This window comes from Furipterus horrens, unplaced genomic scaffold, assembly GCF_987537825.1.
Source record: "Furipterus horrens unplaced genomic scaffold, mFurHor1.1.pri manual_scaffold_5, whole genome shotgun sequence".
Classification (NCBI taxonomy): Eukaryota; Metazoa; Chordata; class Mammalia; order Chiroptera; family Furipteridae; genus Furipterus; species Furipterus horrens.
The window spans coordinates 158897616-159140907 of NW_028327175.1; the positions used below are offsets into that span (position 1 = coordinate 158897616).

General features: G+C 36.9%; 2 protein-coding genes, 2 non-coding genes and 2 pseudogenes across 4 annotated transcripts; 4 read left to right on the plus strand and 2 right to left on the minus strand.

Moving 5' to 3' along the window:
• The first annotated feature begins 17696 nt into the window (after positions 1-17696).
• TET1 (tet methylcytosine dioxygenase 1) lies at positions 17697-135087 on the plus strand. Its single transcript, XM_090278112.1, has 12 exons — positions 17697-19638; positions 47498-47551; positions 93151-95482; positions 99255-99345; positions 99876-99969; positions 113205-113416; positions 118644-118794; positions 119131-119217; positions 122766-122855; positions 125341-125478; positions 128700-129048; positions 133475-135087. The coding sequence occupies exons 1-12, from the start codon at positions 17758-17760 to the stop codon at positions 134482-134484; spliced, it is 6489 nt and encodes a 2162-aa protein (XP_090134238.1). The 5' UTR covers positions 17697-17757; the 3' UTR covers positions 134485-135087.
• LOC150010187 (signal recognition particle RNA) lies at positions 20093-20371 on the plus strand (annotated as a pseudogene).
• A 6561-nt stretch (positions 135088-141648) lies between the features above and the next one.
• LOC150010188 (cilia- and flagella-associated protein 298 pseudogene) lies at positions 141649-162169 on the minus strand (annotated as a pseudogene).
• Positions 162170-163572: 1403 nt separating this feature from the next.
• Positions 163573-218168, plus strand: CCAR1 (cell division cycle and apoptosis regulator 1). Its single transcript, XM_090278113.1, has 24 exons — positions 163573-163693; positions 172785-172957; positions 173360-173404; positions 176311-176343; positions 178304-178497; positions 179650-179764; positions 179861-180053; positions 182572-182701; positions 183120-183281; positions 186019-186244; positions 186815-186928; positions 187458-187624; positions 188358-188568; positions 189379-189462; positions 191959-192144; positions 201610-201801; positions 205644-205883; positions 206256-206367; positions 214015-214097; positions 214427-214573; positions 215252-215372; positions 215466-215651; positions 216079-216284; positions 217371-218168. Exons 1-24 carry the CDS (start codon positions 163621-163623, stop codon positions 217428-217430), a joined length of 3453 nt encoding a protein of 1150 aa, XP_090134239.1. The 5' UTR covers positions 163573-163620; the 3' UTR covers positions 217431-218168.
• LOC150010190 (small nucleolar RNA SNORD98) lies at positions 187262-187326 on the plus strand. Its single transcript, XR_016511589.1, has one exon. It is a non-coding gene; the product is annotated as a small nucleolar RNA SNORD98 (small nucleolar RNA).
• Positions 194421-194530, minus strand: LOC150010191 (U6 spliceosomal RNA). The gene has a single exon (XR_016511490.1). It is a non-coding gene; the product is annotated as a U6 spliceosomal RNA (small nuclear RNA).
• Positions 218169-243292: the final 25124 nt, after the last annotated feature.

Here is a 243292-nt window from a genome sequence, read left to right on the forward strand (position 1 = left end):
ATATCCCTGAATGTCACAACTTCTAAGTGGCAGAGCTGGGATTTGAAACTAGGGATCATGGCTCTTAACCCTGCTTTGAAGGCAGGATTTAGGGGACCCTCAAAATCTTGCTTGTGGTCTCTGCAATGAGCACTGAGAAGTTCTGCTCATAAGTCTTCAGAATCAGAAGACATGGTGGCTTCTGGAGTGACAGGCCTAGGCTGGAAATTAGGTTGGGTCAGGGGTGAGGCAGAGTAGGGAAAAACAATGTAGGGACCCAGGGAGCCACCCTCCTGTAATTCTATTTTTAATTTCTGATCTTCAGTTTCTAATCTGTAAAATGGGTAATCTCTCCCCCCAGATATGATATGAACAACAGATAAGATCATTGGGAATAGTAGCTACCACTTTGCTCAGCACATAGTAGATGCTATATTTCTCTCAATTCCTTAGTATGTGCACTCTTAGACCTGCAGAACAGATAATTATTTTTTTAAATATTTTATTTATTTATTTTTAGAGCGAGGGTAAGAGAGAGAAAGAGAGGACGAGAAACATCAATGTGTGGCTCTCTCTCACACATACTCGATCTGGGGACCTGGTCCACAACCCAGGCATGTGCCCTGACCAAGAACCAAACCGGTGACCCTTCAACATTGTGAGACAATGGCCAACCAGGTGAACCAAAGCCAGATCATTATTCATTCAGTCAATAAATATTTACTGTCTACATACTGTGTGTCAGGCATTATGTTAGATTGTCAAGATATGAAAATAAAAATGAATATGGCAGCCCTGGTCAGGTAAGCTCAGTTGGTTAGTATCATCCCCATACACCAAAGTTGTGGGTTTGATCCCTGGTCAGGGCACATACAAGAATCTATCAATGAATGCATAAATAAGTGGAAAAACAAATTCTCTGTGTCTGTTTCTCTCTCTCTTTAAAAATTAATAAATTTAAAAAAATGGATATCATAAAATTCCTTTAAAAACTTTTTAAAAGAGCAAGCAGCTATTAAAAAGTAAGTACAATTTATCAGTTATCTGTCCTATATTTGGTGTGTGCATGGAGTACTTTAAAGTATAAAAAGAGGAGACACTAGTTCTTGGGAGTTTAGGAAAAACTCATGATTTGAGCTGCACCTTAAAATATGAGTAGGAATTTCCAAGGCAGTTGTGGGAGAAAGAATATTTCAGAAGAGGAACTGCATTATCTTGATGTAGTTACAATTAGATATAGCAATGAAATAAAAAATGTTTAGAGAACTGACCTAATTTGCTCTTTCATTTGTCCAATAGGTATTTCTTTCTCAGAGATATAACAGTAAATAAAAACTTGGTCCCAGCCCTTTAGGGAGCTGTAATTTCAGTGGGAAAAACAGATCTTAATTATGTAAAACTCAAATTGGGTAAGTACTTCTGAGAGGAGGCTTAGTGCATGATGATGTAAGACCATAAAACGGGCATATGACCTAAATAAGAAGGTTAGAGAAGGCTTCCTTAAGGAAGTGATGATTGAACCCAGAGGTGAAGGATGACTAAGCCTTAACTGAGGAAAGGAGAAAGAAAAAGCATTCCAGGAAAAGGAAATAGAGCCTATGGTGAGAGAGTTCAGTGTCTTCAAGGGTTTGACCACAACCTAGAACGCACTGCTGCACCCAGTCATTCGTGGTTCAAGAATTCAGAGGCCCTGCAGGGAATTAGCAGTTCACTTACATTGACAAATGTGTAGGACAACAGAGGGAGCTACTAGACTGAAGAACTGTAGAAGTTCTTGCCTGCTTGAAATGAAATTTGTCTGCAAATAAAATTCACTGGTTTACAGGAGCAGAATTATTGGTTTGCAAGTACAGAAAAAAAGCCACTGTGGCTAGAGTGTAAAGTACTAGGTTTGTGATAAGAGAGAGAAATAGGTCAAATCTTACAAACAATGGTAGCCACTTGTAGGAGTCTTGTCATTTTTCTAAAAGTAACACGCAACCGAAGTGTTAATAAGTGGTTGTCATGGTCAGGCATATGCTTCGAAAAGATCATTCTACTTATGACTTGGGTACTGGAATAAGGACAAAAGTGAATGCGAGTAGACTATTTTAAGATGTGGCATTTGGTTTAGAGTAAAGGCCATGGAAATGGAGGGAAACATGGATTCGAGACACACTGAAGGAATAAAATAAATGGGACTGGGTGACTTGGTGATGGATTCAATAAGGAGACTGGGAATAACATAACTTGATGGATTCACTGAGGCAGGGATCCTGGAAGAGGATTAGTTTGTTGTTCATTTAGAGTGAGGTGGAAAGACAGGAGAGGATGAGTTGCCTGGTTGGGACGTACTGAGTGTGCAGAGGCCTTGGAGACGTCCATTAGGAGAGAGTCAAGAATTGAACATAGAAGAAGCAGCCTGGGCTGAAGAGACTGTATATAACATTAGTAAATCAAGGCTAAGGAGAGAGTGAGAACCTGGAACTCAGCCTTGAGCAACTGCAATACTAAATGGTTAGTTAATAATGAGCTGGCAAAGGAGACAGGAGTAACTGGAGATGTGGGGGGCAAACAGGAGCTATAGAAACCAATTTTTTAGAAAAAGAGTGTTTTAAGAATAAGGTGGCATCAGAAATGTTGAGTTTGAAAGGTCTATAAGGGATCTAAGTTGAAATAGTGTGGAGTTAAAAAATGAGCTTTAGACTAGAGAAAACTTGGAAAACTTTGGAGCATTTAAGTTGCAGCTCAAGCCATGTTTAATGTATAAAGATGGTACTCAATCAACAGTGACAATTATTATCCACAGAGGAACAATAATAACGCTGATAGCTTTACTTAGTGTTTTTCTCCCAGAAGATAACATTTTGGGGCCCTGGCTAGGTAGCTCAGTTGGTTAGAGCATTGTCCCGATATGCCAAGGTTGCGGGTTCCATCCCCAATCAGGGCACATGCAAGAAGAAACCAATGAATGCATAAGTAAGTGGAACAACAAATCCATCTCTCTCTCTTACCAATAAATTAAAAAACAATTTTTCAATAACATTTTGGAGATATTATCCAATATCTGTCAGTCAATATTTGGATTGTCAGCAGTATTTATTGGGGGTATTACAGTATATGGCCTATGGAAAGATAAGATAAACAAGAAATAGAAGCCCTGGCCAGCGTGGCTCAGTTGGTTGGAGCGTTGGCCTATCACAAAAAGGTTATGGGTTCAATTCCAGGTCAGGGCACACACTTAGGTTGTGGGTTTAGTCCCCATCTGGGTGTGTGCAATCCCCAGTCCTGGAACGCACAAGGAACACCACTAGGTGCATGCTTAGGGGAGCAACCAATTGATGCTTCTCTCTCACATCAATGTTTCTCTCTCTCTCTTCCTCTCTCTAAAGGAGTGAAAAAATGTCCTTGAATGAGGATTTTAAAAAAACTTAAAAAATAGAAATATAAGTCTTACCTTAAAGCTTTCAGTTAGTCAGGGAACTAAAATATTGACAGATGTAATACTAATTGAACAGTGTCAAAACTACATATTAGTGAATACAAGTTAATAAAGTTCAACAGTATTTTTCATGAATGCTGAAGGAGAGATGATAATTCAGAGGTTATCTATGTTTGGTGGGGTTGTTCAAGAACAGTTTCCTACAGGAACTGAGTTGTCAGTGGATTCCAGAGATGGTGAAGGCCTTAGAAACCTTTAAGGCAATTACAGATATTTTTGAAATTATTCTTAAAATATTAGGGGAGGGGATTGGAAACAGACCCACAGAGCCTCTGGGTAGGCCTATAGCAGGTGCTTTATATTTGTTGTTATGTTTAAAGTATTGTGATACTGTAAAGTTTACTGAGAAATTAAACTTATTTGTTGTAAACATTGAATTGCCTATGTTATAGAGTTTAGCTAGGACTTCAGAGAGTCATTTAACAAAGTTTTTTTGAATTATTGGGTGTCTGCTCTGTACTAAGGTCTGAATTAAGCACTGGGAATATAAAAATGAAAAATAAGCCCTTTGAGGGATGTAGGATTTGGTGACTGGAGTAGTGTGTGAGAAATATTCAACACTATGACAGAGATATGGGAATGCTACAGAAGCAGTGATGAGAGAGCTATAAAGCTGCTGATTCTGCCTGGGTCATTACTGAGGCTTCACAAAAAAGGAACTCTGTGAGCTGGGTTTTGAGGGATGAGGATAAGGTTGCCAGGCTGACAAGGATGAAAGTAATATAGAAGAAAGAGAGGACAGAACAAGAAAAAGAAGGACATTCCTGTATCTTCCTCAGACTTTCCAGCCCCTGTCTTCATAAAGCTAGAGAAAATATGTTAGGAGAGACTCACCAGGTAGTTTAAATAGCTTTAAATGAATTCTCAGTGGGGAGGAAGAAAATGTCCAGAAATAATTCAGTCAGTTGTTTGTAAAGTACCTACTACGTGGAGGTTACCACATGTGACAGAAAAAAGAAGCTTCAGAGTGGAGCAGGCCCCAGCACGTGCCAGGTGAAAATGAAAGGAAACAGGTCAGGAGCAAAGCACATGGCTTGGAAAGTTAGAGATCATGGCCTGGATTTATAGAGCAAAACCGTCACGGCTGGAGATTCCACCTTGGAAGACTTTTTGCTAGATCTGGAGGCCCAAAGTGCTTGCAGTGCCAAGAGGGCTCTGAAGAAGGGCGCAACCAGAGAGAGCAGATGGTGAAGGTGTTTTGGTTGGACATATAGGAGGGGAACTAGGGTGGCCTATAGGTGTCCCAGAATTCCAGGGAGGAGACATTTTAAAATGAAGAGGGGCACTGACCGGGCTGTTTAGTTGTTTGGAACATCGTCCTGTAGACCAAAGAGTGGCAGGTTTGATTCCTGGTCAGGGCACATGCCTGGGTTACAGATTCAATCCCCATCTGAGGCGTCTGTAAGAGACAGCCATTGATATCGATGATTCTCATCACGATGTTTCTTGCCTGCCCCTCCCCTTCTTCCTTCCCCTCTCTTTAAAATCAATAAGCATGTCCTCAGGTGAGAATTTTAAAAGAGAGAGAGAGAGATGAAGAGAGAAAAAAGGAGAATGAAGCTGTGTTATGAATGTAGGTAACCTCAGGTGAATGGGTCAGTGGACTTAGGAATAAATAGATATTGTGGGAACAAGAAATAGCTAGAAATAGAATTTGTCATGGAGAGAAATATGTAGAGCTAAAGTTAGGTGGAAGGGCAAGGTCAAGCAAAGGAGGTGACCTGGCCATGATAAACATAAAAGACCTCTAGAGAGCAGAGAAGAAGGAGCTAATGAAGAAGAGACTGAAGATGATAGAAAGAAAACTCATTATTGAAGTAAAAACTGTTTAAATAAAGTATCATGGAGAGACTACGGGCTCAAGGGCACAAGTTAATGCGCAGCTATATAACAGGGAAGGAACTTCAAGTAAAGAAGGAAATAGTACTGCTGAAGAAGGGAGGGAAAGGTAAATAAAGTCTATTGTTTGAAGGTCTCTCTTGATAGCCTAGGCTACGGGAAGCTTTGGAGGTGAACAAAATAACGACTTAAAACAGGCCCCATGTCAGGAAGAGGCTAAAAAGCTTCCAGAGTAAGGATTGCTGAGAAGTAATAAAGATCTCAGGGCAGGGAGGGGCAGAAGACCTCAGGCAGATTTAGGTCTTAAGATTTTGAAGCTGGTTAAGGCTCCAACTGAATCCTGCTACTTGCAAGCTGTTGAGAAAATGGATAATGCAGATTTTAAGGTCAAGTGGGGGTGCTTCCAGGTTGAGTTTGGGAAAGGACAGTTTGAATTATTAGGTTGGAAAAGTTACCATTGAAATTACTAGATAAGGCACAAACGGAGAAAATGGTTTAGTCTTGTTATAGAAGTTGGGGGGGGTGGTGTTGCACCATCACAGGCTCACTTTGACTACACACTCAGTTCTTGATTTGGAACCTGCTCCTTTTGGAAACAGACTATAATATAAAATACCTTGCTTCATTATCATAACTGAAATATATATCTTCATGCTCTACAGTAATTGTGACGATAGGCTAATTTTTCCACTTCCTTCCAAAGCCAATCACAATTTTTTTTCTCCCTCAGAATATCGATTTGATTTCCTCTTTCCTCCACCTCCTCTGAAGTATTTTTTGGTTTGTACATACCACTGTGTTGTATGTACCCTGTGTATTCTTGACAATCTTAGGATTCAATTTAGAAACTTCAGTGAGAAAACAATTTTAGGTCTGCGTCTGTTGGTAAATTGACCGGTAAATGCTGATTCCAGCACACCTGCTCAGTGCAGATTCTCTGGTAATTCCCTTGGGTCTGTTTTTACTCTAAGTTTTTCTTGCTTTCCTGCACTGCTAGCAGAATTAACAGTATTAGATCTTTTCCAATGCTAACTATTACCATAAATTTCTCTTGCCCAGCCACCCCTGTTATCTTCCAGGGCCAAGTAAGATAGTGCTGTGTCACATCACCAAGGGACAATTAATTCTTTCCTACCTACTAATATATTATTTATTTATCTACCTATCCATCCCTGATCTCCATTTAAACTTTTTTTTTTTAATTACAGTTTACATTGAATACTATTTTGTATTAGTTTCAGGTGTATAGCACAGTGGTTAGACAAGCACATACTTTACGAAGCGTTTCCCCTGATATTTCTAGTATCCACCTGGCACCATACATAGTTATTGCAATATGACATCCTTGATGTCTTTATGGAGAATGACTCGGTCTCCCATTGTTGTTGTGCCATTTACACTACCAAAATGTATAAGAGTTTCTCACCAATACTTAGTATTGCCAAGTTTTTTAATGTTTGCCAATGGAAATTATATTCTTCGGAAAAGAAATATTCTGTGTGTGTGTTTGAGGGGAGTATATATATATATTTTTTTCCCCCTAGGGCACCAACCAATGTAATTAGTAAGCAGGGCTGCTAAGATAAAATTAGTTATATCCTCGGCAAGTTTGATAAGCACTCTTCCAATACCTATATTATGTGTATTTCACATCTCTTTTCTAAAGAGGTGATTGGAAATAAGACAGGAATTCTTCCTTTGTTATTAAGGGGAAAAGGTAGTTTTAAGGATAATGAGAAATTGCTTAAACGTTTATTTTTTGATATTAAAGTCTGGAAAGAATTATACTTTCCTTTCTTCTCCTTGAGTAGACACCTCATTTTATTGTTTAGTTTCTCATCACTTGTTCAACTTTTCTGTTCCTATTACAAATATCAGACCAGGATTCTAACAGGTTCAGATGGGTCTGATGTTGCTAGGTACTAAATTTAAGACTCAGGTGGCTTTAAATATCTACACACTGATGACTTCCCAAAATGTTTTTCCAAACTCCAAATTGTCCCAAAATTGGCCAGGGGGAGCAATGTATCCATTTTTTATTGATAGACAGTTTCCAATTTTTTACTGTTGTGACCTAGTTGTGTTGCCACAGCACAATCCCACTTTCAGGGCCTTTGCCCTTGCTCTTTTCTACACATAAAAAACTCCCAGCTTCAGATCATCTCAATGTGTTGATTGCTATATTTAAAATTGCAACCTTCCCTACTCTGGCTGGTGTGGCTCAGTGGATGGGGCACTGTCCTGTGAACCAAAAGGTCATGGGTTTTGTTCTCTGTCAGGGCTGAGCGCTAAGTCCCTGGTTGGGGGCATGCGAGAAGCAACCAACTGAGGTTTCTTTCACATCAATGTTTCTCTCTCTTTCCCCTTCCCTTCCTCTCTCTCTGAAAAAAAATAGTCTTTTTTAAAATAAAATAAAATTGCAACCCTCCCCAGCATTCCAGTCCCCTTTCCTGCTTTTTACCCCTCCCTCTGACCATCGCCATCTGACATATTTGCCTTCTTTATTTTCTGCCCCCTCACTCCCACTCAAAGTGCAGAGGTTTAATTTTGCTCACCGTTGTTTCCCCAGAGTTTAGAACTGTTCCACATGGACGGTACATAGTGCAGACTCAACTAACATTTATGGAATGAAGAAAATGAGTATTACCATGGACAGTTTTCTAAGTCTTTGTGTGAGTTTACCATTTCAATACTTTAAAAAGTGAATAATTTTAATTAATTGACAAAAGCCAGGATATTGCTGTTTCATGATAGTCCTTTCCCTTTTGTTCTTTATGAAAACAGTGTTTCTAAAAAGATTTTATTTATTTATTTTTAGAGAAAGGGGAAGGGAGGGAAAAAGAGAGGGAGAGTAACATCTATTGGTTGCCTCTTGCTCATCCCCAACAGGGGAACAGGTCCGCAACCCAGCCATGTGCCCTGACTGGGAATTGAACTGGATACCCTTTGGTTCACAGGCCAGAGCTCAATCCACTTAGATACACCAGCCAGGGCTGAAAATCAAGTTTTGACTGAAATTTGCCCAACGTTCTTTTCATCTAAATCCAAGGGGATTGTTTCTAACTAGGTATTTACGATTAGGCTTTGGAAACACTGATTGAGAAGAGTCCAGTTTTGCAGGTAAGATGTATTACACATGCTACATTTCTAACTCTTCCAACCAAGGTATTTATCTGACTACAGCATTGAAAACACAGTAGTGCAGTCATTAGTTTGTTTTCCTTGCAAATCTGGAATGCATGTTCCTCCTCAGTAGGAGGCAAATTTTATTTATCTCTGTATGCCTAGTTCCTAGCTCAAGACTATATTTGGCCCTGGCCAGGTAGTTCAGTTGGTTAGAGCATCTACTGGATGATATGCCAAGGCTGCAGTTTCCACCTTTGGTCAGGACACATACAGTATTCAACCAATGAGCCCTGGTCCGTGTGACTCAGCTGGTTTGGAGCGTCATCCTTCAAACCAAAAGGTTGCAAGTTCCTAGGTTGCCCATCCAGTCAGCGCATGAGGCACATCAGGGGGGAGGCAACTGATCACCATTTCTACTTCACATTGATGTTTCTCCTCTTCCCCTCTCTCTCTGAAATCAATAAGCATGTCTTTGGATGAGGATAGATTGATGTTTCTAATCTTTCTCCCTCTCTCCTTTTCTCTCTTTCTCTAAACTCAATAATAAAAAATATACATTTAAATGAACTAATCAGTAAGAAAGGTTGAAAATCTAGGATCTTTCTCAAAAGAACAATTAAAGGAAATACAACAAAAAATAAAAATTATGTTTAGAATGGGGGTAAAAGGATATATGAAAGGCAATGATAGAATGACTTTTTTTTTTTTTATAGAACGACTTTCTCTTCACTTGAAGTTTGATCTGAGAAGAATGACAGTTCCATGGACAAGATTTTCCTTACATTGTGATCCCACTGAAGACCTGGATTCCCATGTCTGTGTAATGACTGACTGCTTGAAGAAGCAACATCCATCACACATTTCGGGAGAAATTTAGATGCTCTAGTCTTAATTTTGGCATAATGCCAGTGGCTATCTATACCTCTTAATGCTGAAAACATATTTCTTCCTGTACCTTAGTTTCTTCATCCATAAAGTAAGACCGCCACCGAGGTACAATGCGAAATAACTACCAAAAATGTTATGACCTTTGCAGACATCGAGCGCTGAGTGAAGGGAACACAACCCTCTTCTGGCGTTTGTCTTTGGTGTTGAGGGCAGTTTTCCATTGCTAGAGACCCAGATAGTGCTCAATGGTGTCATCTCTGATCTTGACACCCCTTTATATATCTACAAACATTCTATTTAGAGATCCTGAAACTTTTCTCTCAGCCCAAGAGCTCCTTGGAAAAATAGATGATGACTGGACACCTCTCTTCCTCTCCAATACTCTGACTCTGCTCTGACCTAAGGGGGAAAAAAAAGGTTGGAAGGGCGGAGGGCGAAAGGGAAGGGGCAGGGGAAGGGTCGAGGGGGGAGTCCAACTCCAGTTTGGGGAAATCCAGCTCGCGTTTTGCCTCCTGCTCAGCGGTGCAGGGTCCAGAGAAGGCAGAGCCCCAGCTTCACTCCCTGAGGTCTGTCCTGGGGAGACACTGCAGCTCCGGGGGGCTGACCTGGCGGGGAGGGGCAGCGCAGACCGCTCTAGCGCCGCTTTGTGCGCGCAGCCGCTGGCCTCTCTGCTCCCGGGTCTGCCCCCCCGGACGCGCCCCTGCCCCGCCCCAGTCATGCAACTCTACCTGCCTCTTCACTGTGGACCTTTGGGAAGCAGCCATCCACCCCGTGGGCTCGAGCCCTGACCGTGCCGGGATCCGGTAGGTGTCCATCCCGGCCCGCCCGCGTCCCTCGTGCCCCTCGCGCTTGCCAGGGCCCCGGGGTTCAAAGTTGTGGGCACCAGCGGGAGCTGGAAAGTTTGCCCGAGGGCCGGTGCAGGGTTGGAGCGGGGGGGACGCGCGTTGCTCTGGGAGCCTGAGCCGGTCAGTGGTGAGTTGGGACCTGGGCAGAGGGTAGGGGCACGCCGAGGCCGGAAGGGGGTGCGGGGGCGGTGTTCTACTACGCTGGACGTGGGCTGGCGCACTGAGTTTGCGGGTCCTCTGGGGCCTCAGGGGTGGGCCGGGTCCCAGCGGCGACCCCCAACTCCGGGCGGGGACCTTTTGTTGAGGGTGGGAAACAATGCCCCCGAGGCCAGGCTGCGGGGTCGGGAGGGGGAAGAGGGAACGCCTCGGGCTCGGACCCAGGGCTCGGCTGGAGACCACGCCGGGGTGGGGAGGCCAAGTGTGGCCTGCAGTGACCCCTGAGGTTGCTGGCAAAGGAGGCGCCTCTTAGGAGATTCGGAGGTCGGGGTACCTCGGGGTTAGAGGAGAGAAGAATTAGGGTAAGTTTCGGGTGGGGAACCTGGGGTGTCCTGTGCTCAAGAGTACCCCTCAAAAAGTTTTCTCCCTCCCCATGTTGGTATAGGGGCAAGCTCGTTGGGAAAACGTTTTGGCGCTTGCCTTCCCTCCGCATTTCGGAGAGGGGGCTTCAGGGACAAACTGGCCAGGGACTGACCTGGAGTTCTATGGATCCGGGAAGAAGGGACTAGAGTATAGAATTAGTGTTTTGCCAAAATGGCTTAAAGAAAAAAAAAAGGAAAAAAAACCTTTTAAGCGCCACCTGGTCGCCGAACGTGCTGGCGTTGCCATCGCTTCGGTCGCAGTCAGGGCCCCGAGGTGAGAGGTTCGCAGGGCTGGGTGCTGGGACCAGCCTTGCTGCACGTGAGGGTCCGGCCCAGACCACGGGGTGGGAGGGGCCGCCGCCACTTCTGGTGGCCTCTTGGCTGAAACCGGGCTGGATTCCTCCCTCATCCCCCTTCCCCTCTTCTCTTCCTCCCCTCCCCTCCGTCTCTCACCCACCCTCCCAACCGATTTAGCTTTCAGAGAGGCTGTGTGCGATCCATATATTCTACCAAAATTGGTCAGGAAGTTCCTGGCCGGTCCCAGTGACCGTTCCACGTGGATGGGAGACCCAAGTTGGGCATTTCTGACCCAATAAAAATCAATATATATATCACCAAGAGGACAGATTTGCTTGATCTAGGAGTCTTTCCCCCGCCCTCAACTAGTCGTCCTCTCAAATTAACCACCTTACACAGGTCATTCCTGTGCCTCTACCCACCTCTTCCCGGTTGCACTCTCGGGTACAAAATGAGCTGCATAGTCCATTAGAGTCATGATCAATTTATGAAGAAATGTTTGAAAAAATGCTTCAAGATCTTGAGCAAAGGAAAAGATTAGGTGCACAAGCTGGTGTCAGCGAGGTGCGCCGCGCGCTGCCCCGGGATGGGTTGAAGGGCGGCGCTCTGGGACAGCAACCTCAGGTCTGCCCAGAACCAAAATGTGCTCATCCTTTACCCCTCCCCCTCCCAACAATCTCAGGTGAAATTAAGTGTTGCCTTTCTTAAGCCTCAGGATGTTAAAACTATGGAAAAGGCGCTTGTTAACCAGTTTGGGCAAATGTTCTTTAGAGCATATTATGAATTTATGACTACAATTAAACGGGGGTGGGGTACATGCAAATACGTAGGCGCGTGAATAAGGAGGTATTTGGAGATTAGTCCGTATTCCAAAAACTAAAGATTTAGGTATTCTGACGTTATGATATTGACTACTCAGGTTAAAAACCAAGTCCTTTCCCTCCTCAATGACGAAATTTTAATAAGGTCGGTTGTCAACCTCTGGCTGTTTAACGCCATGTCATGATTTCAGTTAAACTTAAGAATCAAGTTACATGGGGGTTAGCGTACAGTGTCCCTTTTTTGTTGAGACGATAATTGGCTCAGACTTACAACTCTGGGTCCACCACTTACCATTTTAATGCTAGTTAACTCGCTCTCAGCTCCGGTCTCCTAGAATTGATGGGTCCGGGTTTTGGATCTCTACGGTCTCTGCCCTTTGTTCTTTTTCTCTTCTCCAATCTTCTTTATCTGGTTTGTCTCCCCCACCCCCACCCTCTTTGCGTACTTAAATCCCCCCCCCCTCTGTTTTTGTACCTTTAGTGTTATGATCCCAGTTGTCTTTTAAATATTATGGTTTTCCTTACTATACAGTAAATATCTTCCCCTTCCTCTGTTCGTTGGCCTTTTTTTTTTTCTTTTTAGACATTTTCTCATGCTTTTTCCTCTTCCCAGTGTGTTTTATGCTCTCCTTGTTTCTAGAAGGATCATTCTGTCTCCATTTCTTCTCCCCTTCCTTCTCTGTGGCCCTTCTGGGCCTTTTTATCTTGCTCTCTGCAGGGCAGCAGGGTTGTTTTACATATGGAAGGAGCCTTTGACTAAATCTGCTGGCCTTCTAGTGAGTTTCCTTGAACAGCCTTTCCATGTGCTGAGGGCTCTCACACTTCCTGTGGTAGAAAACTATCTAGGAACAGCACGCAACCCGCCCACCTCCTCTTCCTTTGGATGTAGAACTCGGTTACTGGAGGAAACTAGGCCAGGAGGTGCCTTTTAAAAAGAAATGTTTTAAGTCGTGTATTTCTCAGTCAAGGGCAGTAGTCTTTAAATTCCCAGGAGCTGAATGGAGTGACTATGAATCAGCGTCACTTTTGCAACTAGTTCTCTGTATGCAAATACCACTTTTTTGGCCACTGCTGGTAGTGAGAAGGATTGCAATATAATTTTAAATTGACAGGCGGGCTGGATGGTTACATCATTTCAGCCACTTTCTGCCCAGGGGAATTTGAGAGATCTAGAAGGAGGGAGGACCTATAGGTGGAAGAGGATTTTTGACATGGTGCTGTCAGTATTGTCCTTTACAGACAACTGCTACAGTTTTAGGAAGTCAACTTTTCGTTTTCTAGGCAAAGTGATTACTTCAGTAACTGTTTAAAAAAAAAAAAAAAAAAGCTCTGTTTAGGGAAAGACTGATAACTTAGTAAAGTCAAATAATGTTGAGGCAAAAACTTGATCCTATTTGTTGTCCTATTTGGTTAGGTAAGTTTAAATAATGTATAAATAATTAGTAGATCCTTACACAGGCCATGTTTATTATATTCATCCTGGATCCTGTTCTTCACACTTCTCGAGTCTTCTTACATTCTCTACTTTGGACTAGCATTGTCAGTTCATGTTTCAGATTATGAGTGGCTTCTTATCACTTCCTCTGTGGATCTCATACATTCCAGTCCCCTGTCTCACAGGGACATTTTAGGAAAAAAAATTTTATTGTGTGTTAGGGGTCTTGGTGCCCTCTGGTAAAAAGATCTGTTAAGTAAATAATGTTCTATACTCCACAATCTTTTTTGTTTGTTTCATTTTGTTTTCCAGAAAAATAAGAACACAGAGGATAGTGTCAATTAATTGCAGATGGTTCCCCTTCATGGGCCTACTATATAAGTTTAATAACAGGGACACCATTCTCTTATTTTCTGCTTTGATCATGTTATCCTGTTGCTATCTGTAGCACTCAGGCTCTTGAATACGTATATTCTAGGGTAGAATAAAACTGATTTTGAGAAATACATAACTGAAATGTCAGTTTTCATCAGAACTAAAAAATGGAATTAGTATTCAATTGTAAATGTACTCTTGTAAGACTTAAATACTCTATAATAAATAAAAGCACCAAAAAAGGAAATACAGCATTTAGTAATATTTACAAATTATTAAGGAAAATAAATTTAAGGAGATCAAAAAAACAAAAACAAACAAAAAACCTTGCTGCTGCTTCTCCCAGAGTTCAGTTCTGGAGATAACTTGGTTTATCACAGAAGAAGGTTATGTTTCATTAGTGGAGCCAAGGGTGATAAAATTAGAATCTTGTAGGAGCCCTTATTTTGTGTCTGATTGTCTGTTTCTTTGGCTGAGTGGTACCCAGTGGTTTTTCCCCCTGCAGTTGGGTTTTTCAGGGGTCATTGGCCTCTTTAATGATCTCATAAAAAGGCTGTTACCATTTAAAGAGGCCACATCTTCCCAATTTATGTTGCTCATACCTTTTCCATTTCCTTGGCAGGCTCTTTTTCAGGAGATAAGGTTTGAATGGTAAACATTATCTTAATTACAAGTCTGAATTTCTAAAGCACTTCAATTTAAAAATATAAAAGAATATGTAAGAGATAGAGATTGATTTATAAAGTACTTTCAAAAGCAGATCCCATGACACCCTCTGGCATATCCAGATTACTTGGCTTCATATAGGGATTTTAATTTTCATGGCTGATTACAGTACCTAGATTATATGTTCCTAATAATTTCTTGGCAATGTAATCTTGATACAAGAGATAAAGAAAGCTAATATTGATGTTGCTGAATTTCTAGAGAATGGAATGGATTTCTTTTCATTATCTGAAAAAAAAATTGCTAACTTTCTGGAGATTGTAGTTGGAATGGCTTTTCTTTTCTAAAAATGTTGATGCACAAAGCAGTGGTCTTTAGAGAAAATATCTGATAATTTTTCACAGTCAAAAAGTTAGTGTGAGCCAAAACATTTTTTTTTTTTAAAGAAAAAGGAAAAACAGTAAGTTTAGATGCCAAGAACTCAAGTGAAGTATTCTCTGGCTTAGTGTTTGTATTTGGCACAGATTTATCAAAATGTTATTATGCTTGTGGTTAATGTTATCATTACTGTATATTTAAAGTCTTATAGGCAAAATGCTTTGACTAAATGTTGTGCTTTGGGATCTTACAGTGTGTTAGATGGGAACAGAAACAAAAGAACTAGATTTTGCTTTGCAAGATATGGCAGACTGTGGGTTAAACTCGTTCTATAATAATGATAACCACCAGTTAGCCTATTTTCTCTGATTATTTTTTTTGTATTTTGGAGTTATAAATAAATTTTTATTTTTTTTAACCTCCCATTTATTAAACACCTGTTATGTGCCAGCCCTGTGCTAAGCCTTTATATGTAACATCTTATATTCTTATGGTAACTCAGTGAGTCCAGATTATTATGCTTCCTATCCTATTACACATAAGGAAACTGAAGTTACAGAGAGACCAAGGAATTTGTTAGAATCACATAGCTAGTAATAATCCTGAGCTGGAAACTGAAGCCAGGTTTCCATACTTCCAAAGGCTTTTCTTACCTACTGTTCCCCCTCTGTCCCCTTCAACCACAGGTATCACAAGGATAAAACTAGTGCTTCTAGGCTTTCCCTGTAGAAGTCTGTTGATACCTCAAAACAACTTCATTTCAAATGCAGAAATCTTGACTCAGTTAGTGGTTTGCTGAAGGACATAGCTGGTGATCACTGTTCAAATTCTGGGCTTTTGTGAAACTGGTTCTAGCCAAAAACCAACCAGTGAGTCCCAGGATTACCTGGATCAGGTCAGTACAGCAAAAACAAAAGCAAAATTTGAGAATGATCAAGAGCTGTCAAATTTTTGCTTTGTCAAGTAATAACATTAAAAATATATATACGTCTGTCTATTCCATACCTTTTCACAAAAGAGAGGACTTTTATTACATTTTTAAGGAAGGAGATTTCAATGGGAAAAAACAAGAAGGCATAATTTCAGAATAAAGGAGAGTAGATTAAAATGAACCAATTCAGCTTTATGATACACTTTGCACTGCCTCTTTTTTTCCCCCTCATTTTGCCACAGACTGTTGATCACTTGGTTGCAGACCAGTTTTTGGTAGCCATTCTCCTACAGCATGCTTTCTCACAAATCCAACAACCTGTCACCTGTTAACACATTATCACTCAGCCTGTTGTCAGTGTTGATTCTATGATCTTTGCAGAGTCTGTTGATATATTTTGTATGGTGAGCTTCATTCTTGTCATAGCTTGGTCTTATTTGGGGTCAGGGTAAGCAATCTGAGGAGATGAAAAGGCAATTGAGGATGGCTCTTTAAAAAAAAAATTATTGATTGATTTTCGAGAGAGAGCGGAAGAGAGAAAGAGATTTGTTGTCCCACTTATTTACGCATTCATTGGTTGCTTCTTGTGTGTGTCCTGACCTGAGATCGAACCCACAACCTTGGCATATTGGAACAATGGTCTAACCAGGGCTGGGGATTACTCTTGATCAGCCCCTTTCTTTTCCTTCTCTTTTCTTGCTTCTCTTGCTTGCCTAGTATCCTTTGCTGTTTTAATTACTTAATTTTCTCTTTATTTCCGATTTCCTTGCCTAGGCATTCATCATGAGACTTTTGGGACCTTGGTAGAAGGGTGTTTAGAACCAGCAGCCTTTGGATTAAGTTGGGTGAAGGAGAAAAGGGACACATCATTTCTGGGTTGTGGGCAGTGCCCACCACAATGCCTTCCTTATATATAGTAGGTACTCAACAAATACTTGTGGGACCAGTGAGTCTTACTTGTAACCTAATCTGTTAATACTAAGTCCCAGTTTTTATTGTGAGCGTTTCTCACAAGGGCACATCAGAGAAGGAAAACTCTGACTCCAAAAAACCTCCGCTGCCTTGCGGCATACCTCTTCAGGGGAAAGGCTAAGGGAGTAAACCCCGACAGAAAATCCGGAGCCGGAGTCCCTAAGGCGGTTTGACGTTGTAGTCAACACCGGCAACTCCTGCGGCGCACCTGAAGCCAAGCTGTATTGACTCCGTCTTTCCCTTGGACCCTTCAGCTGCGAAGAGAGGGGGCGTCTGCTGCATGGGCAACAGCAGACGCTCCATATCACCCTGCCCAGGCTCTGTAGCTTCAGCTTCACTGGAGAGGACACTCCAGCGTCATCGCAAGATGTCGATTCAACACGGGAGGAGACAGATACCGTGTCACTCCCGAGTCGGACTGCACAACCATTCTCGGCGGTGCAGATAGACTCTTAAGAAGCTACACCATCGTCTCTCGAGACGGACGGCTGCCGACGACGAATACTAAGTCCTAGTCTTTATGCTATTTTTGTGAGCATGTGAAAAGCTTAAAATTTGTTAGTTGAAATGTGGTTTTAATATTATCGGATCTCCAAGAAGTAGAGCTTGGATTATATAAGCCTTTTCTTTCTCTGGCTTTAGACCAGCTTTGCTGTCAAATGAATGATACCTCTGCCTGTGTGGTGATATGCTGAGGAAAGAGATTAAGAAATAATTTTTTAAATATCCAAGTTTGTGAAGGTTGGGATTTGAGCTTTAAACTCCATGTAACCCCTATACTTACTTTATTCAAATAACTTTATCAACTTAATCAGTTGTCACAGTAACTAAAGAAGCTTTATTGTGACTGTAGGGTTTAAATAATACTTTAGGATTTTTTCTGTTTATTATATTTTTCTTTTGCAGTAAAAGTTTTCAGTTTCTTAATATTAAATAACAATTGGGGGTAAATATTCTGTTTCAGATGGGAAAATGCCTTGGAAAAAGGCTCACTTCCAATGTTTGTTTTTTTTTATTATTTCAGACCAAAACATTGTGCGAGCAAGCCCAGTCATGGTGCATCCAGATTCTCCTCAAAAGTGAGACTTTCCAAAGGACCAATGACTCTGTTCCCCGTGCCCTTTCATTTCTTCGTACCCCACAACTATGTCTCGATCCCGCCTTACAAGGCCTTCCAAATTAGTCAGGAGGGAAGATTTAAACAAAAAGAAAAACAGTCAGCTGAAGAAGACATCCAAGCCAGCCAACAAAAATGTAGCATCAGTCAAGACAATGAGCCCTGGAAAACTAAAGCAATTAATTCAAGAAAGAGATGTTAAGAAAAAAACAGAACCCAGACCACCCATGCCAGTCAGAGGCCTTCTGACAAGAGCTGGAGCAGCACGAATGAATCTGGAGAGGACTGAGGTTCTTTTTCAGAACCCGGAGTCCCTAACTTGCAATGGGTTTACAATGGCTCTGCGAAGCACCTCTCTCATCAGGCGACTCTCCCAACCTCCAGTGGTCAGAGCCAAGCCCAAGAAAGTTTCACCTCCTAAGAATTTAGAAAAGCAACATGAGGGTGATTATAAGGTACTTACTAATAAGGGAGGAAAGCACTCAGCCAATGATTCTGTCTCAACACAAAACTCCCCAAACCCTCCCGATACAGAGAATCTAGCTGGCCTACAAAATACATCTTTAATTAGAGGTGAGAGCCAAGGGACAACCGAGTCTTGGTCCCAAAGGGTTGAGGATTCCAAAATAAATGTTCCTACTCATAGTGACCCTGCAGCAGAGATCCTTTCTGGGGCATTGGAAGGAACACATGGCGATGAAGGACTGTCCTTTAAAGAGACGTTAAATGATATTAGTGATTCCCCTAAAATATTTGCTCAGGACACTCTGTGTGCTCCTTTGCTCCAAAGAGCAGCCCTCAAGGTTACTTCTGAAAGAAACACCAGCATTCAGTTAGAAGATCTGGGTTCACGAGTAGAATCTCTTAAGCTGTCTGATTCTTACCTGGATCCCATCAAAAGTGAACATAATTGTTGCCCCACCTCCAGCTTTAATAAAGTTATATCTGAATTGGACCTTAGAAACTATTTATCTATCGGTGGGTCAATGTATCCTACCTCATTATTAAAATTCCTCTTGGCAGGCTCAGAACAAGGAACTCTTGGTGCTAAACCAGAATATGTAGAGGTACTCAAAGCTACCTCAGATCAGCAGGAAGTTCCTACTAATATCCCTGTCTTAGGACAGGCCTTTAGTGCTGCCCCACATCAATGGGAAGTTCCTGGTGTTAACCCAGTTCATGGAGAAACTCTGGGTGAGATCCCAGACCCACCAGAGATCTCTGGTGCTATTTCAGTCCAAGGAGAGGTCTTGGGTGCTATCCTAAATCAGCAAATCCTTGGTATGGGTGGCGGTACTGCCTCAGACCCACCTGTCTTTCTTCCTGCTCCTTTGAACCCAATTGCTACCTATAGTGCTCTCCCAGAATGGCCTGTTCCCCAGAGCACTGTTGCATATGGGCTTGAGGTCCAGGGCACTATGCAGATTTTGTCTTTGGGCTCAGGTCACACTCCTCAACAATCATCAAACTCAGAAATAAATTCAGTACCTCCAGTAATGCCTATAAGCAATATAGAAAATGAGGAGCAAGTTCATATAAGCTTTCTACCAGCTAACATTCAGGGGTTCACATTAGCCCCCGAGGGAGGACTTGAACATGCTTCACAGGGAATTGTCCAACACTCCCAGGCTGGTCACAGCAAATCGGAAGGAGGGAGCTCCCAGATCAACCCCACAGTGGTGTCTAGGCCAGTGTCACTTGCCAGTACCTCCTCTTCTTCCTACACAACTTTGCTACCTACTTTGGAAAAGAAGAAACGAAAACCATGTGGGGTCTGTGAGCCCTGTCAGCAGAAGGCCAATTGTGGTGAATGTACTTACTGCAAGAACAGAAAGAACAGCCACCAGATCTGTAAAAAAAGGAAATGTGAAGAACTGAAAAAGAAACCACCTGTCACTGTGCCTTTGGAGGTGAGTCAATACCCAAGGGCCTGGGAGACACCTGTGGGACTTGGTAGAGTGATGTGTGGAGACAGTTTGCTTCAGCGTCATACTGTTTACCCTGATGTAAAATGTTACTTTAAGTAGTCTATAAGAATTTGAGGACCTACCTGCAGTATGTCTTGTGCAGGGACACATGAACTTATTTTTAGAATTTGCCTCAGAAACTGAAACTAACAGTTTTTTTATTATAGAATTTGATGGAAGCATAGGGAAATTGTATGAAATGTGATTTTGCAAGTATTTCCATCATGCCTCATTTTGACTAGGTATGTGTCTTTTTGGAAGTTACAGATTAAGAAAAAAAAGTAAAAGTGGAGCAAATTTATTAACTTCCTTGCAGCTTTCCTCTCAGTTTTTGGCAGGTGATTTCCATCTACACATCTCACAGGGTTGTTGGGACGCAATGGTAATTAGAAGCTGAGCCTGGCGCAGTTGGTGTGCCTGTAATGCCAGCTTCTTTGGAGGCTGAGGCAGGAGGATCTCTTGAGCCCAGGAGTACTGGGCCGTAGTGCCTGCACACTACAGTTCCGCATCAACATGGTGACTCCCAGGAGTGGGGGGACCACCAGGTTGCCTAAGGAGAGGTGAACCAGTCCAGGGCAGAAATGAGTAGGTCAAAACTCTGGTGCTGATCAGTAGTGGTATTGCACCTGTGAATAGTCACTACTTGCTAGCCTGGGCAACATAGATCCTGTCTCTTGCCCCTCCCTGCCTTAGGGAATCCTGTGTCTCCCAATATTTTTTATGACATATAAACATTAGTTCTCATAATCATATTTTGTGAACCTAAGGTAATAAAAGTATTGGTTGACTTAGACTTTATTTAAAGAACTTTGTGGAGCTCAGTTAATGCTCAAACTTTACTTTTCAGAATTTTAAAATATCTACTATAGTGTTATGATTTTTAGCTCACTCGAAGTTAATATTTACTTTGTATCTATTATGAATATAGGTATGGTAGAAAAGATTAAAAGTATTGAGAACTTAAACTCAGTGAACCTTTTCTATTTCATTCTTGACTTAAATTATCTGCCCCAAAATGTTGACTTTTTATTTGGCTGAGCCATTGCAAATAAAAGATCAAGCATTTAACCAAGTATATTGATGGGAATTTAACATGTTTCTAAAACATTTTGTTATTTCCAACCTTGTTGCAATGAATAATCTTCCTTTACTCAAGTAACTACACAATATGAGAATTGACCACAATGTTGCCATAACTTAAGGGTTTATAAACATACATCTGAAACAGTAGCAATGTCTTTAGCAGATACCTCCCTTGTAAGCTCCTGTTTTGTAATATTGGCAAGTGACATCATTGCCAAAGATAGACTATCTATAATAGGTATAAACAAATTTGTTCTCTTCTTTTCTAAATTTACTATCCGTGCGCTGGCCAGGTGGCTCAGTTGGTCCTGATGGGCCAAGATTGCGGGTTCAATCCCTGGTCTAGGCACATATAGGAAGCAACCAATGAGTGCGTGGATAAGTGGACAGCAAATCTATGTTTTTCTCTCTCTTAAAAAAAAACAAAACAAAAAGAAGAAAAAAACCCCACCTTGCTATTCATCTTGCATTACAAGTACTTTGTTCAGTGGCTTACCTGTCACATGGCCACCCAAAATGGAAAATTTAGTCATCTCTGATGCCTTTATTTCATTTTTCTAGATTTTCTTGTTCTGCAACATCTGAGCAGTTCTACCTCTCCATTTTCCTGCCACTACTGTAGTTGAGGTCTTTATCTCTTACTGGAACAATTTCAGTGTTCTCTTTCTTATCAGCAAGTATTTATTGCACTTCTACTCTGGGTTCTGCGCTGGGGATATAGCTTTGAGTGAACCACCCAGCAGGAAAGTCAGGATGTGTGGAACAAGCTCTTAGTTCAGTTCAAGGTTTTTTCTGAAACCCTGATTCTCCTACTTAAATACATTCAGTCCTCTTCTGTATGTGTGATATATCTCACAAAACAATATAGATCAAAACTTTTAGTGCCTTCCAATTATAGATGAAACCTACATTTGTTAGCATGTAACACAAGACTTTGAAGCTCTTGGGACAACTGACCTCCTCTTTCTTGTTTGCTGTCACTTCTCCCTACATTGTACTTGAAGTTTCATGAGTATCTGGTTACTTGTAGTTACCCAGGGTCACCGTGCATCTTCCTCCTTCAGTGCTCATTCATGCTCATGGTACATTTTTCTCTCCCTAACAAGACTCCACGTATTCACTCAACCCTTCACTGTGCTGCAACTATGTATTTGTGTTCCCCAAGTGTCATACCTGGACCCTATGTTTTTCTAGTGCCTGCCTAAGCTGGTACAGTGATAAGTACTCAATAAATACTTGTTGGTTAAATGAAAAGAGAATATATTTGCAACTCAAATAATCAGGTTTATATATTTCGATGTTGGTATGTGATTTATTTATATTAACTTGCTCTGGCAAGCAAGTGTGGCCACTGTTGTCAAGTTCTGTCAGTGTGAGAAAAATAGTATTTGTTGATGGATAAATGACATTGACTGTTGGTCATAATCTCCCAAGCACCACATATTTTATTTTTAAAAATCTTTCATTTTGACATAGTTCAGATAGGTAGAAAAGTTGCAAGAGGAATACAGAGAATTAGATGTGTCTTTTAGCCAAATGATAACATTTTAACATACTATTTTATCTCTTTGTTTCCCCTTTATCTCACTGTCTCAGCTCTACTTTTTTCAGAACCAACTGAGAGTAAGTCACAGACATGATATTCCATTATCACTACATACTAAAGAGTGCATTTCTTAAAAAACAAGAATATTCTCTTAAATTATTATCCAAAATAGGAAATTAACATCCAATCATTTTTATTATCTAACCATTAATCTTTATTTGTATTTCATCTATAAGAAAATGTCTTCTTGGCTTCCTTTAATCTGAAACAGTTCCTCAAGTTTTAAAAACTTTATTAAGATAATAATTGACATAGAATAACCTGCACATATTTAAAGTGTACATTTTGATAAGTATGACATACACGTATGCATTCTGTAACCATTACCACAATCATAACCTGTCACTCCCAAAATTTCTTTGTGCCAACCTGCCTCCCTGCACCCTTTCTCCTCAGGCAAGCACTGTCTTTCCACCACTGTAGATTAGTTTGCATTATCTAGAGTTTGGCATAAATGGAAACATACGATGTACTCTTTTTTATTTTTGGCCTAAAACAGTTCCTCAATTTTTGTCTTTTATGACTTTGCTACTTTTGCCAACTGCAGCTTACTTATTTTGCCCCTCAAACTTTCACTACCTAGTTTTAGCATTCACTGGTGATTTTTTTTTTTTTAATTTTTTTATTTTGGTTTTTCAATTACAGTTGTCCCCTTTCCCCCTAATTTCTCTCCCCCACCCTACCCACCCCCTCTCCCACAATCATATCCCTCCCCGTTGTCCATGTCCATGAGTCTTTCATACAGGCTCTTTAATTAAACCCTTCCCTTACTTATCCCCCTTCTCTCCCTCTCCCCTCCCCCCTATTGACTGCTATTCTGCTCTTTGTTCTATTTAGTTCCTTTGTTTGTGTTGTTCTTTAGTTTCCTGTATTAGGTGATATCATATGGTATTTTTCTTTCTTTGCCTGGCTTATTTCACTAAGCATAATTCTCTCTAGTTCCATCCATGTTGTTACAAATGGCACTGGTGATTTTTGACTGATGGTTGCCAAATAGTAATTCTCTTTTCATTATTTCTTTTAAATGTATTAGTTTAAGGAAAAGCTTTTTCTTCATATTTACTATTTTATTTCAGGATGAAGTTGTAGGTTTTTATGATAAGTTATAATCCTTTATTATCATTTATTTTGTTTATTTTTTATTTATTGATTTGAGAGAGAGAGAGACTAAAATTTGTTGTTCTACTTATTTGTGTATTCTTTGGTTATTCCTTTTTTTCCTTTTTTTTTTTTTTCTTTCTTTGGTTATTCTTATCTGTATCCTGACCTGGATCGAACCTGTGACTTCGGAGTATCAGGACTATACAGTATTCTAACCAATAGCTTCCTGGCCAGGAATGTCATTATTTATTTTGATGCTGAAATAGTCCTAAGTTTGGCCAGGAAGCTCCTCAACCATTTGTTCAGTAAATCTTTATTTTCTGGCACAAGTGTTCTAGGCTTTGTGTTTTTTGTCCTGCTCCAGACCCAAAGTTAGCTACTTGCCAAGGAAACTTTGTTCCTTTTAGTGGAGAATGATACTTAGAAAGCAAGATCTTGATAGATGTGATGATCGTGGTTACTGGAATGTCAGTGCTTTGTTCAAAACTAACTTAAATTAGTTTTCTCTCAGTTTCTCAGTCAAACCATCCTCACCCTTCAAAATGGTTGTGTTCTTCATATCAAATACAGTTTAAATATGTTTCTGTTTATTTCCTACTTCAGGGTTTCCCTATGCTTGATGATATTCATATTCTCTCACTCTGTCTTGCCCTCCTGCCCCACAAAATTAACTCTTATCACTGACAAAGTTGATTCTGAAGAATGTACCAGGTTGTCCTTTTACTGAACTCTGGCAGTAAATATCCCATTGAGGCAGAGGCGAGCACAGGCTCTTTGAGGGAGTTCATTCCCGGAGAGCAAGGAAGAGTTGATGATCCTTTTTAAAAAATGAATATTATGATTATGAGATTCATCTATAATGTTGTTGTTGATAGTTATATTCATTGTCATTGCAGTATAGGATTCCATTGTATGTATATATCACAGTACATACTGTTAATAGTAGTGCTACTCTGAACATTATCATAAATGTCTTTGGTGAATATATGCATTCTATTGATTATATTCCTAGGAGTAGAATTTCTGCGTCATAGAATATGCATAGTTTAGCTTTGGTAGATATTAGCAAACACCTGTAGTTGTTCTGATTATGACTGATCAGAGGTGTTTGCGAGTTCCATTGCTCCACATCCATACCAACACTATTTTTTGTCTTGTTTGATTTTAATAATTTTGTTGGGTGTATAGAAGCATCACTACATTGTATTTCCTTGATGTCTAATGATACTGAGCTACTTCTCATATGCATGTTAGCTATTTAGATATCATCTCTGAAGTGCCTGTTAAGTCTTTTGTCTGTTTTTAAGTTGGTTCTTCTGCCTTTTGGTTTCTTTTTAAGATATTTATTTTCTTTTCAAACCCTGTGTTGAGGGCTGACTTTAAAAAGATAACAGCAGAGGGAATGCCTTTTTATTTTAGATTTATTAATTCATTATGATTTTTTGTTACAAATCCTTTGTCAAATATGTAATTCTTTATTGATACCTTTGCCTATTTCACTCTTAGTCATGCTTTTTAATGAACAGAAATTCTTAACTTTAATGTAGTCCAATTTACCAGTCCTCTCCTTTCTGATATCGTTTTATGTCCTGTTTAAGATTTTTTTTTTTTTGAGAATTCCAAGGTCATGAAGATGTTCTCTTTTGTTTTTCTCTTTAAAAATTACCTATGATGTGACCAGTACCATTACTGAAATGACCATCCTTTCTCTGATACTACAGTGTCAACTTTGTCATAAATAAGGTGGATTGATTATTTCTGAATCTCTTTCTAGACTGTTTCATTGAACTTTTTGTCTATCCTTGTGTCTAAATTGTTGTTATTTACCAGGCTTTATAACTGGTCTTAAAACTTGTCCTTCATCTTAGTCCTTTAATATTGATTTGGGGTTTTTTGTTTTTTGCTTTTGTATCTTTGCATATTTTGTAAATATCCACCAAAATATCCTGCTGAGATTTTTATTGTAATTATGTTGAATCTATACATTAATTTGGAGAGTTTGACATTTTTACTATATTAAATCTTCCAGTTGATGACTGGTATATATATATATTTTAATTAACTTTAAATTGAAGTATAGTTGATATACAAATCATGCTATATTTTTATTTATGTAAGTATTTTTTTCAATAATGTTTTGTCATTCTCAACATAGAGTCATTTCATTAGTTTTATTCCTAGGTATTTGATATTTTTTATATAATTTTTTGATATTTTTTGGATGCTATTAATGATTGAAGGTCCTTTTCTTTGATACCTAAGGATATTCATAAGCAAATATATTTTATGTATTTGTTTGTTCTTCAGATTAGAATTATTTTACTTATTGAGAGTTGGAGTGAGAAAGAGAAAATACATTAAAGTTTTAAAATGCCAATATTTGATTTTTTTGTTAGTGCTTAGATGAAACAGAACCATTAGAATTTCTTCTTCTGTAAAATATACTTAGTTCCTAAAGGCATATGCCATTTCTCAAAATGTTAACTACTAATCTCTGGGAGAAGTAAAAAACAGTTTTGACTTACTTTTTTGGGTCATGAATTGCATTTTTGTCTCACAATAAGATTGAATTTCTTTTAATTGTAGAACAATGTGATTAGATAGTCTTTCCAGAGATATATTTTGGCCAAGAGATAAAATGTTATTTTTCTGCCAAGCTTATTTCAACATTCTCCGCATTTAGAAATACAGATAATTAAAACCACTAACTTTATAACTCATAGTCATCTAGGAATTTGCTGTTGGCTTATGTATTCCTCATGTGTATTTGTAATTTAGCATTTTGAGATGTATGCATTACCCTATTTTTTAAATAGTGACAGAAGTAAAGCGGGGGGTGGGACTGGTGCTTTTTAAAGACATAGAGTAGGTGCTTTGGCCAAGCTACACTTTCACAAATAATTTTTAGTATCTAATAGAAGAAAACAAAACCTAGTTTTTTGTAGATATGCTTCTGAAGGCAGGGTATTGCATTATATATATATATATATATATATATATTTTTTAAGTTTTTATTTATTTACTTTTAGAGAGAGAGGAAGAGAGGGAAAAAGAGAAGGAGAGAAACATTGATGTGTGCAAGAGATACATGAGATCAGGAGATGTGTGCCAAAGATATATGATCAGTTGCCTCTCGCGCGCCCCCAACTGGGGACCAGGTTGGCAAGCCAGACATGTGCCCTGACCAGGAATTGAACCAGTGACCTCTTGGTTCACAGGCCAGCACTCAATTCACTGAGCCATACCAGCCAGGGCTGCATTATATATCTTTAGGTTTAAGTTTTGGTGTAGTATAACATTTAATTAACATTAAGTGAATGACTAACTGAGCAGTTTATTGCCAAAGTGAAACAGTCTCTCATATTTATTCTAGTTAATTTGATTTCCCCCCTAAAATATTAAAGGGTTATTGTATGTTTGGTTAGATTAAATAGCAGTGTACTAGGTATCACTGTAAAGTGTGCTGTTTTATTACCATGCTATCTTCTTAGCTAATGCAAATTCCACCTGGAAAAATAGTAGTAGCTACTTATGTTGTGCTTGAAAAGCTAAAAGTAATATTATGTGATACAAATTGAACCGCTGACTGTCCACTTATGGATAATGTATGTGATAACAGTCTAGTTCTAGATATGTCATTTCAGAATTGGTTGACACATGTTTTATTTTATCCATTTTAGTGAGAGTGGGGGTGGGACAAGCCTCTCCTAGCCACTGCTTTTCTTAGTGTTTTCTAACAGCCGGATCTCATTTTGGCATATGTTGTATATGGCATATGGAACAAATTTTTGCTACCAACTCCTTCAATTGAGGGCAGATGTTATATGTCCTTAAATATGCCTTTAAGTCAGGAATCTCTTTGGATCACTACTGAGACTTCAGTAGCCTATCTACCAGAGAGGTGACCATAAGAAAAAAAATAAAGCCTTTGGGGTTTAGGACCCTTTCATCTGTAAATCCTATGTCAGTCAACAAAACCATGCTGATCTTGATTGATTCTTAACCTGTGGGTGTTAGTTTCAGGAATCTTGTTACTGTGGTATATCATCTAATTCAGTAAATAAATGTGTGAAACCAGCTAAAACCTCTTATCTAGTGTTAGCATAATCCAAGTTACACTATTATGTAATAGTGAGCACTGTAGTGTGCTACATGTTTATTTTGCTATGGAGTTTAATTCCACATCTATTTTTTGTTGGTCAACCTCTTGGTTTTTCATTTTCAAGTAGTATTTCAATAGTTCATGGTTTCAAAGCTTCTAAAGTCATTCTCCTTATAAAGCAGCCAGTCACTGTGGCTCTGTTATGGATGCAGCACAATTGTTACCAGGAAGGAGAGGAGGGATATTGTCTTTTTGTGTTATTATCATAATAAAATGAAATAGAAATAGCAAATAAATCAAACTAATCTAAGCAATTCATATCATTACCTTGACAATGAGACCCAGTGATCAAGTCATGAATATCCAGAAAGTCTTGGCTAATTATCATCTGCTCTTCGTGTTTTTTGGGAAAGCAAGAAAAGAGAAATCTTGCTCTTTTCTGATTTAATTATGTCCCATTAATACCGAGTCACTGTTTTTTAAAAGAAGGGCTTCAGAGAAAGCAGTAATTTAAAATGAAATGTTTAAATTACTTTAAAAGCCCAATCCCAGGACTGGCAGGGTGCTAGCCTATAATACAGGCTTAACAAATGTTTGCTGAAGGAATGACTCAATGAATGAACAAATAAATGGATGAATGAATGAATAAAATCCTATCAGAAACATAAAATTCAGTCTCTCTCACATACCGATGTCTTTAAAAACTTGTATCCCAACCCTGACGTGCAGCTCAGTGGATTGGGCATCGTCCAACAAACCAGAAAGTTCACCAGTTTGATTGTTGGTCAGGGCACTTGCCTGGGTTGTGGGCCAGGTCCCTATTTGGGGGCCTGTGAGAGGCAACTGATTGATATTTCTCTCTAACATCAATGTTTCTCTCCCTCTCTTTTCCTCTCCCTTCTCTTCTCTCTAAAAATAAAAATACGCCCGAGTGAGAGGCAACGACACAGTGAAAAAAAATAAAAATAAAAATAAAAATAAATAAAAAATACAATCTTAAAAAAAATTATATCACATGTGTAGTTAACATCTTAGTAGCTAGTACCCTAAAACATTTTGGAGTTTATTCTGTATATGCCATTTCGAGTACTTTATATTAGGGTCATGGGCTATCTGTAACAGAAATTCAAAAGAAGACTTGAGCACACAGGTTTTAAGAAGGCGCAGAGTGCTTTAAAAAATGTGTTTAAAAGGTGCTGCTTATGTTGTTTAAAATTATTGCCGTATGCATTTCTGATTGAGTTATTCCAAGATGCAAAGTTTGGACAACTTAAACTTCTAAAGGAGAAGGAACATGAAAACTCAAAATTATGTATTTTTCTAATTGTAAATGGAATTTAGAAAAAATAATTCTAGAAAAATACCTCCTGAACCAAACTGTTATAGTATTTACCTCTGAGGATTAAGGTTTTTTTTTGTTTTGTTTTTTTGGATAGAGGAGGGATGTATTATAAAATATGCGACTAACTTTTTGCTTTATTTTTTTTCTTAAAATTGTTTATTTATTCATTAACTTTTAGAGAGAGGCAGGGAGGGAGAGAAAGAGAGAAACATCAATTTGTTATTTACTTATGCATTCATTGGTTGATTCTTGTATATGCTTTGACTGGGGTTGAGACCCTGCAACCTTAGATTATTGGGATGATGCTCTAACCAACTGAGCTATGCAGCCAGGGCTTCAATTTTTCTATGTAGTTTGAATTTTTACATAAAACATTAATAAAACTTACTAAATCTAAGTAATTAATTTACATTTTGAAACTTTAGAAACAAGGGGAAAAAGTATACTCCTACTACCAAAAGGCAACAACTAGGAATATATTGGTATATTTATTTCCAGTATTTTTTCTGCATTAAAAAAAGCGTAGTTGAAGTCAATTGGGTAAATTTTTTTCTTCTTTTTTATTCACTATATCATCAGCATTTTCCTTTGTAATTAAAAAATTTGTAAAGATTTTTAAAATATGTGCATAAATAAACATAACCAACCAAATTATTTTTTGGTGGATGTTTTAAGTTTCTTAAAATTTTTCTTATGGTAGTGAACTCTTTGTATAAATCTTGGTTCCCATTTTAGATTATTTCCTTGACACCGAAATCATTAGTCTTTTATTTAAAACTAAAATTATTAGCATAACTAAAATACTTAGGTTACTGCCTAATGATTTCTAAATCTTTACCACTTTTGGAAACCAGGTATTTGAGTCAGGTCCCTTTCCTTCTCCCAGAATCAGAAACTGAACTTGAAATTACATTCTTTTTGGTGAACACATCTTAATACCCCTCAAAGAGTGTGATTGAGCTGGCATTTTAGCGTATGTCCTAATTAATGACTGGATACTAGCCACATCAGATTAGATACTTGGTGTATTTTTAGCTACTATGGGAAAAAAACAGAATTTCAAAATTTCTAGTATTATATTAATACTTTAGTCTCATTAAACTTGCCACATATTTTTGGTTACTAGACAAGAATTCCCAAGACTAGATCCCAACACTCATCTTTCATGTGATGTTTCAGAAATCATAAAAATAGAACTTCTGCTTCAGAGGGTTGTAATCTGGTTGGGCTGCAGTGCTCCGTTGATCCTATTTCCTCATAATTTATATGCAACATATTGTTTTTATATGCTTTTTTCTGGAAAGATGGTCCATAGCTGATCTCATCTTTTCAGAATTATAAGCAACATATTTTTATATGCATTTTTCCAGAGAGATGGTGAATAGCTTTTGTTAGATTTTTCACAATATGTCACATCTTCTATTCCCCAAAAGAAAAACAAGTAAATGAATCACACCACTTTTTGAAGACTTTGAAGGAATGAAATTGACAACTTGCTAAGTAAAAAACTGTTATACTAAAGAGTTTTGGCATTCCCCCATGTGGTCATCAGTATGAGAATGGATCTATTCTCATTGTGATCATCAGACCAGTGAAGCAAGGCTGCCCTGAGCAGAAGAGATGTCAGGCAGAGTTCCTGCTACAGAGTAGGTACTACTTGAAAATGGCAGTTACTGTTACAGGTAACCCCCGTACAACATGGTTGTTGGATTCCTAACAAATGCTGTGCCATGCGAATCTGTGTTATATGAAACAGAGAACTAGTACAAAAAGGGGCGTTAGGTTCCAAAAATTTAAAAAACATACTATTATATTTTTATAATTAAGAGAAATATCTTTATTAAAGCAATTTTCATAAAAGTATTACATATTAATATGAATTAAGTAATGTTTTCTTTGTCATCACTACTAAGCTCCATTAACCAAATGCGTTTTCTTTTTGACAAGATATCCTCAGCCTCTGAATTTTCTTCAGCATTATCTTGATTTCTATGCTCTACTTTTTGCAAAAAATCTGTTATTTTATTTTTTAAAAATATTTTAAAATTTATTTTCAGAGACAGGGGGATGGAGGGAGGAATGGAGAGAAACATCGATGTGCGAGAGGAATATTGATTAGTTGCCTCTCGCACGCCCCCCACTGGGGCCCTGGCCCGCAACCCAGACATGTGCCCTGGCTGGGAACGGAACCAGCTCTTCAGTCCGCAGGACAGTGCCTCAGTCCCCGAGCCATACCAGCCAGGGCAAAAAAATATGTTATTTTAGATTGCTTGCTTTCAGCTGAGAGATCTTTATAAATTTTGTTGTATGGTGCTAAGCACTTTGGAAGTTCTCTCTTAAACTTTGTGCTTCCTTTCAGCTCAAGGATATTCATTTAAGAAATATTACTCTTAAGTGTTCGGCTAAGTCTAGGTCTTTCTTCACGCTTTTTAGAGTAAACCGTTTAACTTTGTTTTCATCAGTGCTATCGTCCTCTAAGTTATCTTGGCACATTCCAGATGTCATTTCCACCAAAATTGCTTCATCAATGTCTTCTTCTACCAGCAATTCTTGGATGTCTCCTACAGTCATAATCATGTTAGAGTGAAAGCGTATTTATAGAACTACCATGTTATACAGGGGGATTTCCCCAATTCTCTAACCGTGTTATACATGTACCGTGTTATATGGGGGAATGACTGTATATCCTTTTAAAGATTTGCATATTACTTTTACCCATTTCTATCCTGCCACTTGATTCATATTATTTAGAGGAAAGTAACAAGTCCTCAGAAGTGGCCATCAAAAGGCAAAAACATTTTTTCCTGTTGGAGAATTAAGATGCATTATTAATGAATTGGTTTCACTGTTCCCATGTGCTAAAGCATTACAGTTGTGGTTTCCAGCTACACGACAATGCCAGTTATTTTCTTGTCCTTGTGCAATGAGAGGTTTTATTGTTTCTACTGTGTTCTGCACATTTACACTATACCGCTTATTTTCATATCATACTTTGTATGAAACACCATTTTGTGGTGACTTTTTTTGTTAAAGAGAAAAGATGAGATCAAGGCAGGAGGAATTGGGAGGACAAAACAGTGCAAGCCCACAGTTGATCCAAGCCATGGACGTTTGGATGGAATTGGTTTATAATAGTTTAGATACCCAGGTATGTGCCCTGACTGGCAATAGAACCAGCAACCTTTTGGTTTGTAGGCCAGTGCTCAATCCACTGAGCCACACCAGCCAGAGCCTAGATTTTAACAAAATTTAAACTTCTCAACTTGAAACACAGAAATCTGGCAAAGGAAAGAAATTGACATTTATTGGGGTCTGCTATAGACCAGACACGGTGCTAAAGAGCTTAATGTTACCGTATTAGGTTCCGACAAGTGACTCATAGTGTACCATAGTTCCGCTCTATATCCCGGTTCACTTATCATGGCCTCACTGTATCGCAGGATTTTAAAAAATATTTAATTATTTATGGCAGATTTTTGGCTATACCACAGGATTTTGCAGTACTGTATACGTATGCTGTTAAAGTTACGTAGGTTTAAGAGGGTAGAATATGTTTAAGAACATACGTAGTGTTTATAAAAGTGTGGAAAAGGTTAATAAGGGGCTGGGAACAGTTTATAAGTGTGTGGGAAGGGTTTATAAAGCCTTAAAATATATATAAATACTAAACTAAATGTAAGGTTCCTACTTCGCAGATTTTCACCTATTGCGGGGGGCGGGGGGGTCTAGAACGTAATACCCACGATAAGTGAGGGAATACTGTACCAGTAATTAGGACTATAATTTTGCAGAATAGGAAATAGAAACCTACTTTAAACAAAAAAGATTTTAGCCCTGGCTGTTGTGACTCAGTGGACTGAGTGCCAGCCTACGACCCAAAAGGTCACCGGTTTGATTCCTGGTCAGGGTATATGCCTGGGTTGTGGGCCGGGCCCCTGAATGGGGACTTGTGAGAAGCAACCACACATTGATGTTTCTCCCTCTTTTTCTCCCTCCCTTCCCTTTCTAAACATAAATAAGATCTTTAATAAACAAATAAAGTTTAAATTCACACTAACTACTGTTATTTTAAAGATTTTACTTATTTATTTTTAAAGAGAGGGTAAGAGAGGCAGAACGAGAGGAAGAAAAACATCAACGTGAGAGAGAAACATCAATTAGTAGCCCCGCACACGCCCCGACCAGGGACAGAACCCGCAGCCCAAGCATGTGCCCTGACTGGGAATCGACCGGCGACCTTTCACTGTGCGGGATTATTACTGAGCAAAAGGAGGCTCTTTCACATGGTGCCTTGGTGTGTGACTCAACAATTAGTGTTGAGGAAAACAGGTCTTTATTTACAATATTCCAACCTTGGGGGGCTAGTGACCACTTAAGCTCAGAGCCCTGTTCTCCCACAGACCCAGCACTTCCATTGCCCCCCAAAAGGCTATAAGCCAAAAACATGCCCAGAAGTTCCCCATTTCTTATCTGTCAGCTCTCCTTCAGGACCTGGGGTACGATGTCATCAGCCTCCGTATAATAGTCCAGGAAAATGTGCACCGTGTTGCACTGGATCATGGTAAAGTCCAGAAAAATTCAGAGTCCAGGTCTCCAAAGTGGAGTTCTTAGCGGCCTGGAGTCCGCTGAAGTTGGCCTGATTAAAGCAGCAGCAGGCTGGCTTTCTTACTAGCCCAGGCCGCATGGCCTCCCTTTCCTTCTTTCAGACTGCATGGCTCCTCACTGTTTCAAAACCACATGGTTCTCCCCCGCTAATGGTTGCCACCTTATTTTTAAATCCCTGACTGCACCCTGTGACGCAGCGGGCCGGGTGACCAATTGCGGCCACCCCCGAAATCTTACGCAAGCCCTGCAAGCCTTTCATCACCATTCTATGGTCAAAGCCCCTCCCATCTCCTTGGGGACCTCCCGGCGTAACAGGATGACGCCCAACCAACTGAGCCACACTGGTCAGGGTAGAAACCCACCTTTAAAAATGTGTTTAGCCCTGGCCCATGTGGCTCAGTGGATTGAGCGCAGGTATGTGAACCAGGGGGTCACTGGTTCGATTCCCAGTCAGGGCACATGCCTGGGTTGCGGGCTGGGTCCCTGGTTGGGAGTGCGTGGGAGGCAACCACATATTGGTGTTTCTCTCCCTCTTTTTCTCTCCTTTCCCCTCTCTCTGAAAATAAATAAGTAAAATCTTAAAAAAACAAAAATGTAAAAATGTGTTTAAACCCTGGCTGGTGTAGCTCAGTGGATTGAGCGCTGGACTGTGAACCAAAGGCTTGCAGGTTCAGTTTCTAGTCAAGGCACATGCCTGGGTTGCAGGCCAGGTTCCCAGTTGGGGACGTGAAAGAGGCAACAACTACACATTAATGTTTCTCTCCCTCACTTTCTCTCTCCCTTCTCTATCTAAAAATAAATAGATAAAATCTTTTTAAAAGTGTGTTGTAAGCAGTGAAGGGATTAAGCAAAAACAAAACAAAACAACCTTATAGACACAGACAACAGCATGGTGATACCAGAGGGAAAGGGGGGGTGAAGGGAGATAGAAGAGGTTATGGGGGGATAAATGGTGATGGGCAGACGCTTGACTTGGGGTGGTGAACACATGATACAATATACAGATGATGTTTTATGAAATTACGCACCTGAAACCTATATAATTTTATTAACCAGTGTCACCCTAATAAATACAATTAATAGTATGGTAAAAAAAACTAAAGAAAATAAAAGTGTTTAATTTCCTGTAGCTAACAAGTAGTAGCAGCAGTCGTTCCACTATGATAAAGGAGAATTAAACAATTAATCTCTTCTTTTAAAAAATTTTTTTTGAGATTTAATTTACATATCGTAACACCCTTTTTTAAAAAATAGATTTTTATTTATTTATTTTTAGAGAGAAGGGAAGGGAAAGAAAAATAGGGAGAAAAACATCCATTTGTTGCTTAATTTCTGAGCCCCAACCACAGACCGAACCTGCAACTCAGGCATGTGTCTTGATCAGAAATTGAATCTGCTACCTTTTGCTTTGCAGGACAATACCCAACCAATTGAGTCACATGAATGAGGGCATAAAACATTTAAAATAAATTGTTCAATGATCTTTAGTATATTCACCTGATTGTACAACCATCACCACTAATTCTAGAACAGTTTTTTCTTTCTTTCTTTTTTTTTTTAAAATACTCATCTTAGGATGTTTATTGATTTTAGAGTGAGAAGATGGGAGAGAGGGGGGAGAGAGAAAAAGACATACATACAGACAGACAGACATCAATTAAGTTGCTCCTGTACACTCCTGACCAGGGATCAAATCCATAACCTTTTTAGGTGTAATGGATGATGCTTCAACCAATTGAGCCATCGGGCCAGGGCCTAGAATATTTTCATCAACCCCCAAGAGAACCCAATACAATTAAGCAACCACTCACTGTCCATTCTTCCTCTAGTTCCTGGCAACCACTAATCTGCTTTTCTTTGTGGATTTGCCTTTTCTGGACGTTTCATATAAATGGAATCATACAATATTTGGTCTTTTGTGTGTGGCTCACTTAGCATAATGTTTTCAAGGTTCATCCCTGTTTTGGCATGCATCAATACTTGGTTCAAAGTTCTAGAGTCTGGGAAGTCCAAAGTTAAGATGCCAGCATGGTCGAATTCTGGTGAAGACCTCTCCCTGGTTCATAGCTTGCTCCTTCTCACAGTGACCTCACATGATCAAAGAGGCTAGGGATCTTTTGAAACCTTTTTTATAAGGCATTAATCCCATTCAGGGGTTCCCATCCTGATGACTTAAGCACCTTACAAAGTCCCACCTTTTAAAAGTACCACATTGGGTGTTAGGATTTTAACATGATTTTAGGGGGGACACAAACATTCAAACCTTAAGCAAAGTCCTTTGCTCATTTTAAAATTTGGTTATTTCTCTTTTTGTTGTTGAGTTGCAAGTGCTCTTTATATTTTCTGGATACTAGGCCCCTATGACCCTGGCTGGTTTGGCTCAGTGGATTGAGTGTCGGCCTGCGAGCTAAGTGTCGCTGGTTCGATCTTCCAGTCAGGGCACATCAGAGAAGGAAAACTCTGATTCCAAAAAACCTCCGCTGCCTTGCGGCATACCTCTTCAGGGGAAAGGCTAAGGGAGTAAACCCCGACAGAAAATCCGGAGCCGGAGTCCCTAAGGCGGTTTGACGTTGTAGTCAACACCGGCAACTCCTGCGGCGCACCTGAAGCCAAGCTGTATTGACTCCGTCTTTCCCCTTGGATCCTTCAGCTGCGAAGAGAGGGGGGGTCTGCTGCATGGGCAACAGCAGACCCTCCATATCACCCTGCCCAGGCTCTGTAGCTTCAGCTTCACTGGAGAGAACACTCCAGCGTCATCGCAAGATGTCGATTCAACACGGGAGGAGACAGATACCGTGTCACTCCCGAGTCGGACTGCACAGCCATTCTCGGCGGTGCAGATAGACTCTTAAGAAGCTACACCATCATCTCTCGAGACGGACAACTGCCAACCGACCGACTAGGCCCCTATCACATGTTTTTACAAACATTTTATCTCCAAGAGTTGTCTTTTCACTCTCTTGTAATCTCTTTGAAACACAAAAGTTTTCCATTTCGATGAATTCTATCTATTCTTTCTCTTATTGCTGTGTTTAATCTTTTTTTTTTCAAAGTTACAAATGAGCTTTAGTTTTTACTATGTAGAAACTTCACTGGATTTGCTTGAAGAAGCTAGAATTTTTTTTCTTACCCTTAATTTATCTTACTGTGCAGTACCTGTCATTTGGTAGACACCAAACAAATATTGACTGAATTGAATAATACTGATCATCATAGATATGGGACTGGTATGTAGTAGACTTTGATAATTGAAGAAGTTAATAGTAACTATCAGGTATTGAGTACTTACTAATTACCCAGTACTGTATTAAGCACTGACGTGCTCATCATCTCATTTAATCCTTACAACAATCCTATGAAATATACAATCTTTCCCCAATGTATAAAGTAAGGCACTGAGGGCTAGAGAGGCCAAGTAATTTATCTAAGACAACACAGTTGGTCTGGGATTAGAACCCTTGGCTGGGATGACATGTGCTCATTTTAGCCACCATGTCCCTTAGCTAGGGCAACAGTAAAATGTGAAGAACCTGAAGGATGAAAGGGTGTGGGACCAAGAGGTAGATTGGTTGAGGGTAGTCATGTTAAGGTTATTGCTATCTTTCGCATACGTGAAACTGAGAAAGAGACGTGTAAGAATTTTATAGGTTCATTTTGAAAATGAATCAAATATTTAAACGCTTTTGAGTATGCTAATTTCACTGCTCCTGTATTTTAATTTCAAGGTTACATTTCTCGTTCACCATCTTTCTAACTTTTCCTCTCCGTTTTAAATTTTTACTTAAAACATTTTTATTCTCCCTGGACCTCATTCTGCTCTGAATCCTGGTTTGGTAATTCTATACTGTAATGTTAATTTTTCACTCTTCTGTGCCTGCCTCTAAGATATTTAAAAGATATATATTTTATGTAGCTTTTCTAATTATCTTCAGTAGGATGGTTGTTCCAAATTATTATTTCTTTTATCACTGGAAGTGAGAGTTTCTTATTCTTTTAAACTAGTAAATGTAAAATTGTGTTTTGATGGTATGATGGAAATAATATGGCCCAACTCTAGCAGAAATCTTTCTTTTTTTCCCCCTAGCAGAAATCTTGTTAATATATTTATCTGGGAGAGGTTCCAATGTCCCAAAATATTGTGTGCTTGAATACCTCCAATTTTTTTTTTTTGAATACCTCCAATTTTTATATTAAATGAGTTTTAGTTGCTTATTACATTGTTTATTCGTACATAGTTTTCTCAATTAGTGACAGTCATCATTCTCAACATTGCTTCATAAACCACCTGGAGGTCAAGAGCCACATCTTTTCATAGCCATTAGGGCATCAAATCCTAATGTCGCTATTGTTCCTCACTGAGTCTACAGGTTGTTGACTTGCTCAAGGTCCCATAGTTAATAACATCATTGGAATTTGGATGCCACCAGGGAGATACTGATCTTGTAGAAGATAATAATTTTGATATTATGTAATACACTATTTTGAGGTGAACAGGCCAGGAGGAAATAATAGTTTTCTAAACATCTAAAGGAATTTTATTTTATTATAAGCATCGTTAGTGATTAAGGGAATTGTTGGGTGTCGTGATTCTTCATCCTCTCAAAACCCACTAACACTTCATTTATGATGATGATTGGCAAAAGTAGTCCTGTAAAAATAAAGGTATATATGTTCATAAAGTTAAAAACTATTAATTTACAGCATTAATGAATGTAGTTTGACATATTCTTAAATGATATGCTTGGAGAAACTGATGTTATGGGCAGCAAAAATGTCAAGTCATAGTTTATAAACATGTAGTACAAACATTTATTTAGTTAACTTTAAACATTAAGAGCTAATGTCCCCACTTAATAAGTATTTGGAAGTCAGGTAAATAAAACAGATTATGGGGAAAATTGGGTTTTCTTAATCAGCTGTTAAAAGCACCTATGGAAACATTATAATTATTTATGCTAAAATATTTGTAATAAAGATAGGCAAATTTTTCATTTAAATCTGCATGGTTAACACAATTATGAGCTTAAGCTCCTTATCTATTTCTAAGATGGACTGTGGTAAAAACAACCTTTTTGTTTTCTTGTTACAAGTATATCTCCTGACCACCCTACAAGGTATTCCTGAAGAGATTTACATCTGACAGTCAAAGGATCCCCTTCAAATGCAGAAGAAATGTCTCTAGTAAGAACATCAAGGACCATTTACCAATCTTGTTTTTCAAAAAGAGCTAATGTGCCCATTAAATACTTATTTGTGTGAGAAATGTTCGCAATAAAACACCTGGACAAAGCCCTGGCTGCTGTAGCTCAGTGGATTGAGCGTAGGCCTGCGAGCCAGATGTAACTGGTTCAATTCCCAGTCACGACACGTGACTAGGTCCCCATTTGGGGGCACAGGTGAGAGGCAACCACACAGTGATGTTTCTCTCCCTCTCTTTCTCCTTTCCCCTCTCTCTAAAAATAAGTAAACAAAACAAATAAATAAATTATTTAAAAAAAAACCAAAAAACACACCAGGGCACAGGACTTGAGCAGCAAAGAGAGGCTCGTTTATTCACGAGTCTACAGAGTCAGGCACGCAGACAACCAGGGGCATGTGTCTGCAAAGTAGACAAAGAAAACTGGTTTTATACTAATTTGATGAGTTCCCCCTCTCCCGTCCTTCTCCCTTCCCCCTCTCCCATCCTTCTCCCCCGTTTCTCCATTACTGGTTACTCCAGAGTTACAATCTAACGTGATTATCTAAATGCCCCTATTGTGATTTGTAAATATGCTACTACTGTCAACTACCTTCTCCCATTTTCCCTTTGTCTGGTGATGACTATCTTTACTCCTTCAGGATGCCCCTTTTGTTATTTGTAAATATGCTAATACTGTCAACTCCCTTCTCCCATTTTCCCTTTGTCTGGTGATGACTATCTTTCTACTGGTTTGGGAGTCACTATTTCCTTGTTTCTTACACTTTAGATCCCAGAGATATGTGTTAGGAGCTGTGGAATGTCATTTCCTCGCCCCTTTTCCATGATTCATCTGTTAATTATCCTACTGGTTTGAGGGTCACTGGCTTGCTTCTTTATCCCTAACATTTGGATAGCAGGAAAAGTGAAGTCTTTGGAAAAAAATTAATTTTAGGCATTCCGTTATAAATATTATGGGCTCATTCACAATTTTTTAAATTTTTTTGGTTCCCCCCTGAAAAAACTGTAATTTATTTCTTTTGAGTTAAGCCCCATGGAAAAAATTATTCATTAAGTCAGAGATCCCACAGATGTTAAGCAGTGCTCCTAATATAGTTGGTATTCTCTATTCTCCTTCAAGAATGAATGAAGAAAAGGCATCCCTCACTCCAAACATAGAAGCATCTGTCCAGTACAGAATTACGCAGGTCAAACAGTAACTTATTTCTAGACAGACAAGTTTTACATCTCCATAGATTGTGTGGGACTCTAGCAAATGAGTTTAAAAAAACTAGAGAAATTAACGAGTTAAAAAAAGACAAACTAGAGAACTAATGCTTCTTAAATAATTAATGTTATTTCAACAAAAGCATCTTACATACATACACTCGTTCTCAAAATCAAACCTTTCTCTGATTAGGAGATTTAGTTAACATGAAGTGTTCTCTACCTTGAAAGCAAGGCTTTTGAGCCCTGCGACAAACTAATCACTTCTCCTTAGTTCTTTCCTTGAGAAGATAGCTGATATTTATAATGATCAGCCTAACAGGAGCATCATTGTTGGCTTTTGAAAGGACCAAAAAAGGTAACATTTCAAACTGAAATGGTAGAGATTAAAGGCTGGTTATTTTTTTTCATATGCCTGCACCATGAACCAGCCTGACTGCCTAAGTGGTAATACATATATTTGTATGCTTTTCTCCCCATAGCACCCTTCACGGCCATACTAGTGTATGACTTCCAGTAGCTACAATGCTCCCAGTGTCCTTACACATGTTGCCTCTGTTGGGACACATACCTTTCTCTCTCCATCTATATTTCACCAGTTCCTATTTACCTGTCCTTAGGTTTCACCGGAAATGACACTTCCTCTCAGAAGCTGTCTCTGCCCACTGTGGCTTTCTGGGCTCTTCCCCATTCTATATATCACATCATAATTGTGTGTATGTTTTTCTGTCTGTCTTGAGATGGTAAGTTTCATTATTAAGTTGTTGTAAGGGTTTGGTTTTTATTTTTTAAGATGTTATTTTTTTTTTTTTAAGGGAGGTGTGAAGGAAGGGAGAAAGAGAGGGAGCGAAACATCACTGTGTGGTTGCCTCTCGCATGCCCCCAATTGGGGCTCCAACCTGCAACCCAGGCATGTGCCCTGACTGGGAATAGAACTGGTGACTCAAACCAGTACTCAATCTGCTGAGCCACACCAGCCAGGGCAGGGTTTTTACTTGTTAAATTAGGGAAGTTCATTGTAAAGGAATTGATTAACATTTTAAGGAAAGCATTTTTGGATGTGGAGGAGTGAGGCAGGGTTGCCTCCAACACCTTAGGCTAGGTTGGAAACTGCTCTGTCCAGCAGAGGTTTCATGACCATGGCGGAACAAATCTATCCAGGACACTATTATGTTTAGGGGAAGGAAGGTGGTTGCTCTCTCTAGGGGAGAACAGCGAGCGATCAGACCTCCTTTCCTCATACCTTTTATTGAGGAGGATACACATGGGAGATAACAAGGTCAAAATTCATGAATCATTAATAGCTTTTAGGAGTTTGGATTACAGTTGACAGACAATAACAGATTACATGTACCAGTACAGAGGGCACAGTGGCCAGTCTGTGTCAGGGTCTATTAAACATCTTGATGCCGCATTGGCATTAGGTGCAAGGTTTCATACATTCCTTGCTAGAGATTATTTATGTTACATTAAAGATAAGAAAAGCAGCACAAGTTCTAAATCATAATAAGCATTCTTTAAATCCACTTCCCATGGAAACACTCTGAGTGGCTTTCAGTTATGTCTCACGCGCAGCCTTACGTTGAGACTTAAAGACAAGCACAGCTGGAGTGCCAGCGGCAGGTCATGTTCAGGCTGGGGCTACAATTCCCTAAACCACGAGGAGCGGTTCCCTACAGAGGAGTGTTTTAGGATTTGTTCAATAATTTTAAGTATGATTTAGCTAAATTTAGAAGATACCAAGATCTAACTTTCTCAGAAAGAAATTGTATGTGTGTGTGTGTGTGTAAAATTCTTTGAGCTTCTCAGTGAAACAATACATTTTCATGATGAGACAATTAAATTTTCCAGAACTGAGGGTACAACAGGTACACAATCTAAATTAATCTGACAGTGTTCTGCCATGAATTATATAATCTGAAGGTACAGAGCTTCTTTTAAAAAATGCATATTGATTATAAAATAATCAGGGTAGACTTTCAATAATAAGAAGCAAAAGGAGAAATTTTTCTAAATAGCAGCCTCTGTGATTTCTTTGTTTTTGACAAAAACCTGTAGATGCTGTTACTGGCTTTCTCTCCAAATTAATGGATCTATACTCTAAATAGAGGGATTAGGCCTGTCAATTTCAAGTTAGTACTAAGAATTGTTTTGAAATTGGGGAGAGGTGATATTTTAGCCCCATGAGTCTCTGGCTTTATCTATGTTTCACCTCACTGGCAATGATTGACACTTGGCAACTGTTGAGGATCTTTAGTTCAATTGTTGCTTAATTCTTGCTACTGAAGAGCAGTTATTTTATCTGCGGTGAGCAGAACTGCTAGAGGGAATAGGGTGGACACCAGGTAGACTTGGCCCCTGAAGGGCAAAAAGGCTACTGTAGATAAGCCGTAGGGAAGTAATTGAGGAGGGAAACCAGGGAGAGGCTGCCAGAGGGGATTAGCTGTCTGTCTACAGTATTCCCTCACTTATCACGGGTATTACGTTCTAGACCGCCCACTCACCCCCCACGATAGGTGAAAATCTGCGAAGTAGGAACCTTACATTTATTTTAGTATTTATATATATTTTAAGGCTTTATAAACCCTTCCCACACACTTATAAACCATTCCCAGTCCCTTATTAACCTTTCCCACTCTCTTATTAACCTTTTCCACACTTTTGTAAACACTACTTATGTTCTTAAGCATATTCCACACTCCTAAACCTATGTAACTTTAACAACATACGTATACAGTACTGCAAAATCCCACAATATAGTGAAAAATCCGCAATAAATAAATATTTTTAAAAATCCAGCGATACTGTGAGGCCGTGATAAGTGAACCATGATATAGAGAGGGACTACTGTATACCAAGACTATTATTACTGATTCAATCACTGAGGAATATCTCCATTTTTAGTATTCCAGGGTCCTATGTCTCAGAAGGAATAACCAAAACTAAACTTTAAGATCTCTATCAGAATTGTGAAAGTATGAGCTTTCTTTTCCTTACTCTTATTGATCAGAAGTTTACAAAAGATGGTACTTAGAATATCTTTATGAATTTATCACTGCAAAAACTATGACTCTCCCCAGCACAACAGTAGAGCAGCAAAGAAGAGAGGTATAGAAGTGAAACTGGCAGAGCCGTTGTCTGTGCTGCCTGTCAGTACCAGACCCAATAAGCAGAGACAGGGACTGAATCTTTATGGGCGCTTTATTCAAATGGTCCGGGAGCTAAGAGGGTGGGTTTGTACCCTAACAGACCGTATTAAATTCCATTGTAAGTGGGCTCTTTATAAGGAAAAGAAAAGTGTAGGTAAGGGGTTTGGAGTTCAGGGAAAAGGTTAATTGGATAAAAGCTGCAGCATTCTTTCACCTGTGCCCTGGGCGGTCGTCCTTGTGTCCCTGGCGGTGGTTGTCCCACCCTGGAGTACAATGGCTCAGATACCGTCTTGATTGCTTGCAGTAGTCCTCAGGCACAAAGGTGGAACAGTTTATGGTTTCCTGGAATCAAGGTGGGTCATACCTCCAGTTCCTGAAACAATAGCTTTTTACATACGTTGATTACTAAGTTTATCAGCTATTACCTGAAAGTAACCTTTTTTCAACATTTGAGTCCCCTTTCAGGCGCAGGCAGAGTTTCTTATGATTAGAAAGAGAAGTAGAATTTTGAAACTTTCCATAAATTTATCTATGAAGGCACAAAACATATTTTGCAAAAAGCATACCTAATATAGTGATGATTTAAAATACCACAAAGGGGAAAAAAATTGGGACAACTTTAACAGCATAATCAAAATATACTTAAACAAATAAAAATAATTTAAAAATAAAATACCAATCTTGCCTTGACTGGTGTGGCGCAGTTTGGTTGGGCAGCATCCTGCAGGCTGAAAGGTCAGTTTGATTCTGGGTGAGGGTGCATGCCTGGGTTGCAATTTTGTCCCGGTTGGGGTGCAGACAAGAGGCAGGGCTGATCAATGGTTCTCTCTTGCATTGTTGTTTCCTTCCCTCTTTTTCTCCCTCCCCCTCTCACTAAAAAGAAAATAAATAAAATCTTTAGTAAAAAATAAAATAAAATACCAATCTTATTGCCCTGTCTGAGTGGCTCAGTTGGTTAGAGCATTGTTCCAACATGCCATTGTTGAGCGTTTGATCCTGTTAGGGCATAATACAAAAAGCAGTCAATGAATGAATAAGTAAGTAGAACAACAAATCAATATTTCTTTCTCCCTTTCTCTTTTTCAGTCCCTCTATACTCATAATAAATTTTAAAAAATTAAGAAAAAGAAACAACTAATGAATGCATAAATAAGTCAACAACAACATATTGGTGTTTCTCTTTCTCCCCCTTCTCTCTAAAATCAATCAATCAATAAATAAATGTTTTTTAAAATTATGTTTAAGTATTGGAGTGATAGGCATAATCTGTGGCTGAAATGCACGGCACTTTAAGAAATGCAGGGCTATCCTTGTGTGCATTGTTGATGGGAATGTAAAATGGCATAGCTGCTATAGAAAATGTTTTGAGCCCTGGCCAGTGTGGCTCAGTTGGTTGGAGCATCATCTTGTAATGGAAAGGTTGTAGGTTTGATTCCTGGTCATGGCACATACCTAGGTTATGAGTTTGATCCCCAGTCAGGGCTCATATGGGAGGGAGCCAATCCATGCTTCTCATTTCCTTCCTCTCTAAAAGCAATGAAAAATGTCCTTGGGTAAGGATTAAAAAACTGATTTGGCAGTTCCTCATAAAATTAAACAAAATTATGATCTAGCACTTCCATTCCCAGATATATACTCAAAAGAATTTAAAGCAGAGACTCAAATAGATACTTCACCTGAGGATGTGTTTATTGATTTGAGAGAGAGAGAGAGTATCAAACCTGCAACCTTTGGTGTGTAATATGCCACTCCAACCAGCTGAGCCACTTGGCCAGAACTGTACACCCATTTTTGTAGAAGTATTTACAATAGCCAAAAGATGAAAACAACCCAAATGTGCATCAACATAAGAATGGACAAATGGTGTGTATACACCCAATGAACTATTATTTAGCCTGAAAAAGGAATGAAATTCTGATACATCTTACAACATGGATGAACCTTAAAAACATTATGTTAAATGAAATAAGCCAGACACAAAGGGGAAAAATATTGTGCGTGATACCACTTATATGAGGTACCTAGAATAGGCAAATTGGTAGACACGAAAAGTGGGATATAAGTTAGCAATGGCTAGAAGACAAACGAGGGGTTATTGTTTGGGATGGATAAAAAGGCTCTGGAAATGGTGAGCGGTGGTAGTTGTACAATATTGTGAATGTACTTAATACTACTAAATAGTACACCTAAAAATGGTAAAATGGCAAGTTTTATGTTACAATATTTTACCACAGAAAATCTCCAAAGAAAAAGAATTGTAGAGTTTGCACCTATTTTTAAGAAAATGTCTTGCACCCATTTTCAAATCTTGTTGTGTTTGATCCTGTTTTTCTACCTATCTCATGAATGCTTCATTCCCTCCAGAGAGCTTCTCAGTGTGGGCTCCGTGCGCTTGATGTTACCCTGATGGGTGTGGTTAGGTCAGAATCCATTAGTTTTGCTATAGTAGGCTTGCTTCTTATATTTGTTAAAAATTTTGAGGGTGGGTGAAGGAGAGGTAGTTTAAAATGGAATAACAATGCATGCTGGAGTTCCCACTCCAAGATGGAAAGCATGCTTTTGGGTCAAACTGAAAGGCTAGGAATCAAGGGTGATGAAATACAGGACTTCTCGCCATCCCAATTTCTGGTTGTAGGAATCTGTTCTGAATCCAACTGCAAGTGAAAACCCATCTTTGCCCCTCCCACCAATCCCCCAGTTGCACTGCTGAAACATTGGCCCTGTGAGGATGGAGCTGAGGCTGGCTTCCCAAGATCTGTGTAGCTGTCAAGGTGGCAAGGATGGAGTTGGGACCGGCCTCAGCAGTGAATTTTGGCAATGACCTTGAGACTCGCCAGCTCACAGCAGCTGTACTGGTTCTTGCTCTACTGCCATTATTGCATCACCAGAGAGTTACAGGGAGGGAGCTAAAGTCCTCTGGGTCTGCCATTCCCAGGATCTGGCAAGTTCCAGCTATGGGGCCAAGCTCTCCCAGCACCTACCACCCAGGTCACGGGAGCAGTCCAGGTGTGTGTGGGGGTGGCTGCTTGTTCCACTTCTGGCTCAGGTCTCATTCCTAGGAAGTGGTTAGCTCTCTGACCATCAGCCTGGCATGCAGACAGGCTCCACATGGGGCTAACCTGCTTAGCATCTCTACAGAGGGATGCTCAGTGACAGTTGATCTTGGGAGATAGAGAGGCCAAAACCAAGGGACTTCTTTGTCCCAAAGGTATGAGGGAGAGATTTCTTTGGGAAATGAAGGTCACCAGAAATGTTCAGAGCAAAAGGGAGAAATATTTTCTCTCCAGCGAGAGTGGCAAGTGTTTTTTTGAAAACTTCTCCTCCCACTCCTTGTCTTTATCCTGTCCTTTGCCTTTTAAGTGGCTTTATTATTTTTTTAAACCCGCCTTTGTCATTGGACATTTATTGACAGAAATCAAATTGCTGTGTTTCTGGGCAAAGCGCCTGCTGCAGAGAGGTGTGGTTCCGGAGGAATGAGACACGCAGCCCAACAGCTGAGCCTCCACTGTCCTCACATAACCTCCCTGCCTTAAATATCGCCAATATTTAGCCTTGCCTTTTAAAGTAAAAATGCACAATACCTTCCAGAATTTCATCAAGCCCAAATACCGTCTGCCTTCCCCCCAGCTCAGTTATATCTTCTGTATGTTGGAGGCAGCGCTGCACAGCCCCCCTCTTCTCCTCCCACCGCAGACCTGCCCTCGGATCCACCAAGAGGTTACTAATCAGGGAGACTTCGCCATCGATCTGATGGCGGAGACCTGGGGGATTTGTGTGCATTGTTTTTGCTGAAGCCTCCTATGAATTCATTGCGACCAGATCCTCTGCAGCGAACTCCATGTCGCAGCTTGTGGCTGCCTGTGTCCTGTGGTGAGAGCAGAGCCTGCACAGGAGATCCTTTGTCTAGGAAGGCTAGGCAGAGAAGATCACTTTGGAGTTGCTAAGCTCTGCATTGCCATTGGCTGCACTCTTTGTGGGGCTGTTTTTGCAAAAGGCATGCCCAGCACTTCTACAGTGCTGGCAGGCCAGGGCTGCCTTTAAACACCATGATAATAATACCAAAAAGCAGTTTGCAGAACTGTTCCACTGTAGAGGCTTCCTCTGCAGAAGCAAGCAAGATGGCTACCTCGTGGGCTTCGCCGTGAAGAATGCAGAGGCTAATTAAGACAGACTTTAAGGGGAAAAAAGGGTATTTCCCTACTTCATCTTTATGCAAGTCTTTTTTTTTTTTTTTAGTGACTTTTAAAGTATACATTTAACATAAGCTCTTTATGTTCTGCTTAGCAAACATGTTGATGATATTAAATGGTATAAGTAGTTTTATAGAGAAATAGCCAAAAATTTTTAGGGGGTGGGAGTTAATTTTTTTTTTTTAAACGGAAGCTCATTTTGCAATTTGACTTTTTTTTAGGTTATAAAGGAAAACAAGAGGCCCCAGAGGGAAAAGAAGTCCAAAGTTTTAAAGGTAATCAGCTATTGATTAAATCATATTTAATTTTTTTCCATTTCATATAGTATTTTTCTGTCACTTAGAAGTAAATTTGGAGTAGAGTGGATGTGAATTTTCCCAGACTTTCAGTAAATGGATTTTCACTCAAGTAAAGTGTTTTCTCTTTTTTAGATGTGCTGCACAATGTGCATATTAGCATCCTTTATTTTCAACTCCACGCAGATTGGCAGAAGGAAAAGTTTATGTGCAAAGTGTTGTGAATAAAATTTATTTTTCTTCATAGCTCCCTTTGTAGCATCTGCATTTGTGGTGTTGCTCCAGTGTGTAAACTTAAGCTCTTAAGAAGAAAGACACTATTTGAAGTTGACAGCTATGATCCATTATAATTTAAATAGACTTTCCTTTACATACTATTTTAAAATGTGTGGTTTTTCTTTCCAAAAGAAAGGTTTAGAGGTTTGAGTTAATCTTAAAATGTGTAAGCCATTGAAATCTTACAGCCAAATTACAATTGCTGAATCCCAAATTTTTATTATATCATCTTTAATTTTGACATTCATAAGAGCTGTAGGAATATGCATGTTTTCTTCATTTTCAATAGTTTGCCTGATGAGTATTTAGTAGTAACCTATTTGATTATAGACTAGCAATTCATGTTATGAGCTTTATACAGTATTTAAAAGGGTTAATTTAAAAGCATATAGCATTGCTAAAAGTTCAAGGGTTAGCTTTAGTCTAGCAAATAAGTCCTTATGTGTTAAAGGTTTCAAGTGATATATTGCTACTGTAAATGTAAGCAACCTGAGCAAGTAACATTTTTGATTCAAGAAGACATAAGCAATAAAACTACTGGTCTTTAAAATTATATTTTGTGCACTTATTTAATATTTTAATCTATAGCTCTTCTGCAAATAAAGTTTTAGCATTCAAAAAGAAACATGTTGAACTATGAATGTGGCAAATTTTTATTTCACTTGTTTCCCAGTGTGTATTTTGAAAATATTATTGACATGGAGAACCAAATCTTACATTGCTTCTTAATTTGCCTGATCTCTTCAAGTTTCTGTTTCCTGTGTGTAGTACACAACATTGCCATGTACATTTTTCACCAACCAACAAGCATTTATTTAATATTTACCACATAGTCATCTGTGTGCTAGGCACTGTAAATGAGTGTAATTGCTTGGCACAAATTCTCACTTGGCCTGAGCAAATAGAATACTGCTTATTTTCAGGGTAAATTAAACCCTCTTCTGTTTTTTTATTCCTGCATATTGATCTACCGACCCCCTACTACTGACCCCCTCCCCCAACTATAGAAGTATATCATCTGAAGTCCTACTTTAGGTGTTTTGCCTTAAAATCTTCAAGAGAGGAATTGTTTTAGATCTGCTATTATAAATGACTCTCGTATTTGTGGGAGGCAGGGATGAGGGCATAAGATAAAAGGATAGACTATAATGGACAAGCTTGGTAGCTTAAATCACCCGCCTTTGCTAGGAAGTAGAATTGGGCTTTGGGAGTACTATTTAATTCTCTATTTATTTTGTTAGTCTGTGGGTGTTCTGTCACCTGAAATAAATTTCAGACATAAATATACTGTGTGTTGCTTTTTCAAATTATGACAGTAGACTCTGACTTTTTAAGAGAATATTTGCCTGTGGGTGGTTGAAATTCATGTAACACAGCAAGCAGAACTGAATTCTTCCTCATTCTCCTCTAAAGTTATTGACTATTGTACAGAGTAGGAAAACATGTCCTAACTGGTGTGGCTCAGTTGGTTGAGCATCCTGCAAAGTGAAAGGTCACCAGTTCGATTCCCTGTTGGGGCACATGCCTGAGTTGCAGGTTGGTCCCTGGTTAGGGTGTGTGCAACAGTCAACCAATCAATGTTTCTCTCAAACATTGATATTTCTCTCCCTTTCTCTAAAAATAAATAAATAAAATATATTTTTTAAAGTAGGGAAATGCTCTGAAAAGAAAAAAAAAATTTCCCCCTGTTGTAGGCATTTCAAAATATTTTACTTAATGCTCTGTTGGGCACCATATCTTTTGTTTTTCTGAGAAGGCTTTGTTTCTTTGCTCCATAGAAGAAGTGCAAACATACTTGGAGATTTTAGCTTGATTGTATAAGAAACAATTGTAATAAATGCAGAATATTATGTAACCCTGAAGAAGATGTTAAGAAAACTAAATCCACATTTTGGGAAAGAGGGAGGGAGGAGTACAATCCACAGTTTTATGGATGAGGACTTAGTATGAAGCTGGCTGCTATCCAGGGGATCAGTGACAAGGTCTACAGGTTATAGCTTGATGTCTTTTCATAATTCTTTTTGTCTTTGGCATTGTACCAGAAAACTAGTCTGCTTCCTCTGACTCTGGCCTCTTAGATCTTCAGAAATCCTGAGTTCTTTTCTCTTTGTCAGGGTAGGTGTTATAGATATCTTGACTAACTTTCATCCTCATCTATTAGGAAGTAGTTGGATAGATAAGAGTTTGATGAAGAAAACTGGGTATAGAATTGAAGCTTGTCTCATCCAACTCTGAACCTGTTAACTAATAAATACTGAATCCAGTTATGGGGCTGAAATTACCTGGTGTGTCTCACACTTACCTTTGAACAATTTATTGTCTGTATGAATAACCTATATTCATTCTGTAATTCAAAATTTAAAACTGTAAATAGTGATCTCAAATTTCTGACTATTTTCATATATAGATGGCCACTTGTTAGCTGTGCTGTAATTCTTCCCATGATTCTTGAATAAGGTAAAGGCATGAAATAATTTCAGGCCTTGATTCTTACATTGGACTTGTGGGTGGCATTGTTTGGGACTTTCCTTGTTAAAAACATTTATGTAAAATCTTTACTTTGTGTGTTGGGGTAGAAGGATATATTCCCTTAAAGAAAGTCAATTTTGCCATAACATCACTAGGTTAGATTGTCTGTCTTTGTCTCTAGAGAAAATCAGGTTGCACAGTCAACTGGGGTTATTGAGGAAAATTTAATAAAGGGATTGTTTGAAAGGTGTGGACAGGCTAATGGAAAAATGATGAGTCTAATGACATCACAGAGCTATTGCCACTCCTAGGCCTGAAGGGACAAGGGATTGGGAGCAGAAGCTTTTGTTGTGGCCCTTTGGTAAAGGGATCCTTCTACAAAGAGAAGGTCATAGAGAAGGAGGTATGGAAGTAAATACCAGCCCTTCAGTTTCCTGCTGCTTTCATTGGTTGATCCCAATAAGAAGTGAAAAGGAAAGGGAGTCCACTGATGAAGTATCTCTTGGTCAGCCTTCTCTGATATGTAAGAGGGTCTAGAAGATAGAGTGTGGTCCTGAAGGGGCAAACAACATATTCAGCATTGCTGGTAACCATAGGAACAGTATGGTAGGGTCAGAATTAGTCCTACAATCACGATTATGTAAGAAGGTAACATTGGGCAAGGCTTGGTGAAGTATATAGAATTCTATAATATTTTTACAGCTAATCTCTAAATCTAGGATCATTTCAGTATAAAAAGTGGGGGCATCCTTGAGAAAGGGCCCCATTTACATTCTGTAATTATATACCCTTTCTAGGAAGGTAAGGGATATTTTCTAGCTATTTGGTTATAAAGTACCTTCAAAGTAGTATTTAGAAGACTGAGTGAACAAATGTAAAGAAATGTCATGAGGTATTAAAACAGGAAACTGTCTACAGTTTGGAAAAGTGAAAATGAAGACTAAGTGATCTTCCTGCGAGCTTCTGCATTGGCAACTGTGCACTTTCCTTCCTTGATGGTGGTGATAAAGGAGAACAAGTGATGGTGGAGTGATGGGGAGTGGCGGACATAAGGTATATATTTCGCTCAAAGAGAACAGACACTCGCATGCATGCCTTTATGAAATCTGTTTTGGGTGGAGATGGAAGAGGGAATAAGGGGAACAAATGGGGAAAAAATACAATGAAATATGTTTTAAAATGGCAATCAAATCATGCATTAATCACATTCATGCATAGCCCTGATTTGCGTGACATAGTTACATTCAAAATATTTAGTACTACCATCCTTTCCTAGGAAATAGTAAATGTTTAAGAAATGTTCTTTCCTAAACACCATTATTATTAACAGTAATTAAATATATTTTTAGCACATACTAAATGCTGGGGCTACAGTGGTTTCTGCCTTCAGGGAGACTATATGGTGCTGAGGAAAGGTGTGCAAAAAAAATTAAAGACAAATGGGTAAATTACAAATTATGGTGTATATATATATGTGTGTGTGTGTGTATATGCATTGAAGGAAACAAAGAAAAGTGCTGAGATAGGGAAACCACCTAGGGAAATTTACTTGATATCTCTGAGCACTATTCCATTCAGTTATAAATTGTTATACATACTAATGCTAAGTAAAAGTACCAAATTGGCTGTCATTGAGTTACCTTGTTTATTTTTAAAGTCCATTAAACACACACACACACACACACACACAGAGAAAGATAACAGTTACTAAAGATTTTTCTCTGCACACTTATCTACAAATTTGTTTCAGTTAGTAAAAGAAATCTTTGGCAAAATGATAAACTTTACTTAACTCTGGTTATAATGTAACATTCCATGATTTATAGCAACATGTAATAGGTCAAATACTGAGCTTGATCATTATTTAGGACATAAAACATGCCATTTTGATAGAGTCCTTCGTAGTCCTAGGCAACAAATCTCAGACTTCTGAATATAACTGACCAGTGGGGGTGGGGCGGGGGGATTCAGAGTTCGTGGTGAGAGTATTTATAACAGGGCACCAGCTTAATATATATAAAATGGAAGAAGATAATCTCAACACAGGATGCTCACATAAACTTTATAATTTAGACTTAGGATTCAACATATGGTCCTTATTTTCCTCATTATGTCATAAGCTGGCAAAAACTGTCAAAGCCGTGTGTTCATCCATCAGTGTTTATTCACACAATCAAAGGCACACATGGAGCTTCTGGTTTGCATACGCACGAATGGTAAGATAGCATTTTGCCCAGAGATGATCAGACTGATTTCAGGGCTGAGTTGTCACTAATCCAGCTCACACACAATCAAATCATTCATTTATCATTGGACCATGTACGTTTCCAGTGACTCAAGACTCCTTTCTGTAATTTCTAGGAATGATCCCAAATAGAGAATGAGAATGAACGAAAGCCAAGTGGTGTGAATGGGCTAGAAGAAAATTTCATTTAGGCCACAACAAAAGTCTGTTGAATTATTTCTAGAGCAGAAAAGAACATATGCCTTGCTTCTTGAATACTTGCGCTCATCTGTACTGTGCTTGTGTGTGCATGTGTGTGTGTGTTTAATTTTTATAATAGTTTATTTAAGTCAAAACTGACAACAGTTGCTGGAAAAAATTGTAAAATAAATTTGTAAAAATCTCAAACGTTTCAGAGAATCTGTGCTTGTGTTTTGAGAGTGCTGGATTCATACTGTTTTCTGAGGTCTACCTTCCTTATTATATAATTCTCCATATACTTACAAAATCTTACTAGTATCTTAATTCATTTTCAGATTATAATTCATTTAATAATGCTTTTCTGTGTTCAAAATATGTCATAACATTAATATTTTTAAAGATTTGATGGCAAGATTTACCTACCATGGCCTATACAAGAGAATAAGATTATAGTATCTTTTTAAAGCCTGTTCTGATGCTTTATAGTTATTATTGCCTTTTTTATTGTATTTTTTCCATTATCATTTATCCCCTTTCTACTCTTTTCCACCTCCACCCACCCCTCCCTGCCACAATCACCACATTGTTGTCCGTATTCATGAGTCCTTTTTTTGGCTCAGTCCCTCGACCCCTTAACCCCCACTCCCCAGAGCTATCAGCCTGCTCTCTATTCTGTCTCTAATTTGCTTGTTAGTTCAGTTTGTTCATTAGATTCCACATATGAGTGAAATCATATGGTATTAGTCTTTGTCTGGGTAGCTTATTTCACTTAGCATAATGTTCTCCAGGTCCATCCCCACTGTCTCAAAGGGTAAAATTTTCTTCTTTTTAACCGCTGCGCAGTATTCCATTGTGTAAATGTACCTGCTGCTTCCAAATCTTGGCTATTGTAAATAATGCTGCAATGAGCATAGGATGGGGGTGCTTCTTTCTTTTGAGGTAGTGTTTCAGTTTCTTTGGATAAATTTTCATAAGTGCAATCGTTGGGTTATAAGGCAGTTTCATTTTTAATTTTTGTGGTAACTCCATACTGCATTCCACAGTGGCTGCAACCAATTTGCATTCCCACCAACAGTGCAAAAGGATTCCCCTTTCTCCACATCTTTGCTAGCACTTGTTGCTTGTTGATTTATTGATGGTAGACATTTCTGACTGGTGTGAGGTACTATCTCATTGTGGGCTTAATTTACATTATAGTTTTAAATACTAACTGCTTTAGTCCTTTTTGAATGAGAAGGTCTTTCTGTATGTGGCAAATTTTAAGGGAAGAGATGCTGAATTTTATCAACTATGTTTAAAATTTAATGATGTCATATGAATTTGATGAAAACATAGATTCTTTTCATGGTTCTAAGGAACCAGATGTTAAACAATAAACTTACTTTAGGAACTTAGTTTTAAATAACTGAATTATTTATTTTAAGTATTATGTTGTGTGAATTTTAAATATAGTATACACATACACATAGCCATATAAGATCACGGGATTGTTAGGGAGTTAAAGGAATTTATTATATGTAAAGTGCACTCTGACCAGAGTAGGTCAGTGGGTTGGGCGTTCTCCTGCAAAATGAAAGGGTTGCCCATTTGATTCCAATCCAGTCAGGGCACAGGCCTGGGTTGTTGCAGGCCAGGTCCCTGGTTGGGGGCATGTGAGAGGCAACCAATTGATGTTTCTCTCTCACATCAATGTTTACCTCTCTCTCTTTCTCCCTCCCTTTCTTTCTCTCTAAAAAATAAATAAATAAAATCTTTTAAGAAGTATATGAAAAGTGCGTAGGACAGTAATTTCTCAATTACTTATATTATTATTATATGTATTTAAAGGTGTAATAAATGTTACTAAAAATATTAAGTGAACCATTCAAAAAATGTGTTTTTTCTTAGTGTATTCATAAAGACTAAAATATCATCAATGTGAAAAAGAAATTTCACAGTTGATGGTTAGTTTGCTTTCTAGAACTCACAAAGATAATGGTAGATTGCGATGAACACATTTGAAACAGGATACAAGATCCAGTGATGTTTTTATACCTTAAGCATTATTTCTTCCAGATAACAGTCACATAAGAAAATTCTCAAAAAACAATCTTAAATATCTGAAGATGTTTTTTTCTTAGAAATATTTTCACTTACTATCTTGTGTATTCATTCTGTTTTAGAAAAGGAAAACAATTTATCTAATTGAGTATTTCAATTTTTGAAATAAATGTAAAGTTATTTTAGATATAACTTCCCTCTGGAAAATTTCTGAGCATTTAAATTTTGATGCTACAGTGCTTTTGATTACTTTCCATGTTTTAATTTTAACTGTGGATCTCTGTGGTAACAGCAGTACCCAAAGGAAGGTGCATGACCTTTAATGTCACACAGTTCTGGCTTTAAGCCCTACTTCTATTACTAAAGTGACCTAAAGAAATTTAACTGAACTCTTTGAGCTTTATTTTCATTATCTGTAAAAGAAGAACAGTAATTAATCCATAGGATTGTTTGGTAGAGTACACAATTTAAAATTTTGAAAAATTTATTGATTTTGGCGATAGAAACAATAATTTGTTGTTCCAGTTATTTATGCATTCATTAGTTTGTTGTATGCACCCTCACTGAAGATGGAACCCACATCCTTAGTGTTATCAGGATGGTGCTCTAACCAACTGAGCTACCCAACCAGGATACATAATTTTTAACTTACTGAATTTATCCCATGTATAGTAGATGTTCAATTAATGGTAGCTGTCATCATCATCATTAATGTTTTTGTTATGATTATTAATATGAAATCCTTTATAAAATATTGATGTGTTTAAATTTTAAGTTCTCATTATTCTTTAAACTAGATTGTAATACTTTTTAGTTGATAATAGCAATCAACTTTGTCCTGCATAGTATCTTAATGTAATATCTTGTGCTTATAACTTAATATGTCAGTTTAATGAATAATTGAATCAATGCACGTCATGGCCTAACTTTAGTCAGTTAGGTCTCGAATGTAGAAATTACTATGATATCTGGGTATATAAGGAAAACGTATATGCTTTCTCAAATGATCAGGCTATCCTTGAATAGTCTCTAATGAATTGCTATAGAAACCAGGACACATTTGACTTGATTAATTTTTTCTTACTATTTGAAAAAACAGACCTATAGAAAAGTTGAAAAAATAATACATTAAACATCGATATATTTTTTTATACTTCTTTTTTTGTTGGACCATGTGACATTTTAACTGTAAATACTTCAGCATACCCTCCCCAAGAAAAGAATATTCTGCATGAGCACAGTGCAATCACACACTGTAGAAATCTTACATTGATTCAGTCTAATCTAACCTAAGACACTGTTCATTAAATAAACTTTTCAATTGTCCTTCCTCCCTGCCCTGCCTCTCAGATCCCTTCTAGCTGTTTTCCTCTTGCATCCAAGCCAATCTTAGATCATGTCTTGCATGTGGTTGTCAGGTCTTTTTGGTCTCCTTTTACCTGGCCTTCCCACCATTCTGTGTGTGTGTTTCTTGACTAATAATTTTGAACACTACGTGTCTTTCATTACATTTGTATAAAATTTTTTGATTTGAAGATCAAAAAACCTGAGTAACAGTAAAATTTCAGGTTTCAGGTAGACTGTACAGTCCACATTTAGGAGTTGGTGTCCTTGTTGGAGAGTGTCCATTGCTTCAGAAATTCAGCTATCTGCTATGTACACCAGTTGGTAGTAGGGAATGGAAGAAATGGGATGCCGTAATTATTGTCTCACTGAGATAAATAAATGAAGAAAAGATGAAATAGCAGTAGTTATAGAGCTATGAGGAAACATCAAAGTATTATTGGATTGAAGTGTAAGGGTTTTGATGAACCTTATAAAACTTTGAAGGTTATTTGCTGATTAAACTGATTAGAACCTATTTCAAAATGTTAATTTTGTCATTCCACCCATGAAATATAGTTTATACCTTCAGTTAATGGATGATATAAAATAGCTAGCTGCAGTCCTGGTTAGGTAGCTCAGTTGGTTAAAGTGTTGTCCCGATACACCACCAAAGGCTTGGGCTCGATCTCCAGTCAGGGCACATACAAGAAACAACCTATGAATACATAAATAAGTGGAACAGCAAATTGATGTTTCTCTCTCTCTTTCAAATCAATAATAAATTTTTAAAAAAAAGCTAGCTGCACTGCAGGCTAGAATGTTTCGTCAGAAATTTAATCCATCTCTCCAGAGTTTATTTAAGGCCTCTGATATTTGACCACTTCGCTGAAACAAGTTAGGTCCATCAGAAAGCGGAGTTACCTGAGCCACATTTCCTAAGGTACTTTGCATTATGACATATGATACAGTTCTATAAGGCCCGACTGGCTACCCTCTGCCTACTATAATGTCAAAAGGTTTTAATTGAAAAATTAAAATTAAATAATGTCTGTGAAGATTAATTTATGTGCTACCCATGGTCAGAAAAAAAAGACAATATAAACTGTGTTTTCCTGTTTTGACCTTTCAATTAGAAAACGCAGACAGATTTATTGTTCAAGCAGTATAAAGTGCTCAACTCTGAAATAAGAAAATACCTTTCTACGTATTTCTTAGGGACTTCATTAAATTTTTTTTTAATTAGCATAATTTTAAACAACAGAAAAGCTGTATAAGAGTAGTGCAAAGTATTATCAGACACCATTCACCCAGTTTACCCAAATGTTAACATTTTATCTTGTTTGCTTCATCTCTGTCTCTCCAAATAGGTTTTCCCCTGAATTCTTTGAGAGTAAGTTTCAGCCATGATGTCTGTTTATTCGTCTTGTAACATAACTATCGTACAGTGATCACACCTGGAAATTAATTAACATTGATACAATACTATTGTTATCTAATTTACTGATGAGATTTTACTAATTGTTCTTAATAAAGTAGTAACATCATCTCAGATCATGTTTTTCATGCATTTAGTTGTGTCTCTTTAGTCTTGTCAATCTGATGTTTTCAAATACAGATTAGTTATTTTTTGTAGCATGTCCCTGGATTTGGGTTTATTCAGTGTTTGCTTATGCATTTTTAACAAGAATGCCACAGAAACAAGTTTGTGTTTTTTTACTGAATCATATCTAGAGGTACATTATGTCAATTTGTTCCATTAATATGATTTTAATATTGACCATTTTATTAAGGTGGTATCTGCCAAATTTCTCCAGTATTAAGGTACCTTTTCCTTTTGTAATTAAGTATCTTTTGTGGAGATACTTCCTATAACTTCTCACTGATTTTCAGTATCCATTCATGATTTTTGCCTAAATGAAATACTATGATGGACTCCTTTTTTTTTTTCAAGTATATTTTATTGATTATGTTGTTACAGTAGCTCCAATTTTTTTTCCCTTTGCTCCCCTCTGCCCAGTACCTCCCTTCCCTCCAGCAACCCCACCCCTTTTAGTTCATGTCCATGGGTCGTGCATATAGTTCTTTGGCTTCACCCTTTCTTATATTATTTTTAACTTCTCCCCGTCTATTTTCTACCAACCAATTATGTTTCTTAATTTCTGCACCATTTCCCCATTTCTCCCCCTTCCCCCTCCCAGCTGATAACCTTCCAAATGATCCCGATACCTATGATTCTTTTCTTATTCTGGTTTGCTTAGTTGGATTTTGTTTTAATTTCTTAGATTCAGTTGTTGATAGTTGTAAGGTTGTTGTCATTTTAGTGTTCATGGTTTTGATCTTCTTTTTCTTAAGTAAGTCCTTTTGACATTTCATATAATAATGGCTTGGTGGTGATGAACTCCTTTAGCTTCATCTTGTCTGGGAAGCACTTCATCTGCCCTTCCTTCCATTCCAAATGATAGCTTTGCTGGATAGAGTAATCCTGGTTGCAGGTTGCCTTTCATCACATTGAATACTGCTTGCTAGTCCCTTCCTGCCTGCAAAGTGTCCTCTGAGAAATGAGCTGATAGTCCTATAGACACCCCCTGTAGGCAATTCTCCACCTCTCTCTTGCTGCCCCCAGGACTCTGTCTTTATCTTTCACCTTTGGCATCTCAATCATGATGCGTCCTGCTGTCGTCCGTCTGGGTCCAGCTTGCCTAGGACCCTCCGTGGTTCCCAGACCTGTATGTCCATCTCCCTCACATTGATAGACTCCATTTTAACCTAAATTTTTCTGTGTTATATTTTGTTACCTTTAAGGCACCTTGACTTTATTTTGGGCATAGAAATGGCATATGTCTTAAGTTTTAAAGATTAAATGAATACAGTTTTCTAGTAATAATGAAATGATTCTTATGGCTCTGTTGAATATCCTGTTGCACAAAGTAGCAAAATGGTTAACTTTGAGAAAGTTGGAACTCGGATTGCTGTATGAGGGTATAGTACTTGGGAAGTTGAAAGAAACAGCAGATAATTAGAATGATAAGGCTAACTAGGCATAGAATTCCAAGGGAATGTGACATAGACTTCATTCCGTTTTTAGCTTGCTCTTTCTGGCTTTTATCTTCCACACAATCCTCTCTTACCAAGAAAATACAAAAGAAAGAAGCCCAACTCAGAAGCCCAATAGAAACAAAGTAAAATGGAAGATAATCAGTAACAACATACTTCCTCAATTGAGGACCAAGTAGCTTTGAAGAAAAAAAGACATAGATTTGCTTATGAACCTGATAGGTAACAAATTGCGTTCAATAGCCTTTAGGAAAAATAAGAGAAACCAAACTCACAAAATTATCTTTGGGTGAAGTTTGTAGCTGGTCATAATGGCAGTGAAAGTATACTACAATCCTATGTACAATTAACAATCTGAAGGAAACATCAAAGTGTAGTAAAATTAAATTTTGTTACAGAAGAAAAAGCAAACATAAGTATATTTATAAAGAAATAAAATAAATTCATTTAACAAGTTAAAAACAAAACCAATCTTGAATTTCAAACAAATGTATGGAGAAGAGGTAAAAGTTCTCCTATATACTCACAGTCACTCTTTCCAACCTTCTTTCTCTCACATCTGAGGTACTTAAAACTTTTGTGGATATTCTATCAGACAGTCTACATCTACATACAAGTGTATCTGTAGTTACATGTATGTCATGTATATATACAGATGTGTCAACTAATTCTTTGTTTATAGTGGATTGTTTTTTGAAATATATTTCATATACAGTGAAATACTCAGTTCTTAAATATATCATGCAACCAGTTTTGATAAATGTATAGGAAGACACCACTCATTTCTGTCACCCCAGCAAGCTACCTTGTGCTTCTTCCTAGTCAATCTACTCCCCTTCCAAGCAACTAATGATCTTATTTCTATCGCTGTAGAAATAAATTTTTACATATGGAATTTTATATAGAATAGACTTTTATTTAAAAAATAAAATAAAATTTAGCACTGGCTGGTGTGGCTCAGTGGATTTAGTGCCAGCCTACAAACCAAAGTGCCTAAAGTTCGATTCCCAGTCGGGGCACATTCCTGGGTTGTGGACCAGGCCCCCAGTTAGGAGTGTGTGAGAGGCAACCACACAACGATCTTTCTCTCCCTCTCTCCCTGCCTTCCCCTCTCTCTAAAAATAATAAGTAAAATCTCTAAAAAAAATAAGTAAATACAATGTGGGTTCTGAGGATATGCACACCAGTCCTAGAGAGAGGAAAAGGGAGAGAGAGAGGGAGGGAGGGAGAGAAACATTGATTGGTTGCTTTTCACACACACCCCTAGCAGGCACTGAACCCACAACCTAGGCATGTTCCCTGACTGGGAGTCAAACCCATGACCTTTAGGTTCACAGGACGACACTGTAACCAACTGAGCCACACTGGCCAGGTCTGTGTTTAACTTTTATAGGAATTGCCGAACTTTTCTAAAGTAGCTGCACTGTTTTACATTCTCACTAACAATGGATGAGAGAGAATTTTTCTACATTCTGGCCAATACTTTTTATGATTTTTCTTATTTTAATCCCCTTTGTGGGCAGGTAAGCAGTATCTCACATAGTCAGTGATAGTAAAGATATTTTTATGTGCCTATTGGCCCTTTGTCTATCTTTGGAGAACGGTCTATTCATTTTTTATTTGGGTTATTTGGCATTTTATTGACGACTTGTAGTAGTACTTTATATATTCTACTACTAGTCCTTTATCAGTTGTATGATTTGCAAATATTTTCTCCCATTCTGTGTATTCTCTTTTTACTTTCTTGATGTGTCTTTTTAAACACAAAAGTTTTAAATTTAAAATTTTTAAACTAATTTTTACTCAAGGATATGTTTACTGATTTTGAGAGAGAGAGAGAGAGAGAGAGAGAGAGAGAGAGAGATCTAAGTGAGGGAGGAACATTGATCAGTTGCCTCCTGGGACCAGGGACTGAACCTGAAATCTTTTGGTGTACAGAATGATGCTCCCACCAACTGAGCCACCTGGAAAGGGCCAAGTTTTAATTTTGGTGATGTTCAGTTTATCTGTCTTTCTTTGATAGCTTATGCTTTTGATGTTATCTAAAAATCCAAGCGTACAAAGATTTACACCTGTTTTATTTAAAGATTTATGGTTTAGCTTTTATATTAGGGCCTTTGATTCATTTTGAGGTAATTTTTATGTAAGGTGTGGTGTAGGACCCAACTTCTTTCTTTTGCATGTAGATATACAATTTTCCCAATACCATTTGTTGAAAAGTTTGTTTTCCCATTGAATTATCTTGGAATTCATCACATTTTTGAGTTTTATTCATGTTGTTGCATGAATATCAGTCATTTGTTCCTTTTTATTGCTGAGTAGTATTTCCTTGTAAGAATATACTGCATTTTGTTTATCCATTCTGTCATGGAGATGTAGGAATTGTTTCTAGCTTTTGGCTATTATAAATAAAGCTGCTACGAACATTCTCATACAAGGTAGTTTTGTTTTTAATGGGCATATGTTTTAATTTCTCTTGGATAAATGGGAGTTAAATTGCTGAGTCATAGAGTAGGTATATGTTTAATACTTTAAGAATCTGACAGTTTTCTGAAGTGAATTACCATACCTTCACTGCACTTACGAGAATTTCCGTTGTTCCGCATCTTCTTCAACATTTGGCTTGGCAGTTTTTTTAATTTAGTCATTCTAGTGCTAGCTACATTCTTGTTAATTGTTACCCATCATATGGTTAACTGCTTTAATTTATTTTTGAATAATATATATCTTACATAAAAATAGTAACCATTAAATTGCAGTAACATTTTTGGAATAACAGTATTGTTTAGGAGAATTAATTGGTTTTTAGTTTTTCATAATTAAAATTACTATTAAAGTAAACATACTTCACTGGACATAGATTTTGAAAAATGTTACATAATCTGTGCATGTCGTGTAATATTGAGCATGTAGTAACAGTATGGCCTGGCTGGTTTGGCTCAGTGGATTGAGCGTCGGCCTGCGAGCTAAGTGTCGCTGGTTCGATCTTCCAGTCAGGGCACATCAGAGAAGGAAAACTCTGACTCCAAAAAACCTCCGCTGCCTTGCGGAGGGTATTCAATATACCCGTATTTCCAGATCCACTAGTCAACATTGGACAATATAATTTTTTAAAAACATAAGGCAAACATTTTATCAAGTATGATCTTAACCTTTCTAATGACAATAAAATAATAGGTTAAAGTCCAAGAATATTTTCTCACTGATTTTAGGCTTTAATTTTTGTCTGTATTGTAATGTGGAGAACTGGTGTTCTGAGAATTCACAAATTTTTTGCAACTGACTCTGAAGAAATTGGGAATATTTTCAGAACCCATATTCTTTATTCTTATATGTAAAGAAAGAAAGAATTTAGATTTTCTATCTGTTGGAAGAAAGACCAAGAAAAAGATAGAATGTTTATAAAAATTTTGTAAACGTATGTTCTAGGTATTAACAATTTACATATTCTGTGAACTTGTCTATTGTTCTATATGGCAAATAGCAAAACCAGAAGTCTGTGAATACAAACAACATATTATAAAAGGCTAAGGGAGTAAACCCCGACAGAAAATCCGGAGCCGGAGTCCCTAAGGCGGTTTGACGTTGTAGTCAACACCGGCAACTCCTGCGGCGCACCTGAAGCCAAGCTGTATTGACTCCGTCTTTCCCCTTGGATCCTTCAGCTGCGAAGAGAGGGGGGGTCTGCTGCATGGGCAACAGCAGACCCTCCATATCACCCTGCCCAGGCTCTGTAGCTTCAGCTTCACTGGAGAGAACACTCCAGCGTCATCGCAAGATGTCGATTCAACACGGGAGGAGACAGATACCGTGTCACTCCCGAGTCGGACTGCACAGCCATTCTCGGCGGTGCAGATAGACTCTTAAGAAGCTACACCATCGTCTCTCGAGACGGACGGCTGCCGACGACGACGAGTAACAGTATGAAAAAATTTAAAAGTGAGGTGGGGTGGATTTTATTGCTTTTATTTTTTTTATTATTCTAGGGATTGGTGGTGCATTTTAGTAATTGCATAGAGGAAATAAGACTTATCTTGTAGTTTTAGCATTTGCCTTTAATCTGTCAATTAGTGGATAATAGAACATAGAGAGGAAGGACTGAATTTCAGAATGTTTAACGATAGTGTACAAAAGCTCCTAGTTGGTCTGAAGAGAGCTCAACTTCATAATTATCATAATACTGACAGTACTTGGAAATAGAGCACTTCGGTATCATCAGTGATGTTTATGATGTCATGGAAAATAAAAGAGGTGCCTGGAAGTTTAACTAAAAGAGAAAGCTTACTAAGCTTACTAAATGGTCAATTTCACAAAAGAAGAAATTATTTTTAAATGGCCAGTCTCTAATAATATGAATTTGGAAAGGGAAAAAAAAACAAGGTTAGTAAATTGGGAAATTTGAGTTAAAATGAGACAGTCTTAATACTCTGAGAAAGTAAGTTGGTATTATCTGGAGAGCAGTTTGGATAGAGTCTTGAAAGTATTTTATGTATCCCTACTACAGTCTAAATAAAGCAGCGGTTCTCAACCTGTGGGTCACGACCCCTTTGGAGGTTGAACGACCCTTTCACAGGGGTCGCCTAAGACCATCGGAAAACACATATATAATTACATAATTTTTGTGATTAATCACTATGCTTTAATTATGTTCAATTTGTAACAATGAAAATACATCCTGATATTTACATTATGATTCATAACAGTAGCAAAATTACAGTTATGAAGTAGCAATGAAAATAATTTTATGGTTGGGGGTCACCACAACATGAGGACCCGTATTAAAGGGTCGCAGCATTAGAAAGGTTGAGAACCACTGGTCTAAAGAAAGGAAGAGAGATTTAAGAATTATTTTTTAAGTGAAAATATAGATTACAAAATGATATATGATGTAGATCTCATTTTTGCTTTAAAATTACAATGCATCAAATATAATATATTTACTTACACAACAAAGCATGTGGCAGACTGCTTTCTAGTTTTCCCTGATTAGATAACTTGGAATTTTTTCTCTGGTTTTCCTTATATGTATATGCTTTTTTTTCTTATTCTTCTTCTTTCTGTAATGTGAATGTAATGAAATTAAAATTTTTTCTAATTAGAATAAAAACTGCAAACCCTAACAATATATTTAAAGAACAGAGTGAGCAAAGTATAATACAACACAAGGAATATAGTCAATAAATAGTGTAATAACTACGTATGGTGCCAGGTGGGTACTGGAAATATCGAGGGGATCACTTTGTGAAGTACTGATTGTCTAACCACTATGCTGTACACTGGAAACTAATACAAAATCGTATTGAATGTAAACTGTAATTGAAAAATAAGATAATATAAAATAAAAAGCAAAAGGAGCCACACATTGAACATATCCACACCATACCTTCTGTGTGAAAGTTCCGGTTAAGCCTTGGGCGGGGAGCCTTAGGGAAAGGGGAATGGGCTCTAGGCTCTGATATATGTAAGTTTTATTTGGGTATCATTTCTAATTCTAATTTATAAAAATATTGTAAAACTAGTGCAAGGAATTTCCTTATACAGTTTACCTAACATCCCTCAATGTTAACATTTTACATAACTGTTGTACCACAATCAAAATCAGGACATTAACATTGACACTATACTAATTGCTATTCTAAAGACCTAATTCAAATTTGGCCTATTTTCCCACTGATGTTCTTTGGGGGGTTCGGTGTAGGACTCAGTCAGGATCCCTCATCATGTTTAGTTGACATGTCTCCTTAGTTTCCAAATTGCAACAGCTGCTCAGTGCTTTGGAAGTCTTTCATGATATTTGCACTTTTTTAAAAAGCTTAAAATTTTTAAATTATTATTGATATAAGAGTGAGAAAGGGAGAGAGAGAGATTCATTGGTTGATTCTTGTATGTGCCCTTACTAGGGATCGAATATGCAACTTTGGGGTATTGGGACAGTGTTCTAACCAGCTGAGCTGCCCAGCCAGGGCAACACTGGCATCTTTGAAGAATCCTGGTCAGCTGTTTTGTAGAGTAGACTGTATCTCAAGTTGAGTTTGTTTGATGCTCCCTTATGATTAAATTTAAGATATGCATATTTGGCAAGAAGCCACAAAAGCAATATGCCCTTCTTAGTGTATCAGGTCAGGTCTCATATCTGAGTTAACCTTGATCACTTGGCTTAAGTATGTGCCAGGATTCTTGTCTATAAAATGATTGTTTTCCTTTGTGATTAACAAGCACTTTGTGGAGAGATACTTGGACACTGTGTAAATATCTTGTTTTCATCATATTTTTACTCATCAAGTTTAGCATACATAGATAATTCTTACGTCCAATAATAGTAATTATTTTTACTTCCAGTATTTATTAATGTGGTGCTTACCAAATGGTCTTTTTCTGTTTCTACCATTTCTCTCTACTAATGGCAATTCTGGAAGGAGACCCCATCCCTCTTCTCCCACTCTTAATTAATTACTATATTAGTATGGGCTCACAGCTGTTTCTGTTATTCTTTGGGCTATATAACCCACCACTGATAGATAATTGAAGGGTAGGAAAACGACTTGCCATATTGGTTCCAAGGATAAAACAGGACTGATGAGTGAGGAGTAGGAAGATACAGCATACTAGATTGTTTGGGGGTAGTTAGATTCTTGTTACTTTGGGTACTTAAGCAAAGGTTGATGAATCACTTTTAATATAGGTAATACAGAGATAGTTCATGCCTTGTAGCTAAAGATGGACTCCGTGCTTTTAAAGATCTTTCTTAACCTTGAGAGTCTGTCAGCAGCTTAAGCAGAAAACACAGATGGCCACTTCATAACTTATTTAGCCACTAAGCTTGTGTAGTAAGGGTTTTATATCAGAGCTTTGTTTAGCCTCTGTGTATCTGGCTCATGATTAGTAAAACCCAGCTGGTACACAAGGCAAAAGGTAAGGTGTATGGAATTTAAATGCAAATAATCTAAAAATGCCAGACCTGACAGATTCCACCAGTTTCATGTAGCTGGGTTCTCACTTCTTAAAACAAAACATAATGATGTATAGGTTTAGCTCTAGGTGACTTTTTCTTGGGATATACAAAGCAGATTATTGCACTTGCTGATATAATTGTGTTGTTTTCTAGTACGAAGTACATTGCTTTATGACTTTTTGCCTACTGACACTTCAGTTCCTTTTCACCACTTTTTCCTTAGATTTCAGCCTTGATTTAGTTTCCCTCAGACATCTCCATTTTTAAAAATGAATTTTATACTTGTTTTTAGTTCCATGATTTCTGAAGTTTCCAATGCAGTTATGTATGTTTTGACAATTTTATTTTGTTTTTTTATGTTTTAAAATTTATTTTAGTATACCAAAAATAGCAACCTTTATTTTTATTGAAACTTTTAAAATTTTTCATTAAAATTTTTTTATTATTATTTTTTTTTTTTTTTAGATTTTATTTATTTATTTTACAGAGAGAGTGAAAAGGAGGACTAAAGGGAGGGAAACATTGATATGCAAGAGAAAAGTTGATTGGTTGCCCCTCACATGCCCTCAACTGGGGACATGGCCTGCAGCCCACACATGTGCCCCGACCAGGAATTGAACCAGTGACCTTTGGTTAATAGGCTGGCACTCAAGCCACTGAGCCATACCAGCCAAGGCTCATTGAAACATTTTTAAAATTTATTTTTCTTAGTTTTATTGAAATACAATTGATATATACCATCACACTGTAAGTTTAGGGTGTAGAACACTGATGATTTGATATATGTATATACTGTGAAATGATTATTACATATTTATGTTCTTTTAGAATGTCACTGAAATTTTCTTTCCTTTTAATAGCTTGTAGCATTGGTTTGATTTATCACTGGTCCCAAATTTCTCATTTTTGTATTTTCAATTAATTATTAGAAGGTTTTTGTTGTTACTTGAATCTGCTATCCAAGTACTACTCACCCTTGGCAAGGGTCCTTTGTGTACCATATTTAATCCATCTTTTAGTCCCTCTGATTGCTCTTTCTCAAGCTGATTTGTTTGAATCAGTTTTGCAAGTAAAATATCAATAGGCCTTGTAGGAATTGCTTCATTATTAATGTTCAAATGTATAACATCTGCTGCGGCTTCTTCATGCCTGAGCTTTGTGTTCTCAAAACTCAGATTCCATGGCTGTCACTTCATTTGTTAGCAAGCATCAAAACGGTTTATAAACAGGCCCATGAGTCTACCTGGCAACTTTCCAGAGAACGCAGAATAGAGGGATTGTAGGGCCAGGTTGTAACTTTCGTAATTCATGAAAAAGAAGTGGGAAAAATGTAGCCATAGATGAAAACCCTGTGTTCACAGACTAGAATATGATTTTTAGGTGTTATTTTTGCTGATTTTTATTAAAAACCTTACAGCTGTGTCAGTCTCTCCCATCCTCAGTTGTATGATACTAAAATTTGGTGATTGTTCTAGTTTCTTGTGTAACAACAATCTTTTGGGAACTGTGGAATTCAGAATCTTGTTTCTTCTTTCTGATTTCTGTTTTTATTCTTGTCTTCCTTTTCCTTCAGTGGATTTATATTCCATGATACTTAAGATGTTTATGAAGAATTAAAAAGTAATATAGTTCCAGATTTGAATTTGACTTTTTATAACACTCAGAGACATCCCGAAGAGGAAGTGGGAAAATACACTGCCCTTTTCTGTATGTCTGTAATGACTTACACCTTTAATAGATTTTTTAATTCAATATAATGCTTTAATTTTTTTATCATGCATTTTATTTGCTCCAGGAAATACATGAAACAATGACAGCAACATATGTGCTGGTCTTTTATTTCAAATAATGTGTGAGTCCAAACAGATAAGATTCTAGACACTTACTATCTCTTTTTAATTGTAAAATTTTTTATAGTGGACAGTTCACCTCCCCTGACTCACCCAGATAGACCTAGTATTAATAGTTGTCATATTTTTTTTCAGATCATTTCATTTAATTATTTATATTTTAAGAATTTTTATTTTTGGAGAGAGGGGAAGGGAGAGAGAAAGAGAGGGAAAGAAACATCAATGTGTGGTTGCCTCTTGCACACCCCAACTTGGAAACCTGGGCCACAACCCAGGCATGTGTCCTGACTGGGAGTCGAACCAGTGACCCATTGGTTCTCAGGCTGGTGCTCAATCCACTGAGCCACACCAGCGAGGGCGAGACCGTTTTTATTGAATAATATAATTACATATACAAAATGGTATCATATATAATAGTGTTCTGCCATATGCTTTTTAAACTTCTTTAAAGTCCTAAAATATAAATACAAGGGTTTTATGGAAGACATTTGTATAGTTCAGAATGATTATAGGAACAGTCTTAATCACCAAATAGTTAAGAAAAAGAACATTGCCAGTCCTGTAAACATCTGTGTATGTTTTTCTGCCATCTCATTGTCCTGCCAGCTCCCAAGAGGAAATTTCTTTCCTGAAGTTAAAATAATCATTTCCTTGCTCTTCTATATAAAGTTTTACTGCTTCCGTATGCATCCTTAATAATATGTGGCTTTTTTTCTTTCTTTTTCTAATCCAACCCACAGACTTTATTCAGACTTTACCTATTATCCTACTTGTCCTTTGTAGTAAGAAATTTTCAGGTCCAATATCTAATCCAAGGTCACCTGTTGCATTTCAGTTGTCATGTCTCTTCAGCTCTCCTTCATCTGGATCAGTCTTAGTCTTTCTTTGTCCTCTCAACTTTTACATTTTGAAGAGAGCCAGTTACTTGTAGAATGTCCTTCGATTTGGGTTTGTCTGATACTTCATTAAATTTAGGTTATACATAGGTGGTAGGAATACCCCAGAAGTGATGCTGTGTTCTTCAGGTGATTCTATCAGGTTGCAGGTGATTGTGACCCGTTCCCATACTGGTGATATTTGATGCTCCAACCATGTAATGATTTTTAAAACTTCTGTCAATACAGATCCATGAATTCTGATTTTATTCAGTGGGATATAATTCATTACTGTTATTACTTATTTTGATGTTCAGATTCTTGCGGATTTGGCCAGCGGAAGCTCCTTTAAGCTGGCTTCTGTGCCTGTCACTCTTTGGACACAAGATGGTCTGACCATACTCTCCCAGCCCCAGCCCTGGACTCAGCCATTTTGCTAAAGACCTCTGGTTCTTTTTAGTGGGGAATGATATTAGAACCTGACATCTGGAAGCTAAGTGTGCTCATATCACTAAGGTTGTCATGGCTCATGCCCTTTTATTGGACAGATGGGTGAAAAGAGCCACTTCATATCATTCTTGCCTTTCACTGTTATTTATTTGTAGCTCTTTTCCCTCACCATGAGAAGCTTCATTCCCAAAAAATTCAATATAAACTGAACAAGCAAAATAGAGACAGGCTCATAGATAGAGAGCAGGCTGACAGTTTAGGGCAGGTGGGAGGGAGCTGGGGAGTGGAGGGATTGAGCAAAAAGAAAAAAGAGAACTCATGGACACAGACAACAGTGTGGTGACTGACAGGCAGTTGTGGGTGGGTGTGGAAATGGAAAAGTGTATGAGGGGATAAATTATGATGGAAAAAATAAAGGAAAATTTTTAAATTAAAAAAAAAATGTGTGTGTGTGTATGTTGTGTGTGTGTGTGTGTGTATGTGTGTGTGTGTGTGTGTAATCCTAACTGGTGTGGCGCAGTGGATTGGGTGTCATCCCGAAAAGAGAAAGGTTCATTCGATTTTGGTCAGGGCACATGCTTGGGTTTGTGGGCCAGGTCCTGGATTGGGGGTGTTTGAGAGGCGACCTATTGAAGTTTCTCTCTCACTTTGATATTTCTCTCCCTCCCTTCCTCTCTCTAAAAATAAATAAATAAAATCTTTTTAAAAAATTAAAAAGTAAATATATATACTACTTTGCTCAAAACACATAAACTTGTTTTAGAATTACTATACCCACATTACTATTAACAATATGCCTACCTTCCTGGCTGGCATGGCTCCATGGATTGAGTGCCGGCCTGCAGACTGTAGGCTTGCCAGTTCCATTCCGGTCGGGGCAGGTGCCTGGGTTGCAGGCCAGGTCTCCAATATGGACATGCTAGAGGTGTCCACACATAGATGTTTCTCTCCCTCTCTTTATCTCTTCCCCCTCTCTAAAAAGAAGTAAAATATATATTTTTAAAAACAATAAGCCTACTAATCTCTTAAGCCAAATTTAAGTTTTCTTTGTAGTTCTTTAGACTGAGAGAAGTGAAAGTACTGGAGCTAAAAATACTTGGATCCTTTTTTTTCCACTTTACTTTAATATGGTTCTTACCCATTTGATATATAGGTAAGTTGATTTGTTCTGTTTGTTTCCAGCTTTGAAGTTAAGAAAAAATCCTTGTTGATTTAATTTTGGGCATTTTCATTATATGTGTCCTGGTGTGGGCCTCTTTGTTTTCATGTTGTCTAGGACTCTTAAGCTTCGTGGAACAGGATGTTTGTTTCCTTCACCAGGTTGGGAAAGTTTTGGGCCATTATTTTTTTAAATAGGTTTTCAGTCCCTTTCTATCCCTCTTCTGCAACCCCTATGATTCGAATGTTGGTACTCTTGACATTCTTTCAGAGGTCCCTTCAACTATCCTCATTTTAAAAAATTTGGTTTTCCTTTTGCTGTTCCAATTGGGTGTTTTCCAATACCTTGTCTTCCAAATCACTAATTGGATTCTCTGATTCATCTAATCTGCTGTTGATTCCATCTAATGTATTCTTCATTTCAGTTACTGTGTTCACTTCCGACTGGTTCTTTTTCATTTTTCTATTTCCTTTTTTATGTTGCCTATTTCCTTGTTAAAGTTCTCAGAGATCAGTGAGCATCCTCATAACCAGTGTTTTGAACTCTATCTGATAGATTGCTTGTATCTGTTTCATTTAGTTCTTTTTCTGGGGTTCTGTTCTGGTCTTTCATTTGGGAAGTATTTGTTTCTTCATTTTGGCTGTCTCTCTGTGTTTGTTTATATGAGTTAGGTGAAACAGTAACCTCTCCAGGCCTTGAAGGAGTGACTTTGTGTAGTAACCATCCCTTTGGAGACTGTGTGTCTTTGATGTCTTTGGCAGGCCAGCCGAAGCTGGAACCACATGTGAGCCACAGGGAGTGGGAAAGGACAAGCCTGGGCCTGTAGCTGAGTGGGGACAGGCACTCTGGAACTTAGAGCTGAAGCTGGAACCAGTGTAAGCTGTAGGGATTCCCAGAGGCAAGCCACAGTTGGGCTGAGGCTGTAGCTAGGGCCTTGCAAATTGAGGGGTAAGTAGAGAGGAGTAACCAAGGGAATCCCTGGGGCAAGTTAGACTGCTGGAATCTGGGGCTGGAGCAAGCTGCAGAGAGACCTGTTTCTGTGTGGTTCTCTCTCTCTCCCTCTCTTTTTCTCAATCAGTCCTCAGTTCTATTTCAGGAGGAAGTGCTGTCTGTAGGTGTATATTCAATATGTTCCTGGAAGGAGGTGAGTTCAGGGTCTTTCTATGCTGCCATCTTTGACCAAAGCCATAATATAGTTCTTAAGGATTAATTCTTAGAAGGGAGACTTGGTGATGGGTATGTAGTTGTAACATCTTTTCTTTTGCATAAAATATTGTGTCTTTTATTCTGATTACAAAAGTAATCATGATTATTGTAACTATTTGAGCTCATTATACAAATTAATTAAACATTATGGAATGTATGATGCCAAAAGTGAAAGTAACTAACCCCGTACTAAGTTACATATACTTGGTTTATGTTTCTATGCCTAAAATAATATTTATTATTTTATAAAAATTAGATCGTGAAATATTCTTTGCAACTTGGTTCTTTTCATATTAATTTATTTTTAGGGGTCAATATGTATGAATCTCCGTTGTGACTGAGAAATGCTAACGTATGAATACTGCTTAAAGACATAAAGGGAATCAGTAGTAAATTTAAAATAGAAGATGTCTTTTAAATTAATAGGAAAAGAGAATGAAAACAAAAAATGACCCATTAGAAAAAGAACTTCCAGCACCAAACATTTATTATTTTGATAAATGTCTATGAAATATAGTCATCATATAAAAGAAATGCCTCAGATTATGTAAAAATAACAAACCTAAATTGTTATATTGTTCATAAGGGATACCCCTAAAGCAAAGGGAATTAAAATGCAATAATTGGCAACAATATTCCAGAGAAATGTAAACAAAAATAAAACATACTTCCAGGTGTGATGGTTGTGATATGTTGTATGTATATGTACATTGTAAAGAATTCTTCTCATCAAGTTAATTAACACGTCTGTCACCTCACACATTTACCTTTCTTTTTTGTAAGAACATTTAAATTCTACTCTTTTAGCAAATTTCAGTTATATACTACAGTGTTACCTACTGTATTATCACCATGTTACACATTAGATCCTCAGATTTGACTCATTTGATAATTGGAAGTTTGAATACACCATGTTACTATCCTCTCCCTATTTCCCCACTCACCTAGCAATCACTTTTCTCCTCTCTGGCTCTATGAGTTCGACTTTCATTTGTTTTTTCAGATTGCACATATAGGTGATACCCTGCAATATTTATCTTTAACATATTTTACTTATCAGGTTCATCCATTTTGTTGAAAATGACAAGATTTCCTCTTTTTTAAAAGTTGAGTAGTATTTCATTATATATCACATTTTTAAACCCATTTTTCTGTGGAGAGATGCTTAGGTTGTTTCTTTACCTCGGCTATTGAGAACAATGCTGCTACCTCATTAATATAATGTCTCATTGTGGTTCTAATTTTCATTTTTCTGATGATTAATGATAATTAGCATCTTTTCATGTACCTTATGCCATTTCAGCATGTGATATTTTAATGGCTACTTAGAGTTCCATTGTTGGAGATACATTGTTCTATACCTTATTCACCCAGTCCTGTATAATTTTGAAACATTTACTGTTATGATGAAGCTCAAAGAAACCTGCCATAAATGTTCTTGTATATCTTTTTATTATTTTTTTATTAAAGAAACATCTAAATCAAGAAATATTTTTAAGTTATTACTTTTACTTAAAAGGGAAAGATGAAAAGACATTTCCATCATTGTAGTTATCTATGGAAATAAAAGGAGGAAAAAGGACTAAATCCACCATGGTATTGGATTAGCATGTACTTTGCTTCATGACTCTTGCCTAAAATTGCTTATCTTAGTTTTTCTTCCTGGCTTTCTAAGATTTAGTCATGCATTCGAAGAAGTTAGATTGACCTGGTTGGTGTGGTTCAGTGGATTGGGTGTCAGCCTGCCAACTGAAAGGTCACTGGTTCCGATTCCCAGTCAGGGCACATGCCTGGGCTGTGAACCAGGTCCCCAGTTGGGAGCATGCAAGAGGCAACTGACTGATGTTCCTCTCACATATCCATGTTTCTCTCCCTCTCTTTCTCCCACCCTTCCTGTCTCTGAAAATAAATTTAAAAAATTTTTTTTAAAAAAGGAGATTTAAAAAACAAAACAAACAAAAAAAGACCAAAGCTCTGGTTAAGGTAAGGGGTTATTGTGGGTGACACAGAGTCGGTGATATGAGGTCCTGCAGACGGTTTTGCAGGAGACAAGAAAGTATTAATACACTAATCATAACTTTCCTAACCAATTCTGCCTGGCACTTAAAGTATCTGGTTCCAGAAGAGACACCTTCTGAAAACAAGTGTTGGAAAAATTGACATTTAGAAAGGAGAGGACTCTTATTACTTTATTCTAAAATAATATTTACAAGTGAATGCAACAGAGTTGGAAAAACCTCTCCAGATTAATTCACCATGTAGACCTGTGTTTCTTCTTCTTTTTTAAAAATTTTATTTATTTATTTTTAGGGAGCGGGGGTTATGGGGAGAGACAGGAAGAGGGAGACAATTGTTGACCTGTTGGCTGCCTCTCCTGTGGGATGACAACACCCAAACAATTGGGCCACACTGGTTAGGGTGGCCTGTGGTTTGTTTGTTTGTTTTTAATTTTTATTTATGTGTTTATTCATTTTTTTATTAAGATAAGCATTCAACTTTAAATTTTTTTATTTATTTATTTTTAGAGGGAAAGAGAGGAAGAGAAACATCAATGTGTGGTTGCCTCTCACACGCCCCCAACCAGGGACCTGGCCTGCAACCCAGGCATGTGCCCTGACTGGGAATCAAACCGGCAACCCTTTGGTTTGCAGGCTGGCACTCAATACACCGAGCCACACCAGCCAGGACAACATTCAACTTTTCAAATGAAAATTTTCAAACAAAACAAGTTGAGAGAATAATGCAACAAACACTGCTAATACCTATGGTTTTAATTCAGTAGTTGTCTTTTTATTTAATGAGTGTGGACCCTTGGAAAGTTGTAGGTATCATTATTAAAGTTTTTACTCTTAATAAGACCATTCTACACAATCATAATACCATTATTACAATTCCCTAATAGTACCTAATACCTAGTCTATACTTAGATTTGCTCATTTGTCCCCAAAAACACATTTGAGCCTAGAGGACAATCACCAAGACCAAAGTCTAGAATGAGGAGACAGCATTGCAAACAAAGTGCAGTCAATTGATATGATAAATATCTGTGCAAAGATAGTGAAGGAAGTAATGTTCAATTCTATCTGAAGCAGGCTGGAGGATAAGCAATACTTCATCCTATCACCTGGGTGATTGTTAAGAAATAGTTGATTCCTCAGATCACCTTTTCTCTAGTTCTGTGTATTTTGGGGGCAGTTGAATGACCAAAGGTCATTCTATGTTCAAGTTGCTATGTGAGACAAGACAGGTTGTTTAAAGTAGCTTAGGGGAAGCAAAGCTGGTGTGGAAATAGTTATTGCAAGAGACATTCTGTAAAATTTGGCCAAGGCTAAGAACTGGAGTCTCTGCTTGCTGGACTAAAAACTATGTATTTTGTTCTGGGGATTGATTAATGGTTCCCAGGTTTCCTTTCCAAGCTCTTTGAGTCTTTGAATCTTTATAGAATTTTTACCTCAGACCTAAAGGAATTGTATGGGTTAGTTTAAAATCTTGATTTTCCAAAATTCCCTAAAGTGGTGTTGGTGTTTAGCCAGGTGCTATGTGGAATACGGCCTAAAGCAACGAGGTTTGCATTTTAAAAGAATACCTTAAATAACTGCAGTGCTTAACACTTGAAATTTGGGTACTGCAACTAGAAACTGATTTTGTGATTTTATTTTAATTAATTTGAAATTTAAAACTGCAGTCAAATGGATTTTTTTTTGTATATTTTATTAATTAGGTTGTTACAAATGGAATATTTTTAAATTAAATAGAACTTTGTTTTGGTATAACTGCATTTTACATGGCTACCATCAAAAATTTAGCTTGAACTGAGATTTGTGAAATATGCATTAATTTCATAGACTTTATTTTAAAGTATATTTTAGATACTTTTTTAAATTAATTCATGTTGAAATATTTTTGTCATGGTAGCTTAAATACAAATATATTAAAATTTATTTCATTGGTTTCTTTTTTCTTTTAACAGTCTTTACAATGTGTTCTCTGTAAGAGCTGGTACCTTTTCTCTCTTGGTAACCAGGCCTACCAGCATGTTATGTTATCTATAAATATTTGTTGAATGAATGCACTGAGGTAGAAGCAGTAGGAACGGAGAATGCAGGATGAATGGGAGAGGTTTTAAGGAAGACTCTGCTGAAGTTGTAGGCTGAGTTTTGTTCTTGAACATATGCGGCACTTCAGAAGAATTATGAGTTATTAGGTAGGTTTGGGGGTTCAAGCGGGCTCGGAGAAGTAGTAATTAGTTAAATTTTGGACATGGCTGAGTTTTAATTGCCCAGTGAAGATGTCCGACTGGTGGATGACTGAGTTTGAAATTTAGGAGAAAGATCTTCTCTTGCTGTGTGAGTCACCAGCAAATAAGTGTAGGCTGAAGGCAAGTATGTAACCTGTGGGGGAAGGAGCTAGAAGGGAAAAATTTATGGGTCTTGAAACTTTGTCGGTAGAATGCTCTGTTTCAGTTAGGAATGTGTAAGTAATTCTGGGCATATCACCACCAGCTAAGTGCTGAATAAAATACTCATTATACTTGGAGCTTATATTTTTAGAAGGCCCAGACAGGAAGAAAATTGGAGCAACAGACTAGAGATCCAAGGCCAATGAGCAATGTGGAAGAAACTGGAAGTCCAGACTTAAATTGGGGTCTTGAAGGATCATGAATGGGCTAGTTATCTATTGCCTGCTAAATGGAGTTATGTGAGGCAAGTTCCTTGAATATTATCTTTGATCACGATGAGGGAGCATTCCAGACATTATAACGTGATAACAGGATTTGTCATGGGACAAATATTCTGAAATCTTTGAGCATTTAAATGGCATTTAAAAAAAACAAAAATACCAACAACAACTAAGGTATTTGGAGCTTGCCCTCTACCACGAACCTCCACAGTATAACTGCATATAAACCACATCTGTAGAACTAGTGTGATTGAATCTTCTCTAATCCAGAGAAGTGTGTTTTAATCTTCTCTGGTTGAATCAGAAAATCTACAATTTGTTTTTGATTCTAATATTTTTTATTAACGTGGCAATTCATACTGGGGTATTATTTAATACCAATAAGCTTTCACTGAATCTTAGTCTCCTAATTATATGAAACTGAAAAATTTGAGGAAAAACACTAGGAAAAAGGTAAAATATATCAGAGTCATCCAGAAATTAGGAGTACTAAAGTCCAAGGAACATCTGGAGGAAGATGGATGGGGACTGCTGACCACATCTTCAAGAAGCAGATTTTAAATTGATTATAATTTTGATGGGGGCTCAAATGTTGGAAAACTTTAGTTTCAGGTAACAGTAAATAAGCTTAGTAATCAATGTATGTAAAAAGCTGTTGTTTCAGGAACTGGAGGTATGACCCACCTTGACTCCAGGAGACCACAAGCAGTCCCACCTTTGTGCCTTGGGAGGACTGCAAGGAAGCAAGACGGTATCTGAGCCCTTGTACTCCAGGGTGGGAATACCACCACCCAGGACACAAGGACCACCGCCCAGGGCACAGATGAAAGAGTGCTGCAACTTTTATCCGATTAACTAATGGACTTTGTTATAATGTTGAAACCAGATAAACCGGTGTCCGTGCTGCCTGTCACTACCAGGCCCAATAAGCAGAGACAGGGACTGAATCTTTACGGGCGCTTCATTCAGATCTTCTGGGAGCTGAGAAGATGGTGGGTTTGTACCCTAACAGACCGTCCTAAATTCCGTTATAAGTGGTCTCTTTTTATAAGGAGAAGTGTAGGTAAGTGGTGTGGAATTCAGGGAAAGGGTTACCCAGATAAAAGCTGCAGCATTCTTTCATCTGGGCCCTGGGCAGTGTTGCTTGTGTCCTGGGCAGTGGTCACCTCACCCTGGAGTACAATGGCTCAGATACCGTCTTGATAGCTTGCAGTCCTCCCGAGGCACACAGGTGGAACTGCTTATGGTCTCCTGGAGTCAAGGTGGGTCATACCTCCAGTTCCTGAAACAATAGCTTTTTACAAATTGGTTTCTAAGGTTATTAGCTGTTACCTGAAACTAAAATTTTCCAGCAGTTGAGTCCCCCATCATACCCTCACTATTAGTTTTTAAACGGTGTTTTCTCTGAGATCAGTTTCAGTTGGAAGTACTCATTTTGTTGTTGAGCACGTATCTTAGCATTAGAAATACGTTAATTGCAGGTCTACCTAAGGGGGCACATTGTACACAACAACACGCTATGATAAAGCACAAACAGTTTTTAGCATATTTGACAAAAGGTGCACACTCTCCAGCCTTGGCTACATGAGTGACTTTTAAGGAAAGCATTTCCCTGTCTTTTAAAGATACTAGATTCCCAATTATAAATATCGGAGTACGTTATTTTCTTACTGATATACTTAAATAAAGTATAATCTCAAAGGCTTTCCAAGGGAATACAAACACCTATAAGACATGTAGTGAAAGTTTGTTTAACCTAAGTTCCTCCTGCAAGACAAAATTCATGGATATTTAGAACATTTTTGCCAAATATACCCGAATATTTTCATCTTATTTGAAAGGAACAAGTTCTCCATAACGTGGGGTTAAACAAAAAGTAATGAAAAGAATATAAGTCATTGATTTAAAAGATGACTCAGGTCTTCTAGAGGCTCCGTGGTCCATTGTTCCTCCCATGCTTTCTTTACCCTGGTGCGATGAATCCACGGCTTTGTTCCTGCCAACTTCACCACAGTGAAGGTATACGTGAGGAGTACATCCCAGAGTCCAGTCCACTTTCCTTCTAGTTGGCTCTCTGGAAATCCTGTCTTCCAGGTCTTGAGTAGCACCTTATCTTCAGTCTCAAAGAAATGTAGCGAACCTGCAGGGGAGAGGCCTCTAATACAAGCAAGGTCATTAATTACAGCTAAGGTCTGACTTAAATATTGCACATTTTCATTACCTGAACTTTTTGATCTATATATATATAGATATCTCCCATCCTAATCATAGCCCAAAATGGTCGCCCGCACACAATTTCATAAGGATTCATTGAGTCTCACCTCGAGAAGCCACGCTTATCCTGAGCAGGGCAATAGGTAGAGCTTGATCCCAATGAGAGATGAGTTTCTTGGCATAGCTTGGCTATATTTTTCTTCAAGGTGTGATTCATCTTCTCTACCTTCCCAGAAGCCTGAGGTCTCCATGTCATGTGGAGTTTCCACTTGATTCCTAAAAATTTACTGACCTTACGTGTAATTTCTGAAACAAAAGCAGACCCATTATCGCTCTGTGTGCTGCCAGGAAGGCCAAAGAGAGAGGGATTATTTCCTTCAGTAAGGCTTTCACTACCTCTGAGGATTTCCCAGGTCTAGTAGGGTAGGCTTCTATCCATCCTGAAAAGGTGTCAACAAAGACTAGCAAATATTTCTATCTTTGGACCCTTAATATCTGGGTAAAGTATTTTCCAGTCCTCAAGTGGACACTGCCCTTGGAATTATTTCCCTTCTTTGTTTTGATGGGGATCTGTCTTGGGGTTGTTCTTCTGGCACACAGCACATCTAGCAATTATTTTTCGTATGGCTTTAGAAATTCCAGTACTTGTGAGGCACAGTTTAATATACATGGTCAATAAGTCCCTTGTGTAGTGAGCGGCCTCATGCAAATGCTCCATGACTGGCTCTACTGAATGTTCAGGAAGCAGTATAACTCCTTTCTTATTCCTTCTTCATCCACTATCAGCTTCTTCTGCAGTCAAATATTCAGGGTCAAACTGTGACAAGGCTAGAACAGGTACTAAAGGCATTATAAACATTCCTTTAGCAGCTTCTTTTGTTGCTTGATCAGCCAGATTGTTTCCCCTAGCCACTTCATGTCCTCTTTCTGATGCTCGGGTCAGTATATAACTGTCACCTGTAAAGGTACCTGAGGAGCTCCTAATACGTAATTTTAAATTTTGTGCAGCATGCTTAATCTCCTTTTTATGGGAGGTTAACAGTTCTTTTTCCTTCCAGATAGAAGCATATGATTGCAAAATTAAGAAAGCTTACCTTGAGTCTATACACACATCCACTTTCTTTTGTGTGACAATTCCAGTGCCTTTGTCTGTGCAAGCAGTTAAACTTTCTGAGCAGAGGTTCCTGGCAGCAAGGCCTTGGCCTCTACTACTCTTTCAAGAGTCACAACTGCATACACAGCCTTGTTTCCTTCATCCATGTAACTGCTTCTATCCGCATATAGAGAGTCCAGTCTGCTTCTTCTAGAAGATGGTCCTGTAAATCAATTCTGCTAGAATAAACTTCATCAATTATCTCAGCCACAGTCATGTATTAGCGCAGCCAGGTCAGGTTCTGGGAGAAAAGTGCAGGATTTAACTTGCTCGTTTCAGGAAGATGTTGTGAGGATCAAGAAGAATGGGTTGGTACCTGCCCACTCTCCCAGCAGTGAGCCACAGTTACCTTTTGCGCCAGCAGGCTCAACACTTGGTGGGGTGCATAAATGGTGGTAGGCTTTCTCAAGGAAGATTTTCAGCTTCCTGTAAGAGCTTGCAGGTGGCTGGCACAGCTCTCAAGCCGGCTGGCCATCCTTGGACAGTGTGATCTAGTTTCCTTTACAAATAAGCAATGGGTTGTGAAATGTCACTAAGCATTTGAGTGAGAACTCCTAAGCCAATGCCCTGCCATTGATGGAGGTTTAACTGAGAGGACGTTAGCTGTTTTGGAAGCCCCAAGGCTGTTGTAGAAGCCAGGCGCACCTTCAGAGACTCAAAAGCCTGGGTGCATTCCTTCGTTCATTCTAAAGGGATTATGCTCTGGTCTTTTTCCAGTTTAACATATCTGATTTACAAAGTGGAGTATATGCCCAATAACATCCAGGGGGTTGCCCTCTGGCCCTTCTCCCACTGGAAGTTTTCACAAAGAGTATTGCCCTGCCCTAGTAGGGGCTTTTCCTCCACCAAATTTGGTTCCCTGAAGGATTCAGGACCAGTTCAGGCTCACTTTCCCCAGTTCCTTCAGCCAAGAAGGAGAAGGTCCCCCAGAACTGAAGGGGCTGTGGGAACCCTGACCATGCTCACAGCAGCCATAATACCTAGATCTTCCTGGTCCCTCTCCTCTAAGCTTCTGCTGTCTGTCATAGGCAAATTCCCTTTTCTCTATACCATTAACTTATTTCCCTTTAATCCTGCATCCTGATTATATAAATCATGAAAGTTTCTAGGTAAAACTTTTGTCCAACTTCCCTGATGTTTACAAAACAATTCTAGTTACAGTTATAATCTAGCAATTTGAAGACCATTCAACGGCCAGTGCTCTCATGAGTCTAGATTATACAACACATAAGCCAAACAGTATTACAATGAAAAAGCATTTTCTTTTTAGTCATAGGTTTATAAGCATAGGTTGACCACTCAGCCAAAATTTGCCCCAAAGGGCTGCTCCCTGGAACAAAGACACCACCACCACCACCACCCCGCCACCATTCTACCAGACAGTATTCCCTCACTTATCGCGGGTATTACGTTCTAGACCCCACGCAATAGGTGAAAATATGCGAAGTAGGAACCTTACATTTATTTTAGTATTTATATATTTTTAAGGCTTTATAAATCCTTCCCACACATTTATAAACCATTCCCAGTCCCTTATTTACCTTTTCCACACTTTTATAAACACTACTTATGTTCTTAAACATATTCTACACTCTTAATCTATGTAACTTTAACAACGTACATATACAGTACCGCAAAATCCCGCGATATAGCGAAAAATCCACGGTAAATAATTAAATATAATATTTTTTAAAATCCCGTGGTACAGTGAGGCCGCGATAAGTGAACCGTGATATAGACAGGGACTGCTGTATCACAAAAACCAGGAGGCGCCTTTTAACCAGACAGAGCTCTGTAAACCAGACAGCACCTTAAGGTGCCTTAAACCAGAAGACGCCTTTTTACCAGAGAGAGCTCTGTAAACCAGACAACACATTTTTGACTGGCAATTTTATACAAAAACTATCTCATGTCAGTGGCTATTTTTTTGTATTTATATATGAAAATGAAACAATCTAAATAAACTTCCATATGCTTTATTTATACATAATGTATTGAAATGAAACTTTGTATATATCTTCTACATAACTTTTAGTAACTTTTTGGTATGATAAACTGTATAGCATTAACCTATGTGCAATGGTACACAACGATTGTTTTATTTTCTAACGTTTCAGTAATAGATACAGTTATAGTAATTATCCTGGTAAACATGAACCCAAGAATAAAAATACGGCTCTAAGACGGAGAATGTAGTTTCTTGTAGCTTCTTGCCTTTACCCAAATAGATTTTGAAATTGCAAATGTAGCCAGTCTCACTTTCACAAAGCATTCTCACTAAAGTTCCATATTTTGTTATCTTTGCCAGATATGTGCTGAAGCTGATATATGGTATCATTGCTTCATTTAGGGATAATTCCTGTTTAGGTCTATAAAAAGACTGAAATTTTGGAATAAAGTAATCCAAAAGAGACCCAATTTGATGTAGCTTGTGAATTAGCATCAGTAAGATGGGGAAAAAAAAAAAAGGATTTGCTTGAACCTTATTCTGATCATAGTTTTAGGAAATGCAGGCACTTCAAGCAAAGGGTTCGTCGACCAGTAATCTCTCCAATGTCATTTTCTGTCCACTCTTCTTCAAAATCGCTTTCACTATTAAATTCTATCACATTTATTTTTTTTTTTTTTTTGCCATTTTGGTGGTCTAATATCAGGTTCATAACTATCTTCTGACAGACTGTCATCTTCCACATCACTGCCACATACTTCAAAGTCACTCAGACAATCAGAAAATGTGTCTGCATATAATTGAAAAATTCTTCACCATCGCAATGCTCCATATTTGAAATTTTTGCAATACTAAAATTGTGATAAAACGTGGAATATCTAGAAAAATAATTTTTTATAATAAAGTGAACATGATTGAACACGATTAAAAAAACTTATACAAAATCCTATGTTACTCTCAGTTTTAAGAATTGTATAAGCGAATGCAAGTGCAAACACGAATGAACTCATTGTCTGTCAACAGCGTTTAGTCTTGAAAACACGAGTTTTTTTCGTGACTGGTCAACAGTGTGTTAAACCAGAAGACGCCTTTTAACCAGACAGAGCTCTGTAAACCAGACGGCACCTTATACCAGAAGACGGCACCTTAAATCAGAATACACCTTTTTACCTAATGATCTTAGTCATGACCTGTGATTATAAACCTGAACCTGAAAGTGCAGTGATTCAATCAAAAAACAATAAAAAATGAAGACAACGGGAGGTGCCGAGAGTCAGAGGAGGAGAATCCCCAAGTGAAATCACTCGGCAGCCGCTAGGGAGTCTCCAAATCCACTCCTCTGGCCCCCCAAGTCCAGGTAGCCAGTGGGATTCTCCACCAAAAACTGAGACTTACCGGAGAGTCCTGGCGTGGAATCGCCAAAATATGAAATCTGGAAACCCGGTCCGTGCTGCCTTTCACTACCAGACCCAATGAGCAGAGACAGGGACTGAATCTTTATGGGCGCTTTGTTCAGATGGTCCGCGAGCTGAGAAGATGGCAAGTTTGTACCCTAACAGACCGTCTTAAATTCCATTTTAAGTGGGCTCTTTTATAAGGAGAAGGGAAGTGTAGGTAAGGGGTTTGGCATTCAGGGAAAAAGTTGATAGATAAAAGCTGCAGGATTCTTTCTTCTGTGTACTGGGCTGTCCTGGGCGTTGGTCTTTGTGCCCTGGGCTGTGGTCACCTCATCTTGGAGTGCAAGGGCTCAGATACCATCTCGATTGCTTGCAGTCCTCCCGAGGCACAAAGGTGGGGCTGCTTATGGTCTCCTGGAGTCCAGGTGGGTCATAACTGCAGTTCCTGAAACAGTAGCTTTTTACATACATTGATTACTAAGCTTATTAGCTGTTACCTGAAGCGAAAATTTTCCAACATTTGAGTCCCCCATCATTGTTATTGCTTACTTGATGCTGAAATTATTATTTGTACAACACTGCCTTGGGGTTAAAATTAGGACATTGTTATACCTCTGGTTTGAGTCCTGGCACTAAGAGTATTGATTTGACATTGACTAACCTTTCTAAAACCTTATCAGAAAGTTTCTTTTTAAAAAAATGGAAATATTAATGCTACTAGTATCAGGAGATAAAAGCAAAAGAGATAATTCCTAAAAGTGATTATAAGGATGTGTGAAAAGTAGTAAATGCTCAATACATAAATAATAGCTATTAATAAATATTCTTTTCTTCATCGTGGATTTGAGCCTGGAATGACTAAGGTTTTGTTACGTGTTGAAGGACAGGTAGAAAACTACCTAACATGTATTTTTACCAGACAGTTCTTTTCCACACATATTAAGATCCATGGTTTTATTTAATTCTTATAGTAATTCTGCTCAGTAAGTGGTATTACCGTGTTTCCCAAAAATAAGGACAGTGTCTTATATTAATTTTTGCTCCTAAAGACGCGCTAGGTCTTATTTTCAGGGGATGTCTTATTTTCTCATGAACAAGAATTCACATTTATTGTTTAGCAATAAAATCAACATTTATTAATATAATGTAGTCATGTCATTACGAACATCAGCATAACCAGCCAAACTCTGAATTCCATCAAGAATTTGGGAGAAGCTGTAGCAATGACTGCCACTAGGTCTTATTTTCAGGGGATGTTATTTTCTGGGAAACAGAGTATAGTCCCGATTTATCTTAAGGAAACTGGCTCAAAGAGGTTTCACAGAGCAAGGACTTGCTCTGGGCCACATGGTTGGTAAAATATGGAGCTGGGCAAGTAGCCAGTTTGTCTGATGCCAGCAAAGCCCACATTTAAAAAAAATATATTTTATTTATTTATTTTTTGAGAGAGGAGAAGGGAGGGAGAAAGAAACATCGATGTGGTAGAGAAACATCTGTTGCTCCTCGGATGCCCCCAACCGGGGACCCGCCCCACAACTCAGGCATGTTGCCTGATCGGGAATCCAATTGACGAGCCTTCGACACTTCAGTTTATGAAACGACACCCAACCCCGTTGAGCCACACCCGTCAGGGCAAGCACACACTCTATAAAAAAACACCATGAAACAATTAAAGTATACAAAAAGTATAAGGACTTATACACTGAACACCAGAGTTGGTTATTAACTTAAAGCATGGATAGGATCGTTCATGAAAAAGGCAGCGGGTTTCAATTTAGAATCCTTTAAGGAGTAGGCTCAGGGACACACACCTACAGTCCGGGGAGAGGGGTGATGCCGTGTGAGAATGAAGGTCCAGGGCAGACGTAGGTCTTAGAGATTTAGTTGAAAATCTTGCTGAGAGCCTATAAAAGAGCAGGTTAAATCTATGAACTTTAAGGAATGATTTGAATTTGGCAACTGTGAACTGGGGGGTAGCCATTTAAGATATCTGAATGAGGGGGGAATTTGATAGGATGATAGCTTGAGCCTGATTTGGGGTCTGAATGGTTGAATGGTTTTTGTCTTTTTGATTGGGCATACTGTGTACTGTTTCATAACACCAGAGGAAGAGGTCCAGAGATAAGGAAGGACCCCTGTGACTAGAGAGGTTTTACTCTTAGTTCAGTCAGACTTTCCACACAGTTGGAACCAATCTCTAACTTAGGCGGGGTTTTCTTGTTTTTTGTTTTTAATTAATTAGAAGTGGTCTCTCCCTCTACTAACTTGTCTTCCCTCTTTTGCTCCACCCCAAGTTAAAAAATTTACTTTGGATTGTAGACAAATGAGGGTGGAGTTTTTGTTGAGGATAGGAGTTTAAAAATTAGAATATACAAGAAGTCTGAATCTGGTGTGGAGAAGTGGGAAATTTCTGAACTCTCTGCCATGGCTCCTTGTTCAGCCCAGACAAGGACAAGGACGTAAGGCCTTATGGCACTAAGGTAGGGCAGGTGAGAATGAGTACTGACCCAGTCCCTTAACACCCCATCTCCCTTCCATAAGCCAGTCAGGTTCTGCCTTTCTGTGGCCTTTGAACCCCTCATCAGGCAGCTGTAGGCAAACTGGAGAAACAAAAATCATAAGCAAAACTCAATGAATATTAGGGTTACAAGACTTAGTATGCTACACGTCTTCTTTTTATACCTAAAAAGAAGAAAAAGGGAATTTAATGACTGGGATGCTGGAGTAGACAATTCCTAGGAAAACAAGACAGCTCTTTTACAGGTCCCTTGGAAGGATGAATTTTTTCATGTGTGTTAAAACTTTATTTTAGAATCTCTTTGGGTGGATACTTGGTGAGCGACTGGTTCATCTTTTATCTTGATGTAAATTGGTTTTGTTAGCAAGCTATTGTGGTGAGCATTGCACCGTGGCACAGTGGTTGGTTGCAAAGCAGGGGTTTTCCTCCATGCTTCTTATTCTGGAATGGGGGGTGGGGCAGTGGTAAAATGTAGTATTGGGCATGATTGTGTCATTTTTTAAAAGATTTTATTTATTTTTAGAGAGAGGGAGGGGGTAGGAGAAAGAAGAAGGAAAACATCTGTGTGAGAGAGAAACATTGACCAGCTGCCTCTTGCATGCCTGCAATCCAGGCATGTTTCCTCACCAGCAAATGAACGGGCACCTTTTCAGTTTGCAGGATGACGCCCAACCCATTGGGCTGTACCAGTCAGGGCAACTGTGGCTTCTTAAAGCCATCATTAATGGACGCGCCAGTGGTTCTACCCAGTTTTTTCTCAAAACACTCAATTTCAGGTTGAGAGCATAGATCCTAAGGGTGTCACTTCTGAGTAGGCATAAATACGTTGTGGGCTGCTCCTTGTGCTCTACATGTTACTTTTCAAAATTGCTATTTCCTCAAATGGATAAAAATTGGTTATTGGTGGAAGGGAGAATAAAACAATCTTAGATATTACAAGGAGGCCACACTACGTAAACAGATACTATATATGCTGTATTAAAAATTTCATGGGGAGAACTATCAGGGGAAAAATATTTGAAAAGACTCCTGGACTGGGAGTGAAAAAAAGATAGCAGGCTGAGAAACACTGATCTACCTGAAGTAAAATGTCACAGTCTCTTGTTGGACCATGTCTGTGAACATGTTTTGAAAGGTTTTATTTTTCCTTGTGATCTGAGCAACTATTTCTTGAGACAGGAAAAAAGCATGTATGGAATGTGAGTGTGTGCTGGGAGGGGCTACAATCAGATCTGTCCAAAGGGCAAAATAATTTCAAAATAAAATACCTCTTTGCTCAATTTGAGTTCCTTCAAGATTGGTGTAAGAATATCATGATGATAGGAATGTAGAGAAATGAGAAAATGGAGGGAGCTTGGAAACTATTGAATCCAGATCTGATCTGAGAAGTTCAACATTTCTGTTGGTTCAGAGTGGGTAGTACACTGAGCAAAATCTATGAGTCTCAAAATTAGTATAGAGGAGAAGGCAGAGAACTAGGGGACTTTGGACTTCTTACTGTCTTTTAAACTGTACTCTTGAACTCTTTGGGGCATAGTGGGGGGTGGGGGTGGGGAAATGATGAGGTTAGGGGGACAGAGGAGAGGAGGAGGACAAAGGTGTGCCGGTGGCATGGGTTTGGTGTTCCTAGAGTGTACATGGAAATTGAAGATGTAAAATAGCCACTCTTCCAATAGTCTGAAAACATTTCCTTCACAGAATTGGCTTCTCTTTAGAGATACTAGATGTTAAATATTTTGAGATTCAAGATGGATGTTTGGGAATACACTATATCTAAGCAGATTAAGCACCAAGAAAATCTGCATTTAAAAAAATTATAGTATAGCTAGTGGAACCTATTTCAAGTAGTGGTTTGAATTACAGTTCACTGATTATGCACGTTTCTAACCAACTCTTGCTCAGGTGGTCAGTCATATTGATAGTTTACAATCCGTCACCGTGGGCATATTTACACTACAAACAGTGGCCAACACTACAGAACAGGGTTCCTCACCCCCCACTTTCCAAGCTGATTGTTAAGCATTTACCAGCATACCACTGAGTACAGTATCGATAAGGCAAATGTTGACAGTTGCACCTAGCCTTCCTCAAATATTTTAAACTAGCAAATGCACATGTGTGTATATTCTGCACCCCTTCTCCTTATGCTCTACTTTGTTTATAACTTGATACTACAGAAACTATTCTACCTTTAGCTTTGCTTCATTTAATATACCCTAGAAATCTTCCGACAGAGAACATCAATTTTGGGGTTTCATGTTAAAAGAAATGTCAAAATATCAAAACAATATTTTGTCAGTCTGGGTCTAATGGCTCCCAAGCTTTTTCTGTTTTCTTAATGTTAACTATTGCTTCTAACTTCTTCCTACCCACCACTTGTATTGATTCCTTTTGTATCCTTTTTGAGATTCTTTATACAAATATGAATATATATAATTTCTCTATGCTTTAAAAAATTTTTAAAGATTTTATTTAATTATTTTTTATAGAAAGAAGATAAGAGAGGGAGAAAAACATCGATGTGTAAGAGAAATATCGATCAGTTGCCTTTCACACGCCCCCAGCTGGGGACCTGGCCAGCAACCCAGGCCTATACCCTCACTGGGAATCAAACCTGTGACCTCTTGCTTTGTGGGTGATACCCTAACTCTAACCAGCGACCTTTTGGTTAGCAGGCTGCAGCTTAGTCCACTGAGCCACACCAGCCAGGGCTCCCTATGCTTTCTATACAAAAACAAACATTCCATACATAGGTTCTATATCATTTTTTACAATATCCTGGACATCCTTCCTATTAACAATGGAATATTTTTCATTATAACTACAAGGTATTATGTAGCTGTATCACAATTGAGTTAGTCTTATAGATGGGCATTTGGATATTTTCAGTTATTTGTTAAAACATACAAAACTGTCAAACATATGCAATTTTGTATAGGTATAACTAGTATACATTTCCAAAGGTAAAAGTGCTATACCAAAGGATAAGTTGCATTTATAAAATTTTAATAGTTTGTTTTTTATTGTATTTTTTTATTACCATGTGTACCCCTTATAATTCCCCAAAGGCCTAGGTAGTCAAACTTTTTGATGTTTGCTATCTGGTAAGTAAAAAATGTTATTTTAGTTTCTTCTTAATTTGCATTTTTCTTAAGTTGAACACCTTCCTCAGGGTTGTAGTGAGGATTAAATGTGAGTGTATTATAAAACAGCTAACATTCTTTGAATTGTTAAGTCACTAGACCTCATTTTTAGTCATCTATTCCCCATCGCTATTTATGTGATCCCTTATAAAAAGGAAACAAGTAGCATCATCTCCTAGGTGACATAATTCCTCAGGATTGCTCTCTTCTCTCTTCCCCACCTTAGTGTTCAAGATTAACCAGTGATAGCAATTAGGTTGGTTTCTTTTCTTTATAACACTTCTATTTAAAAATAAATGTTTATACATATTTAGATGTATTTTTAAATAAGATGATGTTACATATTTTTTAAAAAATACAAACAGAAGTTTATTTAGAAAGTCACAGGGGTGGGAGAGTGAGCTGAGCTGCAGGGGTTCAGGAAGAAGTTCGAGGGAAAAGAAGGGCCGTTAATGTGAAGGAGAAAGACAGCAAAGAGACACGCCTAAAGGAGCAACGCATGGGCTGCTGGAGAGAGCTGCTCTTGGTCCTTCGTACTAAGGGCTTGTCACATATTTTTTAAATTGCTTTTTCACTCATCTGTACTGATTCACTTCTTTTTTGGGGCGAGGGGATAACAACTTTATTAAGATACATTTCACATACCATACAATTCATGTTTTGCCAATTCATTTTGACATGGCCTGAACTTGGGTTTTTCCCCAAGAAGTGTTTACTCTGGCTACTCGGTTTCACAATGAATGGCAAGTTTCACTATGAAAACTTAGTTCCTCTGTGAGCAGCAAGAACAAAAGTAACCATTTTGTTAGTGCACATGCACACAACCATGTACACTAGTACATTTAATAGGATGTGTTTGCAAGAGTTCAGGGGTGATTTCTGAGGATACAGAACTGAGAACATCTTATTATCCCCTAATGAAATGTAATCTGTTCAATTGTTTTCCTAAAGTCCAGGTTTAGTATTTGACAGTGTGTAGAGCATGTTTTCATGTAATTATAAAGCAGTGATTTTAAAAAGCCATATGAGATATAGCTAAATAATAAAGATCTGGATCTGTTATTTTTAATTATGCTCATTCATTAATGAGAATGTCTTATGATTTGAGCACGTAAATTTTAAAGGAACTTAGGATCTTTTCTGTAGAGGAATGTATACATCACAGTTCTAGTGTACTTGGATATGTGTAACAAATATTTAAAGCATCAAGTGAAAAAAAAACTTACATAGTGGTAAATGCTATTAACATTGTAGGTTTATCAAACCAGCTTTTTGTAGTGCTAGACAAGTATTTGTGTGTTTACATGAAAAGGGATGATAACATCACACCTGTGGCTTATTTACTTGGGTCGATGATATGATGGGTATTTTGCCATGCAATCACTAGATTGATACACAGAATAATGTCTGCACATTATTTTGGTTTTAGAGAAAGAGAGGAAGGGGGTAGAGAGAGAGAGAGAGAGAGAGAAACATTGATTTGTTTTTCCACTTACTTATGCATTCGCGGTTGGTTCTTGTATCTGCCCTGACCAGGCATCTTACCTGGAACCTTGGCATATCGGCGGATGGTCTAACCAACTGAGCTATGTGGCCGGGTTCGAAAAGTATGATTTTATCATATACAAATTATAATCTAATAAACCTGACTAAAAATTTTATACATATAAAAAAGTAATAATAACTCTTTAACATGTGTTGTGAATATTTTTGCAGTCTATCATTTGACTTTTGAATTTTTATGGCAATATAGCTCCTACCTTTGTTGACAGCTGTACATGTCAAGAAATACATTTTATATCGTGATTCAGTGCCACAGACACATCAAACACAACATTAAAGATTTACATGGTGCCCTGGCTGGTGTGGCTCAGTGGGCTGGGTACTAGCCTGTGAACCTAAGGGTCACAGGTTTGATTCCCAGTCAGGGCACGTGCCTGGGTTGCAGGCCAGGTCCCTGGTTGGGGGGGCGTGTGAGAGGCAACCACACGTTGATGTTTTTGTCCTTCTCCTTCTCCTTCCCTTCTCCTCTCTCTAAAAATAAATAAATAAAATCTTTTAAAATATTTACTTAAAAAAAAGATTTACATGGTAATTATCTTTACTAAATATAGTGTACTCCTTTTTTTTTTTTTTTTTTTTTTTTTACCACTATTAAAAAATGTCACAAAGAACTAAATTGGTATTTGGATTCATGAATTGTGATCAGCAATTTGATAAACATATTATGGTTTCTATAAGCTGGAGACTTGATTGAGTAGGACAAAAGTAGAAGAAAAAAATAAAATTGTTTATATTAGATAGCTATCTTTTCCTTTAGGCCTCTCACTTTTTATGCTTGCATTGGAAGATTTTTCCAACTTTGTGAATTTTCTTCTTACATCTTTTTATATTTAAATTAATATATCTGGAATTTTTGTTGCATGGTATGTGATAAGGATCAAACTTCCTTCTTGTCATTATTAAGAAAATGACACTTTCTCCGCTGCTTAGAAATCAAAGCATTTTAATAATAAAATATTTAATATTCTTGAGTTTAGTCTGTTAGTTTATCTACCCTGTATGTTAAAAAATTATATTACTTTTAATATTAATATTTTATATAATTGCTGTATTTTTCTTAAAAATCGATTATTTGATATTTATTTTTTAAGTTATTAAATGTAATATACATACATAAAAATGTGTATATGATAATTGTATATTTGGATGAATTTTGATAAACTGAACAACTGTGTAACCTGTACCCTGATCAAGAAATTAGATTGTTTAATGTCATATTACACAATTGGGTAATGCTTACATATATTATATTCTGAAAATAAGTATTGCCCTTCTGAATTCTGATACATTCTCTTAGTGAATACTCTTGGTTTTTCTGTGGAGTTAGTTAAATCACCTTCATTCAACAAGAATTCTACTAATTTTTGATATTTATATTTTTCTCTCCTTGGCATTGATTAGAACATCCAGTGCCATGTTTAAATGTTAATAGTATAGAAGTTATCCTCCTTTTGCTCCTGACATCAATAGAAATGCCCTTACTGTCTCAATTCTTGTATAATTTTGGTTGTGCTGTTTCAAGGTTTTAAAAAATGGGGATAAAGGAAAAGAAGAGAGTGGTTGCTTTAATGGGTACATGGTTTCTCTTAGGATGATGAAAATGTTCTGGAATTATACAGATATGGGTTTTGCACAACAATGTGAATATACTAAAAACCAATTAAGTGTACAATTTTAAATGGTAACATTGAATTTTATTTTATGTGAATTTGATCTAAAAATTTTTAAGGGGATTATATGGTTACCAACTTGCCAGAATGACCAAAATGAAAAGGCAGAAAATACTAGTTGTTAATAATAATGTAGTACCATTGGAGCATTCATGATTACTGGTGGGAGTGTGTATGGATAACCACTTCAGAAATTTTTTTGCCCTACTTACTAAAACTGAAGATGTAAAGACATATTTACACACTATGAACTAACATTTTCACTCCACTCAGTGTATATGTATATATGTTCACCGAAAGACAGCAGTAATAAAAGTATAGGCATGCTCTGACTGGTGTGGCTCAGTGGGTTGGGCATCATCCCACAAAGTGAGAGGTCACAGGTTCAATTCCTAGTCATGGCACATGCCGGTTGGGAGAGAGCAAGAGGCAATTGATGGGTGTTTCTCTCTTACATTGATGTTTCTCTCCCTCCCTTCCCCGCTCTTTAAAAATAAGTAAATAAAATCTTAAAAAATAGTATAGGCGTATACTTATAATAACCAAAAACTAGAAATAACTTAAATCTCCATCTGCAGTAGAATAAATACACTGTAGTATATTCAGTGAATTACTATATAGCAATAAGAATTAATGAATTTTACAAGTATACTTAACAACATTGTTGAATCTCACAAATATAATTTTCAGTGAAAGGAACTTGGTTATATCAAGTTTAAAAAAAGCAAAAGAAACCAATATAGATGTCAAAGCAATGGTTTCCTTTTTGTGGTGGGGTGATGACTGGATGGAATTTTCTTGGTTGGAATCTAGGCACATAGGTGTTCATTTTGTGAAAATTCAACAAGCTATGTACTTATGATTTGTACATTTTCTTTGTATATCTTCTACTTCGGTACACTTTGCATTAAAATAATGAATATTACTAACTGAATGGTACCAACTTAAAATTATCTTTAAAATTTACTTGGAAAAAATGCAAAGTATACCAAGTTATTAACTAACAGTCATGCAATTATTACAGTTTCTACGTTTTTTTTTCTTTCTCTCTATACACCTCTTATTGGTATTTTATGACTTCTCTGGACATGTAAAAGTGATATTTTCTCTAGGGCTTGACATTTAGTTTCTGTTAAATTGTAAAATCCCTATGGCTCTTATTCAGATATTTAAAGGGATAATATGAATATTTTCTGTGTTTGTTTTACAGGCAGATTTTAACAACAAACCAGTAAATGGCCTCAAGTCAGAATCCATGGAATTCAGTAGATGTGGTCATGGGGAAGAAAAAAGATTGGAATTGAACCCACATCCCCCTGAAAATGTAACTAAAAATGAAGAAAGTATGACAGGTATTGAAGTAGAGAAGTGGACACAGGACAAGAAATCACATTTAACTGATCAAGTCAAAGGAGAGGTTAAGACAACTGTGACAGAAGCTGAAAAATGGAAAAACTCTGAAGATGACAAGAAAAAAGTCCTACTTACTGATCTCCTTGAACCTCAAAAATTGTTTGCACAAACTGTAAAAAACGGCATTAAAAATGTATACTATTTACCAACTGAAACAAGTGTGTCTTTTAAAAAATTCAACATTGAAGAATTTGGCAAGGCATTTGAAAACAGTTCCCATAAACTCCTGAAAGACGCTGCAAACCATAACAATGCCATGAGCTCCATTGCTACTAATGCAAGGTATGATCATCTGAAGGGGAGAAGTAATGTTTCAGTCTTCCAGAAGCCGGCTTCAAACTGCAAGACTTTTCCAGATCCTGCGAACTTCAACTTAAATAGTCATACCAGTACGCCCAATGAAAGTGATCAACCAAAATCTTTAGAAAATTTACCAAGTAAAGAACCAAAACATGGATCTCCAGTTCAACCCAGTCTTCTATCCCTAATGAAAGACAGGAGATTAACTCTAGAGCAAGTAGTTGCTATAGAAGCTTTGACTCAGCTTTCAGAAGCTCCTTCAGAAAATTCCTCACCATCAAAGTCAGAGAAGGATGAAGAAACAGAGCAGAAAACAGCTAGTTTGCTTAATAGCTGTAAAGCAATCCTCTGTTCTGCAAGAAAAGACCTCCAAGAACCAAATTTACAAGGGGAGCCTCAAAACCTTCTTCACTGTCCATCTTCGGAAAAGAAAAGTTCATGCAACACAGTGGTGTTCAATGGCCAAAATATCATTTCCAAGTCACACAACAGTTCAGCCACTAACCAAGCATCCACAAAGTCACAGGAATATTCAAAAGTGAAAAATTCAATATCCCTTTTTACACCGAATTCAAATTCATCTAAAACTGACACCAATAAAAATGTTGCTCCAAGTAGAATTAATCTTGATAGTTGTTCCAAGAATTTGCATCAGTTGCCACCAACAAGTAATAAATTGGGTTACTGCAACCAGTCACTGGATAGCAGTAAAAAGTTGGACTCAAAGAATGGTCCATTATGTCAAGATACAGTTCATAGCAAAATAGAGGAAGATGTTGCAACACAGTTAACACAACTTGCATCGATAATTAAATACAATTACACAAAACCAGATGAAATAAGTGTTGAAAGTCCAGCAACAAACCTTGTTGAGTGTAATGTACAGCAAAAATACAGTCAGGAGAAGAGCACAGTACAACAAAAACCACCTTCCAGTGTGCAAAATAATCATAGCTCATCATTAACAAAGCAAAAGAATACAACCCAGAAAAAGACAAAATCTACCCCATCAAGAGACCGGCGGAAAAAGAAGCCTGCAGCCATAAGTTGTCAAGAAAATGACCAGAAAAAGCAGGAACAGCTGTCATCTGAGTATAGTAAGTTACATGACATTTGGATAGCATCTAAATTTCAAAGATTTGGTCAATTTGGTCCACATGATTTTCCTATCCTGTTGGGAAAAATTCCTCCTGCAACTGAAGTATGGAAACCACTGACTCAAACTAGTTCAACATTAGAACACAAAAAATTATTTCCTCCACTCACTCAGATAAAATTTGAGCGATATTATCCTGAATTAAAACAGGAAAAAACGATGAAGGTTGATCCATGGGATTCTCTTTCTATATCCCAGTTACAAACAGAATCCAATGGGCAGGCGTTTACAGAAAAAGCTTATCATTCTCAGGTACAGCCAACAGTGAATGTCAATCAGAAAGCTCATCCTTTACTCCAGCCCTCTTCTCCAACTAATCAGTGTGCTAATGCGATGGCTGACAATGACCAAACACAGTTCCAGCAGGATGCTAAAGACCAACTCATGCATCAGAGACTGCCGGCATTGCCTGGGATCTCTCATGTGACCCCTTTACTGGACCCAGCACAAATTCTCAGGAATGTAAATGTAGTATGTTCAGGTGGAATGGCAGTGGTTTCTACCAAAAGTGAAGAGGACGTCTGTTTATCCAGTGTTGGAGCATCAGAATTTTCCCCAGTAGACAATGCACAGAAAAGTTTTAATGATTATGCCATGAACTTCTTTACTAATCCTACAAAAAACCTGGTATCCACAACGAAAGATTCTGAATTGCCAACCTGCAACTGTCTTGGTAAGTGCATGTGTATGGTGTGTTGTGCTTCTTCATTACCTGCGTTAATTATCTTAAGTCATGGCTGAATCAAGTTTTGATTTATATCTTACATATGGCATTTTTGCCCTACTCATATTCTAGCTAAGATGGATTACATAATTCTATATTCATTTTTCTGTGGGACCGTTATTGATTCTATTCAGATAAATTGGAAATTCAACTCATAGTTGGGAAACTTTCTCAAATGGAAAATTTGCTGATTTCTCTCAAGGCTAACTGTCTTTCCAGTTGTTTATTGCCATAAGAGTGAATTCCCTTAATACTTTATTACAGTTTACTCTTTCTATATTCAAAAGAATTTTAAACTGTAAACTTTTTGCTTAAGAAATATCTTTTTACTGTACATGCATACAGAGAATGTAAAATATATGTACAGCTTAACAAAGAACCATAGAAAGCATCTGTGTAATTGATACTCCAGCCAGAAACTGGAACTGGTTTATTTCTTTTTCAATGCCTAGAGCTTTTATGCTCTGCAATATAAAGGGTGTGCCTACATATTAAAATTTTTATAATTCTGGCTAGTTGAAGAATTTGCAAATATTTTGGAGTTTTAAAATACTAAATTGTTAAATAAAGATTGATTTCCTATTTCAAACAACAATAATAAATAGGTTTGTGCAAATAGCTGTGTTGTGGACCAATGTCTAATTAATGTGTTTGTATATTTTGTGCCTTACGAGACACTGAAAGAGAATATTTAGAAACTAACAATTAGAAGTTTTATCAGTGTTTTAAAAGCTCAGAGAAAATCTTCATGGAGTATAGATTTTCAGGCAGGTTTTATGAGAAATTTGCTCAATATTTGAAACATATGAAAGCTTAATTTGAAGCCTGTACTGATTAGTCAGTGCCTATGGTCAGGCTTCATGTAAGTGCTCAAATATGAGAAGTTTATTTCCTGGAAGATAGCTGGAAAGTAAGGAGGTTAAAGAGATTGTGTCATTAAAGTTTGTTAGGCTGCTTGAAGCCCCATTATTTCTGCTTTTGTACAACTTAATGATAAGACAAAATTTGTAAACTAACCTGTTTTGAACCCAAATAGGTTTAATAATACAGTTTTTCTTAAAATATGCCCCATATCACAGACTCAGGCTTTTTATTAGAAGCATCTAGTTTATTCCAAATTGGGTAGTTAAAGGATTGTTTGGAAAAATAGAGTATATTATTCTGATTTTTTTTAACCACTGTAGAAAAAAAAAATTGTGAAGCGTAATAATGACTTGTAGTTTTCAATTATCCAAAGTACACTAGATATTCTGAAATAAATTCTTCTTTTTCTACTCTTCGTTCAACACATAGTTTTGACAGCCTACCATGTGTGCCAGGCACTAAGGATAGGCTCCTCTGAGAAGGTTCTCACAGTTGAGAAAGGGTGACAGTGCTGTCTGTGTAGGGATGAACTGGGAGAATGAAAGGCTCTTGGACTAAGGACAGAAGAGTACAATAATGATAATGGCATCCATTCTAGATATTTTATTGCAAGTCTGATACAGTGCGATACCCTTGATTTACATTCACAACAACCTTACAAAGAAAAGACTTATTCCCGTTTTACAAATGAGGAAACTGAGTCACAGAGAAGTTTTTACAGTAGTAAACAAATAAGATGGAATTCAGAGATAGGCAATCCCAACTCCAGTGCCTGTGTATGTAACTTTAACCATCTGTTGCTTCAAAAATCTAAAGAAAAAAAGTAAAAATAATTTTCTGAATATCATTATGAATGGAACAAAAATCTCTAATTTAAAATGCCATTAAAATTTATACACCTGAGGCAGTCTGATTACTGTATGCTGTGTGCATATAGTTTCAGTAGAATGATTGTCTAGTTCCAAGACCCTTTCCTTACACATAGGAACTTGTCACAGTGTAGGAGTTAAGCAGCTAGTCGTTCAAAGTTATTAAGTATCTGCAGTGGAAACAGAACTGTTTCATACACTGTCACTTAATGTGTTTTTCTGTAATCATTACATGTGAGGTTATTGTGCTCATTCTATAGGAATAGGAACGTAAAGAAAAGAACAAAGCGCAGATTCACTCAGAAATCACCCCAAGTTGGGACCATTACATCTAAGGGTAAAGGATTTCCATGGAGAGATTATGTTCTAGCAAAATAAAGACAATTAACCTCTAGATCAGGTCAAATTTACCACTATTAGCATTTTAGATGGAATAATTCTTTATTGTAGTGAGACTGCCTTATGCATTGCAGGCTATATAGTGGCACCCCTGGCTTCTACACACACACACACACACACACACACACACACACACACACACACACACACACACACACCCCACAACCAAAAATATTGTCAAATACCCCCTCAGGAACAATCACCCCTGGTTCAGAGCCACAGTTCTAGATCACCAGTAGTTAGGTTAACATCTATTCAATATATCTTGCTTAAGAAGCTACTTTACTTAATCCCAAATTGTATTTGATGTCCAATCAAAATAGTTCAATAATGACCTTTGGTATAGGTGGGCACACCATGGTCAGAAATTCATTCCACAGTGATTCTAGATAAAAATGGTTCTAAGAGAGACCAAGTTAAAAAATACTATTTTCTAAGTTATATTTAATTCACATTCACAAAAATTCAAATGGTACAGAAATATAATGCAGACATCTTACAATCTCACTCCCTAAAGACAAAACCTCTTACAGTTTTTCTATATGAATAAACATTATATTGATTTTTAAAAAGATTTTATTCATTTATTTTTATAAAGAAGGAAAGGGGAGGAGAAAGAGAGTGAGAGAAACATGTGCAAGAGAAATGTCAATTGGTTGCCTCTCATAACACCCCAAACTGGGGACCTGATCCGCAATCCAGGCACGTACCGTGACTGAGAATCAAACCTGCGACCTTTCAGTTCAGATGCTAGCGCTCAGTCCACTGAGGCACACCAGCCAGGGCAACATACTGATTTTAATTTTGTTTTAAATTTTACAAAATATATCTTTTAAAACATACTACTTTTGCAATTTGCTTTTTTATCTTGAGAATTCTTAGATTTTTTTTTTTAGTACACCTGACACTAATGCAAAATAATAGTGAATATCAACTATAATTGAAAAAGAAATTTAAGTTTACAAATTTTTTAGATTTTTTCAATGCTTGTAAATATTGTTTTAATAGCTTCGATGTTTTCCACTATATAAACATCTCCTAATTTATTTACCACTTACTGACAGATGTTAAGGGTGTTTCTCTCTCTCTCTCTTTTTCTTTTGACATTTTCATTGTTTGTAATTAGAAACATTCTTGTGTACATTTGCCTTGTAAATACGTAATTGTGTGAGTGAAGAGTAGAATAAATTCTTAGCAGTGCAATTGTTGGGCTCAATTAATAGGATTCTGAGGCCATGCTTTTAAAATATATTGCTCTTGGATAAATTTTAATTTTGCACCACAATTAATAGATTTTTTAAAGCAGAAGAGAAGAGAATATATATGACCCACATCTTAAAATATTTTCACCTCTCTGATTTTCAGGGGAAGAATGAATTAGTTAGGAGTAGAAAGGAACAAGAACAAGTTAAATTCCAGGTCCTGTTGCCCTAGAGTTTAATTATTAAAGCTTACCAAAACCTTGTCAAGATTCATTGTTCTGAATTGAAAGAAGAAGAAGAAAAAAAAAAAAAAAGTTAAAATAGCTCTTCCTTGCCCCTACACAGTTCTGTAAAACTTTGGGTCTAATAATCTTATTCCTTCCACAGATCGAGTTATACAAAAAGAAAAAGGCCCATATTATACACACCTTGGGGCAGGACCAAGTGTTGCTGCTGTCAGGGAAATCATGGAGAATAGGTGAGGAAATATGCTTCCCTGTTAAAATCATTCATTATTGTGGACCAGACTCAATGCAGAGAAATCATCTCTGGGAACAAGCATGAGGTGAATGGAGAACCTTCAGAAGTATGAGTTGGATGTTTCTTAGGGCCCAGGAAAAGAACAGTTTCCTGGTGTCCCTGCTGAGTCACTTATCACATGAGCCATCTCAATAAGACACTCATAAAGCAAGGCTGTCTCTTAAATTCAGAAATATTCATTTTTATATTATTGCATAATAATGGTAGAAATAGTTCAAATTACTTCAGTCAACACCATACACATTCTTTTTGTCTGTCTGGGAGCCAAGCTATTTTACAAGAGTGATCTTTAAGGGGAAGTAAACAACTGGATAACAAAATATCTGCCACACAAAACTAGATTTTTAACAAAAGTAAATTATAAAGAATGTTTGATTTTTATACTTCTGTAAATCTGTATCTTATGCACATTAAAATGTTAAAAGTGTGTCTTGCAATTATTTCCTCTTCAATGTGTTTTGTACTCAGGTATGGGCAAAAAGGAAGCGCAGTACGGATAGAAATAGTAGTGTATACCGGAAAAGAAGGGAAAAGCTCTCATGGATGCCCAATCGCTAAGTGGGTAAGTATTTTGTATTTACACATTTTTCAAAATGGATTGTTCCACATATAAAATAAATAAATACTTTATTAATAAATACATTATTTATAAAATTAATTTATTTATTAAGTAAATCAATTTTTTTCCCCATGAAAACATGGACTAGAAAAAGACCCACTTCCATTATTCCCAAGGAAATCGTAAGAAAACTATCTATCTTAGCCTGGGCCTTTTATGTTAAATGAACGAAAGTGTAAAACCCTTCCCAGTTGTCAACCAATGATCTTCATCTCCCCAGCATCACCACTTTTATCAGTTTCTTGTGTACTTGTAGAAATCATTCAATGCATTTATAATTACATGACACAAATAAATGGTACTAATCTATGCATGCTACATTTTTATCTTTCTTTTATAAGTTAGTATATTTTGAAATTCTTTCCAATTTGGTATCCAGAAGGCCACCTTAATGGAAATCATGTAATATTGAAAACAAAGTCAGATTTTTTACAACATATTCCCAAAATCGTTCCTATGACTACTTTAAGTTTTGTGAAAATGTAGAGCTATAAAAATAGTAAGAACTGGATTCAGCTTCTTTAGGAGGTTTTCAATCGAAAAACTGTTCATGGCCAAATGTATATTCTCTGTAGGATATTCACATCCATAAGGATATTAACCAATTTATTTGGAATTCTTGACCATATAGTCATTTAAGACCCCTGTGCTCTCACTTGTCGATAATGATGATTATGATAATAATAATAAATAAATAATAATAATAATAATAATAATAATAACTACTACCTTATATTACATATCAGGCACTATGTTAAGAACATGACATATTGCCTCATAAATCCTCACAAAGAGACTATTACGAATGTGGAAAAGGTAAAAGCCATTATTTTTATACTCCTTTCAGAGATAAACATTAAATGCGAAATGGAGATAGGGTTTGAGCCCAGGTGTTTCGAAGTGAGATGTTTGCCACATCCTTACCTACTCTAGGAGACTGTTATTGGTTATTTTTCAGCCTTTGAAAGGTGATAGCAGTTACAAGCACAAGAGTTGCACACTGAACACCACATGCTTTAGAATACTTTGTTGCTTCCATCTATTTGAAGAGCATAGTCTTGGTAAAATACAGATAAGCTCAGGGAACTGAGATATATCTTGTTTAGTTAGTTATCTTACATCTGATAAAGTGTAAAAATCTTAAGCGTACACATCGAGGAGTTCAGGTAATGATATAAATCATTCTAGCATCCCAGTCAACAACTCCACATAAAGATAACTACTATTTTGACCTGTATTGCTATAAAGAACATTAAAAAAAAATTCACTCCATATAACAAGAATCATACAGTATGTACTTGTGTGCGTACCTCCTTTCACTCAACATTTATAGAACGTGGATTTCATGGCTTGGGATCCAACAGCCACCTGGAACCACGAATTGACTTGATAGTGGCAAATTTGTACTAGGATTGTGGGAGAAAGATAGAAGCCTGAGTCCCTGATGATACCAATGAAGCTGCCACACCAACCCCAGGCCTTCTTAAATCTGGATTTCTTTAACATGAGAGAGATTTATTTTTTTTAACTTGTTGAAAACCTGTTATTTGGGGTTTTAGAATTAAGTCCCAACTAAAATGCCTGCCTTTAATTTGTTAACAAATGTGGATAAATATTAAGTTCTACCGGTCATTTCACTGATGGGGAGAAACTGTCCTAGAGTCACATTAGCCATCACAAACACATTTTGAGACTAGGCTTGGTGACTAACATTCAAATTATTCTCTGGTAACACACATGTTTGCTGATGTCACTTTGGCTTTTAAGAAAGAAATAAAATGTCCTAAAATGCTCCCCTGGAAGTCTGAAACTTCCCCTAAAACTTTTGTGAATGGTTGGGATGGGGCTGTGGGTTGGTGGCTGTGAACTATTATTTGTTCATTTTTATGGGTCAACTTCTTGTCTTGCTATGCTCTGATTTTCACACTGTTTCCAACTCAGCTATGAAAGTTGAGTACCCCTCTCAATTTCCACAAAACACTGACTCATACAAGTCCACCTCCATGAGTGAGAGTTTTGGTGAGTCCATCTAAACAGTAGCTAGAGTGATCTTTATTTTATTGTATTCACTCATTTTGGAAAGGTAACCTAGTTGGTTGAAAATATTTTAAAGTAAAATACTACATAGACTCCCCATTAGTCTTCTATTGATTTTATAGGAACTCCTTTAGGAAATTGACTGTTTGTGATAAATGTTGCAAATATATTTCCTCAGTTTGTCATTGTTTTTAACATTCATGTTATTTAAATGAAATTTAAAAGATGAAAAATTCTTTCATCTTCTATGACTTTAGGATATTATGTCTTAATTTTAAAATATCTTTACCACTTCTGCTTTATAAATAATTCTCCCATTTTCTTTTTGTAGTTTTTAATGGCTTTATTTTTTCAGACATTAACTATTTTATTCATTTTTGTACACAGATTGTTAATAGCAATTTTTTTTCAGTTGACTACCCAGTTATCTTGTTCCTACTGATTTATATTTGTTTATATTAGAAGATTTTTTATTCTTTTACATCCGTGTTATGTCTCTCCTGTATCAACATCAAATTGCTCTAATTATTTAGGTTTTATAATATGTTTTCATATGTGATAGAACTAATTCTTCCTTTTAAATGTTCAGAAATTTCTTGACTATTGTTGCCTTGTTTATTTTTCCATGACTTTATAATCACCTTGTCTTGGTGCAAGAATAAAACCCTGTTGGTATTTTTATTGGAATCATACTACGCAGAGAATTTGGTGAATTTGTATTTTTTTGATGTTTAGTCTTCCTGTCCTACCTATGATGTCTTTCCATTTGCTAATGTCTTTTGTCCTTCAGGGTCTTTTAAAGTTTTATTCCCACAGGGTTTACATATTTTCTGTTTTCAAATTTATTTCTTTTGTGTATTTGAGATGTAGAATCATGTAATCTATTTTCCTTTCTAAATTTTATACTTTTAATTTCTTTCATTTAATACACTTAGTCTACCAGACTAACTCATATTTTATATTGCTTTCAATATGGCCTCCCTATCTTGTTCCTCTCTTTAGTGGGAACCTTCCAGGGTTTTCTCATTATGAATGGATCATCAGGGAAGACTGCTCTGGGAAGGGGACATTTAAGCTGAGATCTGAGTGACAAAAAGGAGCTGAGTATGCAAAGAATGCCTCCAAGAATGTAGGAAAGAGCATTCCTGAGCAAAGAAAGCAGTGCAAAGGTCATGGAAGAGAGTACATTCTTTAGTAATCTAAGAGGAGTCATGAAGTTGAGGAGGTAGAGAATGGAACCAGGTGAGGGTTAAAAGGTAGGTAGAAAGCAGAGCATGGATGGTTTCATAGGTCATCATGAGGAGTCTGGGTTTGAGTTTACAAACATGAAACCTTTGACATACTTTGATTAGGGTGTGTTATCTACTTATTTGTGTTTTTTAAAAAGCATTCTAAGGAGTTAATTGATCAAACCTGTATTAGTTATCTGTTGCTGTTGACCAAGTTACTCCAAAATTTAGTAGCTTTGCACAGCAAACAGAGAGTTTATGGGTCAGGAATCTGAGGGTATCCTAGTAGGAAGCTGCTGGAAGGTCTCTCATGAATTTGTAGTTATTTGAAAATTTGGGGATCCTGGGATGTCATTTGCAGGAGCCTTGATGGTTGTGTGGTAGAGGTTTCACTTTCTTAAAAGACTTCTTACAGTGCTTTCTCATGTCATGGCAGCCTGGCTTCCCCTAGAGGGAGTCAGTCAAAAGATAACATGGAGAAGGGAAAATAAAACGGTAACGTGGAGGAAGTCATAATGTCTTTTGTGACGTTAGCCTTGGAAGTTGTTACATAAGTAAGCCCTATTCAGTGTAGGAGGGGACTGTGCAAGGGCATAAAAACCAGGTGGAGATCATTGGTGACACCTTGGAGACTGGCTGTATATGTCTTCTTCACTAAATATCAACATGTAAAGGATATTACATTGGCTTAGTAAAACATATCTATCTTAGCCCTATTCAACATATCTCATGCCTGCTACAGCTAATCTATCTACCTTAGCCATATCTCCTCTAAAGACAAAATCATTGAATTTGTGAGTCTTCATTTATAAAATAATGCTATTAAACATAAACATTGTTTTTTATAGAATATACTAACTGAAAAGCTCATGAAATGGAAATTAATAAGAGCAAGGTAGCTGGATTAAGTTTAGGGATTTTGGATGATTATTCCTTTCCTTCAAACCTCCTCAAATGTAATAACAATAATTACACTAATAGAGTTGGTTTACATTTCTATTTTTTTTATGAAAATAAGGATGAAGTCTGCAGCATAAAGAGTTCGGTAACAACTTTCTCTGTTAAATTCCTCTTTTGGTTCAACTCTTCTTCAAGGGTTCTTAGGTACAAAGAGAGTATTTAGCATTTTCCATGTAGCAACTGTAGCAAAATTACTTTATTATTTTCCCTTTTGCAATATTCAGATTAAATGGAATATTTTGATATATAGTGTTATATATATCTCGCAGTTGTCACAAATACAGAAACAATCCAGTGATAAGGAATAAAATAAAGCACAGGTGCTAAGCAACTTATTGAACACTTTGGTATCTACTAATGACAATTCAAAAGTATAATTGTAATAACAAAACCAAGAATTGATTCTGTATGTCTGTGAAAAAGAATGAAATTGGTCTCAAATGATTATATATGTTAGAAAAATCATAATGTTAATCAAAATTCACTTTGTGCAGAATTTCCAAGTTATATCATTTAAAATACTCATATTGTTCATTGTTAGTACCTAGAGTAATGCCCAGCATAGACAATACTTAATGTTTTTGTTGACTGAAAGAACATGGAACTTAAGTGAGAATATTTTAAAATATTTTAAATTTGAATTGGTATCTTGAAATGGTGCTGTGGTATTCATTATTAGCTTTTTTCTGAAGCATGGGTAATGTTTTGTGATAGAACTAATAGTCTGCTAAAGTTGTTCACCCCAAACTTGAACTTTGGATAGGAGTGAAATGAAAAAGCATGAAAGAATTAGGTTTCTCAATAGTATACATAGTTTTTAGGACTTTATAAGTAGATTATTTTGAACAACACCAAGGCAATTAAGTCTTACATATGGATGCTTTATGTAGGAATCAAGTAAAAACGGGGTGAGGGGAAATGAAGATCAATTATTTTAAACTAAGGAATCTAATAAACATTCGACTAGTGGATTGCAATGCCCCACATTTTCATCTTGCATAGTGTACATTTGCTATGTACTTAATATTAACCTAACTTAAATCAAACATTATGTGATTTTTTTTTTTAATGTACGTTTTTCCTCTCTGCAGACTCTGTTAATAGTAGTTGAATTCTTTTTTATTTTTATTGTGCTACACTTCTCTTTTTTTTTCTTAAAGGACAGGTTTATTATTTCTTTTTATACTTATATTTATTTTTTATTTATTGACTTGAAAGAGAGAGGAAGTGGGGGTTGTGGAGAGAGAGATTTGTTTTACCACTTGTTTATTCATTCATTGGTTGATTCTTGTATGTGTCCTGACCAGCGATCGAATCTGCAACCTTGGCATGTCTGGATGACGCTCTAACAAACTGAGCTACCCTGCCAGAGCTTGCTTCTCTTTAAATGGTCACACACAAAATGCCTAATAGCAAATTCTGACTGGGCAGCACAACTTTTTGAGCCATTCTCATGTTGTTTTGCCTTTACCCTTAACACTGTTTGATTCTTTTTCTTGAAATCTTTCTTATATTTGTCAGGGACTAGTAATCTTGTTATTCAGATTTTGGTGGAAAGGATGATACAGTTTCTTGGATGCATTATGATCTATTAACTCTCCTCTCTCCAGTGGAGCCTTTGGAACAATGGCAGGAATAAGAAGGAGAATTCAAACAGGCTGCCCTGATGGCCCCTATGCCTGAGCCAGTCACACCAGGCACCAGATGATGGGTCCTCTCTGGAGGATTATATACAGATGAATATGTTTTAGCCTACTCTGGTCAGATGTTGGATCAGAGTTTTGGGGTGAGGTGTAAACGAAGCCTAAGTATCCAAAGAGTTTCAAACCATCCTGCCTGGATTTATACAATACAATCTTCAAAGACCTTTGTTTCCTTTGCCGAAGGTTCTACCTAATAGCTGACTTGGTTGTCTTTACCTGTACCATGGGGCTGCTTTTTTCTGTGCCTGAGTTTGGCACCTCTGTGTATATTACCATGTCAGTGTAGTAACAGGAGTAGCTGATGTCCTGGTTTACTTGTTGGTTTGGTGGATGTGGTATCTTGCTGGTGTGAGAAAACCACTTTATGCTTCTTTGATGAAAAGTAGACAAAAGCCAAGAAATTGATTGTCAGCTGATGTTAAATTGACTTAATATCTTCACTGCCTGTTTCTGTCATAGCATTTTTCTTCACTTAAGCCTGTCGTCTGTTGATGCACCATTAGAACTACTTTTATGTTAGCTTACTTACTTACTTAGTTCATTTTTAAGGAAATTTTTTATTCAACCATAATATACACAAAGAAAAGTACACAAGTCATAAATGTTCAGTCCAGTGAAGCTTTACAAAGAGAACACATCCACGTAACCACCACCCAGATCAAGAAATAAATCATCTCCCCGCCACCACCACACACACAAAGGATGGAGTTGATCGTGGTCTAAACCTGCCTCAGGAGCTCCCATGGGGAATTTAAATTGCCCCCTCCAGACCAATTTAGAGTATACTTTTCAGGGTCACTCATATATAGGCTGCTGAAGCACAATAATTTATAACCCAGGATAAGGGGACTCTGTCATAGAAATGCTAGGAAATTTTTTTCTAGTCTTTTATTTCCACCCCCTCTCAGAAAGTGCTATCCCAAGGGTCACCAAATACCTTAACTGCCAAAGAAAATTGAGGTTTCTTATAATCTTCCTTCAGCAGTTAAAAATATTGAAATAAAATATGTATTTGCTTATCTGTAGTAACACAGCTTTCTCTAATCACTCCTTCATTTTTTCAGTCAACCAGTCTATAATATGCCTTCTTAGGTGAACTTGTTCATCACTACGCATTAAGCAGTCACCAATGTACTATATAGTCACTATGAAATCTGACGTAACTGCTAGAGAGTGGCATGTAAGGGAAGCAGAGAGGAAACTAAGGGAACTGAGGGTCCAGAAACAGCTCTGGAGTGCTGTTGACCCTTGAGCTTTAGCTTGAACACTAGGCAAGCATTATTTTTATGTCAGAGATTCCAGTATTAGAACCAGCTATATATAATAATTTTTAAAGAGAAGGTTTATAATTATAGAAGCCGTACGGTAACAGTACAATGGGTAGAATTCTTCCTTAAATAATATGCTTGCCTCATGGGACTTGTTTTCCAAACATTTTAGAATTACATTTATATTATCTTTTCTTTTTTTTTTAATCTTTTATGGTAAACTCTTTTTAGTCCTTTGAGAAGAGTCTCCTCCACGAAGCCTTCCCATTCTCTTCATATAGACTCTGGCTTTCCTTTGCACCCTTATTCATCCAAAACCCTTACAACTGTCTAAAACAACGGTTCCCTCTTATCCATGAGGGATGTGGTCCAAGACCTCCTCAGTGGATACCTGAAACCTCATACAGTACCGAATCCCATTTATACTGTGTTTTTCTCTATATATACTGTGCATACCTTTTTTACTTAAGGGGAGCACTTTAGGGATTCTCTTTAGCATATCTGAATTGCTAGCCAAACTATTGTTGCTTTTGGGGGCCATTAATAAGTAAAATAAAGTTATTTCAATACGGGCATTGCAATGGCTGGGATAGCTACCAAGTGGCTTGGTGGGTGGGGAGCATTAACATCCTGAATATGTTGCACAGACACAAACCAGGCTGGATTAAGCAGGAGAGCCTGAGACTTCATCATGCTTCTCAAAGTGGTATGTAATTTAAAACTTATGAATTGTTTATTTCTGGAATTTTCCATTTTATATTATAGACTGCAGTTGACCCCAGGTCATTGAAACTGGAAAACGACACTGTGGAAGGGGGGGGTGGCTAATGTATTCCCCCCCAACAATATTACAATAGAAAATTGCATTCCTAATATTTTCCCATTAGTGCAAATGATAATATACATTCAATTTCGTGTCTGTATCATTCACTTACACTATTAATCAGCTTCGCAGGTGATTACAAATAATTCTCAACATATCATAATTAGACAAAATGCCGTCTTCCTAATACAGTATAGACAGTATTTTGAACGAAGCTGCTAATTGCTATATCTAAGTTCACATACTTACTAATTCACATTAATTGACTTAGGATGTTGTCTCAACCTTCATATACATCAAATATTCCACAGGTTGACTTTAACTGAAAAAAATTTTTTTTCCTTTACAAAAATTCCCCCATTGTTCATCCTCAGGTTATGCTCTTCTTGCATCTTTTCTGACAGAGGCCTGTTTTTCAAATCACAGGAGTTGGTACTTTCTGTCCAGAGATCCGTCTGTAGTTTGCCTCTTGTGTTGCATATGACCCCTCCTGTCAGTGACTGTCCTGGAGCCTTTCATTACTGAGGGCCGTAACCATTTGAGACCCAAGCTTGTATTGAGCATAAAATATACAATGTCTTGAAACTTTGGCCAGCACCACAGAAATGTTTTCTTAACATATTATTTGAAGTAATTTCAGATTTACTAAAAAGTTGCAAGAATATACAGAGAATTTCTGATACTCTTCACTAACATTTTCCAAATATAACTTTTACATTTACTTTGCTTTATCTTTCTCCATCCTGCTTTCTCTCTTGCTCTTTCTCCTTTATATTTTCGTTTTTTAAATTTTATTTATTGTATTTTATTTTTTAATAAGATTTTATTTATTTTTAGAGAGAGGGGAAGAGAGGGAGAAAGAGATGGAAATATCAGTGTGAGAGAGAAAGATCAATAAGTTGCCTCTCACACTCCCCTAATGGGGAACCAGGCCCCAAACCCGGTGTGTCCCTGTCCGGGAATCAAACTGGCGACCTTTCTATATGTGAGACGATGCCTAACCCACTGAACCATACCAGGCAGGGCTAATTTATTGATTTGAGAGAGAGAAACGTTGATTTGTTGTTCCACTTATTTATGCATTCATTCGTTGATTCTTGTATGTGCTCTGACCAAGGATCAAACCAGCAATCTTGGCATATGGGGAAAATGCTCTAACCAAGTGAGCTACCCAGCCAAGGCTCTCCTCTGTTTTTTCTGAATACTCTAATAGTAATTTGTAAACTTGTTGCCCTCTACCCCTAAATATGTTGGTGTGTTTTCATAAAAACAAGGACATTGCCTTACATAACCTCAAGACAATTATCACTGCTGATACAATATTGTTATATAATCTTTAGATTTTTATATCCATAATATTTTTTATGGGAAAAGATAACAAATTTTTGTCCTGACTCAGAATCCAATCCAGGATCACCTCTTTACATTTATTTGTCATTCATCACAGTTTTAAAATTCAAACTTTACAATGAAATAAATTGTCATGAAAGGCCTAAGTGACATGAAGAGTTGTCATTTAGTAAACAAGGTTTAGATAGTCAGTTACATTTTCTTTCTCAGTTGGATCAATTTAGAAAAAAGGTGTCATTTGCTAACACTGGTGGGTTCTTGGGCTTTTCTTTTTGTGTATTTGATACTTATGTGAGTATCTCATTGCAGGGTTTATTGGAACTCAAAACCTGATTGTGTTATTTCATGCCTGTGGAACAATTTATTAACCAAGAATTTTAAAAGTTCTCTTCTGTGTGGAATAAAAGACTTCTCTACAAGAGATTTTCTGCTTCTTTTCAAATTGGAGCGCAAAGTAGCCTCTTTTGAAACTTTGTTAATTATCAGCTACTTTTCAAAATTGAGAGCATAAGGTCTTTATTTCTCTCCGCAAATTTAGTTGAAGCAGTATTTTTTCCCCTGATAATTGCTTTTGCTGTCTATGTCTCTAGAAATTAATAGAAGGGAGATAAGATTAGATATCACAGTATCTACCCAGGACTCTGTTATTCAAATAATTTAACAGAGTGAAATTAATAGATGCAAGTTTTTTTTTTAAGTTATATTTTAATGATTATGCTATTACAGTTGTCCCAATTTTTACCCCTTTGCCCACCTCCACCCAGTACCCCCCACCAGTATTCATGTTCATAGGTCATCAGTATAAGTTCTTTGTTTACTCCATTTCCTATACTGTATTTTATTTACATCCCCATGGCTGTTCTATAACTACCTATTGTACTTCTTAATCCCCTCACCTCTTCACCCATTGCCTCATACTGCCTTCTATCTGGAAACCATCAAAATGCTCTCTGTGTCCATGATTCTGTCTCTGTTTTTCTTGTTTTCTTTGTTTTTTAGATTCAGTTGTTGATAAATATGTAGTTATTGACATTTTCTTATTCTTAGTTTTGATATTCTTCTTTTTCTTAAATTAAGTCCCTTTAGCATTTCATATCATAATTGTTGGGGGATAATGAGCTCCTTTAGTTTTTTCTTGTCTGGGAAGCTCTTTATCTGCCCTTCAATTGTAAAGGATAGCTTTGCTGGGTAGAGCAATCTCAGCTGTAGGTCCCTGCTTTTTAAGACTTTGAATATTTTTTACCAATCCCTGTATGCCTCTGGTGCCCTTCAAGCTGCTACCTTGGTGCTAGTGTTCAGAGGGAGTGAGTCTAAGTCCGTGAGTGGGTTCTTTAAGAGGAACTACTTGGGGCTCCAGGAGTTTCTTCCTCCGACTCAGTCTCCTGGTTTTTGCAGCCAGAAGTTATGGGGACTTAGCTTCCTAGCACTGGAATCCTGGGTTCATGGCCCTGGTGTGGGGCTGGAACTCCTGGCTCCTGAGATATCCCTCTTAAATTTTACTCACCACACATGGATGTGGGACCAGCCTGTTTCACATCTGCCCCTCCTAAGAGTCGCGATGGATGTGGTTTCTTTAATTCCATGGTTTTCAGATTTTCATTCAACTTGATTTTTGATGGTTCTGAATGGATTGTTCTATATTTTAGCTGTATTTTGACATGGTTGTGCAAGAGGTGTGCTGTGTTTACCTATACTGCCATCTTCAGTCCTCTGCATTTTTATATAAACAGGTTTGTCAGTTATCACCCACCAAAGCAAACTGATAGGATTTTGACTGAGATTGCATCAAATTTAGAAGTTGCTTTGGGGAAAATTGACATCATTATAATAACAACTGTTCCATGAACATGGTATCTCTCCATTTATTTAGTCTTTAATGTCTTTCAGTAATATATTTAGTTTTTGGAGTTTTTTTTTTTTTTTTTAAGATCAATTATATTTCTTAGAGAGAAGGGAAAGGATGAGAGAAACATCAATAAGCAAGGGAAACACCTATTAATTGGTTGCCTCTTGCATGCCCGCAGTGGAAACCTGGCCCACAACCCAGGCATGCACTCTGACTGGAAATCAAACCGGCAACCTTTTGATTCGCAGCCCTGTGCTCAATCCACTGAGCCACATTATCCAGAATTTCAGAGGTCTTTTACAGGCCTTCTATTCATTTCAGACTGCTATGCAAAGAACACCAAAATGGGTGACTTATAAACAACAAAAATGTATTCGTCACGGTTCTGGGGTTTGGAGGTCTGAGATCAGGGTGCCAGCACAGTTGGTGAGGGCTCTCTTCTCTTTGTGTCTTCACGTGGTTGAAGTGGCTAGGAAGCTCTGTGGGGTCCCTTTTTATAAGAACACTAATCTCATGAAAGCTTTCCACCTATGACCCAATCACATCCTAAAGGACCCACCTTGTAATATTTACAATCACATTGGAATTTAGGACTTAAGGTGTGAATTTTGAGGAGACAGGAATATCCATGTCATAGTAGTACTTAAGCAATTTATTGAACCTAGATCTAAATTTAGATATTCATATGCTTAAGTTTCTATTGTTCTGTGAAGGAAATTTGAAAAATATTGTGGAAAAAACACAAATACCATGAATAAATAGCATTTTAGCATATACTATACAAAGAATGGATCGTTATAACTTTGTTATAGTCTTGACAATTTGAAAATTATCTGGTATGATTTTGTTTGATACAATATATAGCATTCTGTATTTAAGCTTTTTTGAAAGCAAATGTATTCTTATTTGCCTGTAAAGAACATATAATTATAGAAAAAATTTTAATGTAAATAATTGTGTTTAGGGGGAAGGTCCTAAAACCAACTCTACTCAAGGGATGCCTTGGTAGCAATGATTGTAAACCATCTGGAGTGACAGAAGAAAGTGATATTGGGTAACTAACAACTTAAGAAGTTTCATCTCAAGTTTATGTAATATTACTATAGCAAAAAAAGTGGAATATACTGCTATTGGTTGCTCCATTTTGGTTACAGGAGTGGGCAGAAACAGTTACTGATTACGTACTGATTAATGTGGTCAGTTTCTTCCTTGTAAATCTGTAATACATGGAGGGAGTTTTAAAGAGAGGTGGATTATTTATGTAATTTTTTTATAACACTAGGACCACGGAGCAGTATTTTAAATACTTTTAAAGCCTTTTCAGCGCCCTATGTTAAATGGATAAATACTCAAAATTGATTGTTGTGTTTCACATTCACCATGTTCTTTAATCTTATGATAAAATGGGTATGATAAATCCTGGTGATGGCATGGAAGGGAATCACAGGGACATTGCTTTACATATTAATTATTCTATTTAGTAAACCATTCGCTCAAGGAAAAGATCCGTAACTTTCCTCAGATGCTAAATTTGATTGCTCAAGTTTATTTTTAATGGTGGGAGTCCTTGGATATTTTCAGTTAGCTAGATTTGTCCTGTTGTGACATTTGTGTAAAAGCAGTTAATTAGTTAGGCTCTTTTCCACAGGATCCTCTGTTACCTCTTTTGCAAAACTGTATCAACAGTGCAATAAACACAGACTGCTCTGGCCTGCTTTTACAAACAATAACCACATACCACAGATTATTGTTCTGCCTGTTGTTTGTTAGTCAAGTAACCTGGGATGCTCTGTGATGCGTTGTGTGGAGGAAGCTAACTGAGGGTCCTATAGGCTTCAACCCTTTGAGAAATAGTAATTTCAAAAAATTAAAGGCAGTATTACAGCACTTTAAAAACAATACACATTGTATTTGACTTTAGGTTTCCTGTTTTCCATAAATGCATGCATTCTGCTTCTGCAGGTTTTAAGAAGAAGCAGCGATGAAGAGAAAGTTCTCTGTTTGGTTCGGCAGCGGACAGGCCACCACTGTCCCACAGCCGTGATGGTGGTGCTCATCATGGTATGGGATGGCATTCCTCTTCCCATGGCAGACAGATTGTATACGGAGCTTACCGAAAACCTAAAGTCATACAATGGTCATCCCACAGACCGAAGATGCACTCTCAATGAAAAGTAATCCTATCTGTTTTGTACTGTTTTGACATTCAGACCTCTAGTCATAATGTTAAATTGTTAATTAGTTACCAACTATATATATGGGAGAACAAGGTTTTAGATATACTTTTAAAAGATTTTATTTATTTATTTATTTATAGAGAGAGGGGAACAGAGGGAGAAAGAGGAAGCATCACTGTGTGGTTGCCTCTTGCGCGCCCCCAACTGGGGACCTGGGCTGCAACCCAAGCATGTGCCCAGACTGGGAATTGAACCAGTGACCCTTTGGTATGCAGGCCAGCACTCAGTCCACTGAGCCACACCAGCCAGGGTAGATTTCGCCAGGGCAGATTTCAGATATTGTGCAACTAAAAAGAAGGGATCATTTCTTTAAAGAGAGACGTGATTTCATAGTGAGCTAAGACCATTTTAGGATAGTCTTCATTATTCTTTTATTGCTTTCTTCTTTGCTGTCTTATCCCACTCACCCCAAGAATCTGGAGGAGAGCAATTTTTTCATAAAGAGAAAGCCTCCACAGGGAATTGTACTGCTTTGCCTTTCCTCTAGTCATGTCAGAGGGTATCTGTTTTCCTATGGTTTTGCCCATGAATATGTTGTCAGGCTTGAGTTTTTGCCCATTTAAATAGGTAATAAATTACATCAGTTGACATTTGATTTTGCATTTTTTGTATTATGAGTGGAAGAATCTTTTCATCTTGTTAAGAGCTATTTGCCATTCTTTTTGTTTGTTTTTTTCGTCAACCATCTGACAATTATTTCAGCCCATATTTCTAAGGTTTGTCCACCGTATAGAAATATATTGGAACTATAAACCCTTTGTGTTAGTGAATGCTTTTTAACACTTTACTAATTGTCCTTTTTACTTTTGTAGTGTCATCTTTTGCAAAAGTTTTCTTTTTTAAATCTGTCTTTATTTGTGTCTCAATTTTGGATCGTACTTGACATTTTTTATCTCTCAAGTTATAGAGTAATTCACCCATGTTTTCTTTTAAAACATTGAAATCATAAATACTTTAAAACACAGATCATTCATATATTTAAAATTTATGCTACTCAATGGTAGGAAGAGGAGATTAATTTCCATCCTTTTTTTCATTTATCCCAAGACTGCTTTCTAAAGAGTACTACTTTTCTCATTCTGTATCCTTGTCCTGCCTTTTCAGATACTGAGTACCACGTTTCTTAAATTATAGAGACTTTATACTATATTTTAATATTTGGTAGGGTTAGCTCACCATTCTTACTCTTTTTCAATGCTTTCTTTCTTAAGTTTTTTCTTTGTGCTTCCAAATAAACTTTATAATAAATTGTGTAGTTTTAACATAAATCTAAGGATATTTCTCATGGGATTGCATTAAATTCTAATAAATGAACATCTTTATGCTATTGAAACTTCCTAACCCATAATGTGGTTTTTCTTTTCGTTCATTCAAGTTTACTGGTACGTCCTTCAAGAGTGATTTATGTAGTTTTCCTCAAAGATGTCTCTCTTTTAAAAAAAGAAATATCATTATACAAAATATTACAAAAATATATATTATTTCCTCTAATCCCCACAGAAGATTAATTTGTATACATACTAGAACATTAATTTATACTTATAATATTTTAATTCCATTATATTTTTCTTACCTTTTCAATGACAACAATATGTGTACATCTTTTTTTTTTTTAATTGATTTTAGAGAGAGAGGAGGGGAGAGAGAAATGTTGATTGTTTTTCTAATTATTTATACATTCATTGGTTGATTCTTGTATGTGCCCTAATCAGGGATTGAATTCTAAACCTTGGTGTATGGAGATGATTCTAACCAATTGAGCTACCCAGTCAGGACCTGTATACCTTTTTTTTTTTTTTTTAATACTGGGAAAGCACCAATGTGATTTTTTTAAAGTCCTCACCCAAGGATATGTTTATTGAATTGAAGGGGGTGGGGGAGAAGAAGAGAGGAAAGATGTTAGAGAGAAACATCAACTGGTTAACTGCTAATCACACCCCACCAGGGATCCAACCCCCAACCTTTTGGTGTAAGGGATACACCTTGTTTTATCCCAATCAGCTGAGCCACCCATATAGGGCATTAATATCTAGTTATTTTGTTATGCAGATACAGTATAAAAATTACTTCTTATATGAAGACAGTGCTCTAAAAGATAAACATAGGTTGTCTTATTTATTCTTCTCAAGAATACAATAATTCTATTTACCCAATGTATAACTAGCCTTTTTTAATTGTTTACAGAAAATATCCAGAATACTTTAATGATCTCTTACATGCCCTTTACCTAGATTACATAATTGTTAATAGTTTATTACGTGTGTACTGAATACACATAGGCACACATTAACATAAATATATTATCACTGATTTTTTTTTAATACCAAATTAAGGCTGATAGTGGCATGCTGTCAGTCAGTGAGTTATTACTGATTTTTAATATTTTTTCTGGATTATTTGTGAGCTAGTTGCATACTTTATGCACTTCTCCCCTAAATCATACTTCAGAGGGTATTTCCTAAGACATTTTCTTACATAAACCCAGTACAATGATCAAAATCAGAAAATTTAACTTTGACTTTAAAATAGATAAAATTATTTAATTTATAGTTTATATTTCAAATGTTATCTGTTTCCCAATATTATTCTCTATAGTAATTTTCCCTCATTCCACCAAGGATGGGTTAAATTGTTTTGTCTCTTTGCCTCTTAATCCCTTAATCTCAGTTCTTTTTCCTTCACAGCATTGACAGTTTTAAAAGGAAAGACTTCATTTTGTAGACTGTTACTCAGTTTTGGTTTGCCTGATTGTTTTTGCCTGATTCAATTAGGTTCAGGAATTATTGGCAGGAATAGTATACTCAATCCATAATATTAGGACATATAAGTCAATCTGTCCCATTTCAGTGATGTTGACTGTTTCAAGATATTTTACACAAGTTCTTTTGGGTCTCACAGTCTTTCACATTTCCTATGTGTTTAATTTTTAAATAACTGTCATTAGTTAAACTATATTTTTCTCTCCTTCCCATATATTTCAATGACATTTTAAATAAATCATTTTTCTGTTTGGCAACTTAAAATTTCCTCTGCAATTTCAATTTATCTCCTTTTTTCCCATTTGCATTGCACTTTTCTTTCTTATCAAAGTCAGTACAATAATTTGTCCATTTAAAACATACTTCCATCTTTGTAAGAAGATTCACAGGGAGTTAGAATATTTAAGCTATTCCTCCTCTGTTTTATTCCTTCAGAGTATTTTTTATTTTAAATATTTTTAGAGAGAAGGGGAGAGAGAGAGAAACGTCAATGCTCAAGAGATACACGATCAGTTGCCTCTGACAGACCCCCAACTGGATACTGGGCCCGCAGCCCAGGCGTGTGCCCCGACTGGAAATCAAACTGGCGACCTTTCAGTTTGTAGGCTGGTGTTCAATCCACTGAGCCACACTAGCCAGGGCCATAGCATCTTGAAGATCTTTTTTGTGTGCTTTCTTTTTGTATTCAGTGTTATCTTAGACTTTTTCCTGATGTTCACAATTAAAAGATACTAATAGTTTTGATCTCTAAATTTTTACATTTTTCACGTAATGTTTATTTTATTATTTTTTATTGAGGTAACTATGGCTAATAACATAAATTTCAGGTATACAACATTATAATTTGATAACTATACTATGCTGTGTGCTTACTTCCAAACGTCTGGTTTCCATGTTGTTTGTATTCTTAGGCATTACATAAGTACTGCATATATACTATTGGAAGTTTCAAGCATTACACAAATAGCAACCACTGAGTGCATGTTACTTCTTGGTTTCATATCTTTGTATGTGCATTCCAATCATTGTCATCTTTACTATAGAGTATCTAGAGCTTCAGAAATGCCCCACAGTGATAAAATTACCCAGTTACCAAATGTAACAGGCTTCCTGTTTTTTTCTCTTGTGGCATTCATAAAGGCTTTCTTTAATACTGATGAAGTGATTTCACACACAATATATACCATCCTTGTTAGTACTCAGAAGATAGTATCATTTTACAGATGGAAGAGCTAAAGTCCAAAGAGATCATGAGGCACTGCAGTTTTCATTTCTGGTAGGGAACAGATCTAGGATGTAAAATCCAAGCCCTTTATATTTCCTCCTGAGACCATCTTCAAATCAAACAAGGTTATGATTATTTCTGATCTGTATCTTTTATTTTTTAAAAGGTCAGTATTCTTTTTTGTTTTTGTTTTTTAACAGTTTGTTTTTAGAGAGAAGGAAAGAGGAGAAAGAGAGGGAAAGAAACACCAATATGTGATTGCCTCTCGTGTACCCCCAACTGAGACCTGGCCTGCAACCCAGGCATGTGCCCTGAGATTCCCAGTCCCCAGATGGGGGGGGTGTGAGAGGCAACTGATCGTGTATCTCTTGAGCATTGACGTTTCTCTCTCTCTCTCTCTCTTCCCCTCTCTAAAAATATTTAAAATAAAAAATACTCTGAAGGAATAAAACAGAGGAGGAATAGCTCAAATATTCTAACTTCCTGTGAATCTTCTTACAAAGATGGAAGTATGTTTTAAATGGACAAATTATTGTACTGACTTTGATAAGAAAGAAAAGTGCAATGCAAATGGGAAAAAAGGAGTTAAATTGAAATTGCAGAGGAAATTTTAAGTTGCCAAACAGAAAAATGATTTATTTAAAATGTCATTGAAATATAATATATGGGAAGGAGAGAAAAATATAGTTTAACTAATGACAGTTATTTAAAAATTAAACACATAGGAAATGTGAAAGACTGTGAGACCCAAAAGAACTTGTGTAAAATACCTTGAAACAGTCAACATCACTGAAATGGGACAGATTGACTTATATGTCCTAATATTATGGATTGAGTATATTATTCCTGCCAATAATTCCAATCGAATTGAACCAGTGACACTTTGGTTCTTAGTCCAGCGCTCAATCCACTGAGCCACACAAGCCAGAGCCTGATCAGTATCTTTTATTACCATGTATTTGAATTTACAATCTTGGACAAATGTTATAGTTTAAAAAATTAGTTCTATTCACGTACAGTTAGCTTTGTGTTAAGGTACTTTAGATATAATAAACAATAAAAAAGATGTATTAAAATCAGTTTATTAGCCATCTATACTAAAGTTATACGGACCTGAAATGTTCTGTCTGAAGTATTGTCTTGCTTTATCAATTCATTCCCTTGCGATTACATCTTACAGTCGTACCTGCACATGTCAAGGAATTGATCCTGAGACTTGTGGAGCTTCATTCTCTTTTGGCTGTTCATGGAGTATGTATTTTAATGGCTGCAAATTTGGTAGAAGCCCAAGCCCTAGAAGATTTAGAATTGACCCAAGCTCTCCCTTACATGTAAGTATCTTTTTAACTTTTTAATTTACACAATGAATGTATAAGTGCATTTCTTTAAAATGTTTTTAAATAGTAAAAAAATTAAATACTAAAAAGTAGTGACAAAATAGTAAAAATATATACTTATGTAAATAGATTAAAATTCTAAATAAGTTAGGTAAAGTCTTTAATTGTTAGCCCAAATTCCAATTGTCCCTGGCTCCTTCCTCCTCCTCCCCTAACCCCAGAGAGAACTATTGTTAAAAGAATCTAGAATTTTATACCCAGCCTAAGTAGGAAGAATAAATAAAGCCATTTGCAAACATTTCAAAGACTCAGAAAGTTTACTGCCCACAGAGCTACTATGAAAGAATTACTAAAGGACGTAATCCAGAAAGAAGATATATGAGACCGGAAGCAATCTGTCCGGGACACGAGGCCATGGTGAGCAAAGAAATTAGTCAACCTTACTGTTAAGTTTAAATAAGTTGAGTACTTACATTTTTAAATTAAAAATAACCTATAATTCCATTCTCTTTAACACCTCAAGGGTGGGTGGGTAGTGGGAGGGGGTGGGACACCTATAAGAACTAAGTGTGGTGATGTTTTATGCTTTGTTTGGAGTGGGAAAAATTTAGATACTGATTAACTCTAAGATCAGTGTTTTTCAAACTTTGAGCTGTGACCAAAAGTTAAAACATTTTATATTACATACCACTATACAGACAAATATATACAAGTAAATAATTTAAACAAAACTATCAGAAAAGAAGACTTAGCCTTAGTATAGTAACAAAGAAAGTATTTTAAAAGTTAATATCCAGTATAGTTATTGCTAAGGATCTCTATGATGCATATAATATTTTAAATAAAATTTTATTTCTTTATTAAATGCTAGTTGTGACCTATTAAACTGATTTTTTGGCCCACTAATTAGTCATGACCCAAAGGTTGGAAAACACTGTTCTAGATGTCAGAAAAACATATTTAACAAAGTGCATGTTTAAAAATTGTTTAGATGAATAGAAATAGAATTTATAGCTTTGAACTAGTTGTGGGGAAAATTTTAAAAAGCAAGCAGTCTGTTTGCAAAATCATTGGGATACAGGATAAATAGAAAAGAAAATAAAACAGCAGAAATTAATCCAACTGTATAATACAATGAATATAACATCTTTCAAAAAAGCTTAGACTTAAATAAATAATGATCCCTTTAAAGAGGTAATTAAAATTACTTAGCATTTTCTAGAGTTTCCATCTATTACAATAAAACAAGGAAAAGATTTGAGAGAGAGAAGTATCATTTGCAGACAAAGTATTATACAATACTATAGAAGTCTACCAAGAAGTGTGTTAGATCTTTAGGGGAGAAAACTAAATATTAGTAAGGGACATATAAAATACCTGTTAATGGAAAGCTACTATGTTCAAAGGTCAGAACAATTGATAATGTGATGTCAGTTTTCCCTTAAAATTAGCCTGTTGTGTTTTCTTTCCAAATATGATATAATGAAACTGTTAGCGTATAAATATATTAGTAATATTGACATGACTTAAACTTTTATTCTATAATGATACTGTCATACAATTAATAAATGTGAGATCAGTTTTTGCTTATGTTATTATGATAATGAGTAACATTTATATAGTGCTTATAATACAGGATGAAGCATTGATCATTCCAGGAACTGAGAGGAGGCCAGTATGAAGCTCAGCAGGCAAGGGAGAGTGAGGTGCATGCAACGTCCTTGTAAGCCATGTCAAGATTTTGGAAGATCGTTGAAGGGTTTTAAGGAGGAGAGTAATATAATTGCACTTGTCTTTTAAGGAGCTCTCTATGGCTGCTCTTTGAATAATGGATTGCAGTTGGCCAAGAGTGGGTTTAGCAAAATGAGCTAGCAATGAAAAATAGTCGAGGGAAGGGATAATAGTAGCTTGGATTATGGTTGTAACAGAGGAAACGATGAGCAGTGTTTTGTCTGGGAAGATTTTTTAAAATTAGATGGTGGTGCTATTTCTTGACAAAAGGTTATGGTGAAATAGCACCAGCTTGGCAGATGACAGATTATGAATTCAGTTTTTACATGTATTGGAGATCCCCTAAAGAGATTCCAAGTGGGGATTATCACATCAATAAAAATCTGAGACTCAAGGGGTAATCTGTGGTCCAGGTGGTAATTGTAGCCATGGATGTGGATTTGATGGTCCTAGAGATCAGCTATAGCATGAGGAGAGTAGAGGGATGTTGGCTTGAGCCCCCAACAGGTAAAAATCTGATAAGAAGAAGCCTTTGTATCTAATAAGTCAGCTATACAATCTTTGTTTGATTTATTTCTATTTGCCTCTTTTTTTTTTCTTTTTTTCTTTTTCAACATTTCTACTCAATAAATGAAATATAAGATGACAAGTCTGACTGTGACACTGGATAGTTGGTAATATTCTACTGGCAGTGAAACACAATTAAACCATCCCACCCACTATTTCAAGTGTTAAGGGAAAAAAAAATCTTTTTTAATAGATATTTAAATCATAATTCTAAAGTTTTCTCCAAATAAAATAATTAATGTGTATGTAAACAGGAAAGTGTTTTTAAAGTAGGATCCTAACTTTCCTGACTGTATTTATTAAGCTACATTAAGTAACAGATAATTAAGTATACAGATGAATGTAACAGTAATTTAGATATAGTACTTATATACATAAATTTCTTTTTCAATGAAAGCATCAACAAATCAATAGGAAGTCAAAGGGATTATCACTGATGCTTTACAGTTACCAACATTGAGGCTTGTTAGAAACACTCATAAATTTCACTTCTTATGTCTACTTTGCTGTATGGCTTTGGCTTTTATAATAATCTCGTGCATTATCAGAGGTGAACTGATCTTTATGAAAGTCTTCTTTCTGTGTGCTTGGTTGGTATCCACCAAGCTTCAAATAATACACAAGGCTCAAACCTTAAGTTCCTCCTTCATTCTTGTCCTCTGTTCGCCTTCAGTTGTCTTCCTTTCATGTGACTGATCATTTTTTACCAAGTCCTTGACTTGATTTAAGATTATAATTATCTGAAAAACTATGACAGTGGTCTTTCAACTATTGTTTTAGAAATCTTTCTCTGCCTCATACCTCGTACTGTCATCAGTGACATTTTTAATCGACTCTTGTCATGACACTTTTCCTTTGAAAAAAGCTATGTTTCTACAATATTATTAGTAGCAATCCAGAAACTTTTTTTTAACTCTTTATTGATTTAAGAAAGAGAGGAAAAGAGAGTCATCTATTTGTTGTTCCACTTATTTATGCATTCATTGGTTGATTCTTGTACATACTCTGACCAGAGATTAAACCTGCAACCTTGGCTTATTGGGACAACATTCTAACCAAGAGAGCTATCGGGCTGAGGTTGGCAATACAGATTCTTAATAATGGTGTTAAGGTTCCTCACAGTTCTCCCAAATCTTCCTCAATTTGTAGTCTTTATGGTATAGGAAAGAAAACACTGGTTTTTAGAAAACCATTACCTACTTATTTCATTTGAAGCTCTTAGCACAGGATCTGATACATGATGTGTACCTTATGTGCATTGCTCTGCTATCTCTGTTATAGAAAATTGTTCCATTGTGTCAGAATTCTGTGCTTGGACATCTCCTTTTGCCAGCAGCAACTTTGCCTAGTACCATTGAGTAAATATAAAATATGGTTCTCATTTTTAGCCGCATGAGCAGTTTTGCAACTTACTACTAACACCATTTAGATTTTTAATTAGCTTATAACATAGAATTTTAGTTTCAAAAGACTAAATTAAAGAATAACAATCACTAATATATGTGTATATATATATATATTTTTTTTAAATCCATGCTATTTTCTATGGTAGCTCTTTTCATCAGGGTAAGTATGAATTGTGCATCAACTATATATCAGTTTCATAACCTTAAATGCACCTTACATGTCATTGTGAAACAACTTTTATGGACTGTCTTTTCCTATAGGAAAAAAATCTTGAAGATAATTTACAGAGTTTGGCTACGCAATTAGCTCCAATTTATAAGCAGTATGCTCCAGTTGCTTACCAGAACCAGGTATGTTTTGGGACCTTATGGTACTCTTAAACATGGTTAGAATTACTATATAAACAAAATTACTGTTATAGAAAACCTTTCCAATTTGATCTTTGATGAATATTTATTTTAATTGACCAGCTTTAAAATTATCTAGCTTATTAGATATTATTATGATAATTGAGTTGCAACTAGTGACAGAATTACGGTTATTTCTAAAAATAAAACTTATAAAAACAGAAGCCCTGGCTGGTGTTATTCAGTGAATTGAGCGCCAGCCTGTGAACTTGAGTGACCAGTTCGATTCCCAGTCAGGGCACATGCGTGGGTTTGCAGGCTAGATCCCCAGTTGCGGGTATGTGAGAGGCAATCACACATTTATGTTTCTCTCCCTCTTTCTCCCTCCTTTCCCCTCTCTCTAAAAATAAATAAATAAAATCTTTAGACAAAAAAACAGGAATGTGTGATTTGTTCAGCACATGAAAATTAATCAATGTAATATACCATATTAATAGAACAAAAAACAAAAACCACATGATAACCTCTATAGATGCAGAAAAGGCAGTGAGTAATTTGACTCTCTTTCATAATGAAAACACTCAAAACCTAACAATAGAAGGGAATTGCCCCAACCCGATAAAGGACATCTATGAAAACCTCAGAGCTAACATCATAATTACTCATAAAAAACTAAAACCTTTTTGCCTAACATCCAGAACAAGATAAGAATGTCAATCTCACCACTTTTATTAATTATGTTTTTAGAGGTTCTAGTCAAGACAATTAGGCAAGTAAAAGAAATCCAGACCATAAAAGAGAGAGAGAAAATTATCTCTAGTTGCCAGTAGTATGATTCTGTATGTAGAAAATACCGAGGCATTCACTCACACACACAATTAGAACTAATAAAGGAGTTCAGCAAGGTTTCTGGATACAAGATCAATATGCAAAGATCATTGTACTTCTATATACTAGCAATAGCCAATCCAAAATGAAATTTAGAAGAAATAAATAATCAAAATTTTAAACTTTTGTGCTTCAAAAACATCATTAAGAAAGTATATGGTAGGGAGAGATAGTGAGATGTTAGTCAAAAAATACATATATCCGTCTATAAGATACATAAAATCTGGACTCTAATGCATGTGAATTAAGAATACTGTATTATATACTTAAAAGTTTTTTTAAGAGATCCTAAATGTTATCACTACATGAAGGGATTAAAATGTTAACTAACCATATTGTGGTAATCATTTTGCAATACACGTATTGCTCACCTTAACCTTACAGGCTGCTATATGTCAGTAATATCTCAGTAAAATGGGGGGGGGTTAAAAAGACAACCACAGAATAGGAGAAAATACTTACAAATCATGTATCACACAAAGTAGAAAACAAGTGTAGTCTTTCTGTTATTTTTTTTTTCATAGAAAGAAGAAGGGAAACATCAATTTGTTTTTCTGCTTATGCGTTCATTTTTATTAAATTTAAATTTTAAACAGAAGCATAGGTTCCTATGTTTTTAGTTGTCTATTTGTATTATGAATAACATGCTCTCTGTTAAATTCCAGATTTTCACTTAAAAATTTCATAAATACACTTTCTGTACTAGCTTATAAATATGTATATATATTTACTTTTTATACATTTGAAAACCCTGCATACATGATCAAATAGTGGAATGATTTAGGCTACTCTACTTGTTGATGTGTATAACCAGTGGCTATTAGTGTCCTCACCCTGCCTTCAGCCATAGTAATTATCATTTTACCCATGTATTCTCAAACTCTTTATCATGAATGTTACTAAAACTACATTCGTCGTCGGCAGCCGTCCGTCTTGAGAGACGATGGTGTAGCTTCTTAAGAGTCTATCTGCACCGCCGAGAATGGTTGTGCAGTCCGACTCGGGAGTGACACGGTATCTGTCTCCTCCCGTGTTGAATCGACATCTTGCGATGACGCTGTAGTGTCCTCTCCAGTGGAGCTGAAGCTACAGAGCCTGGGCAGGGTGATATGGAGGGTCTGCTGTTGCCCATGCAGCAGGCCCCCCCTCTCTTCGCAGCTGAAGGGTCCAAGGGAAAGACGGAGTCAATACAGCTTGGCTTCAGGTGCGCCGCAGGAGTTGCCGGTGTTGACTACAACGTCAAACCGCCTTAGGGACTCCGGCTCCGGATTTTCTGTCGGGGTTTACTCCCTTAGCCTTTCCCCTGAAGAGGTATGCCGCAAGGCAGCGGAGGTTTTTTGGAATCAGAGTTTTCCTTCTCTGATGTGCCCTGACTGGAAGATCGAACCAGCGACACTTAGCTCGCAGGCCGACGCTCAATCCACTGAGCCAAACCAGCCAGGGGCTAAAAACTTCATAGTCAGTGCAATAATACACTAGTTCCAGAAATCTCTGAAATTACAAACTAATTAATTTAAGAATTTTGTCATGAAGTGATTTTTACTATTTACTGAAATTGATTCTTTCTGTCTCTTAAACTGTATGTTATACATTTTTTTAGGTGGAATATGAACATGTTGCCCGAGAATGTCGGCTTGGCAGCAAAGAAGGTCGTCCTTTCTCTGGGGTCACTGCTTGCTTAGACTTCTGTGCCCATCCCCACAGGGACATTCACAACATGAATAATGGAAGCACTGTGGTATGTACCTGGGTGGCTTTTGATTCTAAAAGCTCCATTGCTATGTGCTTAGGCTGAGGTCCTTAAATATGACTTATCATATTGTATATTCTGATCATGTATATATAATAATAATATAAGTTATTATTGAAGTACTTCCAAAGATGTTATAGAACCGCCCTGACTGGTTTGGTTCATTGGGTGGGTCATAATTCCTCAACCAGAAGGGTCGCCGGTTTGATTCCTAGTCAGGACACATGCCTTGGTTGCGGGCCAGGTCCCCAGTTGGGGGCGTGTGGGAGACAACTGATCATCGCTCTCTCACACATAGATGTTTCCCTCTCTTTCTTTCTCCCTTCCCCTCTCTAAAAATAAAATCTTTTTTTAAAGTTTTCCTTTGGTGAGAATAAAAAATAAAAAACCTACAGAACTAGCTTTCAACATATATTTTGTTGAAACCCTTGAATTATCTATTTAATTATTGTATGTATGTTGGGAGGTAGGAGTTATTCAAAGCCACAATTCTACGCTATCAAACTGGTAGTTAGGAAGTTAAGTAACTTAATGTTTCTTTTTTTGCCATCTATACTTCACGGTTTTTATGAGAGAACTATGCCAAATTTATCATCTCCTTAATGCATATTCATTTGTAATAAAATTGCATGAATATTCAAAAATTATTACAATATTTGTATTTATGTGTGCATACAATGTTTATAGCCATGAAAAGGATCACATGCTTATAGTGTGAAGTCAATCAAGAGATACTTAAATTAGGTACAAGACCCAGTGTAAAATCTAGCAATAGTCCTTTATTAAGAGAAATGAGTTTGCTTCAAGTAATTATTTTCTTCTAATCTTGTAAAAAGGTTAATGAAGAATAATTATTTTTGTAATATGCCAGTTTGGTTGTTTGGCCCAGTATAAGATGCAGCTACAGGGTCTCAGCTGTGATTTGAAATGCACAGTCTAATTCATGGCTGGTCAGTGAAGTCTGTCAGAGATAGACTAAGGAACCAAAATAACTTTTTGCATATTACTTGTGCACTGATTATGACTATAATATTTGAGACCGCTGTTACTTCCAAATGTTGGAATTTTAAAAATCTGTCCAGATGACTCCTAGCCAGAGAGTAGTTTATCATCATTACTTAGCTAGTACATTTTACCTGAATTGCCTCATTCCAGAATATCTGATCAGGCTGGATTAGGTTTATAGTCAAACTAAATTTTGGTTCTTCTTGTCTGCTGCTTCTTCCATGTTATTCAGTGCTCGCTCTTCTCTGATGCTTTCATTATTCATGCTATAAGGCTCGTACCTAGAACTTGGCCTAATTCCAAATTTCCCCATCTTCAAAAACCTGAATTCTTAAAATTCTACTGTCAACTCTTCTTCCTCCCTGCTTCCCCAGTCTTTTTAATTATGTTTCTCGTGTCTAGTCCTTGTCCGCTTCTTAGTTTCCCTATGGACAAATAAATAGATTGAAGTAAACATTTACTAATGAAAGATTTGAATTTAACTTAATTTTCTAAAGTTATTAAATTTAAAAATATTGAACTGAAGCCTTGCTGGAAAATATGACCATAGACGTTGAGAAAATATTAAGATTTTTAAAACTTTTAGCCTACTTGACTTTCCCATTTTTATCCATCCAATCCTAGCAATCTTGGAAATCAAATTTGACAATTTCACTTATTTCCAGTTTTATAATATCTCTGCTATCTTAAAAAGAGCTCTTAAGAAAAATGTTTTCAATAAAAAATAATAAAACCATTGGTTATGCTTTTAATGGATCTTTAATGACATTTGAAATTTTTATAAAAATAATAGTATATGAAGAATATTTTTAGGTATCAAATGTCAGGAATTTTCTGTATATAGTTCTATATTTTCATTGCTATACGATGAATAAAATAAAGTAACAATAAAGGCTGAGAGATAATTTATATAAAAGGTAGAATTTTCTTAATTTGTCCTATTTCACATCCAAAATAAAGTCAGGCAAAGTTATTGATATGCTCCTAACAATAATATAAGCAAAATGGAACAGAAAGAGAAAATGTATCAGGATAAAATATTTCAGTTATTTCTTTAAAACAAGTAGAGTATAAATCCTACCTCTTTTGTTTCATTGATAACTGTCAATTTATTTATTGAAGGGAAAAACTCACCCTGGTCCTGACCAGCGTCGCTTAGTAGGTTGGATGTCATTCCACAAAGCAAAAGTCACTGGTTCAATTCCCGGTCAGGGCACATGCTTATGTTTTGGGTCAGGTCCCCAGTTGGGGGCATGCAAGAGGCAACAGATTGATGTTGCTCTTCTTTCTCTTTCCCTTCCCCTCTCTTTAAAAATAAATAAATAAAATCTTTTAAAAAAATCAACCTGAAAAGGAAAGCAGAAAAAATTTCTATAAATTTCACTTACAGATGTGAAAATATCCTAGAGGAAAACACAGCAAATTAGGCAATTCATCATAATTAAATCCCCTCTACCCCAAGGAATGTGACGTTATTCAAATATTAAGAAATAGGGTGTGTATAGGCTAAAATAGTATCTTCTTTATAGTTAATATTTAATATGAAGGTCATGAACAGTTCACTAACTGTTCTTAACTTAGTTAAGATAGAATGGGAATAGCCCTGGCTGGCATGGCTCAGTGGGTTGAGTGCCGGCCTGTGAACCCAATAGGTTGCCGGTTTAATTCCCAGTCAGGGCACGTGCCTGGGTTGCAGGCTGGGTCCCCAGTCAGGGGGCGTGTGAGAGGTAACTGGTGGATGTATCTCTCACATATTGATGTTTCTTTTTCTCTCTTTCTTCCTCCCTTCCCCTCTATCTATCTATCTATAAATAAATAAATAAATAAATAAATAAATAAATAAATAAATAAATAAATAAATAAATAAATAAATAAAATTTTTTGAATGATGGAATATAACATAAAGAAGGCTTAATAGTTAAAATATTATAAAATACATTAAAAAATACAATATCATTTACTTATAAAATCAACTCAAAATTACAATGGTCTGCTTACAAACAAGAAATTAATTACTAGAATTTAATAGTGTTGGGTGGCTTGACATACAAGACATTTATTTAAAATTAATATACCTGTAGTAACCAATTGCAAATGAAACAAGAATATCGAACCCTTGCACTGTGGCAACAATAAGAAGATGGAAATAACTTTGATGAATGTGCAGGACCTATATTTTCCATTTCATGTTTTCTTCCTATCAGGTGTGTACTTTAACACGAGAAGATAACCGCTCATTGGGTGTTATTCCTCAAGATGAGCAGCTGCATGTGCTACCCCTTTATAAACTTTCAGACGCAGATGAGTTTGGCTCAAGGGAAGGAATGGAAGCCAAGATCAAATCTGGGGCCATTCAGGTCCTCACACCCCGTGCTAAGAAAAGAACATGTTTTACTCAGCCAGTTCCTCGTTCTGGGAAGAAAAGAGCAGCAATGATGACAGAGGTCCTCGCGCATAAGATAAGGGCTGTGGAGAAGAAATTCATTCCTCGAATCAAACGGAAGAATAACTCGATGACAAACAACAGTAAGGCTTCATCACTGTCGATTTTAGGTGAGGTCTATGGACTGTGCTAATTTTCTGTGCACAACGTTCAATTGGCAGAAGTTTGCAATTTCTTTTGCACTGTATTCTGCCTCTCCTTTATTTTGGCTAGTCTTAGGAATAAAGCATTATGGAAAGAAAACTTTTATGTTAGATATCAATCAATTAAGATAGTTAATTGTTCTTATATGTCATTTGTTTTAATATAGCTTGGTTAGAGCTCAAACTATACATAAGACACCAAATATATTTCTATATACATACTTACCAAAATCTAAAGTCAACAAAACAAGTGACCCATGTGTATTTCTTAATATTTTCTTCTGTTAATGCTTTAAAAAAGAAAACAAAACTTTTTTTTGTCCCCATCTATCTTGAGGACCTACTCCTTCTTGGCATACATAAAGTAACATCACTTTCTTGAAGTGTTCCTGATCATCTTTAATATCAATTTAAGTAACCTACTCAACAAATGTTACCGAGCACCACTTTGAAGTGTTCTAGGTATTGGAAACACAGCCGTGAAAAAGAGGAGAGATAGTGCTGTAAAACAATTTCATTTAGATAGGGTTGTCAGAGGATTCACTAAGCATGAGGCATTTATGTAAAGTCCTGAAGGAAATGCAAATCTGCAGCGCTTGTATTTGGAGAAAGAGCATTCCAGACTGCGAAAGTGGCAAATGCAGAAGTCAGGGGGCAGGGATTTCCCTTGAATACTTGATGCAAGCAAGGAGGCCAGTGTGGCCAGAGCAAATGTGAAATGAGAATATTTGGAGATGAGATCAGGGAGGTAAGAGGGGATCTGAGCAGTTCATCTCAGGTTTTCTAGATTGCTGTATACACTTTGGTCTTTATTGTGAGTGACAGGAAGTTTACTGGAGATTTCATGGTAGAAAAGGGTTATGATGTGACTCAAACCTAACATTCTGGTTACTGGGTTAAAACTAGACTAGAGTGGGGCAGGGAATAGAAAAGCAGGATGATCATAAAGAGGCTATCCTAACAACTCAGCAGAAAGATGAGATGTTGGAGCTTGGACTGGAATGGCTAATAAGGACATGAAAAATGTCTGATTCTGGATATGGTTTGAAGGTAGAGTCAATGGGGTTTCTGATAGATTAAATTTGGAGTGTGGGCCAAAAACTGTCACCGTTTTACTCTGATGTTATTGGCATGGAACTGGAAAGATGCAGCGGAAGATCAGCTCACTTTTGTCTGAGTGTGGTTCTGAGAAAAGGGTCAAGCTGGAGATATAATTTAGGATGTCAATTTTATAGAGATAGTATTTCAATAAGCCATGAGAATGGATGAAATCACAGAGAAACTAACAGAGATAGAAAAGAATTTTAATCAAGGACAAAATCCTGCAAATTCTCAATTTGTAGAGACTTCAGACATGTGGAAGAATCAGCAGGAGAGACTCGGTATGTCCGGTGAGGTAGGAGTGAAACCACAAGAGTGTAGTGTTTCAAAGGAGTGATCAACTCTGTCAAATGCTGTGCTGCCCCTGTGTCAAGTGAAATGAAGACAGATTATTTCACCATTAGACTTGAAGGCTATTTTAGAGGTCCTGCTAGAGCAGATTTCATTGCAGTAGAGTGGGGTGAGAATGAATGAAGTGGATTTACAGGAAAAAATAGGAGAAATCCTTGTGGTTAGCTATAATGAAGATGAATTGAATGAAGTGAAGGTTATATAGTCAAGGTTCTTTCTTTAAATGGAAAAAAAATTTTATGAATCCCATGTCCCTCATATGCTCCCAGTTTAAAATTTTTTCAATACATAGCCATTCTTATTTCATCTGTGCCCTTACCAGACCCCACCCCTGAAAAAAATTTTATAACAAATTATAGAAGTCATATCCTAAAAACCAATGATTCATCAGTATATGTCACTAAAAGATAAGGATATTTTATAACCATTATACTTAAAACAAGCAAAAAAAACTTAATAATGCCATAATACTGATTTGTGTTCAAATGTTTCATTTGTCTCTTAGTTGTTCTTTTTGTTTTATACATTTGGTTAGTTTAAGACAGTATCCAAAGAAGGTTGCACATTATATGTGGTTGATATGTCTCCTGTGCTTTTTTTTTATTTAAAGCTTGCTTTTTTTCCCTCTTTTTTTCTTTTTTCTTTTTTCATTATAGCAGAAACCATTGTCCTGTAGAGACAAATTCAACCTCAGTTTTTTTTTTCTCTGAAAATTCATATGGCAAGAGCACCATCTGTGATTCTTACATTTCTGTTTCTTTACATCAGGATATACATAGTATCTGATGGTATATCTTTTTGTGATGTTGAGCCTGAATCATGGGTCAGGCGTTGTCATCCTAATTCACTGATTATATTATTCCCCATCAGCTTTTTACCCAATGATTTTAGGTAAATTTATATTCTGTATTGTTTATTTCATTAGGAGTAACAAAATCTAACATTCTTTTTCCATTTGTTGGTTCATCTTCTTTTAAAAGGAATATTGCCCTTATCAATATTTGTTCATTCTGAGGAATGGTTCATATCGGGAATTCAGAATAGATGCTTAGCTATTTGTCTTTATTCATCAGATTTCAGAAGGCAAGTCAGTTCCCAAACATCTTCTAACGTGGTCAGTTTTTAGAAATTTAGTGTTTTTATCTTGTGATTTTTTAAAAAACATAGTTTATATTTCATTACATAGTAAATAGTTTATTTTTTAATCTAAATTTTAAAATGCTTTTTAAAAACAATCCTCAAATTGTCCCATCTTTATAGTCAGTAAAAACCCACCAAGCCGGCTTCTGAATTCTTTTGTCATGACCCCAATTATCTTTGATAGCCGCTTTTCTGACAAGATGTTCCAGGCTCATCTTATATAATCCTGCCCCGTATCTAAAATCAGCCATTTCTCCAAGGAACTTAAAGGAAAAAATACACCCTGAGTTTATACAGATATTCAAATTTAGAATTAAAGGGTATTCTTTAACTTCTTTGAGCTTTATGTTTATAAGAGAGGTGGTTTATTTTTTGTTGTTGCTGGTTTTCTTTTTTGAGATGAGAGAAATGACAGTGCAGATATTTATAATGATGGAAAAGATTCAATAAAGCGATGGGGAAGAGGGAAGGCAGGGAGAATTATCACGCCTTTTTGCCTGTAGCTTCATTTTACAGATTTTAATATAGGTTTATTTTAAGATTCACTTAACTGGTTACGTGCTACTTGAAAATAACAATCATATTATTTTCATCTTTGTGTCATTCCCCACTAGACAGCACCTTTACATGCTAGTTTTTAAATAATATATACCTTATTAGTAGCCATATGTACAATATTTGGTCCATAACTTATTGACTCCTATGTAATCTTACCAATAAAATCTTTCTTTTATGAGTTTTATACAACTCAGTGAAAGACTCATCACTATTTTAATGTTTCCTTTCCACGATTTATATTTGTTGACCACTTAACCTCTATAATAATAGTTGTAGCCATAGAGAGGAGCTTGGGTTTTTTGACATCCCACTCTTTGGTTCCTATGTATAAGTCCTCTTTAGAAATGAGAACCAATGTGTCTCTAGGTTATATTGCCTGGGTGGAAAATTGCAGATCTTCTGAAGTAGATGTTTGCTCTTATATTGTTAATTATTTGAAAACATAGCCATTTTACTTTTTCTGTTTCTTGATCAAAAAATTCACTGTTTTTGCATTTCCAAAATGTTTTTAAAACTTCAAGAGAGGGAGAATGTCCTCAACAAGAATATTTCTATTTGATGTGATGTTTGTGAGGGTGTCAGAGCAGTCGCCCACATTGGCCAGTCTGATAACAATGATCCCCCCCTACTCAGTGAAAAAGAAACAAGTTTAAATGTGTGTGTTTTTAAGGGTTACAAATGACTTATTTTCAACTAACATTTGTTACGTGACTCCCCTTCACTAATAAATAACTTTGCCAGTTATGATGCTTTCATTTCCCAGAAATACTTGTAAACTATTACTTATTTTTATTTTTCCAAAAATGAGGTCGTGCAATACCTAAAATCCATCTAAACATATCCTTGTGTAGTTAAATATGTTGTCATATTATCAGCTGCATTATATTCCATTGTATGGTTTTAAAAACATTGACTTAATAGCCAATTAGGTCATTTCTAATGTCTTACTATTTTACACAGTGCACATCCTTCTGGCGAAATCTGTGTATTTACTTATGATTATTTAGAAAGTGAGAAATTACTTAAGGAAAATTATTAGGTGAAAACGCTACCAAACTACATCCAGTATTTTAATGTTTGCATGTGTGTTTGAGTTAAAGTAAATAGAACAAAACCAGCCAACATTACCATCATCTGTGTTTTATTATATTATTCTTTGTACTCTAAAAATACTCTTTAAAAACAACAATTACCAAAAGTAGTCTGTACTTATCTTCACATTTGATTCCTTTTCTCTGTTTAGGGAATAAAACTGAGACCTTGCAACCTGAAACAAAAAGTGAAACTGAACCCGATTTTATCTTCAAAGGTTCAGACAACATTAAAACCTACTCACTGACCCCATCCATTCCTCATCCAGTGAAAGAGGCAAACTTGTCTCCAGGTTTCTCCTGGTCCCCTAAGACTGCTTCGGCCACCACATCTTTTAAGAACGATGCATCAGTTTCGTGCGGGTTTTCAGAAAGAAGTAGCAATCCCCACTGCGCAATGCCTTCTGCAGGACACAGTGGTGCTAGTGCTGCTGCTGGGGAAGGCACTGGAATTGCACAGCCTCATGAAGTGAGTCCTCTTCCCACCTTGTCTACTCCCATGTCAGGTTCCCTGGCTTATTCAGAGCCTTCCACTGGTCCATCTGAGCAGCTAACTTCTAATCAGCCAAACCAGCAGCCCCCACTCATCACCTCTCCTCCTGAACTTGCTTCCTCTCTGGTGGAAGAAGAAGAGCAGCATTCTGACGCAGATGAGCCTCTATCAGATGACCCCCTATCAGATGACCCCCTGTCACCTGCTGAGGAGAAATTGCCCCACATTGATGAGTATTGGTCAGACAGTGAGCACATCTTCTTGGATGCCAATATTGGCGGGGTGGCAATAGCACCTGCTCATGGCTCTGTTTTGATCGAGTGTGCCCGGCGAGAGCTTCATGCCACAACTCCTGTCCAACACCCAAACCGGAATCATCCTACACGCCTGTCCCTAGTCTTCTACCAGCACAAAAACCTAAATAAACCCCAACATGGTTTTGAACTAAACAAGATTAAGTTTGAGGCTAAAGAAGCTAAGAATAAGAAAATTAAGTCCTCAGAACAGAAAGGTCAGGCAGCTAATGAGGGTCCTGAACTGCCCCCTGAAGTTAATGAATTGAACCAAATTCCTTCTCATAAAGCATTAACATTAACCCATGACAATGTTGTCACTGTGTCCCCGTACGCTCTCACACATGTTGCAGGGCCCTATAACCACTGGGTCTGAAGGCTTTTCTCCTCTTTTTAATGCCTTTGCTAGTGCAGTGTATTTTTTCAAGGTGCTGTTAAAAGAAAGTCATGTTGTCGTTTACTATACCTTCATCTCACCCATTGGAAGGCTGAGGTAAAAAACAAAGGGTGGGTATTTCTTAACTGTGACTATATTTTGACAATTGGTAGAAGGTGCACATTTTAAGCGAAAATAAAAGTTTTATAGTTTTAAATACATAAAGAGATGTTTTGGTTAGGTGTTAACCTTGATAGAATCACTCAGTTTGGTGCTTTAAATTAAGTCTGTTTACTATGAAACAAGAGTCAGTTTTAGAGGATTTTAACAGTAATGTGCTATGATGTAAAATCAAGATACACAGTGTTAACTCTACACAGCTCCTGGTGCTTAACCACATCAACACAGTTAAAAATAAGCTCAACTATTATTTCATGGTGCCATTGTTCCAACATCTTCCAATCATTGCTAGAAAATAGGCATATTCCTTTGAAATAAACCAATGAAATGTTTTCTCTCTGAAAGTATCTCTCCTGTATAAAATAACTCATTATTGTTAGTAATGGTTGGAGGCTGTTCGTAAATTGTAAATATATATTTTAAAAGCACTTTCTATTTTTAAAAGTAACTTGAAATAGTATAGTATAAGAATCCTATTGTTTATTGTTTGTGCATATTTGCATACAAGAGAAATCATTTATTCTTGCTGTGTAGAGTTCCATCTGATTACCTGCAATATGTATTCTAATCATGTATATTGTTTGTGTTTTTAATGTGTTTTTCTCATGCAAATATTAGCTACTTATATAAAATAGTTCGATCATGCAAAAATTGTTAATTATCTCTAAAGCTGGAATTTGAAAGCATATCACCAATATTGATTAACATTTTCTTGGGAACTAAGTAATAGTGTTCTCTTCTGATTTATTAAGCAACATTGGCCCAAATTTACTTTCACTGTAGTCTTCTTAATATAATCCATGAAAAGTGTTTCCAAAAGAAGATGGGATATTATAGGATTTAGATGAGTCAAATGCTTCTAAAGTTTCAAGGTTATAAAATACAAAAATTAAATAGTAAGAACCTTTCCCATCCCAAATTGCCTTATTTGTTCTGAAAGTCATTCTGGTACAGAATAAGAATTAAATTTTTGTAGAAATATTTCGAAAACAAATTTCTTATCACACACCCCAAACAAATAGTAAGAATGGTATTAGAAATATAGATCTATTCATAAGAGCTAATCCAAAGTAGTTCAAGCATATTAGTTTTGGGAAAATGATGACGCATCATCTGTGATAATTGCCTATGTTCTAGGTAACAGGAAAAGAGGCATTATATTAATTTTAGTCCTCCTATTATTTTTTCTGTTACTTTATTGGTTCATAGCAAAACAAAAAGAATTGCCCAAAACAAACATTTAGAACAAGAAGAAATTACAATGAAATACTTGATTCTTTTAAAATGCAGAGGTGCTATAACATTTAAAGTCTCAGATTCCTTGGGAGTATGGAAAACCTAATGGTGCTTCTCCCCTGGAAATGCCATAGGAAGCCCACAACCGCTAACACTCAGAATTTTGGTGCAAAACAAACAGTTCCAGTAAGCTCTCTAAAGAAAAACAAATTATAACATATTAAAATAATATATGGTGCAAAGTATTAGTTTCAAGCTTTGACTAATCAAAGTAAAGGAATATGAAGGGATTGTAAATAACAATATGTTCATTGATAGACCATCTTGTACAAGTAGATTTCTGCTTTTGAATATGTAAAATAGGGTAATTCATTGACTTGTTTTAGTATTTTGTGTGCCTTAGATTTCTGTTTTAAAACATGTATATTTTTGTGAGCCTAAGGTTTCTTATACATATAAGTATATAAAGAAGTGATTGTTTATTGTTTCAGCTGCTTAAATAAGATATTTACTAGTATTAGACTATCAAGAATACACCCTTGTGATATTTCATTTTAGTTTTAGACCTTAGCTCCCACTAGATTATTTTCTCACTGTATTTAATGGATAAAGCTTTACGATCCTTTATCCATCCACCCATCTATCCATTCTTCCACTCAACACTTATTGAATGTGTGCAAAATTTAAGTATTAGCTTTTGTTTTTCTTCAAATCACCACCCATGACAGTAAACTTGAAGAATTAAAATTTTAGAAGATACTCTTACACATATTTTGCAAAGAAGTAGCACATTTTCTTCAAAACAATCCATGTGATATATCTGCAGCAATTGAGCTGGTCACTAACTATAAATAATTTCCTTAACAATCTAAACTTGAAGCACCAAAGTTGATATAGGGAATGTTGAGATTTTTTAAGTTAGTTGCATTTAACCAAAACAAGTACATGAAAATATCTAGTCTCAACTAAAAATGTCTCCATTCAGTTATTGTAATTAACACCGTGAATGGCCTGCTCAGCTGTTAACCATAATGGGAACCACACATGATTCCTGCGTTGTTGGATTCTTTTATAAGTTTAACAGTTTACCGTCCCATTGTGTGCCCTGTACTTTTTAAAAAGCTTGTGCTTATTTAATGTTCTGCAGCATTGTGATTGTATGCTGGCTACACTGCTGTTAGAATGCTCTTTTTCATGAAGCAAAGAAATAAATTTGTTTGAAATGACATTTTCACTCAGAAAACTGGTCATCTAACATTATTTCTACACCTCTGTTATATTTTACTGTAATGATCACTTTTGTTTTACCTTTTTTTATAGCACTCAGATTGGGTTTTCAAACTTCTGCCTTTGTTCATGGCATGATAATTGAATTAATTTGTACATGGCTCCAAGGTTAGCCCAACCTGTTCGTAATAGGTTACAAACTTAACCACGATGGAAGAATACCTCCTGCCTATTGTAGAATTCTACAGAAATATGTAGCCCTTCAAAATCCCATTTCAAATGGCTTGTACACTATTATTCAAATTTTTCTTGTGCTTGTCAACCTCACCTACATCCTCTTTCCAGTTCATCCACAAAGCACCAAATATATCATGTCATAAACCTAATTGAAGTATATCAGCGATTTTCAACTGGTGTGCCACAGCAAGAATTTTTAAAATATTCAATACCTGACCTCTTTCCCCTTACCTTGTCAAACAAAAAAATGACAACAGCCAATGAAATAGCCATCTGGTGTGAATGAATCAAAATTAAACCTTTTTTTTTTTTTTTTTTGTCAGATTGGCAAAAAATTTATAGTTTGATGTGCCACAGAATTTTAGTAATTAGTTTATGTGTGCCATAAGATGAACAAGGCTGAAAATCGCTGAAATATTATTATTGGAAAGTGAGCCTAACTGAAAATGTATACCTGTAAGTTAATTTTTGCAACATATTAGCACAATGTTTGCATCTTAAATAACCTTCCAACATCTTTATGCAGTCTGCATGTGAATAAAGTAATTTTGTTTGTTAAATATAGAATTTTACTAGATTAGATCCATAAGCAATTTACTTAAGACATAACCCCAATACATACTTAATTGAATGCATACCCTTGTGTAAATGAGATTCTGACTTAATTCATATGAAGTAACCTACTTTCTAATGTTAATACTTCCATGGATTCCTACTGATTATCATTTATTTCACAATAGCATGTATGCAAATAACCTCGGACTATTTAAGTTTAGTCTTTTTAAACATTATATTGAAAATCTTATCTGGGACAAAGTTTTGACTTTGCATGACAACATCTACTGATAGTGGGCACAGCATTTCTTTTGAATGTGCTAAGTAAATCAGTAGTTGTATGTGACCTTTAATAATACATAGCTACCTTCTATTTCACAACTTTTTAATGCATGGAAATCTGGGTTTTTTTGTTTGTTCATTTTTTGTACAATTGTGAGTTTTGATCTTTTGTAGAAATTTATGACAAGCATTGTGAAATAAGGTAATATAGTAGTGGCCTCCCACAGCGTTGGAAGACACCTTAGACATCATAAAGTTCAATCACTGGGCCCCAGAGAACAGATTTTAATGTCAGTGTGTAATTATTTTTGTAATTAGAATTTAAAGAGTCAAATGAAGGCCACTTTGTGGTTAAAATGACTGTAGGCAAACACATTTGATTTGATCACCCGTAAGGTACTTTATCAATGGGAAATAACCTTATTTTGATACAAGTCAAAAATAAAATGGCTTTGGGTGCTTTTTCTGGGAGATTCAGGGAAAATCATTATGTGAAATTGGATCAAGATTTCTCTCCCTTCAGAGCTTCTTGAACCATGCATGGGAAATTTAACTCATGTTTACCTATTAAGCTAGCCTGTTAAGACACCCTACAAAGTGTGGCAATAGTCTTGTTTGCTATTTCAATAAATATCAAGTATCTATACAGTACAGGGTTTTATTGACCCCTGGAACAAGCGTTAGGCATATATGAGGAGTTATAAAAAATTGAATGGTTGAAATAATCGGGGCAAGTGTTGCCATTGTATATACTACCTAGTCATAGTTGTACAGTCTATCCACATTGTCTTATCTAGTTGTCCTAACAATTAAGTCCCTGCATAGTTCATTTTGATGTGACTGTCTACATATTAGAATACTGTCTTATTGTGCACAGCTACTAAACTTGCCCATAAGTATATTGAACTTGTAACCTCAACATCTGTAGTATGGCACCCTTAAACAAGTGATATAATCAGTGCCCCTATTTCTAAAAGTATGGATTTATCAAAATTAAATCATGCTCTTACATTGAGCTGTCATCTAACAGCTCAGGTTTAGGAAATTAATCCATCCGTAGTTCTAGAATGCAATTCAGAAAGAATCAGTGTGTCCTTTCTCAGAAGCTGAATGTGTGTGTTTTCTCAGAATTATTGAGATTAACTGGCATCTTTTTGCTATTCTCTTGTGTATAACATAGAGACTAAATTCCTCTGTTAATATTGGAGACAGTGAAACTGGCTTGTATCCAGAACATCGCTCTTTTGGTCCACAAACTTTAGTTCTCTGCATTCCAGTATCTAGTTTTTTTCAGTCCCTGCTTTTTATGGGTGCCCATTCAAATACTATTGGTTGCTTCAAAAGGCATGTATTTCATTCCTTCAGGTGCATTTCTCTTGTGGTCATCTGCAATTTTTTGTATTTTTAGCTTTAAAGTCCAGCACATCTTTCCTTTATTGGCTGTACTTCTTTCCATCCTTACTGTGATATCCGTGATCCTACCTTGGTCCTAAGTTTTTTTCTGGTTTGTTCAGCCATAAGTGTCCCCTAAATTAAAGCAAAACTTAACCTAAGGTAGGAATGTTATCAGATGTTAAACATCTTAGCTGATCTAACCTGTTCATGTTTCAGTGCAACTTTGGAAACTCTTTGATTGACATCATAAACCTAGGTTTTTAAAAAATAGAAATTTTGTCCCTGTCTGCTGTTATGAAAGTCATTTTCTCTTGTTCATCAGAACAAAATCTTGCAGCTGTCAGAAACATTTGCATTTTTCCAGAAACAATATTGGAAAGTAATTTGGTTTCTCATTCATTTGACTAGATGTAAACTTATAATCTGACCAGAAACTTTATTTATTTTTTTACAGTTTGTATCCTTCTGATTTTCTTTAAACCCATTGTTTCCCCTTTCTCTGTCCTCTATTTTCCAATTCCCCTACACAAATACACATGGCTCATTTTAAGAATAGCAGTGACCTTGGTCATTTGCCTTTTCCTGTCTTTTAAAATATGTTTCTGAAATCTTTTTTGGCGTAATACCAAAAGGAACCAAGAGCTTATATTCACTCAGTTTTAGTTAGAGGCGAATTCAGTTTTTAAGAACAGATATGATCACAAGACCACAGGATAGCATCTAGTGTTCTCTCTACCAATCCCAACGTTTGATTCTAGCTCATGTTATTAGTGTTTGAATGTTTTACAAAAAGTTATATAAGTTAAATATTCTACTGCTGCTTCTATATGGCTTTCTTATTATTGTATAATGCATCTTGACCAGTGACTTTCTTAGTAACTGAACTGATCTATAGAAGAGACAGTATTTTTTTGCATGTTTTTCTCCCTATCTTCCAGCCCAATTTTGTGGATGGTACCTATTTACTAATGTAAATTTACCCCTTTGGAATTTGGTTGTTGGCAATGATAGGAACTGTTCTATAATCTGGATGAGAAAGATTAAAAAATAAACTGAAAGAATTTGAAGAATCCTCTTTTATATTTAATTTTTATTTTTAAACTTAATGATTTTACTGAGGTGACCTGTGTTAATAATTAAATTCTTAAAGATGGGAAATGTCAGTCATTACAAGCTCTTTCAAATGCAGTGGGGCAAGTTAAGGGGCAGGAATGATGGAGACTTGTGTTCCTATCAGCAACCTGCAGGTTTACTCTACCAGCTCAACACCAAGAAATACTTGACTGTTTCTTCTCCCTATGCTATACCAGTTTTCTCTGAAAACAGCAGCTCAAAATGAGGAACCATTTTGAAAGCAAATATGATAGTTAGAAAATTATAATTAATATTTGTATGTTATAATGTTTTAGGTTATCAAACTGCTTTATTGTGTGCTACTTTTTTCTCTTCAATACTGAGGTTTTGGACAAAATGTTCCCATCTTACTGGTGACAAACCTGTGAATTGGCAAGAACAGCTAATGACTTGCTCCAAGTCACACATCGAGTCAACCCATCTGTACTAAAACTATCTGCAGACTGCTAAATGCATTTCTGCACCATAAACTATGACTTAGAAAGTGTTACCAACTTAAAATGTCAGACCTGATGTAAAAATAATATAAAACCTACTTGTATGCAAAACATGCTTCTGAAGTGTGGTTTCCACTATTTATGTTTTCTAGTAATTACATCTTCAATATTTTGTCAAAGAAGAACCTCAAATACAAATAGTCCTGAAATAAAAATAATGTAGGCAGGATTTTTTGAGGATGTATTTTTTAAGTTCTACAACCTTTAATAACTTGTATTGTAAAAATTTAAACTAAAAGAAAAAAACAGGAAAACTAGAAATTTAAACATCTTTCACAGAGTGTTGTATTTTTTTTTTTTTTAGTTATTGTTATTATTTTGCCTAAACAGAGGTGAGCTAATTTTTTGGAAGCTTCATCAGCAGGTGAACTTCATCTTGGTCTCCACTTTATGTCTTTCGCTCCATGAAAACGGCATCTGTCTATGGAGAATTTAAACAGGAGTCCTCATCATTTTCTTCCAATTTCTTGAGTTCCTTCTGTATTCTGTGGTGATACAGCATCAGCTGTTTCTGCCTCTCACTGCTAATAATAGGTTTTCAGGCTAGAGCTCCTTGTCCCTTTTGCTGAATCTTGACCATAATTTTTGTTTTGTTTTGTCTTCATTTCTGCTCAAGTAGTCTGAAAGATTCTTTGTTCTTAACTCCTTGGTGGCCCACCACAGTTGTGCTTCTGACTCCTCAGTGACATTGAGTTCTGCCTGCCTGAGTTCCCAACAACTGTTTTCAAATTCCATCCAGATGGGGTCGTATGGTGGCAAGTCCATTGGATAAACAATCATCACTGCCCCTTGGAGTTGGTCCAGGGCATCTTTCACCACCTCCATGGTAACATATACTCTGGCTTCCACTTGTTTCTTCGATATTATTGGTTTGGCTTCTTGTATAGTCTTCTTTAAAACCTGCTTCATTTTTTCATTTGGAGCATGCCCATTCCTTCATCCAATGTCATCTTATTTAAATACTGCACCTCCCCTGGGCACACACTTTTCACCCGGTTAATTCTTTAATTTCAGTTCGTCTGTCTGGTCATCAGTCAGTCCTTGCATATTAGGAGAGAAAAATATGGCATGTTCTGCTCATTATTCCATTTCTGAGTAAATGCACCTTGAACCACGCATTGTAGACCCAGGTCACCTACACCGTGCGCTCCTTCAGCTCATTGCTCCTAGATGCCTGCAGCGGGAACCGGCTCTCTCGCCCCTCTGCACCTGCAACAGAACCTCAGCGGCCCCACACACCCCCCACCTCCCGTTCCCCGCCCAGAGGGCAAGAAGGCCCCAAAGAAGCGTGGCTTGCGGGGGCCTGGGGGGACAGCCCCACCATTTATTTAACCGGCTATTTTCTTGTCCGTTCTTAAGCTCTCCCCAGATTTCCAGGTCTTCCGCGTTAGGGCTTAGATTAAGTTTTGTTTTTCCCTATAAAAACAAATTTTTTTTTTAAATAAAGAGTTTGTACTCCTTAAATAGAGGGACACCTCCTAAGTAACAATCATTAAAAAAAATATTTTTTAAAAGACTAAAGTCAGAAACTCACAATCAAAGTTTAATGTATTTGTTATACTATTGAAATGGAGGTTTCTTGAAGGGTTGTACTGGTAAACTAACCATTCTAGTTCCCAGGCCTCATAGTAAAAATGTAAAATTGGCATCTCTATGAGATAGTACTGTCTCCCACTTTTTAAAATTTGTTTTGTTTTGGTTTTTTGTTCCATTTTGTTTCTAGCTACATACAATCTCTTGATTAAAGGTTAAACATACCTTTGCCCAGAGAATTAAGAAAAATTAGATGTTTTTGTAAAAATTTTAGTAAGCTCTTCATTGGTGCAAACAGGTTAGATATTTTGGCTATTCCATCAGTACATTATGGGTTGCTAATGAAAAAACCAGCCAAACTGCCCTGAACAGCCAAGTTCCACTTTTGGTGACTTAGTTCAGTAACTGTCTATCCCAACAAATGCCTGTTTATGATATTATAAAAAGACTGACTACACCAGACTGTACAAAAACAACTCTTTAAAAAAAAGATGAAATATTTTTATCACTATGTATGGTTTGTTTTTTTAATTTTTATGAAATATCAATGTGATAGGTGCTTCAAGAGAAATATTTTTTCAGGAATGGTTTTATAGTAAAAATGAAGTTTAGCTTTTGCATTGTGACGTATGGGCGGGTGGTCATCTTTGGGTTACTAAGAAATCATGAAGTGTTCCCTAAAGAGAAACTTGTAAAAGTACTTAAAAGAAAGAAAAACGTTAGTTTCTGTTTTTTTCGTTTTTTCTTATGCTGTATGATGACCTACCAGGAGATTCACGTGCATATCAATAACTTGGTTCAAAGGAGAAGACCGAGTGCTTAACATTAGTGGGAGTAAAACTCACAGAATCTGAACCATGGTGAAATAGAGTAGTACTAAATTCCCAACAGAAATATCAATTTCACAAGTTAATATTCCTGTCTCTAGATGACTTTTTCTCTTTTGAGAGTATTTACTATTTATTTTGTACCTTTAATTTTTTGCTTTGGGGGACTTATTTTTACCTACTGCTGTCCTACTGTATTAAATATACTATACAATACAATAACAAGGAAAAGATTTTAAAACTCCACAAATACCCAGTTTTGGTTCTTAACATATGGAGAAAACAGTTTAAAGAAAAAGCACTTCATCATGTAAAAGGGATAAAGATAATCATAATTATGATTATTTCAGTTCAGGATCAACATGTAGTGCTCTGCATACAAGGGAACACTTACTAGTAGTACTTGAACTTGTGAGTTGAAATTGCATGTTACTTGAAAGATCGAATTAAGCTAAATTTTGGTGCACAGCAGTTGTACATGATTTCATGTTTATGTAGCAAAATGCATTGAAATGTATTAGTATTGAAACATACCTGTAAAGATAGTTGTGGAAATGTCTATTATATTTTCTCCTTGTGTTTCATTTATTTAGAGCATAAAGTTTCTTTTTAAAAATTGTTCTAAATGATAAGGCTAAATAAATACTGTAACTGAAATTATATTTTAAATTTTTGTCATGAGTTTTTAAAAAAAAACTATTGCAAATTGTATCATTCCTGATTATACAGAACTTTGTGGGTGGTTTTAAATAAATTTTATACTTCTATTTTGCACCTGGTAGTCTAATTTTTTTTTCCTTCACAAAATAACTTTTCGGGATTTAATATTTGAAGATGACCAAATGTATGGATTGTGTTCACAAAATCAAGACGCCTACATTTATGGAAGCCTTATTATGTCCCAGAAACCTTGCATTTTATTTTATTTTATTCTATTCTTACTGTAATGATATTAAGTATGGGCTCTTAGTAACCACATTTTATAGATCTGTTCTGAAGCTTAAGCATTTAGGTTTACAACTCGAGTAATTGGCAGAGGTGGTAATAAACCTGGTCTAGAATGTATTATGTCCTCCCTTGGGTTTATCATAATTTTAATAAACTTAATCCTGAACACAGTATGCTAAAGTGTTTATTAAAACCTGAAGTGGCACTGATTGGTGTATCTCAGTGGGCTGTGCATAGTTCTGCAAACTGAAAGGTCTCTGATTAGATTCCTGGTCAGGGCACAAGGACAGGTTGCCAGCCAGGTCCCTGGTTGGTGGGGGGGAGGGGTGTGAGAGGCAACCCATCGATATTTCTCTTGCACATCAATGTTTCACTCCCTCCCTCTCCCTTCCCCACTCTCTAAAATAAATAAATAAATAAATAAATAAATAAATAAATAAATAAAATCTTTAAAACAAAATAAAACCTGAAGTGAAAAAGATATTGACAATAGACTTTTAGTGACATTACAGCAAATATCACAGAATAATAAATTACTTGAAATTCATCTAATTTGAAACCAACTCCCCTACTGTAGTATACTGTTAGTCCTCTTCTAGTGTCAGTAACAACTTTATCCCCAGTCGCCACTCATTCCCCAGGTAGAGAGGTAAGCAGCTAGAGGCTACATTTTCCACCTCTTTCCCGACTGGTTACAAGGGAGACATGAGTTAGGCTGACCACACAGACATGGGCAACACTCTAGGACATGGCAGAAGAGCAAAACAGAATGAACTTGGGCCCTGACTGGTGTGGCTCGGTGGACTGGGCATCATCCCGCGAAAACCAAAAAGGACATTGGTTTGATTCCCTTTTGAGGGCACATACCTTGCTTGGTTGCAGGCCAGGTCCCTGTTTGGCATGAGAGAGGTAAACCCAACAATATTTCTCTCCAACAGGGATGTTTCTCTCCCCTGTCCCTCTCTTCACCTCTCTCTAAAAAAATTAAGTGAAATATTTTAAAAAATATATTTTAATGATTACGCTATTATAGTTCCAGTTTTTCCCTTTTGCCCTCCTTCGCCCCGTACCCCCTTTCCTCCAGTAATCCCCACACTAAGTTCACGTCCATGGGTGGTACATGTAAGTTCTTTGGATTCTCCATTTGCTATACTACTCTTAGCATCCCCCCTGTCTATTTTGACCCATCAATTAACCTCCGGGATAAAACATTGATGAAACCAATCACTCATGAAGAACTTTGTGATCCAAGCCTTAGGGTTGTGCATTCAGTACACAGGCAACACATTCTTATTTTTGTTTTTTAGGGCCCTTGGGTTCTTGGACTTATAAATAAGCCCTGGCTTTATCATAAAGCCTGCAGCATTCCCACACATGATTAAAGTTACCCTATCTTTTTTGGGCCTTGAAACCAAGGGCTTTTGCTTCTCCCTTCATAATGAAAGTGCAAGATGGCATTCGTTTCCAGAATAAGCCCATTTTATCCATGTTGAAACTTGTTCAGGCTTATAGCCTCCTTCCTCAATGATGTCTTTGAACGTGTTGTTCACATACTCCTTGGCTCTGGCTTTATCTGCAGAGGCAGCCTCTCCATGCAGAGAAACACTCGAGTCCAAAGCGTTTCTGAAATTTGTCAAACCAGCCCTTGCTGGCACTGAATGGGGTTGGTCTTGTTGGAGAAGCACTCGAAGGTTCTGCTTTAGTGGCATCGTCGTCATCTTCTTCATTCTCATCACTGTCATGATCATCCCTTTTTGCTGCTAAACGATCATACAGTTGCTTGGCCTTCATCTGGATGGTGTTTGTATCCAGCTAGATATTCTTTTTTCTGTAATCGTTTATCCACACAGCTAATGCAGACTCTATCTTCACAATGATCTTATTGCGGGAAGTAACCATCCTCTTTGCTGTTTTGTTGAAAGTCACTGATGCCGTAGATCTGATATTCTTCTCGTCCTTCTTTATATAGCAAACCGTAGACTCGTTGATCCCATAATGGCAGCCAACAGACGCATAGCTTCTCCCTTCCTTCAACATGTCGAGAAGTTCCACTTTCTCCTTTATGGTAAGCATCTTCCTCTGGTGCTTGAGTTCACTGCCAGGATCCTTAGAAGATGCAGAACGTTTGGGTGGCATCATAGGGCTTGCAATAAATTCAGTCTTTAAGGAAAATTTCACAAAACACAACACCACAGAACAAAACTATGCACAGTGATCAGAGGTAGGAGTGAAGTGGACAAGGAGAGATGCTGAATGTATGCGCACAGAGCGGGATAGCAGACAGACTGATGCTCTGGTTACTGAGCCAATCAGCTCCCAGAATACACAAGACAAGGCTCTGGTTGGTCACCTTCCATCAATCAGCCAATCGTGTGCTGTGTACAATCTCACATAGACAAACGAGCTTGAGCATACATCTCATTTTCAGCGTAATGTATGTGTTTGCAAAAAAAAAAAAAACATTCTGTAAACAGTGTGCAGTATTTTATTTCGACTTAATATTCTTTTAATGTCAGAATAATTTATTACATATTTTATATTTTTTTTGAAAATTTTTAGGCAAAAATCACTAAAATCATAAATACTACACATATAAATACGTATACAGTACTGCAAAATCCCGCAATATAGCAAAAAATCTGTGATAAATGATTAAATATAATATTTTTTAAAATCCCACGATACAGTGAGGCCATGATAAGTGAACTGCGATATAGAGAGGGACTGCTGTATAGGAAAGTGTGAAGCCAAAGAACTTATATGCATAACCCATGGACATGAACTGAGGGGGGTGGCATTGCTGGAGGGAAAGGGGGTACTGAGTGGAGGGAAGCAAAGGAAAGAAAATTGAGACTACTGTAACAATGTAATAAAATATACTTAAAAAAAAAAAAAAAGAAAAAGGAACTTGGGTCTTTGAGTGAACAACTTCCTTGCTCCGCCTATCAACTTTGTCTTTTACATGAAAAAGTAAGTATTCTTTTCTATTATTTTGATCTCTGTTAAATAGCTCAATCAATAACCTAACTAATCATCCACTGTACAAGACAACTATCACATTTTTAAAACAACCTGGCCAAATATACTATTTCTTCAGTGTTCCTCTAGTGGTATGATTTCTAGATCCTTTATCTTCTTAATGCTTTCTAGATAACAGCCAGAGTCGGTCGGCAGCCGTCCGTCTCGAGAGACGATGGTGTAGCTTCTTAAGAGTCTATCTGCACAGCCAAGAATGGCTGTGCAGTCCGACTCGGGAGTGACACGGTATCTGTCTCCTCCCGTGTTGAATCGACATCTTGCGATGACGCTGGAGTGTTCTCTCCAGTGAAGCTGAAGCTACAGAGCCTGGGCAGGGTGATATGGAGGGTCTGCTGTTGCCCATGCAGCAGACCCCCCCTCTCTTCGCAGCTGAAGGGTCCAAGGGAAAGACGGAGTCAATACAGCTTGGCTTCAGGTGCGCCGCAGGAGTTGCCGGTGTTGACTACAACGTCAAACCGCCTTAGGGACTCCGGCTCCGGATTTTCTGTCGGGGTTTACTCCCTTAGCCTTTCCCCTGAAGAGGTATGCCGCAAGGCAGCGGAGGTTTTTTGGAGTCAGAGTTTTCCTTCTCTGAACAGCCAGAGTAATCTTTTAAAAAGAGATTGAGGATCACGACATTCCCTGCTTAAAACATTCCAATGGCTTCCCACTCTAGTATGACACCAAACTACTTAGTCTGCAAAGCTCTGGGTGACTTGGCTCATGCCAACTTATCTGATCTGCTCAAGCCACCCTGAATTCTGCAGTTCCTTGAAGAAGCCAAACTCTTCTCTAACTCAGAGCCTTTGTACCTGCTGCCTGGTTGTACCTTCAGATCCTCATATGGCTAGCTCCTTCCTCTAGTTCCCGTATCAGCTCAAATGTCATATCATTTTTAATATCTACACAGCGTTCTATCACTCCTATTATTGAGCATTTTGACTTTTTCTGATTTTTTTACCCTGATAAACACTAAAATGCTGGATTAAAGGGAATGGACCTTAATTTTTTAAAAATGTAATAATTAGCCCTGGGTGGTATGGCTCAGTGGATTGAGTGCTGGCCTGCAAACCAAAGGGTTGCTGGTTTGATTGCCAGTCAGGGCACATGCCTGGGTTCCATGCCAGGTCCCCAGTTGGGGGTGCTCCAGAGACAACCACACATTGATGTTTCTCTTTCTTCCTCCCTTCCCTTCTCTGTAAAATAAATTTAAAAAAAAATTTTTTTAATGTAATAATTAAGACATGTCAGTTGGTACAATGTTCAAAAGATTACAAAGACATTAGAGGGAAAAAGGTAATGACCTTTCTAACTCTGTTGCTGAGTGTTTATACTCAGGGTGCTCCTGGCTACAACTAAAAATGGTTTAAACAATGAACAATGTATTTTCTGACATAAAAAGAAATCCAGAGATAAGTGATTCCAGGTTAATAAATTCAGCAATTCAATGTCATCTGAGTTCCAGATCTGTTTCTCTGTACTTCTTAGCATTTTTATACCTAACAATGTGGTCACCTCACTAGAACTTTAGAGACAGAAATTATTTAGTAGCATTTTAAAACAAAGGCCTTTAATTTTTTTTAAAACAGTTTTTAAAGTTATATTTATGGTGGCATAATTTACTACAGTAAAATCCATGCTTTACATGAGTGCTGTGAGGTTTTCTTTATTAGTTTTTATTTTTATTTTTAATATTTATTTTTTTATTGTTGACACTATTACAGATGGCTTTCATTTCCTTCCTTTGTCTCCCTCCACACATTCCTGCCCCTGCTTTCAGCACATCCTTGTCTGTGTCCATGGGTTATGCATATGCATATATGTTTTTCAGCTAATCTCTTCTAGTCCCTCCTTCCCCCACCACTCTGAGATCTGTCAGTCTGTTCCTTGTATCCATGCTTTTGATTTTGTTTGTCACTATATTTTGTTCATTAGGTTCTGCATATGAATGAGATCATATGGTGTTTGTCTTGAGTGCTATGAGTTTTGATAAATGTATATAGTCAACATGATAATCAAGATGTAGAATAGCACTGTCCAATACAAATCTGAAAGTTAAATTTGTAATTTAAAGTTTTCTAGTATAACCACATTTTAAAAATGAAACATGTGAAATTAATTTTAATAGCAATTTCATTTAACTCAATATATCAAAAGTAGTATTTTACTGTGGAATGAATTCATGAGATATATTTTCTTGTTTTGTACAAGTTTTTTAAATTTAGTGTGTATTTTTATAGTACATGCTAATTCAGATGTTAAATTTTTATATGAAGTACTTGAACTGTTTCATGATATTTATAATTAAAAAATTAGATATGACCCTGGCTGGTGTGGCTCAGTGGAATGAGCACTGGCCTGTGAACCAAAGGGTCAGGGCACATGCCTGGGTTGTGGGCCAGGTCCCCAGTTGAGGATGTGGGAGAGGCAACCACACATTGATGTTTTTCTCCCTCCCTTCTTCTCTCTCTAAAAATAAATAAAATCTATTTTTAAAAAAGTAGATATGCATGCCCAAGTTATTCCAAACATACTTAAAAGATTTTCAAAACTAAGTCAATTATTATTTTTAAGTCTAAATTTTGACTAATTAAAATTAAATAAAATTAAAAGTTCAGTCCCTTTGTTGCATTAGTCACATTTGAAATGTTCAATACCATGTTTGGTTAGTTTCTCCTGTATTGGATGGCTCAGATCACAGCAATTTCCATGAGTCCTCAAAAGTTCTGTAGTATCTTTTTTACTCATTTGCCTCCCTACATGGTTGCTCCTGGTAATGACTCATCAGATTTCTTTCATTTAGTTTTTGCCTTTTACAGAATGTTATAAAAATAGAACAGTTAAGCTTATTTCATTTAGCTTTTGAAATTCACCTAAGTGGAGACTTTTTCTTGTCCTTTAATTTTTTTTTAAAGATCCTATGGAAATCCCAAGATGACACCAGGACTTTTTATTTTCTACTAAAATAACCTTAAGTAATAATCAGAATGGTGTCCATGTCAGTATCCCAGCCCTCCAATGATGAATTTGCCTTCCTTGATATGTTCCTTTCATGTATCTCAGCAAAACTGAAACAAAGATTATAATAGTTTATTCTATGCCAACACTATTCCAAATGCTTCCCTATAAAACTTTACATGTTTAATAGTCATGTAATTCTCAATCAGGAGATAAACACAGAAAACTTAAGTAGCATTCCAAGCATTAGCACAGCTATTAAGAGCAGGAACCTAGGTAGTCTGGCTTTACAGTTCATGCTTTTAATCTTCATTTCCCTCCACCCATCCGTGCTCCATCTCAGGTGAGGACTTGGTCACTACCTCCCCACTTTGTTATGGCCTCCTTCTTGTAAGCCCAGGACTGATAATGAGTGGCGGAGTTTCTCTATTCTTTAACAGAGTAATACAAAATAGTGAGTATGCCAAAATTTTCATGACTTTGTGCAGAATATGAGGTCTGAGAAAAATGATCCATTTTTCCTCTTTCCTTGGTTAATTGTATATAAATTATTTCATGAAGATGAAATAGCCTTGCTCACCTAGAGACAACTTATTTTTTTAGTTCAGTTCTTTAATCAGTTTTTTATTTTTCAATTACAGTTGATGCACAATATTATATTAGTTTCAGGTGTACACCCCAGTGATTAGACATTATAACTTACTAAGTGATCATCGCAATAAATCTTGTACCCATCTGACACCATACATAATTATTGGACTATTATTGACTGTATTCTCTATGCTGTATTTTACATCCTCATGACTATTCTGAAACAACCAAGTTGTCTTCTTAATCCCATCAACTTTTACGCCTACCCCTCAAATACCATCCCATGTGGCAATTGTCAAAATGTTCTCTGTAACTATGAGTCTGTTTCTGTTATAGTGGGTTTTTTTTCAGTTGTTGATAGATATGTATTTATTGTTATTTTATTGTTTATATTTTTATATATTTTTTTTCTTCTTAAAGAAGATGCTTTAACATATCATGTAATACTGTTTTGGTGGTGATGAACTCCTTTAGTTTATTTTTTCTTGTCTGGAAAGCTCTTTATTTGCCCTTTGATTCTAAATGATAGCTTTGCAATGTAGCATAATCTCAGTTATAGGTTCTTGCTCTTCATCAATTTGATGGCAATTCTTGCCACTTCCTCTTGCCTGCAAAATTTATTTTGAGAAATCAGCTGACAGTCTTATGGGAATTTCTGTGTAGGTAACTAACTGCTTTTCTCTTGCTGCTTTTAAAATTCTCTCTTTGTCTTTAACTTTTTGCATTTTAATTATGATGTGCCTTGGTATGGGCCTCTTTGAGTCCATCTTGTTTGGGACTTTCTGCACTTCCTGAATTAGTATGTTTACTTACTTCACCAGGTTTGTGAAATTTATTGTCATTATTTTCTCAAATAGGTTTTTAATTTCTTGGTCTCCGTCTTCTCTTTCTAGCATCCTCAAATGTTGGGACATTTAACTTGTCCCTGGGGCTCCTTTGTGGGTTTTTTTTGGATTTGTTTGTCTTCTGTTCTGACTGGGGTTTTTTTGTTTTTGTTTTTGTTTTGTTTTTTCCTGCTTATATTCCAAATCCTTGCTTTAATTCTCAGCTTCATCTACTCTACAGTTGATTTCTTGTAAATTAATTCTTCATTTCAGTTATTCGTTTCTGACAGGTTCTTTATTTTTAAATTACATTTTATTGATTATGCTATTAAAGTTGTCCTGATTTTTCCCCTTTGCCCCCCTCCAACCAGCACCCCCCACTCCCTCAGGCAATCCACCCACCATCATTCATGTCAATGAGTCATGTATATAATTTCCTTGGCTACTCTAGTTCCTGTATTTTACTACATCCCATTCTGTGACTATCTATTTGTACTTCTTCTTCTTTTTTAAAAGATTTTATTTATTTACTTTTTTGAGAGAGTGGAAGGGAGGAAGAATGAGAGGAAGAGAAACATTCATGTGTGAGAGATAAATCAATCAGTTGCCTCTCACATGCCCCCAACTGGAGACCTGGCATGTGCCCTGACTAGGAATTGAACCAGTGACCTTTGGGTTCATGGGCCAGTGCTCAATCCACTGAGACACACCAGCCAGGCTACTGGTGCTTCTTAATCCCCTCACCTCATCACCTATTCCCTGACACCCCCGTCCCATCCAGCTACCATTGAAACACTCTTTGTACCCATGATTCTATCTCTGTTCTTCTTGCTTGCTTTCTTGTTTTTTAGATTCAGTTGTTAATAGATATGTATCTTTGCCATTTCATTGTTCATAGTTTTGACCTTCTTTTTCTTAAACAAGTCCCTTCAATACTTGAGATAATTATGGTAAAGTGATGATTAATTCCTTTAGCTTTTTCTTGTCTGAGAAGCTCTTTATCTGCCCTGTGATTCTAAACAATAGCTTTGCTGGTAAGAAGCTGTAGGTCCCCACTTTTTAAGACTTTGCATATTTCTTGCCAATCCCTTCTAGCCTGTAAAGTTTCTTTTGAGAAATCAGCTGACAGTCTTATGGAAACTCCCCTGTAGGTAACTACTTTCTCTTGCTGCTTTTAAGATTCTCTCTTTATCTTTAACCTTTGGCATTTTGATTATGTGGTATCTTGGAGTTGGCCTCTTTGCACCCATCTTGTCTGGGACTCTCTGCGTTTCTAGGACTTGCATGTCCATTTCCTTCACCAATTTAGGGAATTTTTCTTCCATTATTTTTTCAAATAGATTCCCAATTTTATATTCCTTTCTTCTCCTTCTGGTACCTCTATTATGCTAATATTGGACCTCTTGAAGTTGTCCCAAAGGCTGCTTATACTATTCTCTCTCTTTTTTTTAATTCTTTTTTCTTTCTGTTATTCTAATTGGTTGTTTTCTGCTTTCTTATGTTCCAAATTATTGATTTGATTCTCAGCTTCCTCCACCCTACTGTTCTTTATTTCAGTTAGTGTATCCTTTGTTTCTGACTGGATCTTTTTTATGCTGCTGGGATCCTCACTACGTTCCTTGAGCACCCTTATAACCAGTGTTTTGAACTCTTTATCTGATAGATTTATTATCTCCTTTTGTTTAGCTCTTTTTCTGAAGTTTTTATCTGTTCTTTCATTTGAGCCATGTTTTTTTGTCTCTTTGTTTTGACAGCCTCCCTGTGTTTGTTTCTATGAATTATGTAGAGCTGCTTTGACTCTGTGTCTTGGTAGTGTGGCCTAATGTAGTAGGTGTCCTGTAGGGTCCAATGGTACAGCCTCTTCTATCACCCAAGCTGGGTACTTGAGGTGTGCCCTTCGTATGGGCTGAGTATACTCTCCTCTTGTAGTTGAGCCTTGATTGCTGTTAGCAGGTCAATAGGAGGGATTTACCCAGGCCATTCAACCACAAGTATTGACTGTGATCACTTACCACCAACTTCCACCTTCCATGGAGGATCAGCTGTGCAGACGCAGGGTGGTGGTGCTCCGACATGGCCTGTAGCTGTCCACTGGGTGTACTGGCACTGAGGTTTCCCAGGTGGTGCAGGCCTGGGTCAGTCCCCACCTGTGTTTTGTCTGGCATCTCCCTGCTTGAGCTATAAAGCAATCTGAGATGGCTGATACTTATGCTGGGCTTGGAGCTTCCCAGGTGAATACAAGCTATGAATCTAAGCTGGCTGCTGCTAGTGCCAGGCCTGGGGCCCACTGAGGCCAGCTGTTGCTTATTTGAGAGGATTTAGGAAGTTGTGTGGTATGAGCCAAGACTAACAACTAATTTGGAAAAGTAGTTTGGGCAGACCTGTCATTGAGTGGGGTGGAGAAGCAAGCCATATACATCTATGCCACCATCTTTCTGACTGGTTCTTTTTTATGGTTTCCATGTCCTTTATTATGCTGTTGAAGTTATCACTAAGTTCAGTGAACATCCTTATAACCAGTGTTTTAAACTCTGCATCTAGTAGGCTGCTTGTCTTCATTTTGTTTAGCTCTTTTTTCTGGAGGTTTGTTCTCTCCTTTCATTTAGGGCATGTTTCTTGGTCTCCTCATTTTGGCAGCCTCCCTGTGTTTGTTTACGTGTATTAGGTAGAGCTGCTATGTCTCCTGGGCTTGTTAGAGTAGTCTTACATAATAGGTGTTCTGTAGGTTCCAGTGGTTCAGCCTCCCCAGTCACCCAACCTGGGTGTGCCACCCTCCCTTACACCCTGTGTGGGTTGTGTCCACCCTCCTGTTGCAGCTGAGCCTTGATTTCTCTTAGCACATCAGCAGGAAAGATTGTTCCCAAGTCAATCGGCTGTATGGACTGGCTGCAACCACTGACCACTGACCACTGACCTCCAACCACTGTGGAGGGTGTACAAGGGTTCACCCAACAGAGAAGGACTTACTTTACTGGGGCTTTGGTGCCCACAGAATCTGCCCCTTGGATGTGTTGCTTGTGGATGTGGTTTGTTGAAGCTGTCAATTGGGTGTGCTGACTCTGGAGCCTCCAGCAAGGTGTAGGCCAAGATCAGCCACCACTTGTCTTCTGCCTGGGGCTGCTAGTTGTGCTGGGTTTGGAGGTGCCCAGGTGAGGCCAAGCTGCTAGCACTGGGCCTGGGGTCATTTAGCAAGAGGTACAGGGTTTACTGAGGCCAGATGCTGCTTGTTTGAGAGATTTTAATAAAGTTTGAAACATGAGCAAGACAGGCTATTCATATGGAAAACCACTGGAAACAGCTTGGGTGGGCATGCAAGTTAGGTGGGGCAGCGTCTCAGGGAATCACTGGGCAGGGCGAATAGTGTGAGCCAGGTTTATGGAGATTCAGACATGGTGCCAGCCTGCTGGCCCTGTGGGAGATGGGGGGAAGAATCTCAGCACTTCTGTCTGGCAGAAAACTGCCTCCCCCCACCCCCATTCCTGCCCCAGGCAGCACTCATCCTGATACCAGACAATTCAGTTCTTCCTTGTATGTTCTTGCTTCTTTTCAAGCTGCCACATTAGTGATGGAGATCAGAGGAAGTGAGTTCAGGTATATCTGTGCATGGGCTTTTTAAAACAAATGCCTGAGACTTAAGAAACCCTCTATCTCACTCATCCACAATCCTTGCTGGCTTTTACAACTGGATCCCTGGGCTGAAGAGCGTGGTGTAGGGTTGGGACCCCTTACCCTCAGGGGACATTTCCACAGCTGAGATGTCCCTCATGATTTTTATCCACTACATGTAGATGTGGTGCCATCCCATTCAGCGTCTCCAGCCCTCCTACCAGTCTCAGTGTGGCTTCTTTATCTTTTTATTTTATTTTTAAAATTTATTTATTTTAGAGAGAGAGGAATGGAGGGGGGATAGAGAGAGAGAGATTTGTTGGTCATATATATATATGCATTCATTGGTTGACACTTGTTATGTGCCCTGACTGAACCTGCCCTGACTGAACCTGAAACCTTGGTGGTTGGGGACGATGCTCTAACCAAGTGAATTGCCTGGCCAGGGCAATGTGGCTTCTTTTTTAAATCCCTAGTTGTAGGATTTCCTTTCAGCTAGATTTCAGGTGGATCTGAATGATGATTTCTTTGTAGTTTAGTTGTAATTTGGATGTGGTTGTGGGAGGATTCAAGTACCACATTTACCTACACCACTATCTTTTCCAGAAGTCCTAGAGACAACTTATTGATTCCATATATTAATAGGTGAAGAAAGCAGTCATATGGCATATGGCTAACAAGACTTTTGATTTACTAAGGTTGGATTATCCAGAGATTCCCTGACATGCTGGCAAAATCCCAACTCTCATAGTCACATAGTCACAATTATCAGTATCAACAGAGCCCACACTTCCAGTCAAGATGGAGGTGTAGGTAAGTATGCTTTGTCTCCTCACACAACCATAGAAAGAATTACAACTAACCTCAAAACAAATAACACCCAGAACCATCAGAAAATCAAGCCATATGAAAGTCCAATAACCAAGGGTATAAAGAAACCACATTCATTCAGATGGGTTAGAGGGGCAGAAACATGGAGACAGGTGGATAGGTGTGGAAAAGCAGTATGACAAGGAGAGGCAGTAGTAGCAGAACAGGCATGGGAAGTCCCACATTCATGAGTGATGGATGAAAATTGGGAGGGCTACCTTTGGAGCAAGTGATCCCAACCCTGGGCCAGACCGTACAGGCCAGGGTTCCAGCCCCAGGAAGATAAATTCCTATAACTTCTAGCTATAAAAACAAATAGGGGCTGGGGTGGTGAGAAAACCATTGGATTTTCAATAAACTTTGCTTAAAGGGCCTACATAGACATAGAATGAATGCAGACCCACTCTATCTGGGATTCAGCACCAGGGCAACAACAGGAACAGCAGCAGTTGCATACAGGGAGTAAATAAAGTGACTGGAACAGGGCAAGTGCTGGGCAAACCCCCAGAAGCCAGGCAGAAGCATTGTGCCGTCTCTTGTGACCTCCCCCACACAGAGCCACAAAGTGGTGACGCAGGTTGCCCCACCCTGGCAATTATCTAAGGCTCTGCCACATACAACTTACAGGTGCACTTTTCTACAATAGGCCATGCTACCAAGACAGGGAGTCAAATCAGCTCTACCTAATACACAGAAACAAAAACAGGGAGCCTGCCAAAGTGAGAAGATGAATAAATATGGCCCAAAAGAAAGAACAGAACAAAACTCCAGAAACAGAACTAAGTGAAATGGAGATAACTAACCTATCAGATGCACAGTTCACATCACTGGTGATCACTGGTAATCAGGGAACTGAAAGAACTCATTCAGTGTGGCAACAACATAAAAAAGACCCAAGAAGAAATGAAGGTTACAGTAAGTGAAATAAAGAAAATCTACAGGGAAACAACAGTGGAGGGGAGGAAGCTGGGATTCAAATCAATAATTTGGAACATAAGGAAGAAATAAGCATTCAACCAGGACAACAAGAAGAAGAAAAAATTCCAAAGAATGAGGATAGTATAAGGAGCCTCTGGAATATCTCCAAACAGACCAACATCTGAATCATAGGGATGCCAGAGGAGAAGAGGAAGAGCAATAAATTGAAAAGTTATTTGAAAAAATAATGAAAGGAAACTTCCCTAATTTGGTGAAGGAAATAGACATAGAAGCCTAGGAAGCAGAGTCCCAAACAAGTTGGACCCAAAGAGGACTATAGCAAGACACATCATCATTAAAATGCTAAAGGTTAAAGATAAAGCGAGAACCTTAAAAGCAGCAAGAGAAAAGCAGAGAGTTACTTATAAAGGAGCTCCCATAAGACTGTTAGTCAATTTCTCAAAAGGAACTCTTCAGGCAAGAAGGGACTGACAGGAAATATTCAAAGTGATGAGAGGCAAGGACCTACCTACATCCAAGATTCCTCTATCCAGCAAAGCTATCATTTAGAATGGAAGGGCAGATTAAGTGCTTCCCAGACAAGGTAAAGCTAAAAGAGTTCATCATCACCAAGCCATTATTACAGGAAATGTTAAAGGGATTCATTTAAGGGAAAAAAAAAAGAAGATCAAAACTATGAACATTAAAATAAAAACAAACTGACAACCATCAACAACTGAATCTAACAAACAGAATCAAACTAAGCAAACAACTAGAACAGGTACAGACTAATAGATATTGAGATCATATGGAGGTTTATCAATGGAGAGGGGGATGCCAGAGAATGGAGGAAAAGGTACAGGGATTAAGAAGCATAATTGGTGGGTATAAAATTGACAGGGGGATGTTAGAATAGTATAGGAAATGGAGAAGCCAAATAACTTACAGGCATGATCCATGGACAGGGGGTGATTGCTGGAACAAAGGGTGGTATCGGGTGGAGGGGGGCAATTCATGAAAAATTGGGACAACTATAGTAGCATAATAAATAAAACATACTTTAAAAAGAGGAAAGATCAGTCTAAACTCTGGCATCATAAAACAAACATAAAACTGCCCTTAAACCCATATCCCTCACTTAGCACTACCATTTCTCTCTCCTTCTCATCACAGTCATTTTGAAAATGGTTATTTTCATAAGCTCCTTCTATCTTCTTACATCTGGGGCCACATCTAGACACCTGTAATTGATGAGCTTTCCAATTCTCTATTGAAATATTAAAATCTGAATAGAGCTATAACAAATAAAATTTTGAATCAGTAATCAAAATACTATTAACTATGAATAAAATAAGTCTATTACAAGGTAGCTTTCTTGATTAATTTAATCAAATATTCTAAAATATTTAACACCAATTCTTTTCAGACACTTTTAAAAGAGGAGGAAGGAACACTTCCTAACTTATTCTATGAGCCAGGCACTTATCAGATACCGTAGCTGGTATAATCTTTACAAGAAAGCTGTACACACACACACACCACAAATTCTAAACAAAATACTATCAAATAAAACCAGTAGCATATTAAAACAATTATACACCATATGTAAATGGGAATTATGCAAGGATGAATAAACATGCAAAACTCAAGCAATGTAACATAATATATCATTTCAGTTCAATGAAGGAAACATCCACATGATAATCTCAATCGATGAGGAAAAACCATTTGACAATTACTAAACCCTTTAATGATTAAAGCAGCCAATAAACTAAGAAAAGAACCTTCTTAACCCGATAAGAGACGTCTGTAAAAAATCAACAGCTAATGTCATACTAATAGTGAAAGACTGAAGTTTTCCTTTTAAAATCAGGAACAAGACAAGGATGTCTGATCTCACCACTTCTCAACATTGGATTGGACATTCTAGCCAGAGCAATTAGACAGAGGAAGAAAAAAGAGTAGAAAACACTCAAATTGGAAAGAAAGAAGGAAAGCTACCTCAATTAACAGATGATATTTGAGATGGTTTTATAAAGAAAATCCTAAAAAGCCCACACACACAAACTATTAGAGCTAATAGACTAATTCAACAAAGTTGTAAAAAGATCAATAGATTAAAATCAATTGTATTCCTTTACACTAGTAATAAATAATCCAAAAATGGCACTAAGAAAAAAAATCCCACTTACAATACCATCAAAAAGAATAAAGTAGCTGGAAACTAAATTTAACCAAGGAAGTCCAAAAATTGAACCCTGAAATTTATAAAACATGTTGAAAGAAATAAAAGAAGACCGATATAAGTGAGAAGACAGTCCACATTCATGGAATTGATACTTAATATTGTTAAGATGACAATATTCCACAAATTGATCTACAGATTCAAAGCACTATGAAAATTACAACTGCCATTTTTGCAGAATTAGACTGATCCTAAAATTCATATGGAATTACAAGAAACCCTGAAAGCCAAAACAATCTTGAAAAAGAACAACTTGGAAGACTCACTTCTCAAGACTTTCTACAAAGTTACAGAAATTATAAAGACTGTGGTACTGTCATAAGGACACAGATCAATGGAATATAATTTAAAGTTTAGAAATATACCTATTTGTATAAGGGCAATTGATTTTGACAATGATGCTGAGACCATTCATGGGGAAAGAACATACTTTTCAACAAATGGTTCTGGGACAACTGGATAGCCACATGCCAAAGAATAAATTAGACTCAACTCACACCATATACAAAAATTAATTGAAACTTGATTAATAATTTAAATGCAAAGCAAAACTACACAACTTGGAGAAGAAACCATAGAGGTAAATATTTATGACCTTGGATTTGGCAATAGGTTCTTAGGTACAACATCAATTGGGGAAGCAACAGATAAGTTCAAGTTTAAGAAAAATCAGGCCCTGATTGGTGTGGCTCAGTTGGTTGGGCATTTTCCCACAGACCAAAAAGTCACTGGGTCAATTCCTGGTTAGGGCACATGGCTGGGTTGTGGGCCAGAGCCCTGACTGGGGGCGTGGGAGAAGCAACCAGTCAATGTTTCTCTCTCACACTGATGTTTCCCTCTCTTTCTGCCTCCTTTCCCCTCTCTCTAAAAATAAATAAATAAAATATTTAAAAAGAAATCAGTAAATTTTGTGCATGAAAAGACGCTCTTAAGAAAGAGAAAAGAAAAGCCACAGAACGAGAGAAAATATTTGCAAATCATCTCTCTGATAAGGCTCTAGTATGCAGAACTAGAATTCTCACAACTCAACAATAGACAAATAACCAGATTTAAAATTGGACAGTGCTTATTGTACAATGCTGTGAATGTTGCTAATGCCACTGAATTGTACACTTTAAAAACAGTTAACCATGGCTGGTATGGCTCAGTGGATTGAGCGTCAGCCTGCGAACCAAAGGGTCGCCAGTTCTATTCCCACTCAGGGCACATGGCCGGGTTGTGGGCCAGGTCCCCAACTGGAGGTGTGGGTAAGGCAACCACACATTGACGTTTCTCCCCCTCTTCTTCTCCCTCCCTTTGCCTCTCTCTAAAAATGAATAAATAAAAATCTGAAAAATAAATAAATAGAGACAGTTAAAATGATAAATTTTGTTATATATATTTTACCACAAAAAAAAATTGCTAAAAACATGGAGGGGAAAACAAATGACTTTAATAGACATTTCTCCAAGCAAGATGTACAAATGATCCAAAAGCTTCTCAATATTATTAGTTGTTAGGAAAGTGCTAATCAAAATCACTTATTTTATGACAATAAAAGGAATTGAGGACGGTATAGAACATTGTTTGGGGGGATGTAAACTGGTGTAACCCCTCTGGATTAATAAAGGGGTTCTATGGAAAGATCACCTCACAGGGTGATCTGATCATAAATTCCTATATGGGCAGTTTATGGTGGGTAGTCATGCCCTAGGCTTGTAACTTCTTTAGTGAGAAGTTTTAAACCGTCTCTGCCAATTGTTTGAAAAACCAGATGTAATACCCCAGGAAGGCAGTACAGTAGTCCCTCTATATCGCAGTTCACTTATCGCGGCTTCACTGTATCGCGGGATTTTTGAAAATATTATATTATATTTAATTATTTATCGCGGATTTTTTGCTATATCGCGGGATTATGCGGTACTGTATATGTATGTTGTTAAAGTTACGTAGGTTTAAGAGTGTAGAATATGTTTAAGAACATAAGTAGTGTTTATAAAAGTGCGGAAAAGGTTAATAAGAGAGTGGGAAAGGTTAATAAGGGACTGGGATCGGTTTATAAGTGTGTGGGAAGGGTTTATAAAGCCTTAATATATATATATAAATACTAAAATAAATGTAAGGTTCCTACTTCGTGGATTTTCACCTTTTGTGGGGGGCTCTCTAAAATGTAATACCTGCAGTGAGGGAATACTGTATTAACCCTCAAGAGAGTGTATAATCTTAATCTTTCTCTCACCTCCACATACATTCCCGCCTTAATTTCAACTGCAAAACCGGAGCTGCAAACTGTTCCTCCCCAGTTTCTTTTAAGGATGGACATGAAAATGGTTGCACAATCTTATGGATATACTACCAAAATCCACTGAATTGTATAATATAAAATGTTTAAAAGTGAATTACATGTTAAATGAATTTTATCTCAAATTTTTAAAATAGGGAAATACTACAGGATACATCCATTCTACCAAGTACTTCCACTAGAAAAAAAAAGGGGGAGATGGACACAAAATGGCCGCGGTTTTTGCGATCACGTGACTGGAGTTTTGGTTTTGATTTTTTCCCTTCCCATCGTTTGGAAAGCCTTTGCCACGGAGCTTGCGCGTAGACACAGGCCTGGCTCATTGTTAGGGCAAAGCCGACGTAATGCCTTGTAGAAACGCTCTAGCTCTAGCCGTATTCAAGTCGAGCTGGGGAGCGCGCACGTACAACGTAAATCCGTAAGCGTCGCTCCTCGGAGAGATGGGTAGCAGGGGAGAGGCGTGGAAGAAGAGGGGGAAGTTGGCGCATGCGCCCAAACCCGATGGGTTTGAAATGGCTTCGGTGTTAGACCGGACCCGATTCAGGTGAAGGTCTAGTCCTCTCCGTTGTAGCGGCGGCGGTGGCGGTGGAGCTGGGGCTTTTAACGCCCTGTTGATCGGCGGAAGGCCGGGGAGCGACCGTTTCGGTAGTACGGCGTCTGTAGGCTGGCGACGGTGGGGTTCTCGTGGGACAGAGGCGGGAGGGACACGGTCCCTTTTGTGCCGGTCGGAGCAGGCCCCGCGCGCCCAGCCCCTCCCCCATCCCTCGCGGTTCCTCGCGGCCGGTGAGGTGTTCCCCCAGCGCCCCTCAGCTTCGGTCTGACGGTCCCGGAAGGACTGTTGACGGCCGTCCCTAGGTCCCGAGCCACTGCGGTTTTGGCCCCCTGGCCTCCGGAACATTGGGGCCACTCGGAGTACCGTGGGTTTGGGGAGAGATGGAGGCTTTCTTGGTCCAGCCCCGGGTTTCAGGGGATCGGGGCGCTCAGTATTCCTTTATTGGCCCTTCGCCCAGTCTCGTGGGACGAAGGATTCCGTCTTCCCTGGTCTGAGACCCGCGAGGAGCTGAGGCTGGAGGAAGATGGATGGCAGAGCGCCGGCCCTTCCGAGTCGCGGGGCAAGGACGGGCTGCGCCGGCTGAGACCTTAGCTTTCTCTGGCTTGTATTTTGGAGGGGAACATCTTCGCGATGTTTCTTTGAAGGGCATCCGTTATTTCAACTGTCTTTCCTCTCGAGGGAGAGGAGAGAAAGGGGACCCCGCCGTATTCTTCCCTATTTCAGAAAGTACGGAGATGTTTGTTACTGAGATGATATTCTTAGATACCTTTACTCGGTGTCTTCCAATTTCCGTTATTGGTTTCACCACTTCGAATCCGCAACTCATTGCCAAAGTAAACGTGCAGACTATATTTCCTTTGAACATAAAGCTGTGCCCTTCCTATTGTTAAGAACTGGGTAGATAACAGCAGGGGGTCTTCTGTTTAAATGTGACTGTAGTCGAAGAAAGAAGTGCCTTTCTTGAAAGTCTACCCCTAATGTCATATACGTATTGAAGTTGTATACTTTTCATGAGCTACCTGATAGAAAATTTTTTGCTGCATATGGGACATTCATATGCCCTTTTCAATTTATACTTAGATCTACGAAGATGTCCTTGACAAATTAAATATTTCTTTGTGATATTTATAGTTTGGTTGAACTTTAAAATGTGGATGCTTTCTTAATAGACCGCTGCCATAGAAGATAAACGCGCTAAGGTTTTCCCCCCCGGCTTTCATCATGGCTCAGTTTGGAGGACAGAAGAATCCACCATGGGCTACTCAGTTTACAGCCACTGCGGTATCTCAACCAGGTCAGGCTACTGAACACATGTACTGCAAATGGGAGGGGAGGGGAGCAGCGGCATGATATAACTGTGAATTAGACTGTGCACAATGCTGTAAAATGTGCGCAAATGCTATATCCTTTCATTTTGTCTGGGAAGTTCATGAGTCAACCAGCAAACAAACAAACAAAAACATTTTTATACATCACTTTGGAAGTTTTATAGTTTTTCAGATGTTAAATTGATTAACTTTTTATTGATTTAATTATGTTAGAGGTTAGCAGTTATTCATGAGAGTTTACCAAAATCATTTGGCATGTTAAGGTGTCAGTATTCAGAAGTTATACAGTTAACCCTTGAACAAGCGGAATGGTTAAGGGTAAGGAACCCCCCCACCCCCAATGGAAAATCTCTGTACTATTTTTGACTCTCCCAAAATTTAACTTTACCAATAGCCAGGTGTTGACTGGAAGCCTTACTGATAACACAAAAAATTCACACATTAAAATAAGCTAGAGAAAAGAATATATTATTGAAAGCATAAGGAAGAGAAAGATACAGTACTGTTCATATTTATTGGGAAAAAAATCCTTGTACAAGTAGACTGCAGTTCAAACTTGTGTTCAGGGCTCAACTGTATTTAAAAATAAATCTCAAAAATGTATACTTTATGAAAAATTATACATCACTGGTTTTCAATTATTTGAATTTAAAGTAGAAAACCAGCTCTAAAGAATTTATCACGTAAGGGAAAAGCTATAAAAGGAGCAAATGAATATTTACATTTTCAAAATAAAGTCAACAAAAATGTCATTGAAAATGTTTCAGTAAGTTTCTTCCCATTACTCTTAGGAAGAATTTTTTTTACCATTCCTTGACTTAAGGTTTGAATCTTAAATAAGATTGTACATAACGAAAATCTGAGTTACTTTGAGTGCCCAGAGAAGTTGCAGCTTTTCTGTTAATTTGAATATGTTTTTATTTATGACACCTGATACATTTTACTTACTTAAAGTGTTTATTTTGTAATTTGAGGTCAACTGCAGAGACACTGCCATCTTCTAAATTGGGTATTCTAAAATTTGATGCATATGACTAGTTATGTAGGTGACCTTTCCCTGGATAATTCAAGAGTTTTTGTTTTAATTATTCTTGATTTGAGGGGTGTAAATGATCAGTAGTTACTTCTGCATGCAACTGAGAATAATATGAAATACAGTTATAGATTATATTCCAGATTCAGGTGTTTCTCTTTTATGTTAAATAATGGTATTGACTTCGTTTTCATGAAATAGGAATTATTAGCAGTTACTCTGTATCAAGAAGCAAGTGTTATGTACTGGTATTTTGGTAAACTGAGCATGTTTTACCTGGTTTTTTCAAAATATAATTTTAAAAATATTTGTTTTAAATTCATATTTGTATTATTTCAGTATCGTAGCTGTTATGATAGAATTCTACTGTCTATAACTTTTAACGTTTGTACTGTAATTACATAAGTGTATGTTATACTCTTATTTTTATTTTAAGACTGAGAAAAGGAGACACCAAATGTTTAGAAAACTTGTCTAAGTCAGTAGTAAATACAGATCTCCTTTTTTATATTTGGCAATAGAGTCCAAATGTAAATAATGGGATTTGTGTAAGCAGGGCTTGTATTTGTGCTGTGGGAAATTATTTATGGGTTTTATTGAAACTATCATTAATCAAGAGTTTTTCAAATTCTAAAATTTTACATTATGACTTCAGTAAGTAGGCAAGTGTTTTGTTAGCATCTATGCTTAGCTTTTCTGTAAAAATCCCAGAATAGTTTCTCAATGGCACTTTCTGGTGACTTTGTTTTTATTGAAATATTTGATTTCTAGGTATTTTATTGTGGGCTGATACGTATATATACATACACATACAAGCATACATACGCATACATATACATATTTTAGAGAGAGAGAGAAACATCGATTTGTTCTTTCACTTATTTATGTGTTTATTGGTTGATTCTTGTATGTACCCTGACCAGAAATTGAATCTGCAACCTTGGCATATTGGGATGACACTAACCAAGTGATCTACACAGCTAGGGTTGGGTTAATAGTTTCTTGTCTTCATTTTAAAGCCTTTGTGACTAATCGTTATTTCATTTTATTAGAGGTGATTCTCAGGACCAAGCAAATTTCTGTCAAAGTTAAATTTTTTCAGTTTTGAGGCAGTTAAAAGGTCTTATTTACACCTCATCTCAAGAGAACTTAAATATAAAAATGACAACAAACTCACAACTACCAACAACTAAATCTAAAAAATAAAAATAGAATCCAACTAAGCAAATAGGAACAGAATCATAGGTATGGGGATTATTTGGAGGGTTATCAACTGGGAGGGGTTAAGAAGCATAATTGGTTAGTACAAAATAGACAGGGGAAGTTAAGAATAATATAGGAAAGGGCGAAGCCAAAGAATTTACATGCACGACCCATGGACATGAACTAAGGGGGGTGAGATTGCTGGAGGGAAGGGGGGTACTGGACAGAGGGGAGCAAAGGGAAAAGAAATTGGGACAACTGTAACAATATAATCGATAAAATATACTTTAAAAAAAGAGAGAACTTAAGTATAAACATTTGAGAAAAAAATTTAACGAATGACATTAAAATGACTTAATTAAAGTAATAGTTTAGGCGCCAGTTTTACTGTGCTAAAAAATATGCATCTGCCCTGGCTGGTATGGCTCAGTGGATAGAGCGCCAGCCTGTGAACCAGGGGTCGCCAGTTTGGTTCCCCATCAGGGCACATGCCTGGGTTGTGGGCCAGGTTCCTGGTTGGGAGCGTACGGGAGGCAGCCACACATTGATGTTTCTCTCCCTCTCATTATTTCTGCCTTCCCCTCTCATTAGAAGTAAATATATTAAATCCTTTTTTAAAAATGCACCCATTGAAATATGCCAGATATATATTAGTATAGAGACCACTGTCATATATCAAATGATCATGCAACAGAAGAGATTAACTGAATAATTCAACTCCAACGAAATATTTTTATCTTTGTGCCTATATTTCTGACTCATTTTATCCTGAGTAATATATAAAAATTATATTTCCTTTTTTATATATCACTTAAAATGGTTTGTTCAGTTAATAGCTTTTCTCACAAGGTTATTTTGCATTTTTACTGAAAATTCTCAGATAACAGTGATTTGAAATTTCAGTGCATTCACACAGTTGACATACTTAAATATTAAAAACTTCAGTAAAAGCATGTACACTAGCAGTTTATTGCTGAAACCTGTTTTAAAATTGAGGATCAATATTTGAATTGTTTCTGATTAATTTTAATACTGAGCCTATTCAGTTAAAAGAGTAATTCCTCGGTTTTGTCGTCTGTTGTCTTTAATGTTTCTTTTACCTGCCATATTCAGTCATATCAAACCTTGACATTTTTCCCTTTGAAAATGCCTTCAGTATACTCCTGTGTTTTACATGTAGGCCCTCTGCACTTAACATTTTGGGTGTCTGCATCAGTAGAAGCTTTCTCTTGCTTACGTCTTATATGCCAAAGCCTCATTTAAATTTCAGATCCTTCCATACCTTTCCCAAGTCTTTGTATGTTAATCCATAGTGCTTACCATAGATCCTTCACTTAAGTCAGGAAGCCCTTTTCCCGTTTCTCACTTAGTGATGATGCTGTATATTACCCTTTATTTAGTTCTGTTTTTATTTGCTTTTCTCTCACTGGAAATGCTTTTCCTTTCTCCCACAATTTTAATATACTTGTCAGTTGTGATATTCCTAAAAAATAATTCCTATCTAAATCACAGTTTTTCAAAGCTGGATGGGACCTGTGCTATAGATTCTGTCTAAACTTTCTCTAACAGATGAGGAAAGGTGAAAAATTTGTTTAGGTTTTACGGGTCACAGGAGAATCAATGTTAGGACTTCAGAAATGTGGTTCATTGTATCGCCTGCTCTCTTTAATTCATCTGCAGGAATACCTGCAAGGACTTTCAGAATACAGGTCAAACTTTTTGGGGTGGTATTCAAGGTCTTCTGACTTTCTAGGCCTATTTCTCATTCACATTGAAATAATTGTTCTTAATATTTACCCAATATTTTCATCTTCTAGCTGAAGTGCTGTGGTACTAATTCACTGACAGTCATATTTGGGACCAGAGATTTTAGGTTGAAAGGTTTAAGTTTTTTTGTGGCAAAGAGACATTGAGAGAGCTAGCTAGGGAATCACTGATTGAATCTTAAACTAGCCCTTAGATTAATTGTATTGATATCTTTAGTATATATGACTCAGAATATTTTCATATGTATATGCATAATTGCAACAATATTATTTAAGTGTGTGGATGGCCCTGATGGATGGAGCTCAGTGGATTGGGTGTTGTCCTACAAACTGTAAGGTTACCAGTTCAATTCTGGGTCAGGGCACATGCCAGGCCTGCGGGCTGGGACCCAGTAGGGGGTGTGCGAGAGGTAACCAATCAATGTTTCCCTCCCTCTCGCCTTCTCCCTTCCCTTCTCTAAAAATAAAATCTTCTAAAAAATAAGTAAATAAAGTGTGGGGACAGATTTAGCAGGTTCAGACCTATTTTCTCACCTGTTTCTTTGACCATTTGTAAGACAACTGCATTGTGGCTATATTGAAAAATGAACTAGTCCAGGAGTTAGAGGTTTATGTGGTGCTTTTAATATAACACAGGTGACTGACACTATTACTAATATAAGTGTGTTACATAGGACTCCATTTTTTCTACCTCTTCATTCTGGCCTGATGGTCATCTTTTAAAACCTAGTCTCTTGCCCTGACTGGTGTGGCTCAGTAGATTGGGCCTTGTTTTGCAAACCAAAAAGTCGCTGCCAGTTTGATTCCCAGGCAGGGAACTTGCCTGGGTTGCAGGCCAGGTCCCCAGTTGGGGGCATGCGGGAGGCAACCAATTGATGTTTCTCTCCCTCTCATTCTCCCTTCCCCTCTCTCTAAAAATAAATAAAATCTTTAAAAAAGCCAGTCTCTTGAATCAGCAGCTCATAGTCTTAAATTCCAAGATTCAGTCTTTTGAAAGAAACAATAGCTGATGTACCATGTATACTTCACTTACCTTAGTCATCACTTGATAGAGTTGGATGTTTCCAACTCGGTAGAAAAGGAGGATTGCTACTGGTGTGGCTGTTTAACCCATTATTAGTGCTGTGTAATAGCTGATTGTCTCAAATATTTTTCTAAGAGTGAAAACATGGCTATAAAATCTGTTAAGGCTCATTTTAATACATATTTTTTCCTCATCCTCTGAGTATGTCTTAACTGCTCTCATTCAGTGAGAGCTGCATTAACCTAACCAAACTACAAACCAGTTAGTGCCCCATCTCTATCTTGAGTTGAGTGTGCAACTCATGTTTATGCAGTTGTGGCTTCTCTTACACTCTGTGTCTTATGATCTGGGACATGATTATGATATAACTGAAAATGTATCAGAAATAACATTAAAAGTATGAGTATTAACACTGGGCGATACAGGAGTCCTTGAAAGAAATGGGGTCAAAAAATAGGTAAATATCAGAGGCAATTAAGGTTGGAAGAAATGATATGAGGTATCTTCAACTACCTGGAAGGGTTGACCAACAATTATTTGAATAGTAGCTAGAAGAGACTATGACCAGAATCACTAGTCATTATTTCAGTGCAACTTTAAGAGAGTGGAAGAGCTATTACCTGCTAGTATGGTAATATTTATAGAGACTATAAGAACCCCATGTAACCAATTTAATTAAGGCTTTTGTCCACTTATAAGAACTTTCTGTGATGATATATTTTATATCTTCATTGTCTAATATTGTAGCCACTGGCCACATGTGACTATTGAGCACTTAAAATGTATTTAGCTCTGGCTGGTGTGGCTCAGTGGATTGAGCGCTGGCCTGCAAACCGAAGGGTCGCTGGTTCGATTCCCAGTCAGGGCACGCACCTGGGTTGCAGGCAAGGATCCCAGTTGGGGGCACATGAGAGGCAACCATACATTGATGTTTCTCTCCCTCTCTCCTCCTTCCCCTCTCTCTAAAAATAAGTAAAATAAAATAAAATAAAAAGCTTTCTGAGACATTGGCTCTGAGATCTAGGGTGGCAACTATCAGTACTTTCCAAAGTTCTAGAAATTGGTACCAGCGGAATGAAACAACAGAGCTGAGGTCAGAGTTCAGGTGGGTGAAGGAGATGATGAGAACTTAAAATACTAACAATTTTTCCATGGGTTTCCCTGTTTCGTGATTATATGAGAATTTTGCTTCTGATATCCTAGAACAGTAGTTCTTAATCTTTTTTGAAAATTGTTGAATTTCTGGAATTCTTTGGAATTTCTGGTCTGAGATTTTGTGTACAATTTTAGGAGGTTGGCAGGACCCACTAGTTAGAATCTGTGCCCTAGATTTTGGTACCTTTTTTTTTTTCCTATTCTCATTGCAGGTAACCTCATTTTGAATCTAACGTACATTGGTGTTAAGATATTGTCCACTTCCTTCTATTTAAATTCATTTAGTTAGTCCTATTTTCCCTTTCTACTCGTCTATGGTATCTGGCTTACCTTAGAAACAAAAGAAAGAAGATTAATGTAGTAATGATTTAGTACTTCGAAGGTCCCCGCCACCACCTTAGGTTCTGTTTCTTTTTCCTTCTTTTTATTTATTTTTAAGATTTTATTTATATATTTTTAGAGAGGGGACGGGATGGAGAAAGAGGGAGAGAAACATCGATGTGCAAGAGATACATTGATCGCTTGCCTCTCACACGCCACCAACTGGGAACCTGGCCTGCAACCCAGGCTTGTGCCCTGACAGGGAATCAAACCAGCAATCTTCTGGTTTGCAGGCCGGCACTCAATCCACTGAGTCACACTAACCAGGGCTCTTTTTACTCCTTTTTAAATTTTGAATAGTGTTTTTGCAGGGAATAATTTGTAATTTGCAGGAATCCCAAACATGATTTCTAGGCTTTGTTTTCTGCTTTTTGCCTTATTTTGTTGTTGGTTTGTTTTATTTTTAGGTAAAATTAATCTGTACTCTTAACTGATTGGTGATGAATTTCACTCTCTAAAAATTTTTCTGGGATATTTTAGACTAGGTGCTTTGTTTAGTTCATGAGTGTTCTCTGTTCTATTTTGTAACACATAACACTTTTTTCTATGGGATTATTAACTAGTAGCTATAAAGCGGCTATTTTTCAAATTATTCTTAGATACAAGCAAGATGTATCAGAAAAGGGAGTGTTCCTTGAGCAAATACTGCTTTTATGGTAACTTCTTTGAGATTCATAATTCTTAGTGACATAGTAAAGATTTTGGAAAATCCTGAAGTAAGAATATGTGCTTATTGCCCTGGCTGGTGTGGCTCAATGGGTACAGTGCCAACTTGTGAACTGAAAGGTCCCTGGTTCAATTCCTGGTTGGGGCACATGCCTGAATTGTGAGCTTGTGAGAGGCAACCTATATATCTCTTGCACATTGATGTTTCTCTCCCTCTCTTTCTCCCTCCCTACCCCTCTTTCTAAAAATAAATAAACTCTTTAAGAAAAAAATCTATTAAAAAAAAAAGTGCTCATTTAACTCACTGTATCTTAGATTTTGGAGCCCTTTTTTTCAAACTTTAATGATCTGGGGAGCTAGTCATTGTTCCAGTAGATACAATTTGAAGTGCAGTACTAGACTGCAATTTTTAACTGATTGCTTTTTTGCATTTAATGGAATTGCATTTTTAGCATTTAATGGAATTAATAAAAACATCAAGTAAAATCTTTCTTGTGTTCTCTTCAGCTTTTAGCCCTGTCTAAGCATATGATGGAGGATCTACCCAAAACTGGAGTTATCTTCTGGAGGGTGGGCCCCTTGTAGTACAGGTTTCCCCTGCTAGGTCAGTGTTCTAGGAACTCATCCATATCAGTGTACCAGCTGGCGTTGTTGTGAGAGGCTGCATTCTCAGTGAATTTTTTTTTGAAGACTCAGTGCATTTGCCCATTTCTAGATGGGTCATCTACAAGTGCACCTGCCCACACTGAGCTGAGCATTCAGCCCTTTTTGACCAAAAAATTCCCCCCCCCCCCCATTTACTCGATCTAACCCTGAGAAACTTTTTTTGTTCCTGGATGAAAAAAGTCCTCAAAGGGAAGCGTTTTGCTTATGTGGAAGTGGTGAAACAATGGCAGAAGTGCAACTGTTTTGAGCAGTGGAAAAAGTCTCACTAGATTTATTGCATCAGATGGAGAGTACTTGGAAGGTGACTGAAATTTAAACACAAGAATAAATATACAGTTTTTTTATATTAAAATCTGTTCTTTTGTGTGTCCCCCATAAATTAAACACTAATTAAACCTGTCATTCTGAAACCCCCCCATTACTTCATTAAGCAAATGATCACTTTAAGTCACTAAGACATTAATTTTATCTCTCATTGCTCAGTACAGTAGTGCATTAAAATTAAAACCTTTTTGTACTTTTAAATTGTTGCTTTTGTCTGTTTTCTAGTTTTACATTTTCTTTTTTCTTTTTTAAGTATAATTTTACATTTTCTAATGCAAAATAGAAGTACATGAATAGTCTGTCCAGTGGGAAGGTTTAAGGGTGGATAAATTCCAGCAACACTGCCCTTGATATATAATTCTTACCTGCTTAAAGATAAAACAGTGATTTTATAGTAAAATAATTTATTTTTTGCTCTTCCTAAAAACACTTTTTTTTTTCCCCCTACTAAGCAGTATGGTTTTTGTTTTCGTTTTTCCTAAAAATACTTCTTCATGGTACTGTAGCCTCTTGATTTAGGTAAGATTGATTGGATTCACTCTGTAGTTTAATTTTGTAGATGAATGTTTTCTTTTTTAGTAAAAGGTGAAAGATTTATTTGTTCTGAAGAGAAAACAGTACTATTTTCTTATGTGTATGATGACATGAACACTTAATACAAAGCCATTGGGAACCGGGTTGGGACATTAATAAGTTAAATTCAACAAGCATTACTGAACATTTTCTCTAGGATTTTACTAAGTCATGGTAGACCATATGTATAACTGAACTCTCATGGGAAATTTCCAGAAAGGATCCAAATAATCGTGATTTCTCCCCGCCCTTTAATCTCATTTTAGCTGCACTGGGTGTTCAGCAGCCATCACTCCTTGGAGCATCTCCTACCATTTATACACAGCAAACTGCATTGGCAGCAGCAGGCCTTACCACGCAAACCCCAGCAAACTATCAGTTAACTCAAACTGCAGCATTGCAGCAACAAGCCGCAGCTGCAGCAGCTGCATTGCAACAGGTGAATCTTTAATAGGTTTTGATATGTGACATAGAAAACTATCAAATCTGTGTGGCAAGGGTAGGTACCTTCACTTTTTAAAGAATGAATAGTTGTGGGTTTTTATTATGCTTGGCTTTTTGTGAAGATAAAAATTACGTATGCCTAGGACATATAGGGGAATATAGTTGCATAGTCAAACTCTTAAATGGGACAGTTCTTAAACCTTATTTGAACAAAATTCAGTTCTTGATGGATCCCAGAGTTATGATCACTATTCTGTTTATTTTAGATGACACTTGGCTGTTCTATAAAATTTCTTTTTGGTGTAATTTGGGTTATAATTTGTATGTTTGTGTTTATATTGTTTTTTGAGTGTAAATAAAACAATAATACATATTTTAAAAAATTTTTTCTTCCTAGCAATATTCACAACCTCAGCAGGCCTTGTATAATGTGCAACAACAGGTTAGTTTACGTCTTCCATGTTAAAAACTGATTTTTAAAATCATGTTTCAAATTTAATCATATATAATTTATTTCCTATCAGCTACCTTGATGTGTGATTTTAATTATTTTGGGTTTGGGGAAATGAGGTAGGTAAAAAAGGAATGTCTTCGAGGAAAAGGAGGAGAGGAGACAGGTTCTGAAATCCTAATTTTCAATTAAAAGTCAGTGTTTGCCACTGACTTTTATGAAGAAAACAATCTAGAAAGACTCGCTCTGTTTCTCAGTCTTTGGTCCAATATTCTTGTCTGCAACCTGTAGTCCTACTGTGCAGTACTAGACTACATGTGAAAATGAAAAATCTTCATTCATTCATTCAGTCAATCAATCTTTATTTTTTCAAACAACACAACTCTCCCTCCTCCTTTATCCCTAATGTTGTTATATGTTGTTGAAACCCAATATACAAAATACTAAAATAGAGCTGTTGAAAATGAGAGGAAACCTACCCTTGTAGTTTCCATGCTACTCCCAGTTTGGAAACTCCTGTCTTAGACTAAAAGTAAGTTTCCTTGGTTCCTCTTCCCTAGGCTCGTATTCTAATCATGTTTCTCAAGGTCTTATATCTGTGATGGTAGGAAGAGGAAAGAAAAAATGAACCTAAGGAGAAGCTTATCAAGGAAAAGTGTTTTCCCTACAGATATCTAGATAGATTCTATCCTAAGCACCCATTCTAGGCTTTTCCAGGGTTAAGAGATAGTTTCATTCCTACTCAGTGCCTTTAAGAAGCTTCAGGAAAGTAAAGCAGTCAGGTGAGAAAAGGAGGAGACGATACAGGGGGACCGAAACTTGGATTCGAAGACACTATGAAGAAACAGGCTTCCCTATCTGTAAGTTCTCATCCCTAGATCCATGCCACAGTTTCATCCTTGGCTTAAGTACTTTGGGGTTTCAGAAGCTTTGTGTTTTCTTTGAGGATTTCAATATCCCACCAATCATTGCTTTAAACTTCTAAAAATTGACAAGAGATTGATGTTAAAGTTGGCTATCTTGTTTTCAAAATACCCTTAGACTTAGTTTGTACTGTTTATGAAATATGTTACTAAGATTATGTATTAGGTTGAACCATGAAAATGTCAATACTCAAAATGATCTTGCCTTTAAAAAAGGCATTACTTTTTTGTTTAATAAGAAGAAAAATTTTATTCTATCCAAATGAATGAAATTAAAAACAAATTATATTAACTCAGAAGCATATAGTGAGATCTCTGGACTTCTGAGAAAGCCAGCAAAGTTACTATTTTACTCTGATGCTTTCCTGAAAGCTCTTGGAATTAGGTGAAATGCTTCATCTTCAACACCGTACTGTTCAGAGACTAGTGAAGTACACACTTAATAACATTGTTTAACTAACTTGAATATTATTCCACTGGACTGAGTAAGGATTTCTAGAACTAATGGAGAAGGTGATGGGTTCATAAAAGCAACCCAAGATCAAACAGAATAAGAATTAATTACACATGGGACTGAATGAACTGATGAAAAACTATTAAAATTATTCTAGCCTTTTTGTTTGGAACCTCTCTGATTTTTTAATATATTTTATAAAGATAGGGAACCTTTTTTCTCTTAAACTATCTTTACAACAACTTAATAGGTTATGCTTTTGTAAGTAAAAATGAAATGTTATCTCTTCTCCTTGATCCCTAAAAAAATAAAAAGCTCCTACTGAGTATTCTTAAAAAAAATACAAAAAAAAAAAATTTCTTACTGAAGAATAACAATATTATTCGTTTTGATTTACAGAAAAATGGTAATTTTATTTATTTAAATCCTCACCTGAGCATGTATTTATTGATTTTAGAGAGGAAGGGAGTGAAAGAGAGAGAAACATTGATTCGTTGCCTCCCATACATGCCCAGACCAGGAATTGAACTGCAACTGAATTATGTGCCTTGACTGGGGACCAAACCCGCAACAACCTTTTGGTACGTGGGACAGTGCTCCAACCAACTGAGCCACCTGGCCAAGGCAGTAATTTGATAGATTTAACCTCTAATACATAGTGACTCCACGTAAACTGAGTGTTTTGAATTAGAACTTCATATAGGTTCTTTTAGTCCAGCTTAAGTCAAGTTTGTATTCTAGTTTTAAAATTTCCCCCTTTATACCAATTCCTTTTACTTTCTAGTAATGTTACACTTAGCTCTTGCTGGAAAAATTATACATCAGAGCCCTGGCTGGTGTGACCTAGGGGATTGAGTGCCAGCCTGTGAGGGTTGCCTGGGTTCAATTCCCAGTCAGGGCATATGTCCGAGTTGCTGTCCAGGTCCCCAGTTGGGGGCGTGCGAGAGGCAACAGATCGATGTATCTCTCGCACATCTATGTTTCTCTCCCTCATTCTCCCTCCCTTCCCCTCTAAAAGTAAATAAATAAAATGTTTTTAAAATTACATGTAAGAGTATGTGATCTTTATCATCTGCATGGTTGGCTAATTAGACGATCCAGAATGCTTCTCATTTTAGGGTCGTATGTATGACTTGGATAGCCAGTGACATTTTTGATATAAGTAGCATATTGATGATATGGAATCATTACTGTAGCATGGTAATTAATGTGTGGCAGAACTAGAAATCTACCTCACTAGGGACTTGACTTGTGGGTTGTTTTTGTTGGGGTTATTTCTATAAAATAACAAAAGATCAATTTCTTCATTGTTATTGAAAGTTGATTATATATCAGGTCTGCAGTTGTTAGAAATAGGTGTAGGAAACCTTATACTTAATGACCTGTTTTTGCATATTTCTTAATTAGAAGTACTCATTTAATAGGAATATTTTCTTATATGAAGAAAGCATATATGAAACAATTCTGATTGATTTTTTTCCTTTCTGTTTCCTGTTTTTGTTTGTGTTTTCTAATTTCAGTTACAGCAGCCTCAGCAGACCCTTTTAACACAGGTTAGTTTGACTATTTCTTTAGGATGTCTGAATGAAGAGTACACCAAAGTTTTTCTTTCAGGATTTAAAGATGAGTATTTTTTGGATTCACATACTAGTTTAGCAGTATGTTAAATAAAGGAAAGCATGTTTTTGTTTTTTACAGATTTTGACTACAGATTGACCTGTGATCTAATTTGAATAAATATGAGGTCTTATTTTAAACTTAATCCTGATTTTGGTTTTCATGTTTTCTTTGAATTAATATTTAGGAAAGTTTTTGTACATGTTATATATCTTTTCAAGGTTGATCTTAGGTGAAATAACCATGTTACATTGTCAGCTTAATTTTTAGCAACATTAAACAGTTTTGGAACTTCACACATGCAGTGCTATTTAGACTTTTTGGGCCACTTAGAGTCTCTTGCTTTTTTTTTAATATTCCATAAAGAGCGTAAAAACTATCCTTGGCTATATGCTATACAAAAATCATAAGCTGTATGCTGAATTTGCTGTACAAAAATCATAAGCTGTGTGCTGAATTTGGCCCATGGGCCATGATTGACCCCTGTTATGTACTTAGAGTGAAATACTATGTAACAGTTCAAAAGGAAGCAGGATCTCTAATATATATTGCCCCATGGGTTAGGGAACTGAGTAACTGAGAAGAGAATAAGAGAGGAATAAGAAAGGCTTTTTACTGTGTAACTTTTCATACTTTCTTTGTCTTGAATCTTTTTTTTAAGACCACTTCAAATGAGAAATCAACCTCACTTTCTGTTTTAACTAGAATCAACTAGTATCTATTTCATATTTTCAACCTCTAACACAATTTCCAGATTGAGTGAAAAGCTGTGAGGTTTGTCTTTTCTTCGAATAGCATTTCCCAAAGTTTGCCCATAAACCATTAATGTGTTAGGATGTTAAAGATATTGCATGATAAAATAGTTTTGTGATCATAGTTTAAGAAATGCCGAGTTCCTTTGTTATATGTATATAGGACTTTCCTTTTATATTTTTTAATTGTAGAACTTGGAGACTTGCTTTATTGAGCAGGTGTAAAGCAAATTCTATGGTTTGACTGGAAGAATCAGATAATTGTTCCTTTCCTTTATTTTGATTTTATTTCTGTTTATATACAGAAGTTTTAATCAGTAAGATGTTATCCATGCTCAATTGTGCCAGAAAAGATCAGTGAAAGTGTCAACATTTTGTTGGTTTTTTTTTCAGTTTTGTTAAGATGTAATTGATATATAACATTGTATTAGTTTAAAGGTACAACATAATGACTTGATATATGTATATATTATAAAATGATTACTATCACAGTAAGTTTAGTTAAATACATCACCTCACATAGTTAGAATTTTTTTCTTCTGATAAGAACTTGAGATCGCTATTAGCAACTTTCAAATATACAATGTAGTATTATCAACTGTAGTCATCATACTGTACATTATATGCCCAGAAATTATTTATCTTGTAACTGAAAGTTTGTCTTTTTTGATCACCTTCAAACATTTCCCCCATATTCCCACATTCCTTCTCTGCAGCCACCATTTGGTTCTATTTCTTTGAGTTCTTTGGTTTTTTTAGATTCCACATAAATGAGTTCATACATACTGGTCTTTTCTCTGTCTGGCTTATTTCGCTTATATAGGGCTTGCCAGAGTCTTTGTTATGCCACTATGGATTTTTAATTTCTAAGAGAGAGCTAAAATATGCACTGTTTTTTAAACTTGTAATACAGTATCTTTTTCCTGGGACAATCTTTTAAAGCATTGATCTGAGGAAACTTGATGAAATAGATAAAAATAGCAAAAATTTTTGGACTTGATTCTCATCTGACGGTGTATGTGTGTATATGTATTTTCTAACTTCAAATAAATTATTTTTGGCATTTTGAGTTTGTTATAGTTATTTTTAATTTCTAGACTATTTCAAATCATTACCTTAATTTGATGCTGATTTTGTTTTATAGCCAGCTGTTGCACTACCTACAAGTCTTAGCCTGTCTACTCCTCAGCCTGCAGCACAGATAACTGTATCGTATCCAACACCAAGGTCCAGTCAGCAACAGACTCAGCCTCAGAAACAGCGTGTTTTTACAGGGGTGGTTACAAAACTACATGATACCTTTGGATTTGTGGATGAAGATGTATTCTTTCAGCTTAGGTAAATCTCATTAGGTGTTGGCAGATGCCTTATTGTATTTAACATTAAGTATATTGATAAGGTTTCTGCTTATTTGTATCATAGGATTGTGATTTTGCTATAATTTTCTGTTTTAATCATTCAGCTTGTTATATTTGTGCCTGTGACCTTTTATGAGGGAGAATGTGACTGAAGATTATTGAAAAAACTAGTTATGGTGAATTCTTTATAAATGTTTTATAGGAGTGAGTTATTTCTGATTTTTCATGGGCAGGCATACAGTGATATTAGGGATGGAAATGATCATATGCCTTTTTTTTCTTTAAGATTTTTAAAAGATTTAGTTTATTTTTAGAGAGAGGAAGGGAGGAAGAGAGGGAGAGAAACATTGATGTGTGAGACAAACATTGATTAGCCCCCTCTCACACACACTCCAACCTGGGATCAGCCTGCAACCTGGGCATGTGCCCTGAATGGAATTGAACTGGCGATTGTTCACTTCGCAGGACAACACTCAACTAACTGAGCTCTGCTGGTCAGGGCAGTCATATGCCTTTTAAACTTTATCTTCTGTTTGACTATATATGCTAAAAACATTTTAAAATTGAAATATTAATAAGATTGATTAATAAACTAACACTGAAAATAGTATTTTTATGTGTTGCGGAGGATCCAAGAAATGTGAATTTTCTTAGATATTTCAAATATATTTCTAATGACATTTCTTTGAAGTACTTTACTTAGGAAATTAAGTTTAATTACTATATGGTTTTTCTGAAAGTGGGGCTCCTATTTTTCCATTTTATGTGCATTTCTCTCATCTTTCCAAAGCTCAAAGCAAATCTTACTTTTGGGGTATAAAATTAGAAAATGTTGTAGAGGGAGGGACATAATATTAGGAAAAATTGGGGGGGAAATTATGTCTTTCACCTTAAATCCTCTGTTTAGAGAAGTGGAAATACCAGTTTTAAAATACAATTAAGTCCAGGAGGATTATCTACTTTTTAAAAGAGGTTTTTAAGCTTCCGTATCAGTTATAGTTTATTTTATTTTGTATTTTGTATTGAATTTTTGGGGGGTTAGATATAATTTACTTTTAAATGCCATGTATATAAATCTGTTTTGGAGGAATCTTTTAAATATGTTTATATTTAACTTAATTTTTTTTTCCAGTGCTGTCAAAGGGAAAACCCCACAAGTGGGTGACAGAGTATTGGTTGAAGCTACATATAATCCCAATATGCCTTTTAAATGGAATGCACAGAGAATTCAGACACTACCAAATCAGGTATATAAAATACTCAGTTTGGTATTACTGGAACTTGGTAACTGAGTCAATTCACAAAGATTTTTCGTAAATTTAATTTAATTTTTTTTTTGTAAGAATCAGTCCCAAACCCAACCTTTACTCAAGACTCCTCCTGCTGTACTTCAGCCGATTGCACCACAGACGACATTTGGTGTTCAGGCTCAGCCCCAGCCCCAGTCACTGCTGCAGGCCCAGATTTCAGCAGCTTCTATTACTCCACTATTGCAGACTCAGCCGCAGCCTTTATTACAGCAGCCACAGCAGAAAGGTATTAGTAATGTATCTGCTTTTTATGTTTCAGGCTAATACATAACTGTTTCATTGTTAAAATAAAGAGAGTATACTTTAATTACAAAAAGCCAGGGACTTCCACAATACTTAAAAGGAAGGTGAAGTATTTTGTGTATACAACTTCTATTTTTATAGCTATTTGGAAACATTTTTATTTTATTACTCTTATTCAAAAACATGGTCTTTGTTGATTTAAACTCAAAACTATTAATCCCCTGTCCTCCTATTGGTATCTTATCTGTAATGGAAGAAAATGTTTTTGAGACTTCTTTCTTGTAAATACAGCATCTTAGTTACATGTAGAGTCTGGTGATAGCACTTTTAAGTTCCTCATTGAACCATAGTACATCAGGTAAATGAGCCGTGTTATAAATTTTCTTTTGCAAATTGATTATTTGTAACTCTGGATGTTTTCTTATCAAAACTGTTAAAAATGATAGTCTTAGCTTAATAGAAGCCTACTTATTTGGTATTTTAAAAAAATATAATTGCAGCACTTCCTCTTTTATTGTAAATTATGACATAGAGCAAGGTGGTAAAAACAGGTAACAGTATAACGCGTCATAAGTGAATGCCTATGTAATCACTACTTGGGTAAAAAACTAACATTGCTGGTTAATTCTTTTTTAATAGTTTTATCCTCAAGTATACATCCTCATAACACAATTTAGTTTTGTTTTTGAATTCTACATAATTTGTGATTCCATTTATATAATCTTTTGTGTAAGAGTTCTTTTGTTCAACGTTTTCAAGTTTTTCATACTACTAATTCCATGTGGTTCTGGTTTCTTCATTTCCTTATTGTATAATATTCCATTGTATAAATACTATATTCTTTAGTAAACGTTTGGATTGTTTCTAGTTTTTGGTTGCTGGGGCTTCTCCTATGAATGTTTAAATATATTTGTCAGGAGCAATTTGCACAGATTTCCCTAGGGCATGTATCTTCTGGTGGAATTGTAGGGTCTGAGGGTTTATGCCAATCAAACTTTGTAGGTAATGGAAGACTGTTCCCAAACTACTTGGTTCATCTATGTATCTGACCTTTAATCCTATGATTTCTGATTATTTTTCTCATCTTTTTTTCCTACGAGAATTTGTTTTCAATTGTGAATAGAGACTTTGAATACCTTTTTTTTTTTTTCTCTGCCATTGTCTCAAGAAGACCTATGGCTTCTGTAGGAGGGCTCAAGGAAGCAGTGTTTTTGATGGTGGTGATGTATCCCATGAGTTTGGTAGATAATTGACAGGAGCAATAAGAGTACGGTTGAAAAAACAGGAGAGAGAGAAGGGGTCAGTGTAGTGTGCTATGGTTCACTTGACAGAAGGGTAGGGGGATCTCCATTGGCAACTAGGATTCCTTCAGCAATACCGGCCCATTAACCTTTAGCTAGTATAGTATTACTTAACATAAGAAATATTCATAAGTTAGCTGTTTTTTTCCTCTCCCAAATTCCTTGTGAAAATTTTCAAGTATATAAAAACATTGAAAGAGCACTATCATGATCACTTGTATACTTACAGCCTTGAACAGTTAACATTTTACCAGTGTGTTTGGTCTACATGTACAAAAAATATATACATTCTATTAGTTTAAACATATGAGGTAATTACCAGACATGACATTTCACTGCCATATACTTAAGCAGGGTTTCCTGAGAGTTTTCTTAGATTACCACAATCTATTATCACATCGAAGAAAAAGCATTTTAAATATCCTCTTTATATTCAGATCTCTCCAGAAGTCTCTCAAATGTCTTTTCAGGTTTTTTGTTTTCTAACAGAAAGCCAAGTTTCATGCATTGTATTTAGTTATGTTTATTTAGTCTTTTTTATTCTAACATACCGGTAGTTTCCTACTTTCTCATTCTCTTTTTTTTTAATCATCTTGACTTTTTGAAGAAATTGGACTAGTTGACTTGTAGATTCTTTTGGAATGTTGTATTCTGAATTTGTCTTGATTCCTTGTGATGTTTTTACCTTGTTCCTCTATCCACCATATAAACTATAAAGTCTAAAGTCTTTATAAGTGATTTTTACAATTCATATTGCATCATATTGCGAGGTACATGTTGTCAGATACTTCCACTGTTATTGATGCTAAATTTGATCACCTGGTCAAAGTGGTGACCATAAATATTTCTATTGTAAGAGGGTTGTTTTTCTCTGTGTAGATAATCTCTGGATGCTATTTTGACATATTGTTAATATCTTGTATTACCAGTCTTTGTTTTAATGTCAGTAGATCAGGGGTTGGCAAACTATGGCCCTTGGATTTGTTCCATGGTCTGGTTTAATATGGTCCCTGAACTAAAAATAGTTTTTGCATTTTTAAAGGGTTGTAAAAAAGTATGCAAATAATACCAAATGGTCTCTACTATTGATGGGCCATAGAGCCTAAAATATTAAGCTCTGTCTATAAAATTTAACCAGATAATGCTATTGAACTTGGTTGGCTTAAATAGTTAAAATATTTTTTTCTCTATCTTCTAAAGCTGGTTTATTGCAGCCTCCTGTTCGTATAGTTTCACAGCCACAACCAGCACGAAGGTTAGATCCACCCTCCAGATTTTCAGGAAGGAATGACAGAGGGGATCAAGTGCCTAACAGAAAAGATGACCGAAGGTATGATTTTCAAAGTATACTTCTGATGGTAGTGATGGTTGCATAACATGATGCACTTAATGCCACTTAAAAATGATTAAAATGGTAAGTTTATGTTATGTATATTTAACCAAAATTTAAAATTTTTTAATTTATTGATTTGAGAGAGAGAGAGAAACATCGATTTTGTTGTTCCACTTATTTATGCATTCATTGGTCGACTCTCGTGTGCTCTTGACTGGGGATCAAGTCCCCAACCTTAGTGTATGGGGACAGTGCTCTCCAACTGAGCTACCCAGCCAGGGCCCATTTCACCACAATTTTAAAAATTATTTTAAAAAGCATACTGTTAAATCTTGCTTATATTACCTATTATTATTTCATCAAAGAACTTTTGGATGTCAGAAAAATTAGTAATTTCAGAAAAATTTGCTTTAAGTCGTGAAAGGGAGAGAGAAAGACGTAGATCCAGAGAAAGATCTCCTCAGAGAAAACGTTCCCGGGAGCGATCTCCTCGAAGAGATAGAGAACGGTCGCCACGGAGAGTTCGCCGTGTTGTTCCACGTTACACAGTTCAGTTTTCCAAGTTCTCTTTAGATTGGTAAGTTGTTTGTCCCCCATCATCTTATTAAGTTATTAGGTTTGTAATTTTGTGCACTTGGTAGAATATATTATGTACAGAGATATATTTCTTGCAACTTTTATTTCCTGACATTTAGTGCTCTTAATTTATTTAAGAGCAGAAATGCAATTGAGTATCAGTTCTTAGCAAGAGTTGTGTTATTTTCACACACTCATGAAAGATATCAGCTATTGGAAAAGGCAGCCCCTCTGTGATGAAGTTAATCCTTAGTTAGAATCATTTAAGACCCAGATTAACTGATAACTATTAAGTTCATGCATAGTTCATTGTGATATAGTAATACAGTAGTAGATTATGTAATTATTTCAAGTTAAATATTTCAAGGATTAAATATTTCAGTGTAGTGTAATAGGAACATACAGACGTGTATATGTTTACATAAATACATTTTTCAGCCTTTGGAATCAGAAGTAATGGGCAAGTTACCAAGAATTTTTGTGTTTCACCTGCAAAATGGAAACAATATATCAACTAGCAGAATTATTCTGAGATTGAATTAATGTATCTAAAGCATTTTTAGATACTCAGTAATAGCTGTGAAGTTGTCATTCATAGAAAGGCAAATAGATAATTAATTAATGTACTCTAAGGGAAAGGAAGGCCCTGGGACTGGCAATGGTGTATAAGAAAAATTAGAGAAAACAAATTGATAGTATAATAAAAATGAATTATTAAAAGCAGCATTTAAAGCTGTTTCACATAGGAACTATAACTGTGTACTTCAGTATCCTGAGAGGGTATTACTGTATTTCAACGAAGTGTGATAATATTCATAATATTGGACTAAAGAAGTTAAAATTTCTATCTATATTCGGTTCTAGATTGAGTAAACCAATATAGTTTGTTTATGCTACTCAATGCCAAAGCAATCATCCTCGATAACTTTGCTTAATTTTTATGTAGTTGGTGTTCGTTTACTCTTGCTGTGGTCAGGTCAGCAACTACTCTTAATTTATACTAGTTTTCTTCTCTTTTTTTTTTTAAACGTTTAATTTATTTATTTATAGAGAGAGGGGAGGGGAGGGAGAAAGAGAGGGAGAGAAACAGCAATGTGTGGTTGCTTTTCACGCACCCCTAACTGGGGACATGGCCCATAACCCAGGCTTGTGCCCTGACTGGGAATCGAACCCACGACTCTTTGGTTTGTAGGCTGGCGCTCAGTCCACTGTGCCAGACCAGCCAGGGCTATACTAGTTTTCTTGTTATCCTTGTGTTCACTTGTATACTTAAAAATATCTGGTCTGTGTATTTAAGAAAAATATTTTGAACCAAAACCACTTCTCCAGCCTTAAGAAATACTAAGTAGTGCAGCTCTGCTTTAAACTCATCTGGGAAGAGTTGATGCATAGGATGTAAATTGAACAAGCCGTCTCCTTTCAAGTTAGACCTTCACAGTTTCACGTCATCAGTTTGAAGTACATTCCCAAGAACATCAAATGAATCCATTACAAATAAAAATGATTTTAAAGTTTTTATATCTCTCCTTATAGTTAATGAAAATCAAGATTTTCATATAGTAATATGATTTATAAGAGACTGTATGCCAAGAAATGATTTATTTGTATTTCTTATCTCTTATAGATTTTACTCCTATGGGATAGGATGCAACTTTAGAAATTCCAGTGTTGCAAACCTAGGAAGCTATTACACATACTTTTTGTTTTCAGCATTTCTTTAAACAACAAAAACAGAACTCAAATGCCTGTTTTTTCACATTTTCATTATTTAGACATCAGAATTTTATCCACATAAAGCATAAATATATCAGTAATCATAGCTGACAAATAAATTTGTCATTCTGTATTTTTAGGCTTCAAATAAAAAGACATCCCTATAAATATATTAGTTCACATTTTATACCCCTGTTTTTAGTTGTCTTTTAAAAAGATAATATAGTTTATCTTTTCATTTTACAAATTGCGTTTTCCACTTTTCATTATGCTTTTAACAGAGATCTCTTGGCTTTTTACCAGATTGATTTACCTTTGAGTTTCTCTCCTTTAAAAGCTCTGCTTCTTAGGAAAAAGGAAATGATCCTTTAAAAAAAATCATTATGCCAGATTTAAAAGGCAAGAAGCTTATCCTCTCTTTATATAATAAAACAATCAGGTATGGATTTTAATCAATAACATAGAGAGATATGGTAGTGTGGATAATCCAAAGAACATTTGGGTTTTGCTTTCATGTGAATTTTGATTAATTTTGAGTGCACATATTTTTGACCTAGGATCTTACTATAGAATAAAAGTTGTATTTTTCTACACTGTATATAAAGCTGATTGAGGAGCACTCATTAATTTGGTACCACTCTTATCACTTCTTTCTATTCTATGTGAATATAATTTTCTTAAACGTGCGCACTTTCTACTGAGGCAGAACTGCTTTTGTTCAGATCTTCTCTGGAGCTGGGGTTGAAGTTATTTCAAAGGGTCTTCTCTAATGAATTTTAAGCTACACACAAAAAGTAAAGAAATGAAGGTAACATTTAGATATGTTATTTTTTTCAAAGCTGTAAGTAAACAATTTTAAAATGAGATTTCATATGCCTTTCTGTACACCTATAGCTTATTAATTATTGATCATTCTCAGCTGGCTTTTAGCCATATAAGGTTATATATTTAGCCTCAGAATTGAGTAAATGTTTGCATAATCTTTGGTATTAAGGCTATTTATTCACTGCTTATGTCTTTTTCAGTCCTAGTTGTGACATGATGGAATTAAGGCGTCGTTATCAGAATTTATATATACCTAGTGACTTTTTTGATGCTCAGTTTACATGGGTGGATGCTTTCCCTTTGTCAAGACCATTTCAGCTGGGAAATTACTGCAATTTCTATGTAATGCACAGAGAAGTAGAGTCCTTAGAAAAAAATATGGCCATTCTTGATCCGCCAGATGCTGACCACCTGTACAGTGCAAAGGTTTGTATTCTGTCATACACAGCTAAAATTTCTGATCAATTGGTCATATTAAGACTGTATGTGGAGTTAATCTTCAGAGAGTGGTTTAAGATCTGAATACCTATGTTTTCTTTTCGGCCTGAATCTGTTTTGGTATTTAAGTAATTAATGTAACTTCTCTTTGCTTTACCTCTTAAACTGTAAAATTGTGTGTTTTTTGTTTTTTTAACACTTGGAATCTCAAAAATGTGAAGATGAAGTTGACATAATGAGCTTTTTGGAATGTTCTATCACTTTGGGTAGACCCAGATAAAACATAATGGTGGGTGAATGTCCTATATGTTAGTCTGCAGGGTAACATTTAATATACTGCTATGGTCAATAGTTTTCTGTTATTTTAAAACATCAAAAAGCATCCCTTGAAAAGTTAAGACCATATAATTATAAGGTATCTGATACTATTTCTGCTGTAGCATTTACTTTCCATTTTTATAAAAAAATTTTAGTATCTAATACATAAGGATAATTAGTAGTATGTCTTGGTTTTTTACATTAGACTTTTGACAGGATTGAATTATCTGACTGTAATAGGTAATGCTGATGGCTAGTCCTGGTATGGAAGATTTGTATCATAAGTCATGTGCTCTAGCTGAAGACCCACAAGAACTTCGAGATGGATTTCAACATCCTGCTAGACTTGTTAAGGTAAAATGAAGCATTAAGTTCAGGTGTATGTTTTCTTTGCTTGGTTCTAACTTTATATGTATAAAATTAAAAGCACTGCCTTTTTAATCTTGTTAATTTAATAATAAGTTTAGTATTGAGGCACTCAGAATTGAATGATGTAGATTTTATTTTCACTGCAGATTATGGCTATCACTCATATGTCACTAGTTCAACTGTCATTTTGATATTCTATTTATGGTATAGAAAAATTTCAGTGATAATGGATTTGGTGTATGTTTGGATGCTGTTAAAGTGTGAATTATAGCTTGTTTCTTTAAAAGAACTCTATCTGAAGAAATATTTTAGAAGGATGAGTTATGATGTGTAAATCCTATTCCATTGCTGAAATGCAGTGTGGAACATGATGAACTGAACTCTTCCTTGACTGACAGTTACCAGAGGTAGTCAAAATGATATTGGAAGGGTTTGTACCTTTCCTTTCCAAGTATTTTATGTGTAACTTGATAAGTTACATAATATATGTAAATGATTATTTGTTTTAAATTAGTTTTTAGTGGGCATGAAAGGCAAGGATGAAGCCATGGCCATTGGAGGCCACTGGTCTCCTTCGTTGGATGGACCGGACCCAGAAAAAGACCCGTCTGTGTTGATAAAGACTGCTATTCGTTGTTGTAAGGCTCTGACAGGCATTGATCTAAGTGTATGCACACAATGGTAAGTACCAATTCATTTCTTGATTAGAAATGTTTTACTGATAGTTTATTTAGATGACCGTGTTTATCACCTTCATCTCCCTCCTCCCTTATTTTAGCAACCTTGATCATGCAGGTAATCTCAAAGAAAAAAATCCATATTTGTAGCAAAAGTTTATTTGGTGCCAAAATGTTTTTTGGGGGGAGGATTAAGAACTAATAAAAATAAACTAAAATTTAAATGTTTTGTTATGCTGTACTTCGGAAGTTGGATGTATGTTGAAAATATTTTTCATTTCATGTATAGCTGGAGAAGATCGTCAAGAGAGAACTTCATTTCATTATAATTCTTTTGTTATAAAATGATGTAGTTGCTGATTATTTTTGTTCAGCCATATTTTCTCTTGAGGCTTATTTGTCCTGTATATTTCAGTATATTTCTTGTGACTTAATTGAGAATTTTTTTTTTAGCACATGAAATCTGAACTGCTATCCAGCTTCTTCAGGTATTCTGTAAACTATGGGTAGCTCTGTGATAAAACTTGAAAATGCCTTGGAAAACATACTCTTCTTTTAACTATAAATATTGTACAAATTTACCAAAAGAGGAACTATGGCTTCTATAATTTTTTTTTCTTTAGACCAACCTCAAGTCTTGCAGCAAAATTTCTTTACTTGATGTGCTACAAGTGAACTAGGGTCTTTAAAATGTATTTTAGAATTTTTTTTCCAACATGCTTCTTCCCTTGCAACAGGTACCGTTTTGCAGAGATTCGCTACCATCGCCCTGAGGAGACCCACAAGGGGCGTACAGTTCCAGCTCATGTGGAGACAGTGGTTTTATTTTTCCCGGATGTTTGGCATTGCCTTCCCACCCGCTCAGAGTGGGAAACCCTCTCCCGAGGATACAAGCAGCAGCTGGTCGAGAAGCTTCAGGGTGAACGCAAGGAGGCTGATGGAGAACAGGCACTGAACGCTAATCCCTTTTTCTATTTTCGCTTCTCACAGGCACAGGAACACAGGCACAAATGCACACCACACACTACATAACAAACACACACGGAGGAACATAACTGGTAACAGCGACTGGTAATCCAGCTTTCAGCAGTATAGTTGTATGTTCTTTTCTCTTTAAAAAAGAATGTTTATTATGCTAACTTTAAGAATGCTGAAACAAAGGAAAATAAGTTGTGCTTAAATTGCACAGAATTTTGTTTTTATCATAGGTCTAGTTGCTGGAATCTGGGACCAGTTGTTGAGCAAGATTCAGTATTAAGCCATTTTAAACATTTTGCCATTTTCTAAAATTTAAAAAATTTTCTCTTTCATGGTCATCAGTTCTAGTCATGGATATTTGAAATTGGACAACCACAAGTCTGAGAGATTTGAAATTTCAGGCTTTGTGGCATCGTCTTTGGTACATTTGAAAGGTCTGACTAAATCAGTCTTAACTTTGGGTGGCTTGAAAATTGGGGCAAGATCACACACTGTGTGGTTAGTGGAGACCGGCAGTGTTTGTGCATCCCTGATATCCTTTGTGTTGTAATTTATCACCCTTTTGTGTTTCACAGATCTGGCTTTGATTGGCTGATGAGTGTCTTTGTGGTCAATTAAAAGTGGTAGAATGTATGTACATGGACTTGCCTAAATAACTTTAGGAGAAGATAATCTGAAACATTTGTGACCTTGCACAGATCAGCAACAGACTATTAAAAATAAATTACCTTTATTTTAAGGTTTCAGAATAGTAATTAGGTTTTTAACTTTGTATATCAGGATGAAGAAGAGAAAGATGATGGTGAAGCTAAAGAGATTTCTACTCCTACCCATTGGTCTAAACTTGATCCAAAGACAATGAAGGTAACTTTGAAATAGGTAGTATTTTATGTGAAATCTCTAAACAGGAATAGAGAATGGGGACAGTGTGTTGTTTGTTTTTGTTGTTTTCAGATAAAAGCCATTAAAAATGAAGTGCACAGATTTCATACATTCTTTATTGTATTTATGTATGTATATATAAAAATTAAGTAAAAGGAGAGCAGAAATCAGTTCAGCTAATGTCTGTTGAATGCAGTATACAAGGGCCTGTGGCATAAGCAACTGGTTTTTAATTTGGGAACGGACATAAAGCAGAATTTCTGCACTCAAGAAACTTAAATTCAAGAAGGAAAGAAGAAACATGGGAAAAAGATCCAGGTTTTAAAATAAAATGTGAAAGTAAAAAGTGGATTGATATACAATACACGGTGGGATAAAAGTAGGTTTATAGTTGTTCATATGGAAAATATGATAATACAATAATTAACCCTGGCCAGGTAGAGCACTGTTCCTATATGCCAACATTGAGGGTGTGATCCCTAGTCAGGGAACATGCAAGACTGAGCCAATGAATCTATAGAAGATGGATGGAGCAACAAGTCGATGTTTCTCCCTTCCTCCCTCTCTCTGAAATCAATTTTAAAAAAAGAAATTTAAAATAAAATAATACAATAATTAAAAATAATATAAGAATAAACTTGTGTGTTTCAGGTACACACAACTGTAAACCTACTTTTTCTTACCCTGTACATCTGAACTGGGAAGAATGTAATTTAAGAGCCTCTTGAAAATCTAGTTAACCTGAACTGCCTATACCAATTTTGTTTGTTTTTGTTTTTGTTTTCTTTTTTGCCCCCCCAATGTCTCTGGACCTATTATTGTCCTGTAGTTTTGCATCTTTGGGCTTATAATATGAATGTAGATCCATGGATTCTACATATATACATTCTACATAGATCAGAAGATTGGAGGCTGATCATTACTTGCTTTTGCAGCTTGTTATTTAACACAGAAAAGCTGATTAACTTCTGTTCTTAGCAAAAAAACCCCACAAAAATGAAAACCACAAAGACACCCTGAAACAGTTTTTCTTCTTTATGAAACTAGCTTTTTAACCCACATAGAGTCCTTATAGAGTCAGAAACACAGACAAATAGATTAAACCCTACATCCCAGGACTTTTTGTCAAACTAATGGCTTTGCTATTAAGTTTCTTATTTTAAAACTTGTATTTATTTTGATTATAAATGTAATGCATGCTTATTTTAAAAATTGGTACATATGTAAAAAATAAAAGAAAAAATTGCTTGAGCCTATCACTCAAATACAACCACTCTTAAAATTTGATGCATTTTCTTCCATTCTTTTTCTGGATATAAGCTTTGTGATTGGTTGGTTGGTTGAGTCTAAGCATGCATAAAAAGTTGCTATCTCATCCTTTTCAATTAATATCAGTGTTTCCCATGTGATTATTTTCAAATGTTGTATACTGTTTCATCTAGTTGATGTACTGTTTTTTCTTAGGTATTACTCTTTTATTGAATATTTAGATTCTTTTTTGGAGAGGAGACTATTAACACATTGTATGTGGACCTATAAAATTATGTTTTCTCAAACTGCATAGAGTGCAGATCACGTAGTAATACTTTTTTTACAGACTGGTGGTAGAGTGCAGGAAACATAGTTGTTGGGGTTATTACATGTGTGTATGTTTGTTATGCCTTTTCCCTATACATAGTACTATGCAGATATAAACATTCCCACAATAATAGATTAGGTATGGGACAACAAGATCATAAATAATAAAGGTAAATGGGCCTATAACAAAACATCCTAACTGCAAATTTACGAATTTAGCGGTGTTTATTACCACTTCATAGAGGTAAATGTTTTGAGCACTATCACACTTTAAAACATTATTAGTGTTCATGATTTATTCATTAAGTTATTTGTTGATTGAAAATTTTTGTAATAAAATTGACGAAAATTAAAAATATTTTCTTTTTTGTGTTTTCAACCATATATTCTATATTCATTTGTACAAAAAAGTGCCTTTATCTTTCATAATAATGATGAATCCATTCTAAGGTAAGAATATCAAAGTTTCATTAAAAACATCAAATAATTTTCAACTTATAGTGATTTTATGTAACGAGAAAAATTCGCATGCTATTTCAAAACATCACCCGCTCTCACCATAATGCATTGGCACTAAATGCTCACATACAGTGTGTTAAAAGGAATGTGTAAAGGTTTTGTTTGTTTGTTGTCACCTGTGTTTAGGTTATTTCCTGAGGGTAAGATCCCAGAAATTAGGATTACTGGGTCAGAGAGCATTAACTATTTTTAAGTAGCTTAAAACATATAAATTGCTTTTCAAAAATATTCTAATAAGTTTGCATTTTTACAAACATTTTATGAGCTATATAAGTATCCCTTTCACCAGTTTTTTAAAACATGGAAAATGAATGCATAGTTTATTCTCTATTTCAATATCACATTTTCTTTTCCTGTGTTTTTATGATCTGTATAATTTAGGTAAATGATCTCCGAAAAGAATTAGAAAGTCGAGCCCTTAGTTCCAAAGGGTTAAAATCCCAATTAATAGCCCGATTGACAAAACAGCTTAAAGTAGAAGAGCAAAAAGAAGAACAAAAGGAATTAGAGAAATCTGAAAAAGAAGATGAAGAGGAAGATGATAGGAAATCTGAAGATGATAAAGAGGTATATATTACATTTTTTAAAAAGTATATTTTATTGATTATGTTGTTACAGTAGTCCCAATTTTTTTTCCCTTTGTTCCCCTTCCACCCAGTACTCCCTTCCCCTCTAGAATTCCCACCCCCCCTAAGTTCATGTCCATGGCTCATGCATGTCAGTAAGTTCTTTGGCTTCACCATTTCCTATATTATTATTAACTTCCTCCTGACTATTTTGTACCAACCAATTATGCTTCTTAGTCCCTGCATCATTTCCCCATTTCTCCCCCTTCCCCTTCCCAGCTGATAACCCTCCGAATGATCCCCATTCCTATGATTCTGTTGCTATTCTGGTTTGCTTAGTTGGATTTCGTTTTTATTCTTTAGATTCAGTTGTTGATAGTTGTGAGTTTGTTGTCATTTTAATGTTCATAATTTTTATCTTTTTCTTAAGTCCCTTTGACATTTCATATAATAATGGCTTGGTGGTGATGAACTCCTTTAGCTTTACCTTGTCTGGGAGGCACTTTATCATCCCTTCCATTCTAAATGATAGCTTTGCTGGATAGAGTAATATTGGTTGTAAGTTCTTGCTTTTCATCACTTTGAATACTTCTTGCCTGCCCCTTCTTGCCTGCAAAGTTTCTTTTGAGAAATCAGCTGAAAGTCTTATAGGCACCCCTTTGTAGTTAACTCTCTGCTTTTCTCTTGGTGCTTTTAAGATTCTCTCTTTATCTTTCACCTTTGGCATTTTAATTATGATGTATCTTGGTGTGGTCCTTTTTGGGTCTAGCTTTTTTGAGACTGTCTTTGCTTCCTGGACTTGTATGTCTATTTCCTTTTCCAAATTTGGAAAGTTTTCCTTCATTATTTTTTCACAGAAGTTTTCAATTTCTTGCTCTTCCTCTTCTCCTTCTGGCACTGCTATGATTCAGATGTTGACACGTTTAAAGTTATCCCAGAGGTTCCTAAGCCTCTCCTCACTTTTTTCAATTCTTGTTCCCTTTCTGTACTGGTTGACTGTTGTTTTCTTCGTTATGTTCCAAATCACTGATTTGAACCCATTTCCTTCCCTTCACCATTGGTTTTATGTGGATTTTCATTTATTTCATTTGGCATAGCCTTCACTTCTTCCCCTAGACGTTTGCCATACTTAAGTATATCTGTCAAGCCTGTGAGCATTTTTATCACCAGTGTTTTGACCTCTGTGCTTCTTAGGTTGGCTATCTCCTCGTTGCTTAGTTCTCTCACTGAAACCTTGATCCGTTCCACCTTTTGGGACATACTTCTCTGTCTCCTCATCTTGACAGGCTCCTGTGTTTGTTTGCCTTTGTATCTTAGGTACAGCTGTTGCACCTGTCTGGATGAGTATTTCTTTATGTCTTTGTTTGTTGGACTTCCATGCAGCTCTATTTTCTGGACTGCTGGTTGTTTCTAGTTTTGAGGTAGTTGTAGTCCCTCTTAGTTGTGGAAGGAGATGCAGCGTGTCTGTCTAGACCTCCATCTTGCCTAGAAGTCCAAATTATTTAAATATACTTCTTACCTTACTCTACTTTGGCCTGACTCCCTACCCTATGCTGTTTCTCTGTGTGGATGCCCTCCCGGCTCCATTTGCGTTTAATGCCTGGCAGTTTGGGAGTTCACCTGCGCTGGGTCATGATAGCTGTCCTTTCCTGCCAGCCTCCATCGCTTGTATAGACATCTGCTTTTCTTGAAGGAATTGCTTTAGAGCTCAACTGTTCAGGACCAGAAGAGTTGAGTCGAAAATGGTGATAATTCTTATTTTATTTGGTTACCCAGTGGTACAGTTTTTAAATTCACATACATCATCTCTCAGTATCCCTGAAGGATTGGTTCCAAGACCCCACAGATACCAAAATCACAGATAACTTAAATGACTTAGTGTTTGCATATAACCTATATTTGCAAATAGGGTACAGCAGGGTATGCCTGCACATCACTTTTTTTGAGTGGATTCATTATGATGCTTTTTGTATCGAAAATTTCAGTTTTGCTTTTTAGAAGAGTGGGATTTTTTTTTCCTCTTAATTTTTTTTTTTTAATTGATTGATTGATTTTGAGGAGGAAGAGAGAGAAAAATTGATTTGCTGTTCCACTTATTTATGCATTAATTGGTTGCTTTCTTGTATGTGCCCTAAACAGAGCATGAACCTTCAACCTTACAATATCAGGATGACGCTCTAACCAACTGAGCTACCTGGCCAGGGCTCCTTGCATATTTTTGATCCACAGTTATTTGAATCCAGGGATAAAAAACCTGTGGGCACAAAGGGCTTACTGTAGAAGGCAGAATCAGTATTTGATTCTTTTTTCATCCTTGTGCAGGGACCATGCTAATCTTCTCCGTATCATTCTAATTTCAATATGTGTGCTGCTGAATGAAAAAGCACTACTTATCTGGTTCTCAAGATAACGAATTAGGTTCCCTCTCATCTTCAGATGTTTACACGGTTGTTTTTTAAATATTTATTTGAATGGATTTTGGGTCTTTGCATTTCTTATTCTTATTAAAGCTCAAATTGTCCCTTTTTTTGCCAGTGGATGGAAATATATTCAGACACACGATACTAATGGTGCCACCATCAATATTATTGCTGAAGCTAGTTTAAAAATATTTTTCCATTTTCTATTCCTATTTTGTCCTTCTTGTTTTTATGTTGTGCTATAACTACATTGTCTAAGCATGTAGAATTGCATACTGTAATATCTTCTTATCCTCCTTTAATCTTGATTCTACAAACTAAATATCTGATGCTCACTACTAGTCCTTTTGTCATTGTCCCTGAAGCTCATCTCTAGTAGGTTGCTCAGAGTTCATGGTAGCAATATTTAAGTATGTTAACAGTTTAAGGACTTCCGGCCAAGATGGAGGATTAGACGGACACACTCGGTCTCCCTCTATAACTAGAGAGGAATACAACTACTTCAAAACAAAAGATAACTAGAAATTCCAGAAAATAAAACTACACAGAAGCCCAACATATGAAGTTATAAACCAGCAGCACCCTTTGGGCAGGTAGGAAGAGCAAAAGTGGGTGGTGCTGTTTGCAGTCGCACCAGGGACAGCGGCAGGGAGAACAATCCCAGCAGCAGGGAGAACAATCCCAGAGGCAGGGAGAACAATCCGGGCTGCAGTCGAACCCCCAGCAGCTTGCAACCCCAACGCTGGGGAAAGCAGCCACCACATCGCCTTGAACAGTGAGGCCCAGAGAGCGGGAGGACGGATCCCGGTCTCCTAGCGGAATAACTGTGTGAATCCATCTTGGATCCCCGCCCCCACACAAAGCGCCACAGCGCAGCGAGAAAGGTTGCGGAATGGCGCCGGTTGCTGGGTTGTGATGAGTACACAGGCACTGCCCCCTATAGCCGGCCCAAGAAAACAAAACACATCTGTCAAAATGAGGCAGACAACTATAGAAATCCCGGTGGCGCAGCTCACCAGGCAACAGATGAAGAATCTGACAGATGAACAAATAAGAAACCTGTCAGAGGCTCAGTTCAGGGCCATTGTTATCAGGTGGCTTACAGAATTAACAAAAGATCTGGAAAAAGAAAGAATCGAAGAACACTCATAATGAAAGGAACAAAACCACATACGAGACAGATGGTGACGAAAAAAAATCCAGAGTTCATATCAACAAACCAGAACATAGAGAAGGAACAAACAGTCAACCAGTGCAGAGAGAGGAAACGGGAAGCAAGGATGAGAGGATCAGAAACCTCTGGGACAGCTATAAAAGGCCCAACATAAGAATCATTGGTTTGCCAGAGGGTGAAGAAGATGAACTAGAAATTGAAAAATTAAGTGAAAATATAATAAAGCAGAACTTCCCAAACTTGGGGAAGGAAATAGACTTACAGGTCCAGGAAGCACAGAGAGTTCCAAAACAACTGGACCCAGGGAGAACCACTCCAAGACACATTATAATCAAAATGTCAAAAGTTAAAGATAAAGAGAGAATCTTAAAAGCAGCAAGAGAGAAGAAAAGAATCATGTACAAAGGGGTCCCAATTAGACTATCAGCTGACTTCTCAAGGGAGACCCTGCAGGCAAGGAGGGACTGGCAAGAAATATTCAAAGTAATGAAAAGCAAAAACCTACAACCACGAATATCCAGCGAAATTGTCATTCAGAATAGAAGGGCAGAGAAAGTGTTTCCAGGACAAAACAAAACTGAAAGAGTTCATTAGATCCAAACCACTGTTATATGAGATGTTAAAGGGACTGGTTTAGAAAAAGGAGGATCAAAACTATGAAATCTAAAATGAAAGCTGCATCACAAGAAACAACAACAGAAGCTAGGGAATTGAAACAAAGGCAAACTAAACAGTCAACGAGAGTGGAAAAAGAACTATAGGTATGGGGAACATATTTGGGGGGAGGTCAACAGGGAGGGGGAACGGGGAGAGGGAGGGAGATGATATAGGAATTAAGGATCATGGTAGGAGGGAATGGAATAGACAGAGAGAGGTTGAGAAGAACTATATGCACAACTAATGGACATGGTCTAAAAGGGGGGGACAACTGGAGGGAGGGGGGCCACCGGGTGGAGGGGAGCAGAGGGAAGGGATATTGGGACAAATGTAACATTATAATCAATAAAACACATTAAAAAATAAATAAAATAAAGACACACACACACACACACAAAAAAGAAAAAGCAGTTTAACTATCCTTTATGTTTGAAAGTCAGCTTTGATGAGTATAAAATATTTAGCTCACACTATTTTTCTTGAGTATCTTAAATATGTTACTATTTTTTTTTTTTGGACTGGAATCCACCTTTATTAGGGAAATAAATGTCGACTCTTAAAGTGTATTTTATTTATTATGCTATGACAGTTGTCCCAATTTTCCCATAGCCTCCCTCCACCCTGTACCTCCCCCTTCCCTCCAGCAATACTCCCCTTAGTTCATGTCCATGGGTCATGCATATAAGTTCTTTGTCTTCCCCATTTCTTACACTATTCTTAACACACCCCTATCTATTTTGTACTTTCTCATTATGCTTTTTAATCCCTATACCTTTTCCCCCATCCTCCCCTTACCCCCTCCCCGCTAATAACCCTTCATATGATTCTGTTTCTGTTCTCATTGTTTGATCAGTTTGTTTTTGTTTTTTTAAATTCAGTTGTTGATAGTTGTGAAGTTGTTGTCATTTTAATGTTCATAGTTTTGATCTTTTTCTTAAATGAGTCCCTTTAACATTTCATGTAATAATGACTTGGTGGTGATGAATTCCTTTAGCTTTACCTTGTCTGGGAAGCATTTTATTTGCCCTTCCATTCTAAATGATAGCTTTGCTGGATAGAGTAATGTAGGTTGTAGGGCCTTGCTTTTCATTACTTTGAATACTTGGCAGTCCCTAATTGCCCACGAAGTTTCTTTTGAGAAATCGGTTGATAGTCTTATGGGAACTCCTTTGTAGGTAACTCTCTCCTTTTCTCTTGCTGCTTTTAAGATTCTCGCTTTATCCTGAAACCTGTGGCATTTTAGTTATGATGTGTCTTGCTGTCGACCTCTTTGGGTCCAGCTTGTTTGGCACTCTGTGCTTCCTGGACTTGTATGTCTATTTCCTTCCCCAAATTAGGAAAGTTTTCTTTCATTATTTTTTCAGTTTTTCAATTTCTTGCTCTTCCTCTTCTCCTTCTGGCATCCTTATGATTAGGCTGTTGGCACTTCTGGGGATGTAGCAGAGTTTTCTTATACTATCCTTGTTGTTTTGAATTCTTTTTTTTTTTTTTTTTTAAGGTTTTATTTATTTTTCGAGAGGGGAAGGTAGGGAGAAAGAAAGGGAGAGAAACATCGATCGGTTATCTCTTGAAAAGCCCCCAACTGGGGACCCAACCCACAACCCAGGCAGGTGCCCTGATCTGGGAATCAAATCGCTGACCTTTCTGTTCATAGGCTGGCACTCAATTCACTGAGCTACACCAGCAAGGGCCATTTTTTTTGAATCCTTGTTTCTTCATTCTTTTCTGGTTGAATGTTTATTTCTTCCTTGTGTTCCAAATTGTTGGTTTGAATCCCGGCTTCCTTCATTTCACTGTTGGTTCCCTGTGCATTTTTCTTTATTTCACTTAGGGTAGTCTTCATTTCTTCCCGTACGTATTTGCCATAATCAGTTAACTGAGCATCCTGATCACCAGTGTTTTGAATTCTGCCTCTGATAGATTGACTCTCTCCGTTTTGTTTAGTTCTTCTGGGGTTTTGTTCTGTTCTTTCATTTCGGCCATATTTCTTTGTCTCCTTAATTTGGCAGTCTCCCTGTATTTGTTTCTGTGTATTAGGTAGGGTTGCTTTGACTCCCCATCTCAGCGCTTCTGTTAAGTTGTATGGGGCAGAGCCTTACGTATTCACCTGGGTGGGGCAACCTGCTTTGGTTCACAGGCGGGTGCTCAATCCACTGAGCCACACCAGCCAGGGCAGGGCAACCTGCTACACTGCTTTGTGGCCCTGTGGGTGGAGGGCAGTCAGAGAGGAGACTGCTGCCTGGCTTCTGGAAGCTTGCCTGGCACTTTGCCCATTTCCAGTCACTTCACCCACCTCCTGTATGTGACTGGCACCGTTCTGGCTGTTGCCCTGGTGGTCAAACCCGGAGTGGATGGGTTTGCGTACTTTCTAAGCCCGTGCAGGCCCTTTAAATGGACTCCTGAGAAACTGGCCATTTCTTCTGCCATCCCAACACCCATTGGTTTTTATAGCCAGAAATTGTGACACTATCTTTCTGGCACTGGAACCCTGGATTGTGTGATCTGGACTGTGGCTGGGATCACTTGCTTCCTAGTATCCCTCCCGATTTTTATCCACCACATGTGAATATGGAGCTGCCTGTTTCGTGCCACCATGCTGCATCACGTGCTCTCCACCCCTAACTCCCTAACTCCACCCCTCCTACCACTATGGATGAATTTGGCTTCTTTAAATCCCTGGTTGTTGGACTTCCATAGTTTGATTTTCTGGCAGTTCTGGGCTTTTTTGTTTTAAGGTTAGTTGTGATTCTTGTTTTGCGCAAGGAGGCGAAACATGTCTATCTACCTACACCTCCATCTGGACCAGAAGTCCCCTAAATATGTTACTTCTTTCCTGAGAAAGTTTTGCTGTCAAAAAGTGATAATGCAGTTTGCTTCCTGATACTATCACTTGCTACTTTGCCTAGATGTACAAATTTGTCATTTTAATGGAAATGTGTTTAATATTGGTCATTCTGGATTAACTACTTGAGATGCATGGTGTGCTCTTTCAATAAGTAATATCTGATTTTTTCAGGAAGTTTCTCTTTAACAGACTTCTTTTTGTGGTAAAACATTACATAAATAAATTACTGTTACACCACACAGTACTAACTCTACAACCCCTCTCCCTTATTCCCTGGTAACCTCTATTCTAATGCTTTCTGTCTCTCTGAATTTGCCTGTATCAGATACTTGATGTAAGTGGAATCGTACAGTAAATATCCTTTTGTGTCTGGCTTCTCTCCCTTAGTGTAATGTCTCCAGGGTGCAACCATGTTGTAGCATGTATCAGAACTTCATTTCTTTTTAAGGATGAGTAATGTTCCATCAGATGTATACAGTATACCACATTTTGTTTTTTCATTCATCTGTAGCTGGACATTGGATTGTTTTTACCTCTCTGCTATTGTGAACAATACTGTCATGAAAAAGCAAGTCTCTTTTCTCTTCCCTTAAGGCATTATTTCTTGAGTTTATTTGCTTTTGTATTCCTTCTAGTTTTATTCTTAAATTTCTAAATCTATTTCTTGAATGCTAAAACCTTATTTTTCGCTTTTTGTATTTTTATGTTCTTTTCATGTCTTGTAAGTTTCTTAATGTCTTTTAGCACACTGTAAAATGTAAGTGCTTGTCACCATGTCTTTCTAGCCCACTTTCATTACCCACAGGGTTGTAATTGTTCTCCTTTTTCTCTTTTTTAAAAATACTAACTTTGTGTGGAATTTGAACTGAATAGTTTCCTATCGCTCATATTTGTGTGAATTTAGTTTGCTTAAAATTTTATCAGAAGCGGGTTGCTTCAGATAGCTTTTCTGACTTCACAGAGCTCTGTGTTCTATTGTCTTCTTGTTCTGTCAAAAAACATGGTGGATTGCTGAGATTTCTCTTGCCCTCTATCAGTTTTATCTGGACCTCCTCCTTCTATGTCTCTGTTGTTGTCCCTGTCCTGCTTACTATTGATTTTAATCTCAGAAGTTTCTCCTCAGTGTGGGACCCTGTGCTGGAAGTATGCCCTGGTAAATCAGCTTTGCAAGTTCATAGGGCTAGAGTGCTCTAGACCATTTCAGATTTTAACATGGACCCCCGTGTCCTCACTATTGTTCAAAGTAGAATCTTGTCCATTTTCAGCTACTGTTCTTAATTGACCTGCTGAGCTTTTCAGTTGAATTCCCATTGACTTTTCCTTTCCCGTTGACTTTGTGATTTTCCTGCTCTTAGATCCATCAGACAACTCCATTACTTCCTTCTGCTTTCTCCACACACAGACACCAGTAACACATATATATTTTGGTTCATGTGGCTTTTTCCCACCCACTTGTACATTGGTGGGTATGGAGGTACCTTGTTACCTTGTTTTGTTGTGAATGTGCATGGATTTTGGTTTTGGCATCTAGATTATTCTGTCTCTTTTTAATGAGGAGATTCAGGAAGATCCAGAAGAAACTGTGTTAATACCAGTAATTTCCCCAAATCTCCTGATTTATATAATGTTAATATAGGTATTCCTGTCCCCCTCTTTAAAAGCAGTTTCTTATGTTAGAAAATTTAAGGAAAGAGAATTAGAATTTTTAGTAAATTTGAACTCTCTCCCTTCTCAGTCCTTATCGTTGGTAAAGGAATCAGGGGAATTTTTTCTTTACCTGGTATACATTTGATTACAGTTGACCCTTAAACAACACTGGGGCTGGGTTGCCAACCCCTGCTCAGTCAAAAATCTGCGTACAACTTTTGACCAAAAACTTGCTACCCTTGTTATCTGTCGGGGATTGATTAGTTCCAGGAACCACTGTGGATAACAAAATAAGTAGGTGCTCAAGTCTCCTAAATAAAATAGCTTAAGTCAGTGCATATAGCTAGCCCTCCACATCCGCAGACTCCCAGCCATGGGTCAGAAACGTTACAAGTATTTATTGAAAAAACTCACATATGAGTGGGGCTGTGCAGTTCAAACCATGTTATAAGGGTCAACTGTATGCACATATTGTGCATGGAAGTTTAACTTTTTTTTTTTTAAATTTATTTGTTTGTTTGTTTGCTTATTTATTTATTTATTTAGAGACAGGGGAAAGGAGAAAGAGAGGGCGAGAAACATCACTGTGTGGTTGCCTCTTACTCATGCCCCCAACTGGGGACCTGACATGCAACCTAGTAATGTGCCCTGACTGGGAATCGAACCAGCAACACTTTGCTCGCAGGGGAAGTTTAACTTTTACTTAAAATTTCAAATATGTAGGAAGAAGAAAGAAAGCGTCAAGAGGAAATGGAACGCCAGCGTCGGGAAAGAAGATATATTTTGCCTGATGAACCAGCCATTATTGTACATCCAAATTGGGCTGCAAAAAGTGGCAAGTTTGATTGTAGCATCATGTCTTTGAGCGTACTTTTGGACTACAGATTAGAAGATAATAAAGAACATTCATTTGAGGTACTGTTTTAAGTTTGAATTGGGATCCACATAAGGGCCGCATGATTTGGGTAATTCAAGGTTTTTTTTTACTGCTTCTGTTTTTTTGTTTTTTTCCTTGCAACTTACTATTTTGGGGGGAAAAACGTGATTTTTCTGCACTCACCTTTGCTGATTGTATTCCTATGGTATGGTTTGAATGTCCCTCTGGACTCTCCTATTTCCTGTAAATCGATAGTTGGATCTTAAGTCTTAGGTTCAGGTTTGATTTTTTTTCCTAAGACTACTTTATAGGTAGTGGTATATTCTTTCATCAAGATATCAGATGTGTGGTACATAATGTCTAATTACCTCTCTTGGAAATGAGGTAATACTTTTATTATTTACTCTAAAATTAAAATACCAATTAATGGGATTGAAAATTTAACTTGTGATTAATTGAGGTGTAAGATAAAATAATTGATGTTCATATTTTCAACATGAATCTATTTCTTTGTACCATTATTTTAGAGCTGCTTTATAATATACAGCTTATCCCATTTTTTCAAAACAACTGAAGATGTTTATCCCTAAATAAATAACTACTTCATTTTTTGAATAAAATGAAACATCCCAAAATATTAATTTTATAATAGCCTGAACAGAATTATAATTGTGTTCAATTACTGTATCTTACCAGCATCTCACATTATTTTACAAATGATATTGGAAAAATCAGTCATACTTACTCGACCCAAAAAGTCATTGTCCACCAAATGGTAAGATGAAAATGAAATACTTAGACTAGAGACATTTTAACACATGTATGGGGGGCACACACACACACAAAAATTATTTTTAAAACATTTTGTATTTATTCTTATATGTTTAAACTTTAGTCACCTTCAAATTACTCTCCATTTGATGCAATACACCTGTAGAGACATTTTTTTCCACTGCTCAAAACAGTTTTTGAACTCATTGATTTTGTTGATGCCCTTTTTTGTTTCATCTCTCCGTATAAGCAGATATTTCCCTTTGAGGACTTCTCTTCATCCAGGGAAACAAAAAATTGTTTGGGATGAGTTACAGTGAATAGGGAGGGTGGGGCACTGGGATCATGCCATTTTTGGTCAAGAACTGCTAAACACATGCTGTGTGGGTAGCAGCACCTGTAAATCACCCATCATGAAATGGGCAAACCTATTGAAAAAGTCTTCAAAAAATTCACTGAAGCCAAACACAGCCTCTCACAGCAATGCCAGCTGGTACACTGATATAGATGGATTCCTACCTAGAACAGTCACCTAGCGGGGGAAACCTGTACTATCTCCGCCCTCCAGGAGATAATTCCAGCTTTTTTGATCCCCCCCTTGCAGAGGATTACTGAGACAGTTAGAAACATGAAATGCATTTATATTGGTCTTGATATAAAATGTTATAGATATTAAAATATTTATTTTTGATACATTAGTGATTCCAATAAGCCAGTATCCTTAAACATTATCTACTATATGATTTTATTTTTATCACTAGTTGCCATAAGTTTAACTCATAGTAGTGCCCATCATGTTGTAGTCATTCAAGAAATACGAACAAAAGTCTTTGGTATTCCTAATGCTTATAAAGTATACGCTGTATATCTAACTGATGGTGTAAGGGGATCTCTAATTAATGCTATTTGGGTGGAAACAAAGCAATTTGTGAAACAACTCTGTGCTAACAAAATGATCCTTTTTTTTTTTTTTTCCTCCCCATTTAACATATGCCCCTGGTTAGATTCCTTTTAACCTATCATTCGAATTCAGAAGTCATTTTGATGCATGAGTTTAAAGGAAATTATTCTGTAGCCATATTACATTAACAATGTAATCTTTGCCTGATTTAATATTAATGCTAGGTGTATATATGTCTTTCAACACTTGTAGGTGAAAAACTATGAAGAATTAATTCTGCTCTTCTAGTTACTGTTCTAGATTTCTAATATTAACACATTTTAATTATTGCTTTTTATTTCTAGGTAATAGGGAACTAAGGAAAATATATGCCTCTTGCTATTTATTTACCCAAAGGGAGATTTTGTTTAGCTTAAAATTAATGGTTAAGAGAAAGTAGATTTTTCAACATCTTTAATGGTCATTTTATGGATAATAGAATTTTTAATTTAAAAATGTGTAAAGATAGCCCTAGCTGGTGTGGCTCAGTGGATTGGGCACTGGCCTGCAAACAAAGGGCTGCTAGTTCAATTCCCTGTGAGAGCACATACCTGGGTTGCAGGACAGGTCCCCAGTTGAGGGTGTGTGAGAGGTAACCACATAATGTTTCTCTCCCTCCTTTTCTCCCTCCCTTCCCTTCTCTCTAAAAATATATAAATTTAAATAGATTATTTTATTTTATTTATTTTTAGAGAGAGGGGAAAGGAGGGAAAAAGGGAGGGGAAGAAACAGTGATTGGTTCCCTCTCACACATCCCCAGCTGGGGACCTGACCCACAACCTAGGCATGTGCCCCCAACCAGGAATTGAATCTGCAAATTTGTGGTTCACAGGCCAGTGCTCAATCCACTGAGCCACACCAGCCAGGGTTCTTTTTTTATTTTTTTTAATTAAATAAAATGTGTAAAGACAGCAGGAATTAAAGAAAAATTGATTATAAGATCAATTATAAATTTGAATATATTGTATTATCCTTCATGATCAGGAAAACAGTCTGATTAAAGTGTTTTACCAAATATACTGAAAAGATTGCAAAAGATTACATATTTAACATTTCAGATTAATCTATTGAAAACAATGAACCATAGAAATATTTACATAGGAAATTAAGTATATAATTTTAGGTTCATAAGTATGTTAGATGTCATTATGCGTGGACTCTCAAATTGTAGTAATACATTCTTCCTTCTCAGACTTTTTGGGAGGAGGGTCATCTTGTTTCCTGATTTTTTTATTTATTTTATTTATTTTATTTTATTTTATTTTATTTTTTATTGATTATGCTATTACAGTTGTCTCAAGTTTTCCCCCTCTATCCCCCTCCACCCAGCACCCCTCACTCCCTCGGTCAGTCCCCACATCATTGTTCAAGTCCATGGGTCATGCAAGTTCTTTGAGTACTCTATTCCCTATACTGTACTTTACATTCCCCATGGCTGTTCTGTAACTACCTATTTGTACTTCTTAATCCCCTCACCTACTCAGAATTTTGAATTGGTTTCCCCTGCCTGGTGTGCTCTTTTAGTACCTATATATGGCATTCCTCTACCATCTTCAAGTCAGTTTTCAAAATGTCGTCTCATCAGAGATGCCTTTTCTGATTACAGTCTTCTTACTCTCTGTGCTCTCATCCTGCTTATTTTCTTATAATTTGATATTGATGTGATTATTCCATACTTTTCCCCACTATATTGTTAGTTCATGTGAGTTGGAATTTTTTTTTTTAATAATATATTTATTTGTTTGTTTATCCTTAGAGGGGAAAGGAGAAAGAGAGGGAGAGAAACATCACTGTGTGGTTGCCTCTCACGCACCCCCAGTTGGGGCCCTGACGTGCAACCTATTCATGTGCCCTGACTGGGAATCGAACCAGTGACACATGGTTTGCAGGCCAACGCTCAATCCACTGAGCCACAGCAGCCAGGGATTGAGTTGGAATTTCTGTCTGCTTTTTTCACACTATATGCGAATACCTAGAAGAATCACTGGTACACAGTAGGCATTTCATAAAAACTTGGTTAGTCAATGAATAAAGTATATTCATCATGAAGATTAATTGTATAAGGTTGTAGAAATTCTTTTATTGAAAGTTATTTGATAAATTACTGCTGGCTTTTTTTTCAGTAGTTCAGTTAAAGTTGTCTGGTTTACTGTTGGTGTCTTTTTATAGGTTTCATTGTTTGCAGAGCTTTTCAATGAAATGCTTCAAAGAGATTTTGGTGTCAGAATATACAAATCATTATTATCACTTCCTGAGAAAGAGGACAAAAAAGAAAAGGAAAAGAAAAGCAAAAAAGATGAGAGAAAAGATAAAAAAGAAGAAAGAGATGATGAAATTGATGAGCCAAAGCCCAAGCTGAGAAAATCAGGCGATGATAAAGATAAAAAAGAAGATAGAGATGAAAGGAAGGTCTGTAATCAGACGTTTTCAGTTATTCTTCTAGAGCGCAGCAAATGTTGGATTCCATCAGAAGAGTGAAACATAAAGGCAAAACTAAAGGGTTTTAATTATTAGAAATTTAAGTCTTTGAATTAAGTCGATATAAGCATCTGTAACTAGTTTTATAGTAGTTTATTCTTTTTGTTTAGTTTAACCTCACAGAATGATAGTTTGATTTACATATATTAGGGATGGCAGTTTATTTTTAGTGTATTATTCTTATAAGAAATTTATAATGTGATTCTATTTCAAGTAAATCGTGGATTTAAAATTTGGGGAGAGGGGTTAAGTCAACTTTTGGTGCGATATCTTGCTCATTAATTTTAAGATTTTAAATTATAGAAAGAGGATAAAAGAAAAGATGATTCTAAAGATGATGATGAAACTGAAGAAGATAATAATCAAGATGAATACGATCCAATGGAAGCAGAAGAAGCTGAAGATGAAGAAGATGGTATAATTCAAATTTATTTTTTTATTTTACATTTTTTATTTGGTGACTATCATTGAGATCTATAATTTTACTATTTTAGAATAGACACTTTAGTGAAAAATTTATAGTAAGTAGTTTTATTTTTAGGTAAGAGAATAAAGATGTATATTTTTGATTATCATATATTCCACATATAATTAACACTTCAACTTGAAACATTTCCCTGAATATGGTGCTTAAACTGTTGTAAAAGGTGTGATAAGCTCTGTTGTTTCATAGAATATATTCTGTTTTTATACTCACCCCAGGACATACATGCTTATTGATTTTGGAGTGAGGGGAAGTGGGAGAGAAACACTGATGTGAGAGAGAAACACCAATCAGTTGCCTCTTGTCTGCACCCCAGCTGAGGATTGAACCTGCAACGCAGGCATATGCCCTGACCAGGAATTGAACCTGCAACCTCTTGGTTTATGGAACAGTGCTCCAACCAACTGAGCCACCTGGCCAGGGCAATTTTCCGTTTCTGTTTTTGCTTTTTTTAATAACAGTTTGAGGTTGCCAGTACCTACCACAAAACTCACCCATTTTAAGTATACAATTCAATAATTTTTAGTAACTATAGAATTGTGAAACTATCACCACAGTCCAGCTTTATATTTGCCTATTTTCTTTTATGTATAAAAGCTTTATTGAGATAAAATTTACATACCATAAAATGCACCCATTTAAAAATATACAACTTAATGATTTTTAATATTCACACAGTTGTGCAACCATTGCTATATTCAATTTTATAACTTTCATTACCTCAAAAAGAAACCCCTTATTAAAAGTCACTCCCATTTCCCCATAACCTCTTCAGCCCTAGGCTCTCTGTTTCTTTAATTCTAGACGTTAAGAGTCATAAAATATGTGATTTTTTTTGTAACTGGTTTCTTTTCTCTTAGCATAATGTTATCAAGGTTCATACATGTTTTAACATGTATATTCTCTTTAATATAAAGTTTTCTCTGTATCGTTACCATCCAAATACATCTTAACCTAAAGCAGCCTTTCCCAGAGTATCCCAAGATATTAACAGGTATTAAGCTTACTAGAGCATATTGCAGCCAAATAAATTTGGGAGGCTTGGGTTAAGCAAAGATCTGCATATTTTACCACAGAATTTCCTAGCCTCCCCGCCCCCCTTTTTTTTAAATATATTGATTATGTTGTTACAGCATTGCATTTTTTTCCCCCTTTTCTCCCCTATGCCCAGTACCCCGCTTCCATCCAGCAATCCCACCCCCTTTGTTCATGTCCATGGTTCATGCATATAAGTTCTTTGGTTTCACCTTTTCCTATATATAACTCCCCTCTGTCTATTTTGTACCAACCAATTATGCTTCTTAATCCCTGCACTATTTCCTCATTTCTTCCCCTTCCCCCTCCCAGCTGATAACCCTCCAAATGATCCCCATACCTATGATTCTGTTTCTGTTCTGGTTTGCTTAGTTGGATTTTGTTTTTATTTTTTAGATTCAGTTATTGATAGTTGTGAGTTGTCATTTTAATGTTTATAATTTTGATCTTCCTTTTGTTAAGTAAGTCCCTTTGACATTTCGTATAATAATAGCTTGATGATGAGTTCCTTAAGCTTTACGTTGTCTGGGAAGCACTTCATCTTCCCTTTCATTCTAAATGATAGCTTTGCTGGAGAGAGTAATATTGGTTGTGGGTCCTTGGTTTTCATTACTTTGAATACTTCTTGCCAGTCCCTTCTTGCCTGCAAAATTTCTTCTGAGAAATCAGCTGAAAGTCTTACAGGCACCCCTTTGTAGATAACTCTGCTTTTCTCTTGCTGCTTTTAAGATTCTCTCTTTATCTTTCAACATTGGCATTTTAATTATGATGTGTCTTGGTGTGGTCCTTTTTGGGTCTAGCTTTTTTTGGGACTCTCTGTGCTTCCTGGACTTGTATGTCTATTTCCTTCGCCAAATTTGGAAAGTTTTCCTGTATTATTTTCTCACAATAAGCTTTCAATTTCTTGCTCTTCCTCTTCTCCTTCTAGCACCCTTATGGTTCAGATATTTGCACATTTAAAGTTGTTCCAGAAGTTCCTAAACCTCTCCTCATTTTGTTCAATTCTTGTTTTCTCATTCTGTACTAGTCTGTTTTTTTCTTCCTTATGCTCCAAATCATTGATTTGAATCCAGGTTTCCTTCCCTTCACCACTGGTGTTGTGTGTATTTTTCTTTGTTTCATTTAGCATAGCTTTCACTTCTTCCCTTATTGTATTTGCCATACTTAGATATGGTATCTGTCAAGTCTGTGAGCATCTTTATCACCAGTGTTTTGAACTCTGCGTCTTTTAGGTTGGCTATCTCCTCATTTGTTAGGTTGGCTTTTCTCCTCGTCGCTTAGTTCTTCCACTGGAACCTTGATCCGTTTCCCCTTTAGGGCCATACTTTTCTGTCTCCTCAACTCAACAGGTTCCCGTGTTTGTTTGCTTCTGTGTCTTAGGTAGAGCTATTGCACTTGTTACGTTGTAAGGGGTGGAGCCCTAGGTATTTGTCAGTACTGGGCAACCTGTTTCACCACGTTGTGGTGCTGTTTGTGGAGGAGGGGTCTGAGAGGGAACAATGCCACTTGCTCAGCACTTGCCCCTTTTCTAGGCACTTCTCCCACCTTCGTATGCGACTGGTGCCTCTCTAGCTGTTGCTCTGGCTGCCATTCCCAGAGTGGGTGGGTCTGCGGATGTTTTAGGACCGTAGGGGTCCTTTAAACAAGCGGACTCTGCTGAGAGATCGGCAGTTTCTTCCTCCGCTCCACCCCCCACTGGTTTGCACAGTCAGAGCAATGAGGCCTTATTTTCCCCAGCACTGGGACCATGAGCTGTGTGGTCTGGGCTGGTGCTGGGAGTGCTCCCCAGGTGTCCTGACTTTTTAAAACATGTGACTGCCCTTTTTGCCAGCCTGCTGCTGCCACCACCACATGTTTCCTCTCCACCCCAGCTCCGCCCCTCCTACCTGTCTGGATGAGTATTTCTTCTTTATATCTTTGTTGGATTTCCATGCAGCTTGATTTTCTGGAACTTCTGGTTGTCTCTAATTCTGAGGTAGTTGTATTCATTTTTAGTTGTGAAAGGAGATGCAGCATGTCTGTCTAGGCCTCCATCTTGGCTGGAAGCCCTAGAATTTCTTAGCTTTTTATGTGTGTTATAGATGTTCAAGAAGGGAATATAGTGTGAAATATTTATATCTTTGTAGCTACTTAAGGACTGTTTAATCTCTAGTGTTTACTATATCTCCTAATGTATTTTATTAATAAACCTTTGTTACTCTGCACTTTTTGATGGAGATCCATTTGAGAGAGCCAAGGAGTTTCTAGAACCAAAATTTCTCTTGAAGATTTTTCAACATAATTAAATAACTGCAAAAAGCTATTTCATATTTACATATAGTTCATGAAAGAATTATGTATTAGTTTACAAGGTCTACTGTATAAAGTACCTCAGACTGTGTGGCTTAAACAGTAGAAATTTATAGTGTCTCAGTTCTGTTGGCTAAAAGTGAGATCAAGGGAGACACTGGAGTTCATTCCTTCTGAGTAGTAGCAATAAAGAATCTGTTCCATGAAGCCCTCCTTGGCTTGTAGGTAGCATCCTCTTCCTGTATCTTCACATCATCTTCGATCTGTACATGTCTATGTCCAACTGTCCCCCTTTTTTTTTTTAAGTATATTTTATTGATTATATTGTTACAATAGTTCCAATTTTTTCCCCTTTGCTCCCCTCCGCCCAGCACCCCCCTTCCCCAACAATCCCCTCCCCAAGTCCATGCCCATGGGTCGTACATACAAGCTCTCCTGCCTCACCCTTTCATATATTCTTCTTCTTCTTTTTTTTAAATAATTAATTAATTAGTTAAATATTTTAACAATAAAAAATAACAATCCCTCCCTCTCAGACTTAAGACCCTTTACAATCTTATAAAGGACAATGGACGAAGGTCTCGAGCTTCTCTAGCTGCTTCAAGCTGGACATGGTTGTCGTCCTAACTACCCTTGGGTCAAGAAATCCCTAATAAGAGTGGGGGTGTGGAGGGGAGGGTGGCCTTCCCACAAGGGGAAGGATCGTGCAGACTCCAGGTTGGTTGGCTGTCTCCGGACAACGGCATGCTTGGTTTAACCGGCTGGCATCCGTGTTGTATTCTGGAGGCAACAGGGTTAAAGAACATCATTCAATCTGTAACCACTAGATGACAAAAGACAGGTATTAATTTTTCAGTGTCCCACATCAGGGAAAAGAAGGGTTTCTTTGGAGGAAGGTATGCCAGGTCCATCTCACCTGTCCAAAACCCTTTTGCCCATTATACTTAGTTTGGACTGAGGGAAATATTTTAGGTTTCCCCCCTCTCAGGCCTCTGGGCTCTTTCTGTCCAAGCCATTAGGATAGAAAAGAGAAACCAGTTTTAAAGTGAAGCCCACAGACCACCCCGTTCTTCACCAACCCAGCCACTTAGTTCAGCCAAACCATTGAGTCTCAGGAGGCAGCAATGCAGACAGGATTAAGTGAGGCCTATACGTACAGACAATCACTCAGGTAATGGGATCGTAGGCTTATGCCCTTTGAAAACAGAAAACACATGTTAATTTATGTAACATAACCCACATACAAGTCTCTAAATCTGTAGGACTGTCTTATCAGAAAGACATCCAGTTGCAAGGCATTTGACATTCTTCTTGCCTGTAAGTTAAGCATCTTTGATAATGCCACAGACATAGTTTAACTTTCAAATGAAAACAAATTTTAAATGAAAAGAAACTTTAAAGACGGTTAGCTGCACTACTTTATAGTCTACCACTGGGCATTGTGATCTTCCTTGAATCGTGATTTTTCTCCCTAAGATTACCCTCCTTGTCATTAAAGGGACTGCATTAAGTTCATTTTTAATTTATCCTGTTCATTTGCATAAACACAACAAGAGCAGCAAATGATCACTTATGATCTTTAGTTCTGCTTTGCTGGAACTCATGCAAGGAACATTTAGGGTGACCTTCAGTCTGCCCTTCAGGGCACAGAAGCTGAGCCACATACCTGGCATTCAGCCTTGCCTGTAAACACCTGTCTTATCCAGGTCCTCCTGGTTTTCCATTGTGCCTTAAGGTCCCTTCTAGCCATCTTTCAGGAAAACAACCTTCATTCCTTCCCTGGAAAGATTGCTATGGACCGCTCATCCATCCAAGGTACCAGGCCTTTTATCTCGTGGGATTTTATTACCTTTGAAAGTCTGTCCCAGTTACTCAGGGCTTTTTGGTAACAACCAAAGCCCAAGCATGTCTCCTTTAGGCATGACATTCCATTCAAAGTCTTAGTTAAAAAAAAAACAAAAAAAAAACCTCTATTAACAACTGGTCTTATTAGTTTTATGCAAAGAAACTTAGGTCATTATTTACTTCTTTAGAATCTCAAATTCTGGAGGGATCAGATAGGGAGAAAATATATACAGTGTGAAGGAAAATCCTTGTCCTTCTAATATTCACTGAACTTGCATTTCTATTCTTTATATTTTTATTTTTTCACCCCACTAAAAATTTTTCTGTTTGTTTTTCCATTACAGTTGTCTCACTTTTTTCCCCCTCTTGCTTCTTCTCTGCACCCTGTCCCTCCCTTCTCCCACATTCAGTCCCCACCCAGTTGTCTATGTCCATGGGTCATTTATACATGTTCTTTGACTAGACCCTTCCCCTTCTTACCACTTCTCTCCCCAAATGTCCCCTTTCTATAAACAAATCAGTCATATGTCCCTTGGGTAAGGACAAAAATAAAAATTTTAAAAAAAGACACCTGTCATTCGATTAGAGCTCATCCTAATGACCTCCTTTTAACTTGATTGCCTCTGTATAGACCCATTCTTTTAATGAGGTAACATTCTGAGGTATTGGGGGTTAGGACTTCAACATATGGATTTTAGAGGCTACAATTCAATCCTTAGCAGATTATTTCTTTAACATTAGGGGTCTCAGTAAGCTGGTAAAAGTGCTTGACATGGAGAGAATAAAAAATCAAGAAAAAAGAAAAAGTGCTTGACATGAAGGTGATGGCTGGCTGAGGTCTTAGAGAACTGTGTAACCTGGAGATAGGAAAGGGAAAGAAGTTTACTTTTTTGCCAGTATCTTATTATGTATTTTTAATTTTGGAGAAGTTGCATTATATATATATTTTTAATAGCAAAAGATAGTATTGTAATCTAGAAAAAAAATTAGTGTCATGCCTTGACTGATGGGGCTAAATTGGTGGGGCACTGTCCTGCAAAGCAGTGAGTTGCCATGGAGTCAGCTAGTTGATGTTTCTCACATCAGTGTTTTCCTCTCTCTCTTTCTTGTTCCCTTCCCCTCTCTAAAAATAAGATCTTTAATAAAACTAAAGTAATGGTCATGATTTGTCTAAACTGCTCAAGTATACTTTTTGGTGTTCGAATTTTATTAAGACTATTTACTAAAGTACACACTTCAAGTCAAATCTTCCACAGTTACAGATTCACCTTACTAATTTTTTTTTAAAGCACTATTTTTTTTTTTACAATTTTACAATTTTATTTATTTATTTATTTATTTTTATTTTTAGAGAGGGGGAAAGTAGAAGGAGAGGAAGAGAAACATCACTGTGTGGTTGCCTCTCACGCGCCCCCAACTGGGGGGACCTATTGTGCAACCTAGTAATGTTCCCTGACTGGGTTTTGAACCAGCGACACTTAGGTTTGCAGGCCGATGCTCAATCCATTGAGCCACAGCAGCCAGGCCTTCACCTTATTAATTTTTTTTTTAAGATTTTATTTATTTATTTTTAGAGAAAGGGGAAGGGAGGGAGAAGAAGAGGGAAAGAAGCATCAGTGTGCGGGAGAAACATCAGTTGCCTCTCACACCAGGGACCTGGCCCACAACCCATGCATGTGCCCTGACTGGGAATAGAACCAGCAACCTTTTGGTTCACAGGTCGGCACTCAGTCTATTGAGCCACAGCAGCCAGGGTTAATTTTTTTTAAGACTAATTTATCCAAGTTTTCACCTTTTATTATGGGAAACATATAGTAGTGTTAGTACATCTGGAAAATCTGGGTATTAACACAGGCCTTAATTATCTTAATATTTCATTACCTCATATGTAGTGTTATTTTGCAATAATTTATCTGTAGTCAGTTTTACTATGTTGGCTGTTTTTCCTTTTAGCTTTTAGAAAATATACTTTGCTCTGTCTTGTTTAAGTTTGTGTAATAGTTTTCAATTTTATGTATAAAATTCATTTTTTGAACTGTGTCATGTAGATAGTTATAGAATTAAGTTCTTTAGTTCAGTAAAGTAAGTTTTTTCTTCTCACTAATCTCTTTATAAAATTCTTCCTCCTCTCATTCTTTATAATCATTTCTTACAAAATCCAAACTATTTTTATTCATATGTTTCTTTTCTAATGTGTCTTTTAAAATTTAATTTATTGGGGTGACATTGGTTAATAAAATTATAGGTTTTATAGGTACAGTTCTTTAATACATCATCTATATATTGTATATTCACCACCATATTTGCTAATGTGTATTGAAACTGATCAGTAATAGAAAAGTATTTTTGGTCTCTGTTGTAGTTGAAAGTCTGTAATAATGAGTTTTTTGCTGCTGTTGTATTTTATAGATCGGGATGAAGAAGAAATAAACAAACGAGATGACAAAAGGGATATCAACAGGTACTGCAAGGAAAGGCCCTCTAAAGACAAGGTATTTATTGTTTCCTGTATTCTCTATAATGTGATAATTCCATTTCTTAATAATCCAGACTCATTAAACATAACATAGTCATGAAGTTTATTGGTCTTTGTATATCTGTATATTACCAATCAGAGCAAACTTCTGAAATCTTGGTACTTGTGGTTGTCAGATAACCAGTATGTCTTATTCCTTTCTCCCATACACATAAACCAGATCAGCTTATTTTAAGCTAAGATGAGGTAAAGGTCTTTTCCAATTTTTGCTATTATATGGACACAGTCTCAATTTCTCATTTTTCAGGGATAAAAAGTATACTATGTCTTCTACATTTTCTTTAGGAAAAAGAAAAGACTCAGATGATCACAATTAACAGGGATCTGTTAATGGCATTTGTTTATTTTGATCAAAGTCATTGTGGTTACCTTCTTGAAAAGGATTTGGAAGAAATACTTTATACTCTTGGACTACATCTTTCTCGGGCTCAGGTAATCTTGTGAATACTTAAAATGAAAACCATTTTTTAGTACTATCTTTTTAATCTTTTACTTTTTGAAATATAAAAGCGATACAGTAATATGTACTAAATATAATGGGAATACAGTCAAGCACTTCTGAAATGTATAAAGTAAAAGAGTTAAAAGTCCCCTCTCTATTTCCCATCCAGGATGCATGAAATCATTCTATACATATTGATAGATAACTTTTTTCATTTAACAATCTATCATCGGCATTATACCCTGAAAATAGACTCACTTCATGATTTTTATGACCGCTTTGTATTACATGGTATATAGATGCATTATAATTGCCTTAACTAGTCCCAGTTGCTGGCTGGCTTTCCATTTTTTAGAATTGTAAACTATGCTGTAATAAACACTTGTTCAAACTATACTATAATAAGCATCTTTGTACATCTTTGTGTTAGTGTTTCAGTGTTAGACTTTTTTTTTTTAACAAAAGTTGTTTCAAATGATAATTGGGATTTTAGGTTTATAGGGAAGACAGTTCAAAGATTAAATGTTCTAATTGAGTGGGAGGGGATACCTGAGAAAGGAGATGCCATCTGTGTTTATTATATGTGAAAATTAGAATGTGGTTTTGTTCTGGGGGTGTCAAAAACTTAGTTTAATTTTTTTAATTTGTTTAACTTGTATAACAAACAGGTAAAGAAGCTTCTAAATAAAGTAGTACTTCGTGAATCTTGCTTTTACCGGAAATTAACAGATACCTCTAAAGATGAAGAAAACCATGAGGAGTCTGAAGCACTGCAAGAAGATATGCTAGGTTTGAGTATATTATTTTAAGATTGTGCCATTATATAATTATGTTACCAATTAAAGAAAAATAAAAGATGGTATGTTCTGTATTATATCATAGGAAACAGGTTGTTACTTCCAACACCAACAGTAAAACAGGAATCGAAGGATGTGGAAGAAAATGTTGGCCTTATTGTATATAATGGTGCGATGGTAGATGTAGGAAGCCTGTTGCAAAAATTGGAAAAGAGTGAAAAAGTAAGAGCTGAAGTAGAGCAGAAGCTACAGTTACTGGAAGAAAAAACTGGTAAGGAACAGAATTGGGTATGACTGTACTTCTAACACCCTATTGGGATACATATGTGTGTACATATACACATACCTGTACATGTATGCATAGCCATACCATGTGTTCTATGTTCTAGTCTAGGCCACATAATGTAACTTTACTTTTGACCATTTCTGTTAAAGATTAGAGATTGCTTAGCTTTATAAGACTTAATCTTAGATCTTCATGTGTATTCTCAGGTTCGTTATCATTCAATTTCATCCTTTTAATCCTCTTAGTTTTGTCCAGTGTCTGTTACCTATCTAGTCTATACAATCATCTAAAAATGGAACCTGGATTTAGAAGTAATACATAGGTAAAATGTGAGTATTGCAGTGTGCTTTATAACTGTTGAAATGGACATTTATGGCCATTTTAGGGAATTATATATGCTTTTTTTTGACAGATGAAGATGAAAAAACCATATTAAATTTGGAGAATTCCAACAAAAGCCTCTCTGGTGAACTCAAAGAAGTTAAAAAGGACCTTAGTCAGTTACAAGAAAACTTAAAGATTTCTGAAAACATGAATTTGCAATTTGAAAACCAACTGAATAAGACAATCAGAAACTTATCCACAGTAATGGATGAAATCCACACTGTTCTCAAAAAGGTTAGTAGTTTTGTACATTTCATAAGTTTTTCAACATTTTCATTATTTTTATTTTTAACCCTTTGAGTTCCGTGCGTAATTTTAAATTTGTATCAACATGAGAAAAAGTTATATCAATATATAACCTGAGGTACAAAAAAAGAACAAAACATAAAATATGAATTATTCCATTGTTATTTACATTTATAGTCATCGAAAAAAGAGTCACTGGGAGTGATGCAGGCATTTTTTGGGAAAATTTGTCAGCATCGCTCACAGCGATGTTGGACTTAAAGGGTTAAATATTTCTGGCAATTTTAATGTTATTAAGCTCTAGTGGTTTTTCTGGGAGCAAATAATTGTCGTACTCTGCCCTTCATCAAATTACTCTAAAGCAATTCCAAAAATATTATATTTTTCTAGAACTTAATTGGGATATCAACATGGTTTATATATACAGACTTCCTTTTTTTCCTTTTTTAAAAGAACAGGTTGGGGTTTTTTTGTTTGTTTTTAATCCTTACCCAAGGATATTTTTTATATTGATTTTAGAGAGAGAAACATCAATGTGAAAGGGAAATATCAATTGGTTGTCTCCTGCCCCCCACACAGTCCCCATATGCACCCTGATGGATCAAACCTGCAGCCTTTGGGTTTACAAAACGATGCTCCAGCTAACTGAGTCACCCAGCCCAGGCACCATTCACATCCTTTTGAAACCCATTTACTGTGGGGCAGAGTTGAGAAACTCTTTGGCACTCTCAAAATTAATTAATTAGTATTTTTTGTTACTAAAGAAGAATCTAGTAACTCAATGCCATTGTAAACTAATCTCAGTAACTGAGAGATCTGCCACAATCTTTTCTTTCAGAACAAGAAGGAAAAAAATTTGTAGTACAAGAATTTCACTGTTCTTATTCCTAAGGGTTCAGATGGCTTTTTCAAATACTAGAAGCTGCTCTGCCTAGAATTGAAAGATTTCTTTCATAGTTGCCTCCAGGGTCAATTTTCCATAGTAAACAATGTCTCTGTTTACTAATGTTTAGTATTTTTTAAAGTTACATTTAAGAGAATTTAATAAAACATACTTTTTCCTTGTCTTTATAGGATAATGTGAAGAGTGAAGATAAAGATCAAAAATCCAAGGAGAATGGTGCAAATGTATGATGATACATGCAATGATGAGGAATGCTGTTAAATAATGTAATATAAAAAAATCATGATACAAGATGTTTGAAAGTGATGCATGTTTGATTTTAATAGTATAAATGTCTGTTAGTTCAAATGATGTATAAAGTTTTATGAATGTGAGAGTCTTTGCTTTTGAAAATTGCTTGTAATTCCTGGCATTCAAATTATTAAACTCTCCTTGAGTGAAATAATTTTGCATTGCAAAATGTTTTAGATGAACTTTGTTATAGTTTTAACCCCAATAAAGTTCATCTATTTAATTGACAGTAGTATTTAATTACTAAATGTCTTTTATTAAAACACCTAGACAATTGTAGCAATTTTATTTATTTAATTATTGGGGTTTAAAAATTTTTTTTTAGTATTTTAAAATTTCACTATAAATCATAAAATAGCATGATGCTTAAGTTGTGCAAGTGTTATGAATGTCATAAAAACATTCATTAAAATTTCAATTCAGAGGACAGCCATCAAAAACTAAGAAAGCAATTGACAATTACCATTGATATTATATATGTAAGGCTTTAAATAGAATTAATAGTTCTGATGTTAATGTTACTGCTTTCAAGGAATTGTTCTATTTTCTAAGAATAACATCTATATTACTTATAATTTTGAGAGGTTTTTTGCAGTATATATCAAGTGTACAGTTTAGTACCAAGCCAGTAGATGTCAGTATGATGCCTTAAGTTAAGCCTTGTTTAATTAAAAATAATATTTTTATTAGTCTGTGTACTTCCTTCAGAATTTCATTGGATACATGAGAGCTGATTAGCTGTTGAGTGCAAAGGGTAGGAAATGTGATACACTGTTCAATAATGGTTCTCAACAGGTGGTGAATTTGTTCCCAGAAGACATTTAGCAATGTCTTGAAATACTTTACTTGTCACAACTGAGTGAGTTGTATTGGCATGTAGCTGATACAGGTCAAGGATGTTGGTAAATACCTACATTACATAAGATAGCCCCCTTCAACAAAGAATTATATCTAGCCCAAAATGTCAGTAGTACCCAGGTTATCAAATTCTGATTTAAAGTAGTACAGGGTTAAGTGATATGTCCTTAAGTTGCTGTTTTCTGGTCCTATCATTTATTGTACTTCTCTGAAGTCAGATTACAGATTAATCCTTTATTTACAATTATTTTCTCCATCTTTTTAATTTTTAAGTAAGATGAAACATAGGGCAGTTGGAGATAAACTTTCAGCTAAAAATCTTGGAGATAAACTTTTAACTAAAAGACAGCAAATAATACAGTTCTTTAATAGAGTATTTTTATTGTAATAAATGAGAGAAATAATTATAAAGTCCACCGGTAAGGCTTATTTTTCCCAGAGATATTTAAATGAGAATAATCTTTCCATATTTCTTGGAGGGAAATTTCTAAGCTAGGAAAAACAAGTTATAGAAAATTAGGTGTTAGAGAAAATGAGTGAAAGAGAACCTGTTTTTGCCTTTTTAAATTGTTTTGAATATTCAGAAGTAAAAGCGACATTAACCAAGTGAAAAATTTTAATCATATAACAAAGTAGTCTAAGATTTAATTTTATTTTCCCATCATTTTTATGTTTTCAGTGCCTGTTTTTGCATTTCTAGTACTTGGTTCAGTCATTGTGGGACAATTGAAATTTTAAGAATTTAGTATTTCTGAATTTTAGTATTTCAGAAGTGTAACAATGCAAATTTTAAGAAAATAACAGTGACACTTAGACTTTGCATATGTATACTTCTAGTCCTCAGAATTTTCAGTAATAATCCAACACATACTTTTAAATATTTACTTGGTCTGATCCCCTAACCACAACCTGTTATTACTTGGAATAAGAGGTGACTAAAAATTGGCTTATGAATCAGAGTTTAGTCAGAAACTATAGGATTCTTTTCCAACTTGCTTAAGTTTGGGTGCCGCTTTGAAGTAATTTGAGGTGCCCTCGCCTTTCATCCTAACAGTCCTAAATCTGTGAATCAATGGATAGTTCTACCGATGAAGAAAATAAGAATCTTGACCCATTAGAAAATTAAGTGGCAAAAGAGTGCTGGTTCTGGGATATTAGCTGTCTTAATAGAGGAGAGAACTTCCTGCTTCTTTTCTGTTGCGAAATTGATAATGAACCATAATAAGAGACAGTGGAGCTGCTTGTATTACTAAAAAGAATCCAACATATTTTGGAGAGGCAAAGATTGGGCCTAACCCTCTAAAAATAGTCAGCAAGGCAAAACAATTAAAATTTTTTTAATGCAATCCAAAGGATTAATGTTACAGGATACTGTTTCAGCATATTTGAAAAATATTCCATAAACAAGATTCGAGAAACTATCAAGGGAGAAAGCTCATCAGAGAGTCAGAATTAACCACTCACTGACACTTAATAGACTTGGAAAATTTCAGAGGTGGTTTTGGTATTATTTTAATAACATCTGATTTTGGATGACAGCAAATCTTACAGGTTTATAGAATATTTTAATGTAATTAACGTCAATGTATATTAACAATTTGAACAAATTATGTTTCAAGGAATTCTTTTACCACTTCCCTTTTCATGTGTTTTAGTATAGTGAAAGCTAAATAATTTAGTTGTCAATTCTTTGGAAAACATTGTCTCAATATAAGTGTAAAACAAAAGAAACGTGTAAAAACCCTGAACTGGATGAGTTAAGAGTAGGTGGAACAGATTAGATGATGCCCTTTCCGTCTGCCTTCTCCATGTACCCTGGGAACTTAGAGTAACACTGAGTGTGTTACCATATAACTGCACCTCGCCCCCTGCACAGGTGCAAGACTTGCAGTTGTGTACCTCTGGACATTCTCTCTTTAATTCCTTAGAGTGGCCAGGATATGTAATTGTACCTTTGCTAAGGGCCAGAGCTTTGGCAATTTTTCCCAAAGGTGGACTCAGGAGGAATGACACTTGAGGTTGTGCTTTTATATTTTTGACAAATTTTAATGTCCATTTTCAGCAGCAGTAGAGACTTATGAACTTGGACACAGGACCAAAGACCATGACAATCCCAAGAGTCTTAGCTTTTAGGCACCTTCTCTGTACTTCAGATGAGGAACAAATATCAAATGCCTTTCTCTCTACTGTGGTGCGCAGTCTTAGCCAAGATCAAGGGAAGGAAGAGCAGGTATTTCTGCTACAATGACAGTATAATTGTGTTGTGCCTTAATACAGATATGGTAACTTCTTTCTGGTAAGAAAGCTGGTGTTTATGAAAAAGGCAAAAAAAAAAAAAAAAAAGGGTTTAGAAACATAATTTCCTGCTAAAGAGAAGAATTTGAAATTTGTTAAAACATGGATAAGTTTCTTATTAGAACATGGACAGAACTTATAAGTGTGTTACGGAGTTTGCCCATGGATATCGATGTTTGCAAGGCACTAAGAAATGTAATGAAAACAGGTCATGCTTCTTGTATATAGCAGACAGTAAAGAGACCCTCTCTAGGTACCTAGAGAAAACTTGACAATTTCAGCAGGAAAGGAACAGTATCTTAAGTGGTTAGCTGGGCCCAGGCTGCTCTGTGTGTGTTCTCTCTGAGCCAGGTAATAATTGACCTTTGAGAAGCTACTTAGAGCCTGAATTCCCTTAGCTACTTAGATCTTTACTGACTAGAAGTCATAAAAAATACTACAGTGGGGACTTAAGATTCATTTTTAGGATTTGAAATGATACTGAAGGGCCCTCGTAGCACTCTTGACAGTCATATACATAGTGTAGAATGAACAGTCCTTCCCTACTTCCTTCGATGTGGCCTTTTTAGCCCAGAATGCTCATATCTCATCAGACCTTTGCAAGTACACAACTTAACTCTGAGGTGGCATTATGATTAGAGGTAACCTGGAGTAGGTTTTCATGGTAAGAAGCCATGTATTAGGTTAGCCAAAAAGTTTGTTTGGTTTTTCTCATAAATGGCTTTAGTAGCGCTTAGTTGTCTTTAACTTCATTTGAAACAATTTTGTTAGATTGTATTGTGACAGCTGTTATATCAACGTGCATTTTTTAAAAACAAAATTGGTGAATTTTTGTGTAGCCATTTAATATTGAAGTTGGAAGAAAATAAGCAGCATTGTTGGCACATTGTGTTTTATTATTTCAAGAAAGGTAAAAATGCAACTGAAATGCAAAAAACGATTTGTGCAGTGTATGGAGAAGGTGCTGTAAACTGATCAAATGTGTCAGTGGTTTGCAAAGTTTTGAGCCAGATTTCTTGCTGGATGACCAGTTGAAGTTGATAGCAATCAAATCGAGACATTAGTTGAGAGCAATTGTTGTTATACCACGTGGGAGATAACCGACATACTCAAAATATCCAAATCAATAAAGTTATTGGTGAAAATGAAAAATACCTTATTTTATGGAAAAAACTATACAGAGTTTTTGGCCAGCGCAGTAGATTTGCTCCTACTAATGCGAAGTAGGTACAATGGTATGTATTGATTTTAGGCAAAGGATTGATGTGAACACTCATTTGAGGCACCATAGAAGGCTCATCTGTAGGACATAGTGTGCAGCACATGCCCTGGTTTAACTGCAATGCAATTGCCATGTCCGGGTTCCAGGAAGGAAATTTGTTCCACCACAATTTTGTATTCAGATTGTTTTAAAGTTAATTAAAATTAATATTTAAGAATATTTTTACACATGGTTTTTGTTAAATGAAGCTTAATGGAATGATAAGAATTTTTCAGGAATTGTTAACACATTTCACTGCTTTATTTTTTATTAAATAAAGTGGGTGATATTTAGGCCATAATTTATTGTCTAAACTGGAAACTTTTTGAGAGGACAGTGCCAAGAATAATATCAAGACACCAAGTATAAACCAGGATTGTCTAAGGCAAACTGATTATCGTCTACCTTTATTCACCTTATGGGTAAAATTGACCTGCTTTTGGTGTTCACTAGTTTAAAAACAAGCCTCAGGTTTGTACACGGGTGAAGATTAAGTCACAAGATACGTTTGACTAAAAATTATATACTTAGTTTTTCTTTTATATATAGAGGACATATGTCATAGTCAGAGAAGGTACTTAAGTCACTGAGTCAGCTCCTTATTTCAGCCCCATTAATGATGGAGTCTGAATGTGATAATTATGCCTAACTAAGGCAGGGGTTCTTAAACTAGCATGCGTCAGAATCACCTGGAAGGCTTCTTAAACTACTGATTGGGCACCAGAATTTCTGGTTGAGGTTGGATAGAGTCCAAGGATTTACATTTCTAATAAGTTCCAGGTACTGACCGCTACTGCTATTCTAGGTTAGCATACGTAGAGAACCTCCAAACTAATATATACACACAGAGTAGGTAATTCCCTACTTGATATGTGATTAAAAAAAAATAAACTCCAAGAAAAACAGTGGTTGCCTCAGAGATATTTTGAGCAACTTCTGCTTTTTCTTTAGAGGTAAATATTACTACATTCAGTAATATTAGGTATAAGCTATTATTTGTTGAATGAATGAATGCAAGTCTAGGAACCTGTAGGGGATAGTCCCTTTGAAAAACTACTTTAAGATAGTTTATGGGAAGGGTCATAACTGCTCAAGCAACTGAATTAAGCTGAGAAAAATCAGTTGTCTTTATAGGCTTTTTTTGTTTGTTTTTACTTCTCACCCTCAATCTGACATCTCTGTAATTCCTTTATGAGGTGTCATATTCTGAACATACTCTAATGTCGAGTGTGTGTGTGTGGTCAGCGTGGTTTCTACTGTCAGGTGAGTGACAAGTAGGATGCTCAGACATAATGGTTTATGAAGGTTGTTAAGTGCTCCACAGGTAAGTGGTAAGGGGACCTATCAGCTGGTTTGAGCAAGAACACTAGATTACTGGGCTGAGAGGAAAAAAGAAGATCGACAATGGTCAGCAGAAGTAAACAATAGACAAGGATTAGGTAGATATGAGAAGCCAGTGAGGGAGGATCTCTTGAAAATACGTGAGTTGTGAGCAAAGGCTATCATTTCAATTCTAGGTTGTCTGTGTCTCCAGCCAGGAGTTAGTCATCTTCCTGAATCTTAAAGGGACTAATCTTTAAGGCAGTGATTTCATCCTTGAAAGCCTTAACTGAAGAGATTTGTGTTCTCTCCTTGATGCAAAAGGGGAGCTTCCATGACTAGTTAGGGCCTTGTAGAGAAATTGCTTTTATTGGGCAAGGCAATGGTGAGAGAAATTTATTTGGGGAAAGATACATTTGAAACTGTTGCCTCATTGAGTTATGGAACTAGGGTATGTTGGTAATCAGTGGGACTGGTGATTTGGAGGGGTCATCCTAACGTGCTCCCCCAGGCCCTAGCAAGGGGAGGCTAGTAGGCTGACTTCAGTGTCCAAAGGAGTGATCTGGTGGGTGGAGAGAGTGAAAGGGGTGAGGACATGGTAGTACTCTAGGCTGTGTCATTGTTGCTAAAAATCAGATTATAATCTTAGTTGCAGGGAAGTTGACCAATTTGAATTAGACCTCAACCAGGGGTAGGGCCATGAAGGCAGAGGCCATCCCCTAAAGAGAGGATTATACAAATTGTCAGGACCCCAACTACAGAGGCAGGATTGAGAGGTGGTCCCCCATTTCAGCAAACAATTTAGGCAGAGGCCAGGAGCAAAGATGGAGGCTCATCTATACAGATTTTGATTGAAGACCAAGGCCCTGTGAGGATGGTGACATTCGGGTTTGCAGCACATTTAGGACAATGAAAGTAATGCATCCTAGACATTGGTGTGACGAACACTTCCTAAAATGTCGTGTGACTTGGGTCAGCTCAAAAACCTGGTGAGCCTAAATATGCAGTTTAGAGATAACCTGATACATACAGCTAGGCAGGGCTAAAATGCAGGCTTAACTTCAGGTGGTTTACACATATTTACTAATCAAAAATATCTAAGCATTCTGCCCTGGCTGGTGAGGCTCAGTGGATTGAGTGCTGTCTGGTGTACCAAAAGATCACCAGTTCAATTCCCAGTAAGGGCACATGCCTGGGATGTGGGCCAGGTCCCCAGTTGGGGGCATGTGAAAGGCAACCAGTCAATGTTCGTCTCCCTACCTTCACTCTCTAAAAATAAACAAGTAAAAAAAAAGGTTTTTTTAATCCTTTTATTTTCTGTAGGAGATCCTAAACTGTTGTGAGCCTGTGTTGACATTTTGTTATGTAAAGTGCATGAATCTCTCAGGAGAACCTCCTTCTAATGGTAACAAAAATCACTGGACATTACTTGGCTTATCCCTCACTGAATTTTTCCCCCTCATATTTTCTAAATGTGTATTTAAAAACATCTAATCTTTACTAAGGTATTTAAACTTTAAAAATATTATGGAGTCATCCTGACAGGTGTGGCTTAGTTGGCTGGGCAGCATCCAGCAAAGCAAAAGGTCACCGGTTCGATCCCTAGTCGGCACGTGCCTGCGTTACAGGTTTGGTCCCCAGTCGGGGTGAGTTTTAGAGGCAATTGGTTGATGTTTCTCTCTCACATCGATATTTTTTACCATCCCTTTCCCTTTCTCTAAAAATATAGGGCATCTTTTTTTAAAACCTTGAAAAAAAAATATGAAGACTAGGTTTAGATGCCTCAATCACCTTTTAAATATACGGCACTTGACGTTGTTTTACAGTGTCATGAGAGCAGATGGCTTTCCAATTCACCAGTTTTTAGAACCCCTGTGCCCTGGATCTAGCATCAACGAATGCCATGTAATCACTTTAATTTTTCTCCCTTGTTGCACTACTACAATTTCAATATTGTAACGTGGTTAAGAGAGCACCTCTTTGAATGAGGTTTGTCCTGGGTTAATTTAACTTCAAATTTTAACTTTTTCCAAGACATTCTAAAATTAGCAGTTGTATTTTCATGGCCTTTGCCCTAAAAGTTATCTGCGCTACTAAGTCAGGTGCAGATTTCACCTTTGGTTACATATGCATGTGACCTGACAAAGGATGATACTGTATTGTTGCTCTAGCACTTCAAGCAGCTGCAGCTTTTTAAAGTGCAGGCAACAATTTTAAATGTGATCTTCAGGAAACTAAGAGAAGTTATTACAGACTTCCGGTCAAGATGGAGGCTTAGGTAGACACGCTGCATCTCCCTTCCCAACTAAGAAGGGATACAACTACCCAAAACTGGAGACAACCAGAAGTTCCAGAAAATCGAGCTGCATGGAAGTCCAACAAAGATAAAGGAGAAATACTCATTAAGGCAGGTAGGAAGAGTGGAGCCAGGGTAGAGAGGACGCTGTGTGGTGGTGGCAGTGGTGGTGGCCGGCAGGCGAAAAATGCAGTCAAACATTAAAAACAAGTCGGGAGGGACACCTGGGGAACACTTCCAGCACCAGAGCAGACCATACAGCTCACAATTCCACCGCTGGGGAAAATAAAGACTCATTGCTTCTGACTGTGCAAACCGGGGAGGTGGGAGTGGGGGGGGGGGGTTGGGACAGAGGGAGAAACTGCCAGTCTCTCAGCAGAGTCCATTTGTTTAAAGAGTCCCCACAGTCCTAGAACGTCTGCAGACGCACCCACTCTGAAAACCACAACCAGGGCAATAGCTAGAGGAGCGCCAGTCCTATACAGGAAGTGGGAGAAGTGCCTGGAAAGGGGGCGAGTACTGAGCAAGTGTCATTGTTTCCTCTCAGACTCTCCCCACATACAGCACCACAACGTGGTGAAACAGGTAGTCCCGCACTGAGGAATACCTAAAGTTCTGCCCCTTACAAAACAGGCATGACAGATCTACCTAACACAGAGACAAACACAGGAGCTTGTCAAGTTGAGAAGACAGAGAAGTAAGGCCAGGAAGGGGGAAGAGATCAAGGTTCCAGTGGAAAAATTAAGCAACGAGGAGATAGCCAACCTAATAGATGAGGAGATGGCCAACCTAATACACAGAGTTCAAAACACGTGATTAAGAGGCTCACAGACTTGACAGATAAGCTTGAGTACGGCAAACACATAAGGGAAGAAGTGAAGGCTATGCTAAGTAAAATGAAGGGAATCCATACAAAACCAGTGGTGAAGGGAAGGAAATTGGGGTTCAAATCAATGATTTGGAACATAAGGAACAAAAAAACTGTCAACCAGTACAAACTGAGGAAACAAGAACTGAAAAAAGAGAAGAGACTTAGGAACCTCTGGGACAACTTTAAACGTGCCAACATCTGAATTACAAGGGTGCCAGAAGGAGAAGAAGAAGACCAAGAAATTGAAAACTGAAAAAATAATGAAGGAAAACTTCCTAAATTTGGTGAAGGAAATAGACGTACAAATTCAGGAAGCACAGAGAAGCCCAAACAAACTAGAGCCAAAGAGGACCACACCAAGACACATCATCATTAAAATGCCAAAAGTTAAAGATAAGAATCTTTTCTTTTAAATATATTTTATTAATTATGCTGTTACAGTTGTCTCGGGTTTTTTTTTTCCCTTTGCTCTCCTCTGCCCATAGCCCCTTTCCCTCCAGCAATCCCCTACCCCCACCCCCCAGTTCATGTCCATGGGTCATGCATATAAGTTCTTCGGCTTCACCCTTTCCTATATTATTCTTAACTTCCTCTTGTCTGTTTTGGACCTACTAATTATGCTGCCTAATCTCTGCCACATTTCCCCATTTCTCCATCCTCCTCCTCCCAGTTGATAACCCTCCAAATGATCCCGATACCTCTGATTCTGTTCCTATTCTGGTTCTTTGCTTAGTTTCTTTTTTTTGTTTTGTTTTTTAGCTTCTGTTGTTGATAGCTGTGAGTTTGTTGTCATTTTACTGTTCATAGTTTTGATCCTCTTTTTCTTAAATAAGTTTCTTTAACATTTTTTAAGTGTATTTTATTGATTATGTTGTTACAGTAGTCTCAATCTTTTTCCCCTTTGCTCCCCTCCACCCAGTACCTGCTTTCCGTCCCCCCTTAGTTTATGTCGATGGGTCGTGCATATACGTTCTTTGACTTCACCCTTTCATATGTTACTCTTAAATTCCCCCTGTCTATTTTGTACTAACCAATTATGCTTCTTGCTCCCTGCACCATTTCCCCATTTCTCCCCCTTCCCCCTCCCAGCTGATAACTCTCAAAATGGTCCTCATACCTATGATTCTGTTCCTATTCTGGTTTGCTTAGTTGGGTTTTGTTTTTATTTTTTAGATTCAGTTGTTGATAGTTGTGAGTTGTCTTTTTTTTTTTTTTTTAGAATTTATTTTTTATTAAAGAATTTATTTATTTTTAGAGAGAGGGGAGAAAGAATGGAAGAGAAATATCAATGTGTGGTTGCCTCTCATGCACCCCCAGCTGGGGACCTTGCCTGCAATCCAGGCATGTGCCCTGACTGGGAATCAAACTGGCAACTCTTTTGTTCACAGGCCGGTGCTCAATCCACTGTGCCACACCAGCCAGCGCTGTTGTCATTTTAATGTTCATAATTTTTAACTTCTTTTTCTTAAATAAGTCCCTTTGACATTTCATATAATAATAGTTTGGTGATGATGAGCTCCTTTAGCTTTACCTTGTCTGGGAGGCACTTTATCTCCCTTTCCATTCTAAATGATAGCTTTGGTGGATAGAGTAGTCTTGGTTGCATGTCCTTGCTTTTCATCACCTTGAATACTTCTTGCCAGTCCTATCTTGCCTGAAAAGTTTCTTTTGAGGAATCAGCTGAAAGTCTTATAGGCACCCCTTTGTAGGTAAGTAACACTCTGCTTTTCTCTTGCTGCTTTTAAAATTCTCTCCGGACTTCCAGCCAAGATGGAGGCATAGGTAGACACGCTGCATCTCTCTGCACAACTAAGAAGGAATACAACTACCTCAAAACTGTAGACAACCAGAAGTTCCAGAAAACTGAGCTGCATGGAAGCACAAAAAACAAAGATGTAAAAAAGAAATACTCATCCCGACAGGTGCGACAGCTCTATGTAAGACACAGAGGCAAACACAGGAACCTGTCAAATAGAGAAGATAGAGACGTATGGCCCAAAACAGGGAAGAGATCAAGGTTCCGTGGGAGAACTAAGTGATGAGGAGATAGCCAACCTAACAGAGAGTTCAAAACATTGGTGATAAAGATGCTAACAGGCTTGAGAGATCTGCTTGAGTATGGCAAGCACATAAGGGAAGAAGTGATGCTAGGCTAAATGAAACAAAGGGAAATCCAAATGAAACCAATGGTGAAGGAAAGGAAACCAGGGTTCAAATCAATGATCTGGAACATAAGGAAGAAATACACATTCAACCAGTACAGACTGAAGAAACAAGAATATAAGAAAATGAGGAGAGGCTTAGGAACCACTGGGACAACTTTAAACATGACAACATTCAAACAGGCCAGAAGGAGAAGAAGAGCAAGAAATTGAAAACGTAAGTGAAAAAATAATGAAGGAAAACTTCCCTAATATGGCAAAGGAAATAGACATACAAGTTCAGGAAGCACAGAGTCCCAAACAAGATAGCCCCAAAGAGGACTACATTAAGACACATCATAATTAAAATGCCAAAAGTTAAAGATAAAAAATTTTAAAAGCAGCAAGAGAAAAGCAGAGAATTACCTACAAAGGGGTTCCTATAAGACTATCAGCTGATTTATCAAAAGAAGCTTTGCAGGCAAGAAGGGATTGGCAAGAATTATTCGAAGTGATGAAAAGCAGGGGCCTACACAAGATTTCTCTATCCAGCAAAGCTATCATTTAAATGGAAGGGCAGATAAAGTGCTTCACAGACAAGGTAAAGCTAAAGGTTTTCATCATCATCAAGCCCTTATTATATGAAATATTAAAGGGACTTATTCCAGAAAAAGAGGATCAAAACTATGAACAGTAAAATGACAACAAACTCACAACTATCAACAACAGAACCTAAAACTAAAGAAAACAAAACAAAACAAAACAAAAAACCTAAGCAAACAACTAGACTAGGAACAGAATCATAGGTATGGGGATCATTTGGAGGGTTATCAGCCGGGAGGGAGAAGGGGGAGAAATGGGGAAATGATGCAGAGATTAAGCAGCATAATTGGTAGGTCCAAAACAGACAAGGGGAAGTTAAGAATAATAATAGGAAAGGGTGAAGCCAAAGAACTTATATGCATAACCCATGGACATGAACTAAGGGGCGGGAGGATTGGGATTGCTGGAAGGAAAGGGGCTACTGGACAGAAGGTAGCAAAGGAAAAAGAAATTGGCACAATTGTAACAGCATAATCAGTAAAATATATTTTTTAAAAGTTATAACACTGATCTTAAAGTTCCAAACTTTTTGAAAACTTTCATATCTAAGGAGACAAAATAAGCCCTGGCTGCTGTGGCTCAGTGGATTGAACATCGGCTTGCAAACCAAGTGTCTCTCTGGTTTGATTCCCAGTCAGGGCACATGACTACATTGCACATCAGGTCCCCAGTTTGGGGAGCGTGAGAAGCAACCACACAGTGATATTTCTCTCCCTCTCGTTCTCCTTTCCTCTCTCTAAAAATATATAAATAAATAATTTTAAAAAGAAATTTCATAATTAAAAAAAGACAAAATAAGGGGAATTTGCATTCTCTGGTTCATGATCATTAAGTTTTCTAATTCCAGCTAAACCAAAAATATAAGTAAGCCTTGGAATTATTTACTATGATAAATTCTCCTTTGCAAGGGTCTTGTCAGAGTTTGGAAAATTGATAGAGCAGTTAGTAGTCTATGCTTCGCAAAAAAAATAATATAAAAATAAAATAACATAAAATAAAATTTGGTCATGTTATTTTCCCTATTCTAAAGGTGAGAAAATGCAACCTCCCCCCTCAAAAAAATCAAAAGTTACTCCATTATGCTCCCCAGATAAATGGTGAAAGATTTAGTATTGCATATCATCTGACCTCAGTAAAACTTTAGATCCATTTCCTGGTTGAACCTGGCCTCCCAGTCTTTATATAAGATTGCACTTCTAAACGCAGCTCACTGGTTAATTCAAGCTTTTTTTTTTTTGTCTTCCTTCAGCAGGGAAAGAGCAGAATCTACTTCTAATGTCATACAAAGAATAAATATTTAATGTCCATTTATTTTTTTTAGCCAGATAGACCTGTTGAAACCACTTTGTGGCACAAAGACTGCTTTCCATTTCTGACTATAACATAAATATTTAATTAAAGTCTCTTTAACCCATTCTTACAGAATAAAGTACACTTGTAGCCTTGGGCTACCCTTATGCCACTTTCCAAACCCATCTATTCTTTATCCCAGGCTTTTTCCACTCAGGAAGCATTCACCTGGCTGTTGGAAATATTTCCAAGAGGTGAGTGTTTAACCTTTGAGCTACTGTTTTCAGAACAGAACCAGCCAACCAACCATCACCATGAGAACTGGAATTTGGAATAAAATGAGAATTCTACCATTCTAAAGCTAACCCTTTAAACCACAGTTGTTTCTGTTTTAAGTCTTGGTCACATTTGACTCTTGGTTGCCTGGGCCTCCAGTAGTCTGCAGATTACCGTAAAAAAAACTGAAGCCAAGGTCAAAGCTGTGGTGTACAAGCTTCTTGTTTTTTTGGTATTCAACGTTGCTTCAGCAGTACTCTTGTTTTAAATTATTACAGATTTATTATAAATATTTTTAAATAAATAGCAGGCCAGTTCCTGTTCCCTAGTAATCAATCTTTCTCTGCTTGAATAGGACAAAAGGTTTTGAAGAAATGCATCATCTGAGTTCATTGCCCAAGATTATGTAGTCACACATACAGTTGTGTTACAATTTTTGAGAGAATGGGCAGTTACTCTGTTAATATACCTATATCCAGAATAACAACTGGAAAAAGTAAAAGGTTGAAATGTCATGGTGTGAATATAAGAGATAGGAACCTAATAGAGATATGGTATAAGGGGTTTAGTCAGTGCAAATAGGACAGAATGAATGACCTACGCATGAAAATGTTACAGAAACAGGGGAGTCCAAAAATCCCTGGAGTTTGTGGCTGGGGGATGGGGAGAAGGAAGCAGCTTTCAGAATGCCTCCACACGCCTGAGGCTGGTGGCTGGTGTCTTTCATTATGCAAAATTGCTTGGATGCTTCCAAGGCCTCAGGTGGATGGGAGGAGTCGAAAACCAGGGGACAGTATGGAAAGCACACAGAGCCTACGTGGAGTTCTGTGAATGGTCAGAACTATTGGCAACACCCACTGCATCAGAGGACGCAGTCAGGGATATATAGGCAGCTGCGAACACTTTAGGGAGGGCATGCTCTGGGGCTGTCTCCCTCGCTGGTGGGTGTTCGCAGAGGTGCTCTGGAGAAGTAGAGGAGATCCACGCGGTTTACAGAAAGAAGACAGTTTGCAAGGAGGCTGAGAATCCAGGTGGTCCTGCATTAAGAGCTGGAGGGCACCACAGCACAGAAAGGACCTCCCCAATCAGATTGAGTGATTGGCAGCTGCTGGTAAAGCTGAACTGTGCCTAGGAAGTAGGGAAATGTTGTTTCTGACCTCCCTAAAACTGGCTAGGTTTGGCAGAGGGGAGGCAAGGATATGTGTAACTTAAATAAACAATTTTCTTTTCACTCAACTATAATATTCAGAGTTGTAATTCTGGCGGCGGGCAATCGGACCCCTAACTAAAGAGCCCGTGGGTTTGTTTTCAAGTGGAACAGCCCAGGGGTTCTGTAACAATTTGGCACCCCAGGTGGGACTCTGTAACAAAAACATAGGTCCGTAAAAAATTTTGAAGAAGAATCCAGTTTCCAGCTTTATTCTACACTTAAAAAATGCTGATTCAGGCCAGCTGTGATTTAATGGTGCTTATATATATTTAAAAAAATTTATTTATTGACTTTACAGAGAGAGGAAGGGAGAGAGAGAGCAAGAGAGCAAAACATCAAATTGTTGTCCCACTTATTTATGCATTCACTGATTGATTCTTGTATGTGCCCTGACTGGTGATAGAACCCACAACCTTGTTGCTCCAGCCAACTGAACTACCCGCCCAGGGCTAATGGTGCTTATATTAACAGTAAAACTCTTTATTAAACTTCTTAAAATAACAGTTGAAAGTCTAAGCTGCAGGGTCAGAGCCCCTCCTGTCTTGTATTGTTCCTAGCAGTACCTATTTAAGTGCCATCTTGCCCAGCTTAAAATGCTTCCACCTTGTAAAAGAACTATTCAGTATTAACCTTCTAATTTAAATTACTTTGAGCAAATGTATATTCATTCAGGTCACAGCAAAGATTCTCATACCTTTACTAAATACCTTCAAACACTCTTAAATAAAAATGGTTTTACATCCAAATTTTATTTATTTATTTATAAATATTTTATTGGTTATGCTATTACAGTTGACCCAATTTTTCCCCCTTTCCTCCCCTCCAACTGGTACTCTCATTCCCTTCAGCAATACCCTACCCCTTGATTCATGACCATGGGTCGTGCATATATGTTCTTTGGCTACTCCATTTCCTATACTGTTCTTCACACACCTCTGTCTATTTTGTACATACCAATTTGTGCTTCTTAATCCCTACACCCTTGCTCCCATCCCCTGCAACTGATAACCCTCAAAATGGTCTCCATACTTATGATCCCATTCCTGTTTTGCTTGTTTGCTTAGTTGTTATTTAGATTCAGTTATAGATAGTTGTGAATTTACTATCATTTTAATGTTCATCATTTTGATCTTTTCCTTAACATTTTATATAATAAAGGTTTGATGATAGTGAACTCCTTTAGCTTTACCTTGTCTATGAAGCACTTTATCTGCCATTCCATTTAAATGATAGCTTTGCTGGGTAGAGCAGTATCTTTTAAGAAATCAGCTGACAGTCTTATAAGAATTCCTTTGTAGGTAACTCTGCTTTTCTCTTGCTGCTTTTAAGATTCTCTTTATCTTTTTTGGCATTTTGATTTTGATATGTCTTGCTGTGGTCCTCTTTGGGTCCAACTTGTTTGGGACTCTCTGTATTTCCTGGACTTGTATGTCTATTTCGTTCACCAAATTTAGGAAGTTTTCTTTCATTATTTTTTCAAATAAGTTTTTAATTTCTTGCTCTTCCTCTTCTTCTGGCATCCCTATGATTTGGATGTTGGTATGTTTGGAGATGACCCAGAGGCTCCTTAGCCTATTTTTATTTTTTTTAAAATTTCTTTTCCTTTTTGCTGTTCTGATTGGATGTTTTTTTCTTCCCCAGGTTCCAAATTGTTGATTTGATTCTTGGCTTCATCCTTTTCACTGTTGGTTCCCTGTAGATTTTTCTTCATTTCACTTAATCTAACTGTCATTTCTTTGTGGGTCTTTTTTGTTGTTGCCATACCCAATGAGTTATTTGAGCATCCTGATAACCAGTGTTTTGAACTATGCATCTGAGAGGTTGCTTATCTCCATTCTGTTTAGTTATTTTTTCTGGAGTTTTGTTCTGTTCTTTCTTTTGGGCCATGTTTCTTTGTCTCCTCAATTTGACAGCCTCCTGTGTTTGTTTCTGTGTATTAGGTAGAGCTGCTTTGAATTCCTTAGTACTATGGCCTATTGTAGAAAAGTGCACCTGTAAATTCTCTGTTGTGGAACCTTAGGTAATCGCCAGGGTGGGGCAACTCATGTGGCTTGGTATAGGGGGAGGGCTCAAAGAGGGGACAATGCCACTGCCTGGCCTCTGGAGTTTTGCCTGGGAAGAAACTGTCTCTCAGCACTCGCACTGTTGCCAGCCGCTTCACTTTCTCCACATGTGCCACTGGTGTCCTTCCAGCTGTTGCCTTGGTGCTGAATCCCAGAGGGGGTAGGTCTGCATGAATCCTAAGTTTACTGCAGACCCATTAAGAAGAGTCTCTTGAGAATCCCACTGTTTCTTTCATGACCCCAACCCACATTGATTTTATAGCCAGAAGTTATGGGGACTTATCTTCCTGGTGCTGCAATCCTTTGCTGGGTGTTCTGGTCTGGGGCTGTGATCCTGAGGGATCCCTCCTCATTTTTACCCACCACAGGTGGATGTGGGACCGCCGTTTCCATATCTTCGTGCCTGACCACCTCTCTGCACCTCTTTGCACATCTCTGCATCTCAGCTCCTCTTGCCCGTCTGGATGAATGTGGCTTCTTTAAACCCTTGGTTGTTGGACTTTCATACGGCTCGATTTTCTGATGGTTCTGGGTGTTATTTGTTTTGTAGTCTAGTTGTAATTTCTGCTGTAGTTGTGCAAGGAGGTGAGGTGTGTTTACCTATGCCTCCATTTTTACCAGAAGTACATCCAAATTTTAACTGAGATAATGATATAGGAAATATAAATCAGCACCAATAAGCTTGTAATAAGAGACTATGATCTCTGAAATTTTGTATAAATGAGATATATAGTTTATAAGATGGCTGTAATATTATACTTATTTTGTAAAATCTGTGTTTCATAGTATAATGTATAATCTTATTTCAGTATTTTTTACCCCTCTTCTATCCTAGTTCTTACCCTAAATCATGCTTCACTTAATCATCTTCTAAAAAAAACTATTTGTTTGTTTGTTTATTTTTAGAGAGAGGGGAAAGGAGAAAGAGAGGGAGAGAAACATCACTGTGTGGCTGCCTCTCACTGGCGCCCCCAACTGGGGACCTGATGTGCAACCTAGTCACGTGCCCTGGCTGGGATCGACACTTAATCATCTTTTAAAGTTACATGATATAGAGTTTTTCCTCATCCTACCAAGTTGCAGGTGGGAACACTGAGGCAATGTACCAGGACTGTGGGGATTTACCTGGGATCACACATACACTTAGAGAACTGTTTGCCTGCCAAACCATTAACACTAGTTGACGTCTTCCCCAGCTTCATAAAGAAGTGAAAACATTTGGATTGCTTTTCTTAGTTCTCATGATAGATACCAAATAAAACCAAGATGTCTCAGATTCTCTTTGTAATGAACTAGATTACTAAAAATTCTTCTTTGAGAGCCTATACTATTTTTGGAAAAATAGTTTATGATAGATGTAGTTTAAGAATGATGTAGCTTAAAAATAAAAAGAATGATGTAGCTGTGATGAACTGATCAGAAACTGATGTGTTGCTGCTTTGGCAATAACTTCAGCCCTCTCTCTCCTTTCTTGCTCATAGTATATCTACAGTGGTTGACATGGTTCTGCACATAAACTTCTCTTAGGGCATCTACATTGCTGTCAGGCAATTCGAGTTAGGCACTTTAATACATAAAAGTCCTTTGTGGTTTCTCCCTTTCTTTTGCAGATATTGAGCATAGGGGTTTAAGAATGGAGATGTTATCAACCATAATGAAAAGGAATCAAACATATAGAATGTTTGAGGGTGAGGAATGGATGAAAGACAGCCCAGAGGGCAGACTTCATTCTGGATGCCGAGCAAGGGGCTGTCCCAAACACCTGGGCTGGGGAATGGTATATTGAGTTTTAAATGGTGAAATAAAGTTATTTTTGCTCATTATCCTGTATTAAAATGGGCTAAAAATACAAAAAATAAAATAAAATAAAATAAAGGGAAAACTCCCACAGCCATAACTACCATGAAATGAGCATGTACCTCCACTCTTAGACCTTGAATATGTATATTTCTCACAATTGCCACATTCTTTAAAGGAATATTCTTGGCTAAAGCAATCTGATAAACCATCAAGGACAGGCCACCAGAGAAATAGGATATTCTTGTAGAGACCTGGTTTCTGTCTAGGAAGTAGAGCTGGGGATAAACTAAGCCATTTGTATGATTTCTGACCTAGCTTCTTACTTAAGGAGAAGCCTTAGTGGTGAAATGAGTGAAAGAGCTGCTTTGGTAGCAATAGACAGAGGGCTTTGCATTAATTCTCTGGCATCCTGAAAGCTGAAGGGAGATGTATTCCTAGTGACAGCAAAGGAATGACAGATTTGGTGAAAGAGCATTTGAAATAACACAAGGGGAGTTTCCCCAACGAACATAGGACCTAAGTATTTAAAAAAAAAAAAAAAAAAAAAAAAAAAGTCCCCTCTACATAGGAATATAAACAAAAGGCAGATTAAAAACATGATTTCACAAAAGAAATTCCCCTCTAAGAATGGGCTCAGAAAAAAGTTCTCTATGATCTTTAAGAAATATTTCTTTTTTAAAAGGTTGAGGAACTACAAACATTCATAGGAGAGATAAAAGCAAAAGAAGAGAAAAAGTAAACTGGTAGAGCTTATGAAACACATAGAAGTCAGGTAAAACTGTACAGAAAAAACCACCTAAAAATCAGTTAAAAATGGAGTGACAAACTGAAAACCTGAGAGCTAACAGGCTTGAAGAAATTAAAACAGAATGAAAGATAGTATATTAAGTTGAACCACATGAAATTGTAATGTCTGATTATTTCACCTACAAAAAGGCAATTTCTAAACTTATTTCTTTCTGTCTATATATTTACCTAGAAAAATGTTCACCTTGCTAAAGCTGATTATTTCTGAGTAGGGAATTTGAAATGAATATTTTTCTTTTGTATGTTTAAATTTTTAATTATGAGATGTATTATTTTTCAAAAACAATAGAGATTTTTTTTTTAAGTGTATGGTTTGGGGGAAGGTTGTGAGAGACTTAATGCCCCCAAAGAAATATCTACAACCTAGAACCCCCAGTAAATCTGCTTTCTGAGTTATTGCAGTTTAAAAGAATTCACTTTTCCTTTTGTCCACTATTGTGACTTACCTCTCATCACCATCTGACAATTTGAATGTCCAAGAGGAACAGTTTATTGGTTTAAAACAGTGATTTTCAACTTTTTCATCTCATGACACACATACACTAAATATTAAAATTCTGCAGCAAACCAAAAAAAATTTTTTTTGCTCATCTTTCCAAAAAATAGGCTTAATTTTGATTCATTAACACCAATAGCTATTGTTGTGTCAGCTGTTTTCATTCTTGTATTTGACAATCTAAGGGAAAAGAGTTCAGTGCCCCTGACTAGTCAGGTATTGCACGTTTTAAAAATTCATGAGTTGAAAATTGCTGGTTTAAGAAAACAATTCTTGACTTCAAATTCTTTTGAAGAACAGGGATGCTATGGATGTATGTGCTTTCTTAATATTTATAATATAAATGAGAGTTTAGGCAAATGTAAAAAGGCTACACTGACAAAAAAAATCACGGCATTATGAATGTACTGAATGCCATTGAATTGTTTACTTTAGAATGAATAATTTTGATTTATTTGGAATAAGCAATTTATATTACATGAATGACACTTCAGTTTTAAAAATGAGATTATTTTGAATAACAAATCTGTGTTCTCAAAAATTTTTCTAAATTTATTTTGAAATGATCCACTAAAGGGTTTAAGTAGTAAACTCTGCTCATCTTAAATATTCCAATATACAACAAAAAAGTTTATGTACAACAAATTTTGGGGAACTCTTGTATAAAATAAAGTTGCCTATAAATGCATATTTTCCCTCATGCAAAAAAATATTTTCACTTGAAAAAATTTATTTCGAGAACTCACTGGCCCTTGGAGATTGGTTTCTGATTTGATTTCCTTAAAAAACTGGAATTCTGAAGTGGAGGGCCTGCTATCTGGTACTCCTCAATTGAATTCGAACGAAATTGATTACTACACATGGCTCTAATAAAGTTTTGCCATAAACATCTGTGGGAAGTCTAAGGGAAGTCTTGTAGAGGGATATTTAATTTGCAGGGTCTATTGGCTATTTACCCCTGAAGTGTTAGGTCCCCTTCTGGTAAATGAGGTGAGTTCTTTGACACTGCTATCCTTAGGAATCCTGAGAGCTCTAGGGATTGGTTAGAAGGGTGCTTTTCACTTTTTAAGCCATAGTTTGAATCTAACCAGGTTAACCTTATGACCCTCAATTGTTTGTGTGAAAGGAGGTTGTGATCTCAGTCTTGCCTTAAGGAAGAGCTTTTCACATAGAAATTGGCACTAATTGGTATCCTTGTTGACAGGCTTAGCTGAGAGGCTCCATGATTGAAGGGGCAATGAGAACAGAAACTAAATTACTCCACCTCAGCTCAGCATGTTGGCTGGAGGACACACAGGGCAGCTACCAGTTCTCTCCTCTTTTAGCAGCATCCAATATAAAGCATAAAGCAACTGTGTTGAACCAGGAGGCCCAGGACGCCTATCATTTGTGGAAGAATACTTTTCATATGACTGGCCCAGTTCTTTAGGGCCATTGGGACACTGATAGGGCTCTAGACCAAGATTCTGCAAACTTTTTTTTAAAATTGATTTTAGAGAAAGAGGAAGGGAGGACAGGGAGAGAGAGATAAATAGAGAACACTGATCTGTTGTTCCACTTACTGATGCATTCATTGGTTGATTCTCGTATGTGCCCTGACTCTGTATCGAACCTGCAACCTTGGTGTTTTGAGTCGAGGCTCTAACCAACTGAGCTACCCAGCCAGGGCCAGATTCTACAAACTCTTTATGCAAAGAGTGAGAGAGGAAGTATTTTAGCCTTTTCAGAACATCAAGTGCCTGCTGCAAACACTCAAGTCTGCTGACAAAAGCAGCTATAGAAAATAATACATGCATGAGTATGCCTGTGTTCCAGTAAAACTATACACTGAAATTTGAATTTCATATCATTTTTATGTGTCAAGAAATAATTTTCTTCTTTTGATTTTTTCAACTATTTAAAAATGTCAAGATCATTCTTGGTTTGCAGGCCATAATTAAACAAGCAATGGGCCAGATTTGGCCTACTGCCCATAGTTTGCCAACTTCTGCTCTAGCCTAAGAGTAGGAGATCTTCCTTACTTCCCCTCCTTGCCCAACCACTAACTAGGTATGGGACCCTCGGCCTTGCTTAACTTCAGTTTAGGCTTTAGTTTCTTTATCAAGTATGTTTTGACAAAATAGGAGAGGGAGGAACAGATGAAACAAAGATTTTATTTTTTAGGTATAATATTAGATTTCCTGACTGTATTATAGGAGCAGAAGTCAACCCAAGCAGTGAAATGGAAATTAGTTCATTTAATGAAAATACATCTTTTTAAAAATATATATTTTATTGATTATGGTATTACAATTGTCCCAATTTTTTCCCTTTTCCCCTCCATCTGGCACCCACCTTCCCTCCAGCAATCAACCCCCTTAGTTCATGTCTATGGTGTCATTCATATAAGTTCTTTGGCTTCTTCATTTCCTATACTGTTCTTAACATCCTCCTGACTATTTTGTACCCACCAATTATACTTCTTAATCCCTGTACCTTTTCCTCCATTCTCCGGCCTCCCCCTCTCAGCTGATAACCCTCCAAATGATCTCCATATCTATGATTTTGCTGCTCCTGTTCTAGTTGTTTGCTTAGTTTGTTTTTGTTTTCTAGATTCAGTTGTAGATAGTTGTGAGTTTGTTGTAATTTTAGTATTCATAGTTTTGATCTTTTCTTAAATGAGTCCCTTTTACATTTCATGTAATAATGGCTTGGTGATGACGAACTCCTTTAGCTTTACCTTGTCTGGAAAGCACTTTATCTGCCCTTCCATTCTAAATGACAGCTTTGTTGGATAGAGTAATCTTGGTTGTAGGTCCTTGCTTCTCATCACTTTGAATACTTCTTGCCAGTCCCTTCTTGCCTGCAAACTTTCTTTTGAGAAATCAGCTGATAGTCGTATAAGTACACTTTTGTAGGTAACTCAGCTTTTTTTTTACTGCTTTTATGATTCTTGGCATAAAAGAATCTTTTATGATTTTTGGCATTTTAATGATGATGTGTCTTGGTGTGGTCCTCTTTGGGTCCAACTTGTTTGGGACTCTTTGTGCTTCCTGGACTTGTATGTCTATTTCCTTCACCAAATCAGGGGAGTTTTCTTTCATTATTTTTTCAAATAAGTTTTCAATTTCTTGCTCTTTCTCTTCTTTCTGGCATCACTATGATTCAAATGTTCCAGTCTTCTTATTCTCCCCTCATTTATTTGAATTCTTGTTTCCTCATTCTGTACTGCATGACTTTTTGTTTCTTCCTATGTTTCTTTTTTTTTTTTTTCAATGGGTTGCCTTTTTATTTTCTTTTTTTTTTTTAAAGTATATTTTATTGATTATGTTGTTACAGTAGTTCCAATTTTTTCCCCTTTACTCCCCTCCACCCAGTATCTCCCTCCCCCAGCATCCCCCCCCAAGTCCATACCCATGGTTCGTAAAAAAATAACTATCCCTCCCTCTCAGATATTAAGACCCTTTGTAATCTTGTAAAGGACAATGGGCGAAGGTCTCAAGCTCCTCTAGCTGCTTCAAGCTGGACATGGTCGTCGTCCTACCTACCCTTGGGTCCAGAAATCCCTAATAACAGTGGGGGTGTGGAGGGGAGGGTGGCCTTCCCACATGGGGAAGGATTGTGCAGACTCCAGGTCAGTTGGCTGTCTCCGGACAACGGCGTGCTTGGTTTAGCAGGCTGGCATCCTTGTTGTGTTCTGGGGGCAACAGATTTGGCAAAAAGGGTTAAAAAGCATCATTCAATCCATAACTACTAGGTGACAAAAGGCAGGGATTAATTTTTCAATGTTCCACATTAGGAGAAAAAAAAAAAAAAAAAAAAAAAAGGGCTTCTTTGGAGGAAGGTGTGCTAGGCACATCTCTCCTGTCCAAAACCCTTTTGCCCATTTTATTTAGTTTGGGCTGAGGGAAATAGTTTATGTTTCCCCCCTCTCAGACCTCTGGGCCCTTTCTGTCCAAGCCATTAGGATAGAAAAGAGAATTCAGTTTTAAAGTGAAGCCCACAGACCACCCCATTCTTCACCAACTCAGCCATTTAGTTCAGCCAAACTGTTGAGTCTCCGGAGGCAGCGCTGCAGAGAGGATTAAGTGAGGCTTATGCGTACAGACAATCACTCAGGTAATGCGGTCATAGGCTTATGCCCTCTGGTTCAATTTTGCTCATTTGTTTGTGTTGTTCATTAGTTTCCTGTAATAGGTGACAGCATAACGTATTTTTCTTTCGTTGCCTGGCTTATTTCGCTAAGCATAATTCTCTCTAGTTCCATCCATGTTGTTGCAAATGGTAGAAGTTCCTTCTTTCTTTCTGCTACATAGAACTCCATTGTGTAAATGTACCACAGTTTTTTGATCCACTCATCTACAGATGGGCATTTAGGTTGTTTCCAGCACTTGGCTATTGTAAATAGTGCTGCTATGAACATTGGAGTGCATAGGTTCTTTCGAATTGGTGTTTCAGGATTTTTCGGATATAATCCCAGTAATGGAATTGCTGGTTCAAAAGGCAGTTCCATTTTTAGTTTTTTGAGGAAATTCCAAACTGTTTTCCATAGTGGCTGCACCAGTCTGCATTCCCACCAGCAATGCACCAGGGTTCCCGTTTCTCCGCATCCTCTCCAGCACAAGTTGTTTGTTGATTTGTTGATTATGGCCATTCTGACTGGTGTGAGGTGGTATCTCATTGTGGTTTTTATTTGCATCTCTCTGATGGCTAGTGATGTTGAGCATATTTTCATATGTCTATGGGCCCTCTGTATGTCTTCTTTGGAGAAGTGTTTGTTCAGGTCCTTTGCCCATTTTTTAATTGGGTTGTCTGTCTTCTTGGTGTTGAGTCGTATGAGTTCTTTATATATTTTGGAGATCAATCCCTTGTCTGAGATGTCATTGGCGAATATATTTTCCCATATGGTTGGTTTCCTTTTCATCTTGCTGATGTTTTCTTTAGCTGAGCAGAAACTTTTTAGTTTGATGTAGTCCCATTTGTTTATTCTTTCCTTTATTTCCCTTGCCTTAGGAGATATATCAGTGAAAATGTTGCTACGTGGGATATCTGAAATTTTCCTGCCTATTTTTTCCTCTAGGACTTTTATGGTATCACGGCTTACATTTAAGTCTTTGATCCATTTTGAGTTTATTCTGGTGTATGGTGTAAGTTGGTGGTCTAGTTTCATTTTTTTGCATGTCCCTGTCCAGTTCTCCCAACACCATTTGTTGAAGAGGCTCTTTTCACTCCATTTGATGTTCTTTCCCCCTTTGTCAAATATTAGTTGACCATATGAACCTGGGTTTATTTCTGGGCTCTCTATTCTGTTCCATTGATCTATATGTCTGTTTTTATGCCAGTACCAGACTGTTTTGATTACCGTGGCCTTGTAGTATAGTTTGATATCAGGTATTGTGATTCCTCCTACTGTGTTCTTCTTCCTCAAAATTGCTGTGGCTATTCGGGCTCTTTTTTGGTTCCATATAAATTTTTGAAGTATTTGTTCTAGGTCTGTGAAATATGTTGCTGGTATTTTAATAGGGATTGCATTGAATCTATAAATTGCTTTGGGTAGTATGGACATTTTAATGATGTTGATTCTTCCCATCCATGAGCATGGTATATGCTTCCATTTATTTGTATCTTCTTTAATTTCTTTCTTCAATGTTATGTAGTTTTCTGAGTACAGGTCTTTTACCTCCTTGGTTAAGTTTATTCCTAGGTATTTTATTTTTCTTGTTGCTATGGTAAATTGAATTTTTCTTTCAGTTTCTATCTCTGAGTTTTTATTGTTGGTGTATAAAAATGCCTTTGATTTCTTAATATTGACTTTGTATCCTGCTATTTTGCCGAATTCACTTATTAGGTCGAGTAGTTTTTTTGTGGAGTCTATAGGGTTTTCTATGTACACTATCATGTCATCTGCAAATAATGACAGTTTTACTTCCTCTTTTCCAATTTGGATGCCTTTTATTTCTCTTTCTTGTCTGATTGCGGTGGCTAGAACTTCCAAGACTATGTTGAATAGGAGTGGGGAGAGCGGACATCCTTGTCTTGTTCCTGATCTCAGGGGGAATGCTCTCAGTTTTTGCCCATTGAGTATGATGTTGGCTTCAGGTTTCTCATATATGGCCTTTATTATGTTGAGGTATGCTCCCTCTATTCCCATTTTGCTGAGAGTTTTTATCATAAATGGGTGTTGTACTTTATCAAATGCTTTTTCTGCATCTATTGATATTATCATGTGGTTTTT

Bases quoted from the DNA above. Each gene is read 5' to 3' on its own strand.
- TET1 (XM_090278112.1), top strand. From the start codon at position 17,758: ATGTCTCGATCCCGCCTTACAAGGCCTTCCAAATTAGTCAGGAGGGAA. The intron at 99,346-99,875 runs GTGAGGAAATAT...TTTTGTACTCAG, and splicing joins AGGGAAATCATGGAGAATAG to GTATGGGCAAAAAGGAAGCG. The intron at 99,970-113,204 runs GTAAGTATTTTG...CTGCTTCTGCAG, and splicing joins GATGCCCAATCGCTAAGTGG to GTTTTAAGAAGAAGCAGCGA.
- CCAR1 (XM_090278113.1), top strand. From the start codon at position 163,621: ATGGCTCAGTTTGGAGGACAGAAGAATCCACCATGGGCTACTCAGTTT. The intron at 215,652-216,078 runs GTAAGGAACAGA...TTTTTTTGACAG, and splicing joins GTTACTGGAAGAAAAAACTG to ATGAAGATGAAAAAACCATA. The intron at 216,285-217,370 runs GTTAGTAGTTTT...TTGTCTTTATAG, and splicing joins TCCACACTGTTCTCAAAAAG to GATAATGTGAAGAGTGAAGA.